At 45.2% G+C, this 276,672-nt stretch overlaps 1 protein-coding gene across 1 annotated transcript; it reads left to right on the top strand.

Moving 5' to 3' along the window:
- Positions 1-119,572: 119,572 nt before the first annotated feature.
- On the top strand, positions 119,573-275,973 carry LOC119951342 (fibronectin type-III domain-containing protein 3a-like). Its single transcript, XM_038774469.1, has 26 exons — positions 119,573-120,022; positions 181,956-182,086; positions 201,461-201,536; positions 203,137-203,213; positions 210,631-210,862; positions 222,810-223,106; positions 232,328-232,386; positions 234,788-234,945; positions 238,840-238,899; positions 239,014-239,152; positions 239,481-239,534; positions 239,688-239,809; positions 240,577-240,751; positions 242,177-242,263; positions 244,288-244,426; positions 247,641-247,709; positions 251,743-251,861; positions 254,027-254,132; positions 254,227-254,399; positions 263,674-263,787; positions 267,600-267,749; positions 267,897-268,180; positions 268,295-268,507; positions 269,192-269,358; positions 270,643-270,764; positions 273,492-275,973. Exons 2-26 carry the CDS (start codon positions 181,982-181,984, stop codon positions 273,807-273,809), a joined length of 3,615 nt encoding a protein of 1,204 aa, XP_038630397.1. The 5' UTR covers positions 119,573-120,022; positions 181,956-181,981; the 3' UTR covers positions 273,810-275,973.
- Positions 275,974-276,672: the final 699 nt, after the last annotated feature.

The raw sequence follows: 276,672 nt of genomic DNA, 5'->3' as shown, positions 1-276,672 counted from the left end.
CCGGTGTTAATATTGCAGGCTGTGGAGGCTAGGCCACCCATGGCTCTCGTTCTCTGCAGCACCTTTCTGGGATCCTTACGTTCTTCCCCTCCACACACGACATCATGATCAGTTTTTTAATTTTTTTTATTTTAGAGTACCCAATTATTTTTTTTCCAATTAAAGGGCGATTTAGCCTGGCCAATCCACCTACCCTGTGTGGTGGTATGAATGTGAGCACTGCCATTGGTGCAGAGCATGGGTTTCCCATTGCCTCTGGCTGGTCGTGTGCCTCTCGTCCGATTGGTTGGGACTAGTCATGTGACTGCTCACCAATTGGTCGAGAGGCAAGTAGACCCCGCCTCCGAGGCGGGGTATAAGTACCCAGAGTTCCCGGCAGTCGGCATTTCTCTGTAGTCGACCACCGGGCTAACAACTAGCTGATTAAAGCCACAGTTTGGATCCTCATCGTGTCTCGAGTCCAATTGATGGTACATCACCCTGCACATCTTTGGGTTGTGCGGGCGAAACTCACGCAAACACAGGGAGAATGTGCAAACTCCACGCAGACAGTGACCAAGAGCTGGGACCAAACCTGCGACCTCGGCGCCGTGAGGCAGCAGGGCTACCCCACTGCGCCACTGTGCTGCTCATGATCAGTTTTTCTAATGAGTTGAAGGAGGCCTTGGGGATGTAGATCAGAATGGATCTAGACAGGAAGAGGAACCTGGGCAGTACGCTCATTTTGATCATCTGCATTCTCCCTGCAGGGGAAAGAGTGGGAGTGTGCCCTACCGCTGCAGGTCCTTTTTTACTTCCTCCATTAGACTGGTCAGGATCCATTCAGGAGAGGGTGGAGAGTGGGCTTGGGTAGGATGCTCTTTCCAAGGGTCGGTGCAGACTTGATGGGCCAAAAGGCCTCCTTCTGCACTGCCAATTCTATGATTCTATGATTCCATGAGCGTTTTGGATCCCCAGGTAGCGGAATTTGTGTCGGGCCTGTTTAAACGGCATACCCTCCAGCTCTGCCCCTCCCTCTTCCGGATTCACTGGGAAGACCTCACTTTTGCCCAGATTGAGTTTGTAGCCCGAGAAGGTGCCAAACTTTTTTTTAAGGGCGCCATGATTCTTTCCATGCTGCTTTGCAGATCCAAGATGGAGAGGAGCATGTCATCCGCAGAGAGTGAGACTCTGTGCTCTGTCTCCTCTCCGGATCCCTTTCCAGTTCTTTGCCACCCTGAGTGCTCAATTGCTAGGGTGAACAGCAGCAGGGACAAAGGGCATCCCTGCTTTGTAACTCTATACAGCTGGAAATACTTAGAGCTGGTGGTATTTGTCAATATGCATGATGTGGGCAGCATGGTAGCGCGGTGGGTTAGCCCTGCAGCCTCACGGCTCCGAGATCCCAGGTTCGATCCCGGCTCTGGGTCACTGTCAAGTGGAGTTTGCACATTCTCCCCGTGTTTGCGTGGATTTCACCCCCACAACCCAAATATGTGCAGGCTAGGTGGATTGGCCACTCTAAATTACCCCTTAATTGGAAAAAATGAATTTAACCACTGCTAACCACTGCGCCACCGTGCCGTTGAACCCTCGCACTTTCCTTCTTCTATCTCATCTCTTGTCCCCAGTATGAGTCAGTGCAGTCCACGCAAAGTGTCCTTTGAGTTGGTTAACCATTAGCAAATAAAGTCTCTTCAGATGATTGGGGCAGCAGGGTAGCATGGTCGTTAGCATAAATGCTTCACAGCTCCAGGGTCCCAGGTTCGATTCCCGGCTGGGTCACTGTCTGTGTGGAGTCTGCACGTCCTCCCCCTGTGTGCGTGGGTTTCCTCCGGGTGCTCCGGTTTCCTCCCACAGTCCAAAGATGTGCGGGTTAGGTGGATTGACCATGCTAAATTGCCTGTAGTGCCCTAATAAAAAGTAAGGTTAAGGGAGGGTTGTTGAGTTACGGGTGTGGGGTGGATACGTGGGTTGAGTAGGGTGATCATGGCTCGGCACAACATTGAGGGCAGAAGGGCCTGTTCTGTGCTGTACTGTTCTATGTTCTATGTTCTATGATCACTTCACCGCGGCCCCTGCTGCCGTTTCCCCAGCCCATTCTCCAGGACAAACTTGTCCACATCCGCAGAGGCCGTGAAGAAGTGCTCCCTGCCTTGGAATCTGACCCAGAGTTTGACTGGGTACAGCAGCCTAAACTTTACGCTGCTCTTGTAAAGGGCTGATTTTGCCCTGTTGAATACTGTCCAGCGTTTGGCCAGGTCAGCCCCAATGTCCTGGTAGATTCTGATCCAATGACCTTTATTTGCCTTACCCAGGGCGGATTCTTTCCCAGGCTTGGTACCGGCACATTTTAGCGGTTATTACCCTTGGCTATGCCCCAGCTCTGGGCTTTTGGCGAAGCAACCGGGGGGCTCCGTCTATTTCTGGTGGATTAGGGAACCTATCACTTCCCACCAAATTGCCCAGCATTTGGGCCACATAGTCCATGGGGTTCCTCTCTTCGATCCCCTCCAGCAGGCCTACAATCTGCAGGTTTTTGCATCTTGATCGGTTTTCCTGGTCATTGATTATTCCCTTCAGACTCCTCTGCGACCAACCGTGATACCTCATTTTCCAGGGCGGCGATCTGGTCGCCCTGGTCTGTTTATGGTGCTTTCTTGAGCTTCCAGGTGCCTCTCCCCTTATCTAGGGCCACCTGCCTGGTTGCCAGAGCTTCCACGATCCCCCGTCCCCCCCGACCGCAGCTTGGATGTTGGATTTCATCTCCTCTGTGTTCTCTAGTTCCCTTGAGAGAAACATCCTCCATCCTTCCACTGGTGAGGAGGCTCCTTGGTGGTGGGTCAGTCCTCGTCGTTCTGGCGTGGCCCGGGTTTCGCCATCTCTTGTGTCTCCCGGCTCACCCATTTGTTTCTCTCGGCCCTTTCCTCTTCTAGATTCTATGCGGCCTCTGGACTGGCCGTTGTTTGACATTTCCCTTCGCGTTGCTGTTGGTTGAGGTGTGGGGATGTTTTTTCCTTCGAATTCGTGGGCTATTTCGGGTGAAAGAGCCTATTTTCGGGAACGTGGGCAAAGAACCACCCGATGTATGATTCCTCAGCACATTCCCGTCACCAGATGTCCGGCAGGATTACTGCGTGGAACCAATCTCATCACCTGACTTGTCTTCCTGATGGGTGTACTGGAGTCTGGAGCAGGCCACGGGAGCCTGCTGCTTCATGTGGGAGTGTTGAGAGGGGTGTAGAGAGTGGGGAGGAGGGCAGGGAATAGAGGTGTGTGATCCTGTGGTGTGGTGCACATTGGATTAAGGGTGAATTTCTGAATCACAAGTGCAGGGTACGTCTGATTCCCAACCAAGAGGGTGTACTTCCAATCCCTGAAGCCCATGTGTGAGAGAGCTGGGTCATGGGGGGGGACAGGGACTGCGGTATGGAGTGGTGGAGGTAATATTGCTTTGATCTCTGGTTAGGGCGGATATTTGATGGAGGTTGGGGAAATTGAGCTGGGAGAAAGTACTTACCCTGCCTGTGACAGGGTCGCCCTGTCTTGTTCCTCGGCAACCACCTGCACAGAGTGCCCCAGGCCTTGGACATCCTGACACATGGCCGATACCTTCGCCCCCAAGGCCTCCATCGTGAATGCCTTCCCGTGCAGTGTTGGCCTGGACAGCGCGCATGGAAGACCCCGCCTCCTACCCTTGCAGACAGTTGGACTCCTCCAACTGCACCTGCAGTCGCAGGATAGTTGCTGACAATCCCTCATTTAGTTCCCGGCTCAGAGTCTGCGTTTCAATTATCAATGTGACTGCCTTGCCCAGAAGCCCAAGACCCCAGCTAGCCCCTGGGGTCAGGCCACCCTCCAACCATCCTCCCCCTCGGGGATTCCTACCTCTCCCTGCACCAGGAGCTTCTTCATTAACATGCCCAACCAAGGTGAGTGTTTCTGGGATGGTGGAGGGTGTTGGTGACAGCTGTGACGGAAAGTCAGTGTTGTCCCCGGAACGGTGCTTCGGGGTGTCTTGGAGTAGCTTTTTGGGGGCTTACGTCACTGTCCTTTGCTAACTCCTTGCTGGAAACTAGTTGGGGTCGGGAGCAAGGAATGCCAGTGGGCCTCGGCACCAGGTTATCCTGCATGGCACAATACATGACTCATGACTGGATTGCGGGTAGCGGTGGTGGGTGGTGAAAGGATGGTGTGGGGGGGTGAGTAGGTGGGGAGGGGGTGGTGTGGGGATGGTGACAGATGGTGAGAGGATGGTGTGGGGGGGTGAGTAGGTGGGGACGGGGTGGTGTGGGGATGGTGACAGGTGGTGAGAGGATGGTGTGGGGGTAGTGTGGAGGGAGTGAGGGGGAGGAGAGGGGAGGGGGAGGTGGGGTGGCGGGGGCGTCGGGGTGGTGAGGGAGAAGTGTGGAGCTGGTGAGGTGTTGGTGAGGGGAGATGAGGGGTAGGTGAGGGGGAGGTGGAGTGGTGTGGGGGTTGTTAGGGGGTAATAGGGGGTTGCTGAGGGGTTAGTGAGGGGGTATTGGGGGGTTGCTGAGGGGTTGGTGAGTGGGTGGTGTGGGGTGGTGAGGTGATGATGAGGGGGAGGTGTGGGAGTGGGAGGGAAGTGGGTTGGTGAGGGAGAAGTGTGGAGCTGGTGATGGGTTGGTGAGGGGATGTGAGGGGTAGGTGAGGGGGAGGTGGGGTGGCGTGCGGATTGTGTGGGGGTGATGAGGGGTTACTGAGGGGTTGGTGAGGGGGTGGTGTGGGGTGGTGAGGTGATGATGAGGGGGAGGTGTGGGGATAATGAGGAGGAGGTAAGGGAGTGAGAGGGAAGTGGGGTGGTCTGGGGGTTGTGAGGGGGTGATGAGGGGTTGCTGAGGGGTTGGTGAGGGGGTGGTGTGGGGTGGTGAGGTGATGATGAGGGGGAGGTGTGGGGATAATGAGGAGGAGGTGAGGGAGTGAGAGGGAAGTGGGGTGGTCTGGGAGTTGTGAGGGGGTGATGAGTGTTGCTGAGGGGTTGGTGGGGGGGTGGTATGGGGTGGTGAGGGGATGGTGAGGGGTTGGTGTGGGGGTTGTGCCATGCATGCCACAGAGACAACGCAACCCAATGGGGGCTCACTGGGTTACCCGATGACGATCTCCGCCTCGGTGGCTGCTCTCTCTGCGGGCCCACCAATCAGATCCAGTGCCCGTTGCTCTGTGACGGTGATGGGACCACAGGTCCGGTGATCTCCCTCTGGTCTTCTCTCTCTCTATCTCTACAGTTACACACCTTCTCCTGGAGGGCAATGGGAGACAGAAAGCATACAGTGCCAGGCAGTCGGAGCTAAGCAGCACAAGGGGTGGGCAACTGTTTAGCCTTTGTTCCAGGGCACACTGCTGGCGGGTGGGGTTCGGTCGCCCTCCAGGTGGGTCGGAGATGTTGCAGGTGTGTGGGAGGGGGGTTGGTACCAGGGGCGCAGTGCTGGTTACTTTCCCTGGTCGCTCTGAAGAGACCATGCAGCTTCTTCCTGCACTGCTGTCCGGTCCTGGACATGGGGCCCAGTGTATGGCAGCAGATGGCAGCCTCCTCCCCAGCCAGGAGTTCTGGGTAGCCCGCCTGTCCAACAGGGTTCAAAGCTTTGCGTTTCTCAACCCCTCGACTGTTTCTTGTTTTGCGAAACCTGTTGCGAACCTCGCTGACATGATGTGAGAGGGGAATCATGTGGAGGGGGGCTCATGAATAATATTCAAATTTATTGGAATCCATTTAAATGATGTTCCTGCCCTTTATCGGTGTGAACATCATCATGTCACCAGTGAGGGGTGATGAAAATCGGGAAACATGGGGTGAGATTCTCCTTTCCTGAGGCTAAGTGTTGACAGCGAGCAAGACTCATGGACTTCCACAACAGCAAAACTGGCGCCGCACCTGGATCAATTCCGCGGACGTTGAGGGACGAGCACCGTCGCCATGTGGAACACAATAGATTCCAATGAGGAACAGTGCGGGATTCACCAGGCCTGTGACTGACACTCAGGAGGATGACAAGCTACAGCCACATATACACATTACACTCCCCACACATACTCATCCCAGCCAAGAAGATGGCACTGGTTGCGCTGAAGTGCACCCATCCCGCTGATGGGTTGGCTGGGGCCAGAGGGCACCTAGGGGGGGTGCCCTGGAGGGGTTGGGGGGGGGGGGGGGGGGGGGGATCCATACAACCTGTGGTACTAAGTGCACTGTGGGCGGTCAGCGACATGCATAGCTGCATGGCTGCCTTGTAAGCCGCAGGCATGGTGCTCTGTGCACATTTACCCCGATCCCACAGCCCATCTCCTGGCTGTGGTGATATGCCTGCACACCATTCTGACCAGCTGGTGGCGATAGAGATTCATCACTTGACTTGAGACACCCGGCAGTTAGTAGTAAGCCGTACAAGAGGATAGTCGCTCATAGAGTAGCTGCAGGAGAATTCACTGAATTCATTTAGTAGCCACCGTCTGTACTTTAGTTTGTTAGTTATTTTTCCACGTGTTTATTAATAAATCATCTTTCAACTTAAACAACTAGATGCTCTGTGTGCATCATCACAATGGTTATATCACAGAACTGGCCACCCTCCCTCCGGCCCTGGCAGAAACCCTCCCCCCAGCCAACGGCACAACGGTCAGTTAACTTAGGCCATGTTGGACACTTTCCTTACCCCCTCTCTCTCCCTCAGCAGCCATGGGGGGTCTGTTTCACGATTTTTAAAAGCACAAGTGAACCTCGCTTGTGGGAATTCGCGTCAGTGGAGGCGGAGCTTCGCGGAGGCCCCTGGAGAATACCGGGTCAGGCTCGCTAATGATATGTCAACGGTGTTTATTGTACATGCGTGCTGGAATGCATTGATGCCGCTGCCAAGGCACCGGAGAATTGCGATTTGGTGTGAAACTGGTGCCTGCCGCGATTTCAGCGTCAAAACTGATTCTCCACCCAATCACGTGTCCCGATACCGGCGTCAGCCAACGGAGATTCCCGTCCACGAAAACTTTGGAGAGAACCACGTTTCCTGAGTCTATCCAGGGTGACCACTCCTGACCCTCCCCGAAAGTAGTGTAAGACTGACTGGCCCTTTTTATTACGAAAGATTATCAGTTATCAAAGCATATTGCGGAGACATCTTGTTTGGATGGTCAGTGCCTGGTTCCTGCACTGGTCCAGACAAACACATTCATCGCAATCTCGTTTCCCTGAACAAAACAATGAACCCCATTCAAGTGCGATTTCTCTGGCTCCCAAGTTGACATGTCTATGAATTGGTTTTTAATTATAAATTTAGAGTACCCAAAGAACAAAGAACAAGAACAAAGAAAAGTACAGCACAGGAACAGGCCCTTCAGCCCTCCAAGCCTGTGTCGAACATGCTGGCCGTTTAAACTAAAATCTTCTACACTTCCGGGGTCCGTATCCCTCTATCCTATTCATGTATTTGTCAAGATGCCCCTTAAACATCACTATCGTCCCTGCTTCCACAACCTCCTCCGACAGCGAGTTCCAGACACCCACTACCCTCTATGTAAAAAACTTGCCTCATTCATCTCCTCTAAACCTTGCCCCTCGCACCTTAAACCTATGCCCCCTAGTGCCCCTCATACTTTTGTAGACCTCTATCAGGTTGCCCCTCAACCTCCGTCGTTCCAGTGAGAGAAAAACGAGTTTCATCGCCTCATAGCTAATGCCCTTCATACCAGGCAACATCCTGGTAAATCTCTTCTGCACCCTCCCTAAAGCCTCCACATCCTTCTGGTAGTGTGGCGACCAGATTTGAATACTATACTCCAAGTGTGGCCTAACTAAGGTTCTCTACAGCTGCAACATGACTTGCCAATTTTTATACTCAATGCCCCGGCCAATAAAGGCAAGCATGCCGTATGCCTTCTTGACTACCTTCTCCACATGTGTTGCCCCTTTTAGTGACCTGTGGACCTGTACCCTTGATCTCTGACTGTCAATACTCTTGAGGGTTCTACCATTCACTGTATATTCCCACCTGTATTAGACCTTCCAAAATGCATTACCTCACATTTGTCCAGATTAAACTCCATCTGCCATCTCTAAGCCCAAGTCTCCAAACAATCTAAATCCTGCCGGATCCTCTGACGTCCTCATCGCTATCCACAATTCCACCAACCTTTGTGTCGTCCGCAAACTTGCTAATCAGACCAGTTATATTTTCCTCCAAATCATTTATATATACTATGAACAGCAAAGGTCCCAGCACTGATCCCTGCGGAACACCCCTAGTCACAGCCCTCCAATCAAAAATCACCCTTCCGTTGCTACTCTCTGCCTTCTATGACCTAGCCAGTTCTGTATCCATCTTGCCAGCTCACTTCTGATCCCGTATGACTTCACCTTTTGAACCAGTCTGCCATCAGGGGTGCTGTATTTTTCTATGTTCTATGTTCTATCAAGTTAGTGAGACACAACCTCCCCTTCACAAAACCATGCTGCCTCTCGCTAATACGTCCACTTGCTTCCAAATGGGAGTAGATCCTGTCTCGAAGAATTCTCTCCAGTAATTTCCCTACCACTGATGTAAGGCTCACTGGCCTGTAGTTCCTTGGATTATCCTTGCTACCCTTCTTAAACAAAGGAACAACATTGGCTATTCTCCAGTCCTCCGGGACATCACTTGAAGACAGTGAGGATCCAAAGATTTCTGTCAAGGCCTCAGCAATTTCCTCTTTAGCCTCCTTCAGTATCCTGGGGTACATCCCATCAGGCCTTTGGGACCTATCCACCTTAATATTTTTCAAGACGCCCAACACCTCATCTTTATGGATCTCAATGTGACCCAGGCTATCTACACACCCTTCTCTAGACTCAACATCCACCAATTCCTTCTCTTTGGTGAATACTGATGCAGAGAATTTATTTAGTACCTCGCCCATTTCCTCTGGCTCCACACACAGATTCCCTCCCCTGTCTTTCAGTGGGCCAACCCTTTCCTGGCTACCCTCTTGCTTTTTATGTGCGTGTAAAAAACGTTGGGATTTTCTTTAAACCTTTTTGACAATGACGTTTCGTGACCCGTTTTAGCCCTTCTGACTCCTTGCTTAAGTTTCTTCCTACTTTCCTTATATTCCGCACAGGCTTTGCCTGTTCCCAGCCTTCTGGCCCTGACAAATGTCTCTTTTGTCTTTTTGACAAGACCTACAATGTCTCTCGTTATCCAAGGTTCCCGAAATTTGCCATATTTATCCTTCTTCCTCACAGGAACATGCCGGTCCTGACGTCCTTTCAACTGACATTTGAAAGCCTCCCACATGTCAGATGTTGATTTACCCTCAAATATCAGCCCCCAATCTAGGTTCTTCAGTTCCCACGTATTATTGGTATAATTAGCCATCCCCAATTTAGCACATTCACCCTTGGTCCACTCTTCTCCTTCTCCACCAGTACTTTAAAAGTTACTGAATTGTGGTCACTGTTCCTGAAATGCTGCCCTACTGATACTTCTACCACCTGGCCGAGCTCATTCCCCAGTACCAGGTCCAGTATAGCCCTTTCCCTATGATGGAACCATCAATTCACCAGACACGTGTTTCCGATGTGAATCTAGGCTTTAATCGACTTACTTCAGAGCCAGCCTGTTACCTGTCGATGAACTCGTAGTGAACTCAGGCTGACTCTGGACACGGGTATTTATACAGCTGCACTAGGGGGAGGAGTCGTGGGCAGAGCCAAGGGTGGAGCCCAGTACAAGTTCCTGAGTGCTCCCAGCGCTACTCCCCCTAGTGGTAGGATAGCGCTACTGCGCTTAAAACAACAGTGTGAATTAACATATATACATCTATATTACATTGACCACACCCTAGTTGGACTATCTACATATTGTTTTAAGAAGCCCTCCTGGATGCTCCTTACAAACTCTGCCCTGTCTAAGCCCCTAAAACTACGTGGGTCCCAGTCAATATTAAATATAGTCAATATTAAATAGTTAAAGTCTCCCATCGCAACAACCCTGTTGCTTTTACACCTTTTCAAATTCTGTCTACCTATCTGCTCCTCTATCTCCCGCTGGCTGTTGGGAGGCCTGTAGTAAATCCCCAACATTGTGACTGCACCCTTCTTACTCCTGATCTCTACCCACATAGCCTCGCTGCCCTCTCAGGTGTCCTCCCGTAGTACAGCTGTGATGCTCTCCCTAACGAGTAGCGCTAACTGCAGTTAATTTAACCCTAACCAATTAATTTTTTTCCAATTAAGGGGCAATTTAACATAGCCAATCCACCTACCCTGCACATCTTTGAGTTGTGAGATTGAGACCCACGCAGACACAGGGAGAATGTGCAAACTCCTCACGGACAGTGACCCGAGGTTGGGATCGATTGTGGGCCCACAGTGCCCTGAGGCAGCAGTGCTAACCATTGTACCACCGTGCCGCCCGACATTTTGAAGATAAAGTCCATTCCTCCTTAGCTGTTTTTCATCTTTGGCTGTATAGTGGCTGTTGCCTGGGGCCATCAGCTCTGATGGTTTCCCACTTTCTTTGATTGGATTGGCTGATCGCCACTGTTCTGACTTTGAGATGTAATGTCCCAGTGTCTTGGATTCGATACTGACGTGTTTTGAAGAGGAACTCCTTACAGTACAGTTGGGGTTTGGTCTGTTTGCAGCGTTTATGTCCATAAAGCTTTTGGGATTTTATATTTAATGAAAGTCCAGTTGGGAAGATTCTAAACCTACAATCTTTGCAGGTTATATCTCATTCAAATGCATCACGTGTGCCTATTGAATCGTCTCGTGCAGATCCCAACTCTAATCCGCGCTGCTTGAGAGGGTGGTAGAGGCGGGTTGCCTCACATCCTTTAAAAAACTACCTGGATGAACACTTGGAATGTCATAAAATTCAAGGCCATGGACCAGGTGCTGGTAGGTCAGGTGATTTTCATGCGTCAGTGCAGACTCGATGGGCTGAAGGGCCTCTTCTGCATTATATTTATTATTCTGTGATTCTGAATCTGATTCTTGATTTTTAAAAATAAATTTAGAGTACCAAATTCTTTTTTTCCAATTAAGGGGCAATTTAGCGTGGCCAATCCACCTACCCTGCACATCTTTGGGTTGTGGAGGTGAAACCCATGCAGGCACGGGGAGAATGTGAAAACTCCACATGGACATGACCTGGGGCTGGGATCGAACCTAGGAGTTTGGTGCCATGAGGCAGCAATGCTAACCACTGCACCGTTCCTCTGAATCGGATTCTAAAGCATGCACAGTGTCAGAAATCTGTGCTGGGGGCTGAATGAGAGATTGTGTTACATCATTATCAGTCTCTTCTTCCTCTTCGACTTTACACTCCTGTAGCAATACCTGACGAGGTTACAGTCCTTGTAAGAAAACCAATAACTTATAATGCAACTCTAATTTATAATATTTTTTTTTAACAAACAATTTTATTGAGGTATTTTTCAGCATTGTAAACAGTTACAGATAACAAAACAAACCAAAATGTGCAAACATCAACGTAAAACCAATACTTTAATCATACCATACTGCACAAGCCCGCTCCTCTCCCATTGACACTACCCGCCTATTTATCCCTCCTACTCTACTCTAATCTGCACGCCCCCCCCCCCCCCCCCCACCCCCCGCTGACATTCACTCTCCCGCGAAGAAGTCGATGAATGGTTGCCACCTTCGGGTGAACCCCAGTACAGATCCCCTCAAGGCGAACTTGATTTTTTCCACACCCAGAAAACGTGACATGTCCGAAAGCCATAGTTCGGTCTTTGGGGGTTTTGAGTCCCTCCATGCCAGCAGTATTCGACGCCGGGCTATCAGGGAAGCAAAGGCCAGAACATCGGCCTCTTTCTCCCCCTGGACTCCCGGGTCTTCCGAAACGCCAAATATTGCCACCCCTGGACTCATCACCACCCTTTTTTTTAGCACCCGGGACATGATCCCCGCAAATCCCTCCCAGTACCCCTAAGCTTAGGACATGCCCAAAACATGTGAACGTGGTTCGCTGGTCCTAGCGCATTTGTCCTCTACCCCAAAGAATTTGCTCATCCGAGCTACCGTCATGTGGGCCCGGTGAACGACCTTAAATTGAATCTGGCCGAGCCTGGCACATGTTGTGGTTGAGTTTACCCTACTCAGGGCTTCTGCCCACAGCCCGTCCTCCATCTCCCCGCCAAGCTCCTCCTCCCATTTGAATTTCAGTTCCTCCGTCTGGGACTCTTCCCCCTTTATGAGCACCTTTTAGATATCCGAGACACTACCCTCTCCTCCTTCTCCTCCAGAGACTATTCTGTCTTGGATCCCTATTGGCGGGAGGCGTGGGAAGGATGGGACCTGTCTGCGGACAAAGTCCCGCATCTGTAAGTACCTAAAGTAATTTCCCCTCACCAGCCCAAATTTCTCCTCCAAGCCCCTCAAACTCGCAAAGCTCCCCTCCAAGAACATATCGCCCACCCTCCTCACCCCCGCCCACCGCCATGTTCGAAACCCTCCATCCATGTTCCGGGGGGCAAATCGATGGTTATCACATATTGGAGCCCAGACAGATGCACCCATCTCCCCTACATGCCTCCTCCACTGGCCCCATATCCGCAGGACCGCCCCCACTACCGGGCTGGTGGAGTACCTGGCCGGCGACAGCAGTAGAGGAGCCGTGACCTGGATTGCCAAACTGGTGCCCCTGCACAAAGCTGCCTCCACCCGCTCCCAGATAGACCCCGTACCCACCATCCACTTCCTTATCATGGCTATGTTAGCCACCCAGTAGTAGTTGATCAGACTCGGCAATGCCAGCCCTCCCTCGCTGCGGCTGCTTTCAAGCATCGCCTTCTTCACCCGTGGGGATTTTCCCGCCCAGACAAAGCTCATGATGATTTTGCCAGTCCTTTTGAAGAAGGACCGTGGGATAAAGATCGGGAGGCACTCTCCCCGCCAGTGACAGCGGGAGTGCATCCCATCTCCGAAACTCCCTCTTCATTTGTTCCACCACTCTAGTCAAATTTAACTTGTGCAACCTGCCCCAGTCTCATGCCACCTGCATCCCCAAGTACCGGAAACGTTCCCCAGCCAGCCTAAATGGCAGCTCCTTGTCTATTCTCCTGGCCCCTTGCCTGCACCACAAACATCTCACTCTTGGCCATATTTAATTTGTACCCTGAAAACCGGCCGAACTTCCTCAATGTTTCCAGTATATTTTCCATCCCGGCCAGTGGGTCCGACACGTACAGGAGCAGGTCGTCCGCATAGAGAGAGACCCTATGTTCCACTCACCCCCCCCCCCCCCCCAACCCAGTCATTCCCTTCCACCTCTTCGCAGATCTCAATGCAATCGCCAATGGCTCTATGGCCAGCACGAACAGCAACGGGGAGAGTGGGCATCCCTGTCTGGTCCTGCGATGTAGTCTGAAATAATCTGACATTATCCTGTTCGTCCTAACGCTAGCTTTTGGGGCCTGGTACAATAGTCTGACCCAATTAACCAGTCCCTCCCAGAACCCAAACCGTCCAAGCACCTCCCATAAATAGCCCCACTCCACCAGGTCAAAGGCCTTCTCAGCGTCCATTGCCACCACTACCTCCACCTCCTTGCCCGTCGGGGGCATCAAGATTACATTAAGCAATCTTCTCAAGTTAGCTGTCAGCTGCCTGCCTTTCACAAACCCTGTCTGATCGTCCCCAATCACCTCGGGTATGCAGTCCTCAATTCTAATTGCCAGGACCTTTGCCAGGAGCTTGGCATCCACATTGATCAGGGAGATTGGCCTGTATGACCCGCAGGATTCCGGGTCCTTGTCCTGCTTCAATATCAGCGAGATGGTGGCTTGCGATATCGTCGGTGGCAGGGTCCCTCTGTCCCTTACTTCATTAAAAACCCTAGTCAAGACCGGTCCCACTATCTCCGAGAACATCTTGCAAAATTCTACTGGATATCCATCCGGCCCCAGGGCTTTCCCCGACTGCATGGCCTTTAGGCCCCCCAATACCTCCTCTGCTCTAATCGGGGCCCCCAGCCCATCCACTAGTCCCCCGCCTACTTTTGGGAATGTTAGCCATCCAGGAATCTTTTCATCTCCTCCGGCTCTTCCGGGGGTTCTGAAGTATACAGCTTACTATAGAAGTCCCGGAATACCTTATTCAGTCCTGCCGGTCCTCCACTCTGCTCCCCTCCCCATCCATCACTCTACTTATTTCCCTGGCCGCCTCCCTCCTCCTGAGTTGCTGCGCTAGCAATCTGCTAGCTTCTCCCCATGCTCATACACCACTCCCCTCGCCTTCCTAAGTTGTTCCACGGCCCTACTCGTGGATAGTACCCCCAGTTCCGCCTGTAATCTCGTCTCTCCCTGAGTAGGTCCTCCCCCGGGGACTCCGCATGCTCCTCGTCTATCCGATAGAATTCCCTAACCAATCTGTCCATTTCTGCTCTGTCCGCCCTGACCCTGTGAGCCTGAATTGAGATCAGCTCCCCCCTCACTATTGCCTTCAACACCTCCCACAGGGTCGCTGCTGAAACCTCCCCCGTATCGTTTACCTGCAAGTAGTTTTGCATACACTTCCACAGTCTCTCACATATCCCCTCCTCCGACAGCAATCCTACATCTAACCTCCATTGCGGGCATTGGTAATTCTCACCCCCAAATTCGGCGGGCCCCTACCCCCGCTCACCGTTTGCGGCCTCACGACCCTCAAGGTTGACCCTCCCTCCCTCTTTGCCAATCTAACTATGGATTGCAAGCCCGTCGCCACCAGGAGCTGACGGTACAGCGCCCAGGACAAGGCCTTCATCAGGTCTGAAGTCCAGTGGCTGCTTCGGGAGGGGATCATCGAGGCCAGCAACAGCCCCTGGATAGCCCAAGTGGTAGTGGTTAAAACTGGGGAGAAACACAGGATGATGGTCATGGACTACAGCCAGACCATCAATCGGTACACGCAGCTCGACGCTCGCATATCTGATATGGTCAATCAGATTGCACAGTACCGGGTCTTCTCAACGATTGACCTTAAATCCGCCTACCACCAGTTCCCCATCCGTAAATTGGACCGTCCATACACTGCCTTTGAGGCGCACGGTCGCCTCTATCAATTTCTTAGGGTTCCCTTCGGCATCACTAACGGTGTCTCGGTATTCCAAAGAGAAATGGACCAAATGGTTGACCGGTACGGACTGCGGGCCACATTTCCGTACGTGGACAACGTCACCATCTGCGGCCATGACCAACAGGACTATGATGTCAACCTTGCCAAATTTCTCTCCTCAACCTCACCTACAACAAGGAGAAGTGCGTGTTCAGCACCAACCGCCTAGCCATCCTCGGCTACGTAGTCCAAAACGGACTCCTGAGGCCCGACCCCGACCGCATGCGCCCCCTCATGGAGCTTCCCCTCCCCCACTGCCCCAAGGCCCTCAAACGCTGCCTTGGGTTCTTCTCCTACTACGCCCAGTAGATCCCAAACTACGCAGATAAGGCCCGCCCACTTATCCAGTCCACACATTTTCCCCTCACGGCCGAGGCACAACAGGCCTTCACCCGCATTCGATCTGTCATAGCCAAGGCTGGGATGCACGCAGTAGATGAGACACTGCCTTTTCAAGTAGAAAGCGACGCTTCAGATGTCACCCTTGCAGCCACTCTAAACCAGGCAGGCAGACCCGTGGCATTCTTTTCCCGCACCCTCCATGCCTCTGAAATTCGGCATTCGTCTCTTGAAAAGAAGGCCCAGGCTATCGTTGAAGCGGTGCAGCATTGGAGGCATTACCTGGCCGGCAGAAGGTTCACTCGCCTCACTGACCAACGGTCGGTAGCTTTCATGTTCAACAACACACAGCAAGGCAAGATTAAAAATGATAAAATCTTGCGGTGGAGAATCGAGCTCTAAACCTACAATTACGAGATTTTGTATCGCCCCGGCAAGCTCAACAAGCCCCCAGACGCCCTCTCTCTCGAGGTACATGTGCCCACGCACAAGTAGACCAGTTCCATGCCCTGCACAACAGCCTTTGTCATCCGGGGGTCACTCGATTGTACCACCTCGTCAAAGCCCGCAATCTGCCCTACTCCGTCGAGGAAGTACGGACAATCACCAGAGACTGCCAGGTCTGTGCGGAATGCAAGCCACACTTCTACCGGCCAGACCGTGCGCGCCTGGTGAAAGCGTCCCGCCCCTTTGAACGCCTCGGCGTGGATTTCAAAGGGCCCCTCCCCTCCACCGACTGCAACACATATATCCTCAGTGTGGTCAATGAATTCTCCAGGTTCCCCTTCGCCATCCCATGCCCCGATATGACGTCTGCCACCGTCATCAAGGCCGTCAAATCCATTTTCGCTCTGTTCGGTTTCCCCAACTACATCCACAGCGACAGGGGATCCTCATTCATGAGCGATGAGCTGCGTCAGATCCTGCTCAGCAGGGGTATCGCCTCCAGCAGGACGACCAGCTACAACCTCCAGGGAAACGGGCAGGTAGAGAGGGAGAACGGGACGGTTTGGAGGGCTGTCCAGCAGGCCCTACGGTCCAGAAACCTCCCAGCCGCTCGCTGGCAGCAGGTCCTCCCGGATGCACTGCATTCCATCCAGTCTTTACTGTGCACTGCCACGAACAACACACCCCATGAACATGTTTTTACCTTCCCTAGGAAGTCCACATCCGGGGTGTTGCTCCCGACTTGGCTCGCAGCTCCAGGACCAGTCCTACTACGTAGGCATGTCCGACTCCACAAGGCGGACCCCTTGGTGGACAGGGTACGCCTGCTCCACTCAAACCCCCAGTATGCCTATGTGGAGTTCCCCGACAGCCGCCAGGATACAGTCTCACTCAGAGACCTGGCTCCCTCGGGTTCCACTCCCACACACTTCCCCACCCACGCGCCACCGTCCCCTCCCCCCGTGCACCCAGCATTAGCCTCACCAGGTCCATCCCTCCTTCCCCTGCCCACGCTAGAGGACGAGGAAGATTTTGGCACGCTCCCGGAGTCATCCAACCACTGGCCAGCACCAACCTCGCCAGCACCGACGTCGTCGACGCCGACACTGCCAGTACCGACATCGCCACCACCGCTACGTCGCTCCCAGCGAACCGTCAAACCACCGGACAGGCTTAACCTCTGATGGGCACCATACTACACGATGGACATATTTTTTCCCCTCCCCTCTGTACATAATTCACAATTCTGTATATAGTTCCACGCTACCCCCGCCGGACTCATTTTTAATGGGGGGTGAATGTGGTGATCCACTGTGTTAACTGTGTGCACCTATATTAGAGGATTTACGATAGTACCTATACTACAGGTTCACCGATATCCCCTGCCGGCTAGCTCCGCCCACAAGGAGCCGTATAAATATGCATGACTCCTCCTGATCAGCCATTCTGCTAGCTGCATTAGGAGGCCACGCATCTGACTGTAATAAGCCTCTGTTATACCAATCCGAGTCTTTAGTACAAGTGGTGTTGGCCCTGATGCGTAACCCAAAGACGGGCCAGGAAGAGCAGACCAAACTTCACGTGCTTCTTGAACAACACCTCCTTAACTTGATTAAAAGCTGCTCGCCGCCATGCCACCTCCTGGCTTAGGTCCTGGTAAATGCGAAGAACACTGTTATTCCACGTGCTGCTCTTAGCGTTCTTTGCCCACTGCAGCACCCGCTCCTTTTCCACAAACCTGTGGAACCTAATCACCATCGGACAGGGGGGACCCCCCGGATGCACCTGTCACGCCTGTACTCTGTGTGCCCCCTCCAGCTCCGGCGGTCGCGGAAAGGCTTCAGTCTCCATCAGCTGCATCAACAGGTCCGCCACAAACGCTGTAGCATCAGCTCCCTCAGCCCCCTCCGGGAGGCCGATGATCCTCAGATTTTGTCTACGGGCTCTATTTTCCAGCTCCTCTGTCCAGCAGTTTTCTCTGTCTCTCCTTCAACACGTCGACTTCTAGCGCAGCAATAGTCTGCGCATCCGCCTGCTCCTCCACCGCCTCTCCCAGCTCCTTAACTTTTTTGTCCTAGGCATCCAGCCTCTGGTTCAGCTGATCCACTGCCTTTGGAAGTGGGTCCAAGTTATCCCGCTTCAACGTCTCAAAACTGTTTTTAATAACCTGCAGCATGTTTTCCAGCGCTTGCTGGATTGCTGGGTCCGAGGTCCGCAGGTTCGTCATCTTGGGTCCCGGGTCAGCTTCCCCTGCACTTTGCCTTTGTCGCTTCCTCTCCCGTTTTCACTGGTTTCTGCCCTCCGTGCAGCTCTGCTCGCTCCTCCGCACCTCCGTGGTCGTTTGTTTACCGCTCCACAGTCCCACAAAACCAGGCAACCAGGTCCTCAAATCCCGCGGAGTGAGAGCCCCCGAATGTGCGACTCACTCACTCATTGCCGCAACCGGAAGTCTCTAATTGATAATATTATCTTTATTAGTGTCACAGGCTTACATTAACACAGCAATGAAGTTACTGTGCAAATCCCCTAGTCGCCACATCCGGCACCTGTTCGGGTACACTGAGGGAGAATTCAGAATGCCCAATTCACCTAACAGCATGCCTTTCGGGACTTGTGGGAGGAAACCGGAGCACCCGGAGGAAACCAACGCAGACACAGGGAGAACGTGCAAAGACTGCACAGACAGTGACCCAAACCGGAAATCGAACCCGGGTACCTGGTGCTGTGAAGCAGCAGTGCTAACCACTGTGCTACCGGGCCGCCTACGGTAGCCTTGTGAACAGGAGACTCCCTCAAACACTATGACTTTCACTGTTCATGATAATTTCTTCTGTGATTTCATAATGTTGGTCATAATTACCCACCTCCACTCCCCCCACCCCCGACCCGGTGAAGGAAATGCCTGAGCATCTGAATGGCAGTAACATCTGAATGAGGTCAGTGCCATTGTTCTGAGGGATCTTGATACATAACAACTGACTAGGTAGTGTTTCATGTTGAGAAATGTAAGATGAAATATAACTACTGATTGCACAATGAAAATGGAGCAGGTTAATGTTGGGCAGTGACACTTGACTGGTGATAACATTGTTCTAGCGTTTGACAAGGTTTGGCAAATCAAATGGAATGTCTATTTGTGTTATTAGTTCATAAATTACTTCAATAATTCTGCTCTTTACAGAAGCCAAAACTCTCAGGTAAAAGTATCTTGCAAAGTTGCTTTCTCCAAAGAAAGTACTCGGAGTCTACCTGGTTCACACCACTATTGTCACAACATTGCAATGAAGTATAGTCTGATAATTGCTTCTCCATATGAGTATTGACCTCAAGGTTATTAATATCTGGATTATTGCTCGAGCTACGTGCAGATTGGCAAAGGAGCAGACATATCAGGGAAAGTAACATGAGGCGAAATGACTTGTCTGGGAAAGAAGGGATCCTTTTCATGGAACATTGAGATAAGGATCTGTACTGATGGGAAGGACTCACAGATTTGGCAACTGTTATTAAATGTATTCCTGGAAACTTCATAAAATGACCTGCCCCCATCCGCCCCAGCCATTACTTGGCCAACGCACCCATCCTTGTGATGCACTGTCTTCCGATGCCAACTGGAAAGCAAAAAGACCCACTTGCCCAATTGGACGATGCTTGACTGATAGCCAGACAGCCTTTCCCGCCCCACCCCTGCTATCTCCTTAATATAACAGAGGAACTGGAGAAAATGAACATGTTACCAAGAAACAGATATGGAAGGGATGATTGAACCTTGCCTCCAGAAAAATCAGGGCTGGGAATGAAACATTTCAGGCTGTAACATGTTTAGAAAAGATAGGGAACAAGGAGAGGCGATGCAGCTATACTCATTAGAAGTAACATAACTGCACCAGATAAAAACATCTACGCTATCAGTAAGACATAATCTGTGTGAACAGAGAGAAAGGATCAATCACACAAATAGGTGTAGTCTGCAGGCACTTAATAGTGGAAGGGAGTTTGAAGAAATTTGCAGACAATTTAGGGAAATGAATGAAAACCTTTTTTTTAAGAAAATATTTAATTGAGGCATTTATCATTTTAACATTTTAAACAACGGAAAGATCCAACACACGCAAAAAAAACCACAATAACATACTCAACACCCCCCAGTCCTAAACCCTAACTACCCATACATTAGATTCCCTGCCCTTATACGACACTTCCATGCCTCCCCCATGCCCCCCTCTCTCCTGCTGATGGTCAATTCACCTTGAAGAAGTTGGTGAATGGCTGCCACTTCCGAGCGAACCCCTGCAACAAACCCCTTAAGGCGAACTTAATTTTCTCTAGCTGAAGAAACCCTACCATGTCACTGATCCAAACCCCTGACTTTGGAGGCTCCAAGCCCCTCCATCCCAGCAAAATCCGTTTCCGGGCCAGCAGGGAGGCAAAGGCCAAAGAGTCGGCCTCTCTCCCCCCCTGGGCTCCCGGATCTTCCGACAGTCCAAATATTGTCACCTCTGGACTCGGAGTCACCCTCCCTTCCAGGACCTCTGACATGACCTCTGAAAATCTCCGCCAAAATGCCCTCAGACCCGGACACACCCAAAACATATGTACATGATTCGTAGGACTTCCCCACACTGCTCACACATGTCCTCTACCTCCTCAAAAAACCTGCTCATCTGGTCCACAGTCATATGAGCCCTGTGGACCACCTTGAACTGGATCAAGCTAAGCCTGGCACACAACAAGGATGCATTGACTCTCCTCAGGGCCTTCTCCCATAGCCCGACTTCCAACTCTCCTCCCAGCTGTTCCTCTCATTTCCTCTTCACCTTCCTAATTGAAGCCCCTTCCCACTCCATCATAAGAACATAAGAACGTAAGAACTAGGAGCAGGAGTAGGCCATCTGGCCCCTCGAGCCTGCTCCGCCATTCAATTAGATCATGGCTGATCTTTTGTGGACTCAGCTCCACTTTCCGGCCCGAACACCATAACCCTTAATCCCTTTATTCTTCAAAAAACTATCTATCTTTACCTTAAAAACATGTAATGAAGGAGCCTCAACTGCTTCACTGGGCAAGGAATTCCATAGATTCACAACCCTTTGGGTGAAGAAGTTCCTCCTAAACTTGTATATTTGGGCTTCAGTTCCTTGTATATTTCTGAGACCCTCCCCTCTCCAACCCCTGTTTTTGACATCACCTTATCCTGTAGTCCCCTTAGTGGGAGGCGAGGGAAGCTCGGGACCTGCCGCTGAACAAAATCCCGTACCTGCAGGTACCAGAATCCGTTCCCACCCAGCAACTCAAACTCCCGCTATAACTCCTCCAGGTTCGGGAAACCCTCCCAAATCTCTCAATCCCTGCTCGCTGCCACCTCCTGAAGCCCCCGTCCAGCCCCCCGGGGAAAGAACCGGTGATTGGCACAGATTGTTGACCAGACTGATGGCCCCTCCAATCTCATGTGCTGCTTCCATTGCCCTGAAACTCTCAGAGCTGCACTACCACTGGGCTTGTGGAGTACCGATCCCACGAGAATGGCAGAGGTGCAGTTAACAAAGCCTTCAGACTCGTTCTCTTGCAAGATGCCCCCTCCACTCGCTCCCAACCGACCTCTTCCCCACTACCCACTTCCTAGCCATTGATATATTAGCCGCCCAGTAGTAATTAATAAAGTTCGGAAGGGCCAAGCCCCAAACCCCCGCTCAAGAAGGACCTTCTTCACTCTCGGGGCTTTCCCGGCCCATATAAAACCCGAGATCGCCGCATTCATCTTCCAAAAAATGCCTTGAGGTGAAGATTGGAAGACACTGAAATACGAACACAATCTCGGGAGGATGAAAACCTTGTTTTAATTGGGAAAGTGATCTAGGTAAAGGGCATTGAAGGAATGGAATTTTTACACGGTGTACGTGACTCCTTTTCTATATGAATTTAGAGTACCCAATTATTTGTTTTCCAATTATGGCGCAATTTAGCATGGCCAATTCACCTACCTGCACATCTTTGTGTTGTGGGGTGAAACCGACGCAAACACAGGGAGAATGTGCAAACTCCACACGGACAATAACCCAGGGCCGGGATCAAACCTGGGTCCACAGCACCATGAGGCAGCAGTGCTAACCATTGTGCCACTGTGCCACCCTACAAGACTCCTTTAGGACCCAGTATGTAAGAAGCCCAAAGAGGAGGGATTCTGGAGAAATGAATCAGGGAGGATAAGAAAAGCAGAGGCAGATAGATGAACATCGAGACAAAGGTAACCTTAATATAATACATTTTATGATAGGAATTGACAGAAGCCTAGTTAATAGATGGGAGAAAAGCTGATTTTTGAGAATAGAACATGGGGCAATAAAATGGACAACAGTGTTGCCAAGCTAATTTGAAATACAGCAACGGGAAAGTGTTAAGATGCTATTCAGCAGAGTCCAGGAAAAATATATTAGTCTAAAAATCAAGAACAGATTCAACATTAATGAAGCACCTTGAATGAATAGCATCATAATAGAAAGAAATGAGGGATAAGGAAAGAGGTGTACACTCAGCAGAGAAGAGTACAAAGACATTAGGAGAGAAGTTGAAATTAAAATTAGGAACCAAAGAGAAATTATGTAGTTATTTGTCAAGGAACATTAAAAAAAATATATGGTACAGGCACCTAAATTTAATACATGATAGTTTGAATTTTATTAAGGGCTGGGCAGGATAGAATCAAAGATAGTAGTATAGGGTCATCATTTTTTAAATCCAGGTTTTCACCAGGGCATATTCTGGCCTTTGGAAAGGGGACCCTGTTTAAAACACAGGCTCTTGGTCCCAAGACCAGAAAGGACAAACTTTTCTAATACTCAACAAAATCCAACCCCACCCATCACAGACTGCGATCACCCAGTCGCAGGCTGCAAATTGGCTGGGGAGACGATGACATCCACCGGTCCGATGTGATCAAGGAGATGATAGAGCACATCGGAAGGCTGTCTACACCGTCTCATATTCCAGATCAGGAGTTCCCATTGTTCCACAGTACCACTGGACGAGGGGCGGGAAAACAATACAGACTCGAACATAGCTTTCTGTCCAGGGGACCTATCTGTACAATTTGAGATTTTGTTTTCACCATCTGGGTAGATCATTCAGAACACGATATAACTGGGGCAGTCTGAAATGGAAATGGCTGGGGGTGGGGTGGGGGGGGGGGGTTCGAGCTATGGGGTTAAACGAAAAGGAAGGAAGAAGAGGCATACAGCTCAACACCATTGGTGTATCAGAGCAGCACCTAGCTCTCTCTTACTCTCCCTCTGAACCAGGCTCAAAGGTAATCGCTTACTCCAAGGGGCTGGTATGGCCCCGAGGTTTTTGACCAGAGGACACGATAAGTTGAACATTTCATCTGTAGCCTGCGGAATATTCAGCCCAACACCGGGTGGAGAGTTGCCTCACATCTCCCTTTGGTAATTTGGGGGATTTAATAATAATAATAACCTTTTTATTGTCACAAGTAGGCTTACATTAACACTGCAATGGAGTTACTGGAGTTACAAGCCCTTGGTCGCCACATTCCGGCACCTGTTCGGATACACAGAGGGAGAATTCAGAATTCTCAGATGGTACGGGAATTGAACCCACATGTTCTGCATCATAAACCAGATGGCTAGCCCACTGAGCTAAACCAGCACCCTCTTTAACAACAGCGAGTAAGGGAATCTGGAGGGGTTTAGGGGAAGTAATCTGTTTTGCTATCAAACACATAAGAACGGCTAGCATCGGCTGTGCCATATTTAGATTTGCTGTATGTAATAAACACACACTGATCATTCAAAACTTGAAACCGTTATTCATCATCCTTCATCGTGGTTTGCGTAAGCCCAGACCTTTGACCGTAAATGAGTGAGATTGGTCATGACCAGGAAAGCTGAACGACCCTCACACGATCGGAAACACCCGACAAGAGATATTAAATAATACCTTTTTCAGTTTTTGCCAGTGACAGAGATCAGGTGGACATGACATCAGAAAATGAGAAATGACGTAATAATATTTAAAATGAAGACTTCCGGTTGCGGCTATGACCAGCTAAGTCGCACGTTTGGCGGCTCCTGCTACTAAGGTGTTTTCGGGCCGATTGGAGGGCCCCAACGGTGCTGGAAGGACAAATCCCGGTGGGGGAAGGCTCCCTGAGGAGAACCAGACCAACTTTATGGTCGGTACCCGGAGTGGGGTGGTAAAGAAAGCAACAGCAGCTCCCCAAAAAAAGCGGGGGAAGAAGACCAAAATGGCGGCCGGTGGCGCACCCGAGGAATGGAGGAAATGGGCGGAGGAGCAGCAGGCCGCTCTCCTGCGCTTCTTTACGGAGCTGAAAATGGAGCTCTTGGAGTCAATGAATGCGACGACCACCAGGCTGATGGGAGCCCAGGCGACCCAAGAGGCGTCGATTCGGGAGCTGCAGCAGGAGATGACTGCGAGGGAGGAGGAGGCCACGGTCCTCGTGGGAAAGGTAGAGGTGCACGAGGCACTCCACCTGAAATGGCAGAGCCGTTTTGAGGAGCTGGATACCCGAATGAGGCGGAAGAACCTGAGGATCTTGGGCCTGGCAGAAGGCCTGGAGGGGTCAGACCTCCCGGGATACGTAGCAGAAATGCTGAGCTCCCTGATGGGGGCAGGGGCCGTCCCTTCGCCCCTGGAGCTGGAAGAGGCCTACAGGGTCATGGCTAGGAAGCCAAGAGCAAATGAGCCCCCGAGGGCGGTGCTGGTGCGGTTCCAGCGACTCAGCGATCGTGAGAGAGTGCTGGAGTGGGCCAAGAGGGAAAGGAGCAGCAAGTGGGAGAATTCGACGGTGAGGGTCTACCAGGACTGGAGTGCGGAGGTGGCAAAGCGGCGGGCCCGGTACAACCGGACGAAGGCGGTGCTACATGCAAAACGGATCAGGTTCGGAATGCTGCAGCCAGCGCGCTTGTGGGTCACCTACAAGAACCAACACCACTATTTTGAGTCCCCAGAGGAGGCGTGGGCCTTTGTACAGGAAGAGAAACTGGACTCGAATTAGACCCAGGGGATACTTGGCGGCCGTAGCCGCTCGGGTACTTTCAGCTGAACAAGCGGTTTTTTTTCGGCTGGGTCGGAACTGGGCAACTCTTATTGGAACGGTTTCCTTTTTTTTCTTCTTTCTTTGTTTGGATCCTGAACTCTTGCTTTGGGTTTTTCTTCTGATGTTTTTTCCCCCCTTTGCCAACTTCCCTTAGTTATTGTTATTGTGGTTATTCATGGTTATTTATGGTTATTTATATTGTTTGGTAGAGGGCGACTGTTAAGTACATTGTTATTGGTTATCTATCTGTTATTTATAATGTTAAGTTGGGGAGACGGGACGGGGGGAGAGCAGATCGGGGATATGGGCTCCTAGGGGGGGTTCTTTACAGGCATGGACGGGGACGGGGGTGGAACTGAAGATGGCGGGGTGGGGTGTGGCAGGGCGAAAGCGCGGGCTTTCCTCTGTTTTCCCGCGCGCGGGGCAGAGGAGGGGGGAGGGGAGGAGCGCGGGGCGTGGCTAGCAATGGCGACCTTTCCCGCGTTGGAGCGGGGCCAGGGAGGAGTGGCAAGGGGGGGGGAAGCCCCCCCCCCCCAAGCCGGGAGGAGTCGGAGTGTGGCAGGAGCAGCCGGGTCAGCGTAAACCAGCTGACTTACGGGAGTACGATGGAGGGTACATCGCGGCTAGGAGGGGTCCTAGCCTGGGGGGGGGGGTTAGGGAGGGACACCGGGTTGCTGCTGGAAAGACCAGGAACGGGAAGTGGAGGACTGGAGGGGTGGGGGGAGGGGGCCATCGCCATGGGGAGCGGGTCAGAAGGGGAGGGTCGACCCGGGGCGAGCAGGGAACAGGACATGGCTAATCGGCAGGGGAAGGGGGCGGGTCGTCCCGCGACCCGGCTGATCACTTGGAACGTGAGGGGGCTGAATGGGCCGGTCAAGAGATCAAGGGTATTCTCACACCTGAAGGGACTGAAGGCTGATGTAGCAATGTTACAGGAGACCCATTTGAAGGTAGTGGACCAGGTTCGCCTGAGAAGGGGGTGGGTGGGACAGGTGTTCCACTCTGGATTGGACGCAAAGAACCGGGGGGTGGCGATTCTGGTGGGAAAGAGGGTGTCGTTCGTGGCGGAGGAGGTGGTGGCGGATAAGGAGGGTAGGTATGTGATGGTGAAGGGTAAGCTGCAGGGGGAGAAAGTGGTGATGGTCAACGTATATGCCCCGAACTGGGATGACGCGGGTTTTATGAGGCGCCTATTGGGCCTCATTCCGGGACTGGAGGCAGGGGGCTTGATCATGGGGGGGACTTTAACACAGTGCTGGACCCCGGGCTAGACAGATCGAGCTCAAGGACCAATAGGAGGCCGGCAGCGGCAGAAGTGCTGAGGGGGTACATGGAGCAGATGGGAGGAGTAGACCCATGGAGGTTTGGTAGGCCGAGGGCGAGGGAGTATTCCTTTTTCTCCCACGTCCATAGAGTGTACTCCAGAATCGATTTCTTCGTGTTGAGCAGGGGGCTGATCCCGAGGGTACGGGAAGCTGAGTACTCGGCCATTGCGATCTCTGATCATGCACCACATTGGGTGGATGTGGAAATGGGGGAGGCGCGGGACCAGCGCCCGCTGTGGCGGCTGGATGTGGGGCTGTTAGCGGACGACGAGGTGTGTAAAAGGGTCCGGAAGAGCATTGAGAGCTATCTGGACTTGAATGACACGGGTGAGGTGCAGGTGGGGATGGTCTGGGAGGCCCTGAAGGCAGTGATCAGGGGAGAGCTGATCTCCATAAGGGCACACAGAGAAAGAAAGGAGAGGCAGGAGAGGGAGAGGCTGGTGGGGGAGCTATTGGAAGTGGATAGGAGATATGCGGAGGCACCAGAGGAGGGGCTGCTGGGAGAACGGCGCAGCCTGCAGGTCAACTTCGACCTGCTGACCACCAGGAAGGCAGAGACGCAGTGGAGAAGGGCGCAGGGCGCGGTCTATGAGTATGGGGAAAAGGCGAGCAGGATGCTGGCACACCAGCTTCGCAAACGAGATGCGGCTAGGGAGATTGGGGGAGTGAAGGAGAGGGGCGGGAAGGTAGTGCAGAAGGGGCAAGAAGTGAATGGGGTCTTCAGGGATTTTTACAAGGAGTTGTATCGGTCTGAGCCGCCGACGAGGAGAGGGGGAATGGAGGACTTCCTAAACAAATTGAGGTTCCCAAGGGTCCAGGAGGGGCTGGTAGAAGGGCTGGGGGCGCCAATAGGGCTAGAGGAGCTAGTCAAGGGAATAGGTCAGATGCAAGCGGGGAAGGCGCCGGGGCCAGATGGGTTCCCGGTGGAATTCTATAAGAAAAATGTGGACTTGGTGGGACCGGTACTGGTACGAGCCTTTAATGAGGCGCGAGAGGGGGGGGTTCTGCCCCCGACAATGTCGCAGGCTCTGATCTCCCTGATATTGAAGCGGGATAAAGACCCCGTGCAGTGCGGGTCCTACAGGCCTATCTCGCTTCTGAACGTGGATGCCAAGTTGCTGGCAAAGATCCTGGCAGCTAGAATAGAGGATTGTGTGCCAGGGGTAATCCATGAGGACCAGACGGGGTTCGTGAAGGGGCGGCAGCTCAACACAAACGTGCGGAGATTGCTGAATGTAATTATGATGCCGGCAGTGGAGGGGGAGGCTGAGATAGTGGTAGCGCTGGACGCGGAGAAGGCATTCGGTAGGGTGGAGTGGGAGTACCTGTGGGAGACGTTGGAACGGTTTGGGTTTGGGGAAGGGTTTATTAAGTGGGTGAAGTTGCTCTACTCGGCCCCAACGGCGAGTGTAGTGACAAACGGGAGGAGGTCGGAGTATTTCGGGCTCCACCGAGGGACCAGGCAGGGATGTCCCCTATCCCCCTTACTTTTCGCACTGGCGATTGAACCGTTGGCGATGGCACTGAGGGGTTCAGGGGGGTGGAGAGGACTGACTAGGGGAGGGGAGGAACATCCAGAATCGCTGTATGCGGATGATCTACTGCTGTACGTGGCAGACCCAGAAGGGGGGAATGCCGGAGATAATGGAACTATTAGCAGAGTTTGGGGACTTTTCGGGGTACAAACTAAATTTGGGCAAAAGTGAGGTTTTTGTGATACACCCGGGGGACCAGGGAGAGGGAATTGGGGGACTCCCCTTCAAGCGAGCAGGAAAGAGCTTTAGGTACTTAGGGGTGCAGGTGGCAAGGAACTGGGGGACCCTCCACAAGTTGAACTTTTCCAGGCTGGTGGAACAGATGGAGGAGGAATTTAAGAGGTGGGACATGGTACCGCTGTCGCTGGCGGGGAGGGTGCAGTCAATCAAAATGACGGTCCTCCAAGGTTCTTGTTTTTATTTCAGTGCTTGCCCATCTTCCTCCCTAGGGCCTTCTTCAAAAAGGTGACGAGTAGCATCATGAGCTACGTGTGGGCGCGCGGCACCCCAAGGGTGAGGAGGGTCTTTTTGGAGCGGAGTAGGGGCAGTGGAGGGCTGGCACTACCCAATCTCTCGGGGTATTACTGGGCGGCAAATGTGTCGATGGTGCGCAAGTTGATGATGGAAGGGGAGGGGGCAGCTTGGAAACGAATGGAGAGGGCGTCCTGTGGCAACACAAGCCTGGGGGCCCTAGTAACGGCACCATGGCCGCTCCCCCCCACGAGGTACACCACGAGCCCGGTGGTGGCGGCCACCCTCAAGATATGGGGGCAGTGGAGGCGACACAGGGGGGAAAAGGGAGGTCTGTTGGCGGCGCCAATAAGAGGGAACCATAGATTCATCCCGGGGAACATCGACGGGGGATTTCAGAGCTGGTACAGGGTGGGCATACGGCAGCTGAAGGACCTGTTTATAGAGGGGAGGTTTGCGAGCCTGGGAGGGCTGGAGGAGAAGTTTGAGCTCCCCCCGGGAAACATGTTCAGATATTTACAAGTGAAGGCATTTGCTAGGCGGCAGGTGGAGGGGTTCCCCCTGCTCCCCAGTAAGGGGGCGAGTGATAGGGTGCTCTCGGGGGTCTGGGTCGGAGGGGGGAGGATATCGGACATCTACAAGATAATGCAGGAGGCAGAGGAAGCATCGGGGGAGGAGCTGAAAGCCAAGTGGGAAGGGGAGCTGGGTTAGCAGATAGAAGACGGGACGTGGGCGGATGCACTGGAGAAGGTCAATTCTTCCTCCTCGTGTGCAAGGCTGAGCCTCATTCAATTTAAGGTGCTGCATAGAGCTCACATGACGGGGACAAGGATGAGCCGGTTCTTTGGGGGTGAGGACAGGTGTGTCAGATGTCGGGGAAGCCCAGCGAACCATGTGCATATGTTCTGGGCATGTCCGGTGCTGGAAGGGTTCTGGAAGGGGGTGGCAAGGACGGTGTCGAAGGTGGTGGGGTCCAGGGTCAAACCAGGATGGGGGCTTGCGATCTTTGGGGTCGGGGTAGAACCGGGGGTACAGGAGGCTAGGGAGGCCGGAATACTGGCCTTTGCGTCCCTAGTGGCTCGACGAAGGATATTAATTCAATGGAAGGACGCGAGGCCTCCAAGCGTTGAAACTTGGATTAACGATATGGCTAGCTATATTCAGCTAGAAAGGATCAAATTTGCCCTGAGAGGGTCGGTACAGGGATTCTCCAGGTGGTGGCAACCTTTCCTTGACTTTTTAGATCAGAGATAGGCGTTCGGGGTCGTGGCAGCAGCAACCCGGGGGGGGGGGGGGGGGGGGGGGGGGAGGAGGGGGGGGGGGAGGGGGGGGGAGGGGGGGAGGGGGGGGAGGGGAGGGGAGGGGGGGGAGGGGAGGGGGGGGCAGCAATGGTCGTGGAGGGACATGCACGACTGTAACGCGGGCAAGTCTGCTCGCTGCTCATGTCTGAAACTGTAGGCTGCCTTGTTTGTTAAGTTGTTGCTTGGGGGGGGGGGGGAAGGACTGGTGCGCGCGAGAGGGCGGGCGAGGGAGGGATATTTGCCTAGAGGGATTGTGTTGTAAATAATTTAAAAATTAGTAGGGGTAAATGTCTGTATGGAAAAACTCTTTCAATAAAAAAAATATAAAAAAAAAAAATATTTAAAATGAAAAGAGGAGAAATATTAAATACAGTAATCAAACTCAAAAAGATTATAATCATGGGCAGGATTATATCTGTACCTTTTAAAAGAATCCGGAAAGGAGATAGCTGACGCCCTGTGACACATATTTAATGTAATTTTTAGTAAAAGCTGCAGTCTGCAGTGAAATATAGAAATATAGGACCAGGCCAAAGGCAATTCTAACCCTCAAGCAAGTTCCACCACTCAATTAGATCATAATTTAATATTGTCTACCCACCTTGGTTCCATAATTTTTCATACCCTTTGCAGGATTTATTGAGTAGCTTGTTGAGTCTGGAGGAGTTACTCGAGCTCCTCATGGCCCACAAGAGGTGCTGTAGAGGCCCTTACCTGATGCACTGATCACTTTCCTCCTCTTTTTTTTTCACCATGTTGTTGGAGGCCCAGGGAACCTGGCCGACAGTTTTTTTTTAAAATGGGAACTTGTTAAAATGGAGGCCTGCAGACTCCTTTAAAGGTTTTCCCAACCAGCTCTCTCTTGAGAGCAGACTGGTCAGCCACTACCTCATCCTGCCTCTGGGCTCAGATAAATTGTTAACATTTTAACTTTCTATTGAACCCAAATCCACCCATCGCCCTTGAGTTCAAAATCTAGGTTGAGACTCTGGCACACTACTGAGGGAGTGATGCACTGTTGGATGTTTTTTGGATGGGACTGAAAACCAAGGCAGATGTTCTCTGAGGTAGATATGAAAGATATGATGACGTGATCTTGACATGAAGGAGAACTTTTGCAGGTGCCTGCACAATATTTATTCTTCAACAAGAACAATTTGCATTTATACATCTTTATATATGTATATAATGCAGGGGCGGCCAGTGGTGCAGTGGTTAGCACTGCTGCTTCATGGATTTGAGGACCTGAGTTCAATCCCGGCCCCGGGTCACTGTCCGTGTGGAGTTTGCACATTCTCCCTGTGTCTGCGTGGGTCTCACCCCCACAACCCAAAGATTTGCAGGCTAGGTAGATTGGCCACGCTAAATTGCCCCTTAATTGGAAAAAGAAGATTGGGTACTCTAAATTTATAGGAAAAAAAATAATGTAATAAAATATACCAAGGTGATTCACATGAGTGTTCTCAAGAATAACCAGACACCAAGCCACATAAGGCAATATTAGGGAAATTGACTGGAAGATAGGGTAGGATGTCCCAAAGCATGGTACATTGGCAAGGCCATGAAGGCGCTGCGACAACAGATGAACGGACATCGCGCGACAATCACCTGGCAGGAATGTTCCCTTCCAGTCAGGGAACACTTCAGCAGTCAAGGGCATTCAGCCTCTGATCTTCGGATAGGTGTTCTCCAAGGCGGCCTTCAGGATGCACGACAACGCAGAATTGCCGAGCAGAAACTGATAGCCAAATTCCGCACACATGAGTACGGCCTCAACCAGGACCTTGGATTCATGTTTATCTACATTTAATTACCTTTAACCCCCCCACCCAACGACCATCTGATCTGGGCTTGCAAAATCCTACCAACTGTCCTGGCTTGAGACAATTCACACCGCTTTAACCTGTGATTATCCCTCTTTCCAGTCGCACTGTCTGGATCTGTAAAGACTTAATTACCTGCAAAGACTCGCATTTAAAGTATCATCTTGCATCATTGACTTTGTCTATATATGGGTTTATGTAACCCACCGCTTCACACACCTGATGAAGGAGCTACGCTCTGAAAGCTAGTGAGTCCAGATAAATCTGTTTGACTTTAACCTGGTGTTGTGAGACTTCTTACTGGGAACAAAAGATTGGTCAAAGAGGTTGTTTTTCTAGACTGTTTAAAAGGATGAAAGTGAGGTAGAGAGATAGTGAGATTTCGGGAGGAAATCCCAGTGTTTTAGGCTGAGACAGCTGAAGGTATGGCCCCCGACCATGGAGCAATTCAAATTGTGGGTGTTCAAAAGGACAGAATTAGAGGAGTGCAGATTCTCAGGCGGTTCTGGGGAGTGGAGAAGATTTTAGAAATAGAGAGGGGCAAGATTATTTAGGCATTTGAAAACAAGAATTAGAATGGTAATATCGAGATACAGGGACACTGGGGTGATGAGTGAACAGGACTAGATGGGACGGCACGGTGGCACAGTAGTTAGCACTGCTGCCTCACAGACCAGGTTCCCGGGTTCAATTCCGGCTTCGGGTGACTGTCTGTGTGGAGGTTGCACCTTCTTCCTGTGTCTGCATGGGTTTCCTCCGGGTTCTCCGGTTTCCTCCCATAGTCCAAGGAAGTGCAGGTCAGGTGGATTGGCCATGCTAAAATTGCCCCTTAGTGTCCAAAAAAGGTTAGGCGGGGTTACTGGGTTTCGGAGATAGGGTGGAGGCGTGGGCTTAAGTAGGTTGCTTCCAAGGGCCGGTGCAAACTCGATGGGCCGAATGGCCTCCTTCTGCACTGTAACTTCTATGAGATGCAAGTAAGGACACGGGCAGCAGTGCTTTGGTTGACCTCAAATGCATGGAGAGAAAAGTGTGAGACATTACAAACCTGCTGTCTGGGTCATCAGGAAAGCAAAGTCATCAAAGTTGTCCTTTCACATTGTATTCGGAGATAACTTTAGTCATTTGTTTTGACTGCTGGTAAACAACTTTTGGTCGATGCCACGGTCAATACAAAAGCCATAACATTAGTATCTTTTTTTTAAGAACATTTCAAACTGCACGTGATTGGAGTCTATCATTTTGCAGCTTTTAAAATAGGTTAGATTGCAGTGCCTCTTGCTGTGAACCTGTCTGATAGATTGTGCCACACTTTGTGATACTCAAAAGTCCTGTCGAGCACCCCCTCCCCCCCACCCAACCCCACCGTCTCAACATCCAACTGTTACTTCAATGATTTCCTGTGTTTGCTTCCGTTCTCTGACCCAGAAAATAATTTCTCCTTTGTGTGAGAAATAACTTCCTCACGTCAGTCCGAGCTCTTGCTTCTAGTAATGTGAACCTGCAGTCATGGCTTCATTGGAATTAATTTCTCATTCACCTCTCCCTTACTTCTCTGTAAGGTCAGAGCTGCAAATGAATTCCACAAACCGCCTCAGCTTTCTCCTCGACTGCAGCTTTGGCTGAGAGTTTTGACCTCTTTGCTGAGCAGCGAAATGTTGTGACTTAAGTGACTCTGCACAAACTGAATTCTGGTTGCTTCATAACATTTCTGCTAAACCAGGTTAAAGTCCAACATGTTTTGTTTCAAACAATAGCTTTCGGAGCACTACTCCTTCCTCAGGTGAATCTGAGGAAGGAGCAGTGCTCCGAAAGCTAGTATTTGAAACAAAACTGTTGGACTTTAACCTGGTGTTGTAAGACTTCTTACTGTGCTCACCGCTGTCCAACGCCGGCATCTCCACATCATTTCTGCTGAAGCGAGCGGCTATCCTCCCCACTACCACCAGATGGCATCAGATTACAAAGCAGGAAGTCGCTGCCTCAGGAGGATTGACTTTTAACCACAAAGGTTTCCCAGCGAAAAGGTTTGAAAACCTGAGGAAAGGGTAAGACAAGCACAACTCCCAGTTAACAATACATTGTAAAATGGTGCCTGTCCTACTTCAAAAGAGTTCACATTGATGCACCAGTTGCAATTCTGAAAGGCCAATAAGTGTAGGTCTGACAAACAGTTACATTTCTTTCTTTTAATAATAGTTTCACTTTAATTATTTTCGTTTGAAAGGGGAGAGAAAAGGAGAAAGGATCAGACATTAAACGTTATGCAAGAACTCTGCTGCATAAATGCACTGAATGTAAATCTAAAAATGTATTTAACGTTTAATACATTTTAAGCAACTTGAACCACCACCTCATGCTGCTGAATACAACTAAAGCTAATGCTAGGGCATTCTAATTACTCTCGGGCGGCACAGTGGTTAGCACTGCTGCTTCAAAGCGCGAGGGACCCAGGTTCAATTCCTGCCTTGGGTGACTGTGTGGTTTGCACTTTCTCCCTGTGTCTATGGGGATTTCTTCCGGGTGCTCCGGTTTCCTCCCACAGTCTAAAAATGTGCAGGATAGGTCAGTTGGCCGTAAGCAATTGCTCCTGAGCTTCCAAGGATGTGTGGGATAGAAAGATGGAGGTTTTCATTAGAAAGACGGAGGTTGATAGAGACCTGATAGAGGGCTACAAGATTATGAGGGGCGTGGATAGAGTGAATGGGCAGGTACTCTTTGCCAGGGTGGAGGGGTCAGTCACCAGGGTGATGTGCCATCAATTAACACAAGATGAGTAGTGAATGAAACTGTGGCTTTAATAAGCTAAATAGGAAGCCTCCTGGCCACTGATCCCGAACTGGAGCAGGGCCGGAGGTCAGCCACCTTTATACCGAGCCCGAGGGAGGAGCCACAGGCAGAGCCACCAGGCAGTGGTTTACCACAATACATATAATACACTAAGTGGTTTACCACATTCACCCCCTGTTAAAAAAAGAGTCCAGCGATGGTGAAGTGAACTTAAAGGTCGAGTCTGTCGGGGGCTTTGACCTTCCGCCATGATCGCCTCAGTCCCGGCTGTGGTGTGTGCACTGGTGTCGAGACCTGCGCTTAGGGGGAATGTTGTCTTCTTCTTAGCCCAGTAATTGAGTCTGTTGAAGGGGGGGGGAGCGGTGTAGGGGCGGGTTGGGGATGATGGTCGCTGGGGAACCTGCAGGTGCCAAATCCCAGAGGGAGACTGTGTCCTCCCGCCCGTCATGATGTGCCATGTAGGCATATTGTGGGTTGGCATGGATGAGCAGGACCTTCTCGACGAGGGGATCCGATTTATGAGCCCTCGCATGCTTCCGGAGGAGGACAGGCTCTGGGACTGTCAGCCAGGATGGGAGCGAGACCCCTGAGGTGGACTTCCTAGGGAAGGCAAACATACGTTCGTGAGGGGTCTCATTGGTGGCAGTGCACAGGAGCGACCGGATGGAGCGGAGCGCATTGGGCAGGACCTCCTGCCAGCGGGAGACTGGGAGACTTCGAGACCATAGGGCCAGAAGGACGGCCTTGCAGACCATCGCGTTCTCCCTCTCCACCTGTCTGTTTCGCCGGGTGTTGTAGCTGGTCGTCCTGCTTGAGGCGATGCCCTTGCTAAGCAGGAACTGACGCAAAACGTCGCTCATGAAGGAGGAGCCCCGATCGCTATAGATGTAGGTGGGGAAACCGAACAAGCTGAAGAGACTGTGCAGGGCCTTGATGACGGTGGCAGAGGTCATGTCAGGGCATGGGATGGCAAAGGGGAATCGGGAGTACTCGTCAACAACGTTGAGGAAGTGCACGTTACGGTCGGTGGAGGGGAGGGGACCTTTGAAGTCGATGCTGAGGCACTCAAAGGGGCGGGAGACCTCTACCAGGTGTGCTCTGTTGGGCCAAGAGAAGTGTAGTTTGCACTCCGCGCAGACCTGGAAGTCCCTGGTCATGGTCCTGGCCTCCTCGATGGAGTAAGGCAGGTTGCGAGCCTTGATAAAATGAAAAAACCGGGTGACCCCCAGGTGACAGAGGTCATTGTGAAGGGTTCAAAGTCAGTCTACTTGTGCGCTGGCACACGTACCGTGGGATAGGGCATCTGGAGGCTTATTGAGCTTCCCAGGTCGGTACAAGATATCGTAGTTGTAGGTGGAGAGTTCGACCCTCCACCTCAGAATCTTGTCGTTCTTGATCTTGCCCCGCTGTGTATTATTAAACACGAAGGCAACCGACCATTAGTCAGTGAGGAGAGTGAATCGCGTGCTGGCCAGGTAATGCCGCCAATGTCGTACAGCTTCCACAATGGCTTGGGCTTCCTTTTTGATGGAGGAGTACCGAATTTCGGAGGCATGGAGGGTACGGGAGAAGAAAGCCACGGGCCTGCCCGCCTGGTTGAGGGTAGCGGCCAGGGCAAAGTCCGACGCATCGCTCTACACCTGGAATGGAATGGACTCGTCCACAGCGTGCATCGCGGCTTTGGCAATATCTGCCAACGGGCCAGACGGGCTTCGGCCGTCAGGGGAAAAATGGTGGATTTAATGATTGGACGGGCCTTATCCGCATAATTGGGAACCCGCTGGGCATAATAAGAGAAGAACTCCAGGCATCTCTTCAGGGCCTTCGGGCAGAGGGGGAGGGGAAGTTCCAGGAGGGGGCGCATGTGGTCGGGGTCGGGCCCTAGGACTCTGTTTTCCACAATGTAGCCTATGATGGCTAGGCGGGTTGTGCAGAAAACGCATTTCTCCTTATTGTATGTGAGGTTAAGGAGCTTAGCGGTGTGGAGGAAATGTCGGAGGTTTGCGTCATGGTCCTGCTGGTCATGGCCGCAGATGGTGATATTATCTAGGTACGGGAACATGGCCCACAGCCCGTACTGGTCAACCATTCGGTCCATTTCTCGCTGGAAGACCAAGACCCCATTGGTGACGCCGAAGGGGACCCTGAGGAAGTGGTAGAGGCGGCCATCTGCCTCGAAAGCAGTATTGGCAGTCCTGCGGGCGGATAGGGAGCTGGTGGTACGCGGACTTCAAGTCATCTGTGGAGAAGACTCGATACTGCGCAATCTGATTGACCATGTCAGATATGCGTGGGAGGGGGTACGCGTCGAGCTGCGTGTACCGGTTGATCATCTGACTGTAGTCGATGACCATCCGGTGCTTCTCCTCAGTCTTGACGACCACCACTTGGGCTCTCCAGGGGCTGGTACCAGTCTCAATGATCCCCTCTCGTAGAAGTCGCTGGACCTCTGACCTGATAAAGGCCTTGTCCCGGGCACTGTATTGTCTGCTCCTAGTGACGACGGCCTTAAAGTCCGGGGGGAGGTTAGCAAAGAGCGAGGGTGGGGCGACCTTTAGGGACGCAAGGCTACAGATGGTGAGGGCGGTCTACCGAACTTTAAGGTAAGGCTTTGGAGGTGGCACTGAAAGTCGAGCCCCAGTAATAGGGCAGCGCAGAGATGGGGGAGGGCATAGAGCTGAAAGTTAGTGTACTCTATGCCCTGTACCAAAAAGGTCGCAACACAGTACCCCCGGATTTCTACGGAATGTGATCTGGAAGCCAGTGAGATTTTCTGGGTCGTGGGTAAAATTGGGAAGGAGCAGCGCCTTACCGTATCTGGGTGGATAAAGCTGTCTGTGCTCCGGAGTCGAAGAGGCAGGCCGTCTTGTGCCCGTTGATCCAGACGGTCATCGTGGATTTCGTGAGATGATGAGGACGAGACTGGTCGAGTGTCATGGAGGCGAGCTTCAGAAGTTGGTGGGTGGGCCGGTCAGGGGTAGCAGTGGCCAGCGTACGACTGGGTGAGCAGGGGTCCCGGGAGGCGGCGGTGTGGTTCCAAAATGGCAGCCCCCATGGGCCGTGCGTGGCAGGTGGAACAAAGAAAAGATGGCGGCAAAGATGGCGGCGCCCATGGGTCGCACATGGCGGATGGCGCGGCAGATGGAGGCGGTCCCAACAGGCAACAGGCAGCGTTCCGTGCAGGGCAGAGTTGTCGGGGGTGCTTACCCTGGCCGCAAAAGTAGCATTTCGGGCTTCCAGAGTTGATGGGCTGCTGCGCGGCAGAGGCATGCGCCGCACTCACATCGGGTGATGGCAGCGCCCACGACATCCAAGAGGATGCTGCGTGGTCAGGGGTGTAGGCTTCCATGTTCTGGAAAGCCACTTCCAGCAAGTTCCAGAGCTGCACTGTCTCTGGGAGGCCAAGTGTACCCCCTTCGAGCAAGCGCTGGTGGATGTAATTGGATTTAATGCCCTCGACATAGGCATCCCTGATCAGCAGCTCCATGTCTTGGACAGCCGATACCGCCTGGCAAGCACAGTTCCTGCCAAGTACACGCAAGGCACGCAGGAATTCGGCTTGTGATTCTCCGGGGCGTTGTCGCCTCATCTCAAGAAGGTGCCTGGTGTCCACCTCGTTTACTGCCTTTACATACTGTCCCTTCAGCAGCATTATTGCCTCCGTATACGAGGGGGCATCTCTGATAAGAAGGAAAACTTGCGGGCTCACTGTGCCTTGAGTATTTGAAGCTTTTGGAGGTCGATGACATCATCGGTGGAGGATCCGATGTGCACTTCGAAGCAGCTTAGCCAGTGCTCGAATGTCGCAGTGGCGTCGGCTGCTTGTGGGTCCAGCTCCAGGCGATCAGGCTTGAGTGATGACTTCATCTTAAAAGTTCAGCTTATTAAATTGATGTGCCATCAATTAACACAAGACGAGTAGTGAATGAAACTTTAATAAGCTAAACAGGAAGCCTCCTGGCCACTGATCCCGAACTGCGGCAGGGCCTGAGGTCAGCCACCTTTATACCGAGCCCGAGGGGAGGAGCCACAGGCGGAGCCACCAGGCAGCGGTTTACCACAATACATGTAATACTGTAACAGTTTGCCACAATACGTATAATACACTAACAGTGGTTCACCACACAGGGGGCATAGGTTTCAGGTCCGTGGGGCAAAGTTTAGAGGAGACGTGCGAAGCTGTTTTTTTATGCAGAGGGTGGTGAATGCCTGCAAAGTGTTGCCAGGGGAGGTTGTGGAAGCAGCTGCATTAACGGCGTTCGAAAAGGCATCTTGACAAACACATGGATAGGATGGGTATCGAGGGATATGGCACAAAGAAATGCTGAGGGCTTTGGCTAAGGTTGGTATCATGACCGGTACAGGCTTGGAGGCTGAAGGGCCTGTTCCTGTGCTGTACTGTTCTTTGTTATTTGGGTGGGGGAGTTGGACCTTTCAGAAGGTCGGTGCAGACTCGATGGGCCGAATGGCCTCCTTCTGCACTTAGGAATTCTATGGTTCTCTCATCATTCTACAGATATTTTTCTCCGCACCATCCCTCAGTTGAGGAGTGTTGAAGAGAGCAGAGTAACCTATTCATCGTCCTGTTTTTTAAAATAAATTTAGAGTACCCAATTATTTTTTTCAATTAAGGGGCAATTTAGCATGGCCAATCCACCTATCCTGCACATCTTTTGGGTTGTGGGGACGAAAGCCACACAGACACGGGGAGAATGTGCAAACTCCACACGGACAGTGACCCAGAGCCGGGATCGAACCTGGGACCTCGGCGCCGTAGGCAGCAATGCTAACCACTGTGCCACCGTGCTGCCCTTCATCGTCCTGTTAATGCTGTTCTGAATCAGTACCAAGAGGAGCTTGAGAGCAGAGTGTTAGGACTTGGTCTCTCTCTCTCTCTCATTTGGGGAAGTTGGTTTCTTTTGCTCAACACCTTCCTCGGTAACCGTGACTCATGTTGACTCAGCAAACATCAAACCAGTGGGAAGAAACCACATCCTAACTTCCTGTGTCATTGCGTGCAGAAAGTGCAGTCTGGCTATTGTAAACAGCATATCTCCAACATACTTTGTACATATGGCCTTTGACTCTGATATGCCAAAGTAAGTGCTCTTCATGCAGGCATTTCTATGCTTTGTCAGTGCCCTGCAATATAATGTAAGAATAAAGACTCATTCATCTTTGCAAAAAAGATCACTTGAAGTCTGGATCTTGCCAGTCTGCTGATTAATTCTTGATTGCTTGCTGTGTAAAACAAATTGAAATTTTCCTCAAAACACTCCTGTGGTTGGACCTGAAGAGGAACATGACTTGATGAACCAGCTCCATTACGCTCCTGAGCAAATGCAACAACAGTTTGCACGATTCTGTGCATTGATTGGATTTAGGTGAGCCACAGGGATGTGAGGGGAACGATAATTGAGCAGAAGAAGGAAAAGTTCAAGGCTCATCGAAGGGAAGTCAAGAAGTTGGGTTTTAGGGAGGATCTGAAAGGGAGGGGAAAGTGTTTGAGGGAGGTAAATTCAATGGTAGTGGGCCTAGATGGCCGAAGACATGTCTGCTGAAAGATTTGTGACGGATTGAGGGAACAAATGAGAGGCTGGAGTCAGAGAAACGGTTCTGGGATAGAAGGAACAGTTGTCGGTGACCCAAGATGAATTTCGGAGCTCATATTCTTGTCAACACTGAGGACCCAGGCCTAAATTTCACACTCCTCCGTCAGCGGGTCTTTAGATTGTGGTGGTGGGGCGAAGGGGGGAGGGGGGGAGCGTGAAGTTACACAAATGGGCTTCCTGCTGGGTTCCCAGCTGCCCTGAGCTCTCAGCAATTTTATGCCGGAGCTAACGAGGCCTCGGAAGGGCCACTCGAACCAGTCGAGGCTCGTAAGTGGCCAATTATTGACCACTTAAGGGCCGTTTCCCGCACAGTCCCAATTTTCAGATTGGCGGAGGATTTCCTGGGAATGGGGAAAGCCCAAAAATAATCAGGTTCAGCTCTTGGGCAGGAAGGGAAGGTTGGGAAGGGGGGGGGGGGGGGCTCCATCAGAAGCCCCCCTTTAACTTTGATCCTTATAGTCCAGTGGTTGCTGGATCCACCCCTAGCCTCTTCCCCCACCCCACCCAATCCCCAAGTATCCATGTATTCAGGCTTATTCATGGGCCACGATTCGTGAACAAGCCCAATTTCAATTTTGCAGCCCAGTGAGATGAAGGAGGGCCACTTCTATGGCCCACTCACTGGTCGATCGTTGTCCCAATTAGCTGACCACAGTACGATTAGCTCGACCACCACTGATGGGGGATGGTGGGTGGAATAAACTGACAAGGCCCCTCCCCACAAAACAGTGGTGCCTACCGAAAGAGTGACAGACTTTCAGAACTCCACAGAAAAAATAGCCCGCTAACATCCACTCTCAGGGCCCACAGGCAACAACTGGTCATTTGAGTGAAGCATTGGAGGGTTGCACGGGCCTAGGCAACTGCATGTAAGCTCGAATTCAGACACACTTGGGGAATGGTAGAGAGGGTTGTAAAATCCTTTGTACTCCTTACAATATATATGGTGTAGTTAGACTCAGAAAAGTAGCAAAAGTGCTGACTCATGAATAAAATCTGAAAGTGCTGGAAATACTCATCAGGTCTGGCAGCATTTGTGGGGAGAGAAAAACAAAGTTAACGTTTTGCGTCCAATCTGACTCTTCTGAAGAAGTGTTTGGTCAGGTTTTTAGTTTCCCCCAAACATTTTTGCTCATGTTTTGAATTTAAGTTAATTTCCCGCTGTTTAACTTTGGTTCCTATTGGCCACCATTGTCAGTTGTAAAATTAAATATTGAAAAGGCTGTAAAGTAAAGGTTGATAAGAATCAGACATTTTTACTTCATGAAAATGAAAGGCTTCAAATGAAGTTACTGTGAAAAGCCCCTAGTCGCCACATTCCGGCACCTGTTCAGGGAGGCTGTCATCCATTGAGCCACGCTGAAAAGAGCTGGAATTTTCCATAAGTTATCAAGCCCGATTGGACCAATGCTTGGTGACAGACTGTGTTTGCCGACACAGCGAATTTGGAGGACACTTTTTTTATTTTAGAGTTCCCAATTCATTTTTTTACAATTAAGGGGCAATTTAGCGTGGCCAATCTACCTACTCTGCACATGTTTGGGTTGTGGGGGCGAAACCCACGCAAACACGGGGAGAATGTGAAAACTGCACACAGACAGTGACCCAGAGCCGGGATCGAACCTGAGACCTCAGTGCCGTGAGGCCGCAGTGCTAACCCACTGTGCCACTGTGCTACCCTGGAGGACACCCTCCTTGATAATACATTACTGACACTGGCACATATCTAGATAGACAGAAAAGAACACACAACACTGTTCTCACTCTGTCTTGCTCATTGTTCCCCCCTTCCCTGCCCCTCTGATTGTCCAGCCTTTTTACCTGACTCACTGCTGTCCCTTGTTGTAATATGCCTTTAAGGGATATCAACATGACAGCACTAGAAGGGAAGTGTGCCCTGTGATCCAGTCATAGTTTCAGTTTTGTTGTGAGAAGAGCACAAATCTAAATGTTGAGCGATTGGAGAGCTCAAAGGTGCAGACGGTTACGGGTGTCCTTGTGCATGAATCTCAAAAGGCAAGTATAAGGATGTGCGGGTTAGGTGGATTGGCCATGCTAAATTGCCCGTAGTGTCCTAATAAAAGTAAGGTTAAGGGGGGGGTTATTGGGTTACGGGTATAGGGTGGATACGTGGGTTTGAGTAGGGTGATCATGGCTCGGCACAACATTGAGGGCCGAAGGGCCTGTTCTGTGCTGTACTGTTCTATGTTCTATGTTCTATGTTCTAAGGATACAGTAAGTTATTAGGAAAACTAATTGCAACAATATATATATTGTAAGGAGTACAAAGGGTTAACAATTTGATGTTAATACTTCTCACCACCAGATGAAGATAAGGAGCAGTCATATAAATGTCATGTGACTCCTGCGATTTTGGGAGAAGGTGTTTCGACATGAGATAGAATTTTTGCATAGTGTAGAGCTATGTAGTTAAGATCATTTAGTTTAATGTAATAACTTTTACCTTGTGACTTGTTCAAATCTTATTTAAGTAATATAAATATATTAGCTTTGTTCATTTACTTAGCTTAATGTTCTTTGTTCAACACTATGTTCTCAACACAGCCTGATAGACACAACAGAGAACATCGCATGGTACCAGGGGTAGGGTTCCCAAAGTAGTATAGTTAGATTTAGAGAGAAAGAGAAAATCTCGAAAAAAAACTTGCGAAGATCAAAAAAAACTCATCCAGACTCTGATCGCAATGGCATCGCAAAAGCCAGTCACATCGAACAATAAAGCCCAGTCGAAGCTTCATGGAGGGTTTGCAGACTCCAAAGCAGTTCAGAACATCGGGTCAAGTAGATGTGAACTCGAAAATTTTCAAACAACAGTTTGAACTGTACCTATCAACCTATGACCTCAGTGCGGCCAGTGATCAGCAAAATAATAATAGTAATAAGCTTTTGTTGTCACAAGTATGAAGTTACTGTGAAAAGCCCCTAGTCGTGACATTCTGCTGCCTGTTCAGGTAAACTGGTATGGGAATTGATCTCGCACTGCTGGCCTTGTTCTGCATCACAACCCAGCTGTCTAGCCCACTGAGCTAAACCAGCCCTTAGGTTGCGCTGTTCTTAATAATGGCTGAACCGCTAGCTTTAGAAATATATAACTCATTCCCCTTCGAGAATGAAGTTGATAAAAAGCAATATAACAGTTATAGGAAGGTTCGATAGACACTGTGAGCTTGAAAGCAATGAAAAGCCGCATGAAAGATTGCAAAGGCAACAGAAAGTAATGCTAGAAAATCCTATTAAAATGTGCCCTGTGAGCAGACTCGTTAAAAGTAGATATTCAGGAATATTGATCCGGGAAAGTGGCGCGAAAGTGCACAACATGGCTGACGTCATTGATTCTGTGGCGCAGCTGAAAAATCAGCACGATCCTGATGGTGGCCATTTTGCGCAGGTGCTATGGTAAACGCAGTCCTCGCAGACCCAACATACCCAACACATCATGGTACCAGTGCGTGAGTTTGACGGACCTACCCTGAGATAGTCTACCTTTGACCAGCGATCAGCCATCCGGTAATATGGACAGCGTCCGCCCTCCCCCATCGCTCCGCGTCGCCGGCAACCTCGGTGTCAACTGGAAGATATTTAAGCAGAAGTTTCAGCTGTATCTCGAAGCCACCGACCTCGAAGCCGAATCAGATGCCAGGAAGATTGCTCTCTTCCTCTTTACGGCCGGGGACCACGCCATCCACATTTTTAACTCCCTCATCTTTGCTGAAGGTGAGGACAAGTCCAAGTTTAAAACAGCCCTGCTGAAGTTCGACAGCCACTGTGGCATCGAAGTCAACGAGAGCTTTGAACGCTATGCGTTCCAGCAGAGGCTTCAGGGTAAGGATGAACCTTTTCAGTCCTTCTTAACCCATCTCCGCATCCTCGCGCAATCCTGTAACTATTGCTCCATTTCCGACTCCATGATCCGCGACCAGATCGTTTTTGGGGTGCACTCCGATCCTCTTCGCCAGCAGCTCCTTAAAGTGAAGCAGCTCACCCTCGCCATCGCCAGCGAGACCTGCGTCCTACATGAGCACGCTGATAACTGGTACTCCCATATTAAGGCGGCAGAGACGGCGCGGCAAGGCCCCCACGATGCGGAGCGGATGCAGGACGTAAAACCGCTCCAGGGCCTGAGTCTGGATGAGGGTGGCCATTTTGCACGCTTTTCCCGGGCTCCTGCGCATGCGCGCAACGACCATGGGGACGGCGATGCCGAGGACCGAACTGCGCAGGTGCGCACAACGTTCGATCGCACCGTGCATGCACGGTGGCACACGGAGTGTCCTGACGTCGGTGCCATGACATGCAACAACTGTGGCTCCGCCCACTTAAAGCGGCAATGTCCCGTGAAATCTCGACGCTGTCCCCAGTGTGGCAAGCGTGGATACTACGCAGCCCTGTGCAGATCTGCTCAACTACCCACATAACATCAGTCCCAGCAGCAGCGCAGGAATGTCCGGTCCGTGCAGCAACCCATTGCAGATTCCGACTCCGACATGGTTCCAGATCCTGACACCAAGGATCTCACATCCACATTCCGGGTGGGCATCATCACCAAGCATAGGATGCTTTCCTCAAAAAAGGTCAAGCCCCTTCCAGTGATGAGCATTGATCCGGACGACGAGTGGTATGTCACCCTTACGGTCAACAAATCTCGCATACGCTTCAGGCTGGACACCGGTGCTTCAGCGAACCTCATTTCACAATCTGACCTGGATAACATCCACGTCAAGCCGAACATCCTTCTATCGGCCTGCCAGCTTCCCGAATACAATGGCAATGCCATTGCTGCCAGTGGCTCATGCCAGCTTGTGGTATCGCACCATTCCTTAAGAGCCACCCTGCGTTTCAAAATTGTAGGGTTCAACAAAGCTTCCTTGCTCGGTGCTCAGGCCTGCAAGATCCTGAATCTCGTACAGTCAGTTCACTCCATGTCACCCTCGCCAGATGCCAACTTCCAAACACAATTAAATGACATCATTGCACGATACCACAGCATCTTCGAGAGTATGGGCACACTCCCCTAGACGTATAAGATTCTTTTGAAACCGAATGCCACGCCTGTGGTTCATGCACCCCGTCGGGTGCAGGCACCCCTTAAGCAGCAGCTGCAGGACCTCCAGGACCAGGGCGTCATTTCTAAGGTTACAGAACCCACGGACTGGGTCAGCTCCATGGTTTGTGTCAAAAAACCGCCGGGGAACTGCGCATTTGTATCGACCCCAAAGATTTGAACCGTAACATCATGAGGGAACACTACGCTATCCCAAAGCGCGAAGAGCTCACCTGTAAAATGGCTCGCGCCAAATCTTTCCCGAAGTTGGATGCCTCCAAGGGGTTTTGGCAGATACATCTTGACGGATCCAGTCGGAAGCTCTGCACTTTTAACACCTTGTTTGGCCGGTATTGTTACAACCGGATGCCCTTTAGTATCATCTCCGCCTCGGAGGTGTTCCACCGAATAATGGAGCAAATGATGGAGGGCATCGAGGGGGTGCAGGTGTACATCGATGACATCATTGTCTGGTCCATGACCCTGAATGAACACATCGATCGACTCAAGCGAGTGTTCCAGAGGATCCACGAGCACGGCCTTCAACTCAACAGAGCCAAATGCTCGTTCGGTCAAGCAGAAATAAAGTTTCGACGGTACAATTTCATGCACGTCACCTCGAGCCCCCACTACCCCCAAATGGGAAAGCTGAAAAGGGGGTCCACATTGTCAAATGACTGCTGTGTAAAGCTGCTGACTCGGGTTTGGATTTTAACCTGGCGCTGCTAGCCTACAGGGCGACTCCCTTGTCCGCTGGCCTGTCACCAGCACAACTGCTAATGGACCGCACACTACGGACGACGGTGACTGCAAGCCACATCCCGGACCTTTACAATTTTCCGGTCTTGCAAAGAATGCAACTCTCTCGGGCCCAATGCAAGTCGGCGTATGACGCCCACGCCACAGACCTCCCTGCTCTCGTCCCTGCTGACCGAGTTCGTGTTCAGCTACCTGACGGTGGCTGGTCTGTCACAGCTGTGGTGGTCAAGCAAGTGGCCCCCAGATCATTTCTAGTTCGCATGCATGATGGCTCTTTTCGTCGGCGTAATAGGCAGGCACTGGGGCTGCTTCCACGCTCGCCACCTGAACGTGATACCCCGCCTCGCCTGATGATTCCTCAGGACACACCCTTCCAGGAGGTCACCGATCTGCCTCTTCTTTTGCCACCCTCTATAGTTGATGCAGCTCCACCCATTCCAGCGCAGGCGACCCCTGACGCACCCTTGAGGCGGTCAACTAGAATTCGTCGCCCGCCACAGAGACTTAATTTATAGACTGAATGTTTTGTTACCTTGTTCTTCGTTTACTCCCCTGTACATATTTTTCTTTATAATTTGTTGTATGCACTCTATCTGCACTAGACACCTTCCCATGTAAATACGTTCATATTTTTTGTATATAGTCAGGTTCCTAGTCATGTAAATATGCTCACATACTTTGTACATTGTCAGGCACATTCACATACTCACTATCTATTGACATATACACATTTTTTAAAAGGGGGAGATGTCAAAATATACACACAAGTATACGATGGTGCACAGACAGACATTGATTGACACACAGGATGACCAATGAACACACAGAACACAGCAGCCAATCACCAGACAGGACACGGCCACTACAAAGCCAGAGGGCACTAGTTTTCCCGCTCTCTTGGGATGCAGCCTCTGAGACAGCCAGAGCCTGTGAGCAACAACACGAACATCCACCATGTGGTAGTAAGATCTGCTGGTCAGGTTAGCCTCAGGTCTCCAGTCAACTCAGCATAGTGTCAACCCATAGTTAAAGTATGTTTAATAGTTAAGAGTTCAATAAAATAGAGTTGTATTTCTCCAATTGTTGGAAGCCTGTCTCTCTCACTGCTATGGTAAACGCAGTCCTCGCAGACCCAGCATACCCAACACATCAATAACGACCCTGGAGGAGCTCACAGAAAAGTTCCAACTATCCAAAGGGAACAAGATTAGGTACAGGTTCCTCCCGGTGGTGGAGGACAAATGTGAATGGTGCCCACATGTTCTGGGCTTGCCCCAGACTAGTGGGGTTTTGGACAACCTTTTTCGAGGCAATGTCCAAGGTTGTCAGTGTGGAGCCAAACCTAAAAGTGGCAGTCTTCGGGGTATCAGACCAGCCAGAACTCTTCATGGGGAGGGGGGCCAATGCCCTAGCCTTTGCCTCCCTAATTGCTCGCCGAAGAATCCTGCGTGGTTGGTTATCAGCGGCACCACGCAAAGCCGCAGACTGGCTGGCCAATCTGTCGGAATTCCTCCAACTGGAGAAGCTAAAATTCACCATCCGCGGATCAAAGGAGAGCTTCCACAAGACGTGGTAGCCATTCACCAACTTGTTCCAGGATCTATTCATAGCCAACAGCCAGTAGAGCAGAGGAGGAAGGGGAGGGAGGCTCACTAAGCATAAAGGAAGGAGGAGGGGGCAGGATAGGGCGGAGTGGGGGACAAAGGCCCATGGGAAAAATAACCATAGGCACGACCCCAGAGGATGGGGCCCGGAGGGCAAGGGCGGAGCCAGGGAGAGCAGCAACACACGGGGCAGCGTCAGGAAGGGTAGCCAAGGCAGAACAACCATATGGGATCTATGGCCACGGAAAGGGGAGAAACAAGTAGTTTTAAATATGTATAGTGATCTGTGTTTGTTTGAATGTTTTCGCAATGTACTTTAGGCTATATTTGTCATGTAACGTCAGTCTATCCTTAGTTGCCTTTCCAAACACTGTGTGTCCATGAAACCGGCAAACTAATCGTACAAACTGAAATATGTAACATAAAAGTTGTGATAATCATTAAAAACAAATTTTAAAATAAATCAATAAATAAAAAGTGGGCTTCCTTTGACTACTTGCGTTTTCTAAATGGCAATACTGCTTCACTGTTGTAGCAATCTGTAGAATTCATGACTAGTGCCTTGCTCACAAAGGAAGACATGTGTTTCTTGGTATTTATATCTTTTATCTGTTACTAATATCAATGCCTTTAAACACACACAATTACATTTTCACATTTGCCAAACATCTGTCAACTTATGGGATCTTGTTCTCCGGCAAAGCTCGTGTGATGCACTGTGAGCAATAAGGAAAAGGAAATGAAACTGAACAGGGAACAAAGTGAGTTATTAGCTGGACAGGTTATCAAACGTCATCAATCAAGGACAGCACGGTGGCGCAATGGTTGGCACTGCTGCCTCACGACGCCGAAGACCCGGGTTTGCTCCCGGCCCCAGGTCACTGCCCATGTGGAGTTTGCACATTCTCCCCGTGTCTGCATGGGTTTCACCCCCACAACCCAAAAAGATGTGCAGGGTAGGTGGATTGGCTTTGCTAAATTGCCCCTTAATTGGAAAAAAAATAATTGAGTGCTCTAAATTTATTAAAAAAGAGAGTCGTCAATCTGTAATAGGTTTTCTCCCGTATGTGAATTATGAATGAAATGGTTGCTTACTGAAAATCGATAAATCATTTGGAATCTGCTCCAGGACATTCAATGAAAACAAGTTTCCCCATCAGGCTTCTTGAGTTTTCAAGAATTTGAGAGGCTTGGCTCAGGATTTTTGTAGACCCATTAATGATCTGAATTAACCCTTCCTGGGGTCCAGCTTGAGTTGTTGACATGGTGCAAACTTCCTTGATGTCAGCCGGTGCAATCGACATGAAAGGGAACTGTTACAAGTGGAATGACTGTCAATGATTTCCCTGTGACTCAGAGTGTATGGTATGTATACTCCCACAAGCCGTGAAGCAAGGGGGTAATTTAATTTCTTTGTAATGGGTCCTCAGTGGGCCTCTGGGCAATGCCAATCAAGAACTTAGCATGTCCCTGAGACCAGCTATTAAAATACCAGGTGATTTGCTTGAGAATCAAAGGACTGTGAGAACCTGGAATAGAGAGGGCGTTGACATGCGGTGCAGCTAATATGGTAAGGTACCAAGTTGCTTCACCTCTGCTAAACTTCTGCATTTAAATTGCCATTTGTTTTAATCTTTATCATGCTGCTGGAAAAACACTAAAGGCAAATAAAATCTTCAAATTAAAGAAAAAGAAAGAGCCTCCATTTATAAAACATCTTTCAAGTCTACCAGAAATGCTCCACAACCAATGGGGTAGCCTTTGAAGTACAGTCGCTGTTGTTTTATAGGTAAACGTGGCAGCCAATTCAACAGTCGGGGGTACAAATCTAAATGTTTATGAAAGTCGCTGTGAACATAGGGATTTATCGCTTGGGACAGTGACGATGGAGGAGGCTAGTTAATTATGACATTTGGGACAGATTTGGGGTTTGTTAGTCCCCCAGCCCCAACACCCCTTCCAGACTACATCTGACTGTTGGATTACTCTGCTCTGTTGCAGACTGTTGTTAGAAAGGCTTTATTTGGTCTGTGGAAGTGTGGGAAGTTTTCTTCTGAAAAGTTAAATCCACTAAAATTGATTACTACTGTGAAAGTTAGTGATTAAGCTGTAAACCTTACTCGGTGCACAAGGATCAGCTGTAATGCTCTTCCCTTAACTAGATGCGCATCATGTACAGAGACTGGGTGGCTTGGAGTAATCCTGGGCATTCTTAGAAACTCTTTCCGTCTGGACAGAGAACATCAGCCAGGCTGTCGTTGTTGCGCTCTGTCTTTCATGTTGACTTTAGAATTCCTATCAGTCTTTGTCAGACCCACGGGTCAGGATTGGTATGCCAGAGCATCAAATATTTCTGTCGGAGCATGTCAGGATTCCACACTCACAAGATGCACTGAGAAACTGGCCCTGAATTGAAAGGGTGGGGTAGGAGTGGGGGGAGCGTCAAGTGCGGTGGGTGGTGGAGGGATTGGGTGGGACGGAGTGAGGTAAAATAGGCCCAAGGTTTTCTTGTGTTTTCCGGTGCTCCTGTTTCACCTGCCAAGTGGAAATCCAAAATATAAAATTAAATACTCACCTCCTCCAGGGCCTCTTTCCAATTCACGACCTCCCTCCTGACAGATCTGACTCGATAGGGAAGCCAAAGATTGAAGACTTATTCCCAATAATGTTAGCTGCCAAGTTCAAGTGGACCCTGGAGTGCAGCGCGAGGCAGATGTCCTCTTCCTCAGAGCTGGATTATATCAGGACCTAGTAGGGAGATTGCGTGGCAACCACTGCGCCACCGTGCTGCCCTTGATTGTTGTCTTTTGCTCACAGTGCATCGCACGAGCTCTGCCATATAGCAAGATCCCATTCTCTTTTGCAGAGACTGTGCAGATGGCCTTATTTTAACTGCCCCCTGCTTTTCCATAGAATTCCTACACTGCAGAAGGAGGCTATTCGGCCCATTGAGTCTGCACCAACCCTCTAAAAGAGCACCCTACTAAGGCCCTCTGTCCCACCCTATCGGCGTAACACCACCCAACCCGCACATTTTTGGACTGTGGGAGGAAACCCACAAAGACACGGGGAGAACGTGCAAACTCCAAACAGTCACCCAAGGCCGGATTCAAACCCAAGTCCCTGGCACTGTGAGACAGTGGTGCCAACTACTGTGCCACCGTGTTGTACCCAGTTCCTGCTTGTGGGGAGTTAACATTGTGAGGGGAGGTGAAGGCTTGGACATGGGCTGAGGCCTTGCGGAGGATGAATGCGTTCTTGTCATGTGTGATGTTAAGCCTCATTCAGTTTAAAGTAGTCCACAGGGCACATATGACGGTAGCGCGGATGAGTAGGTTTTTTGAGGGGATAGAGGATAGGCACGGGCGGTGCGCAGGGAGGCCCACGAATCACACCCACATGTTTTTGGCATGTCTAAAGATGATGGGATTCTGGCAGAGGTCCATGGACATAATGTCTGAGGTGCTGGAGGTGGGGGGGGGGGGGGGGGGGGGGAGTCCAGAGGTGGGAATATTCGGGTGTCGGAAGACCCGGGAATCCAGGGGCGAGAGAGGCCGATGTTTTGGCCTTTGCCTCCCTGGTAGCCCGAAGATGGACTTGCTCAGGGGGCGGGACTCAGAGCAGCCAAAAGCGGGAGGGTGAGTGAGCGGCCTGGCGTAATTCATGAGACTGAGAGGGTCAAGCTTGTCTTGAGGGGGTCGGTCGATAGATTCACTTGGAGGTGAAAACCGTTTATTCATCTCTTTGAGCAGGTTTGAGGGGCCAGCAAATGGGGGGGGGGGGGGGAAACGGGAGATTAAAATGGGGAAGGCAGGATGGGAGAATGGGATAGTATTGGAGGAGCGGGGGGGGGGGGGGAGTGGGCATTGGTTGTTAGTTCTTTGGTTCTTCTTCAGTTTTGTTTGTTCATATGAAAATGAGTTGGGTAAAATATTTTTAAAAACACTGGGGCCATTTGGCTCCATTTACTCGTGGGAATTAAGAATTTCTAGATATTTCTCAATACAAAATAAACGCCATTCTAATCTCACATCATTGCACTCCAGGGATTCATCTTCCATATAATTTTCAGGAAAATGGTTTTAACAATTGAGCATAGATATGAAAGTGGATTAATAGGAATTATCTTATTTTGATTTAAATTGTTGTCGTAAGGCAGGCTCTACCAAGGTAGACAGCTTCTGGGAGAATAAGTTCAACATTCTGAGAGATTACAGTTCAAATTCAGATTTTTCTATTTTCCAATTAAGAGGAAACTTAGCGTGGCCAATCCACCTAGCCTGCACATCTTATGGTTGTGGGGGTGAGGCCCACGCAGACACAGGGAGAATGTGCAAACTCCACACAGACAGTGACCCTGGGCCAGGATCGAACCCGGGGTCCTCAGCGTCATGAGGCAGTAGTGCTAACCATTGCCCCACCGTGCCGTCCCACAAATTCTGAATAATGATCCTACTTCTAATAATGTGTGTGCATGGACAAAATCACTGAGCTAATAATTAATTAAAAAGCCCCTTCATAACTCACCACAGGAAAACTTAAGCATTTTCATTGTTACAATTCGTGAACTGGTCAGATTAGTTCAGCCTAGTGTTTGAGGTAATGCTGATATGTTTTAAGAAAGGAAACTAAGTGGGAGTTGTGTTAATCACCCTGGGGTAACACGGACTGCAACTGGATGCAGTTGTACTTGAAAGTAGACTCCAAACGTTGATGTTAGTTCAATACGCTTTATTGAACTTGTTAAGCAGTGCACACAGTTCGCTGTGGGTTTGACACTCTACTAATCTAAGCGTGATTACTATAACTAACTAGACCATACTTGCTCTGAGTAATGTGTAGAAGGTGCTAACTGATATATACACCCTGACTGTCACTACTGTTGTCACCAGTGGAAAGAGGCAGTGTTGTTGCCCCGTGTGTTCTGCCTGGTGATTGGTTGTGTCCTGTCCTGTGTGTTGATTGGCTGTACTGGGTGTCTGTCACTGCCTGCTTGTATCTCATTATGTACATGAGTGCATATCATGACAAGGGGAGGCAGTCTTCTGTGCAGGCTGAGAGTTAAATCCCTTGGGATCCCAACATTTCCCACCCTCTTCCAGGTTTCTGTGGGATAAGATTCAAGTCAAACGAAGAACTTCCTTGGGCCTGTCAGGCTTTTAAAATTAATTATTTCATAGAACGTTGGCTCTGCTGGCTAGGCCAGCATTTGTTGCCCATCCCTAATTACACTTGAGATGTTGGTGATGCGCTGCCTACTTTAACCACTGCAGTCCATGTGGTGTATGTACACTGAGATGGCTGTTATGGAAGGAGATCCAGGACTTTGACCTAGTGACAAAGAAGGAATGGTGTGTTGCTTGGAGGATAACTTGCAGGTGGTGATGTTCGCATACACAGGCTGCCTTTGTCTTTCTAGGTGGTAGAGATTCTAGCTTTGGGAAGGGCTGTCGGAGGAGACTTGGTGCGTTGCTCCAGTGCGATTTGTAGATGGTACACACTGCTGCTGCTGTGTGCCGGTGGTGGAAGGAGTGAATGTTTAAGGTGGTAGTTGATCTGCCAATCAAGCGGGCTATTTTGACTTGAAGGTGTGGAGTTTCTTCAGTGTTGTTGGAGCTGCACGTATTAAAAAGTGGAGAGTATTCCGCCACATCCCTGTTTTGTGCCTTGCAGATTGTTTAGAAGCTTTGGGGAGTCAGGAGATTAGTTACTACCTGCAGAATTCCAAGCCTCTGACATGCTCTTGTGGCCACAGTATTTTTATGGCTAATCCAGCTCAGGTTCTGGTGAATGTTAGCCCCCAGGATATTAATATTCGGGGATTTAGTAATGGTAATGCCATTGAATGTCAAGGGGTGTTGATTAGATTCTCTCTTGTCGGAGATGGTCATTGCTTGGGACTTCTAAAGGATGAATGTTGCAAGACTGCATGGTGTGCATGACTGGCGACATTTGGACACAGACTGCTTCAGTATCTGAGGAGTTGCAAATGGTACAAAATGTTGTGCAACCATCAGCTAATACTCCCGCTTCTGGCCTTATGATGGAAAGAAAGTCATTGACAAAACAGCTGAAGATGGTTGAGTCAAGTAAATCTTGCAACAGTGTGCTGGGGCTGGGAAGATTGACTTCCAACAACCACAACCATCTTCCTTTGTTAAGCTATTGAAAGTCAATTGAGTTAACACTCATTTCTGGATATTGCAACCAGTAAACCTGTTTCCTGACCGTGCCAGGATCACTGAAGTGAGTGCATAGTGGGAAGAGCTTCTTCAATGAAACTGACAAGTTGGTCGGGCTTTGGTCCGTTACATAGAAGAGCGACAGTCATGAGTAGGTGAGAGACTGATGTTCAAAGCACTTCTCTCAGAGAGTGCTACCACTGTATGACAAGTGATTACCAACTTCTTGGAAGGCATATCGCCTATCTAGCTCTCCACTCCCTTCAGTTACACTACCTTGGCAGCACCCATGCCAAGAGTCAACAGCAGAAGCGATATCCACTGTCAACTGCTCAAACAGCAGGAGCAACACCATTAGCAAGACTCAGCAGCCTTCTCTTCAGGCCACAGGATAGAGGGATGGATGCAGATCCAGATCCAAGGAAGCAATACTCCCCAACTTAAAGTTTACAGGTCAGAGGATCTGGTCCATGGCATTTCTGAGTACCAGTGCCTCAGGAGACTCAGGCTCTCACAATAGGTCGTTGCTGACCTGAATAGCCTCCTGGGACAAGACCCCCTTCTCAGGAGCAGGTGGATCTGTATTACTAGTGGCCACCAGGGTGCCTGTCACTGGAGGGACTCACAACCCAAGGTCTCTGACTCTCACTAAATTGTCTGCTCTTCATCTTCTTGGAGAAAAAGCAGAGTGGTGTGAGTTTTCATCATGACTTGTGTGGAGGGGAGAATGTTTGCGGAGGGTGACTGTGAGGTTTAAATGTGAGAGAGTAATAGGATGGGGTGGGTGTTGGTGTTGGCTATCCAGATGGGAATATGGGGTGCCTGGAGCAAGAGGAGTGATTGGAGCTGTAAGCTGCGTTTTCCTGAAAATGGCTGTGCAGCAGAGTGCTGGGGAAGTCAGAGTGTGGGGTATGGCACCTGAATGAGTTCTGTCACTCACACCCTCCTGAGCTCCTTGAAACTCTTTGTCCATGTCCCCAGTTTAAGGGAACCATACTGCTGACTTCCTCAGCCACTTCTTTATCCATTTCAAAGGATTTGTGTGTCGCTAGCTAGGCAAGCATTTATTGCCCATTCCTAATTATCCTTGAAAAGCTGGTGGTCGGGTGGCATAGTGGTTAGCACTGCTGCCTACAGCGCTGAGGACCTGGGTTCGATCCCAGCCCTGGGTCACTGTGTATGTGGAGTTTGCACATTCTCCCAGTGTCTGCGTGGGTTTCACCCCCACAACCCACAGGTGTGCAGGTTAAGTGGATTGGCCACACCAAGTTGCCCTTTAATTTGTAAAACAAAATAATTAGGTACTCTAAATTTATATTTAACAAAAAAAAATGTTTTTAAAAAGAAAAGCTGGTGGTGAGCTGCCTTCTTGAACCGTTGTGGTCCATGTGGTGTAAGAACATGCACAGTGCTGTTAGGAAGGGAGTTGCAGGAATTTGACACAGCATCAGTGAAGTAACAGTGATGTATTTCCAAGTCGGGATGGGAGGGGAACTTTCAGGTGGTGATGTTCCCATGTGTCCTTCTATATGGCAATGGTCGTGGGTTTGGAAGGTGGTGCCTCAGGAGCCTTGGTGAATTCCTGCAGTCCATCTTGTAGGTGGTACACACTGCTGTCACTGTTTGTCAGTGGTGGAGGAAGTGAATGTTTGTGAAAGGGTGCCAATCAAGTGGGGTCGCTTTGTCCTGAATGGTGTTGAGCTTCATGAGTGTTGTTGGAGCTGCACTCATCCAGGCACAGTGGAGAGTATTCCATCACACTCCGGACTTGAGCCTTGTAAGCGGCAGACATGATTTGAGGAGTCAGGAGGTGAGTTACTCGCCGCAGGATTCCTAGCTTCTGACCTGCTCTTGTAGCCATGGTTTTAAATGGCAATGTGAAAAGCCCCACTGATGTTAAATACGAGGATATCCCAAAACCCAGAAGGTTAACGTGGAATATTGGTCCTTAGTGGTGTACATTTCATTTAGTGTAATACGAGAAAAGATATGTAAACCAGGGAGGATCATCCAGTCTTGTTGTGATCAATTAATAAATAATCTTTATTAACTTAAAAGAAAACACACAACAAAGATATAATACACTATAACAGTCCACCTAACTGCGGACAGCACGGTGACGTTGTGGTTATCCACTGCCTACAGCGCTGAGGACCCGGGTTCGATCCCAGTCTGATTTAGCTGACAGGGGCTGATTTAGCTCACCAGGCTAAACCGCTGGCTTTTAAAGCAGACCAAGCAGGCCAGCAGCACGGTTCAATTCCCGTATCAGCCTCCCCGGACAGGCGCCGGAATGTGGCGACTAGGGGCTTTTCACAGTAACTTCATTGAAGCCTACTCGTGACAATAAGCGATTTTCATTTTCATTTCATTCAGTCCCAGGTCACTGTCCGTGTAGAGTATGTACATTTTTCCCATGTCTGCGTGGATCTCACCCCCACAATGCAAAGATGTGCAGGTTAGATAGATTTATCCCACATTAAATTGCCCCTTAATTGGAAAAAAATAATTGGGTACTCAAATCTTTTTAACAAACAGTACACCTAACTACAATAATGACTATACACACACAGTACCTCATTAAGTTACCCTTTATTCCCAATTACCTACGTTTCCTGAAGTCCAAGAAATGCCCCTTTTCCAAAGTTCAACATTCTGAATGATCATAGTCCAAATTCTAGATAATAATCCTACTTTTAACAGGTGTGCATGGACACCATCCAACATTATGTAACTCTATGAGCTAAATTCAGCACATAGGTAGCACCCCCATGGGCTATTTTCCAGGTTTGGGAAAGCCGGCTTCAGTTTCAGCATCGAGATTCTTCTCTGCTCAAGTTTTTAAAAATACATTTAGAATACCCAATTCATTTTTCCAATTGAGGGGCAATTTAGCATGGCCAATCCACCCAGCCTGCACATCTTTGGGTTGTGGGGGCAAAACTCACACAAACACGGGGAGAATGTGCAAATTCCACACAGACAGTGACCCAGAGCCGGTATCAAACCTGGGACCTCGACGCCGTGAGGCAGCAGAGCTAGCCCACTGCGCCACCGTGCTGCCCCCTCTGCTCAAGTTTTGATTTTAAACTGCAGCCTTTGAAAGCCTGCTTTCCGTAGCTGGATGGATGTGACTATGATGGTAGCTATTTCTCTACACCTTTTTAGGTATCTTGCTATGGATATATTATTTATTCCCTTTGATGTTACCCACCCCATCAGCCAAGCTTTTAGCATTATAGGTGCAAATCATTATTCTCTTATCCCTCCACTTTGAAATCACCTCTTCTATATACTATTGGTTTCCCCTAGTCACTTCGGTAACCACTAATTTGCATATCACAAAGACAGTTCCCCTTTTATTCCATTTCTTTATTATATTTTAAACCAATTTGATTTTTAACCTTGATTTTCCTCAATTCTTAGCAGCTAGTCCAGTTCAGTTTCTAGTCAATGGTAATCCCACCCAGCATGTTGACAGCGGGAGTTACACAATAGTATTGTCATTGAATGTCAAGGGACGATGGTTGGATTCTCTCTTGTTGGGAATAATCACTGTCTACCACTTGTGTGGCATGAATGTTACTTGCTACTCATTGCCGATGCCTGGATACTGATCACGTATTGCATCATTTGGATATGGACTGCTTCAGTAGCTGACGAACAGTGCTGAACATTGTGCAATCATCAGCGAACATCCCCACTTCTGACCTTATGGAAGGAGGTCATTGATGAAGCAGTTGAAGATAGTTGGTCCCAGGACACTACCTTGAGGAACTCCCACAACGATGTCCTGGAGCTGAGGTGATTGGTCTCCAAAAACTACAACCATCTTCCTTTGTGCTAGGTACAACTCCAAACAATGGAGAGTTGACTCCAGTTTTGCTAGGGCTCTTTAATGCCACACTCAATCAAATGCTGTCGTCAAGGGCAGTTACTCTCACTTCCATCCACCCCTGCTTGGTTTGAGTTATTGGCCTCCTGACATTTGTGGGAAGGTCACCTCATTGTGGCCCCTCAGATCTCTCAGGTGGACCTCCACATAAAAGTGAGGGAGCAGTCTACTCTACAGTTCCTGCGGTTGCCGTGGCCTCCAGAATCCACACGCAGTTGAATCATTGGGCAAATATTTACCAGGCCATTGGAAGCAGGTACATGAGTATGATTTGAGAAAAATGCATCTGCCTGGTTTGCTGACATGTTCTAGCTTCTCGTAATATGTCCCAGAGATAGGTGGAGTCTGATGTCAGCACTGGAAGCAGTGGGAAGCCACCTCAGATGGAAAGTTAGGCATTTACCTGAAATCTTACACAAACACTGTAATTTTCCCAGCATCCTCCAGACCCCACATTGTGTCAACACCGTAGCAACTCGGAGGAGATGGTTGCACACTGGGAGGTCGGAGTAGAATGGGAGTTCAAGGCTTTCTAACCCTTAACAGAAAAAAAAATCGCAAGGCTGATTTAGGCTGGCAATGGCTTATCAGTGTGTGAGGTGCTCTGAAGACGAATGTCTCCAACATTTGGGCACAGTAGCACTGTTAGAACTGTTGCTTCACAGCACCAGGGACCCAGGTTCTATTCCCGGCTTTGGTCACTGTCTGTGCGGAGTCTGCACGTTCTCCCCATGTCAGCGTAGGTTTCCTCTGGGTCCTCCGGTTTCCTTCCACTAGTCCCGAAGGATGTGCTTGGACATTTGGACATTCTGAATTTTCCCTCAGTGTATCCGAATAGGCGCCGGGGTGTGGTTCCACCAATATAAATCTTTCAACTGTTCCCAAAGTGGATGTGCAGGTTAGGTGGATTGGTCATGCTAAATTGCCCCTTATTGTCCAAAGATGTGTAGGTTAGGTGGGGTTATGGGGATAGGCCTAGGTAGGGTGCTCTTTCAGAGGGTTGGTGCAGTCATGATGGGCCGAATAACTTCCTTCTGCACTGTAGGAATTCTATGGTTCTAGACCTTCATTGCCAGAGGCGGTTCATTCAAATTTGAGTGAAAGCACTTGAATCGCCACAGCTCTGGATCCCTACAGGTAACAGTTTAACCGTAGATAATGTGTGATAGACAAATATTTGAAAGCATAGCGCAATGGCAAAGTGGCATAGTGGTTAACACTGCTGCCTCAGCTTCAGGCATCCGGGTTCAATTCCGGCGTCGGGTGACGGTCTGTGTGGCGTTTTCACTTTCTCCCCATGTCTGCGTGGGTTTCCTCCAGGTGCTCCAGTTTCCTCCCAGAGTCGAAAGATGTGCAGGTTCGGTGGATTGGCCATGATAAATTGCCCCCTAGTGTCTAAAATGTTAGGCATTGTTACGGAGATAGGATTGTTAAGGTGTGGGCTGGATGGCCTCCTTCTGCACTGTAGGGATTCTATGATTCTGTGACATCAATAAGGCCTCATGCACTTGTATGCTCTGAATCCAGTTAATGAGAATGATCAAAGTTTATTTGATGCCTGTCAAACTCCACAGTTTGGGCGCAGTGGATGCCACCCTTTGCAGGCGACATGGGGAAAAGCATTGCTGCATCTCTGTGAAAGCAGAAAAACAAACTTCAAGTAAGGGACAAAATAACATTGAGATCCTATTCAAACATTCCATTCTTCCCCACCCAGTTTTCGTTCCAGGTGTCAGCCTTAGCTCAGTGATGGTTCCCTTGCCTTTGGTTGAGAAACTGTGGGCTCCATCTGGGCTACCACTTCAGTGCAGTACTGAGGGAATGCTGCACTGTCAAAGGGACTCACCGCCCTGATGTGATGCAAAGTCTGCTCTTTCATGCAACGCCGCACCTCCAACAACCATCACGACCACCCCCGACCGACCCCCATCAAACATTCTTTTCTCTACCTCCAAATGTGTTTTGTAACTAGCACAGACTAATAATAAAAAACAAAACCGTAAAAAGCACGGTTTGTTTACTGTCCCTATGATTGTTCGCCCAGATTGCTGTTTACAATGCCCGGGAGATGAATCTTTCATTCCTGAAAATTCTGAGACATTGATGACAACATTACATCTGACAGAATTCAACGCCGCAAAGCGTCACTGAAACAATAAACCAGCCCCTGGTCCAGCCGAAATATGCTTCAAATAAAAAAACAAAGATCCAGTCCAACAAATCCAACGCTATATACACACCCTGTCCTAAAGTGACCCCACTGAGTTTTATGTAGGCCAGGAATTCAGAGCTGTTTGGACACAATCCAAAACCACTCACGGTGACCCATGGAGCTTGTGTCTAGACAGCAATTACTCTCGTGAGAATCAGACGAGATAGCTATCCGTCCCTTCAGGAAGTTTTGATCACAATCATTCCCCTTTCCCCTATTTCCTCGTGCTCAACCCCCCACCTCGAATCATTCCCATTTCCCACCGTGAGTACAGGTGAAAAACAAATACTTCCTTTTTCAACAAACATCCAATTTGCAGAATTAAGTCAAGGTTTACATTAATCACTGGAGTTTTTCAAACGTGCAGTTTTTTTTTGGATTAGGAGCAACATTATTTTTGTTTGAGAAAACAAGATATTCTGTTTCAGAGCTGAAGCTCAGGAATGGAACAAAAACATTTCCAATTGAGAGTAATTTGATTCCACTGTAGTAAAAGCAGTTTTGGCCAAGGCAAGTTTAAATCAGAATACTGTCAGCAATTGGACACGATTTAAAGCCAATTTATTTAGTTACCTGAGATGACTCTTGAGGGCTAGAAATGTATTCACATTGAACCGCTTCAAGTGGTGCTACAGAGACAGACTGCCACTCCACAGGGGCACAATGCATCGGTTTCCGTGCCTTGCTCGCTTGGCCTCGCTGAAGAAGGAGGGCACATAAGGTTTCCCTATTTACAACAGAAGACCAGGATTCCAAACGTGGACCAGACGGAATTCGTGCATCATTCAGCAAAGAGCAGGCATTTTGCTGCACAAGATGGGACATGAAACTGTGCTAATTAAAAGGCCACTCCACAAATTGCTGGTGAGGAGTTTTTCAGCAACTTTCACTTCGGCTCTCTCCGGGGGGAACACTGTGATGGGTTCTGGAAGGAGATGGATAGCCTGTTTCTGTGGTGATATGCATCACTGTAAATACACAAGGGGTTAATGTAAATACATGCAGACTAGCTAGACACTATAGGGAGCACCAGAGACATGACACACAGACACTCAACCAATAGGTCAGTAAGATAGGACACGACCAATGAGCATTCACGATACACACAGAGGTGACACTACCACAGGGGGGTATTACACCAAGCCATATATAAAAGACATAGCACACATGATCTTCCTCTTTCCAGTGGAGACACTCAGTGAGTAGAGACACAGGGTTGATTCAATATCACACCCACCATGTGGATTGTAGCAGACTGGTTAGTCAGTCTGAGTAGCTATAGAAGGATTGACAGTAGTGGCGAACCCAAGTAAGAGAATTGTAAATAGTTCAATAAGCGTGTTGAACGTATCTCCACGTCTGAACCTTCCTTTGTCAGAGTGAACATCAAGGAAGCTGCTTATGCTACGCCAAGAGCATAACAAGACATGGTATTGAATCAACCCTGTGTCTTTGGGCAGCACGGTAGCATGGTGGTTAGCATAAATGCTTCACAGCTCCAGGGTCCCAGGTTCAGTTCCCGGCGGGGTCACTGTCTGTGCGGAGTCTGCACGTCCTCCCCGTGTGTGCGTGGGTTTCCTCCGGGTGCTCCGGTTTCCTCCCACAGTCCAAAGATATGCGGGTTAGGCGGATTGGCCATGCTAAATTGCCCGTAGTGTCCTAAAAAAAGTAAGGTTAAGGGGGGGGGGGTTGTTGGGTTACAGGGTGGATACGTGGTGCTACAGAGACAGACTGCCACTTCACAGGGGCGCAACGCATCGGTTTCCGTGTCTTGCTCGCTTGGCCTCGCTGAAGAAGGAGGGCACATAAGGTTTCCCTATTTACAACAGGTTAGGTGGATTGGCCATGCTAAATTGCCCGGAGTGTCCTAAAAAAAGTAAGGTTAAGGGGGGGTTCTTGGGTTACGGGTATAGGGTGGATACATGGGTTTGAGTAGGGTGATCATTGCTCGGCACAACATCGAGGGCCGAAGGGCCTGTTCTGTGCTGTACTGTTCTATGTTCTACTCACTGAGTGTCTCCACTGTGGTTCGGAGGTACAGCAGTTACAGTGCCTCCTGGGCTGCAACATGACCAGCAAGTAAAACAGAGGAGGCAGAAAGAGGAAGCTCTGTGTGGAGGGAGAAGGCATCCTGAAGGCATCCTGAACCCTGTGTCTCATTTCAACTTCAACTGCTTCCTCATTGTAATCCAGATTCATGAGTCAACACTATCACATCCATTTCACAGCCCCCATCGTAATATGTCCTTGGCCAACATGCAACAATAAAAGCTACCAACAAAACACATTTTTCTAAACAATGCATCCAATTCTATAAACATAAATGAACAGTTACCTCATGCATCTCCTTGGCATCTGTCTTTGCCTGTTCACATGCTCCTACATAATGCCTGCAGCATGGCTGTTGAAAATCAGGCTGACTCTTAGTAGAGAGGACAGCAAAAGGTCTTGTAGACACTCTTGAGCAGCTCTCGGGTCTTGAACGCCCAACTTCAGACTGCACTGCCTCAGAGGTGACACCAAAGGCACCCATGGAGTTACAGTCACAGCAGCACAAATGCTGTTGTCCTGACAGTAGGTTCATCCTCCACAGGGCCACTGCCACTCCCGCGGGGCAGCGCCTCAGCAGTCGTAGCAAACCGCTGGAGCGCAGGTTTCTGGGCTGCTGTGAGAGCCTGCAATGAGATCTGAAGTTACAATGGCAACAGTCCAAACCTGCATGGCAACAATCGTGGGTTCTTTGACCTCCATCTGAACTTCCACGGCAGCACTGAGACAATGCTAGAGCGGGAAGCCGAGCTTCAGCCACTACCAGAATCTGCATCAAATACAGACCGACAGAGCAATCGCGGAATTGGCCACCACTTGCACGTTGGAACGGATGTTATCCAAGGTCTGCTTGATGCCCTCTGTCATGCTTGAGCAAGACTCCCTCATACTCCGAAAAAGCACGAGGAGACTACCTTGTCAGCCAATCAATGCCCACATAGCTTGACGTGAATCATCATCATCAGCCTTCTCCTGTAGGCCAACCCACTGAAGTTCGTGTCTTGAGTTCCCTACAGCAGAATTCACCTGTGACCTCGCCAAATGCTGATTTAGAACATAGAACATACAGTGCAGAAGGAGGCCATTCGGCCCAACGAGTCTGCACCAACCCACTTAAGCCCTCACTTCCACCCTATCCCCGTAACCCAATAACCCCATCCTAAACTTTTTAGTCACGAAGGGCAATTTAGCATGGCCAATTCACCTAACCTGCACTTCTTTGGACTGTGGGAGGAAACCGGAACACCCGGAAGAAACCCACGCAGGTGTGGGGAGAACGTGCAGACTCCGCACAGACAATGGCCCAGCGGGGAATCGAACTTGGGACTTTGGCGCTGTGAAGCCACAGTGCTATCCACTTGTGCTACCGTGCTGCCCACTTTAGCACACATGTTATTCTTTCCCCCAGCTTAGCTGCAGCCCACTTGTGGCCAGTGACTCACTATGTGCTGATCCTGACTTGATCCTAGCCTCCAATGTTCATGGGTTTCTAGTGTGTGAGCTGGAACTGCAATATCCAGTGACGATGCCTCCTTATCTCTGTGCATGCTCACCAGATGGCACTTATTGATTATCTGAAAGTCTAAAATCAGAAGGGGAGAGAAAGGTTGAGGGAGGTGGGATAGAATACAAGAGTTCCAAAGTCACGCCATCTGCAGCTTCGCCATCTGAATCTCAGCCCACACCGGGTCAGAGAATCACCGGGCTGGGCGCAATTCGTGCGACGCCACCCCGATGCCGGTCCACCTATTCTCCGGTCACCAGAGAATCGGCACCATTGGCACCGCCGTGGTCAGCGCGGCAACGGTCAGGGGCCGCATTCGCAATTCTTCACCCGGGATGGGCCGAGTGGCCGCCCAAAAAAAAACCCGAGTCCCGCTGGCGCCTTTCACATCTGGTCTTACCCGGCGGGACCTCGGCATCCATCCTGTTGGGGGGGGGGGGGGGAGAGGGGGTGTCTGACCCCAGGGAGGGACCTCCACCGTGGCCTGGACCGCGATCAGGTCCTACCGATCGGCGGGCCGGCCTCTCGGGCTGGGGGCCTCTTTTGCTCCGCGCCAGTCCCTGTAGCCCTACGCCATGTTGCGTCAGGGCCGGTGCGGAGAAGGAGGCTACCGCACATGAGCGCATTCGCAACGATCGCAGTGCACATGTGCGCGTTCGCGACTGTCGCAGCGCGCATGCGCAGACCGCGGCGCCCATTTGACGCCGGTAGCAGCAGCTGGAGCGCCGTGGGTCGCTCCAGTGCCATGCTGGCCTCCTGTAGGGCAGAGGATCGCTACACATAGCGATCTGATGAAGCCATCATCAAACTCTCCAGTTTTTACGACGGCGTCAACGCTGCCTTCAGATGGGAGAATCCCACCCCATGTCTCAGAGTGAACATTAGGAGGGAGTTGAGAATGATCACTGAGCAATCAATTTGCATTAGTCTGGACAGCCTCTGTGACACCGAATGTCATGGTTTTTATCACCTTCAAACCCATACCCAGGGACACAGGCTCCTCAAGGGGACTTGGTGTGGAGTCAGACAGGTCACCCTGAGCTTTCACCAGTTCTCACTGGTGTTGAGTGCCACCTTCTCCTACAAGAGAGGGCAGACAGTCAGTGATGTGTGACATTATGCTTGGGTGATGTGCCCACCGTAACTGAATAGTTTAAGGTCTATGGAGGCAATGAGAGGCAAGTGGGAGGCTGGTAGCATTGTTGTTGCATGAGGCCGAGGTGCGGTAGTGAAAGTTAGGCGTGAGTCTTGCATAATGTGGAGTGCTTCATGGTGAGTGATAAGGGAGTGGTGCGTTGAGCAGAGTGAGTGTTTGGTGCGATGCACCTTGTGAGGTTGCACGTACTCACTTTGACCATCCATGTGAGATTGTTGCACTTCTGCCAGCATGGGTACCATACCCTTGATGCCGGATTCTGAGTGCCAACCTTGCTGAACAATATGCTCTTGCATGCTTCTTTGGCTGCTGAATGAGGCCCCCCTGCCTGTGATGATATGCATAAGGCATGTTTGTACTTAATGTTATGCACGACCTCCGACCACTAGGTGGCATTGTAAACCCATCATGTGACCCTGTGGACTGGGAGTTGGAAGTAGGGTGCTGCGAGATAGACGTATTTGCAACAGTTTCAGAACAGTTGATTAGTGTTAGTCGTTTCTTATTTAAATTATCCTTGTTATCATATCACACAGTTGTTCTACAATAAATTATTTAAACTATATGTTCTGTAGTTCATCATTCACTCCTGGACTCCAACTCAGTCACCAGAACCTGCAGGGATGTGTCGCTAAATCTTGTAGTGCTTTCCCTTGTGCGCTGGAACATTCTGCTTCCTGCCATCTTCCGAATTGATTGACCAGCAACCTTGCTTTCAGTTTCCCTTTAATAGGGATTCTGCCGTTAAGCTGCAATGGTTAACTGGAACTCACGGTTTGTGAACAATGCCGCCTGGGCCCCCTGCAGAGAGCTTGAAGGCTGCATTTAATAGAGAAGAGCAGCACGGGGACTAATGTTTCGTCTTCCTGTCACATGGCTTATTAATATACGTGCACAGGCTATTGAAATATCTTTTGCTCATTAAAGGCAACATTGACAGGAGACACTCAAGCCATGCCATTAAGATGAGTGGGTATACGTCGATCTGAACTACAAATCATGACCCTTGCACCCAAAAAGAATGAGGCTGATCAATTTCCAGCCCTGAATGTTTTATTGTGAATTCCGGTCAAGCACCTTCATTATTTGGACTTCTCTTGAAATCCTGACTTCTAAGGATTACAGCTTGTGTATTGGCAAATCAATATTTAGCAATTTATATGCCACTTTTCTGTTTGCTTTTTTAATGGAGACGTTGAAATATTTGTTTTAAACATGTTAACACCTCTGTTAAATAAATAGGCAGAAGAACAAAGCACAAAGCTTTTGTTAATATTGTTATTAACAAAATTGTTAATATGGTGTAATTGTTTTCCCCCAGGTTGGTACTGGGGGAGTTGGTACTGCGGGCCTTGTGTAAAATAGGCTGCTGAGTCACTTATTTCAAATGTATTCCATGGTTTCTGCATAGAATTTACAGTAGAGAAGGAGGCCATTCGGCCCATCGAGTCTGCACCGGCTCTTGGAAAGAGCACCCTACCCAAGGTCAACACCTCCACCCTACCCCATAACCCAGTAACCCCACCCAACACTAAGGGCAATTTTGGACACTCAGTGCAATTTATCATGGCCAATCCACCTAACCTGCACATCTTTGGACTGTGGGAGGAAACCGGAGCACCCGGAGGAAACCCACGCACACACAGGGAGGATGTGCAGACTCCACGCAGACAGTGACCCAAGCCGGAATCGAACCTGGGGCCCTGGAGCTGTGAAGCAATTGCGCTATCCACAATGCTACCGTAGCACAATGCTACTTTGGGGAGAGAACTGAGAACCTAAGGGATCACCACACCTCAAATGAAGACTAAGTTTGAGAAGGTGGGCCTTCATAAATAATCTCAGCCAGTACGGGAATTGAACCCGTGATGTTGGCCTTGATCTGCATCATAAACCAGCTATCCAGACAACTGAGCTAAACCGGCCCCCATGGTGCGGGTATCCCTGTCAGGGCCAATATTTGTTTCCCATCCCTAACTACCTTTTAACTGAGTGGCTCCTTCTCGGCCATTTCAGATGACATTTAAGAGTCAACCACATTGCTGTGGATCTGGAGTCACGTGTAGGCCAGACCAGGTAAGGACAGCAGATTTCCTTCCTTAAAGGGCATTTGTAAACCAGATGGGTTTTTGTAGCAATTGATAATCATTTCATGGTCACCATTACTGAGGCTAGCTTTCAATTCCAGATTTAATTATTTGAATTAAATTCCACCAGCTGCCGTGGTAGGATTTGAACCCATATCCCCAGAGCACTAACCCGCACCTCTGGATTAGAGACATCACCTCTACCTCTACACCACCATCTCACCACAATTAGGTCATTTTGTCCTATTATCAAAAAGAAAATGGTTTGAAACTTTTTAGAACCTCATACAGACACTGGACATTGTGTTTTGTAGCCAGTGAAATAGTTTTGAAGTGTGGTCACTGTAGTACTGTCGCCAATGCGCACAGCCAGGCTCCTACAGACAGCAGTGCAATACCGATCAGAAAATCTGTTTCTGTGATGTTAATTGATGAATAAATATTGGAGAGGACAAAATGGATTGATGTGTTAGGCAGGTTGGTTCGACGTTGACTGCAATTGATGCAGGAAAGCTAGAAACAAACGTCTGACACAGGAGATGATCCAACACTGTTTTATTTAACTATGGACTGCTGTACATGTTGAGCTGTGGGTTGATACTCTACTAATCCAACTGATGGCCTCTTACTGGCTTGACCAGACCTACTAGCTACCGCATGGTAATAGTGCTCACTAGCTTGTGCACTCTGACTGTCTCAGTTGCTGGGTCCTGAGAGAGGGAGAGTCTTAATGCCCTGTCGTCTTTATAGTGGTGGTGTCCTGTCTGGTGATTGGTTGTTCTCTGTTGTGTGTTCATTGGTCATCCTGTGTGTCAATCACTGCCTGTCTGCATCTCATTATACATGAGTGGATATTATGACATCTCCCCTTTTTTTTAAATAAGTTTGGGAACGTGAGGGTATATACATGCCTGACTAGTGGTGAGTTAATGAACATATGTTGTGTGTTCATTGGTCATCCTGTGTGTCAATCACTGTCTGTCTGCATCTCATTATATACATGAGTGGGTATTATGACATGGATAACTTCCCTGCCCTTTTTTTTGATGTAGTGTAGAACCTTTCACATCCAGCTGAAACATCTGACAGGGCATTGGTTTAACCCTTCAACTGAATGATGACACCTCTGACATCGCAGTACTGCAGTGTCAAACAAGAGTTTTGTACTCAAGTCCTTGAGTATTCATAATTGATGGATACCAATATCACAGCCAATACCTGAAACAACAATTTTTAGACACATATATTGTTTGAAAAGGGAGTAATGTTGTTCTCATTTGTCATAGTCTCAGACCATTTTGAAACCTCCTTTTATCCTGCGTGTTTCTGTAAACCTACGTTTTTCTGGAAAGTGCGGGGTGGTTCTCCATTTTTAAGGAGGCTTGAAGGGCCCTGGAGTGCTCCACGCAGCTCCGGCTGCCGATACGGTGCCCTGCACTTCCGGGCGCGGGTCCGCTCATGCGCACGGCCGCTGCCTGTTGTGCAGTCCCGCGAGACATGGTGAAACCACACAGCAGGCCGGCAGCGAAGAAGTAGGCCCATCCCCGATCGCGGGCCTGACCATCATGGAGGCCACCCCCTCCCCCCGGTGATGGATCATCCTGCCCCCTACCAGGACGGCCACCGCAGCTGCGACTCCGAGCTCCCGCCGGGTTGAACCATGTTAGAGCCACGCCGGCGGGAACTCGGCCAGTTGTCGGCGCAGAATCGCCGTGGGGGCCCCTGATCGGCGCCATGTCGATCACGCGCGCATGACTGGCAGCCATTGTCTGGTCACCAGAGGTCCGACGCGCCATTTTCCTCTACCGCGCCGGATGCGATTGCGGAGGCTCGGAGAATCCCGGCCCATATTTTAATGACCATGTTTATTTTAATTCTCATTTCTTTAATAAACATAACATCAAAACGTTGTAGAGGAGATGTGTTAAATCATGTGCCATTCACCTTAACACAAATGATAAAGTTCAGAAATGAATTGGGACTTCTTGCAAAGAGCAGGCACGTTATCACTTAGATTAACAGGAACCAGGCATTATTAATACTCTAACTAGAGCAACAAGGTCAGAAGTGGGAATGTTTGCTGATAATTACACAGTACCATTCGTGATTCCTAAAGCAGTCTGTGTCCTTATATAGCAAAAACTGGACAACATTCAGGCTTAGGCTGATTATTTGCAAGTAAAATTCATGCCATACACGTGCGAGGCAACGGCCATCTCCAACAAGAGAGAATGTAACCATCTCCAATGACATTCAATGGCATTGCTGAATCCACTACTCTTAACAGCCTGGGGTTTACCATTGACAAAGCACTGAACTGGATGTGTCATATACATGCTGTGGTTACAAGGATAGGTTAGAGGCTAGATATTCAGCAGTGAACAACACCTCCTGATTCCCCAAAGCCTGCCCACCATCTAAAAGTGAGCTGAATAGGTAGAGAGGATACTATCTTCAGGTTGCAGATTGGGAAGACCCCTAATTAGAAACTCCCTCCCCACTTTTTTCCTATTCACCTGTTCCATTAAACACACCAACCCAATCCTCCTGTCCCCCTCCCTGACCTATCCAAACCTTCCCTGCCCAAGATCCCAGACTTACTGGCCTCCGGGATATAAGGATCTTCTTGTTCCTGGCTGCAGTCATGGCAGCGCCCACTAATGCTCTCCTGGCACTACCGGGATTGATGGAGCTTCCAGCCAATTGGATTGGCATGGTAGCACAGTGATTCGCACTGCTGCCTCACAGAGCCAGGGACTCGGGTTCACTTCCAGCCTTGGGTGACTGACGGTGTAGAATTTGAACATTGTCCCCTTGTCAGCGTGGGTTTCCTCCAGGTGCTCTCTTTCCTCCCACAGTCCAAAGATGTGCAGGTTAGGTGGATTGACCATAATGAATGCATGGGTCATAGGGATAGCGCAAGGGAGTGGGCCGAGGTAGAGTGTTCTTTCGGATAGTCGGTGCAAATTTGATTGGCCGGATGACCACCTTCTGCACTGCAGAGATTCTAAGGATTGGTCAGAAGTATGCAATTTAATTCCCACACTTCCTCGATTTAGCCCCTGGAAGAATGTTACGGGTGCAGGATGGGATGGCATGGATCCGATCAGCTCAATGCCAACTTTGCTTCTTAAGGATGGGGAGGGGGGGTATGGTGAGCTGTCCAATCACCTTAATAGTCTGCGATTTCCCTCTGCCCCACCAAACGCACCCCATTCTTCTCTATTTCCTGTCCTTCTGGGTTGTCTCTGCACTCTGCTTTTGTCACAGCGCGTCTTTAGAAAGAATGGCCATGATTTTCTCTGGTATCAGCAATGGCTGATGTTGGGCGGGAAAAACATAATTGAAGCTGCCGATAGCAATGGCGGCTTTCTCCGCCACATGGTGCGGCATTTAGAAAAGGAAACTTGAACTCATGTTCCATGACACATTGCTGGTGGGTGGCCTCCAAGTTGCCCGAACTGCCGCCAAATCTGTCGATTATCGACACGCCATTTCTAATGGCCACCCCAGTGCACAGCTCGCATGCCAGGAAACAATCTTCACCCAGCTGCACCTCCCTAGCATCCCCTTGCACCACTACCCCAGCACTCCCTGGCGCACACACACCTCGCCTGGCACTAGCCTGGCATCAATTGTGCAGCAGGCTAGCACAACCCGGGCACAACTCTCTTTCCCCCCCTGAGCACTGCACTCACCTCCGAGCTCACCTGCAAGTACTGCTCACCAGATGCACACCTTCTGAGTCCAGTCATACATCATACAGCTTAGCAACCATCAATTCAAATACAACCTCCCAAAGAATACAACACTAAGTAATCCTTAATACACTCCCAAACAACATTCAGAAGACAAAAGACCCTTTTAACACAAAGATCAGGTTTAAATTCACTATTGAGAGCAGTTAGCACATTGAAATCAGCAAATGAACATCCATAAGCTTGCAGAGATTCACACACATCCTGCTGTGATTTCAGCTTCTCCAAATCTAAAATGAAACCAAACCCACCTGCAGCAAAAAGCCTAAAGTGAAAGTAAAAAGCTGACAGACAGCCCAGCTCCACCCACTCTCTGACATCACTGCCGTAATAAACACCCATTTCTTAAAGGTACCCTCACTGCAGATATTTATATACACACCCATTTATAAACACATCATTTCTTAAAGGTACTCTCGCATGACAAAAGCACAAGTCAGGAGTTTAATAGAATAACGTCTACTTGCCTGGATGAATACAGCTCAAGAAGCTCAACACCATCCAGGACAAAGTAACCCACTTGATTGCTCCCCCTTCCACAAACATTACAAACTCTCCACCACTGACGAACAGTGGCAGCCATGTGTACCATCTACAAGATGCACTGCAGTCACTCGCCAAGGTTCCTTAGACAGCATCTTCCAAACCCACGACCACTAGGAACCCCACCTCCCGGAAGTTCCCTTCCAAGTGACTCACCATCCCAACTTGGAAATACACCGCCGTTTGTTCACTGCGGCTGGGGCAAAATCCTGGAACTCTCTCCCTAACAGCACAGTGGGTGTACCTGCACCTCATGAACTGCACCAGGTCAAGAAGGGAACTCACCACCATCTTCTGAAGGGCAATTAGGGATGGGTAATAAACACTGGCCTAACTATCGACGCTCACATCCTGTAAATTAATTTTTTAAAAATAATTATTATTTGTTAATTTAGTTTAATCAGGTTACCAACACTGAACGTCGGGAAACGTGGCCTGTTACTTCCTGGTTTTGCATCGCTGTTGAACGTGACTTTGGCGTTCTCGCGATATTTTCCACTCCCCTCACCATGCGCGCTTGGTGCAAACAGGAGTGGAAAGTCCCGGCCATTTTGATGTGTTTTCATCAAAACATTAATATCTATGTAAAAATATGTTTCCTTTGTGAAAAACCATGACAGTAGAAGAGATTCGTCCCGGGAAAATATACCAACAGAAAGAGTAGTAAAAGAGAGAAAATAAGACTTTAATTTATATTGTGCTTTTCACCAGTACATCCCAATAACCGATGACCAATGTAGTCACTGTTGTAATGTAGGAAATGTAGCAATTTGATTTGATTTGATTTATTGTCACATGTACTGAGGTACAGTGAAAAGTATAATTCTGCGTACAGTCCAGACAGATCATTCCATACCTGAAAAAACATAGGGCATACATAAATAAACAATGTAAATGCATAGTCACAGATATCGGGTGATGCATACGGAGTGTAGTACTACTCAGTAGAGAAGGTGTGTGAAAAGATCAGTTCAGTCAATAAGAGGTTATTCAGGAGTCTGGTAACAGCAGGGATGAAGCTGTTTTTTAACCTGCCAGTGCGTGTACTCAGACTTTTGTTTCTCCTGCCCGATGAAAGAGGTTGGAAGAGAGAATAACCCAGGTGGGAGGGGTCTTTGGTTATGATGCCCGCTTCCCCAAGGCAATGGGAGGTGTAGACAGAGTCAATAGTTGGGAGGCAGATTCACGTGATGGACTGGGCTGTGTACACGACTCTCTGTAGTTTCTTACAGTCTTGCGTCGAGCAGTTTCCATACCAGGCTCTGATGCAGCCAGATAGGATGCTTTCTATAGTGCATCTATAAAAATTGGTGAGATTCAATGTGAACATGCCAAATTTTGTTAGTTTCCTGAGGAAGTATAGGCGCTGTTGTGCTTTCTTGGTCGTAGCATTGATGTGGGTGGACCAGGACAGACTGTTGGTGATGTGCACACTAGGAATTTGAAGCTGTCAACCATCTCAACCTCGGTACTATTGATGCAGACAGGGGTGTGTATGATACTTTGCTTCCTGAAGTCAATGACCAGCTCCATAGTTTTGCTGACGTTGAGGGAGAGATTGTTATTGTTACACCATGCCACTAGGTTCTCTATCTCCTTCCTGTACTCTGATTCATCATCGTTCGAGATCCGACCCACTACGGTCGTATCAAAAGCAAACTTGTGGATGGAGTTGGAGCCAAATGTTGCCACACAGTCATATGTGTATAGTGAGTATACTGGGGGCTAAGTACGTGGCCTTGCGGGACCCGATATTGAGGAGTATTGTGGAAGAGGTGCTGTTGTTTATCCTTACTGATTGTGGTCTATGGGTCAGGGTCCAGTTGCAGAAGGAGGAGCCAAGACCTAGATTTTGAAGTTTTAATGATGTCATGGCTTCCGGGCGGTAGTCATTGAGGCACGTTGTCTAGTTGTTCTTTGGCACCGGTATGATGGTGGTCTTCTTGAAGCAGGTGGACTCCTCAGAATGAAGATGTCCACGAACACACCCACCAGTTGATCCGTGCGGAATCTGAGTGTACGACCAGGGACTCTATCAGGACCTGTTGCTTTCTGAGGGTTCACTCTCAAGAAAGCCAATCTGACTTTGGAAGCTGTGAGTATGGGTGTGTCTGAGGCTGCTGGGGCAGTTGACAATGGTTTCATGATTTCCTGCTCGAAGCGAGCATGGAATGCATTGAGTTCATCAGGGAAGGGTGCACTGCTGCCGGAGATTCGACTCGACTTTGTTTTGTAGCCCGTTATGTTGTTTAAGTCTTGCAACAAGTGTCGAAAGTCCATGTTGTTATATCTGTGACTAGCTTAGTGTGATATTGTCTCTTGGCCAGCATTTATTACCCATCCCTGATGGCTTTGTGGAGATCATACCAGGATTTCTAGTGTAGGTCAGAGTTGCCTGTCTTGAATGCCTCAGACCTGACCTTCTGTGGGGAGTGAATCTCCCAATGAAACCATGGTTTCCGGTTTGGGAACGTACGTACTACCTTCTTTGACATTAATTTGAGCGCAGCAAGATTCCACAAAAAGTAATGAGATAGTGACCAAATCATCTCTATTTCAGTGATGTATTTGAGGTTTTACAATTAGCTAGGGCGCTTGTTCTATTTTTGGTAGTGTTTCTTGAGGAATAAGTGTTGAACAGGGACCCAGGTTCAATTACGGCCTTGGGTGACTGTGTGGAGTTTGCAATTTCTCCCTGTGTCTGCGTTAGCTTCCTCCTTGGCTCCGGTTTCCTCCCACAGTTCAAAGATGTGCAGGTTAGGTGGATTGGCCCTGCTAGTTTGCCCTTTATTGCAAAAAAAAATTGGGTGCTCTAAATTCAAAAAACAAATAATATATAGAAACAGGTCACAGAGTAGGTAAGTCTCTCCTATGTATAGAGTGTTCCATCCTCTCGTGAAGAGCAAATTGATAAATTGAAGAGTAAATTTGCAGTTTGATCCACACAGTCGCAAATGGATTTAACCACACAAACAAACTAAGCATTTTAAAATCACAGCGTCAGGTCACTATTTGTGAGAAACCTGATAATAAATATCTGAAAATTACTTCAAAAATTATACAGAACTATTTCTAATTACATTGGAGGTACAATAGTCAGTTCTTTGGTGAATTAAAAACAGACATGTTCAAAACTTTTCAATACTTAACTCAAGTGTCTTATTATGCAAAAGATGCAGCTTAATTTTTGAAGCATCCTTGAAGACCTGCACATGATTGCAATTTGCAGAAACCGCCGATGATGATTAATTCACATTGGGAACATGGACTGTTTTGGCAGCAGGTTCTGCTTCAACCTTGATTTCTTTTTAAAATTGATGCAAAAGATTGTGGAAACTTGAGTTGTACTGAATGCAATTAAAATTCTGTGACCTTACAAGCAGTCACGCCAATATCAGATGAATTGCGTCAATGAAAACAACACATCGAGTGGAAACTTCAAGCTGCGGTATCACATCAGTGCTCTGAATCAGGTAAAGCACAGGGATGTACAGGGGGCAGCGGCTCCATCAGTTAGCAGAGCTCCCTTGCTCAACCCAAGAAATTTATGGAGATCGAATTGCAGTGTACAAGATGATAAAAAGGTATGGATAAAGTAGACGAGGAGTGGATTTTTCGTCTCGTGGGAGATTCTAGAACGAGAGATCATAGTCTTAGGATAAGAGGTAGGAAATTTGAAAACAGAGTTGAGGAGAAACTACTTTTCCCAAAGGGTTGTGAATCTGTGGAATTTGCTACCCCAGAGTTTGGTGGATGCTGGGACAGTGAGTAAATTTAAGGAGGAGTTAGATAGATTTTTAATTGGTAATGGGTGAAAGGGTCATGAAAAATGGACAGGACGGTAGAGTTGAGGCCAGAATGAGGTCAGCCATGATCGAATGGCGGAGCAAATACAATGGGCCAAATGGCCTAATTCTGTTCCGATATCTTATGAACTTATGAAGGTATGATGATTGTGCTGAATGTAAGAAATTGTCATATTTGATATATATTTTTGCAGTAATGTTGTTAAACCCTGGGTTGTGATGCCTACAGTCAGTATGTCTACCTTGATTGAGGGATTGTGAATGAGAGGTCATCATTAATTTTGCAGGTGAAGTGTTTTGCTACTAGATTTGAGAATCATTCCTCCGGGGTTGCAGGACAAGGTGGTGTTGAAAACGTGATGTGGAGATGCCGGCGTTGGACTGGGCTGAGCACAGTAGGAAGTCTTACAACACCAGGTTAAATTCCAACGTGTTTGTTTCAAACAAGAGCTTTCGGAGCACTGCTCCTTCCTAAGGTGAATCTGAGGAACGAGCAGTGCTCCGAAAGCTCGTGTTTGAAACAAACCTGTTGGACTTTAACCCGGTGCTGTAAGACTTCTTACTGTGTCGAAAACAGGGGTGGATGAGGGCAGAGTGTCGGAGATTTACAAAGAACCAATGGACTGGAAGGGTGCCCCCATAGGAGAAGTCAAGCGCAAGCGGGAGGAAGAGCTGGGCAGGGAGTTGGAGGCCAGGCTGTGGGGGCAGACTTTGAGAATAGTGAACGCATCCTCTTCATGTGTGTTGCTTAGCCTTATTCAATTCAAGGTAGTCCACAGGGCACATATGACAGTGGGCAGGATGTACAGGTCTTTTGGGGGGGGTGGAGGATAGATGTGGGCATTGCGGGGGTGGGCCCTAGAACCAAAGCTACGTGTTTTGGGCCTGCTGAAGCTGGAGGGATTTTGACGGGGGTTTGCTGACGTTATGTGTTGAGGGTAAAGGTGGTCCCGAGTCCAGAAGTGGCAATCTTTGGAGTGTCGGAAGACCCGGGCGAGAGAGGTCGTGTGCTGGCTTTTGCCTCCCTGGTAGCCCGGAGATGGATCTTGCTGGAATGGAGGGACCTGGGACCACCGAAACCGGGGATGTGAGTGAGCGACCTCGCGGAATTCCTCAGGGTGAAAAAGATCAGGTTCATCTTGAGGGACTGTGGAGGGGTTTGCCCAGAGATGAAAACTATTTCAAGAATAGTTAAGAAGTCAGCGGGGGAAGGGGGAGGGGGGGGGGGGGGGGTGTTGGGGTTAAAAAATGAGGTGGAGAGTAGCGGCAGGGAGAATGGATGGTGGAGTGTTAGATATTTATTTTCTATGTGAATTCCTGTTTCCTCTCTTTTTGGTTGTGGTGGTGTTTGATGTATATATGCAGATGTCTGAATAAAAACATTTTAAAAAAGATTTGAGAACCATTTACTTGTATTCAGCTAGAATCATAGAATCTTGACAGTGCAGAAGGAGACCATTCGGCATATGGCGTCCGCACTGACCCTTGGAAACAGCATCTATCTAGGCTCATGCTCCAAACCCATCCCCAGAACCCAGTAACCCCACCTAACCTTTTCAACACTAAACGGCAATTTAGCATGGCTAATCTGCCTAACCTGCACATCTTTGGACTGTGAGAGGAAAAACCGGAGCGCTCAGAGGGAACCCATGCAAACACGTGAAAACTCCACACACGTGAAAACTCCACACACGTGAAAACTCCACACAGGCAGTCACCTGAGGAATTGAACCCGGGTCCCTGGCGCCATGAGGCAATACTGCTGACCACTGTGCCACCATGCCGCCCTGCTAGCTAATGGAATTTTGATTCCATTTAAAGGACAACTGGGGTGTAGATCATTTATGAGGGGTTTTGTGTTTGGGCCTGACTATACATGGAATATCTTGTGGCGGGGGAAAGCCGTATGCTTTGGGTATAGATTATGTAATTAAGGGGAGGAGCCAGGTCTGTCTGAAAATTTAAATTCTTTCTTGAATTTCAATCTTAACCGAGGTGTTTCTAATTTGGGCCTGAAAAGTTCTCTCTCCAAAGATCCTGCACAGAGAAAAGCAAGTAAAAAAACGAGGTTGCTAACTTTATTCATGAGTGGAATTTGAACTATATTGGTTTGCTTAATTGGAATATAGAGGCAGGTTTAGGAAGTAAATTACAGTTTCTCCTTTCACTTAAGAACTGTTGTAACTCTTAACTGTGAAGCTATCTCTCCGTTGTTAATATGGTTAATTCTGTGGTGAAATTCTTTTTAACATTAAAGATACATATTGGTCAGTGTTATCACTCCCCTGGTGCAGTAACCTTTCCTCGGAGTTTTACAAATTGCAGATAGTCAGGTTATCATCCGGGATCCTCACAAGGTGCTAAAGTTAGATATTGCTTACGTGCGGCATAGAGATAGGAACTAATTTGCAGACCATAGCAAAGAAGCACGTGAGCCTCATTTAGCTCACTGACCTCTTCTTAGGCATCACTTTTGTGGACGAATCAGTCTGGATAACCTTTGGAGCAGTCCCAGTGGTTGTCAGGCGACATTAATCTGCGCCAGGTCGGAGAATCGGCGGTGACGGTGGAAAATCCAGCCACGCCGCTCCGATGCCGGGATGCGATTCTCCGGTGATCGAAGAATCGGCACCAGTCGCACGCGCGCTATCGATGCGCCGCCGGTCAGGGTGATTCTTCGCAGTCGACCGGCCGAGTTCCCACTGAGTTCCGCCGCCGTGGTTCCAATCTGGTATCACCCGACAGGAGCTCGGACCAACGGCCGCAGTGGCCATCATGGGGGGGGGTGGGGGGGGGGGGGGGGCGGGGGATCAAACTCCGGAGGGGGCCTGAACATCGTGCAGGCCCACAATTACGGGCTACCGATCAGCACCTACCTCCTTCTGCACGGGCCCGCTGTGCCATGTTACGCGGCCCCGACACGGAAACTGCCACCACGCACATGTGCCGACGTGGAAACGACCACCACGCACATGTCCGAACCCGAGCCGGCAGTGCAAGGCCGCGTATCGGTGCCGGAGCAGCGCGCAGCACTCTGGCCCCGTACTGGGCCCTTGTGCCCCATTGAATCGCTGGGCCAAGAGGCCTGTTGATGCAGGCGTGAAGCACTCAGGTGTTTACGCCGGCGTCAACACTTGGCCGGGATCTTGGAGAATCCCGGTCATGGCCTTTGTCTTCCATCCAAATCTTCCAATGTTTCGTAACAAACACTTGACAGCAAAGTATTGAACAGACCTATGGAAATATATACTGTCTCTCTCGAATAAAAGACGTCATAAGAAAAGTAAACAAAGCATGTCCTCAAATAAACATTTTTATGCGAAGCCAGAATCCTTCTCTCGACCCAAAGCAAAAGCAACCGAGTAGGATATTTATTTCACTGATCTTTCTGGGATCTTTTATAATAATCTTTATTATTGTCACAAGTAGGTTTACATTAACACTGCAATGAAGTTACTGTGAAAACCCCTTGTCTACATTCTGGCGCCTGTTCGGGTACACAGAGGGAGAATTCAGAATGTCCAAATTACCTAACAGCACGTCTTTTGGGACTTGTGGGAGGAAACCGGAGCACCCGGAGGAAACCCACGCAGACACAGGGAGGATGTGCAGACTCCGTACAGACAGTGACCCAAGCCGGGAATCCAACCTGGGACCCTGGCGCTGTGAAGCAACAGTGCTAACCACTGTGCTATTGTGCCATGCTGTATAATTCCGGTTGCTGCACTTCAATGTAATTAATTAGATATAAAGCCATATGACATATTTCTGACAGATTGGAAAATTACTGTGTAAATATAAATTTCTATCTGTGATACACTGAGCACGCACCATTCTTCAGAAATGTGTTTGGATGTTTATGTACATGACAAAAGCCAAAAGTTTCTTTATTGTTCAGCCATGGCATGTACAGAGCAACCGTACATGACTGCTACAGAAAGTGCTCTTAAAAAGTATGTAAAGGGTTAATTAAGCAATGGCATTTATTGCCAATTACCATATTCCAGTGACAGTGGGTTATTGTATTGGTTTCAAATCCTGTAGGTCAGTGTGATCAATTAATCTTGAAATTCAGAGCCAGCACGAGCACAAAAACTCTCCATTTGTTCAGTCTCGAGTTGAGAAATGCATTCTGTCTGCAGCTATCAGGCTGTAAAGATATTTCTCACTCTCAAAGACGTCACAACTTGGGAATGATTAACCAGGATACAAGAGGGGGAAAAATAATCAAGCTTCACTTCAGAGCCAAGGGTTTTGGAAAACATGGTTAGATCAGATAGCTGACAGCTGGCATCTTTTGAAATAAGTCGAGCACTGGCCAACAGTTAAAGGTCAATAGATGTCTCATTTGTTTCCATATCCTGAAGAGACTGTAAGGTATGCGTCACACCTGAGGTATGCTGAATCAAAGTTGAATGAAGGCTCGCATTACATTGTCAATAGCCTGTGGGAAACAAGACAGCAGACACAGGACTGAACTTTTCCACTGCAGATAAACTGCCGCTGCAGGGGCTGGAAAACGAGAGCCATATTCCAGTGATGGCCAATTAAGCGACCAGCCGCGAGCCCTATCAGAGGGTCAGGCAGTGCCACCACTAGCAGTGGCCATTGCTCAGACTACAACTGCATGTAGATGCACCCAATGATCGAGGTGTCCTCAAAGAGGGGTAAGTGGGAAAGGGAGTTACGGAATTAGGAGGTTTGAGGTGCACAATGCCAGTCACCACAATAATTGCTATTGTTGCCTGAAGCTTCTATGTGGGAAATGGAGTGCCCAAAAAGCAGACCCCCACCTGCAGCCCTCTGGGAGGCTGTCAGGTTTCACTGGGCAATCTCTCCATGGGGCAGCAGATCCCCTTGGTGCTCGCAATGGGTTAGCAATGCTCCTTAATTGGCCACCTAAGTAGCTAGATTATGCTTCAGGCAGTCGATCTGCCACATTTCTTGCTGCTCACAAATGGCACGGCAGCTGGGAGACACTGGGCATGCCTTCAGGTGTCTTCCCATGCCATTTGTCAGCTTTCTCATCTCCCACAAAAGCCTGGTCAAATCCCTGTTTCAATTATTAGTTGATGTTGATTAAGCATACGATTTTTCTTGTTTGTTGAGAAAATACATTTTTTTTTCAAATTCATTTTTACAGGGTGTGGGCTTTGCTGGCTAAGCCAGCATTTGTTGCCCATCCCTAATTGCCCTTGAGAAGGTGGTGGTGCGCTTCCTTCTTGAACCTATGCAGGCCATGTGGTGTAGGTATACCCACTGTGCTATTAGGGAGGGACTTCCAGGATTTTGACCTAGCGACAGTGAAGGAGAGGCGATATGTTTCGAAGTCAGGATGGTGAGTGACTTGGAGGGGAACTTCCAAGCAGTAGCCTTCCCATGTATCTGTTGTCCTTGTCCTTCTAGGTAGTATGGTCATTGGTCTGGAAGGTGCTGTCTATGGAGCCTTGGTGAGTTTCTGCATTGCATCTTGTAGATGGTACACACTGGTGCTACTTGTGCGTCAGTGGTGGAGGGAGTGAATGTTTGCAGAAGGGATGCCAATCAAGCGCGTTGCTTTGTCCCGGATGTGTCAAATTTCTTGACTGCTGTTGAAGCTGCACGCATCCAGCCAAGTGGGAAGTATTCCATCACACTCCTGACCTTTTTCTTATGATCTTTTTTTTAATTGTCACAAGTAGGCTTACATTAACACTGCGATGAAGTTACTGTGAAAAGCCCCTAGTCGCCACATTCCGGCGCCTGTTCAGGTACACTGAGGGAGAATTCAGAATGACCTAATTACCTAACAGCATGTCTTTCGGGACATGCGGGAGGAAACTGGAGCACCTGGAGGCAACCCACACAGACACGGGGAGAACGTGCAAATTCCGCACAGTGTTCCACACTGGGAATTGAACGGGACCCTGGAGCTGTGAAACATTAGTGCTAATCACTGTGCTACCATGCCGCTTGTACCTTGTAGGTGGTGGACAGGCATTGGGGAGTCAGGTAGTGAACTACTTAGCATAGGATTCATAACCTCTGACCTGTCTTGTAGCCACAACATTTATGTGGCTAGTCCAGTTCAGTTTCTGGTCAATGGAAACCACCAAGATGTTGATAATGGGTGATTCAGTGATGGCAATACCATTGAATGTCAAGGAGCGATGGTTTGATTCTCTCTTATTGAAGATGGTCATTGCCTGGCACTTGTGTAGCGCGAATATTACTTTCCACTTGTCAGCCCAAGCCTGGATATAGTCCAGGTCTTACTGCATTTGCACGTGGACTTCTTCAGTGTCTGAGGAGTTGCGAATGGTGCTGAATATTATGCAGTCATCAGCAAACATCCTCACATCTCACCTTATGTTGGAAGGAAGGTCATTGATGAAGCAGCTGAAGGTGGTTAAGCCTAGGACACTACCCTGAGGAAAAATAGAAGTTTACAGGCCTTGCTATGATGGTTTGGTTATGTGCAGGAGCAGGCAATGGTCCCAGACAAGTCAGGAACATGGAAGCTTAAAAACAGGGCCTCACTTTAATAAACTCCCATCTATCTCCTGACCATATGTACTAATTGACTGACAGGTGGGAGTGGAAATGTGGCAACAGGGGGCCCCAAGATGAGGTTCTGTGAGAATGATCCCTGGCATGTCAGTGGGTCGAAAGATTCCTGGGTTCTCTCGGTCAGAAGAGAAGAGGGGGGGGGCGTGTTGAGATTAATTTTAGTTGTGCAATCTGAGTGAGACCAGGGCTTGGGAGACCCAAGGACTCCTTGATGGAACGGGAGAGAGTACACCCTCTCCCCTAGCCTGCAAGGCATTCAAAGAAAAGGAACATTCCTTCAGATCAAAAATATGCATTTATATCGTAAATACATAGATGTAGGAAAACAGGCTGAGCCAAGAAAGGAGTGATTAATAGAGGTGACTAAAACTCAGTTGAAGTGCTGGGCTTTGAAAACATTTCTGGAGGTGTAGAGTGGTTTAGGGAGGAAATTGTAGAGGTTATGACAAAATTGGCTGGAGGTTCTGCCACCACTAGTAGGATTGAAAAAAGCAATAAGGCTAGAGTCAAAGGGAACAAACATTCTGGATGTCTCAAAAACGAGAGATAGAATGCGGAAAGCCTTTGAAAGAATTTATAGATGAAGATATAATGCACTAGACTTGCAGTGCATCTCAAACTATCTGATGTGGTGTACCGGCAGTTTCTTTTTTCAATGTGCGAGGGACCGGTAAGCGAAACAAGCCAATCCAGGATTACTGTCTCTTTCTTGTCTGGAAACAGTCCAAGTACCGGCAGACGATGGCTCGAGTACCGGCACCGGTACGCGTACCACACTTTGAGAAGCACTGCACTAGAGGACTCTTGGATTTTAGTCACCATGCCCTGTTGTAATGATAGGAGAATCCCACTGGAAAAATTCTAAATGTTACACAAAATATTTTTCCATCTGATACAGATTCTTAGTCTATTTATTGATTTATTAATATTTTTGTATTAATGGGAAAAAGCAATAGAAGTGGCCAGTTTTGAAATTTCTCCTTGGACCTACTAACCTTACTCATTGATTATATGCAAGGCCCTGATTGGACAGGATCATAATCTTGTTGACCGAGGTGATTATAATATCTTTTTCCAAGGGCAGCACGGTGGCACAGTGGTTAGCACTGCAGCCTCACGGCGCCGAGGTCCCAGGTTCGATCCCGGCTCTGGGTCATTGTCGGTCTGGAGTTTGCATATTCTCCCCGTGTTTGCGTGGGTTTCGCCCCCACAACCCAAAGATGTGCAGGGTAGGTGGGTTGGCCATGCTAAATTGCCCCATAATTGGAAAAAATGAATTGGGTACTCTAAATTTATTTTAAAAAAATAATATATTTTTCCTGTCCCTTGTTTTGGTCACCCTTAATTTCTTACTTGTGCAAATTCCTTGATATAAATTTTAATAAATTAGTGGCAACAAATATTTCTTTTGAAAATTCTCTACTGAAGATGAGATATTTTCTGTGTTTTTATTCCTCTTTTTCTTCCTGATATTCTCCTGATTTCACCCAGACCATCCTGCAATCCTTCCTGTGAATCAGTAACTGGACATGCATCACACAGCACAGGCTTCTGGTCTGAATTTTCTGTGTGAAGCACCATTAGAATTTTAGAGCAATTGAAGTTTCAGAGCCTGCGTGTATGAAGTGGCCATTTAGTGTCAATCACTCACAGAACTGGAAGACTGGGCAACACATTTAGATGGGTGAGCAATACATGGCTTGCAAGTTCTAAAGATTCATATGGGGTACTGATGTACGATCAATTGAACAAAGACTAGAGTTGGGTACAACTGAGGCTTTATTGCTCTAAGATGTAAGATGTGTGGCCTCCCACAGCAGCTGGCGAAATGGCTGCTGCAGCATGGAGGACACACATTGTTTATACTCCGTCTACTGGGTGGAGCCAGCAGGCAGGGACAACCGGCGAACCTGTAGTACAGGTCCTACCAGATCTCACCTAATAAAGGTGTAACAGTGGTTTACCACATTCACCCCCTGTTAAAATTGAGTCCGGCGGGGGTGGTGGAGAACTATATACAGCAATAAATTTATATTTACAATATTTGAGAGCAAGACAAATGTCTTTTGAAGTCCAGTGGACCAGTTAGAGGTTTAACCGGTCCGGGGCCTTAATGTTCCGCTGGGAGCGATATAGTGGTGGCGGCGATGTCGATGCTGGCCTGATGTTCGGTGACTCCGGGAGCGTGCCAGTTGTTGTGGGAGGCCACACACCTTAGAGCAAAAAATTGATGCACGATCAATTGAACAAAGACTAGAGTTGGGTACAACTGAGGCTTTATTGCTCTAAGATGTGTGGCCTCCCACAGCAGCTGGCGAAATGGCTGCTGCAGCATGGAGGACACACGTTATTTATACTCCGCCTACTGGGCGGAGCCAGCAGGCAGGGACAACCGGCGAACCTGTAGTACAGATCCTACCATACATCACCTAATAAAGGTGTAACAATGGTTTACCACAGGTACAAAGAACAAAGAACAGTGCAGTACAGGAATAGGCCCTTCGGCCCTCCAAGCCTGCGCCGATCACGTGTCCTAACGATATCCTATATTGCGTCTGTTTATGTGTCTATCTAGATAAGTTTTAAAGGTGGCTAACATACCTGCATCAACCACCTCATTTGGCAGTGCATTCCAGGCCACCACCACCCTCTGTGTAAAAATGTTCCCCGCACATCTCCACTGAACCTTTCCCCCCCTCACCTTGAACTTGTGGCCCCTTATAATTGTCATTTCCGCCCTGGGAAAAAGCCTCCAACTTCTACCCTATCTATACCCTTTATAATTTTATAAACTTCTATCAGGTTGCCCCTCAGCCTCTGTCTTTCTAGGGAGAACAATCCCAGTTTATTCAATCTCTCCTCATAGTTAATACCCTCCATACCAGGCAACATCCTGGTAAACAGTTTCTGTACTCTCTCCAAAGCCTCCACGTCCTTCTGGTAGTGTGGTGACCAGAATTGGACAGTATTCCAAATGTGGCCGAAACAATGTCCTATATAACTGCAACATGATTTACGAACTATTATACTCAATGCCCGTTGGATGAAGGCAATCATGCTTTCTTTACCACCATTTCCACCTGTGCTGCCACTTTTAAGGATCTGTGACATGCGTGCCCAGTTCTCTCGGTGTCTCTATGCTCCTGATGGTTCAGCCATTTATTTTACAGCTCCCACCTGAATTGGATCTACCAAAATACATCACCTCGCATTTGTCCAGGTTAAATTCCATCTGCCATTTGTCCACCCAGTTTTGCAACCTATCTATATCCTGCAGTATTCTCTGACAATCTTCACCACAATCTGCAACTTCAGCAATCTTAGCATCATCCGCAAACTTGCTAATCAGACCAGTTACGTTTTCTTCCAAGTCATTAATATACATTACAAAGAGCAGAGGTCCCAGTACTGATCCCTGCGGAACATCACTAGTTACAGACCTCCATTTAGAAAAGCACCCTTCCTCTGTCTGTTACCCTCTGTCTTCTATGGCTAAGCCAGTTCTAAATCCATCTATCAAGTTCACCCCGACCCCGTAAGATTTAATGAATGTACACCCTTTCCTTATTTGTGCACTCGTGGTACAGTTCTATTAATTTATTTGTCACTCACTTTATCTCTTGAACACTGATAAAAGTTTACTTCTAAGCTTTCCCCTGTGCAATTGAGGTTATCCTAATGAGTCAAGGTAACCTGAGCTATTTCTATTTTGCAGAAGTCACTTATTAATATAAACATGATATGAAAATCTGCCACATTTAAGAGCTTTTTCCTGACATTTTACTAAAACTTCTTCCCTCTGTTTTAGATCTCCAGCTATTTTCATTTCTAATCCGTTGGCTGGAATTTTAGGGGGTAAAGAACTGGGAAGAGAAGCCTCCCCAGTGGTGCGTCAGTGACCAGAGGTGGGCATCCCATTTGAATAACTTAAGATCCAATTAAAGGTCATTGTCCTTGGCTGCCAGCAGAGTCACCCCACCCTCTGACCACCCCAAGCACCGTAAGAGGTGGATGCCGGATGTATGGAAATGGGCCCTCAGTGACTTCCTGGTGCAGGTGGGGGTGTCGTTGGAACCTAAGATCACAAGGATGGGATCACCAGTTGCAAAAGCCCTCACGTAGCTGCGATACTACTTCTGGAAGGGCTCATTCACCAACCACCGCCACTTAGGCCAGCCTTTTGTCAGCTAAAAATAACTCGATGCCATCCTGGTATCCTGGTAGAGGACAGCTCTGATTGGGCTGACGATGTGGAAGGCCGCCCACCTTCTGTAAATGGCCGCCTCCCACCACTACTGGCTCTTGACTGCCTCATCATGGCACAAGGGAGGCCAGCACCTCCTCCCCGAGTGCACTAGCCCCTTTCCCCCCGACGTCAGGACATTCCTGCTTCTATTTAGATTTCTCCCATTGTGCCACCAGCCAGCAAAGTGAATTTTGCAAAAATACAATGCACCCTTTCCTGCTTCTATCCATAAATCTGTGCACACCTCCCCCGATTTTAATTTTGATGCCTACATGTAAACTACCGGAGGCACCCTACTGAAGTGAGGCTTGAGTTTTCACAGAATAACTAATAAGGCCTAAAGGGGCTGGTTTAGCACAGTGGGCTAATTAGCTGGCTTGTAATGCAGAACAAGGCCAGCAGCGTGGGTTCAATTCCCATACCGGCCTCCCCGAACAGGCGCCAGAATGTGGCGATGGGGCTTTTCACTGTAACTTCATTGAAGCCTACTTGTGACAATAAGCTATTATTATTATTAAATGAGTAGTTCATGTGTTTCTGTCTGTGTCTCTGTCTGTGCTTGTGTTTCTGTCAGTGTAATTGGCCAAGGTGACCAATGTCCGACCATTCCTGTACCAAGCACGTTTCAGATTTTATAATCTGCAGTGCAAAGACCTCTTGTGTCTAAGATACTGAACTTCAGCCTGGCTGGACTGTAGCAGGGTTGTTCAGCAGCCTTATGCTGAGTTTCCACATCTCTGTCTCAAGCTGTGAATTGATGCCCAGGGATATACTAAACTGCTGACTCAGGAACGATGGGTGTGAGCAGACAGGTTAAGATAGGAATAAAGGAGTGTATCTTGGGTATCCTTGGATAATGTGGCAAGAAGTCAGAGGAACATTCTCCGAACCAAGACCATTCCAAGCAGTTATTAGGAACTTAAAAATCATTGCCAACAACTGTGCCAAATTTTGCTCTTAATTATAATTCCATGGCTCTCCTTACCCTGCCATCATCAACTTTTCTTTTAATATATTCCTTTCTAAAAAATAAATTTCGAGTATCCAATTTTTTTTTCCAATTAAGGGGCAATTTAGCGTCGCCAATCCACCCACACTGCACATCTTTGGCTTGGGGGGGCGAGACCCTCACAGACACGGGGGGGAATGTGCAAACTCCATAGGGATAGTGACCCTGGCCGGGATCGCACCTGGGTCCTCGGCGCCGTGAGACATCAGTGCTAACCTCTGCACCACCGTGCCGCCCCTTTTTTTTCAATTCTGATTGCCTTTCGCATGGAAGTTGTGTTTACATTGACTTAGAGACAGGATGATATACCATTTTATGTGAGATCTTCCTCCGGTCTACAAGGCAATGCTTCTGATTTGTTGGGAAAATGATCTCACTAGTAGATGTAAAGCATTGCAATAAAACTGAGTATTTTTATCATAGAATTTACAGTGCAGAAGGAGGCCATTTGGCCCATCGAGTCTGCACCAGCTCCTGGAAAGAGCACCCTACCCAAGGTTAACACCTCCACCCTATCCCCATAACCCAGTAACCCCACCCAATACTAAGGGCAATTTTTGGACACTAAGGGCCTTTTTGGGGGCCTCACGGTAGCATGGTGGTTAGCATCAATGCTTCACAGCTCCAGGGTCCCAGGTTCGATTCCCGACTGGGTCACTGTCTGTGTGGAGTCTGCACGTCCTCCCCGCGTGTGCGTGGGTTTCCTCCGGGTGCTCCGGTTTCCTCCCACAATCCAAAGATGTGCGGGTTAGGTGGATTGGCCATGCTAAATTGCCCGTAGTGTAAGGTTAATGGGGGGATTGTTGGGTTACGGGTATACAGGTTACGTGGGTTTAAGTAGGGTGATCATTGCTCGGCACAACATCGAGGGCCGAAGGGCCTGTTCTGTGCTGTACTGTTCTATTCTTCTATAAAGGGCAATTTATCATGTCCAATCCACCTAACGTGCACATATTTGGACTGTGGGAGGAAACCGGAGCACCCGGAGGAAACCCACGCACACACGGGGAGGATGTGCAGACTCCGCACAGACAGTGACCCAAGCCGGAATCGAACCTGGGACCCTGGAGCTGTGAAGCGATTGTGCTATCCACAATGCTACCGTGCTGCAGCTCCTGCACACCATCCCATTCTACATTGAGATGTGGATTCACACCCATAGCCTGCCACTCCATGAGCTCTTAGTTGGGAGCAGGACCTGTGTAGAAGTCAGGTGTTGTCCCGTGGATCAAAATGGACCATGAAGAGTTAACAGCAGGATGTGCTGACATGCATTTTAACGTGGACAAACCTAATCCCTTGACTACATTTGTGTGCAATGCAGAGAGACTTGAAAGGGGGTGGGAATGGATGGAAGCGGAAAGTCAAATAGGTGTGGATAGGACCGCAGTATTTACATAAAGCTATTAACATACTTTAACTTTGTGCCTTGTTTGTGAACATGGTCTGAGATTTAACTCATGTTATGCAATGTGCAGATTTTGATGTAAATTGTGTTCAATCCATTTCTTTGAACATGTATTTGCAGAATAAGTCAATCCATTTAGTACTTTTTCAGTTTCATATTCACCTGGCTGCAGAGCACTCAGCTGATTATGATTGATAAAATGATTGTAAAAATAATGGTGAGGTTATTTCAACAAGAATGTTGCAACTTCCAAGTAAGTTTTTAAATTAAAGTTGATACCCATTTCAGGTAGATTAAGGATTTAAAGGTGCAATTACCTTGGGGATCAAAGCTGAGGCTGAATTTTACATGGCCCAGTGTGAATATTTGTCAGTTTGCAGTTCTCACACAGAGGGCATGGGGGGGGGGGGGGCATGTAAAAGAGAGGAGACACATAGAATAGGTGGGTGCCCATCCCATCACCTTTCACCCACATGCAAGTTCACCCCACAGGTAGGCGGGTGCCAAAATCAGAATTAAGGCTTATTATAAAACAAATTGACCCTGATAATATGTTGTTCATCCAGTAAAACATTTGGAGTGGGTAGCAGGGAAGGTGGGAGCTCTTTGGAGGCTGCCCTTTGCTGATCATGGGGTGACCCCTTTTAGGTTCAATGCCCCCCCCCCCCCCCACCTCTTCCTATCTGCTCCCTCCCTTAAACCCAGCCCGTCCCCGCCACTGCTCCTCGCCCTAACCTACCCAAGCCCTCCCAGCCCAAAACCCCAGAACGAACTGTTCCGGGGATCCAAGGACCATGGGGCCCTTTCTTCTCCATCAGTCGACAGTGGCCACTGATGCCTTCCTGGCACTGCCGGGATTGCTGTCGCTGCCAGCCAATCTGATTGGCCAGGGGCTCCAGAGGGTGGATTGAGAGGCGGAAATTCCACTCAGCCCTCGTTAATCAACCACAAATCATTTCTGGGTGTGGGGCAAGTCGGAGCGGAGCATATTGGCTCGATGGCGATGTGTTTTCTGGCAGCAGGGAGCATGCCGTCAGCCCCGGGATGCCAATATTTTGAAGTCAGCCTTTAACTCTTTGATGCCTGAATACTTGTGATTTTCTTACGCCATGGAGCTGCAAAGCATTATCGTTTATTGTAATCTGTTGCACAAAATTAGGGTGGTCACAAACAATTATTGACTCAGATTTTGCTCTATCCAGACAAACAGCGTTTGCTGTTGGTCAGACTTGCCCCTGCAACTTCCAGCTCATAATAAAAACTGCCCACAAATGTGCTTGAATTCAAGCAGTGAAGGAAACGTGAGATTTGAGAACTTAATGAACAGGGCAACTAAGTGGGTATCAGTTTAACCAATCAGATTTAAAGATTAGGAAATACATAAACTCTGGACTGAGAAGGAGAGTGAATTAAAGGGGTGAATTCAAGGTCAGTTCAGGTGTATGTAAAGATTGCATTCGCTGAGAGGGAGAAAAAAGAAACAGAAGGAAAGGTCATTTTTAAAGAAGATTTTACTTCAGAGGCTAAAAATGGGCTAACTTCAGTTTTGGATGCAAGGATCACGATGATTTGCAATTCACTTATACAAGATCCCTTGTAGATGGGCAGCACGTAGATTTGGTGATGCCACCTCATTATCATGATTATAGGTTAGGGCCAAGCATCTGCTTTATTGCTGGCGGCCTCTGAGATCATCAGGGGACAAGCAGCATTGTGCTAATAACTCTAATGCATTCAGCCTTCTGCTATTAAAGACAGTCTGCCCCTCGTGAAACATGGAAAATACATGGTGGCGCAGTGGTTAGCATTGCTACCTCACAGGGCCAAGGACCCGGGTTTGATCCCAGCCCCAGGTCACTGTCCACGTGGAGTTAGCACATTCTCCCCGTGTCTGCGTGGACCTCACCCCCACAAACCCAAAGATGTACAGTGTAGGTGGATAGGTCATGCTAAATTTCCCCTCTCATGCCTAAACACCTTCTCCCAGAATCCCAGGAGTCACGCAATATTTATATGACTGTTTTTTATTCCCATCTTAGCAGCCCACTTGATCGGCCACACATCCACAAACATTCAGTCTATCCACCAATGATGCGCCACGGCAGCAGTGTATAGCACCTACAAGATGTAGGAACTCACCAGTGCCCCTTAGAAAGGATCTTCCAATGACCACTACCATCTAAAATGGCAAGGGTAGCAAATATATGAGATTCCCCTCTGAGCCACACACCATCCTGACTTGGAAATATATCGCCATTCCTTCATTGGCGGATCAAAATCCTGCAATTCCCTCCCTAACAGCACCAAGGGTTTACCTACACCACGTGGACTGCAGCGGTTCAAAAAAGGCTGCTCTCCACCACCTTCTGAAGGGCAATTAGGGATGGGCAATGAATGCTGGTCTAGCCAGCGAAGACCACATCCCATAAATGAATTTTTAAAAAATAGACTGCTCCCCTTTCCTCCTGGGGATGTTGATTTGTTCTTGGAAATGGTCCTGTGGGCACCAGTCACTCATTGGTCCATTGCCAATTATTCTGATTGGCGTGCTTGGAATTTATCACAAGTTTGAAAAAAAAAAATGACTTGCTGTATGCACACATTACTCACCCTGTGGAGTGCCTCAGCCAGAAGGAACTGAGAATTGGACATTGCGGTACTGAAAAACAGAGTGGAATCACATGGCACTTGTGAGGCCAAGGTAACCATACCACTCAAAGGGTCATTTTTCCTGTAACATTTTTCTGCTTAACAACTCCCTGACCTTAATATACCTGGAAGATATATTACTTTCAAATGCTGAGAAGGAAACATACTGAAGGTAAGGCATGCTTGTTGGTTTTTAATTATTTGACATAATTGTGAAGCTAAAGAAATGTATCTGGCACAATCCAATCGCATAGCTTAATGATTTTGTTGATTTAATACAATTCAAACTCCGTAGAGTTGCATTAGTGGAAATGTTTTGGTATCTACGACATTGGGACACAGCCAAGCCTGGCACAATATGGCCGGAAAAACAAAAACTGCCTCTCCGGTGTAGATTTCTTGAACGTCAGCAAGCGCAATGGATACATAGCCTCGATATTTAAAGGAGCTAAATTCAATCATGTTTAACACTCTGATTCAACTGTATCGGTGTTTTTTAAAAACGGCAATTGATGTTGTTTTCTTTTGTTGAAAGTGCTACTGCCTCCCTGAGGCCACCATTTTAAGGGTGGGAGATTAATTAAATGTAATTAACATATTCTCAGCTACCAGTAGAACAAGGTATTTTTATAGCTCCTTGTATGATAGTCTGACAGAGGCAGTCAATTCACCAGGGCATCTGTCAGTGCAGTCAATGGAAACCCAGTCTGTGCACAATAGGGGGCTTTTTTCCGAGTTACCATAGATCTATCTTTTGCAATTATATTCTTGAAATTCACCATTTTGCTACCTTTGAGATGACCTCAAAGAGCATCCATAAAACCCATCTCGTTGACTGTCTTTGGCCATGTTGCTCGTTCTGGGTGAGTGTGCTTAACACTCAATTTGGCTCTGTTTCGTTACTCTGCTCTGGAGTCGCCAGGTATCATTAAGATACCGCCACAAGTTTCAAGGTCAAGTTCAAAGCAATAAACCATACACCAATTAGTAAGTTCAAACAACTGAGTTTATTATAATACAATTATAATACTACCCATGCACACGCTAAGATGATTAAACTATTCATACCACTAAATAAACCAATACTTATCTTAAAGGGAACTGCCGGATCAGGGGACAAGGCCTCTTGCTCTGCACTGGTCCGCAGACTTCAGGTTGGTACGGGTTAAAAAGAGGTCAGGAGTGTCTATCTTTGGTAGCGATCGTTGTGAGACACTTACTTGCTGGCGGCTGCTGTCCCAAACCTCTCCTCTCTCTCGGTCAAGGTCTTCTTTGGTAAAAGCTGGTTGAGGGGCTGGTCCAGAGAGGAGGGCTGGTCAAGAAGAATGAACTAAGCTTGGGACCTGTCTTTTATAGGTCCTAGGGCTTCGCGCCCTTTTGGGCGGACCCTTTTCCTGCTGGGAATCGATTGGGTCTCTTCCCAATCAATTTGTTTGAATCCCCCCAATACTGAGGCTGTCCCTCAGTTGCTGGGCGGGCCTTCAGGTGCTTTTTTTTCGAACGCCGCTGGTGCCGGGGTGTCTGGTTTCCCATACAATGTCGCAATCACTTCCCTATTTGTGTCCATTGTCCCTGGGATCGTTCCATTACTATGTTAACTATCCCGGAGATTGCCTCATTAGTACGCAGAATGTTCGTTTCGGTGCTGTCTGCTCTCTTAGCAGACAGAATACACATTGGCTTTGTGCAGCATGCTTGTGCTGCAAACTTTGTTCATTTTAACCTGCAAGCTTTGCGTCCCTCCATTTTGTAGAGGGAATGGCCAACTTCGGTGGCTACAACCACCTCCCTTTTTCTCCCAATTTTGACCTATTCTCCTTTGTGAAGTATTCTGAGATATTTTAATATGCCAGAGACAAGATAGGAATGTTTATTATTTTATATTGTGGTTTCTTTGTTTGAATCAACACAAACAGAAGAAATGATAGTTCCCCAGTTAGAGCGTTTTACTGAAATAAGTTCACTGGTTTCTCTACTTTCCAGAAAATATCAAGAAACCAGAAGTAATGCTGGAATTTAGAACTTTAATAACCCTCAGGAGACACACGGAGACACCCCAATTGATCTCCTGGAATAAGAACTCCCCTGCAACTGGGCTGGAGGCCCATCAGCTGGGACTCGTAGAAATCAATGTAAAGAACCTGGCCCGGATGGGGTCCGGCTAGAATGGGAGTTCCATTTGGACCTTAGAGCTGTAAGTTGAGTTCCGGCCTTTTTTTTAGATTTAGAGTCCCCATTCTTTTTCCAATTATGGGGCATTTAGCGTGTCAGCCGCCCAGTGTCGGGAGCAGAGGGAGGCACTCTGTAGCGGGGTGCGGGGCTCACTCGTGCCTGACGCTGTGCCGCCCCTCACCCACTCAGGGGGACTCCCAGAATCTGGCACATCATAATTGAAGGTTCTTTTATTTTTCTGCCTCCGTAGATGGTTCAGGCAGTGCCCTATTGGGTCGCACCACTTAAACCAACACCCCGACTCCATCCCTCCCCACCACCTTCCTTTCCCCTCTCTCCCCACCACGCCCCTTCCTTTTCCTTCTGTTGGTACAGAGGCGAGGGTATCTAGTCTCTCCAGCACAAAGTTTAGTGCTGGTACCATTTGTTTTTTGTAGAAATGTGTTGTGAACTGTTTTAATAATCAGATTATCCATCCCCCCTTCCCCGTACATTGGCACTGAGGGGAGGGTACCCTGTTTCTCCAACACAAATTTAGTGTTTGTACCGTTGAGCCTTGTATATATTTTTTACTGTTTTATTAAAAAGAAAAGGCCAATTCACCTACCCTGAACGTTTTGGGTCATGGGGGTTGTTGCGTTCTTTGTTTTAGTTCTTTCAGGATGGTGAAGGTTGTAGTGCTAACAAAGAACAGCAAGCCGTGTTTAATAAACATAGCTAATTTGTTACACCACACTGAATTAGATTCAAACATATTACTAAAGAATTAATTAAGTAAAGATTACAGCACGATGACGCAGTGGTAGCACTGCCGTCTCACAGCGCCAGGGTCCCAGGTTCGATCCCGGCTCTGGGTCACTGTCCGTGTGGAGTTTGCACATTCTTTCCGTGTTTGTGTGGGTTTTGCCCCCCCCCCCCCAACCCAAAGATGTGTAGGGTAGGTGGATTGAACACGCTAAATTGCCCCTTAATTGGAAAAAAATAATTGGGTACTCTAAATTTAAAAAAAAGTAAAGATTACACTACATATCTACACTATTAACTATACTATTAGTTCAACTGTCTCACAACTATTCTGTCTTGCCCTCTTCCACTCTCTCCATCTATCTCCCAGAAGTCAAGGAGGCATGTGATATTTATATGGTTGCTCTATAGCACCATCTAGTGACTAGAGTAGCAACATTCCATTAACCCTTTGCGATTTACAATATCCACATATTGTGATATCCCCCTTCCTTTGGAAGATTTGAACTTGCATTCAAATATACATACAAGTAATGTATGGGAATTGTCAATACAATAATGACCGTCATTAAAAGTTGCACATGAGTTAAATCAATGTTTTACAGTTCATAAATTGAGACAATCAGGTTTTTTTCTTGATCTCGTTGGTTTTCTCAATCCAGTTGTCAGTGAGACCGAATTTTCTGACTACTGATTGATATTTGTATCAGAAATTTGAATATCAGAGATATGAAAGGGTAGTGTTCTTTTTCTTGTGCTTGTGGTGTTGATGTTGTGTCTCCTTTGCCGGTTTGATTTCTGGTCTTTGAGCAAGTACCAACTCTGCTAATATGTCAGAATGATGCTTTTTTCTGCTCTTTTTCTTCCTGGCATTAGCACCATCATTTGAGAACTTAGTATGACCTACACACACATCTGTCCGTGCTATCACGAATAGTAGATTTTCTTCAAAAATGTCCTGCAGTGCCTTGTCCATATGCTATCTGGATTTCTTTCCATTAGAACATAGAACATACAGTGCAGAAGGAGGCCATTCGGCCCATCACATTGCACCCACCCAATCCCTGTAACCCAATAACCCCTCCTAACCTTTTTGGACACTAAGGGCAATTTAGCATGGCCAATCCTCCTAAACTGCACGTCTTTGGACTGTGGGAGGAAACCGGAGCACCCGGAGGAAACCCACGCAAACACGGGGAGAACATGCAGACTCCGCACAGACAGTGACCCCGTGGGGAATCAAACCTGGGACCTTGGCGCTGTGAAACCACAGTGCTAGCCACTTGTGCTACCGTGCTGCCCATTACTGCATGGTTTGTCGAGTGTGACTGCAAGTCCCAACACTTTGTGGTCATGGCTTTGTGTAAATTCGGTTGTTCTGTAGTTACTCTTTGTGTTCTCAAGATCAGTTCCCTTTGGCTTGTCTGATTCACCTTTGATTATTTTTTAATATCAGTTGCCTTTGGATTATCTGATGTATCTTTGTTCTTTTTGTGCTACTCATCTGGAGTCAACTTCTCCAAGATGTCTTCATTTTCTTGTTGGCTGTTCACAAGTGATGTTCTCTCAACTGATTTGTTCACTGTTGTACTCGCATTGTCAGCCTCTGCACAGTCCAACTGAGAACTGTCGGTCTCACCGTTGTCCTGCACAGCTTGTATGCTACTTGTGATCACGTCATCGCTAGTTGCAGTCTAAAGTAGACAGACCTTCATAGTCTTCCTCTTCTGATTCTTCACTTGTATCCAATGTCGCACCGGTGTGCAATTCCATCTGGTTATGGTTATCACTAGAACATAGAACAGTACAGGCCCTTCGGCCCTCGATGTTGTGCCGAGCAATGATCACCCTACTCAAACCCACGTATCCACCCTATACCCGTAACCCAACAACCCCCCCTTAACCTTACTTTTATTAGGACGCTACGGGCAATTTAGCATGGCCAATCCACCTAACCCACACATCTTTGGACTGTGGGAGGAAACCGGAGCACCCGGAGGAAACCCACGCACACACGGGGAGGACGTGCAGACGCCACACAGACAGTGACCCAGCCAGGAATCGAACCTGGGACCCTGGAGCTGTGAAGCATTTATGCTAACCACCATGCTACCATGCTGCCCTATCAATTGGCGCTGTGAATCCTCTCCACAAGATTCAGCATTAAACAAGTATCAACAGCTCGTAGAGACAAATTATTGGCATTAACTATTCTAAATTGCACTGGCAGGTGGATATTGTTGCTTACTGTTGGACAACTCGGCCCTCTTGTGCTAACGATTTTGCCATTGTAGTCCCTCGATTGGCATTTAGTAGCTTTAATTCAAGGAGGGCACTGTACATTAGAGAGGTCTGATCAGTGATCAAATTAGCATTAGCTCCAGTACCCAACATGAAAACATTTTTGGATCCATTTTCTCTTAATGGTATATTCCAATCTTTCTTCATTTGAACAGATGATTGTGCAAACTCCACATGGACAGTGATCTGAGGCCAGGGTTGAACCCAGGTCCTCGGCTCCGTGAGGCAGCAATGCTGGCCACCGTGCCGCCCCTTTGGCCTTTAGTTTTGTGGTCGATAAAGGTTCTGAGATTGGAAATTGACAGTCTGGAGCCGTCAGAGAAATGTACCTAAAGTTTGAATCATTCTGCTGTTAAGATCCAAGGAGTTTCGGAATCACATTACGTGCGGGGGCGGAGAATCCACTTTCACGCCGAAATCGGGCCCGCCGATTCTTCGGCACCCGAAAATCGGCGTGATAGCGGAGTACGCCGCACGGTTGGGGGGCCCATTGACAGAGGCCCACCCACCGATCCTCCGGTCCCGACCGGCCGAGTTCCCGAAGGCGTGGAACTAACCACCTATTGCCGGTCGGGATGCTGGCATGGCTGCTGCGGACTGTGTCCGCAGCCGCCCTGGTGGGTGGGGCCGGGAAATCGGACAAACGTAAAAATGCTGGAGTTTTACTATAGGCAGCCGGGGGTTAGATTTGCACGGTTAGATGATTGGGCTCGCGGCTTGGGCAGCATGGTAGCATGGTGGTTAGCATAAATGCTTCACAGCTCCAGGGTCCCAGGTTCGATTCCCGGCTGGGTCACTGTCTGTGCGGAGTCTGCACGTCCTCCCCGTGTGTGCGTGGGTTTCCTAAGGGTGCTCCGGTTTACTCCCACAGTCCAAAGATGTGCGGGTTAGGTGGATTGGCCATGCTAAATTGCCCGTAGTGTCCTAAAAAAAAAGTAAGGTTAAGGGGTGGGGGGTTGTTGGGTTACGGGTATAGGGTGGATACGTGGGTTTGAGTAGGGTGATCATGGCTCGGCACAACATCGAGGGCCGAAGGGCCTGTTCTGTGCTGTACTGTTCTATGTTCTATCGGGGCGTCTAATTTTTTTTGTCTGCCTCCGCGGTCCTAGTCCGCCATGGAGCACGGCGAGGCCGCTGGAGGTTGCCACCTTGTGCATGCGCGGACTCCAAACCGGAAGTGCAGGGACCCGTAACTGTAGCTAAAGCTGTGCGAATCACTCCGGGTCCCTGCTAGCCCCCTGCAGGACACTAAATTATGTCAACTTTTTAATAGGAATCTCTGGAGTAAAACTCCAGTGTTTTTACTCCGGCGTGGGGACATAGTCCCATTTTGGGAGAATCCAGCCCTTTGGATCTGTTTTTATGGTGAATTTCAGTAATTGAAGTTCAGGGCAGCGCTGTCCCAAAGAACTCAACACTGAAGTGCCGACCAGTGGCAATGCCATCACAGTGATAGTAAGAAGTCTTACAACACCAGGTTAAAGTCCAAGAGGTATGTTTCAAACACGAGCTTTTGGAGCGCAGCTCCTTCTTCAGGTGACTGGAACCATACATCTCCAGTCACCTGAAAAAGGAGCTGCGCTCCGAAAGCTCATGTTTTAAACAAACCTGTTGGACTTTAACCTGGTGTTGTAAGACTTCTTACTGTGCTCACCCCAGTCCAACGCCGGCATTTCCACATCAGCACAGTGATACACAGCTTTCTGCTATTTTACTTCAGATTATGATGTATTGTGCTCTAATTTGGAAGAGAGATAATTGTTCAAAATAACTTTTTATCAATTACACATAGAAAGAACTTGCATTACTATAGTGGCTTTCATGACCACAGCAAGTCCCAAATAGCTTTATGTCAATCGCTTCCCTTTGAAATGTAGTTGGCTGATCTTGTTTTAGTAATGTGCTTTAAATAGATGCCAAGAAATAACCCAATTTATTTGGATCTGACCTGCTCCTTCTGTCATGCCTGTGATGTTTTCGAAGCAATCTCAGCACAGGTAAAAAAAAATGTATATATAAAAACTCTAATACAGACGTGGAATAATCTTGAAAAAATTGAATCAGTGTTAGTGAAGTGTTAGAAAATTGTTTTGGATGCTGGACAGTCATGATGTATCAAACTGGAAAGATGTGAGTCTGTTCCTGCCATTCCCATGACCCTCAGCTATACCTTGAGTGGAAAGAGGACAAGGGGAGGGAAAGAGGAATTAAAGGGAAAATATTGTGCTACTCGTGGCACACACCCATGCATGGCCAGCTCACCTTAATACAAATAAAATTGCTCAATGCCCGTCAATGTGATGTTACTCGAGTCCGTCCAATTTTGGTAGAATGCATTAGAATCAGTACTATTAAGATGGTAATCGAATTGCTGTCTTTTCTATGCAAATATTGCATTGTGCACTTTTGCAGGCTTGTATCATGATGTACATTCTGTACCGTACAGCACATGCAGTGCGAGGTGACTGTTCTGTTCTAACCTGTCTCCCAGGAGATTTGATTAATATCAGCCTGTGTTTTTTCATAATAGTTTGAAAAGCTATCATGTGCCATGAGGTCATAATCTGCAAGTCTTATATTATTTGTCGCTCTTAACTAAGGAAACATGCCTCTAAATGCATGATGGCAGGGATTAAGAGGAATTTAAAAGGTTGCAATGTGTTTGGGAGATTTTGTTGGAATGCCAGTTGAAAAATAAGCATCGTGACAAGAGCAGAACTGTTCGATGTATTGATCCCTCTCCTTTTTCTTTTTATTCAAAATATTTTAATTGGAATTTTCACAACATTTTATCAAAACTTTGCAGAACAATATAAAAATAACAAATTGTATCACAAGTTGCATCTGTGACAGCAGTCCCAGTAATATTTCATTACTTACATTTGTGTGTATGGTACATGCTGAGGAAAAGAAAACACATTATTTACAATGGCAGAGGGAGTCACATTGAACTTCCGATTACCGAATGCAGAGGATGAGGAAGGTGATTTGTTTCCGTGGTTTTTCATGCGTAGGAAGGGCCTGCGCCCCTCCAAGTGTAAGGCCTATTTCCCCTTTTCTCCTCTGTGTTGTATGTGTTCCAACCGTCCCTTGGAAGTTCCTCCCACCCCAGCAAGCCACTGTTCCTTTCTATCCCCCCCAGTCACTGATTACAACAGGTCTTCAAAAAGGCTGGTAATTCTTTTCCACGTGTACTGTAGTAGAATCTCTCCTCGGATCCCCTGATTCTGAATTTTATTTTTTTCCAGCTTCAAGAATTCAGCCAGGTTGCAGAGCCAGTCTGAGACTCTAGGTGACGCCGCCGACATCCACCCTAGCAGATGACTCCACCGAGAAATCAGGGAGGTTACGTCTTGGGCGTCTGCCCCTACTCCTGTGAAGAGCTCTGGGTGCTCTGACACCCCGAAGACCACTACAAATGGACATGGCTCCATCTTAACCCGCACCACCCTGGACATAGCCTCGAAGAAGGCTTTCCAGAACCCATTGAGTCTGGGGCAGGGCCAGAATGTGTGAATGTGGTTGACCGGACCCCGCTGACACTGCTCGCACTTGTCCTCCATCTCCGGGAAGAATTCCCTCATCCATGTCTTGGTTAGGTGTGCTCTGTGCACCACCTTGGGTTGCATCAGGCTTAGCCCTGTGCAAGAGGAGGGGCGTTGATTCTGTGCAGCACGTTGATCCAGAGTCCTCACCCTATCTCCATGCCCAGCTCTTCTCCCATTTCCGTCGCATTTTGTGCAGTGGGGTCCTGACCTTTTCTAAAAGTCATCCATGTACGTCGCAACATTTGTCGCCCCCCCAACCAGCTCGGTGCTAACATCATGTCTAAAAGGGCGTGTCCGGGTAGCTGGGCGAATATCTTGGTCTCTTTGCAGAGAAAATCTCACAGCTGCATGTATCAGAGTCCGTTCCCTTTCAGGAGTTGGAATTTCTCCACTAGTTCCCCAAGGATTGCCACACTACTGTCCACCTACATGTCCTTCACCATCTGTGTCCCTCTGTTCTCTTTCAATGTCTTGACTATGGCATCAATCCTCATCTATTCCCCCCCCCCCCCCCCCCCCCCCCCCCCCACCCGGCTGCCTCCATGCAGCTGCTCCATAAAGGTGTTTAGCTCTCATGTCATTCTGTCATGGCTCCTGCCCTAGAGTTGGATCTGTCCATTTTCGGGTCCTGCATGCATTTAATGTCTCCCCCCCCCCCCCCCCCCCCCCATGATGAGTCAGTGGGTGTCCAGGTCAGGGAGTTCTGCCATTATTTTCTTGATGAACTCTGGGCCTATATATTTACCAGAACTAGCGGGGCCCTTCCAAGGTCCTGTTTACCATTGCTAATCGTCCCCTGGATCCATCACCGTGCTTGGCGATATGAACGTTACTATCTTATTAAATAGTATGGCCAACCCCTTGCCCTTGCATCAAAGCAGGTCTGGAATGTATGGCCTACCCAGCCCTTCTTTACCTTCAGTTGGTCCCTCTCTTTTATGTGCATTTCTTGCAATAAAATTTGTCTCTCCTCAGGCTTTTGAGATGGGCAAGGACTCTGGATCATTTCACTGGCTCATTCAGGGCACCTCACATTCCATGTGGCTATCCTGATTGGGGGGAGGGGGGAGGTTCTGCCCCCTCACGTCTTGTGGGTTCACTGTCTTCTTCCTCTTTTCCGCCGCTGTCTACATGAGTGACCTTTTGTCACCTAAATTCTACCCTCCTCCCCTCTCCCTTTCCCCCACCCGCCCTCTCCACCCGTGTGCTCCCCCCTCCTTGTCCCACCATCCTTGTCTTTTACCCTTCCCTGCTCACTCCCTTTAACCATTAACCCATTGTTTCCCCTGAAGTGCTGCTTTCCCCTCCACTCCTGCCAGGCATTCTCTGTATCTCCGTTTACCAGCCTGGTCGCTACTGCAGCTGCTTCCCCCCAACGTTCGGATTCCCATTTTTAACCCTGTCTGTTTCTTACCTGCACCCGCCCCTCCAACCCCACGGCCTCATGTGGCTGCCCCTGGCCTTTCTGAGTCATTAAAGTCCGCGTTTAGTTCATTGTCTGTTATATTGCTTCATTTTTCAGAACAAACTTGTTGGCCTCGTCCGGGGAGTCAAAGTTGTGCTCCTCGACCTTGTAGTTTTAAAAAAAAATTTTGAGTACCCAATTCATTTTTGCCAATTAAGGGGCAATTTATCGTGGCCAATCCACCTGCCCTACACATCTTTCGGTTGTGGCGAAACACACGCAAACACGGGGAGACTGTGCCAACACGGACAGTGATCCAGAGATGAGATCGAACCTGGGACCTTGGCGCCGTGAGACAGCAATGCTAACTATTGCACCACTGTGCTGCTCTACCTTGTAGTTGACACAGAGTTTGGTGGGGTAGAGCATGCCAAACCGTACCTTGCTCTTAAACAGTGTGGCCTTGGCGCCAATGAGTTCTTTTTAAAAAAAATTTAAAATAAATTTAGAATACACAATTATTTTTTTCTCTATTAAGGGACACCTTAGCGTGGCCAATCCACCTACCCTGCACATCTTTGGGTTGTGGGGGTGAGATCCATGCAGACACGGGGGGAATATGCAAATTCCACACGGGATTCCACAGGGCTCGGATTGAACCAGGGTCCTCGGCACCATGAGGCAGCAGCGTTAACCACAGCGCCACTGTGCTGCCCTTGACGCCATTGAGTTCTGCCCGGCGCTTGGCCAGGTCTGCTCCAATGTCTTGGTACAAGTGGATGGAATGTCCTTCCCATTTGCACACTCTCATGTTTTTTTGTCCACCTCAGGCTCCGCGCCTTGGCTTGATATTTGTGGAGCCTCACTATTATTGTCATGGTTGTTCCCCAGCCTTGTGCAGCTGCCGGAGCGACCCGTGGGCGCATTTACCTCTGGGGGCTTGTCAAAGCCCTCCTTCTCGATCAGCTTTCCGAGCATCGTCACTACGTACTCTGTGGGGTTCCTCCCCTCCGTTCCTTCCAGCAGCCTCATAATCCGCAGGATTTGCGGGCATGACCTGTTTTCTTGGTCTTCGATTTTTTTTTCTCTCAGTCCCTTCTGACTCCTCACCAGCCTCAATATCTCGGCTTTAAGAGCCATGATCCGATGTCCTTGCTCCGTGTCGGCTTTTTCGAGGTCCCGCACCGTTACCTCTTGGGCCTCCAGCCTCCGCTCCATTTTGCACATTGCCTCCTGCCGACCCCATGGCAACCACGATATCCTCCTTCATTGCCACTGTGTTCTTCTGGAGCTTGGTGGTGATGAACTTCATCATTTTTCCCATCAAAGCCTGGGTCTGCACTGGCAATTCTGTGGGGTCGCCCGTCGTCAATTGCGTGCCACCATGTGGGCTCCCCTGCTCCAAGGCTGAGGTTTCCCTCTCCTCTCTTTTGCTCTTTATCGGCTGGATTGCTAGTTCCTCAGCATCCTGGCTGGCACTTCAGTTGATTTGGGGGCGGGGGCTGGTGGTTTATGGCATTTCTGCCGTTTTGGTTCCCGTCTGATGGGGGTTAGAAGGCCTAAAACAAAGTTCCTAGTCGAGAGCTACCTTTCGTGCCACTGCTCAACTCATGGCCTCCACTGGAAATCCTCTCTCCTTTTTCCCTATCCCATTCCCTCTGCTCTGACATCTTGTTTAACATCTGCTTTTATCTACAATGTTAAGTGGTTATTTAAGGATTATGTTCCTGGAATCCTTACACGTGTACAGTGAATTATCTCTGGTCTGTCTGCACGGCAGATGTTCAAATGAGCATGAAATCTGTGTAATTCCCAGAATAGAACCACAGAAAAAGTACGGTGCAGAAAGAGGCCATTCAGCCCATCATGCCGGCCAAAAAAAGAGAAAAATGAAACTAGCCGCTCATTCTAATCTCACTTTCCAGCACCTTTTGTTTGGCCTTGCAGGTTACAGCACTTTAGGTCAGAGCTTCAACCTCAACCACCAGTTTAGGTCATGAACTCCAGATGTCCTGAGTAAAGCCCCTCTAATCCTTCTACCAATCACTTTAAATTTACACACCCTGCTAATTGACCCTTCAGCGAAGGGAAACAAGCCTTTTCTGTCTAGGCCCCTTATAATAGCCCCTCAGCTAGGTCACCCCTTAGCCTCATCTGTTCTGAGAAAACATCCCTCACCTATTCAAAGTCTCCTCTTTGTGATTTTCAAGCCCTGGCAACATGTTATGCTAGGACAAGAAGGTCGGGCATCGTGTAGGTTATGGCTTCAATGAAGATTCATAGTCTGGTGTTCTGTAGCACTGTAAAGTGCTGTAGAAAAGATATCCACGTGTCCATTTCTGCGGTTGTGACAACAAAGTGAGCTTATGATGAACTTAATAATAATAATCTTTATTGTTACAAGTAGGCTTACATTAACACTGCAATGAAGTTACTGTGAAAAAGCCCCTAGTCGCCACATACCGCCGCCTGTTCGGGTACACAGAGGGAGAATTCAGAATGTCCAAATTACCTAACAGCACGTCTTGCGGGATTGTTACTGCATTGAAAAACAGCCCGATTTCTGGAACCACAATTCTTCCACACATTGCAATTGCTCCATTCCTGCCATCATTCCTTCCACATGGGACAGGACCGAGAGCCACCCTTATGTTTTACCTTTAGTACCTCCAGCCCACAGACGTCCCTATGGATGCACTCAAGGCTTGGGGAGCCATGGCGTTTATTCAGCTTGTTTTAGGAAGTTACGGTGTGAAGTTGCTCTAGAGCAAATGCAGATGATGATCGGGATATTGCTTGTCTAAGCATAACACGACTGCAGAAAAATCTTCTGCTGTTCTTCTGCACAAGAATTTGGCAGAATCAACCACAGCGTCATGACACGTTTCACCAGAGCCGATGCTGAGCGATGCTTGGTGAATTATGCAAATAAATGTTAATGTTTGTCCTGCTTGACACTGTGCTGTATATTGCCACACCTACTGGCACTTCAGAATAAATGACAAGTCTAGGAAATTTAGCAGTTCGCAATTTGTCAACAATGTGATTTGCATGGATTTCAACAGGGGCCATTATGACACACATGTTGAAATATATGGAAAGTACATCCTTATTTGCCTTCATTTCCAAATAAATATTTGAATTATCATGCTTCCGTCACTGCTGAAGTACAATATTTGACAATGCACAAAGTAAGTGCTGACCAGGATATAATGCTGGTCTCAGCTATTAAGGAAAGAATTATTTGTGCAAGGTGAACACGTGCGAAGGGTGCAATTTCCTCTCAGCAAATTCATGATTCCTGCTGTTTGCAAATCAGTTTTTTTTCCTACATCCTTTCCTCCTCTGGAAATATTGACTCTTGTTTGACTATGATTGTACAGGTGCCAGATAGCTGGTACCTCACTTTGAACCCACACAGTGTGACAGCCAATTCTGATACTTATTTCACCCAATGTTCACACACCAACGAGGACTTCCGGTGGCGGCTATGAGGGAGTAAGTCGCACATTTGGTGGCTCCCGCTCTGGCCGGACTTTTGGACCTTTTCCCCCAACTTTTTTGCAGTTTTGAGCGCTGGCTTTGAAGGCAAAGTCAATTTGGCACTGGATCCACACATTGGTATGGAACGAAGAACCCCAAGGGATCGAAAAGGGAGAAATAAGAAAACAAACAAGGGCTGGGTGGAGGTTGCGGCTGAAGACAATATGGCAGATGTTTGGACCCCTGTTGTGACGACCCAACCATCAACGGAGGAGTTGATGCAGGTCATCCAAGAGGGTTTTGCTAGGTAGAAATGGGACCGTCTTGATCCGATAAAGGAATCGATCGATCGGCTAGAGCGCAGGCTAGATGCCCAGGATTGGACGATTCAGAAGCTGGAGAAAGCGCTGGCGGACCAGGAGGAGCACCAAACGGCGGTTGAACTGGAGCTGGGATGCTGAAGGATCAGCAAAAAAGGCTGCTGGAGAAGATAGAAGACCTGGAGAATAGAGCTCGACTTCAGAATTTAAGAATTATCGGTCTCCCGGAGGAGGCCGAGAGGGCTGATGCTGGCGCGTTTGTGGTGAGTATGTTTCAGAAGCTTCTGGGGGAGGGGGCTTTTCCCTGACCGTTGTAGGTGGACAGGGCATACAGCGCGCTGGCGAGGAAGCCACGGCCGGGGTCCCCCCCAAGGGCAATGATCATCCGGTTCCACATGTTTTTGGACAAGGAGTGTTTTCTCTAGTGCGCCAAGCGTACGCAAAGCTGTAAATGGGACAACAGCATTTTACGTGTTTACCAGGATCTAAGCGTGGAGATGGCCAGAAGGAGGGCAGGCTTTAACCAAGTTAAGGCGATCCTGTTCAAGAAGAAGGTGAAATTTGGGCTGTTATACCCGGCGCGTCTTTGGGTTACGCATGAGGACCAGCACCATTATTTTGAGTCACCCGAAGATGCGATGGACTTTGCCAAGGAGAAAGGGCTGGTGCTGAACTGAGAACTTTTTGTTTTAAGTTGTAAATCTTTTATGTTTATGTTTCGATTGTCATTTCTTTTTTGTATTTGAGTTTGGTTGAAGATGGGAGAAGTAAAAGTTATTCGGTTTCTGCGGGTTTTCGGTGTTTTGGTGGGGGTAGCTGGTGGAGCTTTTTACTTTGTATTACTTTGGTTTGTATTATTGGGGGGGGTTTTCTGTGTGTTTTTCTTTTCCGGTTGTCTCTTATGTTAATTGGGTGATTGTTTGGGGTTGGTTTGATGTGGGAAGTGATTTTGATGGGCGGGGGAGAGGGAACAATAGGTGGAAGACTTCTTGGCGCTGGAGGCGAGGGCCACCAGGCTAGCTGGGTGAGCTAGTCTACGGAAGCACAGTGCGGGGTATGCATATGATTAATCTATGTCAGGGGTTAGGTCACAAGGTGTTGTTGCTGTGGGGTGGAAGGGCGGGAATTACTCTGCTGACGAGGGAGGGACTTAGGTTTCGGGACAGAGAGAAGGTCGGGGTGGGGGCTGCCAGGAGGCGGGCTGATGGAGGTGCGGCGCATGGGTTAGAGGTGGGCCCAGGAAAGGGGATGGCTGAGCGGCAGGGGCGGGGGGCACGGTTCCCCCAACTAGGCTGATCACCTGGAATGTCAGAGGGTTGAATGGGCCGGTCAAGACGGCACGTGTGTTCACGCATCTGAGGGCTCTGAAGGCGGACATGGTAATGTTACAGGAGACACACCTGAAAGTGGCGGACCAAGCCAGGCGAAGGAAGGGTTGGGTCAGTCAGGTCTTTCATTCGGGGCTGGACACCAAGACTAGAGGGGTGGTGATTTTGATCAACAAGCGGGTGCAATTTCAGGTGGGCAGTATAGTCTCGGATGGGACGGGGGTGGGGGGGGGGGGTCATTATGTCATAGTTAGTGGTAAGCTTGAGGGGAGGAAGGTAGTCTTGGTTAATGTGTACACGCCAAATTGGGACAATGTGGAATTTATAAGGAGGTTGCTGGGGAAGATACCTGACCTGGACACTTGCAGAAGCTGGTTATGGGAGGGGATTTTAATTCAGTCATCAACCCCGGCCTGAACCGTGTTCGAGAACGGGGAGGGTGCCAGCAATGGCAAAGGAACTGATAGGGTTCATGGAGAAGATGGGGGGGGGGGGGGCGACCCATGGAGGTTTAGGCAGCCGACGGGGAAGGAGCTTTCTTTTTATTCGCATGTTCACAAGGTTTATTCCCGGATCAACATTTTCATTTTGAGCAGGGATTTACTGGCAGGGGTGGTGGGCACGGGGTACGCGGCTATCACCATTTCGGATCATGCCCCGCACTGGGTAGAACTGCAGATTAGTGAGGGGAGCTTCCAGCGCCTGCAATGGAGGCTGGGTGTGGGGTTGTTGGCGGACGAGGCGGTGTGCGAGAGGCTGAGAAATTGTACACAGAATTACTTGCAGGTTAATGACACGGGGGAAGTCTCAGCAGCGGTGGTCTGGGAGGTGCTGAAGGCAGTGGTGAGAGGGGAGCTGATTTTGATCCAGGGTCATAGGGACAGGACGGATAGGGCAGAAACGGACTGACTGGTTAAGGAGATCTCACAGATAGACAGGAGGTATGCTGTGACCCCGGGGATGGAGCTCTTAAGGGAACGTCTGAAGCTGCAGGCTGAGTTCGGGGTGTTGTCCACAGGTAAGGCAGTGGAGCAGCTTAGAAAGGCGAGGGGGGCGTTTTACAAACACAGGGAGAAGGCCAGCAGAATACTTGCACAGCAGCTTAGGAAGAGGGAGGCGGCCAGGGAAATAGAAAGGGTGGCTGATGGGGATGGGAACTTGGTAGGGGAGTCGGCAGGACGTTCAGGGACTTTTACAGTAGGCTCTATTGCTCGGAATCCACCCCCCCCCCCCAGGGGACCGGAGTGGATGGGACGCTTTTTGGACGGACTGACCTTCCCAAGGGTGGGTAGGGAGCTGGGAGCCCGATTAGGACCGAAGAAATAGATGAGGGCTTGAAGGCAATACAGTCAGGTAAAGCCCTGGGGCTGGACGGGTACCCGGTGGAGTTCTATAAAACGTTCTCGGGGATTTTAGGGCCGTTGCTGGTCAAGGTTTTCAACGAGGCAAGGAGCAGAGGGGTGCTGCCCCCGACGATATCACAGGTCACTATTCCGTTGATATTGAAGCGGGATAAGAACCCAGAGCTATGCGGGTCATATAGGCCGATTTCCCTGCTTAATGTGGATGCTAAGTTGCTGGCCAAAGTTTTGGCCTCCAGGATTGAAGATTATGTGCCGGATGGGATTATGGAGGATCAAACCGGGTTTGTCAAGGGCAGGCAGTTGGTGGCCAATGTAAGAAGGCTGCTCAATGTGATTATGATGCCCCCGGAGAGTAGGGAGGTGGAGGTAGTTGTGGCAATGGATTCAGACAAGGCGTTCGACTGGGTGGAGTGGGACTATTTATGGGAGGTGCTGGGACGATTTGGGTTCGGTCGGGGCTTTATCGACTGGGTCAGACTGTTGTACCAGGCCCCGGAGGCTAGTGTTAGGATGACCTCAGAAGATTTTTGACTGTACCGGGGAACAAGACAGGGGTGTCCCCTCACCCCACTGCTGTTTGCGTTACCTATAGAGCCGCTGGCAATTGCTCTGAGAGCTTCAAGGGGCTGGAAGGGGGGGGTACATAGGGTCTCGCTATACGCGGACGACCTGCTCTTATACGTATCAGACCCAGGGGCAGGAATCGGTGAAATTATGGTGATTTTGAGGGAATTTGGCCGGTTTTCGGGGTTTAAACTGAATATGACAAAGAGTGAGACGTTTGTAGTCCAAGGAGGGGTCAGGCTGAGGGAGCTGCCGTTTAGGTTAGTAGGGGACAGTTTCAGGTACTTAGGGATACAAGTGGCGCGCGACTGGGGCCGATTACACAAGTTAAACTTGTCCCGGTTGGTTGAACAGATGAGGGGCGAGTTTCGGAGCTGGGATGCGCTCCCGCTGTCTTTGGCTGGGAGAGTGTAGATGATCTCTGATAGTCACCACTGATATAAATATTGTATATATAGGGTGTTGATATAGGTGCTTTACGGTAAGGCCTCTGTTCTACAGGTACGGGGGTAGATCCCTGCCTGCTGGCTCCGCCCAGTAGGCGGAGTATAAATATGTGTGCCCCCCGTACAGCAGCCATTTTGTCAGCTGCTGTAGGAGGCCACACATCTCAGTGTAAAAAAGCCTCGATTACATCCTACTCTCGTCTTTGTGTAATTGATAGTGCATCACGGTCAAAATGACGGTCCTACTGAGATTTTTATTTGTATTTCAGTGTCTCCCAATTTTCATCCCGCGGACCGTTTTTAAGAGGGTTAATAGAATCATCCTGGGCTTTGTGTGGGCGGGTAAGTCCCCGCGAATGAAGAAGGTGATGCTCGAGTGGAATCGGGGGGGACGGGGGGGCTTGCGCTATCGAATTTCAGTAATTATTACTGGGCGGATAACATCGCCATGATAAGGAGGTGGGTGGTGGGGGCGAGGTTGGTTTGGGAGCGGATAGAGGCAGCTTCATGTAGGGGCATCGGTCTAGGGGAACTGATAACGGCACCTCTGCCGTTCCTGGCGGCGAGGTACCCCGTGGTGGTGGTGGCCTTGAGGATCTGGGCACAGTGGAGGAGGTACGTTGTAGCAGTGAGAGCATCAGTCTGGTCCCCAATATGTGACAATCACCGGTTTGCCCCGGGGAGCTTGGATGTGGGGGGTTCTGAGTATGGCGAAGGGCGGGAATTGAGAGGATTGGGGACCTGTTTGTAGAGGGGTGCTTCCCTGGCTTGCGGGTGCTGGAGGAGAAGTTTGGGTTGGCAAGAGGGAATGAATTTAGATATTTACAGGTGCGGGACATTCTGCGCAGGCAGGTATCATCCTTCCCACTGCTGCCCCTAAGGGGGATTCAGGATAGGGTAGTGTCTAGTGGATGGGTGGGAGAGGGGAGCGTCTCCGACATCTACAAAGAACTCATGGGTGCGGAGGAGACGCAGACCGAGGAGCTGAAGCGTAAGTGGGAGGAGGTGGTGAGATGGAGGATGGCTTATGGGCGGACGCGTTGAGCAGGGTTAGCGTGACCACAACATGCGCAATGCTCAGCTTGATCCAATTCAAGGTGGTGCACCGGGCCCACATGACAGTGGCCCAGATGAGTAGATTCTTTGGGGTGGAGACAGGTGTGTAAAATGTGCGGGAGGACCAGCGAACCATGTTCACACGTTCTAGGCGTGTCCAAAACTTGGGCATATTGGCAGGGGTTTGTGGACGTCACGTCCAGAGTTCTGAAAACAAAGGTGGTGCTGAGTCCAGAGGTGGTGATTTTTTGATGTGTCGGAAGACCCGGGAATCCAGGAGGAGAAAGAGGAAGATATTCTGGCCTTTGCTTCCATGGTAGCCCGGAGACGGATACTGCTAGCTTGGGCGGACTCAAAGCCCCCAAAGTCGGAGACCTGGCTAACTGACATGGCGAGCTTTCTCGTCCGAGAGAAGATTAAGTTCGCCTTGAGAGGGTCACTGTTGGGGTTCGCCAGGAGGTGGCAACCATTCATCGACTTCTTCGCGGAGAATTAATCATCAGCGGGGGCGGTGGGGGAGTAAGGGTAGCGTAGAATAGGGGGTCAATTAGGCGGGTCTTGGAGGGATGGGAGTCGGGGATTGCACTATGTTTATTGTTCTTTGCACATTGTTTTTATACTGTTGCTGTTTGTAATGCCAAAAATACCTCATTAAAATTGTTTATCAAAAAAAATGTTCACACACCAACACGTACTATTTGGGAATCGATAGATGATTGGGTACCCGCATGACTCAATGTACAATGTACTTCCTAGGGCCTGACCATTCATTGTGTATGTAGAATCCGACAAAATGACCACGCAGGAACGCACAGTTGGATACAAACGAACACAGGTTTATGTATCATACAGCAACAACTCTCCACTCCCCGAAGGGTCTCCCTCCTCGACCTGTATCCAGGTCAGGGTATTTAATACTGAGAGACTTCCCTTGTCAGCCCCGCCCCGTTTACCGAGGAAGTTTTTATTCAGAAGTGGTCACGGGGAACAAGATGGTGCACACCCGGTGACCTCCAAGGGGGTCAGAACCGTTGTCTTGCCTTGACAGCCCTCCCAAAATGCATTACCTCACACTTTTCATGGTTAAATTTCATTTGCCACTCTTTCCCCACCTAACCAGCCCGGCTATACCTGTAATCCGAAGCCTGGTATTTACCACACCATCATTTTTTTTTGTCAGCTGCGAACTTACTTATCATACCTCATGCATTCACATCCAGATCATTAATGTACACTACAAACAACACAGGACCCAGCACTGATCCGTGCGCCACAAAGACAATTTGAAACCATCACCCTCCTCCTCCTACCACTAAGATAGTTTTAGATCCAGTTTACCAAATTGCCCCGGATCCCATGGGCTCTTACCTTCATCAGCCTCCCATATGGGACCTTGTCAAAAGCCTTACTAAAATCCGTGTAGACATCATCAACCGCACTACACACCTAGTCACCTCCTCAGTAAATTCAATCAAGTTTGTAAGACATGATCTCCCTTTGACAAAACCATGCTGACTATCCTTCACTCATCCTTGTCTCTCCAAGTGGAGAGTAATTCTGTCTCTCAGAATTTTCTCGAGTAGTTTCCCTACCACTGATGTTCGGCCCACTGGCCTGTAATTTCCTCGCGAGTCCCTACTTCCCTTTGGGAATAATAGCCCTGCATTAGCTGTCCGCCAGTCATCTTGCATCTTTCCTGTGGCCAGAGAAGATTTGATCAATTTTGTCAGAGCTGCTGCTATCCCACTGCATCCCACAGCAACCTGGGATACAACTCATCTGGCCCCGGGGATGTATCCCCTTTTAGGCCCGTTAAAGCCGTTAATACCCTCTCAAGTAAATCACAATGCACCTCCCTGATTTATATATTTACATCATCCTTCAGCTTAGTGAACACAGATGCAAAGTACTCATTTAAAACCTCACCTATATTCTCCGGTTTTGCAGACAAATTGCCATGTTGGTCCCAAATGTGTCCGTGCTTACCCTGGTCAACCTCCTGCACTTAATATACATATAAAGCACCTGTGGATTTTCTTTTCTTTTATCTGCCAGTGCTTTTTCATACCCCCTCTTCATTCTCCTAATTTCCTTTTAAGTAACCCCCTGCACTTTCTATATTCCTCGAAGGCTTCCGCTGTTTTGAATCCTCGATATCTGCCATTAGCCTCCCTTTTTTTCCTTATCCAACCCTGGGTATCCCTTGACATCCAGGGTTTACTGGACTATTGCTCCCACCCTTCATTATCATTGGAAACGCGTTGGCCCTGTACTCTCTCCATTTCCTTTTTTTTAAACATAACTTTAGAGTACCTAATTATTTTTTTCCAATTAAGTGGCAATTTAGCGTGGCCAATCCACCTAGCCTGCACATCTTTGGGTTGTGGGGGCGAAACCCACACAAACACGGGGAGAATGTGCAACTCCACATGGACAGTGAACCAGAGCCGGGATCGAACTTGGGACCTCGGCGCCGTGAGGCAGCAGTGCTAACCACCTGGCCACCGTGCTGCCCCTCTATTTGCTTTTTGAATGAATCCCACTGCTCCAATGTAGATTTTCCTACAAATAGCTGTTTCCAATTAATTTTGGACAGATCCTGTCTTATTTTATTAAAATTAGCCCTCCTCCAATTAAGAGCTTAATGGAAATTCATAGAATTTACAATGCAGAAGGAGGCCATTCAGCCCATCGAGTCTGTACTGGCCCCTGGAAAGAGCACCCCACTTAAGCCCACATTTCCAACCTATCCCCGGAATCCAGCAACCCCATCCAACCTTTTTGGACACTAAGGGCAATTTAGCATAGCCAATCCACCTAACCTGCACGTCTTTGGACTGTGGGAGGAAACCGGAGCACCCGGAGGAAACCCACGCAGACACGGGGAGAATGTGCAGACTACGCACAGACAGTGACCCAAGCCTGGAATCGAACCTGGGAGCCTGGAGATGTGAAGCAACTGTGCTAACCACTACGCTACCGTGCTGCCCACAATTAATTTCCAGTATATCTTTGTCCCTTTCCGTAACTACCTTAAATTCTCATAAGTTATGATCACTGTATCCAAAATGCTCCCCCCATTTGAAACTTCATCCACTTGCCCGCCTTCATTACCTAAAACTAGATCCAGTACCACCCCTTCCTTAATAAGACTTTCTATATATTGGCATGAAAAGCTCTCCTGGATACATTTTAAGAATTCCGCCCCCTCTACGCCTTTCACAATTTTGATTATCCCAGTTAATATAGGGGAAGTTGAAATCCCTTACTATTATGATCTAATTTTTCTGACAATTCTCAGAGATTTGAGTACACATCTACCCTTCGATCTCTCCCTGACTGTTTGGGGGCATATAGTACACTCCCAGCAATGTGATCGCCCCCTTTTTGTTACTAAGTTCTACCCATATGGCTTTGTTTGAGGAACCTTCTAAGATATCATCTTTGAGTACTGCTGTGCTGTTCTCCCTAATGAACAGTGCAATTCTTCCTCCTCTTTTACCTCCCTCTCTATCGTGCCTGAAACTTCTATACCCTGGGACATTTAGCTGCCAGTCCTGCCCTTCTTTCAACCAGGTTTCTGTGATTGCAATAATCCTATGTGCTGATCAGCACTCTGAGTTCATCAGTCTTACCCGTCAGGCTCCTTGCATTGGAATAAATGCAGTTTAGCTTACCAATCCTACCACGTGCCTTATGATACACCTGTCTGCTCTGCCCACTGGACTTGCCTGGTTTAACCTCCATATTTGACTCCACCTTCACACCCACTGTATTGTTACTTTGGATCCCACCTCCCTTCAAAATTAGTTGAAAACCTGCCCAGTAGCATGAACAAACATCCCTGCGAGGGTATTTCCCCCCCAAATTGAGGTGCAACACATCCAGTTTATATAGGTCCCACCTGCCCCAGAAGTGATCCTAATGATCTGAGTATCTAAAGCCCTCCTTCTTGTATCATCCTTCCAGCCAAATGTTTATCTGACCTCCCCTCCTACTTCTGTACTCACTCGCCCATGGCACAGGAAGTAATCCCGATATTACAACACTCAAGGTCCTGTTTTTTAACCTTCAGTCTAAATTCATGTTGCAGGACCTCATCCCTCTTTCTCCCTATATAATTTGTACCAACGTGTACTATGACCTCTGGCTTATTATTATTACCACCCTCCCCCCTCAGAATGCCCTGACACTGCTCCGTGACAACTTTGACCCTGGCACCAGGGAGGCAACATACCATTCTGGAGTCATGCTGGCCACCACAGAAACGCCTGTCAGTTCTCCTCACTATTGAATCCCCCACCACTATAGCTCGCTTTGTCCTTTTCCTCCCCTGCTGTCCACCAGAGCCGATTGTGGTGCCACATACTTGGCTGAGCTTTCCCCTGAGAGGCCTCCACCCCTTAGTAGCCAAAATGGTATATCTGTTTTGCAGGGGAATGGCCACAGGAGATGCTTGCACTGCCTGTCTCGTCCTTTTGCTCTGCCTGGTGGTCACCCATTCCCTTCCTGCCTGTGGAGTCTGAGCCTGCGGTGGACCACCTCTCTATACTTGCTATACGATGCCACCCACATCCCATCAATTCATTTTTAAAATATCTGGTGACAAACAAGAAGGTCTAAGAGGTGCCCTCTCTCAAATCAACATACCCATCATGGAGACGCTAATCAATCCAGCAGCCCAGTAGCAGAAGGCTGACCCTCTGCAGCAGCCCAGTAGCAGAAGGCTGACCCTCTCCAGCAGCCCAGTAGCAGAGAGCTGACCTTCTCCAGCAGCAGAGAGCTGACCCTCTCCAGCAGCAGAGAGCTGGCCCTCTCCAGCAACCCAGTAGCAGAAGGCTGACCCTCTCCAGCAGCCCAGTAGCCGAAGGCTGACCCTCTCCAGCAGCAGAGCTGACCTGCTCCAGCAGCCCAGTAGCAGAAGGCTGACCCTCTCCAGCAGCCAAGTAGCAGAAGGCTAACCCTCTCCAGCAGCAGAGAGCTGACCTCCAGTAGCCCAGTAGCAGAAGGCTGACCCTCTCCAGCTAGCAGAAAGCTGACCCTCTCCAGCAGCCCAGTAGCAGAAGGCTGACCCTCTCCAGCAGCCCAGTAACAGAAGGCTGACCCTCTCCAGCAGCCCAGTAGCAGAAGGCTGTCCCTCTCCAGCAGCCCAGTAGCAGAAGGCTGACCCTCTCCAGCAGCAGAGAGCTGACCCTCTCCAGCAGCCCAGTAGCAGAAGGCTGACCCTCTCCAGCAGCAGAGAGCTGACCCTCTCCAGCAGCCCAGTAGCAGAAGGCTGACCCTCTCCAGCTAGCAGAGAGCTGACCCTCTCCAGCAGCCCAGTAGCAGAAGGCTGACCCTCTCCAGCAGCCCAGTAACAGAAGGCTGACCCTCTCCAGCAGCAGAGAGCTGACCCTCTCCAGCAGCCCAGTAGCAGAAGGCTGACCCTCTCCAGCTAGCAGAGAGCTGACCCTCTCCAGCAGCCCAGTAGCAGAAGACTGACCCTCTCCAGCAGCAGAGCTGGCCTTCTCCAGCAGCCCAGTAGCAGAAGGCTGACCCTCTCCAGCAGCCCAGTAGCAGAAGGCTGACCCTCTCCAGCAACCCAGTAGCAGAAGGCTGACCCTCTCCAGCAACCCAGTAGCAGAAGGCTGACCCTCTCCAGCAACCCAGTAGCAGAAGGCTGACCCTCTCCAGCAACCCAGTAGCAGAAGGCTGACCCTCTCCAGCAACCCAGTAGCAGAAGGCTGACCCTCTCCAGCTAGCAGAGAGCTGACCCTCTCCAGCAACCCAGTAGCAGAAGGCTGACCCTTTCCAGCAGCCCAGTAGCAGAAGGCTGACCCTCTCCAGCTAGCAGAGAGCTGACCCTCTCCAGCAGCCCAGTAGCAGAAGGCTGACCCTCTCCAGCAGCCCAGTAGCAGAAGGCTGACCCTCTTCAGTTAGCAGAAGGCTGACCCTCTCCAGCAGCAGAGAGCTGACCCTCTCCAGCAACCCAGCAGCAGAGAGCTGACCCTCTCCAGCAGCCCAGTAGCAGAAGGCTGACCCTCTCCAGCAGCCCAGTAACAGAAGGCTGACCCTCTCCAGCAGCAGAGAGCTGACCCTCTCCAGCAGCCCAGTAGCAGAAGGCTGACCCTCTCCAACAGCCCAGTAGCAGAAGGCTGACCCTCTCCAGCAGCCCAGTAACAGAAGGCTGACCCTCTCCAGCAGCCCAGTAACAGAAGGCTGACCCTCTCCAGCAGCAGAGAGCTGACCCTCTCCAGCAGCCCAGTAGCAGAAGGCTGACCCTCTCCAGCAGCCCAGTAACAGAAGGCTGACCCTCTCCAGCAGCAGAGAGCTGACCCTCTCCAGCAGCCCAGTAACAGAAGGCTGACCCTCTCCAGCAGCAGAGAGCTGACCCTCTCCAGCAGCCCAGTAGCGGAAGGCTGACCCTCTCCAGCTAGCAGAGAGCTGACCCTCTCCAGCAGCCCAGTAGCAGAAGGCTGTCCCTCTCCAGCAGCCCAGTAGCAGAAGGCTGTCCCTCTCCAGCAGCCCAGTAGCAGAAGGCTGTCCCTCTCCAGCAGCCCAGTAACAGAAGGCTGACCCTCTCCAGCAGCAGAGAGCTGGCCTTCTCCAGCAGCCCAGTAGCAGAAGGCTGACCCTCTCCAGCAGCCCAGTAGCAGAAGGCTGACCCTCTCCAGCAACCCAGTAGCAGAAGGCTGACCCTCTCCAGCAACCCAGTAGCAGAAGGCTGACCCTCTCCAGCAGCAGAGAGCTGGCCCTCTCCAGCAGCCCGGCAGCAGAAAGCTGACCCTCTCCAGCAGCCCAGTAGCAGAAGGCTGACCCTCTCCAGCAGCCCAGCAGCAGAAGGCTGACCCTCTCCAGCAGCCCAGTAGCAGAAGGCTGACCCTCTCCAGCAGCCCAGTAGCAGAAGGCTGACCCTCTCCAGCAGCAGAGAGCTGACCCTCTCCAGCAGCCCAGCAGCAGAAGGCTGACCCTCTCCAGCAGCCCAGTAGCAGAAGGCTGACCCTCTCCAGCAGCACAGTAGCAGAAGGCTGACCCTCTCCAGCAGCCCAGTAGCAGAAGGCTGACCCTCTCCAGCAGCCCAGTAGCAGAAGGCTGACCCTCTCCAGCAGCCCAGTAGCAGAAGGCTGACCCTCTCCAGCAGCCCAGTAGCAGAAGGCTGACCCTCTCCAGCAGCCCAGTAGCAGAAGGCTGACCCTCTCCAGCAGCCCAGTAGCAGAAGGCTGACCCTCTCCAGCAGCCCAGTGCAGAAGGCTGACCCTCTCCAGCAGCCCAGCAGCAGAAGGCTAACCCTCTCCAGCAGCAGAGAGCTGGCCCTCTCCAGCAGCCCGGCAGCAGAAAGCTGACCCTCTCCAGCAGCCCAGTAGCAGAAGGCTGACCCTCTCCAGCCGCCCAGCAGCAGAGCTGACCCTCTCCAGCCGCCCAGCAGCAGAGAGCTGACCCTCTCCAGCAGCCCAGTAGCCGAAGGCTGACCCTCTCCAGCAGCCCAGTAGCAGAAGGCTGACCCTCTCCAGCAGCCCAGCAGCAGAAGGCTGACACTCTCCAGCAGCCCAGTAGCAGAAGGCTGACCCTCTCCAGCAGCCCAGCAGCAGAGGGCTGACCCTCTCCAGCAGCCCAGTAGCAGAAGGCTGATCCTCTCCAGCAGCAGAGAGCTGGCCCTCTCCAGCAGCCCAGTATCAGAAGGCTGACCCTCTCCAGCAGCCCAGTAGCAGAAGGCTGACCCTCTCCAGCAGCCCAGCAGCAGAAGGCTGACCCTCTCCAGCAACCCAGTAGCAGAAGGCTGACCCTCTCCAGCAGCCCAGTAGCAGAAGGCTGACCCTCTCCAGCCGCCCAGTAGCAGAAGGCTGACCCTCTCCAGCAGCCCAGTAGCAGAAGGCTGACCCTCTCCAGCCGCCCAGTAGCAGAAGGCTGACCCTCTCCAGCCGCCCAGTGCAGAAGGCTGACCCTCTCCAGCAGCCCAGCAGCAGAAGGCTGACCCTCTCCAGCAGCCCAGTAGCAGAAGGCTGACCCTCTCCAGCAGCAGAGAGCTGACCCTTTCCAGCCGCCCAGTAGCAGAGGGCTGACCCTCTCCAGCAGCCCAGTAGCAGAAGGCTGACCCTCTCCAGCCGCCCAGTAGCAGAGAGCTGACCCTCTCCAGCAGCCCAGTAGCAGAAGGCTGACCCTCTCCAGCAGCCCAGTAGCAGAAGGCTGACCCTCTCCGGCAGCCACAGCAGGCAATAGATGGGCTGACCCTCTCCAGCAGCCCCAGCAGACATTAGATGGGCTGACCCTCTCCAGCAGCCCAGTAGCAGAAGGGCGATCCGCTCCAGCAGCAGAGAGCTGACACTTTACAGCAGCTCAGGACTCTCTTCAGCAGTCGTAGCAACAGAGGGCTGACCCCGCAGAGGACTGACCATCACCACTAACTCCAGCAACAGAGGTCAGCTTACCCTCCCCAGCAGCTCATGGCTGACCATCTCCAGCAGCCCCAGGACCAGAGGGCTGACCCTCCCCAGCAGCTCATGGCTGCCCCTACCGAGCAGCCCATGCATCAGAAGACTGACCCTCTCTAGCAGCTCTAGTATCTCAGGGCTAACCTTCTCCAGCAGCTCAAGGCTGACCTTCTCCAGCAGCTGCGGGCTGATCCTCTCCAGCAGCAGAGAGCTGACCTCCAGTAGCACCAGTGTCTCAGGGCTGACCCTCCCAACATCCCCAGGATCTCAGGGACGACCCTCCCAACATCCCCAGGATCTCAGGGACGACCCTCCCAACATCCCCAGGATCTCAGGGCTGACCCTCCCAACATCCCCAGGATCTCAGGGACGACCCTCCCGAAGAGACATAGCTCCAGAGGGCTGGCCCCCCCTTCAGCAGCTCAGCATTGATCTCTCCTGCACCTCAGGGCTGACCTACAGCAGCTCCATCAACAGAGGGCCAAGGCCCTCCAGCAGCAGAGAGTTGAGTAGCAGATGACTGACCCTCCCAAGCAGCAGAGGACGGACCCTCCCCAGCAGCTCCAGCAGCAAATGGCAGATCCTCTCCAGCAGAGGTCTGACCCACTCCAGCATTCCCGCAGCAGAGGACGGACCCTCCCCAGCAGCAGAGGACGGACCCTCCCCAGCAGCAGAGGACGCACCCTCCCCAGCAGCTCCAGCAGCAGAAGGCTGACCCTCCCCAGCAGCCCAAATGGCAGAGGGCTAGGGCTGAATCTCTCCAGCAACAGAGGGCTGACCTCCCCAGCAGGTGAGGCTGACTCTCTCCAGCAGCGGAGAGTGGACCCTCCCTAGCAGATCCAGCAGCAGAGGGTGGACCCTCTCCAGCAGCTGAGGGCTAACCTCAGCAGCAGAAGGTTGACGTCACCATCAACCCCAGCAGCAGAGGCTGACTCTCTCCAGCAGCAGAGGACTGCCCCTCTCCAGCAGCAGAGGACTGCCCCACTCCTGCAGCAGAGGGTGGACCCACCCAGCAGCTCCAGCAGCAGAGGACTGACCTTCTCCAGCAGCCACAGCAGCAGCTGACCTTCTCCAGCAGCCATCAGGAGAGGACTGACCCTCTCCAGCAGCAGAGGGCGGACCCCTCAGGCAGCAGAAGGCTGACCCAGCAGCTCCAGCAGCAGCGGGTGGACCCTCCCCAGCAGCACCAGCAGTAGAGGGCTGACCCTCAGCAGCTCCAGCAGCAGAGGGCGAACCCCTCCAGCAGTTCCAGCAGCAGGCTAACCTTTTTCAGCAGCCACAGCAGCAGCGGGCTGACCCACCCAGCAGCTCCAGCAGCCGTGGGTTGACCCACCCAGAAGCCCCAGCAGCAGAGGGCTACCCTCTCCAGCAGCCATCAGGAGAGGACTGACTCTCTCCAGCAGACACAACAGCTGAGGGCTGACCCTCTCCAGCAGCCCCAACAGCAGAGGTTGACTCACTCCAGCAGCGGAGGGCTGCCCCACTCCAGCAGCAGAGGGTTACCCTCTCCAGCAGCCATCAGCAGTGGGCTGACCCTCTCCAGCAGCCCCAGCAGCAGAGGGCTGACCCTCCCCAGCAGCCCGTGGCAGAGGGCTGGGCTGAATCTCTCCAGCAAGACTGCTGACCTCCCCAGCAGCTCCAGCAGCAGAGGCTCTCTCTCCAGCGGCAGAGGGCTGCCCCACTTCAGCAGCAGAGGGCTCATCCACTCCAGCTGTCCCAGCAGCAGAGGATAAACCCACCCAGCAGCTCCAGCAGCAGAGCTGATCCTCTCCAGCAGCCACAACAGCAGAGTGCTGACCCTCTCCAGCAGCCGCAACAGCAGAGGGTTGACCCACCCAGCAGCTGGGGTCTGACCCTCTCCAGCAGCCACAGCAGCAGAGGACCGACCCCAGCAGCAGAGGACCGACCCCAGCAGCAGAGGACCGACCCCAGCAGCAGACGCCTATTCCTCCCCAGCAGCTCCAGCAGCAGAGTGTGTACCCTCCCCAGCAGCACCAGCAGCAGTGTGTACCCTCCCCAGCAGCAGGGGGTGGACCCTCCTAGTAGCAGAGGACTGACCCTCAGCGGTCAGCTGACCCTCTTGTGCCTGTGGCCCGGGGGGGGGGGGGGCTGCTCGGTGCGCCTGCGCGGCCACATTCCAAGATGGCGCCGGCTTGTGCGGAGGTTGCTGAGCGCTGACGTCCTGGGCAGCCGTGAAGGGGGGGAGGCAGAGAGAGAGAGAGAGTGGGAGGGAGAAAGGCGGACGGACAGCGGATGAAGCTGCGGCCGCCCCTTTGGGACTCTATTCAGTAAATGCGGCGGGGGTCGGTGGATGTGAAGGCCGGTTTCCAGCAGCGTGTGGGAGCTGGAAGTTTGTGTGGGAGCTGCTGGCCTCTCCCCCTCCTCCCCAGTCTCAGTCTCTCTCCCTGTTTCTCCGCTTCTATTTGGCAGCATTGCTCTCCGGAACGTAGGGCTACAAATGCCACGTAGACTTAAACTGGCTTAAACTGTCCCAGTGCCATCCGGGTGGCGGTGGGGGCTGGAACCGGCTGCAAAGAAGCCCCCCAGTGCACGAATCCAGCTTTACCTCCAGCAGTGGACAGGCACAGCCACCTTTTCACGGTAACTGTACTGTCATTTATTTATCCCTGTTATCCACGGCTATAGCTGGTTATAGTTTGGAGTGCGTGTGTACCCAGCGGCAGGGCAACTTGTTCCAGGCGACTTGCCTTTTGTAAAGCTGTCTTGTCGACAGTCTGGCTGCTTTCTTTTCACAATCGTTGTTTTCAACCTTAACATATCTTCTGTAGTTCACAGTGTTGCCTCTCTGCCCTCTCCTGATTTGTAAACAAGCCTTGTTCATTCCAGACGTGGCCCCTGTTCCACTAAGAACCCTACTTTCATTTCGGAAATAGATGTATTTGAAGAGTTGAGATTATATAGCGGTGGGGGCAGAGATATAAAACTTGTTTGAAGGTGTTAAAATACTGTTAGGTTTATACACCAACTGTTTGCTCGGACCAAGAAAAATATCTGGCAGACAGAAGGGACGTTTTAAAGTGTTTCGAAAGCACTGAAATGTGTATGTCTGGTAATTGAGGGATAGTTAACTGTTTTTTTGAGTAACGTTTTTACCCAGCAGAAGTCCTGAACAATTGTGTTCGTGTCGATTATTTTGAGTTTGTTTTTTATGGTTTATGTTACTGTTGCTGGAACCATCGGTAGGAAAAATGTTTTTTATCTTTTAAGTATTCTGTACGCAACAAGTAAAATTGTTATAAAATCTGCTTTGCCAGAAATGTTAAAATAGTGACAGCAGACTCTATTCTAATTAGATTCAGGTGAGATAACAGTGTAAGCAATCACTGGGGCCAAATTTATTTAAAAGTAGTGATGATTCATATTTTTCTTTGGGCCTACCATTTCATTTAAGCAATTTTTGATACTGCTGCATATTGGTGACACAAGTACCGTAGGCCAAATGGGCTCCTCTGTGCTGCATGATTACATGATTAGAGGAGTCACAGATGTTGCCTGGGGACTAATTCTATACTTCTAGAAATACAGATGTAAATCCAGGCACAAGCAAATATTAATGCATCTCCCTTGCGCTCTGGGGTTAGTAGCTCTTCCAAGACATAGGGGCAGCACAATAGCACAGTGGTTAGCACAGCTGCCTCACAGTTTCAGGGTCCCAGGTTCGATTCCCGGCTGGGTGACTGTCTGTGCGGAGTCTGCACGTCTTCCTCGTGTCTGCGTGGGTTTCCTCCGGGTGCTCTGGTTTTCTCCCACAGTCCAAAGATGTGCAGGTTAGGTGGATTGGCCATGCTAAATTGCCCTTCAAGTCCAAAAAGGTTAGGAGGGGTTACGGGGAGAGGGTGGAGGCATGGGCTTGAGTAGGGTGCTCTTTCCAAGGGCTGGTGCAGACTCGATGCGCCAAATGGCATCCTTCTGCACTGTAAATTCTATGCTGTTAGAACCTATTGAAACAAAAATATTTTAAAATCAACAATGCAAAACAAAGTTTGTAATTTTTCATAATTGGCCATTTGTTTTCCTTTAGGCAGTACCCTGCAATTAAATTCCCGGCCCTGGTCATGTCCATCTTTATCTGCAGATTCAATCTTGTGTTGTAAGCAGCTGCTTAAGATTTCACCTGTGGGTCATGCATCAAATCCATAAAACAAATTTCCTTGCTGTATAATCTAATATCCTTACCATTGACCATTTGAAGGCAACTCATTGGGAGTATGGAAGGCAGGCCTTGTGCTGGGAAATAAGAGATGAGGAGGGTGACGGGTGAGCTTGAAGAAATATTTGAAAGGAGGAGAGTGAGAGAATGTTAGAGGAGTGGAGAAGACTATCCTTATAACTGTCGATAAGTCAGTTGTGGCAATGTGAGGATTGGAACAGATACAAGGGCATTCATTACCTGTTGCATAAAATTATGAAAATATCCTCAAGGGTATAATTTCTAATTTTTGTCCAGGATTGTCCTCCACCACATCACTCCCACTCGTATTGACTCCTTAATTTGATGTTTTGGTTGCCTTTCATCATATCCCCTGTGTAGACATTCTTCACTTGAATTCCAGGACACTGAATGTGAAGCCATTTGCCAGCCAAACAAATTGTCCCTTCGCTGGCATCACTCATTTGTACTTGTCAGTAGTGAGTTCTAGTACAGTGAGGTGGCATCCTGGCTGATTTTCCTCATTTACACTACAGGAGCTAATTGTATCACAACTCGCTCCATAGAAACTCTGCGTTATTGGGAAAGCATCTGGAACTTTTCTGGTATAATAAAAGCAAAATACTGCAGATGACATAAAGCCGGAAATGCTGGAAAAACTTGGCAAGTTTGGCAACGTCTGTGGTGAGTGAAACAGAGTTAATGTTTCAGGTCCAGTATGACTTTTTGGTTCTAAAAATGAGTCTTGTTGGACTCAACGTCAACTCTGTTTCCCTCTCCACATGCCTCCAAACTTGCTGAGTTTTTCCAGCACTTTGTTTTTATTGGAGAATTTACTGGACTGTTTGGCTTGACTATTCATGGAGTTTGACCAACAATGTCATTGTTTTCCCCCTGGATTTGTTGTAAGTGTTCATTTGCTTTTGATGCCAACTCAACATCACATGATAGCAAAAATAATGGAAGACATGCATACGGACCATACTGTGAGTGAGATTTGATAAACAATGCTGCATTAGTCCTGCTAGCAGCTTCTTCCAAACCCCGGTGCGCTGCAGCACAAGGAGGCCTACATACACGCAGTAGTATAGCTTCATGTATAAGGAAACTTGAGCACTAGTGTATTTGGCCAATTTCTACCAACCAGAGATGCTAAAATGACTGCAGCTCCAAGAGAAATAAACTTTGAGTAAGTAACTTAGTGTCTAGGCAAGTTATACCATTGTCACGTGTGCCAGCTTCAATCATCCACCACTGGATTTTATTCAGCAAGGGGCATATGAACATAGATTTGATATTTGCCCAACGTACAGCACTTTTCTTTTAAGCCAAAGTCAGATTTGTGCTGATGGGGGTGATTTTACCAAACTTGTGCCACGACATTTGACCAACTGTGCATTTTGTATTTCAGGCTAAATTAGTCATTGTGTTGATATGAGCCTGAAATATGTACCGTCCATTATCTTGTGCTCTAGAATTTGAATACTGGTTCAATATTTATCTATTCGTGATTGTTCTTCCTGCTGTCTTATTAATATTGCTTTTGGCTCTTGGCGTGACTCTTGTCTCACTGCAAGCTTGTTATTTAACCAGCCCCGCGAGGTTCTGTTTATGTTTAGGGCTGACCAGGCAGACTTCTCGTATCTGTTGCATGCCTTCTGGCATTTGGTTGCTTGTATTGATGCTGTACTATTTGGGACTCGCCTGTCCATAAGCTATGGTACTACTTTGGATTCCTCTTTTTGGGGATTCTTTGATGCACGCAGGTCTTGATTCTTTGCAGAGGATCTGTGTTAAACTGCACTTTGTGTTGCTGCTTTCTATTTTGTGTGGCTTGGGGGATGATACCTATACGACCCGTGGCCCTAAGTTCGCAGTGGGTTGTCAGTGGCGTGTGCAGCTGCATGGCTGCCATTCCGGCTGTGACTGTGGTGCTGCATGTTTGTCGACCCACCTCCCTGATATTCTCTCTTCCCTTCACCCCCACCTCCCCACTCCCCCTCCCGGCCCCAGCTGAAGCCCCCCGCGAGCAGTACAACTGTCAGCAAACTGGCAATGTTGGACACTTTCCGTACCCCTCCATCTCCCTCAGCAGCCAAGACGCCGGTTTTGATTTTTAAAAGCACAAGTGAACTGTCCTGTCGGGAACTCGGCGCATCGGAGGTGGAGCATTGCGGAGGCTACGGAGAATACTGGGTCAGCCCAGCAAATGATATGCAAACAATGTTGTACCTGTTTTCCGGACCGCATTGATGCTGCATGTTAAGGTGACGGCGAGTAGCGATTTGGTGTCAAATTTGCCCCACCCCCCCTGATTTTAGTGCCTAAACCTATTCTTCGCCCTATTGTGATTTTGGGGTCAGCCAATGGAAAATCCCACCCCATTAGCTGCTTTCTTTTGACGCCTCATAGTAAATCCAGTGTGTTCACAAGCTACATGATAGTTGCAAATAGTGCCCAGGAGTGTCATGATTCTCGGTCACATGTTTTACACCTATTTCTAAATAATTTCAATGGTTAGGTGGTGAAAAATGTGGCACCACACTGTTTAAATATTTAAAATGTATTTGCAGGCTGAGACGTGTACATACACGGGAACTGCGGGAGTGTATTCGTGGGAGGGATAGGCATGGGTGCGTAGACAGGTTACAGGGGTGCAGGCAGGCTTGCTTCGATCAGAGGGTAAGAGGGGTGTGCATGGGCAATGGGTGTGTCGGAGTGATTGTGGAGGAGAGGGTGTGCATGCGTGTGGATGGGTCCATGGACTGGAGACGTGCACGGGAAGGCGTTACGCGCCTGCATGAACGATAAGGTGATTGGACGTGCATGTGAGGGAGGGGGCATAGTTGCAGGCACGTGCGTGTGAGAGAGGGGGTCATGAGTACACTCACGTGAGAGTGGAAATGAGGTGTGTGTGTGTCTGATGAGTATCCAGCCCTCCTAATTAAATGGATTTCTGAGAAAAAGAAGCAGCATCATCTTGCATTAAAATGATAAAAAGGTTAGACTTAAGTATTTGTTGAATAATAGAATTCTTAATTGTAATATTAATTAATGGCACATAATCAAAAATTCTTTTATAATTTTGTTGTTTTATGTTGCGTTATATTGTGCAAAAGAAATCGGATTTTTGTGGTTCTACTCTACAACATAATAAGAACATTCAGTATTCTTGAGGTCAGAAGGGTTCTGTGGTGGGAAAAGTTTGGGAAACCCTAATCTGGATAGATCTACTGATAAAGGATGCAGCATTACTGTGCGCTTGCACTCATTGAATGCTTGGTCTAAGCTTCCATTAAGAACTAATTTACCAAACTACTGGGTTCCTGCTGCCCACTGGTTGTCTGACTGTCTTTCCAGAAAATGGTGCAGAAAGGCACAACATGTTTTGACTGGGAATCTTAAAAAAAAGAGTATTGTTGAAGGCAGTAGTGAGGTAGCTGGAGCCAAACAATTTTAATCTCTGGATTAGTTGGCTGTATATATTATTATAAGAAATCTGATGTCTGTAAATGTGTTCTGTACATGTTTATTATGGTGTTGGAATCAAATAAAGGAAATAAATATTTGCAAAGCAAAGAATTCTTATCTACTTGTGGCCCAGACCAGATGAGGTATATGCAGGTTTTGTGATGGAAGTGAGAAATAAAAGGGAACGGCTATATTGGATTGTTTAGGGAAACCCCATAAACATGAATGACCAAATGGATGGAAAATAGTATTTTACGGTACTCGTATAAGAGCAGGCCATCTTACAACTGAAATTGAGAAATGCATGGAAGCATTGTTGCGGCACTAACTCGATTTCCGAAAGTGCTCGGAAGCCAAAAAGAGTCCCCATAGATTTAGTAATAGGCATTAAATTTGTCACCTATTTCAAATTCTTACGCATTTAATTTGTGAATTGTTGGGTAGTTGGTGAGGGTAGCCAATAGACATTTGTGTAGCTCTCTTTGAATGTAGCCCATGGGAGGTGTGTCTCTCGGCTGCAGGTTTCCCTGATACTGGCAAGTAGCTCCTTTTGTTCAAGGGTCACAGACCGACATAACTTCAGCCATTTTTATTATATGTGTGTGTGTATGTATATATATATATATATATTCTAAAAATATGTATTGTGAGAACATAGTGCACTCACTTGTCAGTGGTGTCTTTTTCAGAAAGAACACTTAGCTCTTTGTTATTGGCAACCTTCTGATGGATCAAAAGAGATATAAAGTGAAGTTATTAGCTGTGTTTTCGTGATTTAAAAAAAATATTGGATGTAGATATCAGGTTGGTATTTTGAGCTGAATGGAGACAAATTGATGTTGATTTATGAAGAAAGGACTAGAATTGCAAACTGAGCCAACACTGCCAAACTCTACTAATGCTGAGCTTCCAGTTCTTTCCTTAATGTTGCATGTTGCACTGAGCATAAGTTTTCTGACTTGAATGACTCATTTTTGGGAAATGTGGCAGAATTCTGACGCAAATGGACTTTTTGTGGCAACTATTGTTGACCCTTGTTCTATATATTCATGGATCATGATTTTATGGGGGGATTTTTTTCTGTGGGACATTATATCGAGTTGTTGCATTATTCATGAGTATCTATAATATAAGGCACAGGATGTCAGCAAAGTAGTTGATACTGTGTTCATTAATTCCTTCAGGAATGGGCCTGAATAAATATCTGGTTTAGAATGTTTAGAAGTATGTGTTTACATGGTGTGTATTTAAGTTGCTTGTTCAGAGGCTGATTTTTATATATAGCTGCTCTCAACATTTGCACTCAATGCGTTATTTAAATTTTATTGGCAGAATTGTGATCCAGTAAAAAACAGACCTACAATCCTTTTCTTTTTAAAATTGAGAGTACCCAATTTATTTTTTTCCCAAGTAAGTGGCAACCCTGCACATCTTTTTGGGTTATGGAAGCGAGACCCACGCAGACACGGGGAGAATATGCAAACTCCAGAAGGACAGTGACCTGGGGCTGGGATCGAACCCAGGTCCTCGGCGCCGTGAGGTAGCACTATGCCACCGTGCTGCTTGGCGGACCTACAATCCTTCCATTGTAAATGTGTATAAATAGACAGATGAGATGTCTCTGTCATTTACCCTCAACAAATGTACAAGAGCTTAAAGGCAGGTACATAGATGATCAAAAACTTCATGGAATGTGGTAGTTCCTTTGCTATTTCAAGGCTGAATTACTTCATTGTGTTCCTGGATTCCTTACGGTTTAAAATTTAGAATATTACTTCAAGCCATTTTTCTACAAGTGAACAAGAAAATGTGGAATGAAAAAGTTTCAGTAGTTTTGACAAGTAATGGTCATTTAGGACAGACGCTACTCATCTTAATATATTGAAGGGGCTATGTAGCCACAGACATTGTAAACTATAACTGCTTCATGAGCCAAGCAGCCCAGTGGATAACTTAATGTTAACATTCTGCTGCTAAGGATGGCACGGTGGCGCAGTGGTTAGCACTGCTGCCTCACGGCGCTGAAGACCTGGGTTTGATCCCGGCCCCGGGTCATTGCCGTGTGGAGTTTGCACATTTGCCATGTGTCTGTTTGGGCCTCCCTCCCCCCCCCACAATCCAGAAAGATGTGCAGGGTAGGTGGATTTGCCATACTAAATTGCCCCTTAATTGATAAAAAAAGAATTGGGCACTCTAAATTTAAAAAAAAACTTTCTGCTGCTATAGATATGTCTTTAAACTGATTCTGGTAAGAAGGTCCCAAGTTCAATATAAATTTTGCATTGAGTTCAAATGATTTTGAGCTGGAATGATGGTAAGAGTGGACAGTTGGCCTCAGTTTCCTTCAGCTGTACAATGGGAGCTCCTCCGGTTCTCCCAACTCACAATTAATAGTCAGTGACTTTTGCTGCACAAAAAAATGGGTGCATATGCTGGATGTGCACTGCATTTGGCCCAGTTGTAATGTGCCCAATACCGATGAATTGAGAACATGCATATCTGTTCTTGTCATATCATATTTTGTCCAGATCGAGTGTGGTAGTGTTTGGGGCCAAAGAATGAATGATTAAATTGAGAGACATGCACCAGAATTAAAATGCAGTAATAATGATAATCTTTATTATTGTCACAAGTAGGCTTACATTAACACTGCAATCAAGCTATTGTGAAAATCCCCTAGTCGCCACAATCCGGCGCCTGTTTGGGTACACAGAGGGAGAATTCAGAATGTCCAATTCACCTAACAAGCACATCTTGCGGGACTTGTGGGAGAAAACCGGAGCACCAGGAGGAAACCCACGCAGACTCCTCGCAGACAGTGACCCAAGCGGGAATCAAACCTGGGACCCTGTAATAACAGCAATAGTACTCATTTATACTACTCCTGTTACAGTTTTAGTTAGAAGATCTGTTCAGAACTCTCACTGCCTTTATTTCTGGCCTCACTTACATTTTATATTGTACGGGAATGATTTGCAGACGTCTCTTGTAAAAAATCTCACTCGGACAAGTCACACAATGGCAGCTGTGTTGAATAGAAAATGTAGCATTAGTCCAGTAGTACTCTTCGGAAATTGGACTGGGGCACATTGGGGCAGAGTGGAGGGAACTTCATTACATGCTGCTGTACTGTACTTGACTTCCTACTGACATGGAAACTTGAAAAGCAAAGGTACAAACCAATACTAACATCCTGTATCTTGAGTGCAACAAATTCATAAAAAGTATATGTTCTATCAATGTTTAGTTAAGCTTTCCATCTTGAATTTATATTGAGGTTTGTTATGAGTCATTTATATGCCAGGGAGGTCGGAAGTTGTTTACATTGCTTGTCTGATGGATCTGTTTGCTTTTTAATTCAGATGTGCTTTGCAGTGACCCGTTCTCTTTGCTTGACCCTAGTTCCTGAAATTCGATTCAGACAAAATGTAGGAGTTTTCGTTTCAAAATGAAATTGGGGAAAATTACCCCCATTTGATTACATTAAACCATTTCTGTGAGCTTGTGGATTTGTATCAAATATGAACACCAATGATAACAGCATTTGTATTACATTTCAACAGAACAATTGTGCAAAGCTGTCTCTTGGGGTTATAAGGAAAAGAAATGGGATGTCTAGCTTCAACAAATAATTGCAAGACGAACAATAAGCTTGATCAGTGTGATGGGTTTCAGAAGGATCTTAAAAGCAGAAAGGTAGATGCATTTTGGAAGAAATTTCAGTGTAGCGAAGAGCCAGCTGATGGCATGGCAGACAGTTGGGGAAAGGTAGCGGAATGCACAAGAGGCTAGTATTAGGAATGGCGGGTTGGTGTTAGGGGAGGTGTCAGAAAGCTGAGGATGATACGGGTGAGACAGTGAAATAAAGAAAAGGATAATTTTTAGAAATTTCTCTGGAAGACTGGTGGCTGGAAGCCACTTGAGATCAGCAAGGGGGGAGGGAGTAGACAAGCTTGGCTTCATCTACAGTATGATTCTATCAGCGGAATTTTGGATTGGATAAAGATACGCCATAGGTTTGCAAGTGGAAGCTATTTGTTGTTGAGAGACAGCATGTAAATGACAAAAGAGAAAGCTAAGGAGAAAACCTTGAGGTACACTGCTACAATTCTTTGAGGATAGAAGAACCATTGCAGAGTATTCCTTGGTAAATTAGGGCAGGGAAAGGTGAAAATGAAGGCAGATAGCACGGAAGTAGAGAGTTGATGGTGGATATTAGCCACAGAGTGTTGGGGAGGACTAGGAGGAATAATACAGAATAAGCACAATAAAGCACTAATTTATCAAATGTACAATTATCTGCTTATTTTTTAAAAAAGCTTGCTAGGTGAAGATTTAAAAAAGCCTGAATACATACAAAATTCCTTTTAAACTATCTAAAACATGGTGTTAAAGGATTAAGATAGAATTAACTATTTTCTGAAGTCTAATTAAACTTTTTTATTGTCGCTTTCTGTTTTCCCATTTTCCAGTGAGGGTGCAATAAATGAGAAATACTGAAGCAGATTTTTCGTGCACACCCTGTATAAAAAATAGAATAGTAGAGTTGTGTGTGTGCATGTGTGTGTGCACGAGTCAAGACCCTGAAGATATGGCTGAATGCTAGGGCAAAGTGGTGCAATAGGAGGTGGTGAGAGATTGGGTAGAGTAAACGATGCAGGTATTGAGTCTCGAGAATAAAAATTGTAAATTTGGGACGTTGGAGGGGGCTGCATGCCAGTGCTGGTGAGTAAGCGGAGGATGATGTGGTTGACCATGCCAAGCCTGTAGAAAGATCGGAGAGTGTGACAGGTTTGGACTATTTCAGTGCTGTGGTGGGGTGAAAACCTGTCTGAGAGATTTAAATGGAGTGGTGGGAAAAAAATGTCCATAGATTTGGCAGGTGAAAGCATGTTGAAGGACTCTGGAGAAGGAAGAGAGACAGGAGTTGAACGGGATCGTCCAAGTACAGAGAATCAAATGCATTTGTTGGTGATGGTGGCACTGTTTTTGAAAGGTGGGGCGCAGTGCCGAAGGATGTCAGATATTTGAGGCAAGGGAGAGAAGTTTGATGATTGCTATTGAAAATGAGGTCAATAGAGTGGAAATTAGGGCAGCATGTGGCACAGTAGTTAGCATTGCTGACTATGGCGCTGAGGACCCAGGTTCGAATCCCAGCCCTGGGCCACTGTCCGTGTGGAGTTTGCACATTCTCCCCATGAGTTTCGCCCCCACAACCCAAAGATGTGCAGTGTAAGTGGATTGGCCATGCTAAATTGTCCTTAATTGGAAAAAATGTATTGGGTACTCTAAATTAAAAAAAAGAGCAGAAATTGGACATGAGGCCAAGTATAATTGAAATGTACAAATTAATTTTCTTTAAATACATCTCAGCAAATACCTGCATCCTTTGCCTGCTGCATCACATGCCCTGCTGCTGCTTCTGTTGCCTCTTCACCGCAATGCTCTTCCATCACCACTTTTATTGCCTCTGCCCAGTCTTTGCCTTTACTGACATCCACCTTCAGTTTGTTCCTTGTTTCCAGAATGTGCGTAATGTTGGCTGGGCTGCATTTATGACATCTCCTTACTTTGCTTGAGAAGATGGTGAACCACCATCTGCACTGATCTTTGTTCTACAATTGGTACTTTCCAGGTAATTTCAAAGGGCCATGCAACTTCTCTGTCCCAATATATTCAGTTAAGGTTTCGAAACAAAACAACTTTAATGGTCATTTTTGTCTCGTGCCACCTGAAAATGTACAAGATTTTTTGAATTCCATTTTGGAACTTGCTATGGCTGCCGTTGAAATTAAGATGCAGTTGTCATCTTATTCCATAAGTGGCTCACTTTCACATTAGGCTGTACTTTTTTTCTTTTAACTTGACTGAGCTTCTGTTTATTGTTGTTAATTTGCAGTGACAGACTGCCTACAATGCATTCCTTTCCTTCAGGAAAAATGACACGTGTTGCCTGGCAATTGTTTGGGCTAATATATGTGCAACATACAATTTCAACATACTGCTTGATTTATATGGTACTTCTGTTTAAGCAAACTTATAGCTTTGAAAACTTTAAAAACCCTCGAATGTTTGAAGATTGTAATCTGGTGTTTCTTGGCTTCACAATATTTGTTCTCACTTCTGCAGCATGAAGATGAAGGTTGAAATGAGAGAGTTGGGACTGGTAAAATGGGGAAATTCTCACTACCTACATCATTCCCCTGGGTGCCATGCCAACACACCAGATCCATGGACTGCTTTTGTACTGGCAAGTCATTCATGTTGACTGCCAGCTATTCCGAACTTTGATTTCTGACTTGCACATCAAATAGCTTAGCTTCAATAGAAACCTACCTTGCATTAACATTGTTAGGCCACCGGTTAATTTGACTTGGTGATCAACAATGCTGTGGGAAATGTATTTGAAATCAATGTGTGCTATCTTAGCCTATTGCTTGTATGCGCCCCCCCCCCCCCCCCCCCCCCCCCCCCCCCCGGGAGCGTCTGATGGCTTCATTTTACATTTACAATATATTGATATGACCTGGGGAGAATAGATCTTCTAATTAAAGAGCCATGGGTATTGTCCCGTTTGATTCCATTCTCTGATGAGGCTGAATCTGACAAACAACCCCAGTGTTCTGCCCTAATCTGCGCTCACCTTGAAGCCCAACATCTGGCCCATTACCTAGACTGTCTATTGTCAGTCCCATCCCTTTCTCGCTCCTAGTTAAAATCTCATTCATGTCTTTGTAACCTCCAGGCTAGACCTTCCTAACACCTGCCAGCTAACCTCTCAAATTTCATCTTCCACAAACTTCAGTACTACCAGATCTTTCCTGTATGCATTCGTCCTGCCGTAAAAATTTTTTTACAAATCATTCAGTGACTTCACTGCAGCTCAGATCTCCTCAGTGTCTTGTAGTCTGCACTACTGCACATCACTTACTCCTGTCCAGCAAAGAACAATTTTGTTCCCTTCCACTTCCCTAACCTTTAAATTCACTTTTGGTGTCTGATAACCATTCTGTGAAATGTTTTGTGATGCTTTATTATATTAAAGAAAGAATAGCATGAACTGCATCAATTCTTCAAAACACATAGTTTCAAATTTAACTTAACTTTCTTATATGAAAGATTTTTAAAAATAATATTTTAATATTCGTATATGGCTTTAAAAGGCACTTGTTGTTTGTCTTGGTGACCACTGATATAATGCACGTTGCAATTTATCTTTGTAATCCCCAGAATCCTTCTCTGTTACAGTGTAACTAAGTTTAAATTTTTACCAAGTGCATAAAATGGCACTACTCAAACATAGTTGCTGTAGCCATTTGTTTTCTGTGGTTTATATTAGTGTTCTATTATAATTTTGTCCTGTACATGTGAAAGTTGTTTGCAATTTGCTGGCTTGCTTTGTGTTTTATATTTTTTAGTTCTGCATCCATCAGGTCTGTGATGTAAATTACTGGAAACTAAGGCAGTTTCTGGTTTAATGTTCTTTTTGGCTCTTCCCCTCTACCTCTCCCTCTGGTTAAACAAAAATTGTTTTACCAGATGGTGGTAATTTGCGGTTAAAGCAAATTGATATAGTTTAGGTTTTTGTTCTTTATGGTTGGTCCAAATGATTAACTGTTGGTTTTTAATGCGGATTTTTAGCTGCCTTATTGTCGATTTGCTTTTTCTGTGCAAGTTGTGTCCAGTAAATGTTGCATATCAGTCAGGAGGACAGTTGCCTGCATACTGCACTCCTTCATTGTTTGCGAACAGTTTGAGAAGTGAAATATTTAGCATTGCGATACATTGCTATCATATTTCAAACTTTTCCAGTTCCCACAGTGTTGCTCCTGCGGCCTCAACGACGTCTGAAAGAACCGAAACCCCCTTAAGCCCCCTTTTTGTGTATTCTTCTATTGTAATCTGTTTGGGCCTACAGTTAACGTTTGTGATAGATGATGGGTCCAGTAATTCTACTTGTGTTAATAGAATATTTAACGTTCAAAAACTAGGTTTGCATGGTCATAAAATGGCCAGGATGAGTTACAAAAATCATAACTTTAAAAAAGAATTAGAGAGTGCCATTGTATTCTGGCTGTGATTAATTTGATTACAGTTCCAAAATTTGAAGAATAAATTGTTGAGGGACATATTTCTTTTACTTGCTGCAGTACATGTTTTCTTTAATCATTCATGGGATATGGGTGTCACTGGAACTGCCAGTGTTTACTGCCCATCCCTTTGTGCACCAAATTTAATTGTCAGTAGCAGATGTTTTAAATTCAGACTGCCTTCATATTCAAAGTGAAATTAAACCAGAAATGTAAACACAACATTTTTACAGGCTTTGGAAAACAATTACAAATAATTTGAGATATCTAAATAGAGACTTTGAATGTATATCGCAATAAGAGCTTGCAGGCATACCAATAAAATGAAGATACCACTGAGCTTCATCCTGCAGAAGCACAGGTCATAGTGACGAGCATGTCCTTCCCTCCTGACTGAAAGAGCAACAAAAGTGGTAGGTAGATGCAGTAAGCATTTAGGTCTATGCATGCATTTCCGCATCAGATTTGGCAGACAATTGCAAATTCAAATGTAAACTGTTTAACCGGGGCCGGGATCAAACCCGGGACCTCGGCGCTGTGAGGCAGCAGTGCCATTTACTGCGTCACCGTGCCTCCCAACACTCGCCATTGCAATCACATCATTTTGTGCCAAAGGAACAAAATAACTTTATTTTATGTCGTACTTTTGAAGCCTTCCAAAATACTTCATAGTCAGTGAAACACTGTAGTAATGTAGTGAAATTTGGCAATGCCCTGTAAATGCAAATTAGATAATGTGCTTTGATAATTTTAGTTGACATCAGAATATCAGCTCTTCATATTTTGTCATGAAATTTTGTTTTTTTCATCTGAGTGGAAAGATGGGTCATTGAATTAATATCTCACCTGAACAGCAGAGCCTTGGACAGCGCAATGTATACTCAGTGGTGCACCAAATTCTCGTTAGATTATGTGAAATAAGGTTTGAACCTACAGTGGTCTGATCAAGATATGAATTCAAACTTGCCAATTCTCCTATGACTGCACCTCCCAAGTTTACGTCCTGTACTGAAAAGGACAAGGGCAGTGGAGCCATGGGAACACCATCACTAGCAAGTTTCCCTCCAGCCAGATTAAGTGAGAGATGGTGAGCTAGTGGTTAAGTCAGTGTGCTGGTAATTGAGAGCCTATTACTTTGGGGACACAGGTTCACATTCCACCACAGCAGTTGTGGAATTTAAATTCAATTAATTAAAACTAGAATTGAAAACTTGTCTCAGTAAACTAGTCTTAGTTGTTATGGTCACTATTACTATCATCCATTGTTGTGACAATCCAGTGGATTCATTAATGTCCTATAGGGAAAGAAATCTGACAATTTTAACCCTGTCTGGCCTCCACATGACTCCGAACCCACAGTATTCATGCTGACTTTTTGCTATCCTGTGAAATGCCCTGTCACTACCCACATTCCATGAAAGAATAAAGGAAAAAGGTACACATTGTCCTGACATGGAACTTTTGTTGTCTGCTGCTCCTTTGTTGCTGGGTCAGAGAACCTGCACCATGGGTCCACCTACATCACTTCAAGGAGCCTACCTTCTTGAGCAGTAGGCAGCAACACTTGTATCCTATGAATGCATTTGAAAAAACACTGGTGAACCTAACTGGTAATGAAATAATAGAATTATAGAATCCCTACAGTGCAGAAGGAGGCCATTCGGCCCATCAAGTCTGCACCGACCCTCTGAAAGACCATGGACTCAATCCCCCATCCAATTCCTGCAACGCCACCCGAACGGGCAATTTAGTATGGCCAATCCACCTAACCTGCAGATCTTTGGACTGCGGGAGGAAACCCACGCAGACTTGGGGAGAATGTGCAAGCGCCACACACAGTTCCCCAAGGTTGGAATCGCACCTGGTGATGGAGCAGTGCTGACCACTGCCACCTTGCCGCCCTGTGCTGAACTCTAAGGTTTGAATTAAACTGCAGAACCAAATCTTTGCGTTTGCTGAAGTTTCAAAGTTTGAACATTTTCACAGATATGAGCGTTGCCAGTTACACCAGTGTTCATTGCCAACCCCAAATTGCCCTTGGGAAGGTGGTGCTGAGGTCATTTCTGTTTCTGAAAGCATGCTTGACAGAATTAAATAAATCCAAGTTTTTAAAAAATTCTGCACTGATATTTTACAGTCCTTTAGGAGTAGGAAAGGGGAGCACCCTTTCAGACCTAAGGTAGTCTGAGGATGGCCTGCACTTCATTTTGCATTGTTATCATAATGTATGTTTGCTGCCAACTCCCTGTAAACTGTGACGTGGATTTTGATTTCATAGGGTATGTGGAAAATCATAAATTTTCCATTCTACACTGGAGTACTAAGTATGGAGCACTTTTGAACATGAATGGAAATGACCAAGTTATATGGGGAAGGGGAAAGAACATGGAAGATCAGCATAATTTACATCAATAATTTTACACAAAGCCCATGTATTGGAGTGTGCTGAAGCTATAATAAAAAAGGGGTTTGCACTCACCATGTAATATAAAATTCATTTTTCATTAGCATGGACGAACTTGGGCAACTTGCGTACATGAGAAATAGAAATCTCAATGTTTCACTCGTAATGCACAACACAGGTAAAATCTTTCTCAGTAAAAACTACATTATATATCTTCTGAAAACATGCAGCAGTGTTTCGAATCAGTATTTCATTTTAAAGTTATAATTTGCAGCAGAGCAGAGCTACTGATCAGCTGTTCTGGGGAAATTTGCATACGTGCAGTGCGGTCAGCCTAAGTTGAAGGTGAATCTGCGAAGGAGACCCGAGGAGTTTGAGTGAAGGCAATCATCCAGCAGAGGGCAGCAGAGCAGAGCTACTGATCAGCTGTTCTGGGGAAATTTGCATACGTGCAGTGCGGTCAGCCTAAGTTGAAGGTGGTTTGTGGAGAGGCTGTTGGCAAGTGACAGTTAAACCCGAAACACTTCGTGAGTGTTTCCCACCCTACCTCCTCCTCTAACCAACCCCCCCACCCCACGGTGGTTGGGAAGCGGGAGCAGGGGCCTGTCGTGAAGGTGAGTGAGTGCCTTTAAATTTGCTTAACTTTCAGCAGGAGCAGGGTTTGAGGTAATATCAGGTAAGCTCTTCCTTTCTTTTTCTTTTTCTTGTTTTTTTTTAAATCTAGAGGTGATGTCAGGGAAGGCAGTACAATGCTCCTCCTGCAGAATGTTTGAGGTGAGGGACGCCGTCAGTGTCCCTGCTGATTTCATCTGTGGGAAGTGCACCCAACTCCAGCTCCTCAAAAACCGTGTTAGGGACCTGGAGCTTGAGCTGGATGAACTTCGGATCATTCGGTAGGCAGAGGGAGTCATAGATAGGAGCTTCAGGGAAGTAGTTACACCAAAGACTGGAGATAGATGGGTAACTGTAAGAGGGACTGGGAAGAAGCAGTCAGTGCAGGGACCCCCTGCGGTCGTTCCCCTGAGTAACAAGTATACCGTTTTGGATACTTGTGGGGGGGACGACTTACCAGGGGTAAGCCATGGGGTACGGGCCTCTGGCACGGAGTCTGTCCCTGTTGCTCAGAAGGGAAGGGGGGAAAGGAGTAGAACATTAGTAATTGGGGACTCAATAGTCAGGGGCACAGATAGGAGATTTTGTGGGAGCGAGAGAGACTCACGTTTGGTATGTTGCCTCCCAGGTGCAAAGGTACGTGATGTCTCGGATCGTGTTTTCCGGGTCCTTAAGGGGGAGGGGGAGCAGCCCCAAGTCGTAGTCCACATTGGCACTAACGACATAGGTAGGAAAGGGGACAAGGATGTCAGGCAGGCCTTTAGGGAGCTAGGATGGAAGCTCAGAGCGAGAACAAACAGTGTTGTTATCTCTGGGTTGTTGCCCGTGCCACGTGATAGTGAGATGAGGAATAGGGAGAGAGAGCAATTAAACACGTGGCTACAGGGATGGTGCAGGCGGGAGGGATTCAGATTTCTGGATAACTGGGGAAGGTGGGACCTCTATAGACAGGATGGTCTACATCTGAACCTGAGGGGCACCAATATCCTGGGGGGGAGATTTGTTAGTGCTCTTTGGGGGGGTTTAAACTAATTCAGCAGGGGCATGGGAACCTGGATTGTAGTTTTGGGGTACGGGAGATTGAGAGTATAGAGGTCAGGAGCACAGATTTGACTTCGCAGGAGGGTGCCAGTGTTCAGGTAGGTGGTTTGAAGTGTGTCTACTTCAATGCCAGGAGTATACGAAATAAGGTAGGGGAACTGGCAGCATGGGTTGGTACCTGGGACTTCGATGTTGTGGCCATTTCAGAGACATGGATAGAGCAGGGACAGGAATGGTTGTTGCAGGTTCCGGGGTTTAGGTGTTTTAGTAAGCTCAGAGAAGGGGGCAAAAGAGGGGGAGGTGTGGCGCTGCTAGTCAAGGACAGTATTACGGTGGAGGAAAGGATGCTAGATGGGGACTCTTCTTCTGAGGTAGTATGGGCTGAGGTTAGAAACAGGAAAGGAGAGGTCACCCTGTTGGGAGTTTTCTATAGGCCACCTAATAGTTCTAGGGATGTAGAGGAAAGGATGGCGAAGATGATTCTGGAAAAGAGCGAAAGTAACAGGGTAGTTGTTATGGGAGACTTTAACTTTCCAAATATTGACTGGAAAAGATATAGTTCGAGTACATTAGATGGGTCATTCTTTGTACAATGTGTGCAGGAGGGTTTCCTGACACAATATGTTGACAGGCCAACAAGAGGCGAGGCCACATTGGATTTGGTTTTGGGTAATGAACCAGGCCAGGTGTTAGATCTGGAGGTAGGTGAGCACTTTGGACATGACTTAGGATGTGTTGGTTGGAGAAGTAGGCTGCAAGGGTTGGGCACACTGGATATGTGGAGCTTGTTCAAGGAACAGCTATTGCATGTTCTTGATAAGTACGTACCAGTCAGGCAGGGAGGAAGGGGTCAAGCGAGGGAACCGTGGTTTACCAAAGAAGTGGAATCTCTTGTTAAGAGGAAGAAGGAGGCCTATGTGAAGATGAGGCGTGAAGTTTCAGTTGGGGCGCTTGATTAGAAGGAAGCGAGGAAGGATCTAAAGAGAGAGCTGAGACGAGCAAGGAGGGGTCATGAGAAGTCTTTGGCAGGTAGGATCAAGGAAAACCCAAAAGCTTTCTATAGGTATGTCAGGAATAAAAGAATGACTAGGGTAAGAGTAGGGCCAGTCAAGGACAGTGGTGGGAAGTTGTGTGTGGAGGCTGAGGAGATAAGCGAGATACTAAATGAATACTTTTCGTCAGTATTCACTCAAGAAAAAGATAATATTGTGGAGGAGAATGCTGAGACCCAGGCTATTAGAATAGATGGCATTGAGGTGCGTAGGGAAGAAGTGTTGGCAATTCTGGACAAGGTGAAAATAGATAAGTCCCCGGGACCGGGTGGGATTTATCCTAGGATTCTCTGGGAAGCCAGGGAAGAGATTGCTGAGCCTTTGGCTTTGATTTTTAGGTCATCATTGGCTACAGGAATAGTGCCAGAGGACTGGAGGATAGCAAATGTGGTCCCTTTGTTCAAGAAGGGGAGATAACCCCGGTAACTATAGGCCGGTGAGCCTCACGTCTGTGGTGGGTAAAGTCTTGGAGAGGATTATAAAAGATACGATTTATAATCATCTAGATAGGAATAATATGATTAGGGACAGTCAGCATGGGTTTGTGAAGGGTAGGTCATGCCTCACAAACCTTATCGAGTTCTTTGAGAAGGTGACTGAACAGGTAGACGAGGGTAGAGCAGTTGATGTGGTGTATATGGATTTCAGTAAAGCGTTTGATAAGGTTCCCCATGGTCGGCTATTGCAGAAAATACGGAGGCTGGGGATTGAGGGTGATTTAGAGATGTGGATCAGAAATTGGCTAGTTGAAAGAAGACAGAGAGTGGTAGTTGATGGGAAATGTTCAGAATGGAGTTCAGTTACGAGTGGCGTACCACAAGGATCTGTTCTGGGGCCATTGCTGTTTGTCATTTTTATAAATGACCTAGAGGAGGGCGCAGAAGGATGGGTGAGTAAATTTGCAGACGACACTAAAGTCGGTGGAGTTGTAGACAGTGCGGAAGGATGTTGCAGGTTACAGAGGGACATAGATAAGCTGCAGAGCTGGGCTGAGAGGTGGCAAATGGAGTTTAATGTGGAGAAGTGTGAGGTGATTCACTTTGGAAAGAATAACAGAAATGCGGAATATTTGGCTAATGGTAAAATTCTTGGTAGTGTAGATGAGCAGAGGGATCTCGGTGTCCATGTACATAGATCCCTGAAAGTTGCCACCCAGGTTGATAGGGTTGTGAAGAAGGCCTATGGTGTGTTGGCCTTTATTGGTAGAGGGATTGAGTTCCGGAGCCATGAGGTCATGTTGCAGTTGTACAAAACTCTAGTACGGCCGCATTTGGAGTATTGCGTACAGTTCTGGTCGCCTCATTATAGGAAGGACGTGGAAGCTTTGGAACGGGTGCAGAGGAGATTTACCAGGATGTTGCCTGGTATGGAGGGAAAATCTTATGAGGAAAGGCTGATGGACTTGAGGTTGGTTTCGTTAGAGAGAAGAAGGTTAAGAGGTGACTTAATAGAGGCATACAAAATGATCAGAGGGTTAGATAGGGTGGACAGCGAGAGCCTTCTCCCGCGGATGGAGGTGGCTAGCACGAGGGGACATAGCCTTAAATTGAGGGGTAATAGATATAGGACAGAGGTCAGAGGTGGGTTTTTTACGCAAAAAGTGGTGAGGCCGTGGAATGCCCTACCTGCAACAGTAGTGAACACGCCAACATTGAGGGCATTTAAAAATTTATTGGATAAGCATATGGATGATAAGGGCATAGTGTAGGTTAGATGGCCTTTAGATTTTTTCCATGTCGGTGCAACATCGAGGGCCGAAGGGCCTGTACTGCGCTGTATCATTCTATGTTCTATGTAATTTCTACCTGAACCTATAGAGATTATCTTTGTAGTTGCTGTAGTTTGTTAACTATTCTGTCAACAGTGGAACATCCTAATGGTGAAGTTCAAAAACAAAATTGGTTGTGGAGTAATGAAGCTAGTAGGCCATGGTGCTCGTGTTCAGTGGCCACAGCAGGATCAAAGACAATGAGCTCTACATTGACCTTGTTCAACTAGAACAGCCCATTTTCAATTAGAACATTATAATAATACATAATCTTTATTAGTGTCACAAATAGGCTTATATTAACACTGCAATGAAGTTACTGTGAAAATCCCCGAGTTGCCACACTACGGCGCCTGTTCGGGTACACAGAGGGAGAATTCTGAATGTCCAGTTCACCCAACAAGCATGTCTTTCGCGACTTTATGGGAGGAAACCGGGGCACGCGGACACAGGAGAACGTGCAGACTCTGCAGACAGTTTCCGATTACTCTCCTATAGAACCCTATTTATTCTGTGGGAATTTCTGATGATTCTTCAAAGAATCATCTTCACATGTGTCTTTGACACAGTTGCACTGGCTATTAATCTATTATTTATGAATTATTTTAACATACTCAGGGGGCAGACTCCCAACATTATTCTGTTCATAGTGAAAACTTCAGCTGTGATAGGTCCCCCCCAGTATACCACCTTAAAGGCAGAACTGCATAATTGTAAATGCCCACTGTCTTCACAGTTTACATTTTAGTCACTGTTGAAATAGTATAATAGAAACTTGAGCCTGTTTTTAACAAACTACTTGTCAACCGCAGAAGAATATTGGAGCTGCAAGTTTGATGCTTTAAAGTATTATTGCATTGCCTTTCCAAAGGTGAAAGAACTGAGTAATACATTTGACTGCCCGGATGTATTTTTTATATTTTCTTGATTATTATGAGCCTAGTTACACGAGACAGCTTCTCAAACATTGGTAGAAATATTCATTAATCCCGTTATAAATTATGAATGTTATGCTTTTGTTAAGATCACGTAGTGACATCAATGCTGCATAATAGAGCGACCAAATATTATCAAATATTTTGTTTCTTCTAAATTTGAAGCAGTATTATGTGTGAGAGTATTTATCTGTGTCTGTATAGTGCTGCTTTAAGCTGTAGAGGGTAAATTGGTGATCTCATGATGAGAAATTATTCCATTCCCCTGTGGTTCAATTTTATGAGCACCAAGATTTACCAAAACGGAGGAAGAAGATGCAGCTATTTATTTTCTTTTTAAAAAAAAGAGTTCTGGCTCTTTGTAGTAAATGTTCTGCTGTTTAGACTCATACCTAGCACAAAGCAAGGTGGTTGTGGTTGTTGGAGGTATATCATCTCAGTTCCAGCACATCATTGTCGGAGTTTTTCAGGGTAATGTCCTACACCCAACCATCTTCAGCTGCTTCATCAATGAACTTCGTGCCATTATAAGAGGTCAGCAGTGGAGATTTCACTGATGACTGCACAATGTTCAGCACTATTTACGACTCCGTAGATACTGTTGTCCATATCCAAATGCAGCAAGACCTGGGCAATATCCAGGTGTGGCTGACAAGTGGCAAGTAACATTCGTGCAACTCGAGTGCCAGGGAATGACTATCACCAGACAGGAGGGAATCTAACTATCACCCCTGCCACACTCAATTGCCATCGCTCAATTCCCCACTATCAACATTCTGGCGGTCACATTGACCAGAAACTGAACTAGACTAGGAATACAAATACTCCGGCTGCAAGAGTAGGTCAGAGGCTAGGAATCCTGCAGCAAGTAACTCACCACCTGACTCCTTGAAGCGTGTCCATCTGTCAGGAGTATGATGGAATGCTCAACACTTGCCTGGATTAGTGCAGCTACAACAACACTCAAAAGCTTGGCATCATCCAGGACAAAACAGTCCATTTGATTGGCAACCAATTCACTCTCTCCAGCACTGATGTACTGTGTAAGCTGTGTATACCACCTGAAAGATGCACTGCAGAAGCTCACCAGGTTTCTTAGGCAGCACCATCCAAACCCTTTACCACTGCCATCTAGAAGGACAAGGGCAGCAGATATATGGAAAAACGGCCAGCGAGAAGTTCTCCTCCAAGCAGCTCGTCACTCTGACTTGGAAATATATTGCCTTTCCTTCACTGTCGTTGGTTCAAATTCCTTGAATTCCCTCCTTCCACTGTGGGTGTACCTATACCACATGGTTTGCAACTGTGCAAGAAGGCACCTCACCACCATCTTCCTACAGGAAATTGCAGATGGGCAGTGAAGGCTGGCCTAGTCAGCGATACCTATTGATGAATAAAGAAAAAACTCAATCCAGACCTTGTGTAATGTCTACATCTATGCACTTGCCAACCTTGTCATCGGGTAGTCATCAGGAGTAGGAATTCTGATTGTTTTATCTGTGCTGACCAGAATCCAGGGATACTGAGGCCAATTGCAGCACCCCACTGACAAACCAAATAGTTTATAAAATCTGAATCATAGAATAGGATACCTCGGAAAGATGCCATTTGGCCCATTGGACATTTAAGTGCCCATTTAGTACAGCAATTTAATAAGTCTCACTTTTTTTCATATCCCTAATATTTTTTCACCTTCAAGTATCTATGCCAGGCCCCTAATATTAAACCTGTATCCACCACCTGATCAGGAGAGCAGTCGGAATCCTAATCACATTACCTTAAAAAATGTTTGTACTCATGTTACCACTCTGGTTCATCTGCCATAAAGCGGTGTTCATTGGTCATTGATCTTCAGCTATTGAAAACACTTTTGTCTGTCATTCAGGATGCTAAGTTATACTCATAAGGGGAACCCTGCAATCTATCTAGTCTGCTTGTGTCACTGAAGTCCTTCATTCCTGGAATCAAAATCGCTTCTGTATTCACTCTCAAATCTTCGCATCCTTCCTGAAGCATGGTGCCCAGAATTCGACACACTGTTCCAGCAGGTGGTCAAACTAGTTCTATATTTAGGTGTACCATAACGTACAAGCTTTTGTATCCTATCAATTTACTTAGAAAGCCCAAGATCCCATCTGCTTTGTTAACCTGTCCTTCCATCATAAAAGATTCATCTGCAAACACCCCCAGGTGTCGCTCGCCTTACTGCTTCATTAAAATTGTACCATTTGGTATACATTTGTCTCTCTTCATTCTTCCTATCCAAATAAATCACCTCACTCTTTTCTGCATTAATTCTCTTGTCATCTGTCTTTTCATTTCAAAAGCCTGTCTGGGCATTTTAAGCGCATTACTATCTTCCTCACTGTTACTACACTACAAGTTTCATACCACCTGTAAATATTGAATTGGGCCCTGGACCCCAAGTCCAAGTTATTGGTGTATATCAAAAATAGCAGTGTTCCTGAACGGAATCTTGGAGAACTCCATTGTATACCTTCGTTGAGTCTGCAAAACAGATATTCACCACAGCGCACAATTTTCTATCCCTTAGCCAGTTTTGTATCCATGCCCCCACTGCAACTAGTTGGCAAAACTGATATATAAAACGTGGTATTTTATCCCATTTTAAACTCCATGTATACAACATCAGTGTACTGCCCTCATCCATACACTGTTTGCTGATCAAAAATATCATATTTCACCTTAAATCCGTGTTGGCTTCCCTTTATTATTCTATATTTGTCCATACAGCTGTTAATTTTTTTCCTGGGTTTTTGTATCTGAAAGCTTCCCCGGTCTCCCAACATTATACTGACTGACTTGTAATTGCCAGTTTATGTGACTTCCCTTTGAAAAAGAGCGTCATGAAAGCCATTGTTCTTTATTTCCCTGGGTGCTAAACCCTGTGGAGAATGGTGCATTTAAGATACAGGATTTACCAATGTTTGTACCATTGGTTCCTTCCTTGTAACAGAGGTGGGATCACCTGTGAATATTCTGATAGGTCACCAGATCTGTTCAAGGGTCATTGAACAGCTCTGCTTGAGACAATCATTTTCACAGTAATCTACCAGCTAGTAAGTGCCACAAAGATGGGGACAGACAGGCTGACGGGAACATTTAAGTAATGAGGACTGTGGGGGAAAGGTACCCCTTTGGAGAAGTGGTGTTTTGATTGACAACGGCTATAGATCTGAAGTGTGCTTGTGAGCTAATGTTAGAGTATACTCTGGAATCCAGGGAGAAGGAATCTCAAGGTGAGGCAGGCCATTGTTAAATTTGTTTTGAGTGGGACAGATGTTTGGAGACAATTTCAAGGAGAGATCTTCAAAGGTGGAGTTTGGACACCTTCATGAGAAAGACAAAGTTGCAGTGAAATTGGTTGACTCTGGGACTAATGTCTGGGTAGTTAGTTGAGAAACCCATGGGATCTGTTTTGGTAGCATCTGCAATTTACCCTATAGTGTTATGTTTTACCACAGTTCATCTGTTAATTTGCAGGTACTTCATACTTACCCATATATTAAAACTTTAAGACAGATTTGCAAATTATTTTATCTTTCTGAACTTGTTAGTAAAGTTTGTTGTAGTTTGTTCAAAACCTGTGCAATCATGTTCCAAATGCAGTGTCATGAATCTCGACCTTTATTTACTGCGAAGAAAACATTATTGGTTCATAACCAGATCTCCACCCAGGCTTTGTCACATGCTAAGACTTTTCTGGAGAGGGAAGTTATAATTCTGAGTGATTTACAACTAACCAAGGCAGGCAAGGTTAATCGCATTAGTGGAAATGTTAGTTAGAATTAAAAGCAAGGGCTAAGGAAGAAGAAATAATTGAAGTATTAGCACAGCATCTAGGATTAAAATGAGCAACAGTGAATCCATATAGAAATTCAGTTGAATTATCTAGAATTTATTTGCAGACAAGCAGTTTGAAATAGAAAAATAAATGAAAGAACTTGAACCTGCAAAAGCAAAAGAAACTGAAATGAAACTCACAATTGGAAAAAGAAGAAAAAGATAGCAAAATAAATGGAAATGAAGACACTCAAATTTGAAAAAGAGCAAAAGAAATAAGAATGCTTGAGCTCGGGTTTCAAAGCGAGAAATTAGACAGCGTGAACTGATTAGATAAAAGTTTGGGATATAGAACAGTACAGCACAGAACAGGCCCTTCGGCCCTCGATGTTGTGCTGAGCAATGATCACCCTACTCAAACCCACGTATCCACCCTATACCCGTAACCCAACAACCCCCCCTTAACCTAACTTTTTAGGACACTACGGGCAATTTAGCATGGCCAATCCACCTAACCCGCACATCTTTAGACTGTGGGAGGAAACCGGAGCACCCGGAGGAAACCCACGCACACACGGGGAGGACGTGCAGACTCCGCACAGACAGTGACCCAGCCGGGAATCGAACATGGGACCTTGGAGCTGTGAAGCATCTATGCTAATCACCATGCTACCGTGCTGCCTACTATGGATATGGCGTGAAAGACAGTCTAATAGGATGAGGAATCAGTTCGAGTTTTGATATAACAAAGAACCTTCATCTATTGCCTAAATACTGAAGATGGGGTTGAGAGATATTTTATCTCTTATTTGAAAAGGCAGCTAACCGCCTAAGTGCCCATAAATGTTGGCATATTAGCACAATGATTATCACTGCAGCCTCACAGCGCCAGGGACCCGAGTTTGATTCTGATTTTGAGAGACGTTGTGGAGTTTACATATTCTCCCCGTGCCTGCGTGGGTTTCCTCCCGGTTATCTGTCCATAGATGTGCAGGTTAGGTGGATTGACCATTCTAAATTACCCCCAAGTGTCCAAAGGTTGGGGGTGGGTTATGGGGATGGGGTGAGTGATTGAGCCTGGATACGGTGCTCATTCAAAGGGTTGGTGCAGACCTGATGGGCTGAATGGCCCCCTTCGACACTAGGGATTCTATGAAGGACACACGGACTCTCATTTTACAGAGTGTTTTGGTTGGTTCATTTTTTCCAATTAAGGGCCAATTTTAGCGTGTTCAATCCACCTACTTTGCACATCTTTGGATTGTGGGGACGAAACCCACGCAAACACGGGGAGAATGTGCAAACTCCACACGGACAGTGACCCAGAGCCGGGATGAAACCTGGGACCTCAGCGCCGTGAGACTGCAGTGCTACCACTGCGCCACCGTTATGGGATCTTAATGGAATTTATGAATCTGTTCACTTGTGTGAAGTTAATTTATGAAGCGACTTGGTAAACAGAATTGCTATGGTAGGAGTTGTTCCTAGTTTATCCAAGGAAGGGATAGACATTACTGGGTAATGATCTGGCAGTTTTGAAAGTCTCACTGTCCTTGAGAATTTTGAAAGAGCCAGTGGTGGAGGTGAGAGAAATGGAGATATTTGCCAAAAGAATATCCCGGATTGTTTTTTAGATTACGCAGTAGCTAGAGCCCAAGCTCGGAAGGCTAGACAAGATAAAAGTGCTAAAATCTACAGCCCAGGGTCAAGAAAAGTTAGTGTCAGAAATGATGGAATGTCAAGGACTGTTTGAGAAAATAGGCTCTGTTAAGGAAAATATGATCTGTACGGAGAACCAAGTTCCACGCACAAAAGATGTTTGCTGATGAAAAACAAAGAACATTTGACCCGTCAGTCACATGAAAAGGAATTGTTGATTAATCAGAACAATTGGTTGAATGTGGAATTAAAAACCAAGACTGAAACTGTTCAGAAAAGACCAATGAGCTTCAAGATAGAATTACGCCTGCAGCTAATGCAAAGGACAACAATTGAGCGTTGACTTAAATAAAACACTCTTTGCCAAGTTAAAGACTGGGAATCAGAGGGGAAAACAAAGCACAAGCATTCAGTAATGATAATTCTGTGATATTTAAATCCTGCTAATCCTACTTGTGTTCCATGTATTGACTTTTGTTTTGGTTAAACCTTTAACTTTACAATGCTGCGTTTATGAAACAAAATGAAAGGTTTACCTACAAAGTAGGTCATAAGTTATTAGTTAAACGTTATTGGGAGGAATTCTCCATTTCTTGCTGCCAGTGCATTTGCTTCTGCGGGTTTCCGGCGGGGTGGGCTGGCTTCAATAGGGAATCACATTAACAAAGGCGGGAAGGTAGAATCACACAGCCAGCACACTGCCGAGAAACATGTGACTGGGGGATCGGAGAATCCAGTCCTTTTATGTTAAGTACTGTGTGTAAAGAAGACATTTTCATGGTAATTAAGTTTTCTTCCATATGGGGAAGGTATCATGAAACTTATTTATCTTTGTGTTGCTGGGTGCTAAATTAGCAGTCTGATGAGATTGTAACATTTAAGTTACAGGATGTTCCAGTGCTTTTTACATTGATTCCTCCTGGCCACAAGATTGGGCCCTCTGGGAGCATTTTGATAGATCAGACGATTTGAGGCCTGGTTGCCAGAGCATTGCCCTGATTCTCTAGATTCCTAGTCCAGTGACAATACCATTATGCCACCGGCTGCTCCTGGTGGACCATTGCTAAAGCCACTGGAATGGAAGCAAATTCCAAGGCAGATCTTTAAAAGTGGAGATTGGAAACCTTCATGAGAAAGATGAAGTTTCAGTGAGATTGATTGACTCTGGACTAATTTCTTGGTAGAATGTTGAAGAATCCGTGGAATCTGTTTTGGTTACATCTGTCATTTACTCTGTAGTGTGGTGTGTCCAACCCCAGTTCATCTGTTAATTCACATTAACAGATGAATATTATCTAACTTGGAATGTTAGAGTGTAAGACAGATCTGTAAATCGTTTTATCTCTCTCAACGTATATAGTAAAGTTTGTCTCTGTTCAAAACCCATGGAATCATGTGGCTTTATTCCAAAAGCAGGTGTCTTGAATCTCAGCCTTTATCTACTTTAAAGAAAATGTTATTGGCCTCTAACCCGGTCCTCCCAATGTACCAGGGTCTGGCCAACGATCGTAACAGGTGCAACATTCAAGATAAGTATAAAGTACATGTGAATTAATAGACAAACTGTGATTGGACACACCACACAACAGAGTAAATGAGTTTAACTTTTAAACTCAACTGGGATCTGCCTGTCCCTGTTTCCATGGCACTTGTTGGCTGGCAGACTCCCTGCAATTGACTGCTTCAAGAAGACCTGTTCACTAACAGAATTGATCTGTTGACTTATCAAAACACACCCAACAGAATCCCGCTCTTGTTACTAGGCAGGAACAAATGTTACAACCATGCCTGTATCTGAGGAGGATTGTAAGTTTGTGACCAATGCCAACACAATTTCTACCCTTACTATCAGCAACCTAGATTAGGATCCATTTTAAGTACTGATAGCCTTTCTATAACCTATTTATTATCATATCCAATATCTCAGCAAATATCTTCTTTACTATAACTTGGCAAAGCTCTCTTCTTTGGTAAGCACCAATGCAGAGTATTAATGTAGTATCCTGAACCACACGTCTGTCTCTACCAGTGGCTCTCTATTTCACAGCGACTTCATTTGAAACCTACTTGTGACAACAAGCGATTTTCATTTCATATTTTGGTCCCTAATCAATTCTGTCAAACAAAGATAGCAATTAGACCTAGAAGTGTTTGCAATTATATTGCTGTGCATTTCTGCATCCTAACTCCATCTTGCAACTAGTTAAAAGTGTAAGATTCGCAACCTGAAGGGTGCAATATAATTTATGTAGAAGCAAACATCGGTGGCAAGTTGTTAAATGGTGGCATTTAAACTGAAGGGGAAGGAAAGAGGAAAAAAAAGAGGTAACTTGACATCTTAGTGCTAAATGTTGCTATGGTAATCCAACAGTTAGTTTCAATGCTCATGATTTTCTGGTGTTTTGAGACCATTTTGTTTTGAGTTCATTCACAGCCTTTTTCTATTTCTTACTAGATACATAAAACTGCAGTTAAAGCCTGCTAGCCAGTTACTTTGGAATTCAGCCAAGAATGTATTGGTACAGGGGTAGGGAGCGATGCTGAAATTATGCAGCCGCACGGTAGCACAAGTGGATATCACTGTGGCTTCACAGCACCAGGGTCCCAGGTTCAATTACTCGCTGGGTCACTGTCTGTGCAGAGTCTACACGTTCTCCCCCGTGTCTGCGTGGGTTTCCTCCGCGTGCTCCTGTTTCTTCCCCCAGTCCAAAGACTTGCACGTTCGGTGGATTGGCCATGATAAATTGCCCCGAGTGACCAAAACAAAGGTTAGGAGGGGTTATTGGGTTTCAGGGATAGGGTGGAAGTGAGGGCTCAAGTAGGTAGGTGCAGACTCGATGGGCCAAATGGCCTCCTTCTGCACTGTATGTTCTATGATACTAAAAATGAGAAGAAGTGTCTTTATTTTAGTTTTCTGGTCAGTGGAAATGTACAGTGGGAAGAGGAAAGAAAATATAACCTGAATAGTGACATTTTCCAATCTTGTTGTTGACTGTGAGGTTTTGTTTTAATTATATGTTGCTTAAATCTAGCATGCTGTGCTGTTAATGCAGGTTATGTTGCTTAATTGTATCCTGTAGAAAAACTCAGATCCCGATCAGGTCATTCGCTGTCTCTAACCATGACTCTCCTGATGGCCTATCACTTTAACAACTTTTTGATTTTCTGGCCCTGACTCCCCTCTATATTTTAATCCCTTGATGGATTCTCACATATTGAGTATTCTCCTTTCTTAAGAAGAGGTCCAAACATTCCCCATGAACTATTTCCATCTTGCGCATACTTTGAAACCTTTTCCTTTAACTCCACTGACCAGGCCCTGAGGACACCAAATGATCTGAAACATCAAATGACTAACCTGTTTTTCCAGAATTGCTTCCCAAGTTGAGGAATATTTTTGTAGCCGTTTCTGTTTTTAGATCTGTAATATTTTTAATATTTTGCCTTTTGTATTTTCTTGCCTATTGGTTTATTAATCTCGGAGAAAATCTTTAATATCTGCAGTATTTAGCTTTTTGTATAATCTAGTCTATTGGTTATTAATACTGAGGGAACATCTTTAATATCTGCAGTATTTTGCTTTTTATACTTTTTATGAAAATGAAAAAAAAAATGAAAATCGCTTATTGTCACGAGTAGGCTTCAATGAAGTTACTGTGAAAAGCCCCTAGTCGCCACATTCCAGCGCCTGTCTGGGAAGGCTGGAACGGGAATCGAACCATGCTGCTAGCCTGCTTGGTCTGCTTTAAAAGCCAGTAATTTAGCCCATTGAGCTAAACCAGCCCCTTAGCTAAACCAGCCCCTTAAAAAAAATCACTTATTGTCACACGTCGGCTTCAATGAAGTTACTGTGTAAAGCCCCTAGTCGCCACATTCCGGCGCCTGTTCGGGGAGGCTGGTACGGGAATTGAACCGTGCTGCTGGCCTGCCTTGGTCTGCTTTCAAAGCCAGCGATTTAGCCCAGTGTGCTAAACCAGCCCCTGGTTAACGTGGGGGGGGGGGGGTCGAACAGCCAGAAAATAAAGTTGTGAATTACTTATTTCAAACCGGTTCGTGATCTGACTTATTGTGATGCCACGGAACCAACTGCACAACAGAAAAATAGTAAAAAGTAGTTCTATGATACTGATAGCCTTGATCTAGATAGACCTCAGGGCTATTTCTTTACGGACTTCTGCCATGTCAAGTAACCATCCATTAATTTTGTGTTTGTTAAATAGAATTAATTACTTTGCAACATCATGGAACATCAACAAATACCTATCGGCTCACCAAATTGATACAATGTTCAAACCATACATTTTCAAACGAGGTACCTCACACCATAACATCTGCAGGGATTGACCAAGGTCTTGGCTGATCAGCTTCCTGTATTTATTGACTCCCTAGCAAGTTATTTCTATTGCTTTTGTTATGGTCTGGCAGGTGGTAATTGCCTAAGCAAAATCCCAAAGAGAAACTTGGCAAGTTTACCACAATTCTTTGTATTTTGACCACATACTGAAGTCAGAAGTCACACATTCCCACAAATCCTGAAAGACGTGCTTGTTAGGTGAATTGGGCAACTGACTTCTTCCTCTGTGTACCCGAACTGGCGCCAGTGTGGCGCAACTAGGTGATTTTCACAATAACTTTATTGCAGTATTAATGTCAACTTACTTGTTAATAATAAGAAAGATTATTATTATTATAACACTTTTGTGGATTTTAAATATTAAATGAAAACATTTATTAACAAAAGAAAAGAAACCGGAAACACACAAGGTTGCACTTACACAGTTGAAATTATACTTACAGAATATTCCCCCTCCCAAAAAGATTTCCTACTTAGCCAATAATACTGTCGAGATATCTAATCTACAAAAGTTTTAGTAATATTATGAGGCAAACCCACTGTTGCTGGAAAGAAGGTATGTCACAGGGCCCCTTGCTCACTCCCACTCTGCTGTGGAAAGTCCACAGAAAGCCCACCAACGACTCTACTTTCTCAGACTGAGGAAATTTGGCGTGCCAGCTACGACCCTCACCAACTTCTACAGATGCACCATAGAAAGCATTCTTTCTGGTTGTATCACAGCTAGGTATGGAGCCTGCTCTACCCAAGATCGCAGGAAACTACAAAAGGTTGTGAATGTAGCCCAATCCATCATGCAAACCACCCTCCCATCCATTCACTCTCTATAATTCCCTCTGCCTCAGAAAGGCAGCCAGCATAATTAAGGACCCCACGCACCCCAGACATACTCTCTTCCACCTCCTTTTGTCAGGAAAAATATACCAAAGTTTAAGGTCACGTACCAACCGACTCGAGAACAGCTTCTTCCCTACTGCCATCGGACTTTTGAATGGGCCTACCTCTTATTAAGTTGATCTTTTCTCTACACCTTGCTATAACTGTAACATTATATTCTGCAGTCTCTCCTTCCTTCCTTATGTACGGTATGCATTGTTTGTACAGCATGCAAGAAACAATGCTTTTCACTGTATACTAATACCTGTGACAATAATCAATCAAATCCAGAAAGTCGAGAAACTTTAAAATAAAACCCTGCTTTAAAAAAATAAAAATAAAGCACTTAACTGGAATAAAGTAGAAATGTTAGAAAAGTTCAGCAGGTCTGAAACTATGCACTTTGCTGGGTTGGCTATGGGCTATGTTATTTTCTTTTCCCACAGCCGTCTTCCAGCACAGGGAGTCTCATATGGCCATTCCCAGACACTCTCCTTTTAAGTAGCTATTTCTCTTTTGCCTTTGTTCTATTGTCATTACCTTTCTTTGAAACTCACCTTTCCCGTAATATAAAAATCTTTTATGTTTTCCCTACTGCCCTCCACCGTTGAGTAAAATAAAATTTAATAACCTTGCTGTGTCTGTTTATGAGCTTTTTCAAGTTATAAACCCCTTTCTACTTCCTGTTGAAATTTAACAACTGAAATCAAGAAAACTTTTTTATCGCTTAATGCAAATTCCCACCCATGTTTTAGTTACTCGTAGAAAATCAACTTGGCTATGTTTACTTCAAGTGCATACATCTGCACATTGATGTCCTCACCTTGTAGACACACAGTCCCAAGTTTAATAAAATTATGTTCGCACACTTGAGTGCGCGCACACAGACAATTAAGCCAGCATCACAGAACGCAAACCCCAAAAATATTTAAAATAATGCCATCTTCACACTTTATACTTGGATCAATCCATTTAAGTATCTGTCACTGTTGGGTAGATCTGAAACAGGAAAGTTAAAATTTAAACTGGAATGAAGACATCAAATTTGATGACAGGTACAGTGAAAAAAGAAGTGTTGATAAAGTAGGTCTTAGTACTGTCTTAGTAAGTATATGATCAAAGATAAGAAAGGACAAAATAAGAAAGGTAAAAGTAGCAATTAAGTGAATGCAATAAAAAAAATGAAAATCTCTGAATAGGATCAGAACTTTATTAAAATAGGCATTCCTGGAAGAGAAGTGGTAGTGAATTGAACAACATAGACAATAACTGCACATACTGGAAATCTAAAAATAAACCAAAACAACTGGTAATACATCAGTGGAGAAGAGAAGTCGGTCAAATGTTTCCATTCTTAAGTTCTCCTTGAGAGCCTTGAGGAAATTTATTAGACTTGAAAGATTGATTTCTGATTTTCTACAGATATTATCTTGCCCACTTGAGTATTTTCAGCCTTTTTAATTTTGTCTTTAGGGCAGTAACGATAGTGCAGAGCACTCCCCTGCCTCCACTAAGAAATATAGGACTACCTTGCTAGGTGTCTGTTTATAATATTCCCAGGCAGTTGCTGCCTCTTCGGTTGCTGGCGAGAAGCATCCTCTTCAGGCAGTTTTTCGCTACCTCCAGAGGACTAAATGCCATCACTTTAGGCTGGCAGCCCATTGAAGAAAGTTAAAGTTGCATAAAGTGGCATCATTGTGAAAGGCCTAAGAAACAGGGATTAGATAGAAGGTAGTGTTAAATTGGGAACCTGTTAAACCATCAGCTCCACATAATTCGGGCAGAATAAATCAGGTAAGTAGAGATTTGAGTTGCCTAGACTTTGTGGACTAATGAATCGCTAGAAAGATGATGGACATGCAGAAAACAATCCCTTTCAGATGGGGTGTCTTCATATAGTGCACGCTTCCTGCCCTTGGGAGAAGCAGGATCTGCCACAAGTGCTGCACATGAAGGCTCCATGTGTTGTTATGGGTTGTTATTTTCAGCATTGGCACAATTTAGGTACTCTACCTGTCTACCTTACCATACACAAAACCCTTGGGTATGCAACTGTCTTCCATCTTTCGGACGTGCCAAAGTCAATGGAGCCACTTCTGTTTGAATGTTAACAAAATTGGGAGCCCCGTCTTTGAGCAATTTGCGGCATTAAAGATTTTATCTAACCAGGATATGCCTATAATATGCTGCAGACAGCAAATTATTGAATTGTTTTTCTTGATAATTGTAAGTCATTCATTTTGCACAGTCATACAGCGGGGTGCTTCGAACACAGGACCAAACTGTTGGTTTATAAGGTCAGCTTGATATTCCATGTGCACTTTGTGAGTTGGCCAAAGGAGGCAGTTGCTTTTCCTATACATTATCAACTTTTACATCAAGGGACAGATTGTAACCATGGACCCAAGGTAGCAGAATGTGCCAACCACTTCCAATGGGGCGTTATTATTTTTAAAATTAATTTAGAGTACCCCTCATCCCAGTTAAGGGGAATTTAGCGTGGCCAATTCACCTACCCTTCGCAAATTTTGGGGTTGTGGGGGTGAGACACACACCGCCACGGGGAGACTGCAAACTCCACAGGATTGAACCTGTGCCCGCGGTGCTGAGAGGCAGCAGTGCTAGCCACTGTCACCCTTTGGGGCATTACTTACTCAGGGGAGGATATGCATCAATTTATCCCACGGCCAGAGTGACACCTATTAAGCAGAGCAAGTTACAGGGATGGGAAAGATACCCCATGAGTCTTTGTAACTCAGTTTTCAAATGGGTGACTGGTGTAGAGGTGTTCTCTGATGCAGTGTGTTTTTTGTCTTTGGTTTCAGCCTTAATAGATTGTAAAGCTTGCTCTCTGACCGTGTATGCAAATAGGCTCTTGTGTCTACATGGAAGGCAAAGGTCAGAAGCACAGCAAAGAAGATACTAAACAGAGTGGGGGATAGAAAACACAGCCCTATTTTACTCCATTCTTCATTGTCAGAAACAAAGCCATGATACGATGATGCAGTGCATGTTGTAATGAAAGGAGTAGGTAGACTTGAGGAAATTTGATGGACAGCCAATGTTTCCAGGAATCTTGGAACCCTGCTCTGCTACTCGTGTTAAATGTTTAGGTGAGATCTAGGGAAGTAACGTAAAGAGTTATGACATCTTCCCTACACTTGTAGCATATATAGAGAGAAGATCATGTCTACAGTAGATCTTGGCACAGAAACTGGGCTGTGCTTCTGGGTGTACTGGATTTGTAAGTAGGTGGAGTCATTTAAATATGACCCCAGCAAAGGCCTTCTCCGTAGTGCCAAGAACAACAAAGTTGTTGTAGTCTCCTCTCTTGCCATTGTTTTTGAATAGTGCGAGGATTTCTGCGTGACACATCAGCTTTGAAATGGAGCATACTTTACAACAGAGGAGGGGGAGGTCATAAAGGTGTGGAAGCCAGATGCACAGACTTGTAAATTATACATTGGGCACCCCTGGAATAAATAAGTTAGGAAATTACTGTGTACATGGAGAAGATCTTCTTCCTGAAAAGCTTGCAGAGTTCAACTGTTCTTTATAGGAGCATTCACAGCAATAAAGGAACACAATGAGTTTAAAAAAAAAAATTATAGTGCCTAGATTTAGAGAAATTGCTGTGAAGTTAATTTTGTTCTTAGTTTTAAATGTCAAAGAACATGTAGGTTGTGTAAGCAACAGTGCAAATGTTTTAATTTTCAGTGGTGTAATCAGTTTGCAAATGTTGTTTTTAAAAATGAAAATTTTGTAAGGGCTTGTTGATATTTTCCAAGAAAACAGGCTACTAATATTTTAAATCTATCATACCTATAAACTAATTGGTGCAACTTTGAGAACTCAAATACATTGAAATCTTATACTGTGAAGAACCGTTTGGGAGAATAATAGATTATCTTAATTAGAAGTATGTAGCCTTCTCTATTATATATTTAGACCAAGTCAAAAATAAATTGAGGTACAATAACGATTTGCTTATCAAATTTGCATTAAGTGGATTTGACTTTGCACCTGGACCATGGTCTGTTTCTGAAATTTCACTATGAAAGATCTCCGTACCTCCAGTTCACTGATGTTATGAGAGGTGTGCTTTGCTGCATCAACAGTTTGTCCCAATTGTAGAGGAAGGAAAGTATATAGTAGAATCGATGTCTACAAGATTGGTAGGCACTACTCATGACGACTGGATTCAAGAGTGCAATCAAAAAAACCTCGATAGTGTTGAAGAATTTATGGTGGGTGAGTCAAATGTGATATTTCAATGTGAACTTGAAAACCGTATGAAAGTTAATATAACATTGTAGATTTGAGGGCTGAGACATTCTAGAGGACAAGTTAACCTGTCGATGATAAAGTAATCAATTTCAATATTGTCTTTAAACAGTTTATAATTGTAACCTTTTGTTGTGCTTTCATATTCTGCATAGAGAATAAAACTCAACAATATGAAACCAGATGATATGGGACCCTTGTAGTTTGGATAGCGTCAGACTTAATATTGCTGGGGACTGTGAATCTTTGGCACTGTGCAAAGGAAAGCAGCCTTCAGATGCATATCAATCAATTAGAAATATTATTCACAACTGAATTGACCATTGAACACAGCACTGTACTGATGAGAATGTAGCTATTATCCAGTCCAAGTTGATTCTTGGGGCATATGTTTGAGCGGACATGGTTATTTTTCTACAGTAAGTTTTGAATATCAAAATATATGTTTGCCTGTGGATAAAATAATTAAACTTTGCATGACTACTGTGCCTTGTAATTCTCTACATTTGATTAACTTGCCGCTGATTTGATTTTGAAATTATTAGGTCATACTGATGTGAACAGTAAAATTATGCAAACATTTTGTTTTCATTGTCTGGTATTTTTCAATTTGCTCATTGGTTTGTGTGCTGAAGTTGATGCATTTTGTATATATCGAATTGATGTCCAGGGTTTTGAAGCACATCGTCTCAAACTTTAATTGAAAAAACTTGCGGAGATCACTAGAACGCAGTGTGGTGACGTGATGAAACAATGTCACATGATCAGTTGGAGTACTACTTTCACCTAACTATCTACACCAGCATTGCATTTTTCACATTAATATGATCTCCACAAACCTGATAAAGTGATTCTGATTAAAAGAAGGAAGTGTCTGTTGTGAATTTTAAACAATACTTATGCTACACCGTTGTATTTAAAAAATATTGCTCTGAGTCAATTTATCCATGTATGTGGGTAGCCTGACTCCTGCAACAATGTCTCTGGAATTTCCCCCTTAAACTTCTTTGTTTCTCCATCTCACTCCTTGGGGGAATAAGTTCTCAAACATCCTTCATCAGCCAAGCTCTCAGTGACAATTTCTATCCCTCCCTCTCTGGCTTGACACAAGTTATTCTTGCGCCTACAGAAAGAGCCTCGAGACATTATTTTTTTATTTAATTTCAATTACAATACTTTAGTTTCATTCCAATCCAAATGCTTTTAAGTTAATGAATTCAACGTCTAATAGTTGCGGCAATGCATTACTTTTGCTATTGTATCGAACATGCAATAATCTGCAGTGAAATATTGATGCTGCAAATGGTTTAGTATTTAGCTCAAAGGAAGACTGTTGTTTGTATGTTCTCCCCGTGTCTATGTGGGTTTCCTCCAGGTGCTCCGTTTTTCTCCCACATTCCAAAGACTGTGCAGGTTAAGTGGATTGGCCATGCTAAATTGTCCCTTAGTGCTCAAAGGTTAGGTTGGGTTATGGGGAAAGGGCGGTGGAGAGGGCTTGGGTAGGGTGTTCTTCGGAGGGTTGGTGCAGACATAATGGGCTGAATGGCCTCCTGCACTGTAGGGATTCTATGATTCTAGTTCAAGAAGCTCGACAGCATCCACGACAAGGCGGCCCACTTGATTGGTACCCCTTCCACAAGCATTCAATCCCTCCGCCATTGACAAACTGGCAGCAGTGTGTACCATCTACAAGATTCACTGCAGGAACTCATCACGACTCCTTGGGCAGTGCCCGACACACCTGCAACCACCAACATCTAGAACAGTGCCTTTCAAACTTTTTTTCCCGGTTCCTTTTACCAGCCGACCGACCGCTGCGGCCCATGCCGGTCAACCGCCGCTATTATTGCTTACCTTAAATGTGACCGGTGAGCCTACTTGGTCCTCATGGTCTCACTTGCTTTAACATTCAATGTTACATTTCTGCTAAGGACTTGCTGACGATTAAGTTCTCACCATATCCTTTGAAAAAAAATCAGGAGGTTTGTCCTCAAACTCGCCATGCTTCTCTTCACATGCATTTAAAGTGTTGAGGGTTTATTTGCCATTCCCTGCATATAACATGGGCTCTGTATCGTGATTTGCATTGGCACAATCAACAAAGCCAGACCTCAAGAAATGAAATATATAGTACTTTTTTTCGATTTCAGTTTCTTAATGAGTTGTCCACCAGCAATCCTGGAGCTCTGCTTTGTCCTGCCGTGGACTATCCTGAGAAACTCTCCAGATTGTGAGATCCTGGCCTGTTCGTGTCTCTGGCCCTCTCTTCCTTCTTGCAAAATGACTGATCTTCAATTCTTCACAGTCTTGTTGCTTGGTTGCTGGCAGCTACGAAATGGAGGAATCTCTCCCAAATTTTACACCCAAATCACGGATGTTCAGGACGCGTGACGTCAATCTACATGCCGGTGCGCAACCTGCTCTCTGCCGCTGCTTCTGGTGGGAAGACTCCATATGTTGTATTTAAAAGACAGTCGCGGCCAGCATTCTCAATTAAAACTGGTCGCGGCTCGCATTCTTAGTTGGTTCCGGCTGTTTAGCGCTTCTCCGTGATCGAGAATGCCATGACCGATTGATCTGGAGCTTCCAGGTGGACCATGACCCTGAACTTGAAAAACACGATCAAGAAGGACAAGGGCAGCATATACCTGGGAACACCACCACCGCCTGGAAGATCCCCTCCAAGCCATTCACCACCTTAGCTTGGAAATATAATCATCATTCCTTCACTGTCGCTAGGTCAAAATCCTGAAACTCCTTCCCTAACCCCAGTATGGGCGTACCTACATCTTCGACTGTAACTGTTTAAGAAGACTGTCCACCATGATCTCGAGGGCAACTGGGGCTGGCCTCACCAGTGAAATCCACATCCCATAAATTAATTGTTACAAAACTTGTTCCGACCAGGTTTTGTAGCAAGCTATTCAATAACAAAAGTTGGTCTGCAATATCTGTTCATTATCTGACCAATGGGCAGGTTTGAACAATGCAGTCACTCAATAGATTCAAATTTAAAGAAACAAAGTTTGTTAAAAGTACTTGGTCATTTTATTTTGCTTCCATGGTAAAATATTATCCAAATCTTTTTGTTACTGTTTTTAGGAAGATAATTGTGCCTGATTGCTTGGCCTCAGATGCCTGCAGAGTGGTCCTACTGAACATTACATAATAAACTTTATTAATGTCACAAGTAGGCTTACATTAACACTGCAATGAAGTTACTGTGAAAATCCCCTAGTCGCCATACTACGGTGCCTGTTCGGATACACGAGAATGTCCAGTTCACCTAACAGCACGTCTTTCGGGACTTGCGGGAGGCAACCAGAGCACCCGGAGGAAATCCGCATAGGCACTGGGAGAACGTGCAGACTTCGCACAGACAGAGCGCCAAGCCGGGAATCAAAGTTCGGTCCCTGATGCTGTAATGCAAAAGTGCTACCCACTATGCAGTGTGGCTCCAAGTTTAGATCACAGCTGATTATAAACTGCCCAACTTTGGGAAACCAGCATATCAATTGGGATGAATTCAGAAAATTCTTGAAATACTCAGCAGGTCAGCATCGGTGGAGAAATAATCTGGGTTTGTGTTTCAGGTTGATTACCTTTCATCAAAAGTCATCAGTCTGAAATGGTAACTCAGTTTCTTTCCGAGATGTGCATAACCTGTGGAGTATATACAGCATTTTTCTTATTTCAGATTTCCAGTATCTGCAATTACAGTATTTTGCTTTTGTACCAGTTGGTAACTTTGCATTTGTAACAGTTTAGTTAATTTAATTTTTAAAAAATATATCAAGTGTTGACCCCCATCATATCTACTCGATGATATTCCTTGTTGGAAACCGGTCAAGTTGTAAGATGAGCCTCCATGGACATTACAATTTTCCTTTCTAAATTGAACACCATTTATATGAATATGCTTCTGTGTTGTAAAATGAAGAACTATTAACAAAATATACTCATTGCAATAATTTCTTGTCTCCTTAATTTCATTTTGAATCATGGAATGGTTACAGCACAAGAGGGAGGTCATTCAGTCCATTGTGTCTGTGTCAGCTCTGTACAAGAGCAATTCACTTAGTTTCAGTCCCCAACCTTTCACCATAGCTCTTCAAATGTTTGCAGTTGCTTATCCAATTTCCTACTGAAACCCATAATTGAGTCTGCCTCCATCACATTATCAGTTCATGTGTTTGAGATCTAACCACTCACTGCAATTTAAAAAAAAAAGGCTATTCCTCACTTTACCCGTGCTTCTTTTGTCAGTCACCTTAAATTGGAGTTCTCTGGTTCGCAATCCTTCCGTTAACGGAAAGAGTTTCTCTCTATCTACTCTGTCTAGACCCCTTATGATTTTGAATGCTTATATTAAATCTCCCCTCAAGCTTCTCTTCTTAGGAGAACAGCCTCAACTTCTCTAATCTATCACTGAAGTCTTCACCCTAGAGCCTTCTGTGCCCCCTCCAAATTCTTCCATGTGTGTGGCTCCTAGAATTGGAAACAAACCCCAGTTGAGATAGAACAGATGTTTTCCAAGGGTTTTTCATAGCTTCTTACCATTGTGTCACTGTTTAAATTGCTTAGGATCCTGTATGCCTTTTAACTACTTCTTAACCTACCCTGCAAACTTTAATGATTTGAACACTCGTACCCTCAGATCACTCTGTTCCTGCACCCCCTTTAGAATTGTGCTTTGTTTTATATTGCATCTCCTAATTTTTCCTGCATAAATCCAATTCACACTTTGCATTAAATTCCATATGCTGTGTGGGGCATTTCACCAGTCTATCCTATTGAAGTCCGTCCAATTCTCTTCACAATGCTTCAAAGTTTTGTGAAATCTGGAGATTCTGAGTTGATGCCCTGCACATACCTGTCTACATCAAAAACAATGGTCTTCACACCCCTATTGTTTCCCTTCCTCCAGTTGAGAAACAACAATTCAATATTATTACCTTATTCCTGTCACTCAGCCAATTTTATATGCATCCTAACTTTTTCTCTTTTATTCTATTAACTTCAGCTTATGTGGCACTTCATCAAATGCCTTTTGGCGTTGCATATACACCATATCAAATTTCTTTGTTATCACATCAAGCAATCTTGAAAAAGACAGATGCAATGACTGCTAGAGAGGGCCGACACCGAACTGGACACGGCAAGGAGCAAATGGGGTTCGAAATAGGGTGGGGACTCTGGAGCGAAGCACTGCACAGGGTCAACTCTACATCCACATACGCAAGGCTCAACCTAACGCAGCTAAAAGTGGTACATAGACCCCACTTGACCAGAACTCGAATGAGCAGGCTCTTCCCGGAGGTGGACAATAGATGCGAACGGTGTCAAGGAGGTCCGGCCAATCACGCCCACATGTTCTGGTCTTGCCCCAGACTTGCTGGGTACTGGACAGCCGCCTTCGAGGCAATGTCCAAAGTGGTGGGGATGAGGGTGGAGATAATGCCCGAAGGTGGCAGTCTTCGGGGCATCAGACCAGCAGATCTCTTCATGGGGAGGAGAGCGGACACCCTTTGCCACCCTGATTGCCTGCCGTAGAATCCTGCTTGGTTGGCGATCAGCAGCACCACCTAAAGCTGCAGACTGGCTATCCGACCTATCAGAATTTCTCCAAATGGAGAAAATCAAATTCACCATCCGTGGGTTAGAAGAGGGCTTCCACAAAACATGGGAGCCATATACCCGACTGTTTCGAGACCTGTTTGTGGCGAGCACATGTAAATAAATAGCCAGTAGCCAGGGGGAAATAGCCAGGACAGGATAGAAAGAGGAAAGTGAGGGCATGGTGGGGGAGCAAGGTGAGGTAGCAATACCCAGCAAGAAAACATGGGGAACAGCAGTGAACAAGAGGGGAAGGAGCTGGATGGTGTTGGGGGGGGGAGATAGGGAGGATTGTAGGCTCAGCCAGCCAGACAGCAACAGACTAAATAGAGAAACCTAAGAAGCGACCTTTGTGACTGTGCAATAAATGAAAATGAACAGCAATGTATATAATTTTGAAAATGCCAATAAAACGATTTTTAATAAAAAGTAAAAGACAGATGCAAAAATTCATGTCATGCCTCTGCCATACCCTCCATCTCCATGCGAAAAATCACCTTTTTGGTTCTTATTCAGCCCCAGTCCTACCATCGTTTTACCATTTATATGCTTTTAGTAGATTTTTAGATTTGGTAGCATACTCTTAAGAATTTGAATTAAAGACAAGTCACAATGAAACAAACTTCTGATAACATACTGAAAATATCTACCGTTACTCAAGTATATTTAAACTTGCCATGAAATATAAAGATGACTCATTTCATGATACTATCTTGGTAACAGTGTGTCACAGTAACTGCAGCCATTTGGTCACAGTGCTTTTAATTATTATTTTTTGCATTTCTGTTAATATTCCAGTCAGCCAATGGTGGAAAGAAAATTGGGAGGTGATGGCATAGTGGTATTGTCACTGGAGTAGTAAGCCAGAGACCCAAAGTAATGCTCTGGGGACCCAGGTTCATATCCCGCCACTGCAGATTGTGAAATTTGTATTCAATAAAAATCTGAAAAGTAATTAGGACACAAACTACAACTGCCGAGTAAAGGTACTTTAAAAGAGTGTACTTGAAGAATGTAATTGGCATGATTGTGCGCGAGTTCAAATCTCACCAGTCTCGCAATACGTGATTGATTCTTAATAATACTCACTTGTAAAACAGTCACTGCTGCAGAGAATCAGGGGAAAAATATCATATCTGGTTAAGACTCATGACCATCTCAGCCCAGTCAACTTTACAAAGTCCGCATGTGGAGTTTGCACATTCTACCCGTCTCTGCGTGGGTAGCACCCCCCACAACCAAAAAGATGTGCAGGTTAGGTGGATTGGTCACTCTAAATTGCCCCTTAATTGGAAAAAAAAATTCGATACTCCAAAGGTCTTAAAAATTTTTTTACAAGGTCCTCCTCGTTGACATCTGAGGGGCCAATGCCCAAAGTTGAAAGGGTTGTGAGGCAACAGCCTAATCTCCTCCATCACCATCTCTGCTCTACCTTATTCCATTGGCAGGTTAGATGCAACAGAGGCTGGGCTCATTGTTATGCAGTCATGTGGATGTGATCTCAAGTATCCAGCATTGAATTCAGATCCTTTGTTGCCTTGTGTCACAAAAGGCCAAGAAAACCACCTATTGATTGCCACCTACCTTTCCACCTCAACTGACAAATGAACACTGCTTCATCTTGATTAAAAGTATGTTTTTAAGCAATTTATATTGGTAGACATTAGAAATAAGGCATTGTTTTAAGTAGGTTTATTTTAATGTTTCTGTACCTGGAAGTGTAAAACCTGTAGTTAGATTCATACTGGACAAAGGTGTTTGCATGTGTGGGGGCTGGTTCAGTTCCAACTGTCTCTTGTGCTTAGAGAAGGATATGGCGGAAGAGTAAATAAACCAGCAGTGGTTGCTTAGCAACTGGGGCCTTTTAAGGTAGAGGCTTTTAAGTTTTACTTTAGCTAATTTGATTGAAGTTGGAGAGAGGTAGTGAGAGAGAAGGAAGCTCTCAACACTGCTCTGCTAGAAGCAGTTGATTTGAAAAGGCTAAAGAGGGAACATCTTTCTCTGCCTTGCCAGAAGAAAAGGCATGCTAAGGAATCATGGTTAAGCGAACAGATGCTGGAAATCTAAAGTCCAGCTTGTGAGGAAACTAGAGAAATTAAGAGAAGTTTCCATGAAATTTGGAGTTAACAGAACAAAGGATTACTGTACAGTAAGGTTAGAGTTGAAAAGGCATTGGATTGTGTGAGGCCAGAAAAATATTTGCAAAAGTACTAAGGTTTGTGAGAAATTACAACAGCTTAGGAGACATTATTTCAAATGATTGTGGAAATTGGTGGCTGGAACTCTGAGTTTGCATAAAAGCCTTTATGATAAAGGAAGCCTGAAGGGAAAAGTGTAAAACCTGAAAGCGAAACTTGAAAATGTGGAAGGTAATTTAAAAGAAGATTTGAAAATTTGATTTCTGAAAGTGGAATTTGAAATCGCGTGTATGGAAGCTGGGGTTCAGTGAGATAAAGTGGCTCACGCTATAAGAATCATCTGGGAAGATTTTGAGGAGAAATCCACAGACATTCACTTGGTGGTTCAGAGAGGAGTCTGCCGTACCAAAGTCATTTTTTGATTGCATAAAAGGGATTTTGTTAATGAGGCCATTATCGCTTAAGCCTTAAGGTGTACCTTGTAATTCGTGCTGATCTTAAAATCTGATGTAATTGTTAAACTAAGGGGGGAGTTTAAGGAGTATTGTATTATAATTTGTTAAAACGAATTAGCAATACTGTGATCGTTCCTTCACGTTTTATTAAAGAAAATTAAAAAGTCTTTTGAGCCAGTGTTTCATTCTGGGATCTTCCTGTCCAGTTATAACATCAACCGCAATCGTAACAGAAGCTCCTCAGCGGTGCATGTACTCTATATATTGTACTCTTGATGAAAGTCTTGAGTGTTTCAGTTGCATACAGCTTACCGAACTGACAGTTTACGAAGTATCCTCCCAAATGTAAAAGTGATGCAAGTGCCATGGTGCAATCAAAATCTTTCTCACAAATAACTTGCTCACTAACTCTCAGTTTAGGTTTTGTTAGAATCATGCGAAAACCATCATTGCTGGTTTAGCACAGTGGGCTAAACAGCTGACTTGTAATGTAAACAAGGCAGCAGCGCGGGTTCAATTCCCGTACCGGCCTCCCCAAACAGGTGCCGGAATGTGATGACTAGGGGATTTTCACAGTAACTTCATTGAAGTCTACCTGTGACAATAGCTATTATTATTATTATTATTATTATTGCAAGATTTGCTCAATTTCACACTATCCTGCAGAGTATTGTTCCTTCGTTGTTGCTGAGTCAACATTTTTTGGATACCCTACCTAATAGCATTGTGGGGAGCATGGCTGGCTCAGTCGGTAACAAATCAGACTTTTAATCTGACGGTCCAGGGTTCAACACCCTGTTCAGGCACTGCTTTTGAGGCATGGCGGCCAAGTGGGAAGGTGTTGTTCTCGTAAACCAAAAATTGTGGGTTTGATCCTTGGCTGTGCCTGGTGTCAAACTCTCCGCATGTCCCTTGAACTCTACACTCTTTTCAAAGCCACAATCAACATAAGGAAAAGACCCACAGCTGCCACCACCGGGTAATTTGGCATTATTCCCAAGAATAATTAAAATAAAAAATGCTTTTGAAATTTGTCATCCAGCTTTTCTTCAATAAATTTGAACTCTTCTTCATGGGGAAGTTGTGTACACTGCACCTATTTGGATCTGCTAGTTGGCAGCATTCTAAAGTTATCAGTCCTTTAGTATTATAGTAAAATCTTTAGCGAAAGCTTTAAAAGACTCCAACAATTAACTGAATCCATTGTGGAAAAAGCAAGTTTTGGATTTTGTAATCTTATTTTGCATGCTAGCATTTCAATTACTCAAGAAAAAAGGGACAGTCAAATTTTTGAAAGGCATTTTGATGCATTTAAATCTTGCATTAACAATCTAACTATGAAATATTTTTATGTCGAGAGCTTCAATTTGGCATGTTGACTGGTGGATTTTCCATTATAAAAGCACTAGATTTAATCTGTCTAAACCATGCATACCATATTTGCTAGGTTTTTTAAATATGTAAACACTTTACGATTAGCTGTTCTCTTTCTTATCCAGTTATCTCTGCTGGAAGTGTGTGCTTGTCGTGGACATTTTATTAAATTGAGGACTAGTGTGCTGCCATTAACTCTCACAGTTGAGCACTGTGTCTGTAATCATTTGGTTGAATACCATAGGGCCCTAGTGACTGAACCTGAACGAGTGGCAAATTCCGGTGGGGTTGAGGGGAGAAGAGGACTGAGGAAGCTAATGATGGAAAAGATGAGTACTTGTAACTTACCATTTTTAAGTTTCCATTTTAATGTACCTTTACTAAGGCCCAGTTTTCATTTTGAAGCTAAATTGCCTAAGTTTGTTTTCTGATGTGTTTGATTATAATTAGAAGAGGGATTAAATTTGCATTTTACAATTCATGATCACAACATATCAATGCTTTCAGCCAATGCAGTACTTTTGAAGTAGTCACTGTTGTAATGTAGGAAATGAACAACCAGTTTGAGCGCAGCGAGTTCCCACAAGCAGTAATGTGAGATGTTGATTGAGATAAAGATTGACCAGAACACGAGGGGTAGGTTGCCTGATCTGGCTTTATTAAATAGTGCCGTGGCATCTTTCACATCCACCTGAGGGCAGAGAGGGTAATGCTTATTGTATCAGCCAAAAGCAGGCAGCTCCAACATTGCAGCACTTGCTCAGCCTTGATTTTAATAAGATACGTTATATTTTTGCATAAATTTATTCAGGAATTTATCTTGTGGGTTGTGATGACTTGTACTGCAGCATTTGGTTTCGAATTTTGGACTTCCATATTTGTAACTGAAGTAACAGTCATCAAATTAGTTTGGCGGTGTGTGATTTATTGTCACAAATGTGAACAGAAGATATACCTTGCATACTTTGATTAAATGATTCCTTATTACTGAAGCTGTTTTTGCTAGTTGTTTTGGTTTAGCTGGTGATTCCTTTGCTGGTCACTTAGATCTGGCAAATTTGCTGCTGTCAGGCAACCAGCTGCACGTGTTCTTAATTATGTCATCTCGGATGTTTAGCCACATCAGAAAATATTGGAAGTTTTGACCCAGTTGAATTAACTACCGAACAGGTTCCTTCAAAACCACAAAAAATTTGCCTTCCTCCAAAATATTTTATGGTGGAAGTTCAGTTTCAGTGGCACCGGCTTATTTTTTTCTTGCCTAAGTTTTCATTGCTCCACTGCAGTGAAATTAAATGTATAATCATGCAGGTAGGTTTTCTCCAACATTTCAGCAGGTGATTTTGGCACTTGAGGATCAAACAAATAAAGTGTTTTTGAGGGGCAGCATGGTAGCACAAGTGGATAGCACTGTGGCTTCACAGCGCCAGGGTCCCAGGTTCGATTCCCCGCTAGGTCACTGTCTGTGCGGAGTCTGCACGTTCTCCCCGTGTCTGCGTTGGTTTCCTCCGAGTGCTCGGGTTTCCTCCCACAGTCCAAAGACGTGCAGGTTAGGTGGATTGGCCGTGATAAATTGCCCTTAGTGACCAAAAAGGTTAGGAGGGGTTATTGGGTTACGTAAATGGGGTGAAAGTGAGGGCTTAAGTGGGTCGGTGCAGACGCGATGGGCCGAATGGCCTCCTTCTGCACTCTATGTTCTATGAATTACATTGGCAATTCCAATTATAATATGCTCTGACATGGAGCAAAGGTGTAGGATATGTTTTGAAATGTGGTTTGTTTCATTAATTGTCTAATGAGATATAAAGTACTTGTGTGAATTTGAGAACAAAGAACGGCTACTTCTTTGATTGGAGTGTATATTCCATTTGCTGAAGTATTTACTAACAATATCTTCCTCAGTAATAAAACTGAAGAAACCTTTTCACGCAACACTTGGTTAGGATCTGAAATGCACTTGAGTGTGGTGGAGGCAAGTTCAATCGAAGCACTCAAAAGGGAATTAGATTGTTAGCTGAAAAGGAAGGAGGTGTGTTTTGGGGGGAATAGGTGGGGGAATGGCACTAGGTAAATTGCTGGTTTGGAGAACTGGTGCAGACATAAAGGGGCTGAATTGCTGTCTTCTGTGCTGTACTGATTGGATTGGATTGGATTTGTAAAATCCATTGGATGGGAGCTTGTAAAACTAAGCAGCTTGACATTTATGTTACCTGGTATTGTTTTCGTGATGACATTGCTCAGGCATCACTTAGGATATATGGTACCTTTTAATTTGCCTCGGATGCAAATGCATGCTATTTAATCCATCAGAAACACTGAAGTGAAACAGCTGTAAAATCAGTCAGTATTTTTTTGGTAGTCTCCCAAGACCAGTTGCACAGTGCTGTATTATCCCATCCCAGCCCAGCCAAAACTTTGCGTTTAAAATTTACCTTGAGATAGTAATGTTTTATGAAATGGAGGATATATTGGTCATTGTAAAAGATTGATGTAAATATTAGATTCAGTCCTGTGGGATGTTGAAAAGTTTCTATATGATGAAATTGCCTGAATTTGCAGTGGATCTGAGAAATACATATGGCCATGCAGTTTCATGTGAATGGTATTTTTGCAAGCAAATAATTTGAATAACTATTTAAAAAGAGAATGTTTACCTATGGGTTATTTCCCTCTTAAACTGATGGTGAGGAATGATGCAACAAATTGTATTCAAGTGTATTCTGAGGAACTGCATTTAACAAAGGGTCTAAATTAATTACTAGCTTTTCAGAAAAACAAAGGTTAAACGCTGAAACAAAATGTTTTTTTGAATATTGGGTTGCTTTTTATACATACATAAATAGTTGCTATTTATAGTGGGTATCCATGCATGCTGTAAATGTCGCCATGTCCCAGAGGACCATAGATTGGTCTCTCCTTTGAGAGCTAACCAGTGGTGACTTAAACTGAGGGTCACTAGACCTCAGGCGAGGGGAAGGTTGAGAAAGTGGGACCTTCATGAATAATCTCAGCTGGTACGGGAATTGAACCCACGCTGTTGACATTGCTCCGCATCACGAACCAGCTATCCAACCAACTGAGCCAACCAACCCCCATGCATGCATACAAGAACACGGGATATGCTCATCAATTTCTGTCAGCAAATGATTGATAGTTGTGGTCAACAGTCCAAAAGGCTGTTTGGGAAAACAAAACAAGTGTGTAATACCCAGTGTCTGGCATGATTTAGAGACAAGAAACTAAGTAGGCGCACTCTGCTCCTATTTGATGTCCTGTGAAGTTACCCTGTATTAAATGGATGGGATGACGGCTGTCCTTGTTGCTAATGCAGGGCATTATTCCCAGAAGAACAGCATGCCCAACAGGGTGGTGATCAGACTTTGAGTACTACCTTCAAGACTGAGGAACGGAAGCAATTAACAGCATAACGTGCAGGAATATGGCCCACATGCCAGTCTGTGGCACAGATTTAATACAATTTTCCTTGCAGCATTCATCACAAACTTCTTGGGTAAAGTTGACTATTACGGACTTTTTCTTCAAGAAGTCTGGAGATGAAGATGTTGACTTCTGCCTGTGGAGCTATGTTTAAAGGTAAAGGCATCTGAAGGCTTTCCATATCTTATGTAACTATGCCACCACAAGGAACAAACCAAGGATGTCAGGCATGTTAATGATGCCAAAACTGACAGTGTTTGTTGTCATTGCTCCACTGGCAATGTCGGAATCCAGATATACACAGAATAACATGGAAATCCAGATGTGGCTGCCAGTGAGTGTATGCGCATCCATAAGGTACACCATAGAGCTGCCCAGAAACTGCAGTTTGTATTGCATTTATAATTTGAAGAAAACTTCCCAGTCCTGCTGTGAAACTTAAAGTTACACCTTGATGAATGAGATGTAAAGTATACTGGCACTGCTGAATACCATTACCAAGAACTAAGTTTACATTTGTGGAATGGTTTAAAAAAAAAATTCCATACATTTAAAATATATATTTTTTCTTAAGGCATTTATTTTATCTTAACCCAGTCATTGTCATTTATTTTGCAATGTGAATATTTAAATTAAAAGTAAGGATTTTTGATTACTTTTATGATAAGAAATAGAAGCAGAAGTAGGCCATTTTGTCCATTCGAGCCTGCTCCTCCATTCAATAAGATCATCGCTAAAGCTGACCTAATTTTGGCCTTCACACCACTTTCCCACTGGAAAGTAAGTAGTGTTCAAGGGCATTTAATGACATTTGCCTCAATGTAGAACCATTTTTCTTCAACCTTTGCAATCAGTAGAGTCCCTCCCTGATCTCTGACTGACTAACTGAACTTCTAAAGATGATCTAATTGTGGCCTTAACTCCACTTTCCTATTTGCCCTCCCCTTACCGAGACTCCTTGTAGATCAAAAATCTGTCAAGCTCACCTTTGCACATATTCAATGACTGGGCCTCAGCTCTCTTGGGAAGAGGGGCGGCGCAGTGGTTAGCACTGCTGCCTACGGCACTGAGGACCCAGGTTCAATCTTGGCTCGGGTAACTGTCTGTGTGGAGTTTGCACATTCTCTGCGTAGATTTCACCCCACAACCCAAAGATGTACAGTTTAGGTGGATTGGCCACCCTCGCTAAATTGCCCCTTAATTGGGGGAAAAAATACTTGGACACTGAGTTTATTTGAAAACACTATCTTGGGAAGAAGATTCAAAGACTAACAACTCACTGCATGAAGGAATTCTTCCTCCTGTCCATCTCTATGAAGGGCGGCACGGTAGCACAGTAGTTAGCACTGTTGCTTCACAGCGCCAGGGACCCGGGTTCGATTCCCGGCTTGGGTCACTGTTTGTGCAGAGTCTGCGCGTTCTCCCTATGTGTGGATTGCCTCTGGGTGTTCCGGTTTCCTTCCACATGCTTAAAAGACATGTTTGTTAGGTGAATTGAATATTTCTGAATTCTCCCACAATGTACCCGGACATGTGCCATAGTGTGAGGATTTTCGCAATAACTTCATTGCAGTGTTAATGTAAGCCCACTTATGACACTAATAAAGAATATTATCTTAAATCGGTGATCCCTTATTTTTAAACTGTGTCCCCTAGTTCTAGATTACCCTACAAGATTATTATTATTATCAGATGAAACAACCTCTCAGCATCTACCCTGTCAAGCTTCCTCAGAATCTTATATTTGAAAAAGATCACCTCATTCTGCTAAGCTCCATTGACTGATGATAGACCGAACCTGTTCAACCTTTTCTCAGAAGTCAACATCTTCATCTCAGGAATCAGCTCAGTGAACTGATTCCAATGCAAATTAGTAAGAGGACCAAAACTGTATGCAGTAGTCCAGATGTGGTCTCAGTAATGCCATGTACAGTTATAGTAAGACTTTCCTCCTTTTATACTTCACCCCCCCCCCCCCCCCCCCCGCCCTTGCAATAACGGCCAACACTCCTTCTGACTTCCAAATTACTTGCTGCACCTGCATGCTAATTTTTGTAACTCGTACAAGGACAACCAGATGCCTCTTGTGAGTGGTGTAATGACAACAACCTCTCCCTCAATGTCAACAAAACTGAAGAGCTGGTCATTGACTTCAGGAAACAAAGTATCAAACACACCTCTGTCTGCATCAATGGGGCTGAGGTGGAGATGATTGACAGCTTCAAATTCCTAGGTGTGCCCATCACCAACAATCTGTCCTTACCCACCCAAATCGATGCCACGATCAAGATGGCACAACTGCGCCTATACTTTCTCAGGAAACTAAGGAAATTGGTATGGCCACACTGACTCTTACCAATGTTCACAGATGCACCATAGAAAGCATCCTACCTGGCTGCATCACAGCCTAGTACGGCAACTGCTCGGCCCAAGACCATAAGAAACTACAGGGAGTCCTGAACACCGCCCAGTCCATCAGACAAACCAGCTTCCCATCCATTTACTCTGTCAACACCTCCCTCTGCTTTGGGAAAGCGAGCTGCATAATCAAAGACCCCTCCCACCCGGTTTATTCACTCTTCCAACTTCTTCCATCGGGCAGAAGATGCAAAAATCTGAGAACACGCACTAACAGGTTCAAAAACAGCTTCCTCCTGCTGTTACCAGACTCCTAAATAACCCTGTTATAGACTGATCTATCTCTTCACACATCTTCTCTACTGAGTAGTACTACACTCCTGTATGCTTCACCCGATGCCTGTGTCTATGTATTTACATTGTGTATTTTAGTTACATAGTTTATTTTATGTACATTGTGTATTTTATGTTCGCCCTATGTATTTTCTTTTCATGTACGAATGAGCTGCCAGCAGAACAATATTTTTCACTGTACCTCGGTACCCATGACAATAAACAAATCCAAAGGGAGGATAATTATTTGTGCATGCCCCATTAAGGGGCTGTGAATTTGTTAATTAGTTTGTTTTATTGGCATACTCAAAAGTGACATTTGCAGCGCCTAGTTAGCTCAGATGGTTAGAGTTTGATGCTAATAATACAAAGGAGCAGAGTAGATCAGAAGCTGCAGCGTATTAATTTGTTTTACTATTAAATCCAGGACTTCCACTGAATACATCTCCACTTTCCTCTTTCTGATTTTATGCAGCATTTCTTGGAACTAAGTAGTGTTCAAGAGCGTTTAATGTAATCTGCCTCAATGTAGAGCTATTTTTCTTCAATCTTTGCAATCAGTAGAGTCCTTACCTGATCCCTGACTGACTGACCTTCTAAAGCTGACCTAATAAAGGTTTCAAAATTGGGAGTTGATGCACTTCTTGATCTAAGCAATGACCTGAAATCTAACCTTTGTACATTCTTGGGTTCCATGTGCTAACAGTAGTGCTAAAGTCAGGTTGTTTTATTTTCTGTCAATGTATTTCTTTTGGGACAATTTTCATATGTTTACTACCCAGTCTAACTACTACTGTGAACATTGAGGGCTGCTGTGTGATTGATTCTAAACTTTTCTCTCTCTCTCTCTCTCTCTCTCCCCCCCCCCCCGGCACATCATCCCATCTTTCTGCGCATCAGTGCTATACTTTGTTACTCAGCTGAGAAAGCCAGCAGGTGGTCAGGTTGGCATTAACCTCAGTCTAACTACTACTGTGAACATTGAGGGCTGCTATGTGATTGATTCTAAACTTTTCTTCCCGGCACATCATCCCATCTTTCTGCGCATCAGCACTATACTTTGTTACTCAGCTGAGAAAGCCAGCAGGTGGTCAGGTTGGCATTAACCTTTTATGCCAATATTTGTGAGAAGTACAGTACCCAAGTTTGTCTTTACAGTAACTTTTTATAATTGGATAAAAACAGCACTGATTTATTTCCCTGCTGATTTTCTTTTAACACACTCTGGAGAAAGCACTTGTCTGACACCCTTGCTGAGAGAAAAGGCTTGGTGTGTGATTGTGTTAAATGATTACAGCATTTTACAGCATCTCACTTAGAAGTTGGGGACGAAAACTATTTACATAACGATGGTTAGAGTGTGGATTTCTCTGCCAAAAACTGTTGTTGAAGAAGTCTTTGAATTCTTTCTGAAAGGGAATTAAATTGTTTCATCATAAAGTGAAGTATTTAATAATGAGCATAGGGAATGGGTAACAAAATGGGATTAGGCTAGGTCATAGAATTTGTGGCACAGACCCTGTCATGCTTACGCTGACACTCAGTCATGCTTAGTTCCACATTCTCACATTTTAACATGTAATCCAGTAAATCCCTCATCTATGAGTACCTTTCCAACTCTTTTTCAAAATTATACATGAAATCAGCTTACATCACCTTTTCAAGACCAGCCTGAAAATGAATGGGGGGAAAACTTACTTCACCTCCTCTTGATCTTTTGCCGGTTATTTTGAATCCATGACCTCTGGATATTGACTCAGAGGGAGCAATTTCCTCTGCCCACTATAGCAAAAACTCTCAGTAGCTTGAAAACATCTTGGGTCTTAAAAATAAAATAGGAGCAGTAGTAGGCCACATACCTCCATGAACGTTCCCTGCCATTCAGTAAGATGTTAGATAATCTTTGAACTCAATCTCACCTTCCCATCGGGGACCCATTTCCCTTGATTCCCAGTCCAAAAATCTATTGGCCTCAATAGGATCTGTTGAGCACCCACAGACAGCCCTTTGGAGTAGACAATTCCAAAGACCTGTACTGGACAAACAAATCAGAATTAGATGACCTAATATCCTGAGGCCATGCTACCCAAGTCTAAACTCTCAGCATCTACCTGTTAAGTCCTCTCAGAAACCTATATGATATCACCTCTCATTTTCAACTCGAGTGCAGGCCTAGTCTGCTCATTCTCTCAGGGCAACCCAGGAATCAATCTAGTGAACCGTTGCAAACCTCAGTGACGCAGGGTCCAAAACTGCACAAAGCTCCAGGCATGGCAATTACATTTATAGTACAATTATAGTAAGACGGCCTTGCTTGTGCTCCAATTCCCTTGCAATAAAGGGAAACGTGCCATTTATTTTCTTAATTTTTCACTATACCTATCTATATGTTCTCACTATGCCTATCTATATGTTAACAATGTGTTCCTTGTCCAGGGGACCAAAATCCCCCTGAACACCAGCATTTAATATTTTCTCACCATCTTAGAAATTTTGTTTTTCTATTCTTCCCACTAAACTGGATAGCATCACGTAATCAATAATCTTCATTATTGTCACAAGTAGGTTTACATTAACGCTGCAATAAAATTACAATGAAGGGTGGAGGAGAGAGAGAGGGAGGTGGGTCGCGAGGAGAGACGGGGGTCTCGTGGGGAGAGAGGAGGGGGGGTGGCAGGCAGGGGGACAGCTTTTTCTTTCAGGGTCTAGAGCTTCTGCCTTCAGACCAGAGGCAGCAGACCAGAAAGTGAGCTGGCTTCCACCATGAGGGTCCAGTGGCTTCTCCTGACTTCTCGCCGAAAAACCTGACAGGAACCCATCGTTGTCGATTACCGGGCAAAATATTGTCCCTGGCCAATCTGCTGGCCATCAACCAAGCAATCGTGAAAAAAAACCCTTGGGTGCCATAAAGTCTGGGTTCCTCTGCCCAAACTGCACAACTTTATAACAGAGTACTATTTTGATATTTTGGAGTTCCTTACTTCCACTGCTCGATTTAAAAATTGTGACTTTATTTATTTATTTATTTATTTATTTATTATTATTTTTTTTATAAAAATAATTTTTATTGAAATTTTTACAAAATACAAAATATAAACATCTTAACTCTATTAACATACAACCGCGGTAACACCCCATGAACAATACCCCCCCAGCTTCAAGAGCAACTTCAAACAAAAGGAAAGAACAAAAACAAAGAAAAAGAAAAAAACAAAAAACAAAAAAGAGAGAGATAGCACCCTCCACATACCCATGTGCACAGTTCTCTCCCCCCCCCCCCCCCCTCCCCCCAACCCCCCGGTTGCTGCCGCTATCTGCCTATTTCCCTACCTTTCCGCCAGGAAGTCCAGAAAAGGCTGCCACCGCCTGAAAACCCTTGTACTGATCCCCTCAGGGCAAATTTCACCCTCTCCAATTTAATGAACCCCGCCATATCAGAGATCCAGGCCTCCATGCTTGGGGGCCTCGCATCCTTCCATTGGAGCAAGATCCTCCGCCGGGCTACTAGGGACGCAAAGGCCATAACACCGGCCTCTATCGCCTCCTGCACTCCCGGCTCCACTGCAACCCCAAAAATTGCGAGTCCCCAGCCTGGCTCGACCCTGGATCCCACCACCCTCGACACCGTCCTTGCTACCCCCTTCCAAAACACCCCCAACGCTGGGCACGCCCAAAACATATGGGCGTGGTTCGCTGGACTCCCCGAGCACCTAGCACACCTGTCCTCTCCCCCGAAAAACCTGCTCATCCTCGACCCCGTCATGTGGGCCCTATGCAGCACCTTGAACTGTATGAGGCTAAGCCTCGCACAGGAGGAGGAGGAATTCACACTCTCCAGGGCATTCACCCACGTCCCCTCCTCAATCTCCTCACCCAGCTCTTCTTCCCATTTACCCTTCAGTTCCTCCACCGAGGCCTCGTCTACCTCCTGCATTACCCGGTATATGTCCGAAATCCTCCCTCCTCCGACCCACACCCCCGAAAGCACCCTGTCCCGTAACCCACGTTGTGAAATTATGACTTTATTAACAATCCATGGACCAAAAACGAAAAAACTAGGAATTAAGAGAATCAAAAGGGCCCTTACAACACACCTCTTCATTAGTTGCTATAATCTCCCCCCAGTACATTTGGGAAATCAAAGACGGGGTTCACAGTATTCCAACCTTCCTCGTCCTTTTTCAGTTCCCTGATGTTTTCTGAAATCAGCTTCATATTCAGCTTAAAAATCTTCCTGCCAACATTCTGATTTTCCTATGGTTTTGTTGCCAGTCAGGAGGAAGAGTGAACACCACACTGGCATAATGTCATGTAAATGGATCTGGCCATGAGTGCTTGGTACACAAACAAGTAGCATATTCTGGAATATATGGACTCGTTAGGCCTCAGCCAAGCCTTTCTGCGCAGTGCGTTGCCTGCAAGCTTGACAATAGTGTGCAGTCTTTTACTGCTCCCATCAGGAGTCGGATTGTGATATCCAGTTTGCTCGGGTGAATTGGTGAGCCACATCAATGGTACAACCCCAATTGAAACACACTGTATAGTGATTTTAACACATTCACATTGATAGATGCGACCCTCACACCCGGTCAAAAAACGTATATAACCCATAGTACCACCAGAACATTTAGTTTTGCTGTTCCAAACTTCGATCTGATCTTGCATTCCTGTTGCCTTCATGGACTTTGCCAGGCTTCTGGGAGTTGCCGTTGGTCAGTACTTTGTTCTTTAAAGCCAAGGTGTACACTGATTAGTTGCTGCAGAGGCAACCACCCAACACCTGTTAAAAACCCATCTGGTTCACTAATGTCCTTTAGGGAAGGAAATCTATCCTCCTTACCTGGTCTGGCCTGCATGTGTCTCCAGATCTACAGCAATGTGGTTGACTCTTAAATGCCCTCAGGGATAGGCAATCAAATGCTGGCCCAGCCAGCAACTCCCGCATCCCATGAATGAATTAAAAAAAAATATTCCTGTGATCTGCCTGAACTGTGCCACTACACCCGGGGCTGAGGTACCTATCCTGCTTTCTTCATGGGGATGTTGGCTTTCCGGTCTGGCATGGGGAATATGGAGAACTTGAGTAACCCCTGATTGGTTTTTGATTTTCCCTTTTCTCAAGCTGTTCCACCTCAGTAGCCAAGTTGTTCCCGGGTTTTCTGGAGTTGGTGCTTGTCTGTGTTGCCATTTCTGGTATTTCAGAGCTGGTATGCGTTGGGCAGCTCACTGTGTTCTGGAGCCAAAAGGCATTTTATTTACTGTTTTTCTTTGCATTTTACGATTTATGTTAATGACGGGAGTGGCTCGGCTTGCCTTGCCCTTCCTTGACACTTGCTAGCAGAAGCCTTTGCTGACTGTCTGGGTCAGTCTGGCCTTCAGTCATTTGTGTGTGTAAGGGTTGTTGGTGGCTTCATTTGCTACTACTTCCTTGTAGTTGCCTTGAATGTTGCCCCCCCCCCCCCCCCACTGACATAGCTTCAGAAGCCAGTGTAAATAGCAGGGGATTCTTTGGACACCAGGCAAACCAATGTGTTGTCCCCCTCACCGTCACCTTCAATATCAATGGACTTACCAGGTGGGTAGATTTCAATTCATTTCATGTAATACATTTTTGGAGCGTAAACAAGGCAAGAAAATGCACGAGAAATTATAGGATATTCAGAAATAATATGTCCACTCATTGCACCTTTTTCAACTAAACAAAAGCTTGGGCGTCAGCCATTCTCTGGTTCGTCCCCCAAGGCAATGATTGACCAATCAAAGTTGACCTGACTGATTTGAATTTAAAAACAAGTTTGGCAATGAACTGTTCCCTGGTGCATTCTCTATGGCAATGCCTCTACTGATCAGAGTCCACTTGCCAACCAATTGGCACTCTGCATATGCAGTATAAATTATTGTTCTCTTTGCAATAGGTATTCTTGCAAATCTGTCCTGATGAGTGCAAGGTGAAACATTTCAACAGCATGCTCTTTTTTCAGAAATACTATACTGCTAAGCAAACACACAAACTATTAGTTAAGTCCTCTGCTGTTTGCCCTCAATCTTTAAATTGTTATTTTTCTGATAATGCACCTGAACTAAACGTGTTCAAATTTGCTGTAATTATAATAGCTTGAAATGTGGCTAAATGTGATCGCGTGTTTAGCAGAATAATCCCCACCATAACCTTTTCACTCTAACTTCATTGCAGCGTTAATATAAGCCTGCTTGTGACAATAAAAATTATTATTATTATAACTTCCGCATGCAGAAATATCAGTTGGGGACATAATTACAAATCCACTTTAATTTCATGAGAGAATACTTGTTGCAGCGACGATGCTGAATCCTCTCTTTGAATGCTAATATATCTTCACCTGTGTGAACTCACTTTCTAGTTTGTTCTAAAGAACTCCTGATGGACAACTTTATAATTAACTTGCAGTTGAGTAATTGTGGAGCTGATTACTGCATTTGGAAATTGGAATATAATTACTTTGGATTGTAGCTATTAACGTGCTCTGAAATTTGGGAGTATTTATAAGATGTACAAACTGGCTAGGAGGCAGTCCAATATAATTTGAGTTTAGAGAACATTGAGGGGATTACTCGTGATAATGCAATAATCATGCAATACAAAAAGATCAGCAATCAGTTTGGCTAATGAGTATCACTAACCTGAATTTTCTTATTGGGCTTAACTGAAATTAGGGTGCTCTTAACTGCTGAAGTTTCTCTTAACTAATTGATATTCCGGTATCAGAAAAATCTGATTTGGTATTTGATCTGGTGAAGCGGGCTCACAATTGTTCAAAGGGAGAAAAGGCAGAAAGACGCGAACAATAGTAATCTTTAATCGCGTCACATGTCGGCTTATATTAACACTGCAATTAAATTACTGTGAAAACCTCCTAGTCGCCACACTATGGCGCCTGTTCGGGTACACTGAGGGAGAATTCAGAATGTCCAATTCACCTAACAAGCAAGTCTTTCAGAACTTTGTGGGAGGAAACCGGAACATCTGGAGGAAAGCTACGGGGACATGTGAGAAAGTGCAGACTCCGCATAGAGTGACCCAACAGGGAATCGAACCTGGGACCCTGGCACTGTGAAGCCTCAGTGCTATCCACTTTACTACCGTGCTGCCCATGTCCAGTCTCTGGATCCAGTGATTATAAAAAAACAAAATCTACTGCAGGATTATGTATGTGTGTAGACGGAAACGGTCTGCATAGCAAATGGCTTTTTTCATTGACTCCTTGTTGTTTCAATATAGGCTTGCTGTAAACATCAACACGTCAACCCCAATTCAGAGATGAGACAGTGACTCAAACTGGGAATCAAACCCAGGTCCCTAGCGCTGTGAAACAGCAGTGCTAACCACTGTGCTACCGTCTCACCCACTGGAGGATTTTGGAGGATGGAGGGTCTGCCTCAGCGTCATGGCTGCGGACTCAGTCTAGCGCCACCACAGTTGGGGGAGAGTCGATCCACGGGCAGGGGGCTTTGGCAGGAGCTGGGGGCACTGTTGGGGGTGGTCTGGGGATAGCGTGCCTAGCCAAATGGGGGGGGCACGATATGGCAGGCCGGGTCCATGTTGCACGGCTTGGCCGCTGAGGGCCACCGCCATGCGCATGCGCGGCGACGGACGTGGCAATTCTCCGGCTGTATCGGCAGCTAAAGCCGGGTGCTCTATAATGCCTGCCTGTTAGCTCTCCACCAAACGGCCGAAAGTTATCCTCAGCCAATGTAACCAAAACATATTATTTAATCAGTTACCGTGTATATGGGTACATGCTGTGTTTGATATGCATAAAGCATATGTACATAATGTTATGCACGACCTCTGACCACTAGGTGGCAGTGTTTTGGGTCTTAATTTTTTTGTGGCTCTAAGACGTTCTCAGAAAGCCAAAGTTTATCAAGTTGTTTCTTCATAATTTCAACACTAGGAATCAGTTATGTTGGATTTCCTCTATGTTGCCTCTCTGCCAGAATTGCCCCCCCCCCCCATATGTTACGATGACCAGCATTTTACAATGCACCAGGCGGCTGCTGTACCTGATTACTGTATAGCTTCACTCAGCATGACTGGTAGTACATTTAAGCACAATATCCTATTGGTTTTTTTTCTTGGGCCAATTCTCACCTGACATGGTCCTTCATATTTCTTTTGAATACCCTTCTTGAAGAGTTTGATGCCAGCATGAAGTTAATGTAATTCCCGTTTCTGTTTCCAATGTGCAGTTCTTTGTATTTGGCTACATGGAACTGATCAATGAAGTTCTCTGCTAAGCTCTGTCTTTCCTTGTTAAGTGTGAGGAAAAAGGTTGCGGGGTGAATGATGAAAGTAGCTGCAGACTACAGCATAATCCGGCTGATGTAAGAATGGCGAAATACTGTGGTCTTGAGTCCATATGACTCTACTTCAGTGCTCTGAAAATAAATCATATGGACTTGAAGCTTTAATTCTATTTTCTCTCTACAGATGCAGCCAGATCTGAGTTTTTCCAGCATATATTGTCTTTTTTCAGATGCCAACACTTTCATTACTTTGAAGTCTTGCTTTATTATCTTCGGGATTTAAGAAGAATTAGCATATTTTTTCCCCCCCCAGCATCATGTCTACAAATTGTCGAGAGGGATGGGCATTAATATATGTATGCATTTTTGACCATTTGAAATTGCATCCCACATTTTGCTCCATGATTTGTGCTGGAGGATTGGTTAAACACTTTCCTTATGTCTTACAACATTGCATTGATTGAGAATTGGTGTCAAAAATGGGATGAAAGACCGTGTGAAATTGGTTTAGTTCCGAATGTCAGTTAAATGAGATGTTGAAAGAGAAAATCAAGCATGCAGCAGTTGGGGTTCCTTTATGCTGACTTTTTATCTGCGTTTAGTAAGTTGCTTTTGGCAAGTGGAAGTCTGATGTGTTCCAAACTCTAATTGCTATTGTTAACTGGGTTTAAGAATTCCTTTCAGATTAGCAAAGGTTTTTAATAACCAAGACAGAATAAAAGTACAAGGAAGTTGTTTAAAATGCTGAGTACTCTGGCCAGACGCCACTTGTAGTATTGTGTCGAGCTACAATCTCTGATATTCTGCCATTCAAGCCCTGGATATGGTTCGCGGAAAAGCCACTAGGTTAGGTCCCAGAGCAGAGAACTGAATTCTGAAAAAAGAGCAGATTGGATACCTATCAGCCTTAAAAGGAGCAAACTGTGAGCTGATTTTATCGAACTAAAACATTTAATAAGGAGCCAGGAAAAGATAAATTTGAAAAACCACTACAAATTAAACCATAAGGTGCAAATTTGTCAAAGGTAATTTTTTGACTGATGCCAGGAACTTCTTTACACCAAATAATAATTCCTAGAGTGGATTTTGAGTGGAGTTCCAGAAGCAAACATTGAAATTATTTGAGACATATTTGCATTCAAAAAAGGAGCAGTCCCTGGTATTTTTACCTAGATGAGCTAAGGTTAGTTAAATTGTCATCTTCATGTATAATCTTGGGATTTTATGGCAGTGGGAAGCTGGTTATGGCCGTTACTGGTAAGAGCCACCAACTCTACTTGGAGATTGACATCCTGAGTCTTGTGTGCAAGAGATCTGAATCTTTTGTACAATAGTGTCAGGTGGATGTACCTTTAAGAAATGGGTGTTTATTAAATAGCTGCAGTGATGTCTGAGTGTGGGTGGAGCTGGGCTGACTGTCTTTCACTTTCATTTTGAGCTGGCAGCTGCAGTGTGTTTTCGGTTTCGTTTTCTGAGGTTGAGAGCTGCAGGCAAAGCAAGCAGCTGTATAATGATGTGTCTCTCTACAAGCTAAAGAATATCTCCAGATCATTGATGATTTCAAAATAATACCTATTTCTGTAGAGCATTTAAACCTGTTGTCTTTATTTTAAAAAGGATTTAACTTATGGATGTTAGTTGGGAAGCTATTAAGGGTTACCTATAGAATATTGTATTTTGGAAAGTATCAGTGTTTGTAGTTGATAAGATGTTTACTGTGCGTTTATAAAGTGATTTCATAGAATAAACATTGTTTTGTTTTAAACATACTTTGGCTCTCTGTTGCATCACATGTGTAAAGTGGGCCCTTGTACTCCCCATAACCAAAATCTATTTAAAGTTGTGGGTCAGGTGAACTCCATGATATACTTCGGTGTTCTCTAAACCCTGGCCCGTAACAATCGTAACTCAGATAGAGCAATTGATACTTGAATTGATGAACAGAATCAAAATTTTAACAACTGTTATTGCTGCTTATATCAATAATTTATCAATTTCCTGTTCTCTGTTGGCAGGGAGAGGAAAATATTGCTGTCAATGAATGAACATTCCAGTGATAATGGCAGAACAGCCTCCGCTGGAATCAGCTCTAATGAATGAAGTTCCACTTCTACCTCATATAGTCAATGGGGACAGCGGACAACAGGTGAGTGATAAACTAAACAGAACCACAGATTAATACACTGCACTTCACACCATCGAGTCTGCACTGACTTATCAAAGACACCTGACCTGCCTGCCTAATCTCATTTATCAGCACTTGGCCCATAGCCTTGAATGTAATGATGTGCCAAATGCTCATCCAGATACTTTTCAAAGGATGTGAAGGCAGTGCATTCCAGACCGTCACCACCCTCTAGGTAAAAAGGTTTTTCCTCAAATACCCCCTAAACCTCCTGCCCCTCACCTTGAACTTGTGCCCCCTCGCAACTGACCCTTCAACTAAGGGAAACAGCTGCGTACCCTATCCACCCAGTCCATGTCTATCATATCTTGTACACCTCGATCAGATCGTCCCTCAATCTTCTCTGTTCCAGTGAAAACAATCCAAGCCTGTACAACCTCTCTTCATAACTTAAATTTTCCATCTCAAGCAGCATCCTGGTGAATCACCTCTGCATCCCCTCGTGCAATCACATCCTTCCTATAATGTGGTGACCAGAACTGTACGCAGTGCTCCAGCTGTGGCCTCACCAAAGTTTGACTCCAACATGACTTCCGTGCTTTTGTAATCTGTGTCTCAATTGATGAAGGCAAGTGTCCCATATGCCGCCTTCACCACCTTATTAACCTGCCTTTCTACTTCAGAGATCTATGGACAAACATGCCAAGGTCCCTTTGTTCCCTGGAACTTCCCAGTGTCAGGCCATTCATTTGAATGTTTCCTTGACAAATGATTCCTTCCAAAGTGTATAACCTCACACTTTTCAGGGTTAAATTTCATCTGCCACTTTTTGACCCACATGACCATCCCGTCTATATTTGCCTGTAATCCAAGATACTCAACCACCCGGCCAATCTTTGTGTCAGCCGCAGACACTGTACACTGGCTTCCAGTCACTAAAGCAGCTATCTGTCATTGGCTTAGCTGTAGTAGACAGAGAGCAATTTTAAATCCACCTCATCAAGTTGCCCTGTATCCCATGTGAATTTACCTTCTTTATAAACCTCCCACGTGAGGCCTTGTCAAAAGCTTTGCTAAAATCCATGTAAACTACTTCAACTGCACTCCCCTCATCTACACACCTGGCCACAAGCTCAAAAAATTCAATCAAATTTGTTAGTCATGACCACCCTCTGACAAAGCCATGCTATTTCTGATGAAACCTTGTCTCTTCTTCAGAATTTTTCCCAAAAGTTTCCCTACCATTACATGAGACTCAATGGTATGTAGTTCTCTGGCTTATCTCTGCAACCTTTCTTAAATAGTAGGACCACATTAGCTCTAGTCCTCTGGTACCTCCCCAGTGGCCATAAATCTGGGTCAGAGCCCGGGCAATCTCCTCCCTCACCGTCCATAGCATCTTGGGACACAATTCATCTGAACCTGGTTATTTGTCCACTGCCAACATCTCCAAAACCTTGGCACTCCTTAATGACAATTTGCTCAAGAACCTCTGTCTCTATCTACCACCTCATTCTCTTGGGTGAAGACAGATGTGAAGTATTTGTTCAACACCCTATCATGTCCTCTGGCTCCACCCACATATTGCCCCCTTGGTCCCTAATGGGACCTATTTTTTCCCTGGTTAGCCTCATCTCATTGATATACATATAGAATATCTTGGGATTTTCCCTACTTTTACCATCCAGAGCTTTCTCGTCTCCCCTCTTTGCTCTCCTAATTGCTTTCTTAAGCTCCATCCTGCACTTTCTGTACTCCACTAATGCCTCCGCTGATTTGCTCCCTATGCTAAAAACCTCTCTTTTCCTTCTCATCGTATCCTGAATGTCTCTAGTCATCCATGATTCTCTGGACTTGTTACTCCTTTCTATTACCCTGGAGGGAACATGTTGGGCCTGTACTCTCCCCATTTCCTTTTTGAATACCCCCCCCCCCCGGTTCTTCTGTAGATCTCCCCACAGGTAACTCTTTCCAGTCTACCTTGGCCAGATCCTGCCTTTTACTAAAATCTGCTCTCATCCAATCCTAAACCCTTTTTTAAATTTATCGATTTCTTTGCTTGCTATCACCAAAATGCTCCCCTACGAACACATCAATCATCAATCCAGCTTAATTCCCCAGAATTAGGTCCAGCACTGCACCGTCCCTTGTTGGGTCCTCTAAATGTTAAGCTAAAATGTTCTCCTGTATCCATTTTAAGAGCTCCACCCCATCTAAGCCCTTAAGACGATGACTATCCTAATTAATATTGAGAAAGTTGATCACCTAATATAATTGCCCTATTATTTTTACACACCTCTGAATTACGCACATCTTTGCTCCTCAGTTTTGCGCTAACTATCCGGAGGGCGAATATAAACACGAACAATGTTCTTTATCCCTAAACTCTACCCACAAAAGCTTCATTTGATGCCCTCTCCAAGATATCAGCTCTCCTAAAGGCATTGGGACCCTTCATTTCAGAATTTGAAAGCTTCACTTCATCTAAAGATAATGCGGAAACTAAGCTAATTTATTCCAAAATAAACAAACTTGACTTTTTTGTAAACAATTAAAGGGTACACACTCCACTCCTAATTGGATGCCAGATTTTACCAAGTGTATAATCACTTAACCTAATTTTCATCTGCCTAAATATTTTGTTTGTCTTACATCACAATGTCTGCGTCAAAATGCCAAATACGTTCTGGCTTTTTTTTAGTTTGGTAACAGTTACGTTAATTGTCAAATAATCAAAAACTTAGCTCGTTGTAATTTTGTACCATAAGTCCAATGAAATGGTTAACAGGATTAAGAAGCACTAAGCCCCACATTCCAAGTATATACATTCATCTTGTTATTTTATTTTATAAATTTTCTTAATATTTTAAACCTGGAAACTAGACAGTTACTTGAGGCTGAATTAACCCGGGACCCTGGAGCTCTGAGGCAGCTGTCCTAACCACTGTGCCACCGTGCGTAAGTGTGGCTCAGGTCTTTGAGGGATTTTGGTTTTATAATAACAGTGCTGATGATAAAATTGTCTGTCTCCTTTTGGGTAATGTTGACCAGAGCCCGCACATTAGAATAATTTCTCCCTTGTCATGAATGGACCTCAACTTGCTCGCTCCTCGATCTTCTATTTGTGCGACAGGAAGCCCTTCTGTTACAAAACTGGGAATTTGAACCCTGAAGAAAAATAATTTGGACCTATCGCGAATGACAATTTCCATGTCTATAAGAAGTGTAATCTGCTTTGGAACTTCCCTCTCATAAGAGAAGGACAAGAAAAATATTACCGAGAGAAGCTTTTCGTCTTGTACTTGGCAGGACAGTTCACAAGAAACCAATAGAAAAGGGAACAGCAATTTTTGCTGCATGAGAAGAGAGTGCTGATTGGTTGGAAAGTCGGCTCTGGTAGAGGCGTTGCCATGGTGAATGCAGCAGGGAACAGTTAACTGCAAGTTTGCACATTCACCCCATGTCTGCATGGGTTTCATCCCCACAACCCAAAGATGTGCAGGTTAGGTGGATTGGCCACGCAAAATTGCCCCTTAATGGGGAAAAAATAATAATTAGCTACTCTTTAAGAAAAAAAAAGATAATGTTTTAATTGGCAGCACGATGGCGCAGTGGTTAGTGCTGCCGCCTCACGGTGCCGGGGTCCAAGGTTCAATCCCGGCTCTGGGTCACTGTCCGTGTGGAGTTTGAACATTCTCCCCGTGTTTGCATGGGTTTCGCCCCCACAACCTAAAAGATGTGTAGGGTGGGTGAATTGACCATGCTAAATTGCCCCTTAATTGAAAAAATAAATTGGGTACCCTAAAGTTTTCTTTTTTTGAAACAAATGTGTCCACGAAGGTTTTTTTGGAACAATATGTGGATAGTCTGACTAGAGAGGGGGCTATACTGGACCTAGTACTAGGAACAAGTCCGGCCAGGTGATCAAAGTTGCAGTGGGGGAACATGTGGCGAACAGTGACCACAATTCTGTAAGCTTTTGGATACTCGTGGAAAAGGACGAGTAATACCCTAGGGCTAAGGTGCTAAATTGGGGGAAGGCTAACTACAACCAGATTAGGCAGAATTTGAAGGCTGTTGTTTGAGAGAGGCTGTTTGAGGGTAAATCCACAATTGGCATGTGGGAGTCTTTTAAGGGGCAGTTTTTGGGAGTGCAGGACAGACATGTGCCGGTAAAAAGGAAGGACAGGAAAGGCAGGATTTGGGAATACTGATGACCAGGGAAATTGTCAAAAAGAAAAAAGCTTGTGTTTGAAACAAACCTGTTGGACTTTAACCTGGTGTTGTAAGACTTCTTATTGGCAGACAGGATTAAGGAGAATCCCAAGGCATTTTATTCGTATATTAGGAACAAGAGAGTAGCTAGAGAAAGTGTTGGTCCTCTCAAGGACAAAGGAGAGAAATTGTATAGAACGAAAGGAAGTAGGTGAGATCCCAAATGAGTATATTGCATCGGTATTCACAAAGGAAAAGGACATGTTGATCGGTGGTGTCTCAGAGGGATGTGTAAATACTTTAGAACAGGTTGTTATTAAGAGGGAGGAAGCGTTAGGTGTGTTAAAAAACATCTATCCCAGATTACTGAGGGAGGCAAGAGGGAGGCTGGGCCTCTTGACTGAAATCTTTGTGTCCTCATTGGCCACAGGTGAGATCCCAGAGGATTGGAGGATAGCCAATGTTGTACTGTTATTTAAGAAGGGTTGCAAAGATAATCTGGGTAATTATAGGCCAGTGAGCTTGACGTCAGTGATAGTGAAATTGTTGGAAAAAATTCTCGGATATAGGAACTATGCACATTTACAAGTGAATGGTCTTATTAGCGACAGATAGCATGGTTTTGTACGAGGGAGGTCATGTCTCACTAATTTAATTGAGTTTTTGAGGAGGTGACAAAAATGATTGACGAGGGAAGGATTGTGGATGTTTTCTGTATGGACTTTAGATAAGCATTTGATAAGGTGTCTCATGACCGGCTGGTGCAAAATGATTAAATCACATGGGATCAGGGGTGAGCTAGCTGGATGGATTCAGAACTGACTTGGCCATAGAAGACAGAGGGTAGCAGTGGAAGGGTGTTTTTCTGAATGGTGGTCTGTTACTAGTGGTATCCTGCAGGGATCAGTACTGGGACCTCTGCTCTTTTTAATATGTATAAATGACTTGGGAAAAAACGTAGTGGGTCTGATTAGCAAGTTTGGGGATGATACTAAGATTGCAGGAGTTGCAGATAGTGATGAAGATTGTCAGAGAGTACAACAGGATATAGATAGGCTGCAAAATTGGGTGGAGAAATGGTAGATTAAATTTAACCTGGACAAATGCGAGGTGATGCATTTTGGTAGATCCAATTCAGGTGGGAGCTATAAAATAAATGGCGGAACTGTCAGGAGCATAGATACAGAGATCTGGGCGTACAGGTCCACAGATCCTTAAAAGTGACAGCACAGGTGGAAATGATGGTAAAGAAAGCATATAGCATGCTTGCCTTCATAGGACGGGGTATCAAGTATAAAAGCTTGAAAATTATGTTACAGTTATATAGACCGTTGGTTAGGCCACTAACTGTGTCTAATTCTGGTCACCACACTACCAGAAGGAGATGTGTGGGGGAGGTTTTTTTACACAGAGAGTGGTGGTGGCCTGGAATGCACTGCCAAAGGAGGTGGTTGAGGCAGGTACTTTAGTGACCGTTAAGACTTATCTGGATAGGCACATGAACAGACGGGGTGTAGAAGGATACAGGTGGTTGGTCTAGATGGCCACGTGATCGGCACCATCTTTGTACTTAGAACTGTGTGTTCAGACTAACTTTAGCTTACACCAGGAACTTGAAGGACAGGATGCTTTGCTTTATCTGTGTCAAATTTATCCTCCCAACTCTGGAGCTTGGTGCAGGTGATCAGATTTTTCTTTATACCATTACCATGTACCAAAGGAACTATCGCAATTCTCTCCAAGTAAGTGACTGTCTTTACCATGATGGTTCCATGGTATTCCTAAAACTGCTGTTGTGTTCTTAAGCATTGCTGTGGACAATAATGTTCATTCCAAATCAGTGGAAAATATCTTCAATTCTGGCTTAGGAGAGGTCATTTGGCTTACTTCAGTATATGACTAGCAGATTAATAAAAACTTCTTGTGTCATTTTGGAAGCCTGGGTGTGCTGGACACTTCAAAATAAGATTGCTGCCCGCTATAAGTGGGTTTTCAATGTGTTTACATTATCTGTCCTGTACCAAGGTGGATGAGTAACCATTATATTTAACTTCCGGTATACACATAGTTCATCAAGGTTATCACTAGTTCAGCTATTTATCTGCTTATGGCTGTTCCATTAGAGTCCTGGAAGTTAGTGACAGAAAATTGGCATTGTCTGGAAACGGGTCAAGTTCCGGGAGATTGTACCTTTGAACCATGTTTTTATAACAGTTTATATTTTGATCTTTCTACATCAAAACTTGGACATTAATATGATGCTAGCGAATTCTGAGTCTCTTTGCAGTGTACTGTCTAGCAGTTGGCAACAAATAAACAATTTCTTAAGTTGTCTTGTAATTTTCTTTTAATGGCCTTTGATGTTTGTTGTGTTAAAACAAACCCCAAGTACTTAGCTGATTTATTATTTTTAAGCTTATTTTTAAGTGAAGCACTGTAACTCATCTGCCTAATGCTATATACTTTTCCTATTGAATCTTGCATCCTAATTTAAAATTTTACTAGTTGCTACCTGAAAACTTGGAAATACTCCATATTTAAATGTGTCCTGTCAGTTAACCGACTTTCCACGTATTATCCCCAACTCGGTGAGTTTTTGCGGTCTTTATGAAAGCCTTTTGGAAATCGGAATACTAAATCTACTGGCTCCCCTTTATCGACCCTACTAGTTACATCCTCAAAAACTAAAGTTTGTCAACACTATTTACTTTCTATGAAATCATGTTGACTGTCTGATTATGCTATGATTTTCTGTGAATTGGTAAGTCATCCTTAATAAGAGTCATCCTAGATTCAGATTTCAACTGTTTCCCGATGATTGTCAGGCTAAATGGCCTGTAATACCCTGTATTCTCTCCCTCTCTTCTATTTATCTGTTTAATGCTGCATTTGTTCATTTCTAATCAGCCTTGGGTCCATTCTAGAATCAGTGGAATTTTTGTAAATCATATACAGCAAGGATAAATCCTGGGACCTAAACTATTTGCAACTATGCTAATGCCTTAGACAAATAGACTTGAGAGTAATGTATCCAGGTTTCTGACGATACAAAGCTAGGTGGAAATCTAAACTGTGAGCAGAACAAAGGGTTAAAGACAGCTTAATTGAATGTGTAATAAGGTGACAGGTGGGGCACAATGTGAGGTTTTGTGGTCAGTGCTCCACTCTGGCCAGCTGGGTGATGTGCTTGCAATTGATGTGTTTCATGGGTACAGCTAAAGAAAGAATACATAGGTGATGGGAAGACTTGCATGCCCAAACTTGGAGGCATAATCACAGCAGAGGATATTTATAATCAAAATAACTTCAGTTTGTTGGCTTTCTCAAACAAACTGCCCATTAGCACAGAAGAATCCCTGAGCAGCATGCTCGGAGGTATTATGCCGCTGAATCTGACCAGAAGTACAATGTAAGAAAATTGGTTAAAATGTTGTATTTTAGATCTATTGCGGTAAGGTTTTTTAAAAGCCTGAGTTACGGTATACGTTTGTTGCTGTATTATTATTAAAGAACCTAGGTTAAGGTATCCAGACTGCTAGAACACTAAAGCTGCAATAAGAGGTCATTAAAGGTGAAGGTGGTTATTAATTTCAATCATTTACCTGTTTTCATAGAGATGCCCAAGGGAACATTGGTATGATTGCTGGAGATTCCCTGGAGAGTAGATAATTTGAGGGATTGTACATAATCCTAGCTGAGCAGGTGATGGAGCATCATAGTGGGATAGAGATGGTATGATTTATGGGAGGAGATAAGTCTGTGTGTAGTTTTGCAGTCTGCTGGAAGTTTTTAAGTTAAGTCCTGGGTTCAAGTATCCTTTCCTTACAGTTTTACAAATTAAAAAAATATTGGGGGGAGATTCTTGCCTGGTATCCAAACAAACGTTGGGGTCTGGCCTGCGATTATAACAAAATGAAGATGTCAAATTTAAGAATGATAAAATTGTTTATCTCACTGACCAATAATGTATTTTGTTTGAAAAAGTACATTGGTTTATTGAAAGTGATAAACATTGGAAAACTTTGTTTTCTGATTGCGTGGGTTGCAAAAGCACTCATTGTCTGTTACAAATGGGAAAAAGATGGGAGGAAGAAACTTGAGAGACTAAGGGAGATGGTCTGGAAGGAGTGAAATAACTTGAAAGTAGAAGTGCAAGAGGTTTAATGAAGTTTGAAATTTCCGAACTAAAAATTGGCACGCCAATACATTTGGACTACAGAATTGCACAGTTCTGAAAGTCCACGTTTTAGGGTAGCACAGCTCCCTACGTTGTTACCTGATCTTTCTGTAAATTTCTTGTGTTGACTGGCTGGGCGAATGCTTTGTTGATACTCGGTCTAAAATCAATTTTACAGACAAATATCGATTTTATGTTTTTCATAAAGAGTTTATTATCCAAAATAGAGATGGATGAATAAAACACAAGTATGCAATGCCTGGAGTTTTACTTGCGAAGTGGCAAATAACAACGGATGTTTTAGTGGGAGGCTAGAAGTTGTTGGGATGAATCAGACAGAGTCTGGACTGTAAGGGGTTTGGAATGCCTGGCTGTTTGTGGATGTGAGGCCAGTTTTGAGAGTTGTGCAGTTATTGATTTAACTACAGCCATAAAACGTTACTTTGTTCCTTGATTTGGGTTGCAAAAGAAAACTTATGGTTAGATAATACTTTTACCAGATGGTTAATGACATTCTGTTGTGGAATTCTAAATTAAGTGGTATTTGATTATAATAATCTTGGGAAAAGTAGTGGATATTCTGACCATGAAGAATTGTTTTATTTAATTAGGGAAGTATCTCTGGTCAAAGCTTTCAATGTTCATATCCAGTGATGATTAGTGTTACAGTTAAATGTTTTTTATTTGAAGATTTTATCTCCAATTGAAGAGGGTGAGAGGCAATTAGCTAATCAGTGACATCTGTTAATATAGTAAATTGACAATGATCTTATTCTGTTTGTAATTTTAACCTTTACACTGACATCTCATTCCAAATATTATACGAAGCATTGGTGGCTCAACAGTGCAGCTCAACAGTTTATAGTCGTTTTTTATACGTTATGCTAGTTTTTAAAAATAAATGATTTTAGTACATTATAAGCAGCACAAGCATCATAATTCAAACAAAGTAGGGTCAGCAAGCTTTCAATGTTCATATCCAGTGATGATTAGTGTTACAGTTAAATGTTTTTTATTTGAAGATTTTATCTCCAATTGAAGAGGGTGAGAGGCAATTAGCTAATCAGTGACATCTGTTAATATAGTAAATTGACAATGATCTTATTCTGTTTGTAATTTTAACCTTTACACTGACATCTCATTCCAAATATTATACGAAGCATTGGTGGCTCAACAGTGCAGCTCAACAGTTTATAGTCGTTTTTTATACGTTATGCTAGTTTTTAAAAATAAATGATTTTAGTACATTATAAGCAGCACAAGCATCATAATTCAAACAAAGTAGGGTCAGCATGGATACTGAAAACCTTGCAAGGTAGATAATCAGATGTAAATACCAGTCTTTAATATAGGCAATCAGGGCAGCACAGTGGCGCAATGGTTAGCACTGCTGCATCATGGCGCCGAGGGCCCAGGTTTGATACCGGCTCCGCGTTGCTGTCTGTGGAGTTTGCACTTTCTCCCCATGTCTGCGTGGGTCTCACCCCCACAACCCAAAGCTATGAAGGGTAGGTGGATTAGCCACGCCAAATTACCACTTACTTAATTGGGGGGCAAAAATTAATTGTAGTTACATTTTTAAAAACAAAAGAAAATATAGGCGAACATTTTTACTGCAGTAGGGACTCACCTGTATTTAAAAGCAACTTGTATGCTTGACACAGAACAAGACACTGCTGGCTGTCGTATTTCAATTTAGTACAGTCTGCAAATTTGTGCTAATGAGGCCTCGAGAAAGTCCCATCCAAGTTAGCCTGCTTAATCTTTACTGGCATCATATTTTTGAAGTTAAATAAACTGGATCCTCATTTAGCTAGTTTATTCGTTCAGCCTCTTCAATTAGAAAATTACTTTTATACCATGACCGTGATTATTCCTTTTCGTTAATGAGAGCTGCGGCAATTAATTTAAGGAGCTATATTTCAATAGATATTTTAATGAATGGTTAGTTGCCCCTGCCTTCTCGTACAAAATGTATCAGCTCAGGTTAACATCTAATTAAGTCATTTGGAGGTATTCCCTTTAGAGGCCTTCGAATCTAGAATCTCTACAGAGCAGAAGTAGGCCATTCATCCCACCTAGTCTGCACCGACTCTCCGAAAGAGAACCCCACCCAACCTGTACATCCCTAGACACTTAAGAGGCAATTTTATCATGGCCAAGCCACCTAATCCACAGCGGCACTGTGGAGCAGTAGTTAGCACTGCAGTCTCACAGTGCCAAGGACCCAAGTTCAATTGCAGCCTTGGGTGACTGTGTGCAGTTTGCACATTCGCCCTGTGTCTGCGTGGGTTTCCTCTGGGTGCTCTGGTTTCCTCCCATCGTCCAAAGATGTGCAGGTTAGGTGGATTAGCCCTGTTAAAATTGTGACTTCGTGTCTAACGGTTAGATGGGGTTACAGGGATAGGGTGGGGGGGAGTGAGCCTTGGTTGGGTGCTCTTTCAAAGGGGTCAGTGCAGACTTGATAGGCCGAATTGCATCCTTCTGCACTGTAGAGGGTCTATGATCTTTGGACTGTGGGAGGAAACACCCAGAAGAAACCCACAAAGGCACGGGGAGAAACTGCAAACTCCACATAGTCACCCAAGGCTGGAATTGAAACATGGTCTCTGGTGCTTTGAGGCAGCAATTCTAACCACTGTGCCACCTTTGGCACTGATGTAATCAATGGTTTGATTATATTCTCACGTAATTTTGTAAAAAAAAGGCACAGCCTTTGCTTTTGATAGACTGAATATTATTTTTATTTTGTTTAACTTCCAATAAAAAAAGAACATTTCTGGAAATGCTCAGGTTTGACAGCAACTGGAGAGAGAAACGGAGTTAAAATTTCTGATCTACCTTCCATTAGAACTAGTACAAGTTAGAATCATAGAATCCCTATAGTGCAGAAGGAGGTAAATTTCGGCCCATCGAGTCTGCACCAACCCTCCAAAATAACACACTGTGTAGGCTGACTTCCTTGCAGCATCTCCTAACCATTGGACACTAAAGGGCAATTTAGCACGGCCAATCCACCTAACCTGCTCGTCTTTAGACTGTGGGAGGAAACCGGAGCACCTGGAGGAAACCCACAGGCAGCGAGAGAACATGCAAACTATAGACACACACACACACTCAGGTTCCTGGCGCTGTGAGACAGCAGTGCCACCTGTGTCATAGGATTAAGAATCAAAGCAAGCAAAAGGGGTTGGGTGAGAAGAAGAATAAATTGGAAGGTCTGTGAAGGCGTGGAAGGGTCGCTTTTAAGAGTTAGCTTCCTCTTGACTGTACTTAATTTAATATGACAGCTGTGGTGCTGCAGTCCTTCAGCCTCCTGGCCCATTTTGGCTACTCTTCCTATGTGAGCCTGAGCAGTATTAAAGAGCCACCAGACTCGCATAAACCATTCATGCATTTTCAACAGGAATCTCTGTGATCTGCAGGAAGAGAACTATGGCAAATGCCTTTTTACTTCCCAGGCTGAGATTGGCCTCAAACTCTTCTTTCTGATGAGTGTCACATTGAGGCTTGAGAGCCCATTGGATCTTCAATGGATTTCCGAACACACGTTTTATTAAAGTTCAACTTCTGAAATTTAAAAAAAGTTGTTTCCGAGACCCAAAAAGAAAATAATGCCAGATTTTTCTTTCTGTGGAAGTTCCAAGTACTGTGTTTTTCTAATGCTTAGCAAACACTGAATGACAATGTTTGCCTTTCAGCTGCATCTATTTATGATTCTGCACGATAATCTCAGCTCAACATCCGTGATTTCTCTCCACACTGGGACTTAGCACAGGGAAGCTTCAGGTGCAACGATAACAGAAAAATCTAATTGTTCAAGAGGTCCGGATTTGTATCTTTAGATAAAATCTGCTGAGACAATGTCTCTGTGCTTTACAAAGGGGTGGGGCTGTGTAGAGTCAAACTAGCTTGGTATGTGTTCATTTTGATTCTGTTATGATTTCCTGCAGACCTACTTCAGTGGCAGTAACATCTCTTTCCCCGCACCCCCCATACTTTGCGACTACTGGAGAAGGTTAAATTCCTCACATTATAATGTACACTGTTACTAAGGAAGGCTGCAGTATCAGCTTGTATAAGTCCTTTTAAAAAAAAAAATTAAAAAAAATAGCAGTTAATATTTTCCACGACTGAAGCAAAATTCTTCCTAGGTCTTCCTTGGAAGTAGCACATGGAACTGTGCAGCAACGTGGTCATGTTACAGGTGAGTGAGGATGAAGATAGATGAACTCTTGGAACCTTACAATTTTTGTCATATGCAACATTACCCCATTTATTGGATTGTTTATTTGTACAGTGTAAATTTGATGATCAGCCACGGTAAGATTTCTCGGTTGGACTCGATTATTTTGTCTGAGGCTTCTCTGGACTTTGATTTGGAAGATCCTTCTGCCAGCTTTGTAGTCCTGTTGAATTCAATGAACGTAGCAAATCAGTTATCAATTCTTACTGTGGATAGTCTCAACACAGTTCAACCCTAATAGTTTTGCTAACATTTTAAGATCAAAGTATGCATCTCCTGCCTTCTGTTTGTGAATCTGGCAATGCTGAAATAATACTTAACTTTGAATGCAAAAGCATCAAGATGTTTGATACAAAGATTAATACTGTGTTTTAATTTGAGTGTCTTCTACTGGTGTATTGAATTGTTAATTTCAATACCCGACTCAACTTTTGGGATAAGTTATTTTAGTCAAAAAAATTGGAGTGTAGACAAGGTGCGCAGACGATTTCTATTCCTGCTTTAACTTTTCCCACATATCTGATTCATTCAAATATTGTAACTAGGCTATTAATCAATTTCAGGATATAAATGGTGAATGAATGGTAACATTCTGACTGATAAAGGACTTTATTGTCGGATAGAAGGGGAAAAGAGGTAACCTGTAGTGCAGAACCTGCTTATGGCTTGCTGAGGTTTTGTCTTTTGCGAGTTGTTGTCATGGAGAAAATGAGAGAGGTATCAACTGCATTTTGCAATTGAATTCCCTTGCATCCCAAATGTGTTCAATGAGGTACATAATAATTAATTCTAGTACATAAGCATAGCTACTGCCTGCACTATGCCTCAATTCTTTAATTTTGTGATAGTGAGAGATTCTGCAGGGTTTTTCTATTGACTTAGTTGTCATGGTGACAATGGCTGGAAATGGATTTCAACTGGATTAATTTTGATAGAAAGAGATTGTGGAGAAAGAGTTAACAACAGTACCATTGTTTGCCATTTCCTCAAGTATCTTTAATGTGTTTTGCTTTTAATTATTATAAAAGAACAAACTTCTAATTCTTCAACAGATACTCAACAAAAAGAATGGTGAGCCATGTAGTATTGGCTGCTTAAATGTTGCAGCAGAAATAGGTGTATAACTTGGCCATCTGCTATACTGATGCGTGAACCTTCCAGTAAACGTTTGCAACCGAACTTGAAGTCATAAAAGCAAATAATGGATGAATTTCAGATCATTTCAACCATGTATTATCTATATTTGATTTGATTTATTGTCATGTGTATTGAAGGACAGTGAGAAGTATTGTTCTGCATACAGTCCAGACAGATTATTCCATACATGAAAAAACATTGGATATATGTAAATACACAGACACTGGATTCGGGTGAAGCAAACATAGTAATACTCAGTAGAAAAGATGTGTGAAGAGATCAGTCCATCAGAGGATCATTCAGGAGTCTGGTAACAGTGGGGAAGAAGCTGTTTTAGAACCTGTTGGTGCGTGTTTTCAGACTTTTGTATCTCCTGCCCGATTGAAGAGGTTGGAAGAGTGAATAATCTGGGTGGGAAGGATTATGCTGCCCACTTCCCCACGGCAACGGGAGGTGTAGACAGAGTCAATTGATGGGAGGCGGGTTTGTGTGACGGATTGGGATGTGTTCACGACTCTCTGTAGTTTCTTACGGTTTTGGACTGAGCAGTTGCCGTACCAGGCTGTGATGCAGCCAGAAAAGATGCTTTCTATGGTGTATCTGTAAAAATTGGTAAGAATCATGTGGACATACTGAATTTCCTTAGTTTCCTGAGGAAGTATAAGCTTTCTTGATCGTGGTGTTAACATGGGCAGACTAGGACAGATTGTTGGTGATGTTAACACTTAGAAATTTGAAGCTGCCAACCATCTCCACCTCGGCACCACTGATGCAGACAGGGATGTGTACAATACTTCGCTTCCTGAAATCAATGACCAGCTCCTTAATTTGCTGGCACCAAGGGAGAGATTGTTGTTGTTGAACCATACCACGAGGTTCTCTATCTCCCTCCTATACTCTGACTCATTGTTTTGTTTTTTTTTAATTTAAAAAAAAATAAGTTTAGAGTACCCAATTATTTTTTCCAATTAAGGGGCAATTTAGCGTGGCCAATCCACCTAGCCTCCACATCTTTGGGTTGTGGGGGTGAAACCCACGCAGACACGGGGAGAATGTGCAAACTCCTCACGGACAGTGACCCAGAGCCGGGATTCAAACCCGGGTCCTCAGCGCCGTAGGCAGCAATGCTAACCACTGTGGCACCGTGCTGCCCCTCTGACTCATTGTTGATTGAGATCTGATCCCCTACGGTCGTGTCATTGTAGATGGAGTTGGAGCCACATTTTGCCCCACAGTTTGTGTGTAAAGGGAATATAGTAGGGGGGCTAGGTATGCAGCCTTTCAGGGCCCCGGTATTGAGGATTATTGTGGTGGAGATGTTGTTATTTATCCTTACTGATTGTGGTCTATGGGTCAGGAGGTGAGGTTCCAGTTGCAGAGGGAGGAGGCAAGTCCTAGGTTTTGGAGTTTTGACATGAACTTGGCTGGGATTATGATGTTGAAGTTGTAATCAATAAATAGGAGTCTGATGTAGGAGCCCTTGTTGTCAAGATGCTTGAGGGATGAGTTTAGGGCCAGGGAGATGGTGTCCGCTGTGCAAATTGCAGTGGATAAGGAATTCTGGGAGTATGGAGTAGATGTGTCTCATGACCAACCTCTTGAAGCACTTCATAATGATAGTAGTCAAGGCCACCGGACGGTAGTCATTGAGGCATGTTGCTTGGTTCTTCTTTAGGACCGGTACAATGGTGGTCTACTTGAAGCAGGTGAGAACCTCAGAACGGAGTAGGGAGAGGTTGAAGATGTTGCAAACTGATCTGAGTGCACGACCAGGGACTCCCTTGGGACCCGTTGCTTTCTGAGGGTTCACTTTCAAGAAGGCCCATCTGACTTTGGAAGCTGTGATGGGGTATGTCCGTTGCTGCTGAGGCAGTTCACTGGTTTTATGGTTTCCTGCTCAAAACAAACATAGAATACATTAAGTTCATCGGGGTGGGGTGTGCTGCTGCCGGAAATTCTACTTGGCTTTGCTTTGTGGCCCATTGTGTTGTTTAAGCCTTGCCATAAGCAATGAGTCCATGTTGTGATCCTAGCTTAGTCTGGTATTGTCTCTTGCAATCCCTGATGGCTTTGCAGAGATCATACCAGGATTTCTTGTGTAGGTCAGGGCTGCCTGTCTTGAACGCCTCAGACCAGGCCTTCAGTCGGGAGTGAATCTCCCGATTAAAAACCATGGTTTCTGATTGGGGAACTTATGTATTTCTTTGGCACACAATCTTCTACACACTTGCTGATGAAGTCTGTGACGATGGCGGCATACTCATTTATGTTGGCTGCTGAGTTCCTCAATATGGACCAGACCACTGACTCCAAGCAGTCATGCAGGAGCTCTTCTCTTGCCTTGGACCATCATATTACTTGCTTGTTACAGACACATGCCTATTCAAATAATGTATTTTAAGCTAGGAGGAGTAATTTTTAAGAAATTATGCATTCAGTTCTTCACATACTAAAGCACACTGATCATTTTGGAGTAAATTATATAAAATTCTGAGCCCTGTAAAAAATAATTGTTCATGCTGGTCTCAAATCGATTTTCTTGATTTTAACCTGAAGAATTCATATTCACCAGAATGTTTTGTGGATGTCCAAGGATTTGTTTGACAATAGCAGTGTTTGAAAGGATGTTTGTTCAGGTCTGGAATCAACACAGTTCGAATGCTGGAGAATAAAACCTGTGACCTGATTTGCTACAATGATAGTATTCTGAATTTGAAATTAAATAGTTGGATATAGAACATAGAACAGTACAGCACAGAACAGGCCCTTCGGCCCTTGATGTTGTGCCGAGCCATGATCACCCTACTCAAACCCACGTATCCACCCTATACCCGTAACCCAACAGCCCCCCCTTAACCTTACTTTTTAGGACACTACAGGCAATTTAGCATGGCCAATCCACCTAACCCGCACATCTTTGGACTGTGGGAGGAAACCGGAGCACCCGGAGGAAACCCACGCACACACGGGGAGGACGTGCAGACTCCGCACAGACAGTGACCCAGCCGGGAATCGAACCTGGGACCCTGGAGCTGTAAAGCATTTATGCTAACCACCATGCTACCGTGCTGACCCTAGTTAGTTAAATAAATGAAGTGTTGACATTCAAAAATGTAGAGCATTAAACCTTCCAGATGTGGTTAGTCATTATTTAATAGGTACTTCAATGCATTGCCCATCTTTGTAGCCTATTATTGCCACAGAGGGAGTGCAACGAAGGTTCACCAGACTTGTTCCAGGATGGCCTCATGAAGCAAGTTTGGGCAAACTGGGCCTGTGTTCTCGAGTTTCACAGAATGAGGTAATCTAATTGAAACCTACAAAATACTTAAAAGGGATAGACAGGGTAGATGCAAGTAAGATGTCTCCCTTGATTTGAGAAACCAGAACAATGGGTCATAATGGGGCACAATTTCAAAATAAGGAGGATATCACTTGAAATGAAGATGAGGAAAAATGTCTTTACACAGGGGCTGTGTATCTTTGAAATTGTCTACCCCAGAGGGCAGTGGAAGCTGTCATTGTGTATGTTTAAAGCAGAGGTTGATAGATTTCTGATTAACAAGGCATAAAAGATTATGGGGATGGTAGGTATTAAGGCATTGAAGTGTCCGATTGAATGGTGGAGCTGGCACGACAGGTTGAATGATCTACTCCTTTTCCTTTCTAGCATGTTTTCTTAAGCAAAATAAATTCATTCAATAATTTGTTATCTAAAGGGCGCCATGTGGTGCAGTGAATAGCACTGGGACTGCAGCGCTGAGGACCCGGGTTCGAATCCCGGCCCTGGGTCACTGTCCGTTTGGAGTTTGCAAATTCTCCCCATGTGTGCGTGGGTTTCACCCCACAACCGAAAGATGTGCAGGTTAGGTGAATTAGCCATGCTAAATTGCCCCTTAATTGGGAAAAAAAATTCTGATCTGTGGCTTTGTATTAATTTCTTTAAAACGTACTGAATTCGAATCCATAATGCATTGTGAGAATGTTAGAAGGATGCTTATCCTGTTTGAGACAATGTTAAACACAGAACTGCACTCATAAAATGTCACAGCACGCCATCATGAATTGCATGGCATTCAGTAAAGTGTTTTAAAAAGAACATCTAGTCAGAACAAGGAGTAACTTCTGGCAACAGATACAAAATGTTTCATATCACTTGGATTGCTCCACTGATTATTGTACTTGTTCTTCAGGGCAAGCACACTTTTTTTGTTTTAACTTTGGCACTATAAGAATTAGTCTTAAAAAATAATTAGCCTGACGTTTGGGATGGATGTGAAGGAGGGACCTTGGCTTTCTGTCAGGTTTAAAATAACCTGTATGGTCAGCTTGCAAGTAGATTACCTTATCCAATCTTCCTACAGTTGATTTAATTTTTACATTTATATCTTTGTGGTTTGAAGATAAAATTAGAAAAATTTAATTTTGTAAGTGGCTTAAAATTATATTTTTGATGTTTTGATCGCAGAAGGTGCATAGCTTTGCAAATTGAGAAGGATAAATGAGGGCTCAAGACAATATTCCTCCCTTCACATCGCCCCTGTGCCCAGTCACTAATTTTGTTGTGTCTCATAATTGTTCTCCTCTTCTGTATTTTCTCTTTTCCCATGTGTTAGCTTCTCTCGTAATTCATATTTTCTGTACTTTTCTTCAGTTTTTCTATGGTACACTTGTTATCCTGGAAGCTCACTAAATTTTATTTAGTTTTTTCATATGTGTCTTACACTTGAACAAAAAGATATGTGGATGTCAAACTTTTACGATGAAAAATTAGTTATATTTCAGAAATCTTCTACAGGACAGTAAATTGGATCCCACATGCTACCTTCTTGGTCCTCCCTATAGTGAACCCTTTTTCCCCACACTCTAGCCTTCCCAGGATCCCAAGATTCCCTTTTAGCCCATGTTAATACATCTCAATGAAGAAGTGGCGTATCGACCCTCTGCCACCAATTAGCTAAAATGTGACATACTTCCTGGGATCAGGTACTCCATGTTTTTTTTGATACATTCACAAGATGAGGACATGGATGTTGAGAAGGTGGTGGGGGCAGTGAAGCCATTTCAAGGGACAGTTAAGAGTCAACTGCATTGTCGTGAGTGAGTCACACAAAAGGGCCAGACCAGGTAAGGGCAGCAGATTTCCTTCCCTAAAGGATGTGAATGAACTAAATGCAGGTTTACATCAATCTGGTTTCATGGCCACTACTACAGATGCTAACTTTCTATTTCAGATTTATTTAAGTAGCTGAATTTAAATTCCCTCCCTGCTATGATGGAATTTGACTTTGTGTCTCAGAATCATTAGTCCCAGTCCTCTGGATTACTATTCCCATAATATAACCACCATACTACCATTCCCATCAAATATATAGCACCATACACTCTGTATCCGATAAATGTCATGGCAATTAGTGTATGGAAACCAAAGCTATTGTAACAAAATGTAACTTTAAAATAGCATCTTTTTTTGCAGTTCAAGTTATGAACTTCATAGTTATATTCTATTGATGTATGTAACATAAAGATGTCAATGGAGAAGAATAGTGAACAGGTAGAAATTGACATTCACCTTTATTTTAGTTAAATACACTGTCCTGTTTCAACTCTGCATTTTTAGGTTATATTGGTGCAAGTTAATCCTGGGGAGACATTCACAATCAGAACAGAAGATGGTCACATTCAGTGTATTCAAGGTGAGTCTATAATGAACATATTTTTGAAAATAAATCACTTCAGTAAGTAAAGCGTCTATTGTTACAATCCCTGTAGAGACCAATAGATTTCCCTGGTGGAAAGGCAAAATTTCGTGCAGCAAGCTGAACGTTGACCAAACATTACTTGACAACTAATGCACTAAACTAAAGGTGCTTTCACATTAACTAACTAATGCAATTGAGATGCATCTTATAACCCGTTTGCTGTACACACTGCTGCCAGACATATAACATTACAGGATCAAGTCCAGAGTAACGTATGACACGCCAGCAGGCTCAATTCTCCCTTTGCTGCTTGGTTGAAGGCTTCCAGGGTCCTTTTAAAACCCGATCCATGCAGCCCGAGTCTTCTGATGTGATTTTCACCAGCAAAACCTACTTCAGCGAGCGGAGGTGTTTAGTGTCACCTGTACACCCCCTTTTCAGTACATTCTGTTTTCTTTCAGCTAACTGAGGCATTTTTAAAAATAACTATCTTGTAAAGTCCACCTTCATAATATTTATAAAAGAATGATGAGGGCACTGACAGAAAATAAGTTTTCAAACATGACTTGCTATCACTGGCAACTGTTAAACCCATCCCCTTTCAGGTGTTACATTACCTTTCTTGAAGAATGTGTGATCTGTAGCCTCAAGTAAGTGTATCTTTGGCTACATGCTTGAAACAGCGTGAAAATATAAGCAATTGATTAAAAGAATTTGGAGTGCCTTGGAGATGAGTAATATTTTTCTGAAAATACAATTTTTCTGATGTCAGCTAAATTCCATAAGTTGTTGCAAAATTGTGGGTGCCTTTGTATTTTATTATTCATTATACTGAAGTATAAATTTTAATTTCTGTTCAGAATATTTAATTGGTGGAGACAGTATTAAAGTAGCATATCAGTCAGGCTATTCATCATCTTCAGTTTATCAAAAGATACATTTTTCAAATTAGCTGTGCTGATTTCTGCAGATGAAGCCCACTTTTTTTAATAAACCTTCCTCCACAATGTTTTGTGAAATTACTCCTGAAGAGGTTCATCAAAATGTGTTAGGTCCAGTTTCTTTAAAACAAACCTGCATTAGAGAGCAAAAGCAGTTAACCTCTAGCCATTGCGATAATCATGGTTAAAGTTCACATGCTCGCAGACCTGAAAAGATCAACTGTTCTTCCAACCGTTCCAGGATCCTGCTAATGAAACAGGATGAGGAGCAACTATTTGGTGAATCAACAACCAAGATGTCAGTGGAAAATTCACAATATGCTGGAACTTAACTTTTCTACTTGTTCATTTGTATTCACTAAACTTTCTGTCCATAAAGTTAGGATACTTTGAGCAAATTACCATTCTTCTTTCAATCGCGGCAACAAATTGGTAGGCCATGGGACTTGGCGTAGTGGGATCAGGGGCATATCACAGCCAGGCTAATATCCTCACCCAGAATGTATCCATGCACGTCTGTGCAGGGCACACAGGAAAGCAATCAGGATTTCCGGATTCGGAAGTATTATTGAATATAATAGGTTTGACTTGCCACATATGTTACACTTTTTTAAAAATGCAGTTCTTTATTGCTTCAATTTTGTTTTTTTTAGGTCCTGCTCATGTTCCCATGATGTCACCAAATGGCTCAATGCCTCCAATTTATGTGCCTCCTGGTTACGTCTCACAGGTACTGTACATTCCCTATATGTTACTGCATGAGATCTAATGACAACTGCCAATTTTAACTCCTGCAAACACAAGGATTTTAGTTAAGGGTTGAAATTAGAAACCTGTTTTGCGAAAGTCACCTACTTTTATATGGGTATGTAAACCAGTTTTTTATACTCTTCAGTTGGGAAACAATAATGTTTCATTCATATTTAAACATGTAAAATATGGATGTTGAAAGGACAGAATAATATTGGAGTGAAGCCCTTATTCAATAATGTATTCCACGATGGTGCATGGGTTTAACACTTAGTTAGAGAGCTCTTTTGAATGGAAAAATGAAGTCTTTCAGAATAAAACTAAAAAGGTGTAAAGTGATACCAACCATAAATATAACGTATATTTAAACTATTTGTAAGTAATGAATATATTCCATTTGAATTTCCTTGGCTTAGACCACCATAACCTGTAATTTCCTGGAGTGAACAGTTTGTGTTTCACAGAGGAGCTCTCCAACTATTGATTTCTCTGTAAATGAATTAAAAATGTACTTGAGTGAGGGTAGTACTGTGGTTAGCATTGCTGCCTCATGGCGCAGAGGTCCCAGGTTCCATCCTGACTCTGGGTCACTGTCTCTGTGGAGTTTGCACATTCTCCCCGTATTTGCGTGGGTTTCATCCCCACAACCCAAAAATGTGCTGGGTATGTGGTTGGCCATGCTAAGTTGCCCCTTAATTGGAAAAATGAATTGGGTACACTAAATTTATTTTAAAATAACAATGACTTAAGTAATATTTGAAGTGGAGTGTACTTTACTTTGAAAATAATCATCTCGACAGTCATTTTCTTTTACATTTTTAGGACAGTATTGTAAATAATATGGAAACAAAAATAATGATTAGTGAGTTTATTTGGCTCTAAAGAAAGTATGACGGCCATTCTTTTGGAATTCATTTGACGTGCAATTATTTGGTGCTTTAACTTGCCTGCAGAGGTGGAAAAAGTTGATATTGAATGTTACAAAGGTTGAGCAGATGATTGAAGGCACCGTTGAAGTGATAGGTTTTGGGAATCTTTAGGAGGGAAGATTTATCCAGACCAACATATTTGGAGTGTTCCAGAGGAAACTACAAAGTAATAGATTTGAACCCCTGTGTTTTTCTGACCAGATTGTACCTTTCTACCCATAGGGAGCAGTAATTTTCGCACCTCCAGCCTGTGTATACTAACTGAGGAGATCATGCAAGATTTTGACAAGAGTCTGTAAAACAAGACTTGGTTTGTCCCAGCATTTTTCTTAATCATTTCCCTATTCGCTTAGGTGAGGTCTCCCCAAATCTAGAACTGCCAATTTATATTTCACTGGGGCTAGTCACTGATTAGACTGTCTTATTTTAGACGTGGGGGAAACTTCCCCATCTAATCAAAGTCCATTCTTTCTACTCGGGTTCACTTTGGACCAGGCTGGTTTGAACATTCAGAGGTTGCTTTCAGACTCTGGTATTTGAAGCTTTCCAAATTAGCTTTAGCTAGATCAACTAACTACTAATGCAGTACAAGAGTGCTGCTTTAGCAGAGGTTTTGTGCCTTTCTGATGCATCGAAATTAAGTTTGTTTCCTGGATCTCAAGGACTCTGTGAAACTTTTAAAAGAGGAATGTGGTGCATTCCATCAACCATGGCAATTGAACTGGTCATTGACCATATATGCTCTGCTACTTCTTTGCATTAGGTGAGCAAAAATATTTCCGAGAGAGAGAAAGGGAAGAAGTTCACCTGAGATGAAAATAATTTGCAAAAACATGTAAAAAGTGCTCAGTAGGCTGAAAAGTCCCTTAGTCCAACTGACAAAATGTTGGGTATAATGGCCCTCAAAGGGAAAACAAATAGAATTGTCAAAACAGCCTGAAATCCAATGTAATTAATAGAAATTTAGCTAACTTGGATGTTCTGGTGCTGTGTCCTTTTCGTAGACTTTAATTCACATCTGTTGATCAGCTGCAGCAGTTTTCTAATTTGTCAGCTTTTTAACTCTGGCATTCTGTGGGTTTGCATTCATGCTCATTGCATTTACGTTGCAGCGTTACTTAAAATGGTTCTTGAGGACCTAATCCTAAATCAATTTAAAAACCCTCCTCTACCATCAGTGCATACTGCCAGGAGAACAGAAGTCATGGTTGCACATAAAATATCTTGCAATGTACAAACACCCTCAATTCAGTTTTCTTTGGATGGCTGGTAAAGATCCATGTCAAGTGGCAGTGATGAAACTGCCTTCATGTCATGCAGCAGCCGCTCAGTTCACTGGCATCAACCTTTTTATGGAGTGTTACCCAATATTTTGTTCCAGATGACAACCTTTTAATAAAGCGCTGGAGCATTAGTTTCCAGATTTGTAATATTATTTGGACATTTTGATTGTATTAGTCGCGTAGTTTCTGACATATATCAGTAATAACAAAGAACAAAGAAAAGTACAGCACAGGAACAGGCCCTTCGGCCCTCCAAGCCTGTGCCAACCATGCTGCCCTTCTAAACTAAAATCTTCTACACGTCCTGGGTCCGTATCCCTCTATTCCCATCCTATTCATGTATTTGTCAAGATGCCCCTTAAATGTCACTATCGTCCCTGCTTCCACCACCTCCTCCGCCAGCGAGTTCCAGGCACCCACTACCCTCTGTGTAAAAAAAAAAAAAACTTGCCTTGTACATCTCCTCTAAACCTTAATCCCTCGCACCTTAAACCTATGCCCCCTAGTAATTGACCCTTCTACTCTGGGGAAAAGCCGCTGACTATCCACTCTGTCTATGCCCCTCATAATTTTGTAGACCTCTATCAGTTTTCCCCTCGCCCTCTGTCGTTCCAGTGAGAACAAACCGTGTTTATTCAACCGCTCCTCATAGCTTATGCTCTCCATACCAGGCAACACCCTGGTAAATCTCTTCTGCACCCTCTCTAAAGCCTCCACATCCTTCTGGTTGTGGCGACCAGAATTGAACACTACACTCCAAGTGTGGCCTAACTAAAGTTCTATACAGCTGCAACATGACTTGCCATTTCTTATACTCAATGCCCCGGCCAATGAAGGCAAGCATGCCGTATGCCTTCTTGACTACCTTCTCCACCTGTGTTTTGCCCCTTTCAGTGACCTGTGGACCTGTCCACCTAGATCTCTCTGACTTTCAATACTCTTGACGGTTCTACCATTCACTGTATATTTCCTACCTGTATTAGACCTTCCAAAATGCATGACCTCACATTTGTCCGGATTAAACTCCATCTGCCATCTCTCCGCCCAAGTCTCCGAACAATCTAAATCCTGCTGTATCCTCTGACAGTCCTCATCGCAATCCGCAATTCCACCTACCTTTGTGTCGTCTTCAAACTTACTAATCAGACCAGTTACATTTTCCTCCAAATCATTTATATATACTACAAACAGCAACGGTCCCAGCACTGATCCCTGCGGAACACCACTAGTCGCAGCCCTTCAATTAGGAAAGCACTCTTCCATTGCTACTCTCTGCCTTCTATGACCTAGCCAGTTCCGTATCCACCATGCCAGCTCACCCCTGATCCCGTGTGACTTCACCTTTTGTACCAGTTAACTATGAGGCACCTTTTCAAAGGCCTTACTGAAGTCCATATAGACAACACCCACTGCCCTACCTGCATCAATTATCTCTCTGACCTCTTCTAAAAACTCTATCAAGTTAGTGAGACACGACCTCCCCTTCACAAAACCGTGCTGCCTCTCACGAATACGTCCATTTGCTTCCAAATGGGAGTAGATCCTGTCTCAAAGAATTCTCTCCAGTAATTTCCCTACCACTGAAGTAAGGCTCACCGGCCTGTAATTCCCTGGATTATCCTTGCTACCCTTCTTAAACAAAAAAACAACATTGGCTATTCTCTAGTCCTCCAGGACATCACCTGAAGACCGTGAGGATCCAAAGATTTCTGTCAAGGCCTCAGCAATTTCCTCTCTAGCCTCCTTCAGTATTCTGGGGTAGATCCAATCAGGTCTTTGGGACTTATCCACCGTAATATTTTTCAAGACGCCCAACACATTGTCTTTTTTGATCTCAATGTGACCCAGGCTATCTACACACCATTCTCCAGGTGATAATGGATAATAATTCTGCCATTTTATCAGTTTTCCACAGTGTTAGCATTCTTCCCTCTGACTAATGGATTTAAGCCCCACTCCTGAACTTCAGCATGAGAACGTGACACATTACTTGTGCAAATTACATCCTACATTTAAAAAAATTCTGAGATATGGGTTTCAGGAGTGAGGCCAGCATTTATTGCCTATCCTAGTTGAGAAGTTGGTGGTGAGCCAACTTCTTCAGCTTCTGGAGTCCATGTGGCGCAGGTACCACTACGAGATAGTTCTTTAGATAGGGAATGTAGGATATTGACCCAGCAGCATTAAATACCAAAGCAACTTTTCCTACATTTCTAAAGTGAAGCACATTGATGTAACCCAAGGACACGGAAGCTGCTTTATAAATATAAGTTATTTTGATCAAAAGAAGTACAGTGGTGAGCTGCTAATGTTAATTCTATTTCTTTCTCTATTACCATAAAGCTATAGAAATAAATTACAACTACCCAACACAGCTTGCAGCAAGGTAGCAAATGTGCTAAAAATATATTACAAGGTAGGCACAAAACAATCAAGATCAAATGTTCCCAACCCTGTGGGTCAACTCATCTGTTCTCTGGGAATTTGTGAGACTTGAGGAGCTGATCATTCACCATCTGTTCTGATTGTTGTGAGCTGCCAATCGAGGCTCCTATCCCAAACTATTGCTTTGTTCCAGGTGCAGACGCTTGGTTACAGGAGGGACAGGAGGTACTGAACTCTTAATGTTTTCTTTATCATACGTAGAATTCCCATTTGCACCATTCTAAAGTAAACATTACAACCAGGAAGGAAACATCCAGCAGAAGCTAGGGACTGACGACCAGCAAGACTATGAAGGATAAGATGTAGTTGAGGTTGAAGTGACAGGGAGAGGTATCGTCTGCAGGCGATAGCACAAATGACATTAGAGAATGAGACATGTTTGGATATTTAGTTAGTCACATAATTATGACAATGGGTGACTTAGCCCACTTTTTGTTCTGACTTTTAAAACTGAGCCCAGGCCTGTGTGTGTAATACGAGAACAACATTTATTTTAAATTGGATTATTCCCAGTAATATCAGCAGCATGTGTAGAACGAAGGGAGGGTATTATTTTTACCTGATGGTATGGAAACATGGTTTTGTCTACGTGGGTAATTGAAGCAATGCAGATTTTTGACAGAGGCAAGAAATACTCTACTATTTTTCTTACTCCTTTCAGAGTATTTTTCCATACTGAATAATGTTGTCATTCTATTTAGACTTGATAATCTGTGGTGTATGAGGAGAGATTGACTAGGTTAGGATTGTTTTCGCTGGAGTTCAGACGAATGAGAGGGGATCTCATAGAGATTTGTAAAATTCTAACAGGACTAGATAGGGTGGATGCAGGGAGGATGTTCCTGATGGTGGGTGTGTCCAGAACCAGAGTCACGGACTGAGGATTCGGGGTAGACCATTTAGGACAGAGATGACGAGACATTTTGTCACCCAAAGAGTGGTGAGCCTGTGGAATTCATTACCCCAGGAGGTAGTTGAGACTAAGACATTGAATTCATTCAAGAGGCAGCTAGATATAGCATTTGAGGCGAATGGGATCAAGGGTTATGGGGAGAAAGCAGGGTTAGGCTATTGAGTTGGACGATCAGCCATGATCATGACGATGGCGGAGCTGGCTCGAAGGGCCGAATGGCCTCCTCCTCCTATCTTCTATGTTTTTAATACATGTACTTAATCTTAAGTATGCAAAATTCCATTGTTAGGGGCAGGAAATAGGTTTTGGGTGCAAAATCAAATATCCAATAAAAAAATAATTTGGATTTATAAAGTCCCCACATAACTGCCAGCACATGAATTGCAGCATAATACATTGTACCTACAAAAGGCTGAAGAAATGCTTCACTACTACTGCTTTTGGTCATTGACCGAATGTCTCCTTATGTGGCTCAATGCCTTATTTTGCTTTATAATGCTCCTTTGAAGGGCCTTGGATGTGTTATGTTAAAGGCACTATATGAATACAAGTTGTTACTTAATCCTCTCCACAGATGTAATCTTCCATACATTGAGAGTTCATTTAAGTGGCTAATGCCACCATGCCTAATTCTTGAAGGAAAACATTTACTACTGTGAGAAATTGCCATCTGCTCATTTTCTGCAGCTGAAACATAATATGCTACCAAATTGTTGAAACTGAAGTTTTATAGCAGATGCTACTTGTCAAAATAAATTAACAAAATAAATATTCTGACCCTCGGGTATCCACATTTTTCCTTTCTGTTGCATAATATATTATGGAAATAGAGTTGTGGCACCATGCCATATCAGAGGTTCAGAGTTTGCTTTGTTAATCAGCACTGCATGAGCTGTCAAATATGTGCTGGTAATGTTGGTATTCCCATGATTTGGCAAATTGGTCATAAGTTTTCATTCTGAATTGTAGTTTTACATTTTAATTAAAGAAACCTAGCACAGCATTTTGTCAAATTTAAAATCATTAGTTTGTGGTGCATTGCTATTTACCTCTCTGCTGTCTAAAAGAAATAGAATAAATAAGGTGATGGAATGAGGATATTTCTACATAGCAAAAGTAAGGGGTGAGCTAGCAGTGAAGAAAAGGTTCTGCAACATGATTTTGAACATTAGGTCTTTTTTTCCAGTTGATCTTTCCAAGCAAGATAATATAACGTGACAATAAAGATTAGTAGGCTTACATTAACACTGCAATGAAGTTCCTGTGCAAAGTCTCTCGTCTCCACATTCCGCCGCCTGTTCGGGTACACAGAGAGAATTCAGAATGTGTAATGCACATCTTTCGGGACTTGTGGGAGGAAACTGGAGCACCCGGAGGAAACCCAAGCAGCCACTGGGAGTACGTGCAGACTCCGCACAGACAGTGACCCAAGCCGGGAATGGAACCTGGGACCCTGGAGCTGTGAAACAACAGTGCTACCCACTGTGCTACCACGCTGCCCTTTGAAGGATAGTTAAAACAACCATTAGCCTGAAAAAAAATTCAAAATTAGAAATAAAAGTATAGTAAACAAGTGGAAGGGATAAGAAAGGCAGCTGGAGGGGGTACATAAAGATAGGCAAAGCAAAGATAAATAAAGGAGACTAATAAATTGAGAAATATCCAAGGACTGTCGGAATAAGGAGGAAATGCGGAATGTTTCAGTTAGTGTGGAGATGTTTTACCGAAGGTTAGCTTAATATAAAAGCATCTTTAGAAAATATCCCCAAATAAGAGAAATAGGTTATAATTCTGATTCACTTTCAAAAAGAGAACTTTGTTTTGCAGGTAATAGAAGAAAATGGTGTTCGAAGGGTTGTTGTGTTGCCACACTCAACAGAATTCCACCCTAGTAATCATCCCTCTATGCATCCTCCTCCGCCTCATGTGCCGCACTACATGCACCATCACCCTGCATTAATACCCCACCCTCATCAAGTTTATGCTCCAGGAACAGGGGACATCCCTCCACAGTTCATTGCTCAACACCCTCCACCACCCCACGTTTTTGCAGATCAAGGTAGGTACATGCATAGATGTAGCAGTAACAGATTTATTATTAAAGTTCAAATCTGTGTGCCACAGAAGTGGAAAATCTACTGTGGTGGCTTGCAAAACAATGACAAAAATACTGTGCGGTAAGGAGCGGGAAGACAAATATTGTGATATAAACCTGAAATTTAACAAATGTTTTTTTTTAAATCTTTAAATCTGTAAATCAGTAACAATGAGCAGTCAATCAGCTGTAAGTGTTAACTGCTGTGGCTGGCTATTGACTGACCAGTTGTAACTAGGGTATTTCTAAAATATCTGTTTGAGGGACATCTGTGCCAAGCAGAGCTGGAAGAATCTACTAAATGAAGTGACTTGCTAAACGTGGGTGCTTAAGCTTATAAAGCTTTAAGCAAGCAAAGAGAAAGTACAAAATCAGATTATCAAAGAATGAGGAAAATTTAATTAGGGATAGGGGACGAAATGGTGAATAGATATATTCTCAGGTAATGACAGAGAAATGGCAGAAGCAATGAATAACTTTCACCAAAATTTAAGGTAGCAAATTGGACACCACTAGAGGATTATTTTAGAATAGATTAGCTTATTAAAAAGCACATGAATATAGTTGGGATAGAAAGGGAGAAAATAGTTGACAAACTACCAAAACTAGATGAGGATAAAACCCCTGAGGATAGATGTACATCCAAGCTGAATTTCATAGAATTTACAGTGCAGAGGAGGGCATTTGGCCCATCGAGTCTGCACCAGCCCTTGGAAAGAGCACCCTACTCAAGCCCATGCCTCCACCCTCTCCTCGTAACCCAGTAACCGCTCCTAACCTTTTTGGACACTAAGGGCAGTTTAGCATGGCCAATCTACCTAACCTGCATATGTTTGGACTGTGGGAGAAAACCAGAGCACCCGGAGGAAACCCACACAGACACGAGGAGGACGTGCAGACTCCGCACAGACAGTCACCCAGCCGGGAATCGAACCTGGGACCCCGAAACTGTGAGGCAGCTGTGCTAACCACTGTGCTATTGTGCTGCCCCTATGTCTTGGAAGAGCTACTAACCCCAGAGCGCAAGGGAGATGCATTAATATTTGCTTGTGCCTGGATTTACATCTGTATTTCTAGAAGTATAGAATTAGTCCCCAGGCAACATCTGTGACTCCTCCAATCATGTAATCATGCAGCGGAGAGGAGCCCATTTGGCCTACGGTACTTGTGCCACCAATATGCAGCAGTGTCATCAAAAATTGCTTAAATGTAACGGTAGGCCCAAAGAAAAATATGAATCATCACTGCTTTTAAATAAACTTGGAGCCAATGATTGCTTACACTGTTATCTCACCTGAATCTAATTAGAATTGAGTCTGCTGTCACTATTTAAAAATTTCTGGCAAAGCAGATTTTATAACAATTTTACTTATTGCATACACAATACTTAAAAGATTAAAAAATGTTTTTCCTACCGAAGGAACCAGCAACAGTAACATAAACCATAAAAAACAAACTCAAAAATGCTAATCGATACAAACACAATTGTTCAGGACTTCTGCTGGGTAAAAATGTTACTCAAAAAAACAGCTAGCTATCCCTCAATTACCAGACATTTAAAAAAAAAAAAAAATTAATTTAGAGTACCCAATTCATTTTTTCCGATTAAGGGGCAATTTTAGCATGGCCAATCCACCTAGCCTGCACATCTTTGGGTTGTGGGGGCGAAACCCACACAGACACGGGGAGAATGTGCAAACTCCACACGGACAGTGACCCAGAGCCGGGATTAGAACCTGGTACCTCGGCGCCGTGAGGCAACAGGGCTAACCCACTGTGCCACCGTGCTGCCCAATTACCAGACATACACATTTCAGAGCTTTCGAAACACTTTAAAATTTCCCTTCCGTCTGCCAGATATTTTTCTTGGTCCGAGCAAACAGTTTGTGTATAAACTACAATATTTTAACACCTTCAAACAAGTTTTATATCTCTGCCCCCACCACTATATAATCTCAACTCTTCAAATACATCTATTTCCGAAATGAAAGTAGGGTTCTTAGTGGAACAGGGGCCACGTCTGGAATGAACAAGGCTTGTTTACAAATCAGGAGAGGGCAGAGAGGCAACACAGTGAACTACAGAAGATATGTTAAGGTTGAAAACAACGATTGTGAAAAAAAAGCAGCCAGACTGTCGACAAGGCAGCTTTACAAAAGGCAAGTCGCCTGGAACAAGTTGCCCTGCCGCTGGGTACACACGCACTCCAAACTATAACCAGCTATAGCCGTGGATAACAGGGATAAATAAATGACAGTACAGTTACCGTGAAAAGGTGGCTGTGCCTGTCCACTGCTGGAGGTAAGGCTGGATTCGTGCACTGGGGGGCTTCTTTGCAGCCGGTTCCAGCCCCCACTGCCACCCGGATGGCACTGGGACAGTTTAAGCCAGTTTGTCTACGTGGCATTTGTAGCCCGACGTTCCGGAGAGCAATGCTGTCAAGTAGAAGCGGAGAAATAGGGAGAGAGGCTGAGACTGGGAGGAGGGGGAGAGGCCAGCAGCTCCTACATGCTGCTGGACACCGGCCTTCACATAGGGAACCAGGCAGAATGCAATCAAAGCACCAGTTTATATATTAGATGTAAAATTCCAGAGATGATGGGATAGGACCTGAGGACTGGTGGGCAACTAATACAGTATTGCTATATGTTATATATATGTTATATATATATATATATATATATTCATGAGAAGGGATAGAACAAAACCTGGTAACTTTAGACCAGTCAGCTTACCTTCAGTGATGGGAAATATATTGAAATCGGACCTGAAAGAAGTAATGGAATTGTGATAGAAAACATAGAAAAATTCCCCCAAAAAATCATACTTAACTGATAAAATTGTTCGAAGGTGTCTTAAGTTGGATGCCATACCTGGAATTTCAAAAGGCCTTTGATGTGATATCACGCAGTAGGCTCCTGACAAAGGTAAAGGCACGTGGGGTAAGAATGATTGGCTGAATGGATAGAAGATTAGCAAATGAAAAGCAGCAAGTAGGCGTAATATATAGTTACTCGGATTGGAGGGAGAAATCCATCTTCCAAAAGGATCAGTGCTGGGACCATTGTTAATCATAATTTGCAATAATGATTTGGGCTTGGGAACAAGCAAGTCAGTATCAAAAGTTACAGGCGGTACCAAACTGGGGAGCATAACTAATACATAAGGCTTCCGGTTGCGGCTATGACCAGCTAAGTCGCACGTTTGGCTGCTCCTGCTACAAAGGTGTTTTCGGGCCGATTGGAGGGCCCCAACGGCGCTGTAAGGACAAATCCCGGTGGGGGAAGGCTCCCTGAAGAGAACCAGACCAACTTTATGGTCGGTACCCGGAGTGGGGTGGTAAAGAAAGCAACAGCAGCTCCCAAAAAAAAGCGGGGGAAGAAGACCAAAATGGCGGCCGGTGGAGCACCCGAGGAATGGAGGAAATGGGCGGAGGAGCAGCAGGCCGCTCTCCTGCGCTTCTTTACGGAGCTGAAAATGGAGCTCTTGGAGTCAATGAATGCGACGACCACCAGGCTGATGGGAGCCCAGGCGACCCAAGAGGCGTCGATTCGGGAGCTGCAACAGGAGATGACTGTGAGGGAGGAGGAGGCCACGGTCCTCGTGGGAAAGGTAGAGGTGCACGAGGCACTCCACCTGAAATGGCAGAGCCGTTTTGAGGAGCTGGATACCCGAATGAGGCGGAAGAACCTGAGGATCTTGGGCCTGGCAGAAGGCCTGGAGGGGTCAGACCTCCCGGGATATGTAGCAGAAATGCTGAGCTCCCTGATGGGGGCAGGGGCCGTCCCTTCGCCCCTGGAGCTGGAAGAGGCCTACAGGGTCATGGCTAGGAGGCCAAGAGCAAATGAGCCCCCGAGGGCGGTGCTGGTGCGGTTCCAGCGACTCAGCGACCGTGAGAGAGTGCTGGAGTGGGCCAAGAGGGAAAGGAGCAGCAAGTGGGAGAATTCGACGGTGAGGGTCTACCAGGACTGGAGTGCGGAGGTGGCAAAGCGGCGGGCCCGGTACAACCGGACGAAGGCGGTGCTACATGCAAAACGGATCAGGTTCGGAATGCTGCAGCCAGCGCGCTTGTGGGTCACCTACAGGAACCAACACCACTATTTTGAGTCCCCAGAGGAGGCGTGGGCCTTTGTACAGGAAGAGAAACTGGACTCGAATTAGACCCAGGGGATACTTGGCGGCCGTAGCCGCTCGGGTACTTTCAGCTGAATTCTTTGTTTGGATTTTGAACTCTTGCTGTGGTTTTTCTTCTGATGTGTTTTCCCCCTTTGCCAACTTCCCTTAGTTATTGTTATTGTGGTTATTTATGGTTATTTATGGTTATTTATGCTGTTTGGTAGAGGGCGACTGTTAAGTACATTGTTATTTGTTATTTATCTGTTATTTATAATGTTAAGTTGGGGAGGTGGGACGGGGGGGAGAGCAGATCGGGGATATGGGCTCCTAGGGGGGGTTCTTTTACAGGCATGGACGGGGACGGGGGTGGAACTGAAGATGGCGGGGTGGGGTGTGGCAGGGCGAAAGCGCGGGCTTTCCTCTGTTTTCCCGCGCGCGGGGCAGAGGAGGGGGGGAGGGGAGGAGTGCGGGGCGTGGCTAGCAATGGCGACCTTTCCCGCGCTGGAGCGGGGCCAGGGAGGAGTGGCAAGGGGGGGGAGGCCCCCCCCCCGAGCCGGGGGGAGTCGGAGTGGGGCAGGAGCAGCCGGGTCAGCGTGAACCAGCTGACTTGCGGGAGTACGATGGAGGGTACATCGCGGCTGGGAGGGGTCCTAGCCTGGGGGGGGGGGGGGAGGGGGGTTAGGGAGGGACACCGGGTTGCTGCTGAGGGGACCGGAGGCGGGAAGTGGAGGACTGGAGAGGTGGGGGGAGGGGGACATCGCCATGGGGAGCGGGTCAGAGGGGGGGGGGGTCGACCCGGGGCGAGCAGGGAACAGGACATGGCTAATCGGCGGGGGAGGGGGGCGGGTCGTCCCGCGACCCGGCTGATCGCTTGGAACGTGAGGGGGTTGAGTGGGCCGGTCGGGAGATCAAGGGTATTCTCACACCTGAAGGGGCTGGGGGCTGATGTGGCAGTGTTGCGGGGGACCCATTTGAAGGTGGTGGACCGGGTTCGCCTGAGAGGGGGGTGGGTGGGACAGGTGTTCCACTCTGGATTGGACGCAAAGAACCGGGGGGTGGCGATTCTGGTGGGGGGGAGGGTGTCGTTCGTGGCGGGGGAGGTGGTGGCGGATGGGGAGGGTAGGTATGTGATGGTGAGGGGTGGGCTGCGGGGGGAGAAAGTGGTGATGGTCAACGTATATGCCCCGAACTGGGATGACGCGGGTTTTGTGAGGCGCCTATTGGGCCTCGTTCCGGGACTGGGGGCGGGGGGCTTGATCATGGGGGGGGACTTTAACACAGTGCTGGACCCCGGGCTAGACAGATCGAGCGCGGGGACCAGTGGGGGGCCGGCGGCGGCGGAGGTGCTGGGGGGGTGCATGGAGCGGGTGGGGGGGGTGGGCCCGTGGAGGTTTGGTGGGCCGGGGGCGAGGGAGTATTCCTTTTTCTCCCGCGTCCATGGAGTGTGCTCCAGAGTCGATTTCTTCGTGTTGGGCGGGGGGCTGATCCCGAGGGTGCGGGGGGCTGGGTGCTCGGCCATTGCGATCTCTGATCATGCGCCGCATTGGGTGGATGTGGAGATGGGGGAGGCGCGGGACCAGCGCCCGCTGTGGCGGCTGGATGTGGGGCTGTTAGCGGACGACGAGGTGTGTAAAAGGGTCCGGAAGAGCATTGAGAGCTATCTGGACTTGAATGGCGCGGGTGGGGTGCGGGTGGGGGTGGTCTGGGAGGCCCTGAAGGCAGTGATCAGGGGAGAGCTGATCTCCATAAGGGCGCATAGAGAAGGAGGGGAGGGGCGGGGGGGGGGGGGGGGGGAGGCTGGTGGGGGAGCTATTGGAGGTGGGTGGGAGATGTGCGGGGGCACCGGAGGGGGGGCTGCTGGAAGAACGGCGCAGCCTGCAGGTCAAGTTCGACCTGCTGACCGCCAGGAAGGCAGAGACGCAGTGGAGAAGGGCACAGGGCGCGGTCTGTGGGTGTGGGGAGGGGGCGGGCGGGATGCTGGCACACCAGCTTCGCAAACGAGATGCGGCTGGGGAGGTTGGGGGGGGGGGGGGGGGGGGGGGGGCGGGAGGGTGGTGCAGGGGGGGCGGGAAGTGAGCGGGGTCTTCAGGGATTTTTACAAGGAGTTGTGTCGGTCTGGGCCGCCGACGGGGAGGGGGGGAATGGAGGACTTCCTGGGCAGATTGGGGTTCCCGGGGGTCCGGGAGGGGCTGGTGGAGGGGCTGGGGGCGCCAGTGGGGCTGGAGGGGCTGGTCAAGGGAATAGGTCAGATGCAAGCGGGGAAGGCGCCAGGGCCAGATGGGTTCCCGGTGGAATTCTATAAGAAAAATGTGGACTTGGTGGGACCGGTGCTGGTGCGAGCCTTTAATGGGGCGCGAGGGGGGGGGGGTTCTGCCCCCGACAATGTCGCAGGCTCTGATCTCCCTGATATTGAAGCGGGATGGGGACCCCGTGCGGTGCGGGTCCTGCGGGCCTGTCTCGCTTCTGAACGTGGATGCCAGGTTGCTGGCGGGGATCCTGGCGGCTGGAGTGGGGGGTTGTGTGCCGGGGGTGGTCCGTGGGGACCGGACGGGGTTCGTGGGGGGGCGGCGGCTCGGCACGAGCGTGCGGAGATTGCTGGGTGTGGTTGTGGTGCCGGCGGTGGGGGGGGGGGGCTGGGGTGGTGGTGGCGCTGGGCGCGGAGGGGGCGTTCGGTGGGGTGGGGTGGGGGTGCCTGTGGGGGACGTTGAGGCGGTTTGGGTTTGGGGAGGGGTTTGTTGGGTGGGTGGGGTTGCTCTGCTCGGCCCCGACGGCGAGTGTGGTGGCGGGCGGGGGGAGGTCGGAGTGTTTCGGGCTCCGCCGAGGGACCAGGCGGGGGTGTCCCCTATCCCCCCTACTTTTCGCACTGGCGATTGAACCGTTGGCGGTGGCACTGGGGGGTTCGGGGGGGTGGAGGGGGCTGGCTGGGGGAGGGGAGGAACATCGAGTATCGCTGTATGCGGATGATCTACTGCTGTACGTGGCAGACCCAGAAGGGGGAATGCCGGAGATGGTGGAACTATTAGCAGAGTTTGGGGACTTTTCGGGGTACAAATTAAATTTGGGCAAAAGCGAGGTTTTTGTGATACACCCGGGGGACCAGGGAGAGGGTATTGGGAGACTCCCCTTCAAGCGAGCAGGAAAGAGCTTTAGGTACTTGGGGGTGCAGGTGGCAAGGAACTGGGGGACCCTCCACAAGTTGAACTTTTCCGGGCTAGTGGAGCGGATGGAGGAGGAGTTTAGGAGGTGGGACATGGTACCGTTGTCGCTGGCGGGGAGGGTGCAGTCAATCAAAATGACGGTCCTCCCAAGGTTCTTGTTTTTATTTCAGTGCTTGCCCATCTTCCTCCCTAGGGCCTTCTTCAAAAAGGTGACGAGTAGCATCATGAGCTACGTGTGGGCGCATGGCACCCCAAGGGTGAGGAGGGTCTTTTTGGAGCGGAGTGGGGACAGTGGAGGGCTGGCACTGCCCAATCTCTCGGGGTACTGCTGGGCGGCAGATGTGTCAATGGTGCGCAAGTGGATGGTGGAAGGGGAGGGGGCAGCTTGGAAACGAATGGAGAGGGCGTCCTGTGGCAACACAAGCCTGGGGGCCCTAGTAACGGCACCATGGCCGCTCCCCCCCACGAGGTACACCACGGGCCCGGTGGTGGCGGCCACCCTCAAGATGTGGGGGCAGTGGAGGCGACGTGGGGGGGAAGTGGGAGGTCTGTTGGCGGCGCCGGTGGGAGGGGGCCGTGGATTCGTCCCGGGGAGCATCGACGGGGGATTTCAGAGCTGGTACAGGGTGGGCATACGGCAGCTGAAGGACCTGTTTATGGAGGGGGGGTTTGCGAGCCTGGGAGGGCTGGAGGAGAAGTTTGAGCTCCCCCCGGGAAACATGTTCAGATATTTACAAGTGAAGGCATTTGCTGGGCGGCGGGTGGAGGGGTTTCCCCTGCTCCCCAGTAAGGGGGCGAGTGATAGGGTGCTCTCGGGGGTCTGGGTCGGAGGGGGGAAGATATCAGACATCTACAAGATAATGCAGGAGGCGGAAGCAGCATCGGGGGAGGAGCTGGGGGCCGGGTGGGGGGGGGAGCTGGGAGAGCGGATGGAGGACGGGACGTGGGCGGATGCACTGGAGAAGGTCGACTCTTCCTCCTCGTGTGCGAGACTGAGCCTCATTCAATTTAAGGTGCTGCATAGAGCTCACATGACGGGGACAAGGATGAGCCGGTTCTTTGGGGGTGAGGACAGGTGTGTCAGATGTCTGGGAAGCCCAGCGAACCATGTGCATATGTTCTGGGCATGTCCGGTGCTGGAAGGGTTCTGGAAGGGGGTGGCAAGGACGGTGTCGAAGGTGGTGGGGTCCAGGGTCAAACCAGGATGGGGGCTTGCGATCTTTGGGGTCGGGGTAGAACCGGGGGTACAGGAGGCTAGGGAGGCCGGAATACTGGCCTTTGCGTCCCTAGTGGCTCGACGAAGGATATTAATTCAATGGAAGGACGCGAGGCCTCCAAGCGTTGAAACTTGGATTAACGATATGGCTAGCTATATTCAGCTAGAAAGGATCAAATTTGCCCTGAGAGGGTCGGTACAGGGATTCGCCAGGCGGTGGCAACCTTTCCTTGACTTTTTAGATCAGAGATAGACGTTCGGGGTCGTGGCAGCAGCAACCCGGGGGGGGGGGGGGTGGGGAGGGAGGGGGGGGGCAGCAAGGGTCGTGGGGGGACACGCACGACTGTAACGCGGGCAAGCCTGCTCGCTGCTCATGTCTGAAACTGTAGGCTGCCTTGGTTGTTAAGGTTGCCTTGGGGGGGGGGGGGGGGGGGGGGGGGGGGGGGACTGGTGCGCGCGAGAGGGCGGGCGAGGGAGGGACATTTGCCTAGAGGGATTGTGGTGTAAATAATTTAAAAATTAGTAGGGGTAAATGTCTGTATGGAAAAACTCTTTCAATAAAAATTATTTAAAATAAAAAAAAAACTAATACATAAGGAATGTAGCATAAAACAAGAAGATATTAAAAAATTTTCACCCCAGGCATTTAAGTGCCAAATGAACTTTAACAAGGAGAAATGTGAGGTGGTACGTTCTGATAGAAAAATAGAAATATCGCTTACAGCTTAGAAGATAAATTGAATGAGGTAGAAGAATGGAATCCAAGGGTACAGATGAACAAATCGTTAAAAGCAACATGCTATGGTCGCCATGCTATGGAAAGGAAATGGAGACACTGGAGAAAGTGTGCATCCAATTTACATGGATGGTACCATCATTGAGAGGTTACTCCTATTGGAAAATATTGAACGGACGCGAGTTTATTTCTTTTGAAAAGGGAAGATTTAGAGGGGACCCGTCGAAAGAAGTCTTGAAATTAATACAGGGGAGGGACTTGATAGAGGTGGAGAGAGTGTTTCCATTTATGGCAGAATTCAAAAGAAGAGACAATAAATTCAAGATGGTTACAAATAAATCCAGTGGAATGAGGATGAATTATTTTACTCTATAGTTAGAATGTGGAAATTGAAACTACATGGTGGGGTTCGGGCAAATAGCTCAGATAGTTTAAAAAGAAAATTAGATGAGAGAGAATTAAAGGGAGTAGAAAGATATGCTGATGGGCTGAAAAGAGACAATGGGAAGAGATTCAATGGAACATAAACACCTCATATTAGTTGTGAATATTTTATGTCAATTTAAAAAAAAATGTTTGCAACATAGTAATTTTGTCTGCCCTCTTTTTAAGACCATAAGACACAGGAGCAGATTCCGGCCATTTGGCCCATTGGGTCTGCTCCCCCATTCAATCATGGCTGATATGTTTCTCACCCTCATTCTCTTGCCTTCTCCCCATAACCCCTGATCCCTTTATCAATCAAGAACCTATCTATCTCTGTCTTAATGACATTCAGTGATTTGGCCTCCACAGCCTTTTTGCAGCAATGACTTCCACAGATTCTGGCTGAAGAAATTCCTTCTCATCTCGGTTTTAAAGGATTGTCCCTTCAGCCTGAGGCTATGGCTTTGGGTTCTAGTTTTTCCTACTTGTGGAAGCATCCTCTCCACGTCCAATCTATCTGAGCTTTTCTCGGTATTCTGTAAGTTTCAATAAGGGCCCCCTCATCCTTCCAAAATCCCAACTAGTACAGACTCAGAGTCCTCAATTGCTCCTCATATGACAAGCTCTTCATTCTAGGGATCATTCTTGTGAACCTCCTCTGGACCCCTTTCAAGGTCAGTACATCCTTCCTTAGAAACGGGGCCCAAAACTGCTCACAATACTCCAAATGGGGTCTGTCCAGGACCTTCTACAGCCTCAGAAGTATATCCCTATTTTGTATTCTAGCCCTCTTGACATGAATCCTAACATTGCATTTGCCTTCCTAACTGTCGACTGAACCTGCAGGTTAATCGTACGAGAATCTTGAACCAGGACTCGTAAGTCCCTTTGTGCTTCTGGTTTCCTAGAAAATAGTCTATGCCTTTAACAGTGCATAACCTCACACTTTTCCACATTGTATTCCATCTGCCACTTCTTTGCCCACACTCCTCAACTGTCCAAGTCCTTCTGAAGCCCCCTGCTTCCTCAATACGACCTGTCCCCCTGCATATCTTTGTATTATCTTTTTGTATGCCTCTGACTTTTATGCCCTACTAGAGAAGCTACCATTCCCATTGTACATGAACATCTTCATTCACAAATGATAGATTCTGCAAGATTCACAAGAGGTCAGCAAAAAAAGTTTAATTTACCATTAATAAACCCCAATAGTAAATGTGACCTACTAGAGAAGAATCAAAAGTGATAGACCCAGCAGGACATTTTTGTTATTGTTCTGTTGAGGCCACTTCATCAGTGAGTTTTCCTAATAGCCGTTTCTATCATTTAAATTACAGTATCAATTACTTTCAGGTGTCGGGTTTTTATTTCAGTTCTTGCAATGTATATTGAAATGAAATGAAAATCGCTTATTGGCACGAGTAGGCTTCAATGAAGTTACTGTGCAAAGCCCCTAGTCGCCACATTCCGGCGCCTGTCTGGGGAGGCTGGTACGGGAATCGAACCGTGCTGCTGGCCTGCTTGGTAAGCCAGCGATTTATCTCAGTGAGCTAAACCAGCCCCTATTGTGTCATCATTTAAACATAGTTAGCCCAATAAAGGGATCAGATTTGAACCCAAACAGATTCTTCATTCCATTAGGGTTTGCTTCATCTCCAACAATACCTTACAGGTCACGCAGCAAGTGCAGTTTAACTTCAGCCAGGTTTGCCCATTTAGCTGTTTTCTGTGCTTCTTCATCCAGAGATGTATCTTGTAACTTTCACAAGAAGTCCCAAATGCTGTATATCCTTGGGTGCAATTTGTAGAATGGATAAAAGAACAGTCAGTTGGGTTAAATTGAAACCAACTGGATCCAGTGATAAATGCTGAGATATACTGTAATGAAAGAGGACATCATGGTATATGAATAAAAGAATGATACAGCAGCTTGTAAACACACTTTTTCAATTCATCATTCCACAATGCCCTAAAGCATTGTACCAATTCCTGTGTGGGCTACTGGATGGAGTGTGGTGTCACTGAAGAGGAATTGGCATATTGAGCTCCAGATGTAACTTTATGCATTGTTTAGATTCTCTCTTTGTTATAGATGACGGTTGTGTGGGGATTGGGAAAATGGGGATGCATATAAAATGAAAGCATTATTTTTAGTAATCAAATTCTGTACAGATCAGTGGTGTAAGCGTCATATTAACAAAGAATCAAAACATGAAATTGTTTTGCAGCATTGATTATTTTCTGCAACTGTTTTTATAGAACCTCGCTCGCCTCATGGAAGGTCAAATTTCAACCACAGAGATGAAAGGACTCTTAAAGCACATGAACGTTTGCAGAAAAGGCTTAAAGAGAGACAAGTGGGAGGACAGAAAGATAAACCCAATAGCCCCCCTTCTTCTCCACATAAAAGTCACTCTATTTCACCTACAAATGTGCAAAATGGATATGGAAAGGGACAAGCTACATGTAGTGTTACAGGGACTACAACCGGATCAGTAAAACAGAAGCCGTCTGGGAAAGCACAAAGCAGCCCACAGGTTGATGTAGAGTCTGGAGGTAAGAACTTGTAACTGTTCCCTTAGATACACTGGAAAAGTGCAAGCATGTGTTAAAATTTAGGGAGATGGTTGTATGCGCAGCTGACTGGCTTCAGTAAATGTTATGTTAATAGCGTTCTCATGGCAGAAGATGTTATATGCTTTGGAATCTCTAGAGATTCAGATACTTCGATTTGCAAATAAACCATGTTAAGTTGGTACTTTTGAGTTGGTGGTACAGATTGTTCTTAACAGTGAAACATTTTATCATTACTACTTTGATGTCATTTGGATTCAAATGAAGGTGTAATTTGAAATGTGAATTGGGTATACACATTCACAACTATGTATTTATTGCTCTTCTATGACGCAATAAGCAAATACCAACAGAATTCAGTATATTTAATCCAATTTATAAAGGGAAAAAACATTTAAAGGCCATTCAATAAATCTAATAACATCAAACTTATTATTGAATTTTAAGTATTAACTTTGTCTGTTCTGAACCGTTTCTTACACATGGCAATATGGAATTTCTGGTTGATGCCCACTTGGTTCAAAATTATGTAGCAACAGCGTATTAAAATGACAAAGTTCACTTTGAAGAGCAAGTGTCATCATCAGTAGTATTGGTTCTGTTTAGACAATGAGCTGTTGACTTAGCAAGGGGGAGTTTAATGTATCACTGGAGTCTCTTGGATTCATTATTATTGTTGAAGCAGTGCTCCATTACACCTTTAAAGAGGAAAATGTATTCAATTTTAAGGCTTTAGAAATATGTTTGCTTTTGATTTAGCTAAAGTTAAAACAAGAAATTGGAATCAATCTTACAACTGTTTAATTTCCGTGAAACTTTGGAGTGTGCATTAAGTCCACCAGCCAAAAATTCTGTTGAAAAAAGATTATTGTAATCTTTATTAGTGTCACAAGTAGGCTTATATTAGGGCAGCACCGGTGGGTGCAGTGGGTTAGCACTGCTGCCTCATGGTGGCAAGGTCCTAGGTTTGATCCCAGCTCTGGGTCACTGTCCATGTGGAGTTTGTACATTCTCTCCGTGTTTGCGTGGGTTTCGCCCTCACAACCCAAAATATGTACAGGCTAGGTGGATTGGCCACGCTAAATTGCCCCTATATTGGAAAAAAATTTAATTGGGTACTCTAAATTTATAAAAGAAAAAGTAGACTGACATTAACACTGCAATGAAGTTACTGTGAAAATTCCCATGCCATATTCCGGCGCCTGTTTGGGAATACTGAGGGAGAATTCAGAATGTCCAATTCACCTAACAGCACGCCTTTTGGGAGGAAACCGGAGGAAACCCATGCAGACACTGAGAGAACGTGCAGACTCTGCACAGACAGTGACCCAAGCTGGGAATTGAACCCGGGACCATGGCGCTGTGAAGCATCAGTGCTAACTGCTGTGTTACAATGCCGCCGCAAAACAAACATTGATTCTGTGAATTTTTTATATACTTTTTTAAGTTCTACCCCATTCAGAAAAGAATTTCCTTGATACTCAGGCAAAGGAATAATGTGGAGTATAAAATTGCATAACCTGGACATAATACAAAAGACTTGGTTTTTGCATTGAATAGAGCAAATAGGGATACTATTCAGTGCTTTCTTTTTGCCCTTTGAGCAAGAACGTGCTTAGATTAAAAGTGAAAAATATGTGTAAAATTGTTTCCAATGTGCAGAAAACAAAAGAAAATATGTGAAAGTTTCAATTATGGAAAAATATGAAAAATTCAGAAAGTTTCTTTGAGTGAAAATAGTGGAAAACATTCCTTTAAGGCATTGTAAGCCTTGCTGTCAAGTATTTTTGCTAAAAGAAATACAGCATTGGGCATATCGGGGGCTGGTTTAGCTCACTCGGCTAAATTGCTGGCTTTTAAAGCAGGCCAGCAGCACGGTTCGATTCCCGTACCAGCCTCCCCGGACAGGCGCCGGAATGTGGCGACTCGGGGCTTTTCATAGTAACTTCATTGAAGCCTACTCGTGACAATAAGTGATTTTCATTTCATTTTTCATATCACAAATGTAATAAACAAGATAATTTAGTTTGGATGATGAACTTTGTCTATAAAATTGATTGAAACTTAACAGCTTAATTTGGTGATTTGTTTGATGACTTTTTTGGTTATTTACCAAATGTGTCTGGTTAGGATGAATGTACGAACAATTGGTGAGAGTGAGAACTGTGATTTGTTTCTCATGTTTGAATTGAGACTTTTAAAAAAAATTGCTAAACACCAACGAGTGAACGTGAATATTGCCCGCTAATGCAAATACTCTACAAAAAGACTTGCCCAACTCATGTACCACTCACTCAAGACTGGCTAAATTCTTGCAGTTCCATGTTCAGTGTTCATGTTGCAAGATTTCAAAGAGAAAATCTAGAATATATCCTCGTAAAGAGGAAGGATATCTTGACAGCCACCTCCTTACTCATTCAAATTGGCAGATTCTGATGGGTTTCACTGTGTCAAAAATAAAATGTTCTTTTACAAGAAGTTGTTTACCTTTTGGAGTGTTCAAAAGTAAACCGTATTGGCATTACTTTTCTTGATTCTCATTCTGTGAACCACAAAGTTTGCTGAAGATAAGATGAGAAAACTAAATTACATTTGAATCAAAGATGAGACGATAAGAATTTTCTTTCTAGTGTAATTCTCAGGATGTGGGCGTCATTGGCAAAACCATCATTTATTGCCCATCCCTAGATTCCCTGGAGAAAGTGATAGTGAGCCACTGCCTTGAATTGCTGCGTTCACTTCCTTAGTCCATGCACTACCAGTAACTCAAGATAATTCTGCACTTACTGGATTGGCCATTTTTCTGAGGTTAATTCAATCCTTATGACATTGTGTAATCCCTTAACACAGTAGTCATACTGAAAGCACAGGATGTAGCACTAAAATGATGCACCTTTGTCTTACTTTTTCCCCTTTCAACTATTTGTGTCTTGGACTCTGAACCATACAACATCTTCATTGATCCTTGATGATGAATGGCAGCAAGCTATTTTAATAAAACAAAAGCTGAGCCTGATCTTGTGCTTGATGTGTACAACTTTGCATCAGGAATTGTTTAATAGAGGGCAGGAGTGAATTATTGTCTTTTTTTAACCCTTTAGATTCTGATAGATATGCTAGTTGCATCACTTGTAAGATCAGCTAACAAAATATATTTTTCACCCGTACCAGCCTCCCCGAACAGGCGCCGGAATGTGGCGATTAGGGGCGTTTTACAGTAACTTCATTTGAAGCCTACTTGTGACAATAAGCGATTTTCATTTCATTTGTTCATGGAATGAGGGCTTCTCTGGCTGGGCCAGCATTTATTGCCCATCCCTGATTGCCCCTGAATTGAGTAGCTTGCCAAGCCATTTCATTTCAACGGCATTTTTTCTTCAAAGAGTCGGACACATTGCTGTGAATCTGAAGTCCCGTGAAGGGTGACAGATATTGTTTCCTAAAGGACATTAGTGAACCAGATGGCTTTTTTTTATGACAATCAACATTGGTTTTTTGGGTCATCATTAGGATTTTAATTCCAGATTAGTTTATTGAATTCCACATTTCACCATCTGCTGTGGGGGAATTCAAGCCTGTGTCCCCAGAACATTACCCTGGGTCTCTGGATTACTAATCGTAAAACTACCACCAGGCCACCTTAAAATAAGTTGATTCCAGGCCTGCCTGGCCTAATATGGATCAGCTACTTTCTGAATATATGTGCTGTGTCATCAGGAAACTTCCAAATATATATATATATATATATATATATATATATATATAAAAGCAATGAATGAACATTTGCCACTAATTTTCTTTCACTATTCTGCCTAATTTCCTTAATCTCTATTTCTAAATTAAATTGGTAACTTTAAAATTGCCTGGTTTTCTGATGTGATAACACTGGAGGTGGGACCGTAGCCTTTAAAGTTTCATTCCTGTTTAGGTTTACAACTTTATTTCTTCAAGAACCTGGGCAGTGCTGATACATGGGGGCCTCACGGTAGCATGGTGGTTAGCATCAATGCTTCACAGCTCCAGGGTCCCAGGTTCGATTCCCGGCTGGGTCACTGTCTGTGTGGAGTCTGCACGTCCTCCCCGTGTGTGCGTGGGTTTCCTCCGGGTGCTCCGGTTTCCTCCCACAGTCCAAAGATGTGCGGGTTAGCTGGATTGGCCATGCTAAATTGCCCGTAGTGTAAGGTTAATGGGGGGATTGTTGGGTTACGGGTATGCGGGTTACGTGGGTTTAAGTGGGGTGATCATGGCTCGGCACAACATTGAGGGCCGAAGGGCCTGTTCTGTGCTGTACTGTTCTATGTTCTATGTTCTATCTATGTTTATTGCCCATTTCCATTTGGACTAGTAGTGATGGTGGATCTTTTATGAACTGCAATAGCTCTTATGATTGTGTTCCGATAATAGTGTAGTGATGATGAAGAAGCTGCAATATATGTCCCAAGTTAGGATGCCGTCCCATGTGGAGGTGATAGTTATCATAATATTGTCCTTTAGGCATGGCAGGTGCTGTCATTCCCCTGAATAATTGACAACACTTTAACAATTATATAGAAAACCATTACCATCTGTTGCACTAATACATCTTTGACTTGAATAACTTATACCTATGCTATGTTCGGTTATATTTTCCCATGCTTAATGGTAATTGTTATTTCACCCACATTTGTATAGCCTCACGCAGGAGAACTTGCTTAGTTACTGTTGGACACTTTGCATTAATTCTGAAATGTTTAACTTTGAGAACTTTGGATTTCAGCATATTCAAACTGTATATATTCATTAAGAATATTTGTTTCTAAATATATTGCACCCAAAGAATTGTTTCCGTGTTAATGACTTGGACGAGAGAAGTGAGTGAATGATTGGCAAGTTTGCAGATGATGCAAAAATAGTTGGGAAGGCAAGTAATGAGGATGAACAGAGTTTGCAGAGGTATATAGACAGGTTAGGTGAGTGGGCAAAAACTTGGCAGAAGGAATATAATGTCAGAAGATGTGATGTTATGCTCTTTGGCAGGAAAATTAAGGAGCTGACTTATTATTTGAATGCAGAAAAGGCAGAACAGAGGGATTTGGGGGGGTCTCGTGCATAAATCGCAAAAAAGCTAGCATGCAAGTTCAGCAGGCCATTGAGATGGCAAATGGAATTTTGGCTTTTATTTCAAAGGGAATGAAGTATAAATATAGGGAAGTCCTGCTAAAACTATACAAGGCACTAGTTAGACCACACCTGGAATACAGTGAACAGTTTTGCGGTCCCCTTATCTAAGGAAAGATATATGGGTATTCGAGGCAGCCCAGAGAAAGTTCACTAGGTCTATCCTAGGTATGGAGGAGAGATTGAGCAGGTACGGCCTGTACTCATTGGAGTTTAGAAGAATGAGAGGCGACCTTATTGAGACATATAGGATTCTATAATTGAGAATAGTGTCTTATTTTTGTACAATTTTGTGTAGTTGTAATAAAATTTGAACTTCATAGCCTAAAATTCAGGAACTATTTAAAATCCTGATTAATTTGTGTTTTTGTATGTGTTGCACATTGAAGAGCTGAGTTTCTATAGAGGGTCGTCTCATTATCCATTGTAACTTTGACAAAGCTCCATAAAAAACTCATTCACTCTGATCTTTTGAGGTTTCCGCAGCTCTTCTGTTGCAGTTTGAAAAAAAAATCCATGGAAATTAGTATCTAGCTGATTTTCATTTTGTGAGATTGAAATGTTATCCTGCCATTCAGAAATGTTACACCTTGTGCATTTGATCAATTAATTGCACTTGATCAATTATTTTGTTTTGTAGGAAGGATAGAAACAGCAAGTAAATGCCTCCAAACCCACTAAAAATTTGTTTTTTTTCTTCACACTTTCTTAGCTTCAGGAATGTATAATTCTGTATAGGATAGTTGGTTCTGTGAACAGTAAGAGCGTTACGCAAAGGACCACTAGGGATCAAAAGTCCTGTTACAAGAGGGAGCTACTATTGGTTAAAATATTTAATCCAGCTTCTTGAAACTTGAAGAAAGAAATCTGAGCCAAACTATTTTAATCCGATGACTACTCTGCTAGGAGAACAATTAGCTTATTGTGCTGGTCTGCACCTAATCGCTATTTTTATTTCATTGCTTCAGTAGACTCAAGCCTTCAATCTGATACTTTATGTTTTGTCATTGGTCATTGTCATTGGGCAGCACGGTAGCACGGGGCAGCACGGTAGCATGGTGGTTAGCATAAATGCTTCACAGCTCCAGGGTCCCAGGTTCGGTTCCCGGCTGGGTCACTGTCTGTGCGGAGTCCTCCCTGTGTGTGCGTGGATTTCCTCCGGGTGCTCCGGTTTCCTCCCACAGTCCAGAGATGTGCGGGTTAGGTGGATTGGCCATGCTAAATTGCCCGTAGTGTCCTTAAAAGTAAGGTTAAGTGGGGGGGTTGTTGGGTTACGGGTATAGGGTGGATACGTGGGGTTGAGTAGGGTGATCATTGCTTGGCACAACATCGAGGGCCGAAGGGCCTGTTCTGTGCTGTACTGTTCTATGTTCTATGCTGGGAACTTTATGTTTCAGTGACTGTATGTGCAAACTTTGGCGTAACACCTTTGGTATGTTGGAAGCTTCTAATTGGATTTACATTAGTTTTGAAAAGTGTCTTTCATTCCTTTTTGAGTTTGGTTTATTTTCCAGGAACTCCCATTTTCAAGCTTTAATGGGAATTCTTATAATTTCAGTCTTATTTGTATGTCAACCTGAAAAAGGCTGAATGACTAAATTTGTTTTTTTCCCTATCACAAACTCTTGATTCTTTTCAAAAATGGACTCTGGAAATTGTGCCGATATCTAAGGCATTTTGGAGCACTGAATTGTGCGGTGGCGATGTTAGCTGTTTATGGCAGGTGTTTGAGGAGGTGAAGGGTGAGGTGGGATTTGGTTAAACTTTGCATTTAGCTCCAGCCATTAGTGTATAGGACAAGCTTTAATGCTCTTTCGTGCGCATCAATTTCCTGCATCTGGGCAAGTTAGTTGCTGCTAATAATTTAGCTGTTGTTGCCCCACAGTACTAAACACTTTATCAAAACCTCCCGCTGCCTTGGGAAAGTGGGCAGCATAATCAAAGACCCCTCCCACCCGTCTTACTGACTCTTCCAACTTCTTCCGTCAGAATAAAAAGTCTGAGAACACGCACAAACAGATTTAAAAACAGCTTCTTCCACGCTGTTACCAGACTCCTAAACGAGCTGCTTATGAATTGACCTGATTAATACTACACTCCTGTATACCGGTGTCTATGTATTCACATTGTGTACCTTGTGTGCCCTATTATGTATTTTCTTTTTATTTTATTTTATTTTCATGTATTAACTGATCTGTTTGAGCTGCTCGCAGATAAATACTTTTCACTGTCCCTCACATGGCAATTAACAAATCCAATCCGATGTATCTCCATAGTGAAATATATTTTTAAATCCAAAGAAAGTTACTTTTTAAAATGTAAACCGAATATATTTCCTGTTGGTTCAGCTGATTAGGTAAGTGAGCCATATGGATAAGAAATTAAATAAATAACTTGCATTCATATAGCACCGTTCACATCCTCCAAAGTTAATCACTTTTGATGTGTAGCCACTTTTGTTTCACAGGGTAAAGTTGGCACAGTTTAGTACATTGCCATGTCTCTCCAATACGATGAGAGGCCAGTGAACCTAGTTTGTCAGTGCTGGTTAAGGAATAATTGTTTGTCAGACTACCTGAGAAATTCCTGGATCCACAAGAGCAAGCAGGAATCAGTTTATCATCTTATTTGAAAGAAGGCACGTTCTCGATGCTTTCACCAGCTGGTGCTGTTAGTCTATTTTGACTATGTTACCAGAAAGGGCACTGCAATCAATTTACAACACCCCCCCCCCCCCCCCCCCCCCCCCCCCGGAGTTACCAACTGCATTAGATTGTAAAGATTCTAATTGGAGACTGGTTTCCTCTTTGGGAAATAAGATTACTGTTGCAAGAGGTTTTTTTAAAAATTGCAGTCTCGTCACTAAGAACAACAGGGACTGGGTCAATTCTGGTCTTTTGTTAGCTTTGCTGTACATTGTATAGAAACTGCATAAGACTCACTAAGATCAACTTATATTCATCGAGTTGGTCCTGGCAACAAAGATGTTCTTGTCTGTTAACACCGGCCGGATGCAACCGAGACTAATACAAGGATAAACTGTTCTTCCATCATCAAAATTGCTAGCATTGTTCTTTCGAAGCACTTTCAGGTACTTTTTTGTATAAGCTTACATTCTAAGTAAATTGAGTAGAATGAAATAGAGACTGTGAGAAATCTCCATTTTCCACTAAAGCATTCCAAGCATTTGATAAACTCTGAATGGGTTTTGAGCTGAAATAATTGACAAATGTAGCATTTATTGCTTTTTTCTATATACCTCAAATGCTGCCAGATTGGATTTCCCCATGTAGAAAGTCCTCCGCTTTACTATCACAGCGAAGAGCTACAGAAATGTTTTCTTTTAAGCCAGTGCTAGGTTATCTAGGTGTTAGGTTAGATTGAATTTACATTTAAAAAATGTTTTAAATCTTGTTCGGAGACAGTGTTGACTTTGTACCAAAGAGAATAGATAAATATGTATCTTACCTCCTTCACACAACTTAAACAACTGGATGGTTGTGTGCTTGTGTTTTGATATGGTAGAATTTATTAATCTACTGTTTAAGGACAGAGCATTGTGTGGCTGCCAATGTTATGTTCCAGTAACCATGATTTATCTAAATGAAGAACAATATATTCTAAATTGCATAGATGGAAAAGCAGCTGACAGGAATGACTGCTGAGTTGCACCTGATAAACGAACATAAACATGGCAATTGCCCCATATTTGAACAGTGGTAAATTGGACTAGAAGAGGAAACCTGGTCTAATTAGTAGCTTCTAAGCATTAAACAAATGTTCACCATTCAGACTTGAACAAAGCATCATCCTGTGGCCAAACTAAGCAAAAATGTTTTATATGGATGTTAAGCGTTTTGAGCAAGTGCAACTACAATTTAGTAACGTGGTACAGCATGTATGAGTAAAATGGCAGTAATGAAATTATTTTAAATTGTCATTCAAATGCAAGATTACCATGAAATTATGCTGATTTTTGTAGTCCGATACCAACCTCAGTCTTATGCATTGATTTGTAATTAGTCTTTTTGTGTGCTTTTTTTAATATTCAGATTTAGAAACAAAATTATTACAAGAACTTCTTTCTGGCATTGCTAAGCCTCTGGTAAGTAAGATTTAAGATTTTATTTTTTTTAAACTCAGAATTGGTGTAATAGTGCTGTATGTCGGCTGGCTGAATGGTGTGCCATGCACGCAAGCACAGTGGACCCTAGTATAAGCTCTGATTCTGACATTTGCACTAGTGATGGTGCTGCAAGTTGACTTCAGTGTTCCTGGATTAGGATAGGGGGGAGAGAAATTGGAAAGGTTCTCACATCTGCCTGCTATCTGATATCCTGCTGTGTGTGTTTTCTAATTATTGCTCCTGTTGCTCCAATTCCTGCTCCTATTTCTTATGCTTTCTTTGTGAGAAGGTGGAGTTGAGGTAGATGATCAGTCATGATTGATCTTACTGATGAATGGAACAGGCTCAGAAGGCCGTGGCCTATTCCTAGTTCCTTTTGCTTATATTCTCACTGTGAACCAGGCCAGCCTTCTGAGACTAAATCATATTCTTCTCTCCAAGATGAAAGACAACATTAGTCCTGCACAGCTCATGACGGCTGATTTTATAGCATAATTGAGGAAGACCTAAAATCGGGCACCTGCTCAGTCTCGCAGCAACAGAATTATTCCTAATCAGTCCATCTACTCAGATGCTGCCCGCACTTGTTAGCAAAAAAGTTGCAATCATCACCTCTGCCTGATGAAACATGTTTGATCCTTGTATCTTGGCAAACTACCACGCCATCGTCAATGCTCCCCACACCCCTTTTTTTCACCAAAGTCCTGGAAGGCGTGTCGCCTCCCAATTCTGTGCCCACCTTCCACAACAAAATGTTGTTTGTGTTTAAAAATATTTTTTGTGCCTATCACTACTGAAATGATCTGAATCAAATTTACTGATGACGTTTTTTGATTATGGCGCATTATCCCCCAGAACTCTCTGCAGCTATTAACACTGTCAAAACACCATCTTCTCTCGCCACCTCTATTGTCCAACTCGGTGGAACTACCTTGATTTGTTCAACTATTAGCTATCCAATCATAGTCAGAGGAACTCTAACGAGATTCTCATCCCACCCATACAGTATTAAGTGTCATGTGAGAGTACCTTTAAGAAATGAGTGTTTATTACTGCAGTGATGTCAGAGAGTGGTTGGAGCTGGGCTGTCTGTCAGCTTTTTACTTTTGTTTTAGACTGTTTGCTGCAGGATGGGTTTTAGTTTTGTTTTCAGAGCTGGATAGCTGCCAGAAGGTGTATTAGAGTGTCTCTGTAATCTAAAAACTGTAAATCGATCCTTGGGTGATTTAAAACTAATAACTGCTCTCAGTAGTGACTTTAACCTGATATGCTTCTGTTGAAAGGTTTTGTTTTAAGTCTTATGGATGTTAAAGGACATTTTAAGGATTACTTAGTATTGTATTCTTTGGGGGTTGTATTTGAATTAATGGTTGCTAAGATGTTCACTATGTTTTAAAAAGGTTACCTTGAGTTCATAATAAACATTTGTTTTGCTTTAAAAAATACATTTCCATTTCTGCTGTACCACACCTGTAGAGTGGGCCGTGTGCTCCCCATACCACAATCTATTAAAAGTTGTGGGTCAGGTGAACTCCATGATACACTTTGGGGTTCTCTAAACCCTGACTCATAACAAGTGTAGACTCATTCAAGGAACTATTCTTCATCTCCTGCTCTTGCGCATTTGAATGCTTCCCATTAGCAACATGATCCATAGACGAGGGCACCTTGCATGTGTAAACTGAATTTATGCAAATTGACCCCGCTATGACCCTACATGTACATGAAACACAGTTTCCTCTAATTAAGAGTTGGTAAGGCTGAAGAGAAAGTTTTCATCCTTACCCGCAGAGTGTCCTTTTACCTCGGACTCCAACCCCTTCCAATGCCATTTTCTTAGGTCGAATCGAACCTTTCACAAACCTAGCATTCTATTGAATGATGAGATGAGCTTCTGACTTAATATCCTCTTCAACACACATACCTCCTACTTTGGCCTCTACCATCACGTGCCTCTGCCCCTGTCTCAGCTGATCTGCTGTTGACGTTCTCCACAGCCTCATTTAAATTTCTCATTCTTGTGCTTAATACCTCTGCAGCCTTTCCCTTCCCTGTCTTTGTGATCCCTTCCAGCCCTGCACTTTCTCGGGGAGCTTTACACTTGTCCTTCTGCCTTCGCACCACCGTTAATGGCCATGCACTCTGGGATATCCTCCCTAAACCTCCCAACCTCCTTTTTCTTTCACTGAGCTTTTGCTCAACTAAATATCTCCTCATTTGGTTCTGTGACCATTGCTGTTTGATTATGCCCCAAAATAGTGTGTTATATTTTTCTACTTTTGAAAGACACAATATAAATGCAAGATGGTGCTGATTGTCACTGCTGTTGAAGCTGCTATCCTATTCTGGTGTTCATGTTTAACTGTACTTTTGACTCCAGGTGTCTGAAATTAAAGAAAAATCAGCTGTCTTGTCCTGGAATCCACCCTCGAGTTCAGTGGGGGAGGAAGATAATGCTGATCAGTTACCAGCAAGCTGCGATTATGAAGTTACAATATCTAACAGTGGAAAAAATGGAAAATTCAAAGTGGTTTATTTGTAAGTATGTCCGTTTGATTCTTTTTGTATTGTTTTCATTTTATGTGTACTGATTACAATGTCACTTCGGCACCCTGTGGCAACTGCAAACTCAAACTCATTCCGTGCTAGTACAATGCATGGAAGACCAGGTATACTGCAAACTAAAACTAAAACTCATTCCTTGCTAGCATAATGCATGGAAGACCAGGTGTTTTACGACCTAAGCGAGCAATTACCATATTGTTACGCACCATTCCTGACATCCTCAGTAGGGGGGTTGGCTAGCTCAGTTGGCTGAATGGATGATTCGTGATGCGGAGTGACGCCGACAGCACGGGTTCAATTTCCATACCCGCTCAGGTTATTCTTGAAGGCCCCTGGGCGCCGCAGTGGTTAGCACTACTGCTTCATGGCGCCACGTTTCGATCCTGGCTTTGGATCACTGTCCGTGTGGAGTTTGCATATTCTCCCCGTGTTTGGGTGGGTTTCAGCCCCACAACCCAAAGATGTGCAGGGTAGGTGGATTGGCCACGCTAAATTGCCCCTTAATTGGAAAAAATTAATTAGGTACTCTAAATTTATAAAAAAATAATTATTATTTTCAACCTTTCCCCTCTCCTAAGGTGTGGTAACCCTCATTTAAACCACCACCGATCAGCTCTCAAAGGGGAGAGCAGCCTATGGTCCTCTAGGACTGTGGCGATATTTGCATTTAGTTAAGCACAAGACTGAGACTGCCATAGCCCAATGTCTCTGAACCAGAGGAACTGGATCCAAAGCTTGGACGAACTTTGAACCCAGGTGTGAAAAGACAAATTTCGAAATCAAGCTGTACGCTAAACACATATTTTAAATCATAGCTCTTAACCAATAAGGCACACAAATTGTGGAGCTGGACTCCCAGGTGTTCATTTAGTCCTAGTCCCTTTTGCAAATTTTGTACAGTCTTAAAATGGATTTTTAAAAAGGACAAATTAAATTTGCTAAGTATACTTTGTGACTGGCAAATAAAGCTCTAATTGTGGTACAGAGTATTTATATAATAAAACCTTTACAAATAGGCACTTATTGAGTTTCCAAATAATTTACTTTGTAAAAGATCCAAGTTTTGCCTTGAAATTGCAGACCCTTCATGAACAACAGGCAACCTCAATGTACCAATTTTGTTTGCAAGTGAAAATATGGGGTATACCCTGAATGCTTGCACAACCTGATCCCATGGATTGAAGGGCTTCTCTGCCGCTCTGGATACTGGGTAAAGAATTCACCTTTCCACCAAATCCAAGAACTGAACTGGAATGATCAATATTCATAAAATGAAACTGCCTCTGGATTATTAACATGGAGGTCGTAGCATTACATTTCCACAGCCGAGTCAAGTGACATTACTTCACCATTGTCACAGTTTTAACCGAGTGGAGCTCACATTAAGTCTGTTTGGAATTGTGGGTGTTGAGTTTCACATAGATACTGACACTGGGGAATATAGTCTTGCTGGAGCAAACAAAGACAGGGAAGAGATAGGACTGAGGATGAAGAGGGTGACTGGGAAATAGAAACAGCAGATTGTTGCTCAAGTGCTTACAGGTTTGTTGGGGTGTGTGAGGGCTTCTTGGTTCTCTACAGAGAGTCAGGAGCAGAAATACAATAACAAGGAGTAAGAACTGAGAAAAAAGCTGGTGGAGTAGACCAAACAGCCGGAAGCCAGCTCTGCCTTGTTACAATCATGGCGGATGTTTGGCTTCATAGAACATAGAGTGCAGAAGGAGGCCATTCGGCCCATCGAGTCTGCACCAACCCACTTAAGCCCTCACTTTGACCCTATCCCAATAACCCCTCCTAACCTTTTTGGTCACTAAGGGCAATTTATCATGGCCAATCCACCTTACCTGCAGGTCTTTGGAATGTGGGTGAAAACCGGAACACCCGGAGGAAACCCACGCAGACACAAGGAGAATGTGCAGACTCCGCACAGACAGACACAGACAGTGACCCAGCGGGGAATTGAACCTGGGACCCTGGCATTGTCAAGCCACAGTGCTATCCACTTGTGCTACCATGCTGCCCTTCAGTGCCACTTTCCCACCTGCTTCCCACATCCCTTCATTCCCCAAGAAGACAAAAATCTGTCTTTCTCACAATGGAGTCCTTAAATAGCGAATTCCAAAAATTCACAATCCTTTGAGTGAGGAAATTTCTCCTCATCTCAATCTAAATGATTGTCAGAGGCAACACAGTATCATAGTGGTTAGCACAGTTGCTTCACAGCTCCAGGATCCCAGGTTCGATTCCCGGATGGGTCACTGTCTGTGTGGAGTCTGCACATTCTCCCCGTGTCTGCGTGGGTTTCCTCCCACGGTCCAAAGATGTGCGGGTTAGGTGGATTGGCCATGCTAAATTGCCCTTAGTGTCCAAAAAGTGTAAGTGGGGGTTACTGGGATAGTGTAGATACGTGGGCTTGTGTAGAGTGCCCTTTATAAGGGCCGGTGCAGACTCGATGGGCCGAATGGCCTCCTTCTGCACTGTAAATTCTATGATCTATTATTCTGAGACTGTGCTCCCTGTTCTAGATTCCTCAGGGGAAACCACCTTTCAGTTCCATGCTTTCTAGCCCCTTCGGAATCTTGTATGTTTCAGTGATATGACCAGTAGGAGCAGACAATAAAGTGGAAAAACCAATGGCGAGCAGAGGAGGGAGGTTCTTTGTGTGACAGTTTTTGGGCTATGGATCCGTTATCACATATTTTGCCATATTTTTATTATTATAGGAAAAAAACTGGGGTTTTCTTTTGGAAGTAATCATACAGTGGAACATTATAATTCCTGTGGCACGGTGGTAGATACATGATATTTACAATTTTGATATGGAATGCGAGGAAATATTTGCTATTTACTCTAACTACAAATCTGCACCATCACCAAGACCGCTTATTTCCCCCTCCATGATGTACCACACCCACGTCAAATCATCAGCTGATGAAACCTGTACCTATGCCTTTGTTACATTGAGAATGGACTATTCTGACATATTCCGATTGGGCTCCCAAATTCTAACCCCATAAACTTAAGGTCATCCAAAACTCTGCTGTCCTTGACTAATTGTTCACCCTTCACTCGTGCACTGTCTGACCTATATTGGCTTTTGGTCAAACAAATCCTTAATTAAAAAAATTTTTTTTTCCAATTAATACTCAGATTTTAATCATCACACCACTGGTGGTCATGCCTTCAGCAGTTACAATCCTTAGCACTTTTCCCTGTAAGCTATTCAGCATTCTACTTTGCAGGGAAAAAAACAGCCACGTAAATAACATTGACTTTAAAATGTGCCCGATAAGCAGCTACGCCGAAATCGTAAAGATTGCACAATGGGGGCTAAACGGTAAAATAGTGGTTAGCACTATGGCTTCACAGCGCCATGGTCCCAGGTTCAATTCCCGGGTTGGGTCACTGTGTGGAGTCTGCACGTTCTCCCCGTGTCTGTGTGGGTTTCCTCCGGGTGCTCCGGTTTCCTCCCACATCCCGAAAGTCATGCTATTAGGTAATTTGGACATTCTGAATTCTTCCTCTGTGTACCTGAACACAGGAATGTGTCGACTAGGGCTTTAAAAAAAAGATTGCACAATGCAACAAACAGGCTTTGTACTGCAAACAGAAATTAGTGGGAACATGGATCCTAAGCTCTGAAGCTCCCTCCCTAAACCCCGCCACCTCTCTAATTCTCTTTCCTTCTTTATGGCGCACCCATTTAAACCTCCTTTGGCCAAGCCTTAGTTTTACTGCCCTAATATTTCAGTGTGGCTCAGTTTCTAATTTTGCTTTAGAATGCTCCTTTGGGTGCCATATCAGTGCAAATTGTTGTTTTCAGCAAGAGTGAGAAAGTTCAACTTAAGATATGTTTCTTAATTTCAGAGGAGAAGAAACAACAGTTACTTTATCCGAACTGCGACCGGCCACAGATTACCACGTTAGGTACTGATTCATACCGATATCATTTAAAATGAGCATAATAAATTTTCTTATGGATTGTTACAAGAGAAAGGAGGTTTCTGCTTTACCCTCTTAACAGCTGTGTTTTTTTCATAGAGTTTCAGCAAATTGCAATTCTGTGAGAGGGTCTGCTTCAGAAGCGGCAAGCTTTACAACAGAAATCGGTAAACCCGATTCTCCTGCTGCACCAAAACTAATTAATAGGACCAAAAACAGTCTGAACCTGCAGTGGAAGGTATGAATTGCTAGATCTATCAGCAAATAATTTTTTGATGCTTTGACTTCTGTAGGAGAGGAGTAGGGTCTAGTGGGGGTGGCTGCGGAGGTGTTGTGCGGTGCTTCCTGCGAAATGTTAACACTCAAGAGGCTCTTGTGCAAACATTCCCAGGACCCCAAATGTAATTTTCAGAACATGGTATAAGTAACCCACAGGGAACAATATAATCTGCAGAGAATGTTTGTATTAGTGTACAGCAGCAAAAATAGCATGCTAGCACGCTAATAAATCCAGTGATGTACAGAAAACTAATAACACCTTTAATCTATTTTAATTTTTGCTGCAGGCACCCAATGATGGTGGTTCTAAAATCTCCAGTTATCTTTTAGAATGGGATGAGGTGAGTGTTTTCCTTGTATTGTCTTTAAATGACAGTTCTCCTTATTAAAGGATCAAAATGTCATGGTGCAGATAACACTGTGGTAGTAAATTGTCAGTAGCTGGTATTTAATGGCTCAATAAGAATTAACTGCAATAAACCTTCTTCACGTAGGGAAAACAAACCCCTTTCAAGGAATGTTACTTTGGACATCAGAAGCAGTACAAGTTGACTAAATTGTCCCCATCAGTAGGATATACGTTCAGGCTAGCAGCTAAAAATGAAATTGGACTGAGGTAGGTAACCTTACTTCGAAATATATTCACTGAGAATGGGAAAATCTGATGTATCTATAGCTGCTTTTTTAAAACCAGGTCCTGGGGAGAAGGCGCTAAAGTTATGTGATAACATGTATTGTCACGTACCATCCTCTTTTACAGTGGCATCTGCTCTAGTTCTAAATGAAATTATCGAACAGTCTTGCTTTTTTTACATTCTCCAGAACTGTTTGACAATATTAGTGAGAATTAAGGATCGTTATTTTTATCTACTGATGTTTTCTTGCGTAAAGACTTAAAGAATAGAAGACCATCAATACAATCAAGCATAAGCTTCAATTCCACTCTCTCCTTTATCCCCAAATCCTTGATTCATTTAATGCTTATGTTCTGTAACAAACCCCTTCTGTTGGTTGTTATACTAGCTACAAAGTCTTATCGTCATGTTTTTCCATCCATCAGGGTGATCAAGGGTGTATGATAGCCATTTGTAGATTTCTACTCAAAAGCTCAATTGAAAAGGCCAAGCTGTGCATCATGAGGCACATTGTCCCATACTGAGCGATGTTTTAGTTGATAGAAAATGCCATTACTTGTGGAAGCTGACTTTTGCATTGTGTGCCTAGGGTGCTGGGAAGATCACATTCTAATGTCTCTTATTTCTAGTGCCTTCCCATGGAGGGCCAACCATTGTTCGCATGTTCAGCTGCCCTGATACTTGCAATAATAAATTGTGAGCTTCTTGCATTACACTTTAATTATTTATATTTTGGTTCTTCCACTAGTGATCTCAGTGAAACAGTACAGTATTACACAGCAGGCAGTGTTCCACCTTCGCCAGCTGCTCCTCACCTAATTCGTGCAGGTGTCACATGGATGTCATTGGAGTGGGATAGACCCAGTGGTGTTTCATGTGATGAGTCCATTACATACATCCTGGAAATGGAAGATGAGAGTTCAGTAAGAGATTTTAAGATATATTTATTAAGTAATTTTAATCTGTTTGAGAAAGTAAGATATGGGCACTTATAGTATTTGTTATGTTTCTTTGTTGCTGCAAAGAGAAAAGGTATGGAGGTGCCCACGCTCTGGATTTTTGTAAAACACGATGAGAGGTTTAGTTAGGAGTGTTGCTCAATACAATCAAGTTGGTGTTCTGCCCAAAGACCATGCAAACACACTGTTGACGTCACTACACATCACGTGACATTCAACCAGCAGGATGTATTCCCAGATACCTAACAGTATTGAATCATATTCCACTATATTACTTGTTGCAATATGTTCTGGACTAACCAGCAACGCCCACATCCCTAGTTAAAATAATTTTTTTTTAAACCCAGAAAATGTAACATTTTAGAATCGGTACATTCACTGTAACTCAACCAAACGAAGGCACTCTATTGACATGGATTGCTTGTGGTATTCACAGATTACTGACAAGCAATGCACTAAGTACGAAAACCATTCCATGCATATTCAGCCTCACTATTGGGAGCCATCTCTCAGTTAGGTGTTTAGAAGCTTACAATCGTGATAGGATTTAAGCACATAATCCAAATGTCCACAACTACAAGAGTGCAACAGTGTCGGATATGCAAATTTTTCAGAAAGGTGGTATGTGGAGATCTGTCCATCTGCTTACTGCACTAATTAAATAAGAGTTGGTGATTCCCCCAAACTAATGGCCAACATTTTGCACTGAAATCTACAATTTGAGTTGCTTTGTATAACCTTGTTCTTTGGGATGAAGTTCTTTAGGATGTCCTGAGGACGTGAACTTATAAACAATTGGAAGTTCATTCTTCTGTATATAAATGTATGTTGACCTTGCAATGTGTGTACAATCTGTAGTGTAACTTATTGTGGTGAACTGTAAAACCATTAAGTCAAAAAAGTAACAAAAGTGCTTTGAATTGTCATTTTAAATCTTTCTCGTTGTCTTAAACTGCATGGATTTAGGAACAAAAGCAGGTCATTCAGCCCCTCGGGTCTGTTCCATTTCGGCCAGGGCTAACCTGTGTTTCAGATGTTTTCTATCTCGTGAATAGCAATTTGTCTTGTACAGATTGCTATTGGATATGGGCAGAGATTTGGCACGTGGAAATTGCTAACCTCTGACCAATTATGGACAGCACATTTTCAAACGGCAAACTATCCTAGTTGAAATGCATGTCCCGGTGGAGGAAATGTGATAATTTCTGGTTTGTTAATCACTGTTATTTTTGGCTGGTTTCCATAAGCAGTTATTGTAAGTAAAATGGGTAGAACAAAAGGGAATTTTGATACTTTTTCAGAAGTTTTTTTGCACAATACTGCTGTGACTCACAAATTGCATATTTAACTTGCAAAATTGTTTTCAATTACATTTTAAATATTTTATAGGGTTATGGTTTTAAGGCAAAATACAACGGTGATGAGCTCGCTTGCACTTTAAAAAATCTCAGACGGAGTAGCTCCTTCAATTACAGAGTAAGTGCTATTTGCTTATTCATGGCTTATTTTTTCTTTTAATATGACTTTGCACTTTTGATTGAGTTAATAACCATAATAAGTAGGCTTACATGAAGACTGCAATGAAGTTACTGTGAAAATACCCTCATTGCCACACTCCGGAGCCTGTTCAGGTACACAAAGGGAGAATTCATAATGTCCAATTCACCTAACCAGCACATCTTTGGGGACTTGTGGGAGGAAATCGGAGTACCCGGAAGAAATGCATGCAGACACGGGGAGAACGTGCAGACTCCGCATAGACAGTGACCCAAACACGAATTGAACCCGGGACCCTGGTGCTGTGAAGCAACAGTGCTAACCGATGTGTAGCCCATGGATTCAGATGATAAATGGTGTTGGTTCCCAAATGAGGGAGGAAAAGAATCAAACAGGGAGTCCATAAAATCCCTACAGTGCAGAAGGAGGCCATTTGGCCCTTCAGATCTTCACCCACCCTCTGAAAGAGCACCTTTCCTGGGCCCATTCCTGTGCCCTATCCCCCTGTATCCCCAAGTCTGCACATCCTTAGACACAAAGAGGCAATTTAACATTGCCAATCCACTTATTCTGCATATCTTTGGACTATGAAGAAACCAGAACACCCGGAGGAAACTAGCGCAGACTTGAGGAGAAGTGCAAACTCACACAGCCACCCAAGGTCAGAATCGATCATGGGTCTCTGGCGCTGAGAGACAGCATTGCTAACCACAGTGCCACCATGTTGCCGTATATCTACGTGGTATTATCCAGCACACCTGTGTTAAAGTATGATGTATTATTGCTACATCACATCTTGTGCATCTTACTGTAGTTGAATTGTCTGATACTTGCTGAGGCTCAAGAATCATGAATAACCACTTCAGTGGGATATTGGAGGGCAGCCGCTTATGTGGAATTTCAGGATTAGAAGGGGTGGGATTCAACTCTTTTTGATACTTTGTTGCACTCGTTGCTACTTGTCTCACTGTTTCTCTTCAGTGGCTTATGGTACAAGAGGCTGTTTTTACAATCCACAGACTCTGTCCAGGGCTGTTACTGCAATAAAATCTATTTTTTTAAAAAGAAACCAGTCATCAGTCTGACTCTGAACTCCCTACCTGGAGAGATAGAGTCTCTCACCACACTACTCCATTTCACTCAAATGGAAGCTCTCCCCTTAATGCCAATCCAGTATCAAAGACTGAAGTTGGAGTTTCCTGTTTGCTGGGCCCATGGTAGGTGGATCTGAATGGGAGGGGGTCACTTCACTTCCATTGGATGCAAATTCCTTACTGGATGCCAACCTAGTATTAAGAGACTGAAACAAGTATCCACTACCTGGGGAGTAGTCTTGAGAGTGTATCAAAATTATTAGTTGAAAAGAATTGCTGACCGTAGCATTTTATCAGTCATCATGGCTGACACAGATGCCCTAATCAGGAGAGGAAAAGCAGTAGAAATAAAATTATTTTTTTAAATAGGGCAAATTAAAGACTGGAATGTGGACATGGAGTGAAGGTAGAAGCTGAAATAGTCTGAAAATTGTTTTAAATTTTAAAATAGTTTTTAAAAATGGAGTTAATCGGGACATGTGATGCTCCCAGAATATAAAAACAATTGGGGGCCAATTCTGTTGTTAAATCCCAGTTACAGCAATGAGAGAATGGAAAAGAGGAAGTTTGTAAATCATTTAAGTGAGTGTTGGGTGTAGAATCGGGTAACTTTCAACCTGGAGGATGGAGTGGCAGGCCACAACGTGGATTTCTGCTAATTTACGCATACACCACATCCTGAAGTTGGCCCATTTCAGAGGGGCAATGAAAGCGAATACATCGTCATTCCCCACCCCTCACTCGACACCTCCCCCCAGTGGAAAATACAGGCCAATGTTTGATCTGTCTCCATGGGGATACAGGAACTGTGTGCTGAAGTGTCATGTTTTTCTTCTTGCATGCTCTTAAAAATTATCCTGTTTAAACTTGAGTTGAAATTAACTTGATTTTCTTTTCATTAATATGCAGGTATTTGCCTGTAATAGTGAAGGCAAAAGTAACCCCAGTGCGGTTGTGAAATATTGCACATGTCCTGATAAGCCTGGACCACCGAGTAAACCAAGCATGAAGGGAAAAGTTCATGCATACAGTTTAAAGGCTGTGTGGGGTAAGCCAAATCTGATGTGATGCAATAATGCAGCCCATTGTGAAAACAACTCATTGCAATGAATTCCTATAATTAAAATTGTGCTTTTTGTTCTCCAAACTGTGTAGCTTTTATTGAATCGTGTGCATGTTGCCACTTTGCAACATCTGCATCAGTAGAAGATGCGAGCTTTATGTCACTTGCAAGTGTCTCAAGTAAATCCTTTGGGGGGAAAAAAAGGGGCAACCACGGAAGATAGCACTCACCTCTTCAGGAGTGTACGATGAAGCAGTAATAAGCAACTGCAAAAACTATAATTTGACAAAGCAGCAGACATTGAAAATAGAATTGCACAAAAAAAGTTTTTTTTTTAAAAGAATATGTCTCCATCTTATTTTTTCAGTTACACAAATGCACACAAATTTGAACAATTCATAAAAGAAGCTCTCCGTTTACCCAAACCATTTTCCTTGCTTCTTTTACTGACATTGCTTTTGCCTCCTGAGGCCTAATCTCCAAAGACCTGGAACTAGCAAACTTTTACTCCTTTTCTGGAGCCCGTTTCATTCAGTTGGATTATAGTCTGTAAGCATAGTCGAAGCAGCAGAGCTTCTTTTATAAATAATTTCATACACTTTCAAATGTTGTCTCACTAAGAATTACTGTTTCCCAATCTTATGGTTATTCGCTTTTTAAAAAAATTTCATGCTGCAGAAAAAGCAATAGCTGATCTGTTGCCAGTGCCGGTACGGCTGTTTAGTTTGTGTAGAAAATACGAAGAAAGCACTGGGAGCATCGAATGAAATGGTAACTAAATGTTACGCTGTTTTCATGCTCCGATATATTATTTCAGGCTTCCTTATTGATATTTTCACAATTTGTTTACACGCCTGTAAATGATAGAACATGACCTGCGCCAGTTTTTCCCCTCTTCGTTTTTTTCGTCAGATGAGGTGTGCATTTTTGCCCTTTTTAAAAGTGTCCAAGTCATGGATGTAGCATGTACGTCTGGTGACTGTTCCAGATGTCACACTTTTTAATGTTCCTTTAACGAATATGCCCTCCAAGATCTGCTGGTTTGTAAGTGATTTCTTGTGTGATTCCCCCAAGTGGGTGAGAGTAGTTCTTTTGGAGTAGCATTTGTTACATTGTACAGTGATTTGGGGGGGATAATTTTTTTATGGATTGAAAAAGTATGGATATCTGTAAGGAAAGCATTCAGGATTTCAAAGACTTTGAGACGAAGTGATTAGGAACAGAAATAGTGGAGGTAGCATCTGCATTCAGGGTCGAAGATATTAATGGAAGAAAAAAATGGCAAACATGTGAGGAATAGGATTTAATTAGAGGGAATTTTATTACATTATCATGAAAAAACCTAGCTAGCAACTTGGTGATTTAAGAAAGAGGGAATTCAAAACAAAGCCCCATCATGAGGAAAGTGGAGCATTAAACAGGATTGGGAATTTCAGAAAAATACAGCCAAAGAAGGGAGGCTAAAAAAAATATACACCAGGAAATATCAAGAAAAAGAACATCGAGCAAAAGCAGAAATTGAAAACTAAAATTAGCTGATGGTTGGTGGTGGATTTGGGGTGGATTAAGCTTCAGAGCGGGACAAGGAATTAAAATAGAGGCAAGTAATCAGAGAGCTGCACTGAGAACTGGCAGAGCTCAGTGTGTTGCAAAGTTGGTAAGATGTCGGGTTGGAAGCTGACAGGTCAAATCTGTGGGGTGAGGCAGAAAGAAGGAGCACATCTTTGGAGCCGGGTAATTTTAACGGTACTAGATGAGGAATTAGGTCAGACAGCAAAGGGAGCATGTTCCAAGGCTGATCCAGACAGGCAGAAGCTGATCCAGACAGGCAGACGAATTTCAATTTGTTTCCAATGTTGGGTTATATAGAAAGCAAGGCATAGGAGTTGGGATAAATCAGAGTTGATGCAAAAGCACCACCTACTGTTCGAAGACTTGCATTAAAAAATTGAAAGAACTGCCAATAAATTTTGTTAACAGAGGTTTCCCATTATAAAATGTTGACGCAGGTTTTTCCCATTATAGGTACTTGCGTACAAACCATGAATCAAAAAAATGTGACACAACAGACCAACTTGTACAAGGAGTGGGCGTCATAAACAAGACATTAATTATAGCATTTTGTAGATACCAAATGTGTGTGCATGTTAAATATTTACAAGACTACCTGAAATAAGCAATCAGCAGATAGTCCTAATTAAAAAACTCAAATTCTGAAAGGACTACAGCTTCATTGATGTTTGGAGAAGGATTGTTGGTAAATTCCTTAAAATTAAACCAATTAATTTTAGCTCAATCTTTAACAATGCTTTATACTACCAAGAGATAAAGAGATTTAGTGCAAATTAATTCATCATGTTTTACGGTTTAATGTCAGATCCATACAAATGGTCCTTTCTAACTAGATATTCCAGTTAAGGAACTGTATCAGTCAATCTTGGAAAATCGTTAAAAGGAAATGCAATTTACACTTGCTCAAAACTTATTCAAAATCTCTAACCATCTGCAGTCTCACGGCGCCGAGATCCCAGGTTTGATCCCGGCTCTGGGTCACTGTCACTGTTTGCACATTCTCCCCGTGGGTTTCGCCCCCACAACCCAAAGATGTACAAGGTAGGTGGATTGAACACGCTAAATTGCCCCTTAATTGGAAAAATGAATTGGGTACTCTAAATTTATTTTTTTTAAATCTCCAACGAAGAAAGGAACATAGCAGAAATTGCCTGATTTTTTTTAATTTAAAGAAATGTTCTTGGTTTAAAACGAGAAGCTAAACTTAATTTATGTTTGTGATGTACCCATCAGAATTGTACATTCTTGTGACACATGATTTGAGTTCCGAGGAATTTTTAATTTTTTTCAAAGTGTATTGCCTGAGATCCTAACTTATGGTTTTGGCCTTGATGAAACTAACATGCACCTGAATACATTATGTCATATTAGACTGAGCGACGTTCCATTCCTCTTAAAACAATGTGTTTCTGTGATTTTAAAAAATCCATCCAACTCAGTGACTTGTAGAAGAACAAGCTTCCAGACTACTGGCTATTACGTCCAATATGTTTCAGAAATGTGATAGGAGAATCATAGTTACACTGAAGTTGCTGGTCATATTTTAGTTGGGTAAAAGATGTATATTTGCCTTCTGAAATATTAATCATGTTTAAGTCATCAATTTTTTTTTCTTTTTTTTTTGCAGAGCCTCCAAAAGACAATGGAGGGGCAGAGATTACCAAGTATGTACTGGAACTATCAGAGGGATTGAATGGTAAGATTTTTAAACTATCTTTTACTCTGGGCCTTCTCAAATATATGTTTGTCTGCCAAATTTTGCATTCTAGTTAGTTGTGGATTGGTGAGATGTATAATGTGGCGATTAACTTATTTATCTTTGACTCGTGCTAAATTTGTGTTTGGTACTGATGTCAGTTAAACCCAGTTGTTTTTATTCTCCACTTCAGTACCACAGCTCTAGTTTCCTTGTTCATTTTCCCAGCTAAGAAAAGGAAACCAAAGGTTTTAATTTCAAGATGGCACAAGAAAGCTATAAGAGCTTAATCTTGTATGTGTATATTCTAGATCCTGGGACACAAATGGTACCAGTAAATGTTTGTGGTAGTTAAAAAAATAATGTATGTTAACAAATAAAATGCACTCTTAATAAATGTTTTGGCAAATTTGGGAAGAAAACAATTTTGATTCATGAAAATCAGCCAAGTGTGGCATTGGATATAAATTTTGATTTTCAAAGCAATTTCATATAATTAAAATCACCTTTGCATCATTTGTATCCAATAACAAATTGTCATGATGCCTCTAGCCAGTGTTGCTTTATTTTTGTTTTGCTACCTCAGGGTAGTTCCCTAGACCCAACAATCATCAGCTGCTTTATCAATGACCTTCCATTGTAAGGTCAGAAGTGGGGATGACTGCACAATGTTCCGCATCATTCATGATGACTCAGATAATGAAGCAGTCCATGTCCAATTGCAGCAAGACCTGGACAATATCCAGGCTTGGGCTGACAAGTTGCAAGTTACATTCATGCAATGGCTATCTTCTATAAGAGAGGATCTAACCATCGCCCCTTGACATTCAATGGCATTACCATCGCTGAATTCACCACAATCAACATCCTGGCGGCTATCATTGATCAGAAACTGAACTGGACTAGCTATATTAATACTTTGGCTACCACAGCAGGTCAAAGGCTTGGAGAATAACTCACCTCCTGAAACCCCAAAACCTGTCCACTATCTACAAGGCACAAGTCAGCAGTGTAATGGAATACTCTCCGCTTGCCTAGATGAGTATAGATCCAAAAACACTCAAGATGTTCAACACCATCCAGGTCACAGCAGCCTGTTTGATTACTCCTCCTGCCTCAAACATTTAAACCCTCCACCACCGACAAACAGTGGCAGCCGTGAGTACTATCTTAAAAAAAATGCACTCATAGAACATAGAACAGTACAGCACAGAACAGAACAGGCCCTTCGGCCCTCAATGTTGTGCCGAGCCATGATCACCCTACTCAAACCCACGAATCCACCTTATATCCGTAACCCAACAACCCCCCTTTATCCTTACTTTTATTAGGACACTACGGGCAATTTAGCATGGCCAATCCACCTAACCCGCACATCTTTGGACTGTGGGAGGAAACCGGAGCACCCGGAGGAAACCCACGCACACAGGGGGAGGACGTGCAGACTCCACACAGACAGTGACCCAGCCGGGAATCGAACCTGGGACCCTGGAGCTGTGAAGCATTTATGCTAACCACCATGCTACCCTGCTGCCCCCGCCAAGGTTCCTTAGACAGCACCTTCCAAACCACGACCACTACCATTTAGAAGGACAAGACACTTGACGGCATGGTAGCACCGTGGTTAGCACTGCTTCACAGCGCCAGGGTCCCAGGTTTGATTCCCGGCTTGGGTCACTGTCTGTGCGGAGTCTGCACGTTCTCCCTGTGTCTGAGTGGGTTTCCTCCGGGTGCTCCGGTTTCCTCCCACAAATCCCGAAAGACGTGCTGTTAGGTCATTTGAACATTCTAAATTCTCCCCCTGTGTACCCGAACAGGTGCCGGAATGTGGCAACAAGGGGCTTTTCACAGTAACTTTATTGGAGCGTTAATGTAAGCCTACTTGTGACAATAAAGATTATTAATGAGGGACTTCCGGTTGCGGCTATGACCAGCTAAGTCGCACATTTGGCAATAAAGATTATTAATTATTATTAAGAGCAGCAGATACCTGGGAACCCCACCACCTAGAGGTTTCCCTCCAAGCCACTCACCACCCTGACTTGGAAAAATATTGCCGTTCCTTCACTACTGCTGGGGCAAAATCCTGGAACTCCCTCCCTAACAGCACAATGGGTGTACCTTCACCTCAGCGACTGCAGCGGTTCAAGAAGGCAAGTCACCACCACCTTCTGAAGGGCTACTAGGGATGGGCAATAAATACTGGCCTACATCCTCTAAATGAATAAAGAAAATAACAAATGACCATTGGATATTTAAAGTTTGAAGACCATAAGTCGTAGGAACATAATTAGATCACTCGGCCCATTGAGTCTGCTGCACCATTCAATCATGGCTGATAATTTTCTCATCCCCTTTCTCCTGCCCTCTCCTCATAATCCCAGATCCCCTTATTAATCAAGAACCTGTCTTAAAGACACTCAGTAATTTAGCCTCCACAGTCTTCTGTGGCAAAGAGTTCCACAGATTCACCACACTTTGTCTAAAGAAATTCCTCTTCATTTCTGTTTCAAAGGATTTTCCTTTTAGTCTGAGGTTGTGCCCACTAGTTAATATATACACACCTTTTAAATCTTCGATCATTCATTTGGAAGAATAGAATATACACTTGTATATTGCCTTTCACATCTTCGGAAGATTCCAAAGTGCGAAACAGCCAATGAATTATTTTTGTGTCTTTCCTGTTTTCGTAAGCAAATGAAACAGCTTGTTTGTCACAGTAAGGTCCCATACTCAGCAATGAGATCAGTGTCTAGTTAATATGTATAATGCTGTTGGTTGAAGAAGAAATATTGGCTAGGTAATGAAAATGCTCCCCATCTCTTATAATAGTCACAGAATCATAAATATTTACAGGACAGAATGAGACCAATTGCCCATCACGTTTGTTTCAGCCAAAAAAGGGCTCTGTATATTAATCCCACTTTCCAGCTCAAGGTCCATAGTAACCTGATAGAATCATAGAATTCCTACAATGCAGAAGGAGGTCATTCGACCCATCGGGTTTGCACCGACCCTTTGAATGAGCACACTATCCATGTCCACTCCCATGTTGCTCTCTCCCCGTAACCTACTTACACATCCCTGGACACTAAGGGGCAATTCATCATGGCCAATCCATCTAACCTGCACATCTTTGGACTGTGGGAGGAAACCAGAGCACCTGGAGGAAACCCACACAGTCACTGGGAGAATATACAAACTTCACACGGACTGTGTCCCAAGGCTGGAATTGAACCCGGGTCCATGGCACTGTGGGGCAGCAGTGCTAACCACTGTGCCACCCGTTACAGCACTTCAAATACACATCCGATCAAGGCTCCTGCCTCTACCACCTTTTTCAGGCAGTGTTCCAGACACCCACAACCCTCTGAATAGGGACATTTCTCAATTCCGTCCAATCCTTCTGCCAGTTACTTTAAATCCATAGCCCCCAATTATTAACCTCACTGCAAAATGAAATTGGTCATATATGCTTTCCTAATCAGCATACATTTGAAATCATAGTCTCAATGCATTAAATCTTCTACTCATGGTTCTTGCACATCACTGGTGCTTGGCACTGGCTCAAGCTTGATTCTAGGGCAAGCAGGTTTCAGAGGTTTGTTGGACATCGTGCATCCTTAAATTTAGTATTCGGTCTTTGCAACATCCTGAGCAAATGACTGCTTGTACCCATGCGGTCCTAGTGCGGCAGAAATCACTGAAGAGTGGGCCTGTGTGCATACGTGTGAGTGAATATAAATGGTGCTGTTGCTGCACTTAATGTAACTGCTGCGGTCAGACAAACTGTGACTTTGTAACTTTTTGCAGCAGTTACTTTTGCATGAAAAACAGTCTTGACCAAAATGGCTTAGCGTGTGATAGCACTTCATAGAATCAATCAAATCTATGATTCTTTGAAGTGCTGTCACTTCATAAAATCAAGGTAGTTCCACCACTTATTAAGGTATAGCTGACACCTCTTAAAAGTTCAGGTCTAGTTTATAAATAGTCAGTCATTTGAGTAACATTAATGATTTGTATTTTTCAGAAAATAAATGGGACATGGTGTACAATGGACCGATCAGAGAGCATATCTGTGATCATCTGAATCCTGGTACATGGTATAGAATAAGGGTTTACTGCATTAGTAATGGAGGACAAAGTCAGGTAAAACCAGTTATTCAGTTATGTGTTTTCCTGAAACATTTTGCTGAATCTTTGAATTAATCGAGACAAGAGATTTCTATTTCTGTTACCTATTTGCGCACATCAGAGCACACGCTACTCAAAGAATGAACTCAATCTCCATAAATGTTGCTTAACTTCACCTCTAAAGGCAGGTGGTTGATTCAAGAAATGCCGTGAAGCCTCATTCAGCTACCCATCACAAGTAAAACACTCATAGCAAGGAAGGGAAGACCTTCATTCTTTGAATAAGTAGCTCAGTCGCCAAATCTCATAACTGTTAGAGATCCTTAGTTTTAAATAATCAGAAAAATACGGTGCAATTAAAATTGAATTTCAGTAAAATAAAGCAGAAAATGCTGGAAAAGCTCAGGAGGGCTGGCAGTATCTATGGAGAGAGGCGATGTTAACGTTTTGAATCCAATATGACTCCTCTACAGACAATAAAATTCAGTTCTTTGGGAGATAAAAAATTTACTTCTTAATTCATGGTCACCAATGGGAAATTGAAGAACTGCAGTTTAATTCAACTAATTAAAATCCATTTTGTTGTCAATTTTGCAGGTGACTGCTCTAACATCAGATAGTTAATTGCTGTGTACTTTTTGATCATACTGAAAGCAATTTATTGGTCTGCTGACAGATTTGGAGTGGCTGTGGATTTAAAAAGTAATAAAATTCTGTGATTTGCTTGCCCGAAAAGATTCCTTCCCATTCTTCTGGTAGCATTAGCCTCAGCTTGAGCAGCAAACCAATCTGCTGATCAAGGTCACAGGTCCAATAGCTACTTTCCTGAAATCTAGCTGCATGTTTACTGAGACCAATCACACCATGGCCGTCATTGGAAGTCCAGATCCAGCTAGTTAAGGAAACTAGAGAAATTAAAAGATGTTACCAAGAAGTCTGGAGTTAAAGGAACAGAGGAAGCTGGGAACCAGAACAGATTAATGTTCAGTAAAGTATTGACAAAGCATTGGATTGTGAGAAGCCAGAAATATAGTGTAGTAGTTGAAGGCTTGTGAGAAATGACTACAGTTTGGGAGGCATTATTTGAAATAATTGTGGAAGTCGTGGGCTAACCTCGGAGTTTGTGTAAAAGCCTTTAAGTCAAAAGAACCCTGAAAGGAGAGGTGTAAAACCTGAAAACAAAACCTTGATGGAAGCAGCAGAGGGAAAGCATAACTTAATTGAAGATTTGAAAGTGTGACTTTTGAAAGCAGAATTTGAAATTGCTTGCATGGAGCTGGAGTTCAGCGAGACAAAAGGTGGCTCTTGGTATAAGAATCATCTGGGGAGATTTTGAGGAGAAATCCACAGACATTCACTTTGTGGTTCAGAGAGGAGTGTGCCTTACCACCGTCAACTTGTGTGCTTAAAAGGGACTTTGTTAATGAGACGATTGTAATCTAAGATGTACTATGTAATCCGGGTTAATCTTAAAATCTGTCGGGTAGCACGGTGGCACAGTGGTTAGCACTGCTGCATCACAGCACTGAGGTCCCAGGTTCAATCCCGGCTTTGGGTCATTGTCCGTGTGGAGTTTGTACATTCACCCCATGTTTGCGTGGGTTTTGCCCCCGCAACCCAAAGATGTGCAGGGTAGTTGGATTGGCCACGCTAGATTGCCCCTTAATTGGAAAAAATGAATTGGGCACTCTAAATTTATTTTAAAAGTCTTAAAATCTGTGTATAATTTTTAAGCGAAGGAGGGGGTAAAGGAGTATGGCATAATAATCCAACTTTTCATGTTTAATAATTCTTGTTGAAATGTTTTTCTTGTTTAAAGTAATAGTTACGGTCTATTAAGATAGCATTCTATTCCGTCCAGTTCTAATATCAATATGTTGATGATTACTGCTTTGAATCAGTGCTGCTTACAGGCCAGTGGTGGTATTTGGTTGGAATCTGCTTGTATTTCCTGCAGTGTTTATTTTACACCACCGCAAAGCTCATGTTATAAACAGAGCTAAAAGGTTTTAAATATGGCATCAAATCTGTACCATCAAATTGAATTTCAGGGAAAACAATACTATATCTGCAAAGTTAAGGAAACTTGGAAAGATTCATTCACAACCATTTTGAATTGTAGTTGGATAATACAAGGAAAATAGAGCTGCAATCACCAATTTTTTTTTCTCCATCAACAGGTATCTGAGATTTTGGCTACACAGACTGCAGCCATCGTTCCTGGATCTTGTCAACCCCCTCGTCTCTCTGGTAAAGCTAAAGCTAGAGAAATGGCACTCAGATGGGGTAAGAACGTTCCTGTATATGTGATGCACTTCTGCCTACTCCCCACCTACATCTCAACCTAATCGTTTATTTCATATTTATCATTCCTGAGCAGCACCACCTGTTGTAGATGGTGGCTCCACAGTCACAGAATACACTGTGGAGATCGGAGAGCCAGGAAGGGACGGAAGACTTGTCTACAAGGGTCCAGAGCTAGAGTGTACAGTGGGCAGTCTTTTGCCAGGGAAAATATACAGTTTTTGGATAAAAGCTGCAAACAAAGTTGGGGTAAGAAGCAAATTGAGATGATCTAGATGTATTTTGTAGCACAACTGGAATGATTTTCAATTTGGCAATGGATATGGTGATTGGCAGGAACTAAATGTGCAAAATCACGTAATATTTTGATGATTACATTTTACCAACATTTTGAAAATTAAAGTTTAGTGCTGTTCTCAGAAGTCTTGCTTTAGCGACCACTCACTCATGTTTAGTTTAAAATAGGATCTGAAAACGGGGTTCGTGAAGGGACGCCAACTTAACACAAATGTCCGGAGATTGTTAAACGTGATCATGATGCCGGCAGTGGAGGGGGAGGCGGAGATAGTGGTAGCGCTAGACGCGGAGAAGGCATTCGATAGGGTGGAGTGGGAATACTTGTGGGAGACGTTGGAAAGGTTTGGGTTTGGGGAGGGATTTATCAAGTGGGTAAAGCTGCTCTATTCGGCCCCGATGGCGAGTGTGGTAACAAACGGGAGGAGGTCAGAATATTTTGGGCTCCATCGAGGTACTAGGCAGGGATGTCCCCTATCCCCCTTACTCTTTGCATTAGCGATTGAACCGTTAGCGATGGCACTGAGGGGTTCAGGGGGGTGGAGGGGACTGACAAGGGGAGGGGAGGAGCATCGGGTCTCGCTCTATGCGGATGACCTGTTGCTGTATGTGGCAGACCCGGAGGGGGGAATGCCGGAGGTTATGGAAATACTAGCGGAGTTCGGGGACTTTTCGGGATATAAATTAAATCTGGGGAAAAGTGAGGTCTTTGTAATACACTCGGGAGACCAGGGGGAGGGAATTGGGAGGCTCCCCTTCAAAAGAGCAGTAAAAAGTTTCAGGTACTTGGGGGTGCAGGTGGCAAAGAACTGGGGGACCCTCCACAAGCTGAACTTTTCTAGGCTGGTGGAACAGATGGAGGAGGAGTTTAAGAGGTGGGACATGGTGCCGCTGTCGCTGGCAGGGAGGGTGCAGTCAGTTAAAATGACGGTCCTCCCGAGGTTCTTGTTTTTGTTCCAGTGTCTGCCCATCTTCCTCCCTAGGGCCTTTTTCAAGAAGGTAACGAGTAGTATCATGGGGTACGTGTGGGCACATGGCACCCCTAGAGTTAGAAGGGTCTTTTTGGAGCGGAGTAGGGATAGTGGAGGGCTGGCGTTACCCAATCTTTCAGGATATTACTGGGCGGCAAATGCATCAATGGTACGAAAGTGGATGATGGAAGGGGAGGGGGCAGCTTGGAAGCGTATGGAGAGGGCGTCCTGTGGCAACATAAGCTTAGGGGCACTGGTAACAGCACCATGGCCGCTCCCTCCCACGAGGTATACCACGAGCCCGGTGGTGGCAGCCACCCTCAAGATCTGGGGGCAGTGGAGGCGACACAGGGGGGAAGTGGGGGGTTTGATAAGGGCACCACTAAGAGGGAACCACAGATTTGCACCGGGAAATACAGGAGGGGGATTTTTGAGCTGGCAGAGGGTGGGCATTAGGCAACTGAAGGACTTGTTTATAGAGGGGAGGTTTGCGAGCTTGGGAGAGCTGGAGGAGAAATTCGGGCTCCCCCCGGGGAACACGTTCAGGTACCTCCAAGTGAAGGCATTTGCCAGACGACAGGTAGAGGGGTTTCCCGTGCTTCCCGACAGGGGGGCGAGTGATAGGGTGCTATCAGGGGTCTGGGTCGGGGAGGGGAAGATCTCGGACATTTATAAGATTATGCAGGAGGTGGAGGAGGTACCAGTAGAGGAGTTGAAAGACAAGTGGGAGGTAGAGCTGGGGGAACAGATAGAGGATGGGACATGGGCAGACGCCCTAGAGAGGGTCAACTCGTCGTCGTCATGTGCGAGACTGAGTCTCATTCAATTTAAGGTACTGCATAGAGCCCACATGACGGGGACAAGGATGAGTCGGTTTTTCGGGGGTGAAGACAGGTGTGTCAGATGTTCGGGAAGCCCTGCGAATCATGCACACATGTTTTGGGCATGTCCGGCACTGGAGGAGTTCTGGAAGGGGGTGGCAGGGACGGTGTCGAGAGTGGTGGGGTCCAGGGTCAAGCCAGGATGGGGACTTGCGATCTTCGGGGTTGGGGTGGAGCCGGGGGTACAGGAGGCGAGGGAGGCTGGAATATTAGCCTTTGCGTCCTTGGTGGCTCGGAGGAGGATCTTGATTCAGTGGAGGGACGCAAGGCCTCCAAGTGTTAACACCTGGTTAAACGACATGGCAAACTTCATCCAATTGGAAAGAATCAAATTCGCCCTGAGAGGGTCGGTGCAGGGGTTTTTCAGGCGATGGCAACCCTTCCTGGACCTCTTAGATCAGAGATAGAAACTGAGGTCGTGACAGCAGCAACCCGGGAGGGGAGGGGAGGGCGGGAGGGAGGGGGGGGGGGAGGGTGTGGGGGAGGGGGGGAGGGGGGAGGGGGGATAACAACGAAGGAAACACGGTATCGGTGGTGTCACGGGCAAGGCCTGCCCGAGGACACTGCCAGAAACGACAAGGTGGTCTGGCGGCCGGTTCGTAGGCGGGGGGGGGGGGGGGGAGGCGGGGATTCTTGTTAAGTAGGGGGGTTTGACTTTGTTTTGATATAATTCAAATGTAGGGGGGGTTAAAATGTTTGTACTCTGAAAAATTTCTTCAATAAAAAGTATTTAAAAAAAAAAATAGGATCTGAATTAATATTTAAATCTCTCATGTAAGGCTGCAGTTTTTTAATTGTACTTTTCTCTATGAATTTTGAATAAAATGGGGGTATATAGGCATATAAAAATAACAGCTAAACGATTAATTCACACTAATGTGTGAACAATATAAATGTATTCCTTCCAAACTATGTTGATTTTATAATTGTCAGAAACATTTCATTTTACATCAGAGGGCATGTACAATAGAATGATTTAATAAATTTAATTCTATTGTACCTTTAAAGAAATGTTGGGCAGACTATTGTCATGTCCCAGTATATTATTTTGTATCCTAAAGTTTCCGTTCTGTCCCTAATTTTGAAGAGAAGGATGTGAATCTGAGAATTTTTACAGCACAGAAGGAGGCCATTCAGCCCATCATACCTGCACTGACTGTCTGAAAGAGCAGTTCACTTTGTACCATTCTCCCACCATTTTCTTGTAACCCTGAACTATTTTCCTTTTCCGATAACGCTCCAGTTCCCTATTGAATGCCTCGATTGACCCTGTCTCCAACACACACACACTCAGGCAGTGCTTTCCAGACCTAAACCACTCGTTGTGTAAATACATTTTTTTCTCAAATTATTTTTAATTCTTTTGCCAATTACTTTAAACTTGTGTCTATGGATACCTTCTTCACAGCCTTTGAAAAACTCGCAGCTTAATTACAATGGCCAGCAGAGTTTTGGACATTTCTCATACAAAGCCAGCTAATAGGAAAGTTTTTAAAAAATATAAATTTGAAGTACCTAATTCTTTTTTTCCCAATTCGGGTGCAATTTTAGCATGGCCAATCCACCTACCGTGCATATCTTTAGGCTGTGGGGGTGAGACCCGCACAGGCATGGGGAGAATGTACAAACTCCATATGGACAGCCTGGGGCCGGGATCGAACACAGGCCCTCAGTGCCGTGAGGCAGAAGTGCTAATCACTGCAACACCGTGCCGTCCCAGCTAGTAGGAAAGTCAATTCCAAACTGTCTGCTGAAAGTTTTTGCCAGTTATAATCAGACAAAGGCTGCTATTCTCAGTGCCTACAATTCAAAACTCTGAGACCTTCCTGGGATTTGAGAGAATTAAACAGTTAGCATGTGTGACCGATGGGTCCGAGCTCTAACGGTTGATCAGACCTACGAAGGGTTAGGAGAAATAGGACTGCTACAGGAGTTTAAAAACTCTCTCTCTAAACTCACATAGAGGAACAAAGGGTTTGCAGTGTCAGAGATGTGTTTGTGATTTAACCCATAAGCCTCTTAAACCAAAACGGATTTGGATTCAGCAATGCACCGGTAAGGAAGAGATACAAAAGAGGTAGATAGAACAGAAACAAACTCCAGAGGAAAGGAGTAGAGAGATGGTTTAGATCAATCCAGAACTTTAAAAAACAAGAACCTGGAAAGTAAACCAGCAGGAATCCTGCTTGCTTCCAATATGGTAAGCCAGGGGTACATAAAAAAAAAACTTGATTCACCAAGAAACCAATAGGGGGAACGGAGGTCGGAACTTTGTCCCTCACCTTGGAAGTACCAAACCCGGACTTAAGTGGGATGGATGCCATGGCTTCTTTTTTTTTTGGGGGGGGGGGAAGGAAAATGATTCCTTTTGCATCACAAACTTCAAGAAAATGAACAACCATATTTGGAGATGCAGGGGGTCTTCAACACTCATAGTGAGGATTACTGATTTACTTCCCAAAAGCGGACAAACACCACAGTGCTAATAAAAAGGTTTACTGGCACACAATTAAAGGTTTACCTCGTGAAAATGCACCGACAGAGTAAGTGGGTCACCGGTGTAGTGACAGGGTTACGCCACGCTTACCTGTAGTGGGAGTGGATCTATTGTTTGGAAGGACTTGTTGGAGTTGTGTTTCCAGAAGGTTAAATAAAATCCATTGAGACAGGAGAAATAGAAAGAAACCAGAAAAATCCTGTTCAGCTGCAGAAAGCAGAAGAGCCAGTAAGGGTTAGGGAAATAAAAAAAGATTTGCAGAGGACTTTTCAAGAGGTCATGGGAGAGCTTTCTGAGTAGGGTCAGGATGGAACCCATTAAGGTCAGAGACCAAAACCTGGCTGGTAGAGTTAAGTGGACAAAGCAGGACCCATGTAAGTTAAAAAGAACAAAGGGGCTGAACTAGTGGCCTGATTAGCAGATGTGTAACTTCCGGATTTAAATGGGGGCCGAAGAAGCTCCCAAACCAAAAGTCAAGCAGGGAGTTGCCTCACCCAGTCAAAAAGCCACAGGACAGTGCAGCAGACGCTGACCAGCTACCTGTGGGTATTAGTGCCCCAAAGGACACTGCGTGGATTGGGGATCAAACTATCACCACGGTAACAGAAATTGGGGCGCCAATCACCTCAAGACGAGCCACGCTTGTGAAAGCTGCTAGGGAAGCACAAGTGCAGTTAACAGAATAACCCAAAAAATCTATCACAATCTAAAAGCAATACACACCACACCATCGCCCTCGAAATTTGAATCATCAGTGGACCAGAATATAAATTGGGTTGTGCAAGCAGCTATGAAAGAACTTTACAGACAGACCAACAAAGTAATCAGATTAATTTACATATTACAAATTTGTTGGGTTACGGGTATAGGGTGGATACGTGGGTTTGAGTGGGGTGATCATTGTTCGGCACAACATCGAGGGCCGAAGGGCCTGTTCTGTGCTGTACTGTTCTATATCTATATATACATTGAGAATCATATGCCAAGTAAGGGTCACCGTTCCTCAAACCTTGTGTACTGATATGAATAATGATTCACGGATTAAAATGTAGCTAGGATTTGTAAGAACATAAGAACTAGGAGCATGAGTAGGCCATCTGGCCCCTCGAGCCTGCTCCGCCATTCAGTAAGATCATGGCTGATTTTTTTATGGACTCAGCTCCACTTACCCGCCTGTTCACCATAACTCTTATTTCCTTTACTGTTCAAAAATCTATCTATCTTTGCCTTAAAAACATCCAATGAGGGAGCCTCATCTGCTTCACTGGGCAAGGAATTCCACAGATTCACAACCCTTTGGGCGAAGACGTTCCTCCTCAACTCAGTCCTAAATCTGCTTCCCCTTATTTTGAGGCTATGCCCCCTAGTTCTGCTTTCATCCACCAGTGGAAACAACCTGCCCGTATCTATCCTATCTATTCCCTTCATAATTTTATATGTTTCTATAAGATCCCCCCTCATCCTTCTAAATTCCAACGAGTACAGTCCCAGTCTACTCAACCTCTCCTCATAATCCAACCCCTTCAGCTCTGGGATTAACCTTGTGAATCTCCTCTACACACCCTCCAGCGCCAGTGCGTCTTTTCTCTAGTTTCACCCGCCAGTGGAAACAACCTCCCTGCTTCTATCTTAACTATTCCCTTCATAATTTTATATGTTTCTATCAGATTCCCCCTCATTCTTCTAAATTCCAATGAGTATAGTCCCAGTCTAATCAGTCTCTCCTCATAAGCCAATCCTCTCAACTCTGGAATCAACCTAGTGAATCTCATCCAGTGTCCGTACATCCTTTCTACAGTAAGGAGACCAAAACTGTACACCGTATTCCAGATGTGGCCTCACCAGCACCTTATGCAGCTGCAGCATAACCTCCCTGTTTTTAAACTTCTACCCTCTAGCAATGAAGGACAAAATTCAATTTGCCTTCTTAATTACTTGCTGCACCTGAAAAACAACCTTTTGTGATTCATGCACAAGGACACTCGGGTCCCTCTGCACAGCAGCATGTTGCAATTTTTTACCATTTGAGTAACAGTCCATTTTGCTGTTATTCCTACCAAAATGGATGATCTCACATTTACCAACATTGTGCTCCATCTGCCAGATTCTTGCCCACTCACTTAAACTATCTATATCCCTCTGCAGACTTTGTGTCCTCTGCATAATTTACCACTCATCTTTTTGTTCATTAACCAATCCTCTGTCCATGCTAATAATGCTAATACCCATAATGCTGGGCACCCTTATCTTATGCAACAGCCTTTTGAATGCATTCTGGAAAGCCAGATACACCACATCCACTGGTTCCCCTTTATCCACCGTACTTGTAATGACCTCGGGGTGTCCCTTTAAGAAATGTTTTGTCTTCTCAAATGGCTTCAGTTATGTCATTGTGTCGGTGGAATTGGGCTGTGGCACTGGGTTTTTAGTTTTGTTTTTGAGTTGGCTGTGGCTGTGCGTTTTACTTTTGTTTACACATTTGGAAGCTGTATTCAGTCAGAGAAGTCTGTCTTGTCTCTCTCTCTGCCTGTTAAAAGGTGAATCCAGATCACTTGATAACTTAAAAGTGATAACTGTTTTCTGTAAGGAATTCAAACTTGCTGTTTTGGGTAAAAGGGTACTGGTTTATGGGATGTTATTAAGTTGAAACAGATAAGGGAAACTTATTAAGGGTTATACAGAGAGTACTGTAGCTGTGTGGAATATTTATGGTTGTAGTTGATAAAAATGCTTGCTGTGTGTTTATAAAAATATTAACTGAATTTGTAGACTAAACTTTGTTTTTGATTAAAAGTGCTCAAGGCCTCTGCTGAATAACACCTGAAAGGTAGGCCCTTGTGCTCCCTGTAACCAAAATTAATAAACAGTTGTAGGTGAACTCCATGATATAATTTGGAGTTTTCTAAACCCTGGCACATAGCAGGGGAAGCGATGGAGAAACTGTAGTCACCCAGATTACTGTGTCCAATTGTGTATGAAACAGTGAATGTGTACGTTTTTCTTTTGCTTGACAAGGAAGCCATGTTAAAAGAAATCACCACAGATTCCATTTTGTTTTGTGCGGTGGTGGCATGTGTGATCCAGTATGTTATGAACTTTCGGACTATAAAATAGTGAGCAAAAACTAATGTTAAAATGGCCGTGCAAACCATGTTAGTCTTGAAAGTATCAGCTCCAGACAGTCCTGAAAGGCGAGTAAATTTCTAATTAAATATGGACATTCTCAGTCATCCGAGAATTCACATTCTTAAAAGGATATGATTATAATGCCAGCCAACTCATTTTTCTCATTCATCATGAACAAAAGACAGATCGAAACTCAATGTGTGTGTAACAATTTGACTGGTCCCCATCAACCTCCATTATTTTATGAAGGACCCTCATGCAAACTCAGACTGGGTATAGTTCAAGTGATGAGCACAAGATGTTTATTGATCTCTCCACCCAGCTTCTTTGGGAAGAGACTTTGGACTCATCAGGTCACATGGATAAGTCAGCCATGTTTGTTGCCTGTTTTTTAAACAGCAAGAAGTAAGCTCTAAAGAGACTGAGAAACCTCCAGAAAAACATTGAACCAGTTGCAGTCAACGGAGCAGCCAAGGTAATAAACAGGAGTACCCTAAAATTGGGAGAAGGCTCTCCCCAACCTGTTCCAACTTCAAGCTCACCTGAGATCCAAACTCCTGGAAATTTAACTACAAAAAGCTTTGCTGCCAATTGAGAAATGTCTGCTTACAAGACCTTTATTTCGGCTAAAACTTATCTAAGAAGCTACAGACCCCACATAACAGGAGCCCGGATGAGCAAATTTTTCAGAGTGGAGGACAGGTGCGCCAGATATTCAGGAGGGCCGGCGAACCCTGTCCACATGTTTTGGGCATGCCCAAAACTCTGGGTACTGGCAGGGGTTCACGGATGTTATGTCCCGGGTACTGAAAACAGGGGTGGTGATGAGTCAAGAGGTGGCTATTTTTGGGGTTTCTGAGGACCTGGGAGTCCAGGAGGAGAGAGACGCTGACGTTTTGGCCTTTACTTCCCTGGTAGCCCGGCGACGAATTCTGTTGGCATGGAGGGACTCAAAACCTCCAAAGTCGGATATGGCGAGCTTTCTAGGTCTGGAGAAAATTAAGTTAGCTTTGAGAGGGTCACTGTCAGGGTTCGCCTGGAGGTGGCAACCATTTATCGACTTCTTCATGGAAAATTAATCGTCGGCGGGGGGGGCGGGCGTTAGGGTAACGTGGATTAGGGGGTAGTTAGGCTGGTAGGAGGGGAGCTGGTTGTCTTGCACTATAATTGTTTTTTGCACACTGTTTTATATTCTTGTTGTTTATTGTGCCAAAATGTCTTAATAAAATGTTTAGCAAAAAAAAAGAAGCTACAGACCAGCCATGAAAGAGAGAACGAGACAATTATGCATTATCATTATATTGTTCCATCTAATTGTTACGAGTCTAATCGTTGTGAGTGATGAGTGTGTGCTTGAGACTTCACATTTTTGAACCTCCAGGGCAAGTGTGGGATAAATAACCACTATTTTAAAACTCAAAGCTCGCTGTTCGGGAATTCTCAAGTTGGAACAATCACTCTTGAGGGTAAAAATACACACTCTTCACATATAAAAGCACGTTCATCTGCACAACTTCTGTTTGTGACAATTGTAATATGATCATGGTATCTCTAAATGTATATTGAATGTGCACAGCTAAGTTTTATGTTTCCTTTCAGGTTTAATGTTTGAAGTCTTTAGGAGGGTTTATCAAACCCTATGTCTCTATTAGGCAGTTTCAGCAATTCTAGAATTAAGATTATAAATCTATGATAGTGTATGTTGACTTGAATTAATCGATTTTAAACTTCACGTGATTTGCTTCCTTCTATAGTATGGTCCCCGTTCCGAGAAGACTGATATTTCTACAGTGGCTGCACCCCCTGACCAATGCAACATACCCATAGCCACATGCAAGGCAGCCACATGCATTCAAGTGAGTTGGGAGGTAAGCTTTTTTCGATACTTAAATTATTGAATTTAGCAATGTTAAATAATAAAACTGTCGAAGGAATCTATATATTATACATTATTAGTTGGAGTATATGAGATATTCCACTGCAATAGAACATATTCCAACAGGGTTATATTATGATCATAAGTAAGACATTTTTCATTATCTTGGCACTCAGTGCCTGCGAAAACTGCCCCCTCTGCAGGTTGTACTATGAATTATATTATACAGAGAGACTGATTACTGCCAACATACAAATCTGATCACAACTGCCCACTTCCAAATCCTTTTATCTATCCAAGTGGAGGTTTGAAAGTCTTTTGTGTTCTGCTATATTGGATCTCAAGTATTATCCTTTCTGAAATTGAACGGACCCTTGTTCTCTCTGCAGTTTTTTGTAGTTCTGCTTTTACTAACCAAGACCATTAACCTGCACAAATGTTGTGTTAGGGGTGTTCTCACAGCTATCCAGCTGCTACATAGTTTGTTACCCTCGAGTGACCAGATGACAGTTCTCGTTTAAGATCTTTATTCAAGCGATAGCAAGGGATCCTGTTTGTCAACACGTGGCCCACAAGTTCTCTGAAAAAAGGGATACATTAGCAATTGTACGTTAGCTTATTTTGCAAACAATTTGCATACACTAATCAAAATTGGACACTTAATCGAAGATGATCAACATCCCCAATCAAAACTAATAGTTTGCAACAGTGGTATTTAATCAATTACGAAAACTCTACTTGTCTAATTACAATATCTAATAGTTAACAAGGCATGTACACATGGCTATATTATCAGCAAACACATAGAATCCTTACAGTGCAGAAGGAGGCTATTTGACTCATCGAGTCTGCACCAACTCCTTGAAAGAGCACCCTAACTAGATATATGCTCCCACCCTATCCCTGTAACCCAGTAACCCTTTTGGACACTAAGGGACAATTTAGCATGGCCAATCCACCTAACCTGTACATCTTTGGACTGTGGGAGGAAATCGGAGCACCTGGGGGAAACCCAAACAGACACAGGGAGAACATACAAACTCCACACAGACATTGACCCAAGGTTAGATTTGTGGTGATTTCTGGAGACGTTGTAGTTTGTGTTCCTCTCTTGTCTAGTGTTTTCCCCACTATAACCTGAATCCTAACAGCTTCCCAGAAACCTGCTGCACTCAAATGATTTTTAACCCCTTCACTATCTTTTGGAAAATTGTCTTGCGATATTTCTTGAGATAGGGTTAGAGATGAAGAAGAGTTATAGTTCCAATTTTTAAAAATTCTCATTGGTGATCAGTGTCAAAACTTTTTTAAAAATCATAAAGTCACTGCTCAAGTATAAAAATGATTTCACCTGGTGACTTTATCATGCAAATTAGTTTCAGGATGTTATTTAGTGCTGTCACAACATGCTTTGTGCCAAATTACTGTTTTTAATCCACCGGCTGAAGAACCAAACTGAACCTTTAGAAACGAGACTTTTTAAAACAGGCTAAATGTGTGATTTGATCTTGCATCAAAGATAGCTACGCACTTTGCATTACTGTACTCTCCACAATGCCACCCACTGAGATAGTCTGAATATGGCATCAACGAAATCACTTGTGATATTCAACAGAGGCTTCCCAGATATTAACTCATCAGGGTACAATGGAAATACACTGTCACTTGAACAATGGGACACTGGCTGAGAGACATGATTCCCAGATACGAATTGATAAGGCTGAATATACTAGTCACAACAGTGTTTGAATCACTGGGTGATGGTCGTGTGACAGGCCTGCCCTCCGTGTAACTTATGTTTTCTCTGCAGTTGGGAGAAGAACATTTTTTGTTCTTCAAACAGTTGTGTATGTCTAATCGTTGCGAGTGATAATGTATGTGATTGAGACATCACGTTTTTAAACCCCCGGGGAAGTGTGGGATAAGAAACACCGCTTATTTTTAAAAAAGGACAGGCAGCTGGGACACTGAGAGAAAGCTTGATTGGATCCTCATCATGTGCTTGGCTCACCCTGATACAATTCAAGGTGGTTCACTGGGCAGGTTCTTTGGGGTAGAGATCAAGTGTGTGAGATATGCGGGAGGGCCCGCAAATCATGTCCACCTGTTTTGGGCATGTCTGAAGCTTAAGGGATTCTGCCAGGGATTTGCGGATGTCATGTCCACGGTTCTAAAAACGAGGGTGGCGCCAAGTCCAGAGGTGGCGATTTTTGGGAGTGTCGGAAGAAACGGGAGTCCAGGGGGTGAGAGAGGCTGACGTTTTGGCCTTTAACTCCTTAGTAGCCCGGAGACAGTTCTTATTGGCGTGGAGAGACTTAAAGCCCCCAAAAACAGGGGTATGGGTTAGCGACATGGCTGGGTTCCTCAGGCTTGAGAAAATTAAGTTTGCCCCGAGAGGATCAATGTTAGGGTTCGTTTGAAGGTGGCAGCCATTTATCGACTTCTTTGGGGAAAAATAAACTGTTAGCAGTTTCAATAAGGTTGGGGGGGAGTTAGACTGTTTTTTTTGTCCAGCTTAGGCGGGAACAGTGGGAGATGGAGGGGTGTGTTACGCACTGAATTATGTTTACATTTGTATTTGAAAATGAAATGAAATGAAAATCGCTTATTGTCACGAGTCGGCTTCAATTAAGTTACTGTGAAAAGCCCCTAGTCCCCACATTCCAGCGCCTGTCCGGGGAGGCTGGTACGGGAATCGAACCGTGCTGCTGGCCTGCTTTAGAAGCCAGCGATTTAGCCCAGTGAGCTAAACCAGCTCCTGGTTTGTTATTAAAACCATAAATGCCTTAAGAAAATGTTTGTTTAAAAAAAAAAGAAAGCTCGATTGGGGTCCCTCCTTCCTCCCTCTCTCCACAACTCACCTGGCAAGCTTCAAATCTTATTTGCTGACGGTGACCATTCGGAGATGTCCCTGCTGCAGGTAGAGTTCTTAAAAACAAATTCAACCCGCCCTACTGTCTTCAGGAGAATTGCTATATCCACAATCTACATCTTTAAATCGGAAGCATTGAGACCACTGAAGGAAAATCACAAGACCACCAAATTCTGCCTCACACCAGCCGAGTCACCAAACTAAACTTCTTTCTCTGGTTCTGTAAACTGACAAATGTAGCCTTCCGCACTCCGACATCTACTGGGGGTGGGGGAAGATGAAAGTTGAAGCGCAGTATATATTATTTTACATGGATCGGTTGATGTATAATAACTTGTTTCTTTGTTAAGCTCAAAGAAAACCTGCCCAATCAGTTATTTTATGATCACAGCGTGTAAATAGTTAAGAAATCACTGACTTTTAATAGCAAAACCTATTGCGGTCAAACGAAAGGGAAAAAAAGTGAACCATTCAGTCGCTCCTCACCTAATCGTAAGAATACTCTTGGAATATCTTCAATGTGTCTGAATCAAGCCAACTGAATCCATTATGTATGATGTATTGGGACTTTCTTGCCAGAAAGATAATGCACGTTAACGATGCACATTGTTACTGATGTGAAAACTGGTCAGCAAACTCAGGGGGTTAAAAAAGAGTCGATGATTTGTAAATCTGCAGAGCTTTTTGGTTTATGACACTGATTTTTGGATTCACACATACTTTCATCCCTATATTTTCAAGGATTTGCACAGAGTAGTGTCTGCCTTTGGACATTTTAGCTTCTCATGGGTATTGAAAAGTTCTCATGTGGTTTGAAAAGTTGCAAATTCAGCTTGAAGAGTAATTTTAATAAATAACTGTTTCATGTTAACATTTAAAATTGCTTTGTAGAGTAACATTATTCTGAACTGTTTGTTTTTCTCTCTCCTCAGTGCCCTTTATCTAATGGTTCTGAAGTCACGGAGTTCAGACTAGAATTTGGAGGCATGGAAGGTTGCATGCAAGTCATTTACTGTGGTCCTGCTCTTAGTTATGAAGTGAAAGCCTTGACACCAGCGACAGCATACTACTGTAGGGTTCAGGTACCAAAGATATCTTTTTTGTAGGAATTACAAGAGTGGACTGCCTTTCTGGTTTTGCATTTATGTGGCTGCCACTTCACCTGTTCTTGTATTCCATTATTGCATTGTTGAAATGAGTGATGTGCACTTGTTTCTTTCCCCATTCAGGCTATGAATGCTGCAGGTCCTGGGTACTACAGCGATACTGCCATATGTATGACACCTGCCTCAGTGCCAGCTGCAGTGAATGTACTGCAGGTCATTGATGAAGATCAGCTTGAAATTATTCTTCCTTCACCATCAACGTGCCTTGCTATTCAGTGGGAGGAACCTTGCTGCCATGGATCTGAAGTAATTGGTTACAACATAGAATATGGAGATAAACAGATTGCAGCAGTCAGTAAAGTTACAAGTGCCATCATTGAGGATCTGCAACCAGATACATCATACAGGTATTTGGTTAGGCTGGGTTAAATGTACTTTCCAGTACATTCTGTGAGCAAATATAAAATTGAAAGTAATTTTGGAATGACAATCAGTTGTTTGATGTGCCCTTGTATTTTTAGGATACGAGTACAGACCGTCAACAGTATTGGAGCAGGCCCTTTCAGTCATTCCATTAAAGCCAAAACAAAACCACTACCTCCTGAGCCGCCTCACCTAGAGTGTGCAGTTTTCAGCTACCAGAGCCTTAAGCTTAAATGGGGGGATGGGCCCAACAAAGCTTTAACCACGGGTTCTACGCAATACAGCTTGCAGATGGAGGACAAATTTGGACGGTAAGTCTGGCTTCAATCAAATCCTATTTCTATTTAATATAGCAAGTATAGAAAAATTGGTCCGTGTGTTGAACATCAAGCCATCATTTCTATTTATTCCAGTTTTCTAGATTGTGGTTGATACACAGTATTTTGCAATAATCTGGTTATAGCGACGTCAGGATTTAAATTAACTTTCATCAACGGAGTCAAGAGGTCGGCCAACCCTAACAGACCTGCAACTGAAAGCATTCATGTAAAGGGGACGGGAATCAGTACTGATATCTGGAGCCAAACAACCTACTTCATGCTGTTACTGACAATACATAGAATCCTGCTTAACCAGCCTAAGCACCACTCATTCTGATAATTTATTGGTTCGCCATATTGTGATACTGTCAGCTCTGGTCTCTATTGAGATTCCTGCAGCAAACTACAATATATTGATCTGAGTGATTTACAAATAAGGCTTTAATTTATGGAGCAGTGTATTTCATATGCTTGAGGTTTGTCCATTCCTAAGGAAACCTGTATTCCCACTGTGTTTACTCTTATTTCCTCCCCATTGGTGTGTAGCATTTTTGTTGCTTCTTTGTTGCATGCACAGCTAGTTTTTTTTAAATTTGGTGTTGATAAAGTGATGCAATGCTTCAGACTGGCTTTTACGACTGCTTAAATACAATTTACAATTTGCATATTTTTCAGGTTTGTTTCTGTCTATAGTGGGCCTTGTCATACATATAAAGTACAGAGACTGAATGAGTCCTCCATTTACAACTTTCGAATTCAAGCATACAATGATGCTGGGGAAGGACCATTTTCTGACGTTTACACTTTCACCACAACCAAATCTCCTCCTCCTCCACTTAAAGGTAGATATTTATGAAGAGTCTATTTTAGCGAATAGATTTCGGTGCTAGATTTTGCAAAACAAATTAAGGCAATATGAAATGATCTTGGTTTCTTTGTGAGACAGTAGCAACCCCTTTAGTTCATTTAATGCCTAGGTTTCATTCACATGGTATTCTAGCACCCTGGAATGAAAAAGGACATTGAATCATAATCATGATATTTTCAGTGTGTTTAGAAAGGTTTTCCTGTAAGATTACTTTTAAAAGTTCGTCACGATGAATTGTTGTTTAATTTTAGGCCATTATGGTGTAATTGAAGATAATGAAGGAAAGCAACAAAAAAAAATCTAATGGCTTCCCCCTTAGGGGCAAAATAACATGAACTAATGGCGGACTGAAGTTTTACAGAGGAAGTTACCATTGTGTGGTCTGATGTAATAGTTGTGTACTATATCAGTTGTGAAAAAGCTTGATGTACTCTTACTAAATTTTGTCAGATGTGTTTGTATTGTCCCAAATCGTACGTGACACTAATAGACCAAGTGACAAAAAGGCTACATTCTTCCATTGCCTTAAACAGCAAATGAGAATTTCTGTACATCGCTCAGTTTATCACTAATTAAATACTTAGTTGTGCTTTGTAAAAGCAGAAATTATATCCGTGAATGTAAGACGAATGCTGTGTTGAATTCAAGATACTTTTATTATACTGCATTGTCATAAAGTTGTATTAGATGAAGAATTGGTATTATAATGGTGGGTATTGTGTACCCACCTTGAGTGCTCAGAAGGCATTTAAACATTTGGTGTGATGAATTCTCATTGAAGTTCGAACAAAGACTCTCTGGTGAAATAGTTTTCTTATTCTTTCTTCAGTTATCCTCTGTATACTAGTGGTATAGCCTAATTTGGAACCATCATGGAAGGACTTAAAATGCAGCAATTATCCAGAAAAATATATGATTTCCCCATATCCATATCTCCCAAATGCACCATTCTTTTCCCTTGTTGATTTGAAGTAATCTTCTAATAAGCACAATAAATTGCATGAATTGAAATAATCTAGTCAAATTAACCTTGGGCTATAGTATTCAAATTAATATATCGATGACGAAGGTGGCATTGACGATGCCTTGCACATTGTGGGAATTAGAACTGGGGATATAAATGCTCAAGGCTGACTGTTGTTTTTACTATGGGTTTGCATTTATAAGTGAGTGGGTGCCAACAGAAGGCTTTGTTGACGTCTGGATTTTCTGTGTTGCCTACCATTTAGTTTTATGTTTCTTTTTAAATCCTTTTTAGCTCCCAGAGTCCAAATTTTGGAAGAAAACACTTGTGAAATCACGTGGGAAGCACTACAGCCAATGAAAGGGGATGCAATTGTTTACACACTTCAGATTATTGTTGGGAGAGATACTGAGCAGGTAACATTAAATTTTCCGAAAGAAGTCTTAAATTTACCAACATGTCTTACAAAGTAGAATACTTAATGCTTGTTACTTTTTTCCTGTCACCGTTGAGATGGGGCTCGGTTAGCTTGGATGGCTGGTTTGTGATGTGGAGCAATGCCAATGGCGGGGGTTCAATTCCAACAGTGGCTATTCATGAAGGCCCTGCCTTCTCAACCTTACCCCTCGCCTGAGGTGTAGTGACCCTCAGGTTAAATCACCACCAGTCAGCTCTAAAAGGGGAGTGCAGGAATTGGAATAAAATTTCTGAAGTTTTTTTTTCATGTCATTGGTTTAGCTGACGACCAATAAATTAATCTGCCAATATTTAACCTAATATTGAAAATAGATTAGTAGCATTCTTCTATAACCAGCTTGCCAAAAATGGAATAAGTAAATGGAATTGTCTCATGATAATTTACTCACTGGCTAGATGGCTTTCTTTTTAAAAAATATTTTTACTCTCCTCCTTTTTCACATTTTCTCCCAAATTTACACCCACCAGCAATAAACAATAATCAGTAACAAATATGTCAATCCCCATATCAATAACAACGATCCCATTCTCCCACCAAGCCCCAAACATTAGCCCGCGTGTTCACAAACAAATGACAAAAAGGAATCCGGAATCAGCCATAGTCACCATTAACACATACTGTCCCCCTCCCACCCACCCCCTCCAACTAATGTTCATTGTTATCCAGTTCTTGAAAGTGCATAATGAATAATGCCCATGAATTGTAGAACCCTTCCGCTCAGTTCAAACTTGACCTTCTCAAGAGCCAAGAATTCAAACAAGTCCCCCTCCCACGCCAGGGCACAGGGTGGAGAGGTTGCTCTCCAACCCATCAGGATCCGCCTTCAGGCGATCAACAAGGCGAAGGCTACAACATCTGCCTCCTCACCCGTTTCCAACCCTGGTTGGTCCAAATATGGCCTCGTGGGGGCCTGGGTCCAGTATCGCGTGCACCACTTTAGAAATTACCCTAAAAACCTCCTTCCAGTAATCCTCCAGCTTTGGACAGAACCAAAACATATGAACATGTTTGGCGGTTCACACACATCTACTCCTTCAAAGAATCGGCTCATCCTCGCCCTCGTGAGGGGTGCTACGTATACCACCTTCAGCTGTATCAGCCCAACCTCGCTCACGAGGTGGAGTCGTTCACTCTCCGGAACACATCATCCCAGAACCTCACCAGAAATATCCTTTCCCAACTCTTCCACTTTGCTTTGCTCCCTTCCAGTGGTGCCTTTTCCTCTTCCAAAATAGCTCCGTAAACTGCCGACACTACTCCCTTCTCCAGTCCCCCTGCTGTCAGCACCTCCTCCAGAAATGTGGAGGCCGGCTCTACTGGGAAGCTCTGTATCTCCTTTCTGGTAAAATCTCGAACCTGCATGTATCTAAGCATTTCTCCCTGCTCCAGCCCATACTTCGCTTCCAGCTCCTTCAGTCCTGCAAACCGACTCCTAAGAAACTAAATCTTTAACCATCTTAATCCTCTTCTCCTCCCGTTTCCGAAAGTTTCCATCCCACTCCCCTGGCTCAAATCTGTGGTTCCCCCGAATCGGCATTTCCCTTGACCCTGCCCCAACCCGGTGTTGGCAAAACTGCCTCCAAATTCTCAATGAAGCTATTATTACCGGACTCCCTGAGTATTTCCCTGGGGCCATCGGGAGCTGCGCTGTTGCTAGCGCCTTCAATCCCGACTCCCTGCACAAACTCTCCTCCATTCTGACCCACGGGGAATCAACCCCCCTGACCCAGCTCCGCACCTTCTCCACATTCGCCATCCAGTAGTAATACACAATCTATTTAACTTTTTCTAACATTGGGTTTTGAAGTGTGTAAAGTTCGTTTTGATACTCTGTACATTTACAAATATGCACTATCCAATTCTTTATGATTCTTGCATATGGGAAATACAGCTTTAAACAATGGACAACAGAAGATATTGCTGTAATAGCATGAATTTCTTGGGAAATACAATTTATTTTTAAGTGGGGAGAATTTAAATTACAGCAAAGAGCATTTTTGACACAATCTCAGTATGAAAACAAAAACTTTCATAAATCTCATGCACCACTTAGACTATGGGTTACTGATCAGCATTACAGCACCACTAATTGGGAGGGGTACCAGTAGATGTCTAAATTAGTACAGCAGTAGGAATAGCAATGAAATTAAAAATGAAGCAGTAGGCACTGATTAACTAATGACAAAGCAGATATTTAGTGAATTAATAGACCGGTGAGCATCGCAACACATCAAAAACTAAATGGAGAAAAAGGCAAAACAAATTAATTAAATAATTGAATATTGGACAACAATAAATTAGTGAACGAATGGAGCAAAGAACACACCGACACTCATTCAGTCAATGGACAGCAGACTGTGATGGTTAAACAAATAATGGAGAAGCAAGCATCTGTCTAACCCAGTGAGTGATGCCATCGACTTGTATCAAAATGTATATATTATGTTCATAAACCAAATCTGTTTCTGGCTGATAAAATGCATGCATGAGATTTGTGTGTTAACTTGAGGTTTGGGAGAGGAATTTGAATTTATAACCTTCCATCCAGGTTCAGTCAACTGAGCCACTGCTGACACACCAAACAAATATATTTAAGAGTTGTTTAAATATGTTTCATTGCATAAAAAATGAAATTACATATGTTGTTTTCTGTGTTTAAATCTAGGTATACAAGGGGCCAGCGACTTCATTTCATTTCACAAACTTTCAGACAAACTGTGAATATAGGTTCAAGGTCTGTGCTGGCCGTCAGTATCAAGATGCTGTTGGAATGCAAGAACTCTCTGGACCTTACAGTCCCACTGTGCCATTCTCATCTCAGAGACCAGAATCCGCCTCAAGTAGTTCTGAAACTACCGTAGAGCTCACAAAGGTCAACAAGGAAACACTAACTGATGAGCAGTTTGCTGCCCTGATTGTTGTGGGCTTTGCTGTAGTTTCCATTTTGTTTGCTTTCATTATTCAGTACTTTGTAATTAAGTAGAGATTGGGAAAAAAAAAATCAATGGCTATGTTTGTATCATCTACGATAAAGACTCTGGCTTTTTTCTCGGTTTATCGTCCAAATTAAACGGATAGTTGGAAATGACTATGCTCAGAACATACATTTCCATCCTTGCTGCTGACAGAATGTGAGGCAGTGGCAGCAGAATCCTGTGCACATGCAAAGCCACAATTCTCAAAGGGGTCTGAGGCTTCCAATTCCCAAATCAGCTGCTCTCCAGACAGCTAGGATTGCCTTAGTATTTTAGACCCTCAAGCCAGTGCTCTCCAGCCAGTAGAAGTTTAGGCTTTGCAAAAGGAGCCCTTCTGAAAGCTGAGAGAGGTGCAGTAGGCACAAGCCAATTTTACACAATAGTAGGGAACACATTGAGATAGCAATGGTTTTTATGATCTAGAGCAGAGCTTTATTAGTGGTCATAACTTCAGATGAGCTATGAACTACTTTAGTGAAAGATTCTAGTGCATATGGTTTCATTGCACAAAAAAGAAGCATACCCTCTGCTTGTTGCAGGGTAATTAAATGTGTATTAAACACAAGTTTGGGAAAATATAGTTTGTACTGTGCAGTTAGTTTAAAAAAAAAGAGGTCCTGCAAATTGCCTCACCTGTATACTTGGAGGTGATGGTGTTGGACCCCAGATTTGCATTTCACTTTTTTGTTTTTCTGGCAATCCATGAAGGTAATTCAGTGCTAATGTACTTGCAGAAAACTGCAACACTTTGTAGCAAAGCACAAATTTTAATAATGTCTCTGATTGTAACAGTGCAATATAAAATTTGCAGTTCGTTATAAATGTTTCACTGTTTGGTTCAAACTGTGCAGTTTCTTTCCCCGCCCCCCCCCCCCCAAAGAATACAGTATCCAGAAGAAAACAATAAACTAAAATGTAATAAGTTTCTTAGTTTTTCCTATAATAGAAATAGAGGAAAGAGCATAGCCTTTAAAATATGTCCTCTGAGTTATTGTGAATCTCAAAACAAACTTGCAATTTTAGAACATGATTTATCATTTTGCTAAGCATGATTTCCAAAATGCTGCAGAGTACCTAAATGACCACATTATATGCCATCTTATAGAATGTCAGTATTACATTCCACCACTTTCGCATCAGAGATGGCGCCATTTTGTTTTTAATGATGTGCTTATGGAAGAAATTAGTTTTAAAATGTTCACTTTCAACCAGCTCATTTGGTTTGTGAAGAAAGGACGAGTCATTGTGTTGTGAAGTAGCAATATCTTTTTTTTTCTCCTAGGAATTTCATTTATGGTGCAATTCTAAAATAATCTCTCCAAATATATATCTTCCATTTTATATTTTATTTATTACATTTAAGAAGTACAGGAAATTTATGTATGAATGTATTATTATACTTGTAGCAAGTCTTAACTTAATTAACAGTTTCTCGATGTATTGGAAGTGTTATGGTTGCCCTGTTACTGGAAAATCTGTTTATCTATTTGGATAACTAAACAGAAGCAAATGTTTTAGGCTTGATAGCCCTGTAGAATGGTTTACGTGCTTTTCTTTTTGGTGAGCCTGTTTTTTCGTTTCCTGTCTTATTTTTATTTCTTAGATGAATTGTGGCATTGGGTTAAAATTAAGATTCCTGATGGAGCTATTTTTTTGGTCTGTTTTGCCAAAGGTAATCTTTCGATTTCAATTTTTTCTTTAATTGGAATAAGCCACATTGGTGGTGGTTCGCTGGTGGTTGGTTGAAACAATGCCATTTTGACACCTGGGCAAGCTGTGCTTCAGTAAGTAGTCAAAGAATTATAAAACTGGCAGATTTCTAGACTGGAGTATTTTCATAAGAAACTTATGGTGCCTGATTCTGGATGTTGAGAGAACAGAAAACACAAATTGCATTGGCAGTAAATTGATTACTGCAATTTATTGTACTGGGTACAGTAGTAATTTTATGTTGCATAGTTTTTAATATTAAATATACATTCCAAAACGTACCTTAGGTGGCATTAATGTACTAAATATTATTGCTTTCAACTTTATGTATTGTACTATATGGAATCATTCACAGATTCATGTTAAAACTGCCATTCCAATGTATGACTAAACTGTAACTATCAAATAGATAATATATTTAATAACGGCCAATAAAATGTAAATTAATTACATACAATTTAAGATTTTGTACTTCTGTAACTTATTTCTGACACGGGCAAGTGTTCAGTTCTATATTTCACTTCTTCTATTGCTGCATCCATTTCCTAAAACTAGACTCTGTCCCAGAGATATGCTTAATTTCTTTTTTACAGGAAATTGTACTTTGGATCATAATTGAAATGCCAACTTGGACAATTTACCGACAGCTTTTAAAAATAAATCCTTTGGAAAAGAATTGCTGTGAAGAAATTGTGAATCACGTCTTAGCGACTGCTTTGATTTGCTTCCTGAATTTGGAGTGAATTCACCATGCCATTACAAATGAGAATTGAGAGACATTTTCCCTAGTGGTTGGGATTCTATGGAGGTTTCTTTTGTGCAAATACTTTGCATAATTGTAGATAATTAAGTCTTACACATGACATTGCATTTATGGTGTGTAGAACTGTGTACATTTGGGGCCTCACGGTAGCATGGTGGTTAGCATCAATGCTTCACAGCTCCAGGGTCCCAGGTTCGATTCCCGGCTGGGTCACTGTCTGTGTGGAGTCTGCACGTCCTCCCCGTGTGTGCGTGGGTTTCCTCCGGGTGCTCCGGTTTCCTCCCACAGTCCAAAGATGTGCGGGTTAGGTGGATTGGCCATGCTAAATTGCCCGTAGTGTAAGGTAATGGGGGGATTGTTGGGTTACGGGTATTCGGGTTACGTGGGTTTAAGTAGGG

The sequence above is a fragment of the Scyliorhinus canicula genome, chromosome 17 (genome assembly GCF_902713615.1).
Source record: "Scyliorhinus canicula chromosome 17, sScyCan1.1, whole genome shotgun sequence".
NCBI classification, from domain to species: Eukaryota; Metazoa; Chordata; class Chondrichthyes; order Carcharhiniformes; family Scyliorhinidae; genus Scyliorhinus; species Scyliorhinus canicula.
The sequence above is the reverse complement of the archived record's forward strand: the minus strand, read 5'-3'. Positions and strand labels throughout refer to the sequence as shown.

Coding starts and splice junctions, on each gene's coding strand:
- LOC119951342 (XM_038774469.1), top strand. CDS start 181,982: ATGAACATTCCAGTGATAATGGCAGAACAGCCTCCGCTGGAATCAGCT. Junction 254,400..263,673: donor AAGCTGCAAACAAAGTTGGG/GTAAGAAGCAAA, acceptor TTCCTTCTATAG/TATGGTCCCCGTTCCGAGAA. Junction 267,750..267,896: donor CATACTACTGTAGGGTTCAG/GTACCAAAGATA, acceptor TTCCCCATTCAG/GCTATGAATGCTGCAGGTCC.